Source organism: Dryobates pubescens, chromosome 10, assembly GCF_014839835.1.
Source record: "Dryobates pubescens isolate bDryPub1 chromosome 10, bDryPub1.pri, whole genome shotgun sequence".
In the NCBI taxonomy this organism is placed as follows: domain Eukaryota; kingdom Metazoa; phylum Chordata; class Aves; order Piciformes; family Picidae; genus Dryobates; species Dryobates pubescens.
The window spans coordinates 16,608,571-16,883,990 of NC_071621.1; the positions used below are offsets into that span (position 1 = coordinate 16,608,571).

Sequence of the window (275,420 nt, forward strand, 5' to 3'; positions counted from 1 at the left end):
AGCCTGGAGAAGAGGAGGCTCAGGGGAGACCTTATTGCTGTCTACAACTACCTGAAGGGAGGTTGTAGCCAGGAGGGGGTTGGTCTCTTCTCCCAGGCAACCAGTACCAGAACAAGAGGACACAGTCTCAAGCTGTGCCAGGGGAGGTTTAGACTGGATGTTAGGTAGAAGTTCTTCACAGAGAGAGTGATTGCCCATTGGAATGGGCTGCCCAGGGAGGTGGTGGTGTCACTGTCCCTGGAGATCCTCAAGATAAGACTGGATGAGGCACTTAGTGCCATTGTCTAATTGATTGGATAGGTTGGACTGGATGATCTTGGAGGTCTCTTCCAACCTGTTTGATTCTATGATGCAACTCTGCTGCTATGTGGACACCATGCCTCAAATCCATCTCCTCTTAGAAAATAAGACCATGGGTTGAAGCTGACATTCCTCCATCTCCACATGACCTTGGCTTTGTGAAAGGCCAAAGGGGGCAGAGGTTCTCAGCAAGGATTTGCTTGCAGGAAGGTCAGGACACCACTGAAAAGAGCCTGGCCTCTTCTTCTTGACACCCACCCTTCACATATTTGTGAACATTAAGATCTCCTCCCAGTCTTCTCCAGACTAAACAGCCCCAGGGCCTGGGTTCCAGTTTGTGCCCCTTGCTCCTTGGCCTGTCCCTGGGCAGCACTCAGCAGATGCCAGCCCCAGCCTCTTGCCCCCCACAGCCCCTTCAGCTCTTGCTGAGCACTGCTCAGCTCCCCTCTGGGGCTGCTCTTCTGCAGGCTCTCAGCCCCAGGGCTCTCAGCCTTCCCTCATCAGAGAGGCTCTGTCTCTGCTCATCAAACCTTCCTGCTCCAAAGATTTCATTCTTGGACTAGCAGCACCCAGGTCCAGAATTAGACATCAATTTCAAACCAAAATGCTCTCTGCTTTCTATTCTAGATCCTTTCATTTGTACTCCCTCAACATCATTAAAGCTTCTCCACAGGTTTTGTCTTTCCAGGCCTTGAGCTGCTGGGGAACTGAAGAACAAAATGTTGTCTTTAATGAGCTGATTAAATTTCAATCAGTTTTAATGAAGACAGGAGCAGGAGCTCACCTTCAGCTTGCACCCAGCCTTTGGGAGCCCTTCCACCAAGCTGTGGCCCTGGGTCTGTGGTGGCTTCTGTCCCACACCTCTTGAGGGAAAGGAATCCAGACTGGCACAGATCTGACTTAATTCAACATCACTGCTCAAGGATTCATAGATTGATGGAATGGCTTGTGTTGGAAGGGACCTTAAAGCTCATCCAAGTTCCAACCCCCCTGCCATGGGCAAGGACACTTCCCACTAGCCCAGGTTGCTCAAGGCCTCATTCACCCTGGCCTTGAACACCTCCAGGGTGGGGACATCCACAGCCTCCCTGGGCAACCTGTTCCTGTGTCTCCCCAGCCTCACTGGCAAGAATTTCTTCCCCATCTCCAGTCTCAATCTGCCCTCTTCTAGCTTCAATCCATTGTCCCTCATCCTGTCACTCCAAGCCCTTGGTGGAGTGGTGACCCTGGTAGAGTTAAACAATGGTTGGATGGGATGATCAGGATGATTCTTGATAGTGAGGGGTGGGGAGACACTGCTGGCACAGGTTGCCCAGGGAGGCTGTGGATGCCTCCTCCCTGGAGGTGTTCAAGGCCAGGCTGGATGAGGCCTTGAGCAAGCTGGGCTGGTGGGAGGTGTCCCTGCCCATGGCAGGGGGTTGGAACAGGATGAGCTTTAAGGTCCTTTTGTGACCCAACCCATTCTATGAAGCTAGAAGGTCTTCTCCAACCACAGCAGTTCTGTGACTGTGACAACCTCTGTTGTCCTTGCTGGTATGTTGGGATGGATTCAAGGACCTTTCCTGCTGATCCCAGGGAGAGGTCTTGACTTTCCCTCTCCCTCCTGACTGTTAGGAACCATTATTTTTATCCCCAAAAGCTCTGCTCTTTGCTCAGGCTCAGCATCTCCTTGTGCCAACAAAGGAAAGGTTTCTGCATTGCCTGCCAAAGAGGCTCCAGCCCAAGGGCTGGTAGAGGATGTGGATGAAGCTTTCAAGATAAAGCAGTTGAGGGACCTGCCTCTGCTCACTGCAGCCAGAGAAAATCATAGAGTCATGGAGTGGTTTGGGTTGGAAGAGCCCTTCAAAGGTCATCCAGTCCAACACCCTGCAGTCAGCAGGGACAGCTGCAACTGGAGCAGGTTGCTCTGAGCTCCTGACCACCTGACCTGGAATGGGATGTCCCCCACCTCTCTGGGCAATGTGGGTCAGGGCCTCACCACCCTCTCAGCCAAAAATGTCTCCCTTCTACCTAATTTAAAGCTCCCTCTTGTAGTTTGAAACCATCAGCCCATTGCCATCAGCCCACCCACTCCTGTGGGCCTCAGCCATGGTCCTAGGAGAAGTGCTGCAGAAGGCAGGAGACCCCTGTCAGAAGGGTTCTCCTAAGGTGCATTTAACCACTTTTTGATTCTGTTTTGGCATCAGACAAGTCCCAAGGAGACTTTCAGATGCTGGATCTTGAGTGCCTTAGGACAGGTTTGCAGGTTGAGAGAAGGGGCAGGGAGACGGCAAGAGCCTTCAGCACAGGCTGGGATCTACCTCTGTGCAAAGAGACTTGGAGATGCTGGTGGACAAGCAGCTCAACAGGAGTGACTGCTGTGCTGCAGCAGCCAAATGGCCAAGGAGGTGGTGGCTCACATCACCAAAGGGCATCACCAGCTGAGGTAAAGAGGTGGACAGGCTGAAGAGGGTGCAGAGAAGGGCCACCAAGGTGAGCTAAGGCCTAGGAAGCTGCCCTGTGAGAAGAAGCTGAGAGAGCTGGAGAAAAGAAGGTTCAAGGGGAGACCTTGTCACCATGTTGGGTGCAAAGGAGGTGGAGGCTCCCTCCCTTTTGCCAGGGAGCCTCATGGAGAAGACAAGAGGTGATGAGCTAAGGCCTGGGGAGATTCCCATTGGATACAGGAGGACCATTTTTGACAAGGACAATCAGTCACTGGAACAATCTCTTCAGGGAGGTGGTGGAGTCTCCAGCACTGGACACTTCTAAGTTGGATTTATCTGAGTAGGGTGCTGTGCCATTTTGTCTAGACCAAGCTTTGGCCAGAAATGGCTGGACCAGATGATCCTTGAGCTCTCACCCAACCTGGCATCCTTGGGTTCTCTGACTCTGTGTAGGTCACAAACCACCCAGGCATCAGCTCTGCTGCAACTTGTGCTGTGTGCCCCACGCTGGGTCCTTGACAGGGCACATCCAGCTCTGTGGTGGAGAAGAATCTTCAGCAAACCAGGAGAGGATGGATGAAACAACCTCTCCAGCAAGACCTGGCCCTCTCAGCAGCCAAGGGAGCCTTCAGAACCACAGAAACATGGAATGGGGTGGGTTGGAAGGGACCTCAAAGCTCATCCAGTTCCAAGCCCCCTGCCATGGGCAGGGACACCTCACACCAGCCCAGGCTGATCAAGGCCTCATCCAGCCTGGCCTTGAACACCTCCAGGGAGGAGGCATCCACAGCCTCCCTGGGCAGCCTGCTCCAGTGTCTCCCCACCCTCACTGCCAAGAATTTCTTCCTCATCTCCACTCTCAATCTCTCCTCTTCCAGCTTCAATCCTTTCCCCCTCATCCTGTCACTCCCAGCCCCTGTCAAAAGTCCTTCCCCAGCTCTCTTGGAGCCCCCTTCAGGTACTGGAAAGCTGCTCTAAGGTCTGCCTGGAGCCTTCTCCCCAAAGAAGGAAGAGCTGCCTTTTGTTTTTCAGCCCAGTAAAGGACTGGCTTGAATTTCTGCAGCTGAATGGAAAAATCAGCAGAGCACTTTTGCTTCTCTTGCTAAGTGACCCCAAAAGGCAGGGTGGGACTGGGTTAACCTGGCTGTGAAACCATCCATTAATCAAAGGCAGAGCTTGAAGCACACCCCAGTTGGACAGAAGATCCACATTTTGAAGAGGGGAAGGGTGCTCAGCTGCCAGAAGCTGCTCAGAGCTGCAGTCTCTTTGTATCCAGGCACAATCAAGAGCAGGAGCCTTTCCCTTTCATTGCAAGAGGAGGGATCAGCTTCCATCCAGCTAGGAGGCAGCAGAAATCTGTAGGCTGTAAAGTGCAGGAGCCTGAATGAGATGATTTTATTGTCCCTTCTGCTCTTAAAATATATCTGCCTGTGCTAGATGCTGGAGAAGCTCTGCAGTGAGGAGCCAGGGTGTAGGACAACAATGGGCACTGGGAGGGGGATCCCTGGATTGTGTTCAGTGGTGACTGCTGCACCCCAAACTTGGTCTAGGGCAACACTCCCTCCTCAGCCACATTTTGTGGCTGAATGCTCACAGAATCTCAGAATCCCAGCATTGGGTGGGGTGGGAAGGGAGCTCTGGAGCTCAGCCAGGCCGAGCCCCCTGCTCCAGCAGGGCACCCCCAGCAGCTTGCCCAGGAGCAAGTGGGCAATGGCGTAGCTGCAGGAAGCCTCAGGGCAGGGAGCACAGAATCAGAGACTCATGGGATGGCTCAGGTTGGAAGGGACCACAGAGCTCATCTGCTCCAACCTCCACACCATGCCCAGGGACACCTCTCAGCTAGACCCAGCTGCAGGAGAGCTTTGCAAGGATGAATCAACCTCCAGCAGTGGAGAACATGGAAGGAGATGAACTTTCCATGGCCAATTAATTATGCAGAGAATGCATCCTGCCAAGCCAGGAGCTGGGTGCTTCACTGGCAACAGATAAGGGAGAAGCTCCCAGGACCTTCTGCCAGCAAAAGCCTTCTCCTGGTGACTGCAGCAACCTGGCTGCACTGCAGGCACCAAAGAGTTCAATTCCTCAGACTCAGGACAGAACCCCAGCATGGAGGTTGGAAGGGAGCTCAGCCAGGCCAAGCCCAGCCTGCTCCAGCAGGGCACCCCCAGCAGCTTGCCCAGCAGCACCATGGCCAGGGGGGGTTGGAAGCTCTCCACACAAGGAGACTCCACAACCTCTCTGGGCAGCCTGCTCCAGGCCTCCAGCACCCTCACAACAAACAACTTTCTCCTCCTCTTTAGGTGGAACCTCCTGGCTGCCAGTTTGTGCTTGCTGCCACATGCCATGTCCCTGGGCAGCACTGAGAAGATCCCAGCCCCAGCCCCTTACCCCCCACCCTCTAGATATTGATTAGCATTAAGAAGATGCCCTCCCAGTTTTCTCCAGGCTAGAGAAGTCCCCATGAGGAGCAGAGGGTTTAGTGGGGTGTAGACTTGCTCCATCAGCACACAACAGCTGAGGTCACAGAACAGGTTGTGAGCATGACCTGCTCTTAATTACAGTGGCTGTCATGGCCTCCTCCCACAAATGCAGGGCCAGGCAGTTCCCTTCCAGTCACAGCAGCCCCTCCTCTGCCATGGAATTTCCTCCAGGGCTGCAAAGTTCACAAGAGGAGAAGCCAAACTTTCCTGGGATGGGAGTGCCAGCCTCAACCCAGCTCAGATTCCAACTCAAGTTCCTTGCTCAAAAGTCATCCAACAAGTGTCAGTGCCAGGGTGGCCCTGCCTGGGGCTGTCCAGGTGGGGATCAAAGGGCAGCACAACATCTCTGCCACATGAGCAGTTTTATGGTGTCCAGGGAGTGTCACAAAGCCACAGCTGGGAGTGTGTCCCCTTGCAAAACATGCAGAGAGAGCAAAGGTGGTGCAAATGCCCTCTGCTATCTCCATGTGCTGAGCAGGTAGGGTGGAAAAGGTGGCAGAGAGCCCACAGGAGCTCTTCTGGCAGCCAGACCTTGCCCTCTCCTGTTCATTCTCTACCCTCCATGCACCAGATCACAATGAGGATGAGCATCTGGGCTGTCAGCTGTGTGGTGGGAGCTCCAGGCAGTGAGAAATGCAGGCTAGGGCCTGGCAGGATGGATCACAGAGCAGAAATTGAATGCTCAAGCCTGGCCTGCAGCAGAGGAGAATTGCTACATCAAGGGGCACTGATGAACTGGAGAGAGAAAATCCATCATGAGCCCTAACAGCTCCAGACAAAAGCAATCAGAGCAGCAATCAGTCAGCAACGCTGGAAATCCTGACTTGAAATCACAGCTGCCAGGCTGCTGCTGCCCAGGACAGCCCTGAGACAGGGGGCTCAGGGAAGTGGGCAGGAGCATCTGCCAGGCAAGAAGGGGGAAATTTGGGCCTGATAGGAGGGAGGGGTGTGAGAAAGGGCCTAGGAGACATGAAGGTTTGTATTGGAGATAGCCTGGTGAAGAAGAAGAGGGTGGAAAAGAGAAGAGGGTGGAAGAGACAAGAGGGGGCCATTTGCAACAGGATGCATTCTCCCAAGCCAACTCCAGAGTGACTGGTTCAGGGGGCACACAGGGGCATGCAGCACCCATCTCCTCTCACCCAATCTGCCAGGCAGACCTCTGCTTTGCCCACCTCTTCTCCCACTGGGATACACATGCTGCAAAGCAGGGAGCTCCCCACCAGCCCATCCTTCCTGCAGGCTTCCCACTTGAAAACGCTTTAAGGAAGCGCCGGCAGACAGCAGCTGGGATCAAAGTGCTGGCACCGAGGCAGGATTCACTCCGTCCTCAGAGGCAGCAGCAGCTTGCTGCTGAAAGAAGAGTCGGGCTTTCCTTCCCCCACAAGCCAAAAGTACAAGGGCCACAGAGCTGCTGCCGCACTGCTTCACTTTCAAGGCCGGTGGCAGCCTGCCAACGCAGACACAGCTGACCCCGGCCCCATCACACATCTGCTGCCGGCAGGGCAAGGGCCAGCCCTGCCTCTGCCCCCACTGCAAAAGGCCCTTTTACAGCGCTCGCTCCAGCTGGCAGGGCCGGACCGGGCAGGTCGAGTTTCAGATCCTTTGGCCCTGCCCCAGGCCTGCACACCCAGGCCGGCCTCAGGCACCCCACAGGCCCTGCCTCCCAGCTGGAGCAGGGGCTCCCACTGGGGCCCTGGCCTGGAACCCCACAGCCGGCGGGGACAACGTGAGCCGGCTAAGGGCTGACGAACGCAGCTCCCCTCACCTTGAAGCCTGTTCCCTCCTCACTGCCTCACTGCATCGCCTCTCCCAGCTCAGAGAGCTGCCTCTAACATGGAGGCGGCAAGGCAGGAGCGAGTAGGCCACACTCAAGATGGCCGCCGAGCCGGGCGCCAGCTCAGCCCGGCCACACTCAAGATGGCCGCACGCGGAATCCAATCAGCGTGCGAGGAGCGAGCAGGGGGCTGGGCCACGGCTAGCAGGGTGCGTGGCGCTGGGCGTGGGGATGGCTGTGCCGCCGCCATGGTGATGGCGCTGCCGCGGGTGTCTCTGAGGGGGCGACGAATTATCCTCCTTTACCGTCTCCTCAGGCCCTGCCTACGCTTTCCTTAAGAAGCCTGGGGCCCTGCGAGTCCCGAAATGGTCGCCACTCCCTTCCCTGGGAGGTCTCGGAGGGCGGAACGCAAGGGCGGGAGCTGCGGGCCGCGGGGGGCCCGAGCGGAGCACGCACCGAGGCGCGGTGCCGGGGGGGGACGCTTTGAGCGAGGGACCGAGCTGCGGGCCGAGGCGCCAGGATGAGCGCGGCCCTGCCGAAGGTACCGGCGGGCGGTGATCGGCCGGGGGAGTGCCGGAGCCGGGGAGGAGGGACACAGGGGACAGGCCCGGCACGGCCCGAGGGCTGGGAAGGGGAGGCACAGGCCTGGTTTGGGGACTGGCGACAGGAGGGGTCAGGCCCAGTCGTGCCCCGGGGGGGTCTGGAGGGGACCGTCCGGGCCCGACCTTGGGGCCAGGATGGTGCCCCAAGGTCTCCCGAGGGGGTTTCTTGCGGGGGCACAGGCCTGATGCTGATTCAGTGTCCTGGGTCGTCATCTCTGGTGTGTCTAAGGCTATTAAGAAGAGTGTGGCCAGCCGCAGGCCGAGGGAGCTTCTGCCCCGCTGTTCTGCCCCAGCCAGGCCACAGCTGCAGTCCTGGGTCAGTTCTGGGCTCCCCAGCTGCAGAGAGACTGAGAGCTGCTGGAGAGAGTCCAGGGGAGGCTGGGGAGAGGCTGAGGGGCCTGCAGCAGCTCTGTGAGGAGCAAAGGCTGAGAGCCCTGGGGCTGAGAGCCTGCAGAAGAGCAGCCCCAGAGGGGAGCTGAGCAATGCTCAACAAGAGCTGAAGGGGCTGTGGGGGGCAAGGGGATGGGGCTGGCATCTGCTGAGTGCTGCCCAGGGACAGGCCAAGGGGCACAAACTGGCACCCAGGAGGTGCCAGCAGGAGAAAGTTGTTTGTTGTGAGGGTGGTGGAGGCCTGGAGCAGGCTGCCCAGAGAGGTTGTGGAGTCTCCTTGTGTGGAGAGCTTCCAACCCCCCCGGGCCATTGTGCTCCTGGATAAGTTGCTGGGGGTGCCCTGTTGCACCTTGGACTGGGTGAGCTCCAGAGGTCCATCCCAATCTCTACCATGGTGGGATTCTGTAAAGCAGGAGCAGGGATCCCTTGCCCTCCATAGGCATCTGGGCATCAATGACATAGAGCCCCTTACAGCCCTGTCAGTGTCCTCAGGGACTGACATTCTGAGGGTCTCAGGTGACTGACTGGGGGCTGTGGAGAGACTGGGAGGGTTCCTGGTGCATTCTGAGGGTCTCAGGTGACTGCTTGAGGGCTGTGGAGATCTCAGGAGGGTTCCTGGTACATTCTGAGGGTCTCAGCTGTGGTTTTATGGATGGATTCTGGGAAGTGGCAGTGAGAACTCCCTGAGCATCCTCTGTGGTGGCTCTTTGCAGGTGCTGTGCTTGAGGAAGGAAGTGTTGCTGAAGCAGGTGCTAGCACTCAGCAGGTGAGTAGGCTTGAAACCAAACCCAGTGAAACCCAGTCTGAGGCACTGAAACCACTCATGGAAGGGGGAAAATCTTTTCATTGTGGAGGGAAGGCTTTGGATGGTGCCTGGGAGTTCAAAGGGCTGTGGAGGATGTGGGGAGGGGAAAGCCTTTAGGCTAAAGGAAACTGTCTCTGTGTTTGGGGAGGGTGAGCTTTTGGCTCAGGAGCTTGGCCAGGAGTGTTGTGTTTGCACAAATAGGTGAAATCAGAGCTTTTAATCACTTCTCTTCTTCCCTGCAGGGCAGCAACAGCTGGAGAAAGCACTTTGTGTGCTGCAGGTGAGGCCTCTTGGTAACCCAGTGCAAGTCAAAATGTCATTTACCCCCCTCCAAATCTCCCACATGGGAGTGGTTGTGCCTCCTTTTGACTGTTTCTAGCCTGGTTTGGACTGGTTAAATAACCTGAGCAGCTGCTTCTCCACTTCCAGACCTTTTTATTTCCTTCACCTTTCCTTCCCTTTTCCCTGCTCTTGGCTAAGCAGCTGGTGTCAGCCATGCTCTTAGCTCCACTATTCACTCTGCTGCTGCCCAGGGTCTGCCTGGCATCCCTGTCAGCTCCTGGGGGAGTTCCCTGGCTCCACACAAAGCAGAATTGGCTTTTGAGGTGGAGGCCAAATGGGACTGAATGGCTTCAGATCCTTGATGCTCAGTTTCTCTTTGCTGTTCTGAGCTTTTATTACTGATGGGAAGGTTCCCAATTTACCCTGGGGAAGGAGGTAACAAAGCCTAAAAGCTGATCCCATTTGTGGTTTGGCTTCCTCACACCTGAAGATTTGAACAGGATTGGATTTAAGATGAACTGAGGCTCAGGTCCATTGCTGCTCTCACTGGGAGACATTTCACAGAGTCATAGAATGCTCTGGGTTGGAAGGGACCTCCAAAGCTCATCCAGTCCAACCCCCTCTGCACTCAGCAGGGACATCCTCCAGCAGATCAGGTTACCCAGAGCCCTGCCCAGCCTCACCTTCAATATCTCCAGGGATGGGGCCCAAGCTACCTCCCTGGGCAACCTGTTCCAGTGTTCCACCACCCTCATGGGGCAGAACTTGTTCCTCACATCCAATCTAAATCTGCTCTTCTCTAGTTTGAAGCCATTGCCTCTTGTCCTGTCCCTGCAGGCCTCTGCAAACAGTCTCTCTGCAGCCTTCCTATAGCCCCCTTCAGGTACTGGCAGGCTGCTATTAGGTCTCCCTGGAGCCTTCTCCTCTCCAGGCTGAACACCCCCAGCTCCCTCAGCCTGGCCTCACAGCAGAGCTGCTCCAACCCCCTGAGCATTTTCCTGGCCCTCCTCTGGACCTGCTCCATCAGCTCCAGGTCCTTGCTGTGCTGAGGGCTCCAGACCTGCACACAGCACTCCAGCTGAGGTCTCCCCAGAGCAGAGCAAAGTGGCAGAATCACCTCTCTGGCTCTGCTGCCAGCGCTGCTTTGGCTGCAGCCCAGGCTGCCCTTGGCCTTCTGTGCTGCAAGCTCACACTGCCTGCTCCTGTCCAGCTTCTCCCCCCCCAGCACCCCCAAGTCCTTTTCCTCAGGGCTGCTTTCCATCCCCTCCTCCCCCAGTCTGTATTGATAGTGAGGATTGTTCCAGCCCAGGGGCAGAGCCCTGCACTTGCTCTTGTGGAACCTCCTGAGGTTCACCTGGGCTTCCCCTCTCCAGCCTGTCCAGGCCCCTCTGGCTGCCATCCTGTCCCTCTGGTGGATCCACAGCACCACTCAGCTCGGTGCCACCTGCACACTGCTGATGCTGCCTGGATCCTGCTGTCTCTAGCACTGATACAAATATTAACCAGCACAGGTCCCAGCACAGACCCCTGAGGGACACCACTTGGCACTGCTCTCCATCTGTACTCCATCAGTGTCCTCACCTTCCACTGCTGCTGACAGCTTTGGGGACACTCTGGGTTGTTGTTTTCCCTCCTGTTTGCTTGAGGATTCACCTGGGAACTGAGTCACTTTTAATCCTTTCCACCACAGCTTTGCTGTGTGGGGCAGAGATCAGCCAAACCCTTTCCCTACCTTTTATCTTCCCCCCCCAAATCCCCTGAGGACAAATCCTTCCAAAGACCTGAGCACATACCCTTGCCCCCAGTGTGGATTTTGGCTTCTCAAAGCATTGTTTTTCCTCCTGCCTGTTAAGAGCTGGCTGCCCCTTGGCTAACCCCAGATCTGCTCTGCTTTGCTTTGTAAAGGTGGTGCACTCCTGAGCTGCCACAGGCACTACAGATCCAATCCCACTCATGGCATTGGGAGGTATAAATATCTGCTGCCAAAGGAGGTAAGTGTCCAAACTGTCCTGCTGGCCTTGCTTTCATCTAACCCAACCCTTCCCAGCCTGATTGAAATGTTAGGATTGCCAATTCCATGTCTCATCAATCACTACACTGCTACTTCCTTACCAGAGAGTTCTGTGTCCCATGAAGCATCCACTCACAACACTCCACACATGCTTCAGCTGCTGCATTCTTGTCTCCATGGAATCACAGGCTGGCTCAGGTTGGGAGGGACCTCAGAGCTCATCCCCTCCAAGCTCCACACCATGCCCAGGGACACCTCTCAGCTAGACTCAGCTGCTCAAGGCCTCATCCAGCCTGGCCTTCAACACCCCCAGGCAGGAGGCAGCCACAGCCTCCCTGGGCAGCCTGTGCCAGAACCTCACCACCCTCACACTGAAGAACTTCTTCCTCAGCTCCAGTCTGCCCCTGCTGTGCCTCAGCTTCAAACCATTCCCCCTTGGCCTGGCTCTAGACACCCTTAGCAAAAGTCTCTCTGCAGCCTTCCTGCAGGATGCCTTCAGCTATTCTGAGGTCCCCCTGGAGCCTTCTCTGTGAGCAAGAGCTGGAATCAGAGAATCCCCACCCCCCACCTGGCTCCTCAGGGAGCTGCAGAGTGCCAGAAGGTCTCCCCTCAGCCTCCTTTGCTTCAGGCTGAACAACCCCAGGTCCCTCAGCTGCTCTTCAGAAGCTCTCCAGACCCTTCTCAGGGTTTTTTTTGGGGGGGAAGATAAAAGGTAGGGAAAGGGTTTGGCTGATCTCTGCCCCAGACAGCAAAGCTGTGGTGGGAAGGGATCAAAAGTGACTCAGTTGCCAGGCGACTCCTCGAGCACACAGTTAAAAATCAACAACCCAGAGCATCCCCAAAGCTGGCAGCAGCAGTGGAGGGTGAGGACACTGATGAAGTGCAGATGTGGAGTGGCTTAGGTTGGAAAGGACCTTAAGAGATCACCAAGCCCAACCTTCTCCTTGTTCTCCAGACCCTGCCCCAGCTTTGTTGCCCTTCCCTGGGCTCCCTCCAGCCCCTCAGCGTCCTCCTTGGAGCGAGCCCAGTGCTGGAGTCAGAGCTTTCCCTTCTCACCTCTCTGCAAGGCAGCTGCAGTTTCTGCTTTGTTCCCTTTCAAATCCAGGCTCCAAAGAAGAAGAAAGTCCAGATGAAAGAGATCAGCCCTGGGACAGAGCATGAGTATGGAGATCTCAACATCCAGGTGACCTCCTATGACCTGTGCCTGGCGGAGCACTTTGCTCAGTACATCCACAGGCTCTGCAACCGCCTCTCCCTCAGGGTCACTGAAAGGTAGGAGCAGCACAGCCACCCCCAGCTCTGGCAGCCTGGTGCAGCCACACAGTTGTGGTGCTTGCAGGCCTCTCAGATCATCCCATCCAAGCAGCAGCCCAGCTCTGCCCCAGGGCACCACCACCCCCTGGCCCGCAGCACCGCAGCTTCCCAACCCCTCCAGCCAGGGGGACTCCACCACTGCCCTGGGCAGCCTGCCACAGGCCTGGGCAAGCCTCAAGGGGCACAAAGTGTTCCTCAGGGCCAAGCTGAACACCCCTTGGGGAAACCTTGAGGCTGTTTCCTTTGGTTTAACCTTTTCAGTGAAGGAGTTTCACCTAACTTGCTTAGCCTGGAGAAGAGGAGGCTCAGGGGTGACCTTACTGCTCTCTACAACTCCCTGAAGGGAGGTTGTAGCCAGGTGGGGGTTGGTCTCTTCTCCCAGGCATCCAGCACCAGAACAAGAGGACACAGTCTCAGGCTGTGCCAGGCTGGAGGTTAGGAAGAAGTTCTACACAGAGAGAGTGATTGCCCATTGGAATGGGCTGCCCAGGGAGGTGGTGGAGTCACCATCACTGGAGGTGTTCAGGAAGAGACTGGATGGGGTGCTTGGTGCCATGGTTCAGTTGTTTAGGTGGTGTTGGTTGATGGGTTGGACTCAATGATCTTGAAGGTCTCTTCCAACCTGGTTTATTCTATGTATTCTAATGCCCAACCTGAACCTCCCCTGCTGCAACTTGAGGCCATCTCCTCTTGTCCTATCCTTTGTTCTTTGGGAGAAGAGACCAACCCCCACCTGGCTCCAAGCTGTATTCAGGGAGCTGCAGAGAGCCACAAGGTCTCCCCTCAGCCTCCTCTGCTGCAGCCTCAACCCCCCCAGCTCCCTCAGCTGCTCCTCACAACTTCTCCACAGCCTTCTCCTCCTTCCCCAGACACAGGTCTGGGCTCCCCAGCTGCAGAGAGACTGAGAAGTGCTGGAGAGAGCCCAGGGGAGGCTGGGGAGAGGCTGAGGGGCCTGCAGCAGCTCTGTGAGGAGCAAAGGCTGAGAGCCCTGGGGCTGAGAGCCTGCAGAAGAGCAGCCCCAGAGGGGAGCTGAGCAATGCTCAGCAAGAGCTGAAGGGGCTGTGGGGGGCAAGAGGCTGGGGCTGGCATCTGCTGAGTGCTGCCCAGGGACAGGCCAAGGGGCACAAACTGGCAGCCAGGAGCTGCCAGCTGAAGAGGAGGAGAAAGTTGTTTGTTGTGAGGGTGGTGGAGGCCTGGAGCAGGCTGCCCAGAGAGGCTGTGGAGTCTCCTTGTGTGGAGAGCTTCCAACCCCCCCTGGCCATGGTGCTGCTGGGCAAGCTGCTGGGGGTGCCCTGCTGGAGCAGGAGGGCTTGGCCTGGCTGAGCTCCAGAGCTCCCTTCCAACCTCCATGCTGGGGTTCTGTCCTGAGTCTGAGGAATTGAACTCTTTGGTGCCTGCAGTGCAGCCAGGTTGCTGCAGTCACCAGGAGAAGGCTTTTGCTGGCAGAAGGTCTTGGGAGCTTCTCCCTTATCTGTTGCCAGTGAAGCACCCAGCTCCTGGCTTGGCAGGATGCATTCTCTGCATAATTAATTGGCCATGGAAAGTTCATCTCCTTCCATGTTCTCCACTGCTGGAGGTTGATTCATCCCTGCAAAGCTCTCCTGCAGCTGGGGCAGGCCAAGCCCAGGCACAAATCCAGGCTGGGTGCAGAGTGGGGTGAGAGCAGCCCTGAAGAAAGAGACTTGGGGGTGCTGGGTGCTGAGCAGCTCCCCAGGAGCCAGCAGTGCCCTCAGGCAGCCCAGCAGGCAGCTGTGTGCTGGGCTGCAGCCAGAGGAGTGTGGGCAGCAGGGCAAGAGAGGGGATTCTGACCCTTGGCTCTGCTCAGACCCCACCTCCAATCCTGCCTCCAGTTCTGCTGTCCCCAGCACAAGGAGGACACAGAGCTGCTGGAGGGAGCCCAGAGGAGGCCACAAGGATGATCCAAGGGCTGCAGCAGCTCTGCTCTGAGGCCAGGCTGAGGGAGCTGGGGGTGTTCAGCCTGGAGAAGAGAAGGCTCCAGGGGGACCTCAGAGCTGCCTTGCAAGAGCTGAAGGCATCCTGCAGGAAGGCTGCAGAGGGACTTTTGCTAAGGGTGTCTAGAGCCAGGCCAAGGGGGAATGGTTTGAAGCTGAGGCACAGCAGGGGCAGACTGGAGCTGAGGAAGAAGTTCTTCAGTGTGAGGGTGGTGAGACTCTGGCACAGGCTGCCCAGGGAGGCTGTGGCTGCCTCCTGCCTGGGGGTGTTGAAGGCCAGGCTGGATGAGGCCTTGAGCAGCTGAGTCTAGCTGAGAGGTGTCCCTGGGCATGGTGTGGAGCTTGGAGGAGATGAGCTCTGAGGTCTCTCCCAACCTGAGCCATGCTCTGAGCCTCTGATTCTGTGCTCCCTGCCCTGAGCACTGCCCTGTGGCCTCCTGCAGCTATGCCATGCCCACCAAAACCAACGAGGTGCTGTTCTTGGAAGAGAGAGGCTCCAAAATGCAGCTGGATTCTGTCCTCACTACCCATCAGAGGGTTGTCCAGGTAAGAACTGAGCTGTTTTTTCCCCTTCCTGCCTTCAGGCTCTCCCAGCCCTTGAACACCTTTGCCTTCAGTCCCTTGACCCCAGGCAGTGTTCTGATGGCAGAGCTGCATGGCTGGATGATGGGAGGGCACTGGATGGGGTCTAGCTGACCTTTGGAGGTCCCTTCACACCCAGAGCATTCTACTTGGACTTCAGGATGGCTTTTGATGTTCTGTTCCATGGCATCCTCCCAGCCAAGCCCCTCAAGGGCAGGTTGGATGAGTGTGTGGTGAGGTGGGGTGGGAGCTGGCTGAAGGACAGAGGTCAAAGGGTTGTGGTCAGTGGGGCAGAGTCAAGTTGGAGGCCTGTGGCCAGTGGTGTTCCCCAGGGGTTGGTATTGGGGCCAGCCCTGTTCCATGTATTCATCAATGACCTGGATGAAGGCACAGAGTTTGGAGGATGAGGGCACTCAGCCAGTTTGCTGTTGGGACCAAAGTGGGAGCAGTGGTGACAGCCCTCAGGCTGTGCCACCATCCAGCATGACCTGGACAGGCTGCAGAGCTGGCTGGAGAGAACTCCACTGCAGTTCCCTAAGGGCAAGTGTGGAGCCCTGCCCCTGGGGAAGAACAACCTCCTGGGGCAAGGGACCTGGGGGTCCTGGTGGACAACAGGAGGAGCATGAGCCAGCAAGGTGGCTTTGGGGCCAAGAAGGGCATCCTGGGGTGCAGCAAGAAGAGTGTGGCCAGCAGGAGAGCAAGGGAGGCTCTCCTCCATCTCTGCTCTGCCCTGCTCAGGCCACAGCCAGAGTGCTGGGGCCAGTTCTGGGCTCCCCAGTTCCAGAGGGACAGGGACTGGCTGGAGAGGGGACAGCAAAGATGCTGAGGGGCTTGGAACAGCTCTGGTGAGGAGAGGCTGAGAGGATTGGGGCTGTTCAGCCTGGAGAAGAGCAGCCCCAGGAGGATCTCATCAGGGCTGAGCAATACTTCAAGGGTGGCTGGCAGCAGGATGGGACCAGGCTGTGTTCAGTGGTGCCCAGGGACAGGGCAAGGGGCAGTGGGCACAGACTGGAACAGCAGAAGTTCCTTCTGGACAGGAGGAGGAACTTCTTGAGGTTGAGGGTGGCAGAGCACTGGAGCACTGCCTGGGGCTGTTGAAGGCCAGGCTGGATGAGGCCTTGAGCAGCTGAGTCTGGCTGAGAGGTGTCCCTGGGCATGGTGTGGAGCTTGGAGGAGATGAGCTCTGAGTTGCCTTCCAACCTGAGCCAGTCTGTGATTCTCTGCTTTGGAGGCTTTGGCACATTTGAGGAGAAAGAGGCAGGCAGGGATGGGGAACAGGGATGGGAAGCAGGGTGGGTAGGGAAGAGTCAAAAGAAGAGCTTCAGGTCATACCCTGGGTGCAAGGTGTGCACAAAAAGCAGAAGGCCTCCTCTCTGCTGAGGTGGTTGACTGCCACAGGCTCCTGCTGACCTGGAGTCTCTCTCTCCTTGCCAGTTTGGACCTCCTCCAACCACTCCTGCTTTCTTCTTGCAGGTCACTGGTTTGAGCTCCACCTTTGCTCCCATATTCTTGGAGGTTATTCAGAGCAGCCAGCCTGAGGGGGTTCACCTCTTGGTGAAAGAGGTAAGTTCTGACCTCTGCCTGGGCAGGCAGGCTGCAGATGGGCTGTGTGACACCAGCCTGCTCCCAAAGGGCTCTTCTGGAGTGGCCAAGAAGGCCAAAGGCACCCTGGGGTGCATCAAAAAGTGTGAGCTAAGTATTCAAGGGAGGTTCTCTTCCCCTCTGCTCCACCTTGGTGAGGCCTCATCTGGAGGCCTGGGTCCAGGTTTGGGCTCCCCAGCTGCAGAGAGACTGAGAGCTGCTGGAGAGAGTCCAGGGGAGGCTGGGGAGAGGCTGAGGGGTCTGCAGCAGCTCTGTGAGGAGCAAAGGCTGAGAGCCCTGGGGCTGAGAGCCTGCAGAAGAGCAGCCCCAGAGGGGAGCTGAGCAATGCTCAGCAAGAGCTGAAGGGGCTGTGGGGGGCAAGAGGCTGGGGCTGGCATCTGCTGAGTGCTGCCCAGGGACAGGCCAAGGGGCACAAGCTGGCACCCAGGAGGTTCTGTTTGAGGATGAGGAGAAAGTTGTTTGTTGTGAGGGTGGTGGAGGCCTGGAGCAGGCTGCCCAGAGAGGTTGTGGAGTCTCCTTGTGTGGAGAGCTTCCAACCCCCCCTGGCCATGGTGCTGCTGGGCAAGCTGCTGGGGGTGCCCTGCTGGAGCAGGCTGGGGTGGCCTGGCTGAGCTCCAGAGCTCCCTTCCCACCACCCCAAGCTGAGATTCTGTACAGACCTGATCCTGAGGCTGTTCTGCTCCAGACTTACAGACTCCCAGCATCTCCTAAAACCAGGTCATTGCTTGGTCTATCAAAACCAACTGCCTCTAATTCCTGAGGAGTGTTTCATTTGGCTTCCCATAATGGGTGCCACAGAAGCTGCCTCCCCAGCCACTCCTGCAGGTCTGCAGATGCCAGCTTGCAGCTTGCTTTGCTGTCACAGATTCCCTGCAACTCAAAAGGGAACTCACACAGAATCCTTTTGGCTGGAAGAGACCTTTCAGCTCCTCGAGTCCAAGCATCAACCCAGCACTGCCCCAGGGCACCACCAAACCATGGCCCTCAGCACCACAGCTTGGAAAACCCTCCAGCCATGGGCACTCCACCACTGCCTTGGGCAGCCTGCCACAGGCCTGGACAACCCTCAAGGGGCACAAATTCTTCCTCATGGCCAACCTCAGCCTGCTTGGGAGAAGAGACAGACTCCCACCTGGCTCCAACCTCCTTTCAGGCAGCTGTAGGGAGCCAGATCTCCCCTCAGCCTCCAGGCTCAACACCCCCAGCTCCCTCAGCTGCTCCTCCCCAGCCCTGTTCTCCAGACCCTTCCCCAGCTTGGTTGCCCTTCTCTGGCCCTGCTCCAGCCCTCACTGTCCTTCTGGCAGTGGGTGGCCCAAAACTGAACCCAAGATTCCAGCTGTGGCCTCAGCAGTGCCCAGCCCAGGGGCACAATCCCTGCCCTGCTCCTGCTGCCCACACCATTTCCTTCAGTGATGCTTCACCACCTCAGCTCTGGGAACCAGGAGGAACCTCCAGGAGCAGTCAGTAGCAAAGCTGAGGCTGGAAACCCAAATGCTGAGTCCTCTTTTGGTGGACTTTGCTCTGAGGGAGGCTCTGCTCCATTTCTGCAGACAGAGCCAAGAAGGCTTTGGGTTTTTTTTCTGTTGAGCACTGAGGACCTGAGGCCCAAACTGCACTGAGTGGTGGAGCAAACACAAGGAGCTGTTTCACCCTCTGTCATGTGAGCTGGGGAAAGACCTTTCAGATCATCCAGCCCCAGCAGTGCCAAGGATTTGACATCCAGACAGCCCCAGGAAAGCCTGCCTTTGATGCAGGGCCTGAAGGATTTGGTAGCTTGGAGACAGCAGAGGAAATGCAAGCAGGAGAACACAGAAGGGTTCTTAGATGTGGCCTTTGAAGAGTCTTCAGTTCTCTCCAGCTCTGCAAAACCAGGGGGGAAGGTGGGAGAAGGTCTCCTGAGTCCACCAACCTCTGCTTTGGTCACACTCCTGTTTCCCACCTCCTGGCTGCCAGTTCTTGCTTTGCTGTTGGCTGTGTCTCAGGAGGGTGAAAGGTGACATTGTGCCATCTGCAGAGCCTGAGGCAGGAAGCCCAGGGGACAGACCCAAGCTGTCAGCACAGGAGAGAGAGAGAGAAAGCTTTGGGATGCAGAGTTCTGGAGAAGCTCTCCAGGGGCAGAGTTGGAGATGTTCAGTTGGCTTCTTCAGCACAGTGCCTCTGCTCCCTCTCTTCCCCAAGCACTCAAACAGCTGAGGAGGAGCCTCCAGGGCTCCTTTCAGAGCAGTTGGCACTGCTGCCACCCTTTAGGCTGGAGGTGAGGGGAAAGCTCTTCCCAGCAAGAGAGATTGGCCATTGGGATGTGCTGCCCAGGGAGGTGGTGGAGTCCCCATCCCTAGAGGTGTTCAAGAGGGGACTGGATGTGGCCCTTGGAGCCATGGTTTGGTTGTCAGGAGGGGTTAGGGATTAGGTAATAGGCAGGACTTGATGATCTCTGAGGTCCTTTCCAGCCTGGTTGATTCTGTGATGCATTGCTAGCCACAACTTTGCATCCCAAACCTTTACCCCTGGAAGGGTAGGAGAGGAGGACAAAGCTTTGCCACCAGCTCCCAGGCTGAGCTGAGCACAGGATCATGGCCTGCAGTGACTCTCCTGGGGCTTCCCACTCCCTGGGGGCAGGGCACACTCAGGCTCTTGGTTTCCCACTCTGAATCTGTTCTTTGGGAGAGGGTTTGAGCTCAGGAAGCCCTCAAGAAGTGCTCCTGACCTGCTTGGGTTTGTTGCCACCAGCTCCCAGGCTGAGCCGAGCACAGGATCATGGCCTGCAGTGACTCTCTCCTGGGGCTTCCCACTCCCTGGGGGCAGGGCACACTCAGGCTGTTGGTTTGTTCACCCTGAAGCAACCCTTTAGGAGAAGGTTTGACCTCAGGAAGCCCTCAAGAAGTGCTTCTGACCTGCTTGGGTTTGTTGCCACCAGCTCCCAGGCTGAGCCGAGCACAGGATCATGGCCTGCAGTGACTCTCTCCTGGGGCTTCCCACTCCCTGGGGGCAGGGCACGCTCAGGCTCTTGGTTTCCCACTCTGAATCTGTTCTTTGGGAGAGGGTTTGAGCTCAGGAAGCCCTCAAGAAGTGCTCCTGACCTGCTTGGGTTTGCTTTTCTCCTTCCCCAGCACACAGAGGCTGACTTCAAGAGCCGCCTCAAGTCTAGACCAGAACTTGAAGAGCTGCTTGCCCAGATGAACTGAGATGATGAAGGCTCCATCCCTGGCAGAGGCTTCTCCTCCTCCTCCATGGCTGCTGGAGCCTCCAGGAGGTGACTTTGTGAGCACTCTGGATAGTTTGGGGAGCTGGAAGAAGGTTGCACTCTTGTCTAAATAAAGACAAATCAGTGTTGGGATCTGGCTGCTTTGTGGTGGGCCGAAGGAGGTCTCAAGGCTTTGTTCTTTCCCCACTTCTTTCCCTTCTTGTTTTGCTCTCCACCTCCAGGAGCCTCTGCAAGTGATTAATCACAGGCTCCTGGAAGGGACCTTAGAGATCATCCCCTCCAACCTCCCCACCATGGGCAGGGACACCTCTCAACTGCAACTCCTCCAGGTGCTGCTGATGTGCCAGGGACTGCCCTGCTCCTTTCAGAGTGGGTTTTGGGTTGGAAGGGACCTCCAGAGGTCATCCAGTCCAACCCCCCTGCAGCCAGCAGGGACATCCCCAGCCACAGCAGGTTGCTCCAAGACCCAAACAACCTGACCTGGGATGGTTGTAGCTATGGGGCAGCTCCCACCTCTCTGGGCACCCTGGGACAGGCTCTCACCGCCCCCAGGGGCAAACATTTCTCCCTTCTCTCCAGCCTGAGTCTCCCTCCTGGAGCTCCAAACCACCACCCCCTTGGCCTGTCCCAACAGGCCCTGCTCCAAACTCTGTACACAGCTTTCCAGTCCTGCAAGGCCACCAGGAGGTCTCCCTGGAGCCTTCTCTTTTCCAGGCTGAACTCCCCCAGCCCTCCCTCCCAGCAGAGGGCTTCCAGCCCTCCCAGCATGGCTGTGGCCTCCTCTGGCCCTGCTCCAGCAGCTCCCTTGCTCTGCTGAGGCCTCCAGAGCTGGCCCCAGCTGAAGGTTGCAGCAATGGCTTCTGGTGGAGCTCTTAAATCCCTTCCCAACACAAATGGAGCCTCAGAGCCCCAGGAGGGTTGGGAATGGGAATGCTCATCCCTGAGCAGCTGAGCAACCTCTGCTTGGGAGAAAAGAGACCTGAGAGGCAGGAGGCCTGGAGCTGTGGATGCAAAATGTCTCCTTAATTCCTGATTTGCTTTTCAAGCCATGGAGGAAACTCCCCCTGGCTCCCTGAATCCTGGCTCCAGCTTGAGCTCTCTGAATGTCCTCTTTGGAAAGAGAAATTTCTTCTGCCTTCAAAGGACAAATTCCAGAAAGGACAAAGCAGTTTGGGGACCTTCCCAGGATGGTGCCAAATGCTTTTCCTCAAGGGATGTGGGACTGAAGCTGCCCCAAGCTTGGCTGAGCTGCTCAGCTGCTTATCACTGCCCTGCAGCACGCAGAGCCTGCAGGAGCTGAGACCTGAGGGTCAAATGGGTGACAGCAGCTGGCTCCAGGCCTTGGCATTTCCAAGTCTGGTTTTATTTAGGATCAGAATTGCCAGGGTTGGAAGGGGCCTCAAGGCTCAGCCAGTCCCAAGCCCCCTGCCATGGGCAGGGACACCTCACACCAGCACAGGCTGCTCACAGCCACCTCCAGCCTGGCCTTCAACACCTCCAGGGATGAGGCTTCCACCACCTCCCTGGGCAACCTGTGCCAGGCTCTCACCACCCTCATGGGGAAGAGCTTCTTCCTCACATCCAATCTCAATCTCCCCACTTCTAGTTCTGCTCCATCCCCCCCAGTCCTATCCCTCCCTGACACCCTCAAAAGTCCCTCCCCAGCTTTCCTGTAGCCCCCTGCAGATCCTGGAAGGCCACAAGAAGGTCTCCTCAGAGCCTTCTCCTCTCCAGACTGCACAACCCCAATTCCCTCAGCCTGTCCTCATAGCAGAGCAGCTCCAGCCCTCTGCTCCTCCTCATGGCCCTGCTCTGGACACCTTCCAGCACCTCCAGACCCTTCCTGGAACAGAGGCTCCAGAACTGGACACAGAGCTCCAGCTGTGGTCTCAGCAGAGTGGAGCAGAGGGGCAGAATCCCCTCCCTGGCCCTGCTGGCCACACTTCTCTTGCTGCAGCCCAGGCTGTGCTTGGCTCTCTGGGCTGCAAGTGCTCCCTGCTGGCTCCTGTTGAGCTTCTCCTCCCCCAGCACCCCCAAGGCCTTTTCTCCAGGGCTGCTCCAGGCTGGAGCTGCTCTCACACCTTGTCCTGGAAGGGAGCTAAACCAAATCTGAGTCCTGGTTTGATGGCTGCCAGGAGGAGGTTCTGACCCTGTCCAAAAACTGTTCCTCACCACTCTTGCTCTCTCCAGACCATTCCCCAGCTTGGTTGCCCTTCTCTGACCCTGCTCCAGCACTCTTCCCCCCAAGATATGGCTGCTCAGATGGTGCTGGTCCTGCTCCAGCTCCAAACCCCAGCTCCTCAGCAGCACCTTCCTGGGAAACAGCCTGGAGACTTCCCTCTGGCAAAAGCCACTCGGCCCACAGAAGGTAACAAGGGACAGGAGAAGAGGAGATGGCCTCAGGTTGCATCAGGGGAGGTTTAGGTTGGACATGAGAAGAACTTCCTCCACTGGAAGTGGGGCCAGAGAAGGGAAATGAAGCTGGGAAGGGGTCTGGAGAACAGGGCTGGTGAGGAGCAGCTGAGGGAGCTGGGGGTGTTCAGCCTGGAGAGAAGGAGACTGAGGGGAGACCCTCTGGCTCTCTGCAGCTCCCTGAGAGCAGCTTGCAGCCAGGTGGGGGTTGGTCTCTCAAGGAACAAGAGGAAATGGCCTCAGTTTGCCCCAGGGGAGGCTTAGGTTGGACAGCAGAAGAAACTTCTCCACTGAAAGGGTTCTCAACCCCTGGCCCAGGCTGCCCAGGGGGCTGGTGGAATCCCCATCCCTGGAGGGGTTTCCAAGGGGCAGAGCTGTGGTTGTGGTTGGTGCTGAGGGCCATGGTTCAACACCAGCCTTGGCAAAGCTGCAGAGTGCTTGGAGTGGATGATCTTGAAGGCCCTTCCCAACCATCCTGACTCTCTGATCCTGTTCTCTTTTCTTTTTCATGGCTTATTTTGCTAGTAGGTGGCACTCAGGGGAGACTCCCTTTTTTCCCCCCAGCCCTAATCCTCCTGGGGCTTCCCAGGAGATAAATCCCCCCCCCAACACCTAGATCCTCTCCACAGGGAAAAAAGCTTTGGCCCAGTGCAGGGCAAGAGGTGGAATGGAAATCAGAGGCTGTGAGGGGTTGAAATCCATGGCAGTGCTGCCTCCCCCAGCCTGGAGGCAGCGACTGCTCCCAGGCTGGGATAATGTGGGCTGGAACTCCCCACCCAGCCCCACAGATATCCCCTCCCGGCTCCCCCTGGCAGCACAGATGGCGACAGCCTTGGCCAGGTCAACAACCACCGCCGCATTTAATGTCCCAGGGAGCTAAGGTGTCAAAAAAACAACAGAACAACCCCCAGAACAGAGTCAAAGAGGTGCTGGTGACCCACTGCAGGCAGCATCGGGGGGGATTTCAGGCTGGGGCTGGGAAGGGCTGGGCTCAGCTGGCCGCGGCGGCTCCCCGGGGGGGTGGCGGCAGGGGCAGAGCCCCAGGGGTGATTTGAGTCCGGGGCTGGGGAGGGCTGGGGGCTCGGTGCTGGCAGCGGTGCCCTGGAGGTGATTTCAGTGCGGGGCTGGGGAGGGCTGAGCTCGGTTGGGCTCCTGGGGGCTCGGTGCTGGCAGCGGTGCCCTGGAGGTGATTTCAGTGCGGGGCTGGGCTGGGTTAGGCTCCTGGGGGCTCGGCGCTGGCAGGGGCAGAGCCCCAGAGGTGATATCAGTGCGGGGCTGGGGAGGGCTGGGCTCGGTTGGGCTCCTGGGGGCTCGGCGGCAGCAGAGCCCCGGAGGTGATTTCAGTGCGGGGCTGGGGAGGGCTGGGCTCGGTTGGGCTCCTGGGGGCTCGGCGCTGGCAGGGGCAGAGCCCCAGAGGTGATTTCAGTGCGGGGCTGGGGAGGGCTGGGCTCGGTTGGGCTCCTGGGGGCTCGGCGCTGGCAGGGGCAGAGCCCCGGAGGTGATTTCAGTGCGGGGCTGGGGAGGGCTGAGCTCGGTTGGGCTCCTGGGGGCTCGGCGGCGGCAGAGCCCCGGAGGTGATTTCAGTGCGGGGCTGGGGAGGGCTGGGCTCGGTTGGGCTCCTGGGGGCTCGGCGGCGGCAGAGCCCCGGAGGTGATTTCAGTGCGGGGCTGGGGAGGGCTGGGCTCGGTTGGGCTCCTGGGGGCCCGGCGGCGGCAGAACCCCAGAGGTGATTTCAGTGCGGGGCTGGGGAGGGCTGGGCTCGGTTGGGCTCCTGGGGGCTCGGCGGCAGCAGAGCCCCAGAGGTGATTTCAGTGCGGGGTTGGGGAGGGCTGGGCTCGGTTGGGCTCCTGGGGGCTCGGCGCTGGCAGGGGCAGAGCCCCAGAGGTGATTTCAGTGCGGGGCTGGGGAGGGCTGGGCTCGGTTGGGCTCCTGGGGGCTCGGCGGCAGCAGAGCCCCAGAGGTGATTTCAGTGCGGGGCTGGGGAGGGCTGGGCTCGGTTGGGCTCCTGGGGGCTCGGCGCTGGCAGGGGCAGAGCCCCAGAGGTGATTTCAGTGCGGGGCTGGGGAGGGCTGAGCTCGGTTGGGCTCCTGGGGGCTCGGCGGCGGCAGAGCCCCGGAGGTGATTTCAGTGCGGGGCTGGGGAGGGCTGGGCTCGGTTGGGCTCCTGGGGGCCCGGCGGCGGCAGAGCCCCGGAGGTGATTTCAGTGCGGGGCTGGGGAGGGCTGGGCTCGGTTGGGCTCCTGGGGGCCCGGCGGCGGCAGAGCCCCGGAGGTGATTTCAGTGCGGGGCTGGGGAGGGCTGGGCTCGGTTGGGCTCCTGGGGGCTCGGTGGCGGCAGAGCCCCGGAGGTGATTTCAGTGCGGGGCTGGGGAGGGCTGGGCTCGGTTGGGCTCCTGGGGGCTCGGCGGCGGCAGAGCCCCAGAGGTGATTTCAGTGCGGGGCTGGGGAGGGCTGAGCTCGGTTGGGCTCCTGGGGGCCCGGCGGCTCGGCGGGCCGGCGCTGCCTTCGGGCCATGCATTCGCCGAAGGCTCGCACCTGGGGCTGGCAGTGTCGCCAGTCCTGCCGCTGTGCCATGCAGTCCTGCAGCGCCCGGTGCTGCCCCATGCAGCCCGTCCGGGAGATCAGGGCGTCCAGAGGGTCCTCGCCTTCCTCATCATCCTCCTCCTCCTCCTCCTTCAACGACGACCGGCTCCTGCCGTGGCCAGGTCTCGCCATCGCTGGGCTGGAAGGAGGCGGGAGGTGTCCCCTGGAGAGTCCTGCGTGGGTCGATGACTGGACTGTTTTGGGGGGGCAGTCTCTCCAGGGTACCCAGCACCCCCATTCTGTGGGTTTTCAGGACCCTCTGAAGCCCAGCACCCTACATGTCCCTCATGGGTGCCCAGCACCCCTGTCCCATGCAGCCCCCACCCCTCCATGGGTGCCCAGCAACCTCTCCATCTTCTCCACCTCCCCAAGGGTGCTCAGAGGACCCACAGCACCCCTCATGCATCCTCCCAGCGGGTGCCCAGCACCTCAGCCCCCACCCATGGGTGCCCAGAATCTGCTGGTCCGTACCTGCCCATGCACCTTTCATGGGTGCTCAGCACCAACCCGTCCAGCACCCTCCATGCTTCTCCCACGAGTGCTCGACATTTTCACCATGCATCTGACCCCCACCCATGGGTGTCCATCCTCTCCATGGGTGCTCAGCACTCACCATGCCCCTTACCCTCATCCATGGGTGCTCAGAATCCTCTATGTACCTTAACCACAACCCGGAGTGCTCAGCACCCTGCCCCATGCACCCTAGCCCCACCCCGGGTGCTCAGCACCCTGCCCCATGCACCTTACCCCCACCCCCGGCTGCTCCGCACCCTGCCCCATGCACCTTCCCCCCACCCCGGGTGCTCAGCACCCTGCCCCATGTACCTTCCCTCACCCCCGGGTGCTCAGCACCCTGCTCCATGCACCTTCCCCCCACCCCCGGCTGCTCCGCACCCTGCCCCATGCACCTTCCCCCCACCCCGGGTGCTCAGCACCCTGCCCCATGCACCTTCCCCCCACCCCGGGTGCTCAGAACCCTGCCCCATGCACCTTCCCTCACCCCCGGCTGCTCCGCACCCTGCCCCATGCACCTTCCCCCCACCCCGGGTGCTCAGCACCCTGCCCCATGTACCTTCCCTCACCCCCGGGTGCTCAGCACCCTGCTCCATGCACCTTCCCCCCACCCCCGGCTGCTCCGCACCCTGCCCCATGCACCTTCCCCCCACCCCAGGTGCTCAGCACCCTGCCCCATGTACCTTCCCTCACCCCCGGCTGCTCCGCACCCTGCCCCATGCACCTTCCCCCCACCCCGGGTGCTCAGCACCCTGCCCCATGTACCTTCCCTCACCCCCGGGTGCTCAGCACCCTGCCCCATGCACCTTCCCTCACCCCCGGCTGCTCCGCACCCTGCCCCATGCACCTTCCCCCCACCCCGGCTGCTCAGCACCCTGCCCCATGCACCTTCCCCCCACCCCGGCTGCTCAGCACCCTGCCCCATGCACCTTCCCCCCACCCCGGGTGCTCAGCACCCTGCCCCATGCACCTTCCCCCCACCCCGGCTGCTCCGCACCCTGCCCCATGCACCTTCCCCCCACCCCGGCTGCTCAGCACCCTGCCCCATGCACCTTCCCCCCACCCCGGGTGCTCCGCACCCTGCCCCATGCACCTTCCCCCCACCCCGGCTGCTCCGCACCCTGCCCCATGCACCTTCCCCCCACCCCGGCTGCTCCGCACCCTGCCCCATGCACCTTCCCCCCACCCCGGCTGCTCCGCACCCTGCCCCATGCACCTTCCCCCCACCCCGGCTGCTCCGCACCCTGCCCCATGCACCTTCCCCCCACCCCGGGTGCTCCGCACCCTGCCCCATGTACCTTCCCTCACCCCCGGCTGCTCAGCACCCTGCCCCATGCACCTTCCCCCCACCCCCGGGTGCTCAGCACCCTGCCCCATGCACCTTACCCCCACCCACAGGTGCCTGTCTCCCTCATCGGGTGCCAGCAACTCCCTCCCTCCCCTCCCCTCCCCAGCCCCCTCCACGCTCCCCTCGGCCCCCCCTGCCCCGTACCTGCCCAGCAGCGCAGCGCGGACCCTTTAAGCCTGGCGGAGAAGGTACTCGGCGTGGCGGGGCGTGGCGGCGAGAGCGCTCGCTCATTGGCTGGTGCAGTCCCCGTCCGCTTCCGTCCCGCGGGGTCTGACGGGATGCAAGGAGGTGAAAGAGGATCCTGGCGCCTGGGTAAGATGGCGGCGAGAGCGCGCCTTCTTTGGTGCGTGCCTCCTGCTTCCGCTTCCGCCCCGCAGGGCATGACGGGAAGGAAGGAGGCGGAAGAGGGCCGCGGGAGCCCCGGCAAAGATGACGGCGACGCTGCGGATCCAGAGCGACTGGCACCAGGCGTTGAGGTGGGCGCAGTCCTCCCGCTTCCCCGCTTCTCTTCCCGGTCCCTGCCCCGCGCTCACTGCCCTGCTCTTTATCCCCGCAGGAGGGACGAGGGCGAGGCCTGGGTGAGCTGCCGGAGCCCTGGTGAGTGCTGAGGGGCCTGCGAAGGTCCCCTGGGGGGTGTCCGGGGGGCTCGGAGGTGCCCCGCGGGTTAAAGCGGGGGAGAAGGTGGCGGGAGGGGAGAGGAGGGGGAGCTGGGGGTTAGGAGAGGCTGAGGGCGACTTGGGGGTGCCCTGGGGGTTAGGAAGGGGTGAGGGAGGTTGTAGGGTGTTCTGTGGGCTAGGAGGTGGTGAGGACGCTTGGGGGGGGCCCTGTGGGCTAGGAGGTGGTGAGGGCGCTTGGGGGGGGGGGGGGTTAGGAGGTGGTGAGGACGCTTGGGGGGGGGTGGGTTAGGAGGTGGTGAGGACGCTGGGGGGGGGGTGGGTTAGGAGGTGGTGAGGACGCTGGGGGGGGGCGCTGTGGGTTAGGAGGTGGCGAGGACACGTTTGGGGGGCCCTCTGAGTTAGGAGTAAGGACATGTTGGGGGGGCCCTGTGGGTTAGGAGGGCATGAGGGAGATTTGGAGGGGGTGCCTTGGGGTTTAGGAAGGGAGTTTGGAAGATGCCCTGCGAGTTAGAAAGAGGTGATGAAGGTTGGGGTTATGACCTGTGGTTTAAGAGCAGTGAGGGTAGTCTAGAGGGTGCCCCATGGTTTGGAAAGGGGTGGGAGAGGCAGTAGGGCCTGGTGGTTTAGGAGGGTGGTGCTGGAGGTTGGAGGACATGTGGGAAGTCGCAGGGACCCTGTGGTTTTGGAGGGGTAAGAGCAGTTGGAGGGTGCTCTAGGAGGGGGTGAGAAGGGTTGGAGGGAGGTCAGGAGCAGGTGGGCTGAGGAGAAGGTGGGGTGCCAGGCGTGCCTGAGCTGCTGGCTGCTCTCCCTGCAGGGAAGCCTACCCTGTACGGCAGCCTGACCAGCCATGGGCTCGGCACTGACGGCGTCCCTGACATCGCTGCCTCCGAGGGCTTCGTGGTTGGAGAAGTCACCAAGGTGCCAGGGCTGGGGGGAAGCAGGGCCTGGTAACCATCTTCCGTGCAGGGAGTGGTGGGGGGGTGCTATTAAGGCAGTCAAAACAGCAGCCTGAAGTTGTCTTCCACTCTGGGATGTGGTTTAACGACCGTGGTGGTCTTGGCTTGAAGGTTGGACTTGATCTTAAAGGTCTCTTCCAACCAAGAGTGTTTCATAGTTCTATGGTTCCAGCCCCCTGCATGGTGCCATCCATGGGCTTCCCACCTGTGTAGCGCCCTGGAGCTGGTCTATAACATCCCACAGCTGGGCTGGAGCTGTGCAAGACCTTTCCTTTATCCCCCTGGAGGATCTTGAGGAGGTGGAAGGAGACAAGCCCCATGCTGCACCTTCCCCCAGTCTTCAGGCTGGGAGAGACCTCAGCCCAAGTCCATGCCTTGAGAGGTGCTGTGTTGCAGGAGGACTAACAGCACTTCTCTTTGTTTTCTGCCCCTCTCTTTTCTTCTCTAGAAAAGCATCCTCATTTCTTGTCCTCATGAAAATGTCTCCACAAAATTCCTGGCTCCCTACACAACTTTCTGTAGGATCCATCAGAAAAGTGTAAGTAACCTCCTGGAGTGAGTGGGGACGTAGCTGGGAGTGGCCATCAGCTTTCAGAACCTCAGACCCACCAGGGATCCACTGCAAAGGAAGGGAAATGTGTCAGTTGGTGTCAAAACCCAAGATCAAAAAGGTTCTCTGCACCTCTGGTGGCTCCAAATCCATCCCTGGTTCATCCTGGCTGCTTGCTCCTATCTCAGGAAGTCATCTTTGTTGTTCCCTGGGGGCATTTCTGTTTGTGGGGCTAGGAAGTGAATGTGGAATCAAATCATCTTGACCTGGTGGGAATTCAGAGGCTGGAAAGGTTCAGCTGGTTTGGGGCATTCACTCACCTCTGGAGTGATGGACACTACTGTGTCCAGTTCTGGGCCCCTCAGTTCAGGAAGGACCTCAGGGAACTGCTTGGAAGAGTCCAGCACAGAGCCACAGGCATCACCCAGCAGAGCCTGGCTCCAGCCTCTTGGCACTCACCCTACACATCTTTATCAACAGCAATGAGGTCACCTCTCAGGCTCCTCCTCTCCAAGCTACAGAGCCCTCAGCTCCCTCAGGCTCTCCCCAGAAGGAAGATGTTCCCCTGCCTTCAGCATCTTTGTGGCTGGACTCTTCCAAGCAGTTCCCTTGAGGTCCTTCTTGAACTGAGGGATGGTGGATGTTGAAGCACAGGAAGTTGCATGGAACAGGCTGCCCAGGGGGGTTGTGGAGTCTCCCTCTCTGGAGATATTCAAGACCCACCTGGATGTGTTCCTGTGTGATCTGCCCTGGGTGCTCCTGCTCTGGCAGGGAGGTTGGACTGGATGATCTCTGGAGGTCCCTTCCAACCCCTGACACTCTGTGATTCTTGCTCAGCTGTGAGGATTTTCTCATGACAAAACTGTTTTGGAAGCAGTTTTGGAGGTGCTTTAAATGAACCCAGCAATATTTCTGGTGGAGGTAGGCTCACAGAATCATTTTGGTTGGAAAGAGACCTTTTGAGATCATCAAATCCAACCATTAATGATGTCCTTGAGGAGTCCAACCATTAATGATACTGCTTGAGGGGAAATTCCTTTCTAGGGTCACAAAGTTCATGGTTGCTGGGGGTTTGTTTTATCTCCTGCAGGTCACCTGTCTTGATATTTCCAGTGGTGGAGGCCTTGGTGTGTCTACCAGCACAGATGGGACCATGAAGATCTGGCAGGCTGCAAATGGAGAGATCAGAGTAAGAGCTTTGATGTTGTGTGTGGGGGTCTGTGACACTCCTGATGTCATTCAGCCATGGCTTGGGTCAGGCAGTCCATGGGCTGTGGTCTAGGGTGGCAAAGAATCTGGCTTCTGGTTGAAAACCTGAGTGGGAGTTGATATCTTAGAGGCTTGAAGCCAAACCTGTTGGAAAGCAGGAGATCCCCTAAGGAACATGGAGCTCAGTGATCCAGAGAGGTGTCCCAGGGTGACAGTAGGGAAGCAGGCTAGGAATGACAGCCAGAGTGCAGGAGGCACCTGGCAGCTCCTGACCTGCAGGGTACAAGCACTGAATTTCTCCTGCAGTAGAGAAGAGGTGAGAAGACTCCTGCCCATGATGGCTTAACCACCTCATGGCATCTGCCTGCCCAGCTGAGGTGTTTCCTATGGAGCTTGAACTCTCAGCTGCTTGTTTGACAGAGGATGAAAACATTTAACCCATGACTAGGGACATCTGATACCCCTTGTGATGTGCTGAGGTGGAGGGAGGCCCAAAATGTCCCTGTGGCCTCTTTGCCTGCCTCAGATTCAGATGAGTCCATTCCAGGAGCATGAACCCAGAGGGTCTGAGTTTAATCAGAGAACCACAGCCTGGCTTGGGTTGGAAGGGATCTTATCATCCAGTTCCAACCCCCCTGCTATGGGCAGGGACACCTCCCACCAGCCCAGGTTGCTCAAGGCCTCATCCAGCCTGGCCTTGAACACCTCCAGGGTGTTCACCTCCCTGGGCAACCTGCTCCAGTGTCTCCCCACCCTCACTGGCAAGAATTTCTTCCTCATCTCCAGTCTCAATGTCCCTTCTTCCAGCTTCAATCCATTCTCCCCTCATCCTGTCACTCCCAGCCTTGTCAAAAGTCCCTCCCCAGCTCTCCTGGAGCCCCCTTCAAGTACTGGAAGGTTGCTCTAAGGTCTCCCTGGAGCATTCTCTTCTCCAGGCTAAACAACCCCAACTCTCCCAGCCTGTCCCCACAGAGGAGGTTCTCCAACCCTCTACCCATCTTCATGGCCTCCTCTGGACCCACTCCAGCAGTTCATAGAATGCTCTGGGTTGGAAGGGACCTCCAAGGTCATCTAGTCCAATCCCCAGCTCCATGTGCCTCTTATGTTGGGGCCCTAGAACTGGAGGCAGTGCTGCAGGTGGGGTCTGAGCAGAGCAGAGGGGCAGAATCCCCTCCCTGTGCTGCTGCTCTCCCTGCTCTGGCTGCAGCTCAGCACACAGCTGCCTGCTGGGCTGCCAGAGACCACTGCTGGCTCCTGGGGAGTTTGTCACCAGCTGACACCCCCAAGGCCTCCTCCTCAGGACTGGTGCCATTCCTTCTCCAGCCTGGATTTGTGCTGGATATTCTCCATGAACTCTCTAATCAGAATCACAGAATTGTCAGGGTTGGAAGGGTCCATGAGCAGGGACCCCTCCCACCAGCCCAGGTTGCTCAAGGCCTCATCCATCCTGGCCTTAAAAACTTCCAGGGATGGAATGGTTTGGGTTGGAAGGGACCTTAAGAATTATCCAATTCCAACCCCCCCTGCCATGGGGAGGGACCCCTCCCACTAGCCCAGCTTGCTCCCAGCTTTTATCCAGCCTGCTTTGAAAGCACTTCCAGGTTTGCAGGTGTCCACAGCTTCTCTGGGTTATTTATGTTGGGGGCATTGCCCCAAGCCAGGGGGGGAGAAGGCAAGTTTTGGAGTGTGGCAGTGAAGAACTGGTCAGCATCAGGGTGATGATGATGGCACTAGCACCCAGTTCTTTGTTTTTCCAGAGGCTGTTGGAAGGCCATGTCTATGATGTGAATTGTTGCAGGTTTTTCCCATCAGGCCTGGTGGTTCTGAGTGGGGGAATGGATGCCCAGCTCAAGGTCTGGTCAGCAGAAGATGCCAGCTGTGTGGTCACCTTTAAAGGTCACAAAAGAGGTACAGGGAGCTCGGCCTTTACAATGCTGCAGCTTCTCCACCTGTCATCACCCTGACACTCAAGGGTGGTGGTGCTCAGCCAGCAGCCTGCTGTGCTTTTGTGGGGTTATAGAATGGGAAGGGTTGGAAGGGAGCTCCAGAGATCATGGAGTCCAACCTCCCTGCAGAGCAGGGCCACCCAGGGCAGGTCACACAGGAATGCATCCAGGTTGGTTTAGAATGTCTCCAGAGAAAGAGACTCCACAATCTCTCTGGGCAGCCTATGTCACCCTCACAGGAAAAGAGTTTCTCCTCATGTTGAAGTGGAATTTCCTCTGGTTGAGTTTCCAACCATTGCCCTTCTTCCTCTCCCTGGGTATCATTGAAGAGAGCCTGGCTGCATCCTCCTGACAGCCACCCTTCAGATACTTGTAGACATTGATCAGGTCCTCTCTCAGCCTTCTCCAGCCTAACCAGCCCCAGGGCTCTCAGTCTTTCCTCCTCACACAGATGTTCCAGTCCCTTCATCATCCTCATAGCCTCTGTTGAGCTCTGTCCAGTAGCTCTCACTCCCTCTTGACCTGGGGAGCCCAAAACTGGACACACCATTCCAGATGTCATCTAACCAGGGCTAGGTAGAGGAGAACTTCCCTCCTTTGTGCAGTTGTGTGTCATGTCCTGGTGTAAGAGCTGAGCCCATGGCACTTTATTAAGCTCCCAGAACTTGAATCAAAAGATTGGTGGTTGTTCCATGTTCCAAAAGCCCTCTAAGATCATCCAGTCCAACAATCAACCCAACACCACCATGACCATTAAACCATGTTCCAAAAGCCCTCTAGGATCATCCAGTCCAACCATCAACCCAACACCACCATGGCCATTAAACCATGTTCCAAAAGCCCTCTGGGATCATTGAGGTCCAACCATCAACCCAACACCACCGTGGCCATTAAACCATGTTCCAAAAGCCCTCTAAGACCATCCAGTCCAACCATCAACCCAACACCACCATGGCCATTAAACCATGTTCCAAAAGCCCTGTGGGATCATTGAGGTCCAACCATCAACCCAACACCACCATGGCCATTAAACCATGTTCCAAAAGCCCTCTAGGATCATCCAGTCCAACCATCAACCCAACACCACCATGGCCATTAAACCATGTTCCAAAAGCCCTGTGGGATCATTGAGGTCCAACCATCAGCCCAACACACCATGGCCATTAAACCATGTTCCAAAAGCCCTCTGGGATCATTGAGGTCCAACCATCAGCCCAACACACCATGGCCATTAAACCATGTTCCAAAAGCCCTGTGGGATCATTGAGGTCCAACCATCAACCCAACACCACCATGACCATTAAACCATGTTCCAAAAGCCCTCTAAGACCATCCAGTCCAACCATCAGCCCAACACCACCATGACCATTAAACCATGTTCCAAAAGCCCTCTAGGATCATCCAGTCCAACCATCAACCCAACACCACCATGGCCATTAAACCATGTTCCAAAAGCCCTCTGGGATCATCGAGGTCCAACCATCAGCCCAACACCACCATGGCCATTAAACCATGTTCCAAAAGCCCTCTAAGATCATCCAGTCCAACCATCAACCCAACACCACCATGGCCATTAAAGCATGTTCCAAAAGCCCTCTAGGATCATCCAGTCAAACCATCAACCCAACACCACCATGGCCATTAAACCATGTTCCAAAAGCCCTCTAAGATCATTCAATCCAACCATCAACCCAACACCACCATGGCCATTAAAGCATGTTCCAAAAGCCCTCTAGGATCATCCAGTCAAACCATCAACCCAACACCACCATGGCCATTAAACCATGTTCCAAAAGCCCTCTAGGATCATTCAATCCAACCATCAACCCAACACCACCATGGCCATTAAACCATGTTCCAAAAGCCCTCTGGGATCATTGAGGTCCAACCATCAACCCAACACCACCATGGCCATTAAACCATGTTCCAAAAGCCCTCTAGGATCATCCAGTCCAACCATCAACCCAACACCACCATGGCCACACATATTTTGAGCACCTTCCTGGATGGGGACTCCACCGCCTCCCCGGGGAGCCCGTTCAGGGACCGATGTCTCATCTTTGTGCCAGGTGATGGCTGCTGCTCACTGTGCTTTGGGGCCTGGGGTGGTTGAGCCTGGAGAAAAGGAGGCTGAGGGCAGACCTCCTGGCCCCCTGGGAGCTGCTGCCTTCCTCCCACCCAGCCTCGCAGACGCGGCTGCTCCACGTTGCGCCCTGCGGCGCCCTGGGGGTCAGCGGTCGGCTGGGGGCTCGGGGTTCACCTGGGGGAAGGAGATGGCCTTGCCTGTCTGTCTGAGGGTGACCTTTGCCTTCCATGCAGGGATTTTGGACACTGCCATCGTGGACAGGGGCAGAAACGTCCTCTCCTGCTCCCGGGACGGCACGGCGCGGCTGTGGGACTGTGGCAAGGCCGCCTGCCTGGGGGTGCTGGCCGACTGCGGCGCTCCGGTCAACGGCGTCGCCGTGGGCACCGCGGACGGCTCCCTCAGCCTGGGCACCCCAGAGAAAGCTCCCAGTAAGGCTTTGTCCTCCTCATCCAACTGGGGCAGTTTGCTGCAGCTGGCAAGGAAGAAGGCACTGCAGCAGTAGAGCTTAGGAGATGATCGCTGGAGAATCACAGAGTGTTGGAGGCTGGAAGGGACCTCAAGGCTCAGCCAGTCCCAACCCCCCCCGCCATGGGCAGGGACACCTCACACCAGAGCAGGCTGCTCACAGCCACCTCCAGCCTGGTCTTGAACACCTCCAGGGATGAGGCTTCCACCACCTCCCTGGGCAACCTGTGCCAGGCTCTCATCATCCTCATGGGGAAGAGCTTCTTCCTCACATCCAATCTCAATCTCCCCATTTCTAGTTTTGCTCCATCCCCCCCAGTCCTATCCCTCCCTGACACCCTCAGAAGTCCCTCCCCAGCTTTCCTGTAGCCCCCTGCAGATCCTGGAAGGCCACAAGAAGGTCTCCTCAGAGCCTTCTCCTCTCCAGACTGCACAGCCCCAACTCTCTCAGTCTGCCTCCATAGCAGAGCAGCTCCAGCCCTCTGCTCCTCCTCATAGCCCTGCTCTGGACACCTTCCAGCACCTCCAGATCCTTGAAGTAGAGTGTGGCCAGCAGCAGGTCCAGGGAGGTTCTCCTCCCTGTCTGCTCTGCCCTAGTCAGGCTGTATGTGGAGCAGGGGGGTTGGACTGAGCTCCAGAGGTCCCTTCCAACCTCCTTCACACTTGGATTCTGTGGTCTTGTGCCCCAGGGTATGGCAGAACACTGCTGCAGGTTCAGCAGGGGTAGAATGGACTATTTCAATTGGAAAGGACCTTCAAGGTTGGACCTTGTCCACCTGCCTGACTACCAAAAGGCAAAGCATGCTCTTAAGGACTTGTCCAAATGCCTCTTGAACACAGAGAAGCTTCTTTGACCACCTCTCTAGGAAGCTTGTGCCAGTGTTTGAGCATCCTTTCAGGCAAGGATGCTTCCTGATGTCCCCTGGTGCAGCTTTCAACCATGATCAAGAGTGTCAGGTTGTGGTACCACCAAGTCTTGTGGCCCAGCCACTGCTGGCCTGAGCTAACTCTTGTCCCTTTGGTCAGGTGAACGTGAGGTTGGGACAGAAGGGAAGCTCCTGCTGCTGGCTCGAGAAGATAAGAAGCTCCAGGGAGTGGGACTGCAGAGCAGGCAGCAGGTAAGGAGCAGGAAGAGTCTCAGAGAGGTTCTGAGATGCTGCTGTGAAGTTGGCTTCAGGACATCAGTCCTGGACACCAATCCTTTCATCTCTTCCTTGGCTTGTGGGCTGGCTTGAGGAATCAAGACAGGTTGAAGCTAACCTAGATGGGTGAAGTGGTTGGTGGTAGTCCCAGCTCCATTCCCCAGGGAGGTTCTCCATGTGGCCCAGAAAGGGACAGAAGCAGGCTGGAGGTAAGGGAGAGCTGATCTGATCTGCCTTGCCTTTGGCCAGGTCCTACACTGCAGTGTTCTCCCTCATGGTGTTCCATGGAGGAGAGCAAAATCTGGGACAAGAAAGTGATTTCTTTCCTTCCTGTTGGGTGGACCGTGAAATGGTTTTGGTTGGAAAAGCCCTGGAGGATCATCCAGGCCCCTCCCCAGCTTCCTTGCCCTTCTCTGGCCCTGCCTCAGCCCTCAAGCTCCTCCTGGCAGGGAGGGCCCAACCCTGCCCCCAGGCTTGCAGCTGTGGGCTCCCCAGTGCCCAGCCCAGGGGCACAATCCCTGCCCTGCTCCTGCTGCCCACACCATTGCTGCTGCTGCCCAGGCTGCTGCTGCCCACCTGGGCACCCCCTGGCTCCTCTCCAGCTACTGTCAACCAACCCCCCCAGGGCCTTTCCCACCAGGCACTTCCCAGCCCCTCTGCCCCCAGCCTGGAGCCTTCCTGGGCTTGCTGTGACCCAAGGGCAGGTCCCAGCCCTTGCCCTTGGTGCCCTCATCCCACTGGCCTCCCCCATGGCTCCAGCCAGGCCCAGAGTCCTCTGTAGCTCCCTCCTGCCCCTTCAGCAGCTCAACTCCCACCCAGCTTGGTGCCATCTGCAAGCTGCCTGAGGGAGGAGCCTCAGTGTCCTCATCCAGCTCGTTGATAAGGATGTTAAAGAGAACATCAGTGGGGGTTTGGGACTGATTTAACCCAGGTGTGGTGAAGACTCTTTGAACAGCGGCCTGTAGATGTCACCCTGAGTGCAGGTACTGCAGGCTGCCTCATCCAACCAAGGTGTAAAGTTGCTGTTTATTCTGCTGGTTAAGAAGGATGTGAAGAGGACCTCAGGTGGTCACCAGTCCATCTCCCTCCTCTTCATAGGGTAGTCTGGGTTGCGAGGGACCTCCGACCCCCTCTGCACTCAGCAGGGACATCCTCAGCTAGCTCAGGTTGCCCAGAGCCCTGTCCAGCCTCACCTTCAATATCTCCAGGGATGGGGCCTCAACCACCTCCCTGGGCAACCTGTTCCAGTGTTCCATCACTCTCATGGTGCAGAACCTGTTCCTCTTGGCACAGAGTGATGGAGTTGGTAGGTCTTGGGTTCAGTTTGCCTGTCACAGGGACACATCCTTTCCCCAGAGGAGCTCCAGTGGCTGCACTGTCTCTGGTCTTGGAGCAGAGATGAGGACTCCTTAACCTCCAGGTTGCCAGTTTGGGCCATGGCTCATGGAAGCATGATTTGGCTTCCTTCTCCTGGTTGTGCTGTGTCCTCCTCTTGAGTGTCTGACACTTGCACTTCGTCCTGTATCCCCAGGTCTTCCTCTTCACGGGATCTGATGCCTTCAACTGCTGCACATTCCTCTCAAGTACCTACATCCTGGCAGGGACTCAGGATGGGAACATTTACCAGCTGGATGTGAGGAACACCAAGTGAGTGTGTGCCTGGGACAGGTCAGCTTTTGAGGAGGGCCAAGTGGAGGGTGCTGGCAGGCAGTGTCCCTTCTGAAGGGTGGATGGAGGCCAGGCCATGGCACTGTGAGCCCCTTGAAACCATTTCTTTTCTTGGGGAGCACTGGGAAGGACACTGCTGGGGTTGATGATCTACCAGGGTGTTCTCTAGGAGGTGTCTCCTAGATTCAGAGAATCATTGTGGTTGGAAAAGCCCTGGAGGATCATCCAGTCCAACCATTCTCTACTTCTGCCAAGGCTGGGGCTAAACCTTGGCCCTCAGCACCACCTCTCTGCCTCTTTGCAACACCTCCAGGGATGGGGATTCCACCACCCCCTTGGGCAGCCTGGGCCAGGCTTTGAGAACCCTTCCAGTGAAGAAGTTTCTTCTGATGTCCACCCTGGTGCCACCTGAAGCCATTTCCTCTTGTCCTATCCCTTGTTACTAGGGAGAAGAGCCCAATTCCCACCTGGCTCCAAGTTCCTTTCAGGGTGTTGTGGAGAGCCCCTCAAAGCCCTTCTCCTTCCTCTCTGCAGGTTCCTGCAGTTACTGGAAAGCTTTTCAGTCTTGGGTCTGTGCCTGCACAGCCTCACCTCTCAGATTACCAGAGTCTCCCAGCATGGTGGGACTTGGGAGGGCCCTCTGGAGCTCACCCACTCCAACCCCTCAGCTCCAGCAGGGCACCCCCAGCAGCTTGCCCACGGGCACCATGGCCAGGGGGGGTTGGAAGCTCTCCACACAAGCAGACTCCACAACCTCTCTGGGCAGCCTGCTCCAGGCCTCCAGCAGCAAAATGTTACTAAAGTACCTTCAGGTCCTCTTTCCTCAAGGGTGGCAGATAGCTTCTGCTGTGTGGTTTTGGTGTGGGTTTGGGGCTTTTTTTTGGGGGGGGGTGTGGGGGGGTGGCAGTTTTAGGCTATGCTTTTAAACTTCTGCTGCAGATTTTGAGCAGAAAAGTAGAGAAATACAAATAATTCACTGTTGGATGTAAAAAGGAAAGCAAAAGATTATTCCAAACAAGATGCATTGGACAAAGCCTGGGCTACAGAGGCAGCTGTACCATAACAGTCTCTTCTCATTTCACGTCCATCCCCATTCCCTTTCTTGTCTCTGGGTTGGCTGTTCTGCTTTCTTTGGGAGACAAGAACACTTCTGGCTGGCCTTGAAGATGAGAACTAACATTCCTTCCTCTCAACTCCTCTTTTTTTTTCCCTTTGGTACAAAGGGGAGTGGGGGGAGGATGTTTGGGGGGGTGCAGTGGAGCAGCTTCCCTGGTCTCTGGGGGAACCAGAGGGAGGCCAGAGAGGGGTTTCCTTGCCATATGCTAACTGTAGATACCTGTCTAATGTTGTGCATACTGTGTGTTTTGTACCTATTCATTGCATTCCATTGTAGGCTGAGGGCTTTGCTTGTCAATCCAGCTTCCATTTGCTTCCAGCTGAGTTAAGTCTGGCTGAGTTAATGCTGATGGGAAACCTCAACCCACCACGCAGTGGATATACCTAACACAGTGAAGCTGGGGAAGGCTCTGGAGGACAGGGCTGGTGTGGAGCAGCTGAGAGACTTTGGGGTGTTGAGGCTGGGGAAAAGGAGGCTGAGGGGAGACCTTCTGGCTCTCCACACCTTCCTGAAAGGAGCTTGGAGCCAGGTGGGTGCTGGTTTCTTTTTCCCAAGGAGTAAGGGATAGGACAAGAGGAAGCATTCTCAAGTTGCCCCAGGGGAGGTTGAAGTTGTCCATGAGGAACAGTTTGTGCCCCTTGAGGCTTGTCCAGGCCTGTGCCAGGCTGCCCAGGGCAGTGGTGGAGTCCCCATCCCTGGAGGGGTTTCCAAGCTGTGCAGATGAGGGCCACAGGTTGGTGGTGACCTGACAGTGCTGGGTTGACACTTGGATTTGATCTGAAAGATCTCTTCCAACCCCAACCATTCTGTGACTGGTACAGGTAATCCCTGTCTGATCCACCAAGGAGATGTGCTGCTCTTCACCTGCTCCCTAACCCTTTAGTTTCCATCCTTTGGCAGCAGGACAACCAGTGCTGACCTTTGTAGAGGACAGAGGCTCTTTGCTAACCACTGCTGAGTTCTCCTTGAGCTCACACCCCTCTTGTGGTGCATGCACAAGCAATGGGCTCTTGACTGCTGGCCCTAAGACTCATCCTTTCTTCCTGCTCCTTCTTCCAGTGCTCCAATCCAGGTCATCCACAGATCAGGAGCTCCTGTGCTTTCGCTGCTCCCGTACCGAGATGGATTTGTTGCCAGCCAAGGTAAGCCGAGGGCTGTGGCACGCCAGCAGATGTCATCACTGGAGGAGTTTTCTGCTCTTTGGGTCAAGAAGGTCAAGATTTATCCTGCCTCTGCATTTGTTTTGGGGCAGCCTGAGATCAGCAGAGTCCAAAGCTGCTTTGTGCTTAAGTCACAGAGTCACAGATTGTGTCGGGTTGGAAGGGACCCTCCAAGCTCATCTTGGCTACCCCCCTGCAGCCAGCAGGGACAGCTCCAGCTGGATCAGGCTGCCCAGGGCCACCTCCAGTCTGAGCTTGAATGTCTCCAGGGATGGAGCCTCAGCCACCCCCCTGTGGCCTGTTCCAGTGTCTCACCACCCTCCCTGTGCAGAGCTTCTCCTCATGTCCAACCTCAGCCTGCCCTGCTCCAGTTTCACACCACTGTCCCTGCTCCTCTCACCCCAGGCCCTTCTGAGCAGTCCCTCCCCAGCCTTCCTGCAGGTCCCCTTCAGATACTGAAATGCAGCCCTGAGGTCTCCCTGGAGCCTTCTCTTCCCCAGGCTGAACAGCCCCAGCTCCCCCAGCCTGTGCCCACAGCAGAGGTTCTGCAGCCTCTGATCACCTTGGTGGCCTCCTCTGGACCCTCTCCATCAGGTCTCTGTCTCTCTGGTGTTGGAGGCCCCAGAGCTGGCCACAGCCCTGCAGGTGAGGTCTCCCCAGAGCAGAGCAGAGGGGCAGGATCCTCTCTCTCCAGCTCTGGCCAAGCTGCTTTGGATGCAGCCCAGGCTGCCCTTGGCCTTCTGTGCTGCCAGTGCCCATTGCTGGCTCCTGTCCAGCTTCTCCCCCACCAGCACCCCCGAGGCCTTCTCTGCAGGGCTGCTCTCAACCTCACCATTCCCCAGCCCTTTGATTTTTCACACAATGCAGGCACAAGGGGCTTGATCCTGTTCTAGGTCTCAGACTTGACCCAGAGGAAAGGTGTGGGAGGTTATTTAGTTATTTATCTGAGAGGAGGCAATGGGTGATGGGATGTGGCTCCTGATGAGCTTGGCTTGAATCCAGAGGAGGCCATGAAGATGATCAAGTGTCTGGAAGCCCTCTGCTGTGAGGCCAGGCTGAGAGAGTTGGGGCTGTTCAGCCTGGAGAAGGGAAGGTTCCAGGGAGCCCTGGTGGCCATGCAGGGCTTCAAGGTCTGAGAAGAAACCTGGGGAGGCTGAGCAGGGCCTGCTGGGACAGGACAAAGGAAGATGGTTTGCAACTAAAAGAGGGAGATTCAGAGCAGAGAAAAGGGAGAAGTTCTTCACCATGAGGCTGGTGAGAGCCTGTCCCAAATTGCCCAGAGAGGTGGGAGATGCCCCATGGCTGAAAACATGGCAGGTCAGGTCGTGTGGGGCTCTAAGGAACCTGCTGTAGCTGGGGATGTCCCTGCTGAGAGCTGCAGGAGGTTGGACTGGATGACCATGAAAGGTCCCTTCCAACCTAAACTATTTCTGTGATTCCATGAAAGAGGGGATGCAGCAGGAGCTGTGTCACAGGAGTACCACAGAATCATTGAGGCTGGAAGAGACCTTTGGGTTCATGTTTGGACTTAGTGATCCTAATGCTGCCAGGGCATCACCAACCCATGGCCCTCAGCACCACATCTCCACAGCTATGAAACCCTTCCAGGGATGGGGACTCCACCACTGCCCTGGGCAGCCTGGACCAGGCCTGGACAACCCTTTTGGGGAAGAAGTTGTTCCTAATATCCACTCTAGGATCCTTGGTTGCTTTTTGCCTTGGGATTGGTGTTGTCCTGTCTTCCTTCAAACCAGGGCCTTTTCCCAGACCTCCAGCATCCTGACAGCACTTTTCCCTGTCCCTGGGGGCTCCATGCCCTGCAATCAGGTGTTTCATAGAATCATCATAGAATGGTCTGGGTTGGAAGGGACCTCCAAAGCTCATCTAGTCCAATCCCCTCTGCACTCAGCAGGGACATCCTCCACTAGGTCAGGTTGCCCTGTCCAGCCTCACCTTGAATATCCCCAGGGACGGGTCCTCAGTTACCTCCCTGGGCAACCTGTTCCACCACCCTCATGGTGCAGAAGTTGTTCCTGACATCCCTCTGCTGGTGCTCTCTGAAAGAAGCCCTGCTCTTATTACAGCACTTAGCTGATGTTCCTTCCTTGCTTGGTCTGTGCTCCTGTAGGGGATGGAACCTGCTTCATCATGCAGCAAGACCTCGACCATGTCCTCGATCTCACAGAAGCTGACTGCGACCCGGTGTACAAGGTAAGGAATTGGATCTCAGCCCCAGGATGAAGGCTGCAGGGAAAGGTGATGGCAGGCAGCAGGATTTAGCAGCCTGCACCACAGGATGCTTCCCACAGTTGCCATTCAAGATGTGGTTGGGTTTTTTTACCTCTCTCCATGAGTAATTTGCACAAACAAGTCCTCTGTGGTAGCTGTTGGGGTTATCTCCATTGTGCAGGAGCAGAGCTGGAGGCAGTGAAGCAATCTTCTCTTGTCCCTTGCTGACCTGAGGACAGAAGGGGGGGTCTCAGAGTTGTGTTTTGTTTTCAGATCAGGGAGGGTGAGGCTGGGCTATCAGTCTGGTAGTGAGTGTGGAGTCATAGAATGGTTTAGGTTGAAAGAGACCTCAGAGCTCATCTCCAAGCTCCACACCATGCCCAGGGACACCTCAGCTAGACTCAGCTGCTCAAGGCCTCATTCAGCCTGGCATTCAACTCCCCCAGGCAGAAGCCATCCACAGCCTCCCTGGGCAGCCTGTTCCAGACTCTCACCACCCTCACACTGAAGAACTTCCTCCTCAGCTCCAGTCTGACCCTGCTGTGCCTCAGCTTCAAACCATTCCCCCTTGGCCTGGCTCTAGACACCCTTAGCAAAAGTCCCTTCCTGCAGGATCCCTTCAGCTCTTGCAAGGCAGCTCTGAGGTCTCCCCAGAGCCTTCTCCAGGCTGAACACCCCCAGCTCCCTCAGCCTGGCCTCAGAGCAGAGCTGCTGCAGCCCTTGGATCATCTTTGTGGCCTCCTCTGGCCTCCCTCCAGCAGCTCTGTGTCCTCCTTGTGCTGGGGACAGCAGAACTGGAGGCAGGATTGGAGGTGGGGTCTGAGCAGAGCCAAGGGTCAGAATCCCCTCTCTTGCCCTGCTGCCCACACTCCTCTGGCTGCAGCCCAGCACACAGCTGCCTGCTGGGCTGCCTGAGGGCACTGCTGGCTCCTGGGGAACTGCTCAGCACCCAGCACCCCCAAGTCTCTTTCTTCAGGGCTGCTCTCACCCCGCTCTGCACCCAGCCTGGCTTTGTGCCATTCCACCTCTGTGGTTCACTTCCCCTTCTTTAACCAGCCCACACCTTCAAGATTCACACATCCAGCCTCACACAGAGGTTAAGAATTTGCCCTGCATAACTCACTGGCAGGATCAAATCACAAGGAAAGTGTGAAACAAATATTTTTCCCTTTCAGATCTGAGAGAAGAATCCTTGTGTGAGCATTTAGGTGCTCCCTAACTACCTGGTGAAACCTTGAGCTATCCTTTAAACCCCTCTAATGCTGTTACAGAGGGGAGAGTGTTGCCTGAACAAGTCCAACAGGAAAGCTGATCTCTGAGAGCCTTTCACCTGTCACTCTGCTTAGATCTTCCCATTTTCCATCCTCTTTTTTTCAGGTAGCTTCCTGGGAGAAGGAAATTTACACCTGCTGCAGAGATGGGATCGTGAGGAGATACCAACTTGCTGACCTTTAAGTGTCTGTAGCAGCCACAGAGCGCAGAGAAGCGTGAGGAGAGCCCTTCCAAGCTTGTGTTCAGCTGTGAGATGTTCCTGAGCCTGTTGTGGTGACCAAGCTTTATACAGAGGTGTTTGTTTTTTTTAAACAATTCACCTTTGATTATTTTTAGTTCAGAGAGCAGCTTTGAGGTGTTAAAAGAGGATCCTGTGTGGCCCAACAAAATGTCTTTCCACTGCTGATTCTTTCCACTGCTGATTCTAGTGGCAGAGAACAAAAATAAATTCTGGGGAGGAGGAAAACAAAACAACCAGTTTGAGAGAGGGTGAAGGCAGTAGTGTCACAGTGTGGTCTGAGCTAAAGCAACTGCTTTGGGAACAGCTGTGTGGAAAAGAAATTCTCCAAGACACTGTGGGTGGTGGGCTTGTCTGGATTCAGAAGTCCAAGGAAGAACATGATCCAGAAGAAGGGGTTGGAAGGGACCTCTGGAGCTTCAGTACTTCACTGTCCTTCTGGGAGTGAGAGGCCCAAAATGAATGTAGGATCCACACAGAACTACTGTATCCCAGCGTGGTGGGGAGGGAGCTCTGGAGCTCAGCCAGGCCAAGCCCCCCCTGCTCCAGCAGGGCACCCCCAGCAGCTTGCCCAGCAGCACCATGGCCAGGGGGGGTTGGAAGCTCTCCACACAAGGAGACTCCACAACCTCTCTGGGCAGCCTGCTCCAGGCCTCCACCACCCTCACAACAAACAACTTTCTCCTCCTTCAGCTGGCAGCTCCTGGCTGCCAGCTTGTGCCCCTTGGCCTGTCCCTGGGCAGCACTCAGCAGATGCCAGCCCCAGCCTCTTGCCCCCCACAGCCCCTTCAGCTCTTGCTGAGCATTGCTCAGCTCCCCTCTGGGGCTGCTCTTCTGCAGGCTCTCAGCCCCAGGGCTCTCAGCCTTTGCTCCTCACAGAGCTGCTGCAGGCCCCTCAGCCTCTCCCCAGCCTCCCCTGGACTCCCAACAGCTCTCAGTCTCTCTGCAGCTGGGGAGCCCAGAACTGACCCAGGACTGCAGCTGTGGCCTGGCTAGGGCAGAGCAGAGGGGCAGGAGAAGCTCTCTGGACTCTTCTTCCAGCAGAGCTACGCCTCTCGCTGCGGGCCGCGGCCGGGGGCCGGGGCCGGGGCCGGGGGGCCGGGGTCCCGCGCGCCGCTGCCGGAGCCCGCCCTGGGGCGCCGCGCGCGGGGCCGAGCTCTGCTGCCCGCGGGGCCGGCGCCATCTTGGGCGAGCGGCAGGCGCTGGGCAGCCCCCGGGCAGGGCTCTGCTGCCCTCTGCAGCCGCGGCGCCTGGTGTCTGCCCGGCGCCTCCTGTCTGACAGAAACGCTCCTTGGGGGTTCTCATGGACAGGCGGATGAAGAGGAGCCAGCAGTGTGCCCAGGTGGCCAAGAAAGCCAAAGGCCTCCTGGCTGGCATCAGCAATGCTGTGTCCAGCAGCAGCAGGGAGGGGATTGTCCCCTGGGACTCAGCTCTGGTCAGGCCACACCTCCAGTGCTGTGTCCAGCTTGGGGCACCTCAATACAGGACAGATGTGGAGGTGCAGAGGAGGGCAAGGAAGATGGGAAGGGCCTGGAGAACAAATGTGATGGAGAGCAACTGAAGAAGGCTGAGGGAAGAGCTCATGGTTCCGGGCAGCTACCTGAAAGGAGATTGTGGAGAGGCTGCTGCTGGTCTCCTCTCACAGGTAACGAGTGACAGAACGATTCCTTTAGCCAAGTCATAAACAGCCCTAGCAGAGGAGATGTGAGATTTGGCCTGATCCTTGTAAAGGCAGCAGGGGCAGGGAGGGGACTTGAAGGGGCTCAGAAGAAAAGTGGGGACAGACTTTTGAGCAGGGCCTGTTGGGACAGGACAAGAGGTGACGGTTAAGAACTGAAAGAGGGAGATTGAGGCTGGAAGAGATGTTGGGGAGGCCCTGTCCTAGGCTGCCCAGAGAGGTGGTAGATGCCCCATCCCTGGAGCCATAAAAGAGAGCAGAACCACAAAAGGCTATTCCCAGAGCAATCCTGCATCCCAGGATCTGAGCTCTGGCTCTGGGGATGCAGCAAGCAGCTGCTCCTGCAACTAAAGACTGAGGCAAAGAAGGCCCTGAGTCCCTCAGCCTCTCCCTCCCTCAGCCTTGCCCACACTGCTCCCCCTGAAGGCAACAAGGGACAGAGATTCTCTGTAGATCTGCTTTATTTGCTCAACTCTTTACAGAAGCTGCCTCTTCCTTTGGGGAAGGGCAACATGGAGCCCAGGGGCATCCCACAGGGCATCTCCCTGCTCCTCCAAGGCAAAGCTGCTGCTCCCTAACAGAGAGGTGGGTGAGGACAGGGAGCCCACAGGCTGGCACACAGGGCTTGGAGTCCAACTTCAGTCCCAATTTGGATGTCTCCTGGTTTCATTGACACGTGATCAGTCTCCTAGCATAGGATGAGTCTTAGGCTGGTTGACTTCCGGCTTTGCAGGCACAGCCTTCACTGCAGTTAGCACCCATCTTTACAGCATGGTCGCTGCCTGGCTCGCTGGAGCTTTCGGCCAGGTTCTCAAGAATGCCATTTGGAGGTTTGCAATTTTCCTTTGCCCATTCCAAATGCAAGGCCCCGAGGCACAATTTGTCTTGTGAAGGTATCCTGCCGTGGAATGCCCTGCCCGCTGCCCCCTCCTCTGATGCAGATGTCTCTTTCTTTGCCTTCTGTCATCTCTGGGGCGGTGGTATCTTCAAACACTGCCGGGACGCAGGCACAAAGCGCATGTCCAGGTTCTAGTCGGTGGTGGGTATTGCATTGCACATAGAAAGGCAGTGAAATGGTTGAAGCACAGATCTAACCTCTCCAGTAGAGCAACTCAGACTGGAAATGCAGGGGCTGTGCTCTGGGGGTTTCCCCCAAATGGGATGCCGTGGCAGACTAGCCAGGGACTCACGACTTGCTCCTCTTCCTGGTATCTCCCAGATGCTGTGGCTCTAATTGGAGCAGTCCTTGGCTCAGAGAGGGCCAGGAGGCCTCTCTCTTGTCGTGCCCAGTTCACAAGCTGGAGCTTGCCCTTGGCTCGGAGAGGGCTAGGAGGCCTCCCCCTTGTGTGCTCCGTTGCCGGGCTGTAGCCTCTTCTGGCATTCAGTTCTCTTGGAGCTCTTCCCCTTCCTGCCTTGGTCCAGGGGCAAGGCCTGGGTGTAGTTGTTGCCTGTTAGGTTCTTCAGGTGCCACTCGGGCAGCCTTTGGCTCTTGTTGCTTGCTGGGTGAGAAGCAGGCAAGTTGCCTGCCTTCTTGGCTGGTGTAAGTGCTGTCCCAAGGCAATTAATGGCCTTTGCTGACACAGACACCTGATAGCTGGACCTCTAGGATGGGGTGTATCCAGACATGGGCAGGGGTGCACACGGTTCACAGCTGGGTTGCGGCGTTCATCACACGTGGTACACGTTCCTCTGGAACCCAGGCAGCGTCCAGGCTTCTATTCTATTCTAACTGTCCTCACTACTAGATTATTATTAACAATGGCTCTAATCCTTACTTGTATTCATCTCACTTCAAGCCCTGTCACTGTGGTCTATTCTTACTCTATATAACCATTCTATCATTGCCAGGCTTGGAGGAGCATTTCAGTGAGGCAGCTCAGGGCTAGCAAGGAGTCCACGTGCTGCACAGAGGGCATGGCAGCCAGCATTTCCTGCAGGCTTGTGGGCGAAAGTCCTCAGTAGCCTTCTGGCTCTCCAGACACAGGATGCTGGGGGTGGCAGAGGCAGGCAGTGGGCAGCAGCAGGGACACCACTTTGCCTTTGCTGAAGAACTTCCTGGCATCCCAGCTGGCCATTTCTCCAAATCGACCCAGTTCCCCCCACACTGCACCCCCCCAACCCCCAGACCCCCCTAGTTGGCTGCTAGGGGAGTCTGTTCCTCTTCTGAGCCCGGTGCAGCAAACAGGGGCAGAAGCAGCTGCAGAAGCAGCACTTCAGGCAGAACCAGATCTGAGCCAGGCACTTCCGGAGCTTCTTGCCTAGGCTGCTCCTTGGCTCCTGTGCCTGGGGGGTTGCAGCCCCAGGCTGCTGCTGCTGTCTGCTGGCCTGGCTCTGTTCTTTGCCAGTCTTGCTCCGTTGGCTCATGGCCAAGCTGCTGCTCTTCTCTCTGCCAGGCTCCTCCAATTGGCTCCTGGCCTGGCTCTTCTCCTTGCCAGGCTGTTTCCATCGCTCAGGGGACTGGAGGGGCCTTTTGGAGCTTGGGGAGGATGCAGCCGACAGCTCCTGCACAGCTGTGGGCTCCTGGCTCCTCTCCTTGGCTGGCTTCTGCTCCAAGGCTTCTTGGTCGCTGTCCCAGAGTGAATCGGAGGAGCTCAGCTGTAGCGGGCGGGGCATGTTCTCCAGCATCTCCCGGGCTGTCATCTTCTCCCTTATGGCCTCGTTCCCAGGGGCCCACCACTCCTTCCTTTGCTGCTCCACCAGCTCATGCAAGGTAGTAGAGCTGCCTGCCCAGTCTGGGGACAGGAGTTCCTGGCGGCTGCTTTCCAGTGCCTTATCCAAATGATTCAGCATGTCCCGGGCTGTCATCTTCTTCCTCATGGCCTCGTTCCCAGGGGCCCACCACTCCTTCCTCTGCTGCTTCGCCAGCTCATGCAAGGTAGTAGAGCTGCCTGCCCAGTCTGGGGACCGGACCTCCTGGCGGCTGCTTCCCATTTCCTTAGCCAACTCATGCAGCTTCTCCTGTATGAGCTGGTGGTCCCTGCGTGCTGCCTCCTTCTGTGCCCTGCAGAGACAGAGGAGACTTCGCTGAACCCTGCAGCCCTCTGGGAGGAGCCACGGGCAGCACCTGCTTCCTGAGCTGGAGCTAAGGGGCAAAGCAAGGGGGGAGAGTCTGAGGTAGCATCTGGGGGACTTCCCCGGCACTCACCGTAGCATCCTCCAGGTCATCCTCGGCTCCTTCCCTTGTCCAGGAACCTGGTGAGAAGCTAAAGAGAGAAGAGATGGAGTGAGCAGCTGGTCTGGCTTGCTGTGGGGTGTCAGGCTGCAGGCTGCTGAGGACACTCATCCCTCTGCTCCTCATCCCTCCCCTCTGGCTCCTCATCCCTCGCCTCTGGCTCCTCCCCCTCGCCTCTGGCTCCTCCCCCTCCCCTCTGGCTCCTCCTCCCTCCTGCTGCTCCTCACCTCTCTGCTCCTCCAGGTCAGCTTTTTTGGACTCCTTTTTTGCACGCTTTGCTTTTTTTTCCGCCTTCAGCTTAGCTTTGGCTTCAGCTGTCTTCTGCTTCTTCTCCTTCTTGATCTTCTTCTCCCACCAACCCTGCAAGAACCCCCACAAGCTGTGTGAGCCTGGAGCACCTCCCAGCACCACCCCTACCCGCCATGCCCCACCGTGCAGCAGCGACCTACCAAGATGTTTATTGTGACAGAGAGAACGAGAACCGGCACTAAGAGTGAGATGAGGGCCATGGCTGAGACATTGGAGAGTGCTCCACAGCACAGAGCTCTGCTGTGGCTGAGACACTCCCAGTGCCCCCCAAAAGCACTCAGTGAAGAGATTCCCAGTGGCCTTCTGGCTCTCCAGACACAGGATCGCCCAACACCGCTGGGGGTGGCAGAGGCTGAGGCTGCAGTCTGCTGAGAGAACACCAGACCGTGGCACCAACTGCCTGCTGCCCCTGGGCCCTGCCAGCCCTTTATAGCTGCAGGCAGAGCCCCACCCTTTGTGACATCATAAGGCAGACACACCCTCCATCGTGATGTCATGCCTTGGATACCACCACCCCCACCCCCCCCCCCGATGGCCACACTCAGCAGCCCCCTGGCCCTCTTCTGGCTGGTGCAGGAAGATGTGAAGGGCTCAGGAGGAGTTGAAATATCCCCCTGGACGTTTAGAGGTGGAAGCTGATGCAATCCCATGGAGTGTAGGATGGGAGGCTGGATTTGGAGGTCCCTTCTGGCCTGGGCCAGTCTAAGCTTCTATGACCTCAAGCACCAAAGCATCTGCTGGAACATTATCGTGGTGATTTGTAGGCCACCTAGGAGGCTCCTGGAGATGGGGGAGGGCAAATTCCTTTAGCCAAGTCATAAACAGCCTCCTGCAGAGGAGCTGTGAGACTTGGCCTGATCCTTGTAAAGGCAGCAGGGGCATGGAGGGGACTTGAAGGGGCTGAGAAGAAAAGTGGGGACAGACTTTTGAGCAGGGCCTGTTGGGACAGGACAAGAGGTGACGGTTGAGAACTGAAAGAGGGAGATTGAGGCTAGAAGAGATGTTGGTGAGGCCCTGTCCTAGGCTGCCCAGAGAGGTGGTAGATGCCCCATCCCTGGAGCCATAAAAGGGAGCAGAACCACAAAAGGCTATTCCCAGAGCAATCCTGCATCCCAGGATCTGAGCTCCGGCTCTGGGGATGCAGCAAGCAGCTCTTCCTGCAACTAAAGACTGAGGCAAAGAAGGCCCTGAGTCCCTCAGCCTCTCCCTCCCTCAGCCTTCCCCACAATGCTCCCCCTGAAGGCAACAAGGGACAGAGATTCTCTGTAGATCTGCTTTATTTGCTCAACTCTTTACAGAAGCTGCCTCTTCCTTTGGGGAAGGGCAACATGGAACCCAGGGGCATCCCACAGGGCATCTCCCTGCTCCTCCAAGGCAAAGCTGCTGCTCCCTAACAGAGAGGTGGGTGAGGACAGGCAGCCCACAGGCTGGCACACAGGGCTTGGAGTCCAACTTCAGTCCCAATTTGGATGTCTCCTGGTTTCATTGACACGTGATCAGTCTCCTAGCATAGGATGAGTCTTAGGCTGGTTGACTTCCGGCTTTGCGGGCACAGCCTTCACTGCAGTCAGCCTTCATTTGGCCTTCCTCCTCCCAGGCAGGGGACTTGAGGGGCATGGGGCTTGTGCCAACCACAGGCTGCTTGGCCTGTTCTCCTCTGCTGGATGGCTCTCTTTGCAGCTGAGAAATCCATCCCTCACTCATGGCAAGGTGTCCTGAATGGACAAAAAAAAATCAAAATTGCTCTGAATCAGACAATGAGGTAGAATTTAGTAGATCTGGTTCTTTAGGCTTGCCTGAACATGTTTCAGAGCCAGAATGAGCCAGGTGGGCATGCTTTTGGCCACGTTTGGAAAGAAGGCTTTCTATAGGTGGCAATACCAGGGTTTCACCCCTAGATCTGTGTTGCTACTGGCCATTATTGCCTCGGGAAATCTCTAAGTATCAGCCCAAAGAGCCAGAGGGTCATCTTGCAATTGACCATGCTCTGGAAGGAAACATAAGCTTCTCTTGGAAGCTGAACTGTGTTTCAGTTTACCCAGACAAGACAGCAAAGACCCCTCGCTGCCTCAGCGTTGTAAAGCCCAGAGGACAAACACGCATCTTGCGGGGCCGAGAGGCGAAACCCCAGAGGAGCTGAGTCCCCGGGACAGTTTCGTTTGACTGGAGCAAGGAGCGAGCGCTGCTGCAAAAGGATTACAGCCAAGAAACCTCCTCTCTACAAAGCTTTCAGCTACAAATCTTTTGGGAATAAACCCTGCCTCAGCAATAAGCTGCAGGCACCACCAGCAAGTGAAACGGTGCTCCTGCAGCTTCCACGTGGTCGACACCATTTTGGTTTGTCTAGATCTTAAAGTGTGCCAGGAGGTATCAGGATCAGTGAGTAATGACAATGTCTGATTTTTATAAGCATCTATTGCAGGTCTGTTGCCTTAGGGAATTCTGGAGTCCCCACCCCACCCCGTTGTGGGCAAGCGCCGGCTGCATTGCCGAGGTTCCTTTTCTTTGCAGCTCAAAGTGCTGTTTGTTGTTGCTGGATTTTTGTACATATTGTTTAAATTGTTACTTGTTCCTGCTGGTGAGGTATCTGTTCCACAACCGAACACCTCGAACCTGTAAATGGGTTTTAATTAGTGTTTTTTGCGGGATTTTTGTGATTAATAAAATTATTAATATTGTAATTAATCGCTCTGCTTATTGAACATTAATATATCCTTTTATAGACCACAACAGAGCCATAAAAGGGGGCAGAACCACAAAAGGCTATTCCCAGAGCAATCCTGCATCCCAGGAGCTGAGCTCCGGCTCTGGGGATGCAGCAAGCAGCTGCTCCTGCAACTAAAGACTGAGGCAAAGAAGGCCCTGAGTCCCTCAGCCTCTCCCTCCCTCAGCCTTGCCCACAATGCTCCCCCTGAAGGCAACAAGGGACAGAGATTCTCTGTAGATCTGCTTTATTTGCTCAACTCTTTACAGAAGCTGCCTCTTCCTTTGGGGAAGGGCAACATGGAGCCCAGGGGCATCTCACAGGGCATCTCCCTGCTCCTCCAAGGCAAAGCTGCTGCTCCCTAACAGAGAGGTGGGTGAGGACAGGCAGCCCACTGGCTGGCACACAGGGCTTGGAGTCCAACTTCAGTCCCAATTTGGATGTCTCCTGGTTTCATTGACACGTGATCAGTCTCCTAGCATAGGATGAGTCTTAGGCTGGTTGACTTCCGGCTTTGCAGGCACAGCCTTCACTGCAGTCAGCCTTCATTTGGCCTTCCTCCTCCCAGGCAGGGGACTTGAGGGGCATGGGGCTTGTGCCAACCACAGGCTGCTTGGCCTGTTCTCCTCTGCTGGATGGCTCTCTTTGCAGCTGAGGAATCCATCCCTCACTCATGGCAAGGTCTGCTATGGCTGTGTCTCCCCCACTCGGTGCCTGCTGGGTTGCAGCCGAGAGCGGAGCTAAAGGTTCTTCTTGGTGGCAAACCCAGAGGCCAATGCAGTCTTGCCCTTGGACCCTGGTAGGAGAGGCTTGTTGGGTCCCAGCCCTTTCACCTGCTTGTTAACGCAGAGCCTGCTCTGTCTGATCTGGTGGCAAAGGGCTCTCAGGGAGAGGCAGAGGCCAATCCCTGTGAGCAGAATAATCCCATCCGGGTGTGGCAGCGTTGTGTGAAGGTGCAGGTGGCTGTGGGGGTCCCAGGGGCCCTTCCCCTAGGCGTCCCTTTCTGTCCTTTTCTTTATTACTCTCTACAACTACCTGAAGGGAGGTTGTAGACAGATGGATGTTGGTCTCTTCTCCCAGGCAGCCAGTACCAGAACAAGAGGACACAGTCTCAGGCTGCGCCAGGGGATGTTCAGGCTAGATGTTAGGAAAAAGTTCTATACAGAGAGAGTGATTGCCCTTTGGAATGGGCTGCCCGGGGAGGTGGTGGAGTCGCCATCACTGGAGGTGTTCAGGGGGAGACTTGATGGGGTGCTTGGTGCCGTGGGTTAGTTGTTTAGGTGGTGTTGGATTGGTTGATGGGTTGGACGTGATGATCTTGAAGGTCTCTTCCAACCTGGTTTATTCTATGTGTTCTATGTATTCTATTCTATGCCTTGTCGGCTGCAATGGCTGCAGTCCCAGGCGGAGGAGTGGAGCTCTCCAGCTCACGACAGGGCTAGGTTTTTCTTGCCGCTATCACTGAGGATCTGTAGGGGACAAACCAGCAGCATGCCCAGTGCAATTGCTTGCTGGCAGAACTCTGCACGGGACGAGGAGTCCCTTTGGAACTGGCGGCTCCGGCTGGGACGCCTTGGTGGCTGCCGGCTGCTGTGATCAGAGTCGCGTCCCGTTGTCTTTGCGGTGCAGCTTCCATTCCGCTCGGGGCTGGAACGCGGCTTTGGAGACAGCGCAGTGGCGGCGCGGGACCTCCTTGCTGGGCACCCCTGCTGCTTCCCGGCAGGCCGAGTCGCGGCGGTCCCCGTCGATCCCAAAGGGCGTTCCTCCGTCACGACGCGCTCCGTTCAGGGCTCGGGAGCTCTTCAGCTGCTTGAGAACGGGACGCTCCAGCTTTCCTTCCGCGGCGTCTCGATGGGAGCTGGAGTCTGGCTTGGGAGAGCATTTCTGCGAGGCGGCTTTTTCCCGCCCGACACGCGTTTTGCGCGGCGTGGAGGAGCTCGGGGCTTCGAAGCTCTTCCAGGCTGCAGTTTGCGCCGCCGCCTGTAGAGAGTTTCCCTTTCTTTCTGTAGCTCGTAGCGGGTGATCTTCTTTCCGCCTGCCGGGCGGCATCGGGCTGCGGCTCCCAGGCTTTTGCTTTTGCGGCTGGGGCTGCCGACGCCGTTCGGGGCCTTTTCGCCGGCTTCGGTCGCGGACTTGCTTTCTCGCCACTCGGCTGAGTCCCGCTTGCCGGCTGAGTTTCTCACGGCTCCTCGGGCCGGCCCTGCCGCGTCTTGGCGGCTTCTCTCCCCTCTGGGGTAAGCAGCTCTCAGGCTCCGGCACGGAACTCCTTGAGCAGCTCCCTTGGGCTCGCAGGCTGTGGCCGCTCTCTTTCCTCCAGCGCTCTTGGGGTTTCTCTCCCGCTCTGCAGTGCCTGCAACAGCTGCTTCCAGCCTTGTGACTCGCAAGTTCGCTCTGCGCGGTCGCGGTTCTGGCCGCCCGTCAAGGGGAGAAGTCGGCGGCCAGAACCTAGCCGCGTCACGTTGTGCTTTGAAAGTTTCAGCCGGTGCTTTACTTTGCATGGCAACTACATGGTGAAGCCTCCGGCTCAGTGCCCTTTCATCTTTTCCTTCTTGTTCCAAAGAAAGAAGCTTTTCAGCATAGGACTGAGCCTTTTCCTTATCAGCCTGAATCTTTCCCCCTTCGTTTCCCAATCCATCCAGTGCTGACACTCTCCCAGCACCCATCGCTACAGCATGGTCGCTGCCTGGCTCGCTGGAGCTTTCGGCCAGGTTCTCAAGAATGCCATTTGGAGGTTTGCAATTTTCCTTTGCCCATTCCAAATGCAAGGCCCCGAGGCACAATTTGTCTTGTGAAGGTATCCTGCCGTGGAATGCCCTGCCCGCTGCCCCCTCCTCTGATGCAGATGTCTCTTTCTTTGCCTTCTGTCATCTCTGGGGCGGTGGTATCTTCAAACACCGCCGGGACGCAGGCACAAAGCTCAGGTCCAGGTTCTAGTCGGTTGTGGGTACTGCATTGCACATAGAAAGGCAGTGAAATGGTTGAAGCACAGATCTAACCTCTCCACTAGAGCAACTGAGACTGGAAATGCAGGGGCTGTGCGCTGGGGGTTTCCCCCACATGGGATGCCGTGGCAGACTAGCCAGGGACTCACGACTTGCTCCTCTTCCTGGTATCTCCCAGATGCTGTGGCTCTAATTGGAGCAGTCCTTGGCTCAGAGAGTGCCAGGAGGCCTCCCTCTTGTCGTGCCCAGTTCACAAGCTGGAGCTTGCCCTTGGCTCGGAGAGGGCTAGGAGGCCTCCCCCTTGTGTGCTCCGTTGCCGGGCTGTAGCCTCTTCTGGCATTCAGTTCTCTTGGAGCTCTTCCCCTTCCTGCCTTGGTCCAGGGGCAAGGCCTGGGTGTAGTTGTTGCCTGTTAGGTTCTTCAGATGCCACTCGGGCAGCCTTTGGCTCTTGTTGCTTGCTGGGTGAGAAGCAGGCAAGTTGCCTGCCTTCTTGGCTGGTGTAAGTGCTGTCCCAAGGCAATTAATGGCCTTTGCTGACACAGACACCTGATAGCTGGACCTCTAGGATGGGGTGTATCCAGACATGGGCAGGGGTGCACACGGTTCACAGCTGGGTCGCGGCATTCATCACACGTGGTACACGTTCCTCTGGACCCTAGGCAGCGTCCAGGCTTCAGCATTCACAGGTGCTGACAATGTTCCTCACACGTGGTACATGTTCCTCTGGACCCCAGGCAGCGTCCAGGCTTCAGCATTCACAGGTGCTGACAATGTTCCTCACACGTGCTAGACATTGGCCTTGACCCTCTGGACCCCAGGAAGTGTCCATGCTAGCACATTTGCAGGTGCTGAGCCCATTGTCTAGGCTAGGGCATGTTGGGTGGTTTGACCCTTCAGAGGACACTCTCATAAACATCAAGAAAAGACCCAAACATCCTCGAATATCCCTGGTTCTAAACTCTTGGATCTTATCTATGCTGACACTAGAAATCTAGGAGAAACTTCTGATGTATCTGCCCTGGAGAGTTAGTACCTGATCTAGAATGCTTCTAATGAAATCTCAGTGCCTGTGGCCAAACCCAGTCCTGTCACTTTTGCCTGTAATGTGTTCTAAGAACAACTTTTCTAGGCTTCTAAATCTTGGCAGCATCCTTATCTTAAAGCACTATTCCTAGTAGAAAGAAAAGACCAAAACATCCCATAATATCCCTGTGCTAAACTCTTGAGCCTACCTGTGCTAACACTAGAAATCTATGAGAAGGTACAAGGCTCTGTTAAACCATCACATGCATGTCTGGAAGAGAGGCATAAAGCAAGCTGTTCCATTACAGAGAGAGCTCTTTTGAAATGCCAGCACATAGAAGTAGTCCTAAGTCATCCAAACCAGAAGAGAAACCTTATTAACCTATCAACTTACAAACAGCTTCCTCTATTTAAAACTACTCCAAACTTACTCTAATTCTAACTATTCCTCACTCACAAAACCTAACTACTTATTAGCAACTGACCTTACTACTAGTTTCCTATTAGCAATGGCTCTAATCCTTACTTGTATTCATCTCACTTCAAGCCCTGTCACTATGGTCTATTCTTACTCTAAATAACCATTCTATCATTGCCAGGCTTGGAGGAGCATTTCAGTGAGGGAGCTCAGGGCTGGCAAGGAGTCCATTTGCTGCACAGGGGCCATGGCAGCCAGCATTTCCTGCAGGCTTGTGGCCTCCTGGCTCCTCACCTTGGCTGCCTCCTCCAAGGAGGAACAGCTGCTGCCCCAGGGTGAATGGGAGGAGCTCAGGGGCTGCAGGCAGGGCATCTTCTGCAGCATCTCCTGGGCTGTCACCTGCTGCCTCATGGCCTCGTTCCCAGGGGCGCACCACTCCTGCTGCTGCTGCTCCCCCAGCTGCTGCAAGGAAGAGCTGCTCCCCCAGACCGGGGACAGGAGCTCTGGCGACTCTTTTCCATTGACTTATCCAAGTCGTCCAAGCATCTCCTGTAGGAGCTGCTGGTCCCTGCGTGCTGCCTGCTCTTGTGCCCTGCAGAAGAGACAGAGGAGACCTCGCTGAACCCTGGCCCCTCTGGGAGGAGCCACGGGCAGCACCTGCTTCCTGAGCTGGAGCTAAGGGGCAGAGCAAAGGGGTGAGGGTCAGAGGTAGCATCTGGGGGACTTCCCCGGCACTCACCATAGCATCCCCCAGGTCAGCCTCGCTTCATTCTCTTATCCAGGAACCTGGTGAGAAGCTAAAGGGAGAAGAGATGGAGTGAGCAGCTGCTCTGGCTTGCTGTGTGGTGTCAGCCCTTATTGCAGGCTGCTGGGGACACTCATCCCTCTGCTCCCCACCCTTCTGCTCACTCACCTCTCCCCTCCAGATGAGTTCTTGCTGCATCCTTTGGACACTTTGATTTCTTTCCAGCCTTCAGCTGAGCCTTGGCTGCAGCTTGCTGCTGCTTCCTCTGACGCTTGAACTTCGTTTTGCACCAGTTCTGCAAGCACCCCCAGAAGAAGCTGGGTGAGTTTGGAACACCTCCCAGCCCCACCCCACAGCACCCCACAGCACAGCAGTTACCTACCAAGGTCTGCAGAACGTCAGGGACTATGCCCAAGGGCATGAAGAACATCAGGACGTGGAATATTGTGGTGGAGACGTTGCAGAGTGCTGCACAGCACAGCTCGGCTGTGGTTGAGGCACTGCCAGTCCCCACCAATAGCACTCAGTGAAGGTCCCCAGTTGCCTTCTGGCTCCCCAGACACAGGATGCTGGGGGTGGCAGAGGCAGGCAGTGGGCAGCAGCAGGGACACCACTTTGCCTTTGCTGAAGAACTTCCTGGCATCCCAGCTGGCCATTTCTCCAATCCACCCGGTTCCCCTCCCCCCCCCCTCCCCGCACCCCCCCAACCCCCAGACCCCCCTAGCTGGCCGCTAGGGGAGTCTGTTCCTCTTCTGAGCCCGGTGCAGCAAACAGGGGCAGAAGCAGCTGCAGAAGCAGCACTTCAGGCAGAACCAGATCTGAGCCAGGCACTTCCGGAGCTTCTTGCCTGGGCTGCTCCTTGGCTTCGGGGCCTTTTCTTGCCGTGCCTGGGGGGTTGCAGCCCCAGGCTGCTGCTGCTGTCTGCTGGCCTGGCTCTGCTCTTTGCCAGTCTTGCTCTGTTGGGTCGTGGCTGGGCTGCTGCTCTTCTCTCTGCCGGGCTCCTCCAATTGGCTCCTGGCCTGGCTCTCCTCTTTGCCAGGCTCTTCCCATCGCTCAGGGGACTGGAGGGGCCTTTTGGAGCTTGGGGAGGATGCAGCCGACAGCTCCTGCACAGCTGTGGGCTCCTGGCTCCTTTCCTTGGCTGGCTTCTGCTCCAAGGCTTCTTGGTCGCTGTCCCAGAGTGAATCGGAGGAGCTCAGCTGTAGCGGGCGGGGCATGTTCTCCGGCATCTCCCGGGCTGTCATCTTCTCCCTTATGGCCTCGTTCCCAGGGGCCCAAGACTCCTTCCTTTGCTGCTCCACCAGCTCATGCAAGGTAGTAGAGCTGCCTGCCCGGTCTGGGGACCGGACCTCCTGGCGGCTGCTTTCCATTTCCTTATCCAACTGATCGGGCATCTCCTGTATGAGCTGATCGTCCCTGCATGCTGCCTCCTTCTGTGGCCTGCAGAGGAGACAGAGGAGACCTCACTGAACCCTACACCCCTCTGGGAGTAGCCACGGGCAGCACCTGCTTCCTGAGCTGGATCTAAGGGGCAGAGCAAGGGGGGAGGGTCTGAGGTAGCATCTGGGAGACTTCCCCGGCACTCACCGTAGCATCCCCCAGGTCATCCTCGGCTCCTTCTCTTGTCCAGAAACCTGGTGAGAAGCTAAAGAGAGAAGAGATGGAGTGAGCAGCTGGTCTGGCTTGCTGTGGGGTGTCAGGCTGCAGGCTGCTGAGGACACTCATCCTTCTGCTCCTCATCCCTCCCCTCTGGCTCCTCATCCCTCGCCTCTGGCTCCTCCCCCTCCCCGCTGGCTCCTCCTCCCTCCTGCTGCTCCTCACCTCTCTGCTCCAGGTCAGCTTTTTTGGACTCCTTTTTTGCACGCTTTGCTTTTTTTTCCGCCTTCAGCTTAGCTTTGGCTTCAGCTTTCTTCTGCTTCTTCTCCTTCTTGATCTTCTTCTCCCACCAACCCTGCAAGAACCCCCACAAGCTGTGTGAGCCTGAAGCACCTCCCAGCACCACCCCTACCCGCCATGCCCCACCGTGCAGCAGCGACCTACCAAGATGTTCATTGTGACAGAGAGAACGAGAACCGGCACTAAGAGTGAGATGAGGGCCATGGCTGAGACGATGGAGAGTGCTCCACAGCACAGAGCTCTGCTGTGGCTGAGACACTCCCAGTGCCCCCCAAAAGCACTCAGTGAAGAGATTCCCAGTGGCCTTCTGGCTCTCCAGACACAGGATCGCCCAACACCGCTGGGGGTGGCAGAGGCTGCAGTCTGCTGAGAGAACACCAGACCGTGGCACCAACTGCCTGCTGCCCCTGGGCCCTGCCAGCCCTTTATAGCTGCAGGCAGAGCCCCACCCTTTGTGACATCATAAGGCAGACACACCCTCCATCGTGATGTCATGCCTTGGATACCACCACCCCCACCCCCCCCCCCGATGGCCACACTCAGCAGCCCCCTGGCCCTCTTCTGGCTGGTGCAGGAAGATGTGAGGGGCTCAGGAGGAGTTGAAATATCCCCCTGGACGTTTAGGGGTGGAAGCTGATGCAATCCCATGGAGTGTAGGATGGGAGGCTGGATTTGGAGGTCCCTTCTGGCCTGGGCCAGTCTAAGCTTCTATGACCTCAAGCACCAAAGCATCTGCTGGAACATTATCGTGGTGATTTGTAGGCCACCTAGGAGGCTCCTGGAGATGGGAGAGGGCAAATTCCTTTAGCCAAGTCATAAACAGCCCTAGCAGAGGAGATGTGAGACTTGGCCTGATCCTTGTAAAGGCAGCAGGGGCATGGAGGGGACTTGAAGGGGCTCAGAAGAAAAGTGGGGACAGACTTTTGAGCAGGGCCTGTTGGGACAGGACAAGAGGTGACGGTTGAGAACTGAAAGAGGGAGATTGAGGCTGGAAGAGATGTTGGTGAGGCCCTGTCCTAGGCTGCCCAGAGAGGTGGTAGATGCCCCATCCCTGGAGCCATAAAAGGGAGCAGAACCACAAAAGGCTATTCCCAGAGCAATCCTGCATCCCAGGATCTGAGCTCTGGCTCTGGGGATGCAGCAAGCAGCTGCTCCTGCAACTAAAGACTGAGGCAAAGAAGGCCCTGAGTCCCTCAGCCTCTCCCTCCCTCAGCCTTGCCCACACTGCTCCCCCTGAAGGCAACAAGGGACAGAGATTCTCTGTAGATCTGCTTTATTTGCTCAACTCTTTACAGAAGCTGCCTCTTCCTTTGGGGAAGGGCAACATGGAGCCCAGGGGCATTCCACAGGGCATCTCCCTGCTCCTCCAAGGCAAAGCTGCTGCTCCCTAACAGAGAGGTGGCTTCACTGCAGTCCGAAGACCTTATATCAAGTCCCCAGAGCGCCAAGGTGTACATAAAGGCTCTGCATGATGGTCAATGGGAAGGCCCTCATGACTTACTAAGGTGGGGAAAGGGATACGCTTGTGTTTTAACAGACTCAGGACCCGAGTGGATCCCAGCACAAAGTGTTTGACCAGCCCTTCCCAGCCCTTCCGAGGAAGCAACGCAAGATTCCTGAAGTCAAAGAGTGATGAAGTTTCCAATATTTTCTGTCATAATTACTGTAACATTGAGTTGTCTGCTCATTGAGTACCACCCTTCTAAATTGATACCATGGGACAGTAACAGTATATGGGCAACCTTAGTTAGGGCCTTGAACCAAACCAGTTTTTGTGCCTCCATAGCACAGCCCGAACAACCATTCCATACATTGTCTGGTAGCAACCCCATTAGCTAATCCCTCAGAGATAGTAAAGGGAGTAAATTCACAGTTGCCCAAAATAAACAGTGAAGATCATATGACAGTGCACACTGAAGGACTGGAGATGTGGGATGATCACCTGGATAAGGTGAATGCAGAGCCGCAAGAAACCGAAATCTTGGGCAGCGCGAAAATGCCGCCGCGCGTCTGCTTTAGTTGTACAGGAACAACGGATCCAAAGAACCCTAGGAAAAATACCTGGACACAAGATGATACTCCAGCAGATCCTATTTTCAGAAATAACTCCTTGTGGTGTAAGGCTGCTTTTAGGAAACAAAAAGGTAAAGGACTGCCAGGTGTTGATTGCCCTAGAAGATTCCGCCCCCCCTAGGAATTTTTCTTCTCTGTGGGAATTGAGCTTGGCCTGGCTTGCCTTCTAGGATGGTAGGAGGACTTTGCTCTGTGGGTCATCTTACTCTGTTAACGCCTAATATTAGCATGATACTGAACAATACCCAACTGGCCTCTCTCAGACACAGGAGAAGCCTTGCCATGAATAGTAAATGTAAGGATGGAGTGGATTTGTGGAATAAAGGAGAAATAAAAGCAGCTGGCATCTTTACTCCAGGAGCACCTGCCGCAGAAGCACTTGTGCAGTTAAATACAAGGAGTTGCTGGTTGGCAAAACAAAGCAGTCTCACATCAGCGGTATGAAGTGATTCAGCTACTAGACATCAATCTATTACACATGCTACAATACAGAATAGGGCCACCACAGATTTCTTGTTCCTAGTTCCTTGTCCTTCACGCCATGTGGGTGTGAAGATTTGTATGGAATGTGCTGTGTGAATCTCACTGACACATCTAGCTCCATCCTCCAGCCAGTGAAAATCCCAAGGGATCAGACAGCAAAGATGCAACAGGAGCAGACCTTTTTTGGATCAGAGAAGATCTTCGATGGATGGGGCTTACCCTCCCCCATCTCCAGGTGCCTCCTAGGTGGCCTACAAATCACCACGATAATGTTCCAGCAGATGCTTTGGTGCTTGAGGTCATAGAAGCTTAGACTGGTCCAGGCCAGAAGGGACCTCCAAATCCAGCCTCCCATCCTACACTCCATGGGATTGCATCAGCTTCCACCCCTAAACGTCCAGGGGGATATTTCAACTCCTCCTGAGCCCCTCACATCTTCCTGCACCAGCCAGAAGAGGGCCAGGGGGCTGCTGAGTGTGGCCATCGGGGGGGTGGTATCCAAGGCATGACATCACGATGGAGGGTGTGTCTGCCTTATGATGTCACAAAGGGTGGGGCTCTGCCTGCAGCTATAAAGGGCTGGCAGGGCCCAGGGGCAGCAGGCAGTTGGTGCCACGGTCTGGTGTTCTCTCAGCAGACTGCAGCCTCTGCCACCCCCAGCGGTGTTGGGCGATCCTGTGTCTGGAGAGCCAGAAGGCCACTGGGAATCTCTTCACTGAGTGCTTTTGGGGGGCACTGGGAGTGTCTCAGCCACAGCAGAGCTCTGTGCTGTGGAGCACTCTCCAACGTCTCAGCCATGGCCCTCATCTCACTCTTAGTGCCGGTTCTCGTTCTCTCTGTCACAATGAACATCTTGGTAGGTCGCTGCTGCACGGTGGGGCATGGCGGGTAGGGGTGGTGCTGGGAGGTGCTCCAGGCTCACACAGCTTGTGGGGGTTCTTGCAGGGTTGGTGGGAGAAGAAGATCAAGAAGGAGAAGAAGCAGAAGAAAGCTGAAGCCAAAGCTAAGCTGAAGGCGGAAAAAAAAGCAAAGCGTGCAAAAAAGGAGTCCAAAAAAGCTGACCTGGAGGAGCAGAGAGGTGAGGAGCAGCAGGAGGGAGGAGGAGCCAGAGGGGAGGGATGAGGAGCAGAGGGATGAGTGTCCTCAGCAACCTGCAGCCTGACGCCCCACAGCAAGCCAGACCAGCTGCTCACTCCATCTCTTCTTCTCTCTTTAGCTTCTCACCAGGTTTCTGGACAAGAGAAGGAGCCGAGGATGACCTGGGGGATGCTACGGTGAGTGCTGGGGAAGTCCCCCAGATGCTACCTTCAGACCCTCCCCCCTTGCTCTGCCCCTTAGATCCATCTCCGGAAGCAGGTGCTGCCCGTGGCTACTCCCAGAGGGGTGTAGGGTTCAGCGAGGTCTCCTCTGTCTCCTCTGCAGGGCACAGAAGGAGGCAGCACGCAGGGACCATCAGCTCATACAGGAGATGCCCGATCAGTTGGATAAGGAAATGGAAAGCAGCCGCCAGGAGGTCCGGTCCCCAGACCGGGCAGGCAGCTCTACTACCTTGCATGAGCCGGTGGAGCAGCAAAGGAAGGAGTCTTGGGCCCCTGGGAACGAGGCCATGAGGGAGAAGATGACAGCCCGGGAGATGCCGGAGAACATGCCCCGCCCGCTACAGCTGAGCTCCTCCGATTCACCCTGGCGCAGCGACCAAGAAGCCTTGGAGCAGAAGCCAGCCAAGGAGAGGAGCCAGGAGCCCACAGCTATGCAGGAGCTGTCGGCTGCATCCTCCCCAAGCTCCAAAAGGCCCCTCCAGTCCCCTGAGCGATGGGAAGAGCCTGGCAAAGAGGAGAGCCAGGCCAGGAGCCAATTGGAGGAGCCCGGCAGAGAGAAGAGCAGCAGCCCAGCCACGACCCAACAGAGCAAGACTGGCAAAGAACAGAGCCAGGCCAGCAGACAGCAGCAGCAGCCTGGGGCTGCAACCCCCCAGGCACGGGAAGAAAAGGCCCCGAAGCCAAGGAGCAGCCCAGGGAAGAAGCTCCGGAAGTGCCTGGCTCAGATCTGGTTCTGCCTGAAGTGCTGCTTCTGCAGCTGCTTCTGCCCCTGTTTGCTGCACCGGGCTCAGAAGAGGAACAGACTCCCCTAGCGGCCAGCTAGGGGGGCCTGGGGGTTGGGAGGGAGGGGGTGGGGGGTTGGGGGGGGTGGGGGGGGAACCGGGTGGATTGGAGAAATGGCCAGCTGGGATGCCAGGAAGTTCTTCAGCAAAGGCAAAGTGGTGTCCCTGCTGCTGCCCACTGCCTGCCTCTGCCACCCCCAGCATCCTGTGTCTGGGGAGCCAGAAGGCAACTGGGGACCTTCACTGAGTGCTATTGGTGGGGACTGGCAGTGCCTCAACCACAGCCGAGCTGTGCTGTGCAGCACTCCGCAACGTCTCCACCACAATATTCCACGTCCTGATGTTCTTCATGCCCTTGGGCATAGTCCCTGACGTTCTGCAGACCTTGGTAGGTAACTGCTGTGCTGTGGGGTGCTGTGGGGTGGGGCTGGGAGGTGTTCCAAACTCACCCAGCTTCTTCTGGGGGTGCTTGCAGAACTGGTGCAAAATGAAGTTCAAGCGTCAGAGGAAGCAGCAGCAAGCTGCAGCCAAGGCTCAGCTGAAGGCTGGAAAGAAATCAAAGTGTCCAAAGGATGCAGCAAGAGCTCATCTGGAGGGGAGAGGTGAGGAGCAGAAGGGTGGGGAGCAGAGGGATGAGTGTCCCCAGCAGCCTGCAATAAGGGCTGACACCACACAGCAAGCCAGACCAGCTGCTCACTCCATCTCTTCTCCCTTTAGCTTCTCACCAGGTTCCTGGATAAGAGAATGAAGCGAGGCTGACCTGGGGGATGCTATGGTGAGTGCCGGGGAAGTCCCCCAGATGCTACCTCCGACCCTCACCCCTTTGCTCTGCCCCTTAGCTCCAGCTCAGGAAGCAGGTGCTGCCCGTGGCTTCTCCCAGAGGGGCCAGGGTTCAGCGAGGTCTCCTCTGTCTCTTCTGCAGGGCACAAGAGCAGGCAGCACGCAGGGACCAGCAGCTCCTACAGGAGATGCTTGGACGACTTGGATAAGTCAATGGAAAAGAGTCGCCAGAGCTCCTGTCCCCGGTCTGGGGCAGCAGCTCTTCCTTGCAGCAGCTGGGGGAGCAGCAGCAGCAGGAGTGGTGCGCCCCTGGGAACGAGGCCATGAGGCAGCAGGTGACAGCCCAGGAGATGCTGCAGAAGATGCCCTGCCTGCAGCCCCTGAGCTCCTCCCATTCACCCTGGGGCAGCAGCTGTTCCTCCTTGGAGGAGGCAGCCAAGGTGAGGAGCCAGGAGGCCACAAGCCTGCAGGAAATGCTGGCTGCCATGGCCCCTGTGCAGCAAATGGACTCCTTGCCAGCCCTGAGCTCCCTCACTGAAATGCTCCTCCAAGCCTGGCAATGATAGAATGGTTATTTAGAGTAAGAATAGACCATAGTGACAGGGCTTGAAGTGAGATGAATACAAGTAAGGATTAGAGCCATTGCTAATAGGAAACTAGTAGTAAGGTCAGTTGCTAATAAGTAGTTAGGTTTTGTGAGTGAGGAATAGTTAGAATTAGAGTAAGTTTGGAGTAGTTTTAAATAGAGGAAGCTGTTTGTAAGTTGATAGGTTAATAAGGTTTCTCTTCTGGTTTGGATGACTTAGGACTACTTCTATGTGCTGGCATTTCAAAAGAGCTCTCTCTGTAATGGAACAGCTTGCTTTATGCCTCTCTTCCAGACATGCATGTGATGGTTTAACAGAGCCGTGTACCTTCTCATAGATTTCTAGTGTTAGCACAGGTAGGCTCAAGAGTTTAGCACAGGGATATTATGGGATGTTTTGGTCTTTTCTTTCTACTAGGAATAGTGCTTTAAGATAAGGATGCTGCCAAGATTTAGAAGCCTAGAAAAGTTGTTCTTAGAACACATTACAGGCAAAAGTGACAGGACTGGGTTTGGCCACAGGCACTGAGATTTCATTAGAAGCATTCTAGATCAGGTACTAACTCTCCAGAGCAGATACATCAGAAGTTTCTCCTAGATTTCTAGTGTCAGCATAGGTAAGATCCAAGAGTTTAGAACCAGGGATATTCGAGGATGTTTGGGTCTTTTCTTGATGTTCATGAGAGTGTGCCCTGAAGGGTCACACCACCCAACATGCCCTAGCCTAGACAATGGGCTCAGCACCTGCAAATGTGCTAACCTGGACACTTCCTGGGGTCCAGAGGGTCAAGGCCAATGTCTAGCACGTGTGAGGAACATTGTCAGCACCTGTGAATGCTGAAGCCTGGACGCTGCCTGGGGTCCAGAGGAACATGTACCACGTGTGAGGAACATTGTCAGCACCTGTGAATGCTGAAGCCTGGACGCTGCCTGGGGTCCAGAGGAACGTGTACCACGTGTGATGAACGCCGCGACCCAGCTGTGAACCGTGTGCACCCCTGCCCATGTCTGGATACACCCCATCCTAGAGGTCCAGCTATCAGGTGTCTGTGTCAGCAAAGGCCATTAATTGCCTTGGGACAGCACTTACACCAGCCAAGAAGGCAGGCAACTTGCCTGCTTCTCACCCAGCAAGCAACAAGAGCCAAATGCTGCCCGAGTGGCATCTGAAGAACCTAACAGGCAACAACTACACCCAGGCCTTGCCCCTGGACCAAGGCAGGAAGGGGAAGAGCTCCAAGAGAACTGAAGGCCAGAAGAGGCTACAACCCGGCAACGGAGCACACAAGGGGGAGGCCTCCTAGCCCTCTCCGAGCCAAGGGCAAGCTCCAGCTTGTGAACTGGGCACGACAAGAGAGAGGCCTCCTGGCCCTCTCTGAGCCAAGGACTGCTCCAATTAGAGCCACAGCATCTGGGAGATACCAGGAAGAGGAGCAAGTCGTGAGTCCCTGGCTAGTCTGCCACGGCATCCCATGTGGGGGAAACCCCCAGAGCACAGCCCCTGCATTTCCAGTCTCAGTTGCTCTACTGGAGAGGTTAGATCTGTGCTTCAACCATTTCACTGCCTTTCTATGTGCAATGCAGTACCCACAACCGACTAGAACCTGGACCTGCGCTTTGTGCCTGCATCCCGGCAGTGTTTGAAGATACCACCGCCCCAGAGATGACAGAAGGCAAAGAAAGAGACATCTGCATCACAGGAGGGGGCAGCGGGCAGGGCATTCCACGGCAGGATACCTTCACAAGACAAATTGTGCCTCGGGGCCTTGCATTTGGAATGGGCAAAGGAAAATTGCAAACCTCCAAATGGCATTCTTGAGAACCTGGCCGAAAGCTCCAGCGAGCCAGGCAGCGACCATGCTGTAACGATGGGTGCTGGGAGAGTGTCAGCACTGGATGGATTGGGAAACGAAGGGGGAAAGATTCAGGCTGATAAGGAAAAGGCTCAGTCCTATGCTGAAAAGCTTCTTTCTTTGGAACAAGAAGGAAAAGATGAAAGGGCACTGAGCCGGAGGCTTCACCATGTAGTTGCCATGCAAAGTAAAGCACCGGCTGAAACTTTCAAAGCACAACGTGACGCGGCTAGGTTCTTGCCGCCGACTTCTCCCCTTGACGGGCGGCCAGAACCGCGACCGCGCAGAGCGAACTTGCAAGTCACAAGGCTGGAAGCAGCTGTTGCAGGCACTGCAGAGCGGGAGAGAAACCCCAAGAGCGCTGGAGGAAAGAGAGCGGCCACAGCCTGCGAGCCCAAGGGAGCTGCTGAAGGAGTTCCGTGCCGGAGCCTGAGAGCTGCTTACCCCAGAGGGGAGAGAAGCCGCCAAGACGCGGCAGGGCCGGCCCGAGGAGCCGTGAGAAACTCAGCCGGCAAGCGGGACTCAGCCGAGTGGCGAGAAAGCAAGTCCGCGACCGAAGCCGGCGAAAAGGCCCCGAACGGCGTCGGCAGCCCGAGCCGCAAAAGCAAAAGCCTCGGAGCCGCAGCCCGATGCCGCCCGGCAGGCGGAAAGAAGGTCACCCGCTACGAGCTACAGAAAGAAAGGGAAACTCTCTACAGGCGGCGGCGCAAACTGCAGCCTGGAAGAGCTTCGAAGCCCCGAGCTCCTCCACGCCGCGCAAAAGGCGTGTCGGGCAAGCCGCCTCGCAGAAATGCTCTCCCAAGCCAGACTCCAGCTCCCATCAAGACGCCGCGGAAGGAAAGCTGGAGCGTCCCGTTCTCAAGCAGCTGAAGAGCTCCCGAGCCCTGAACGGAGCGCGTCGTGACGGAGGAACGCCCTTTGGGATCGACGGGGACCGCCGCGACCCGGCCTGCCGGGAAGCAGCAGGGGTGCCCAGCAAGGAGGTCCCGCGCCGCCACTGCGCTGTCTCCAAAGCCGCGTTCCAGCCCCGAGCGGAATGGAAGCTGCACCGCAAAGACAACGGGACGCGACTCTGATCACAGCAGCCGGCAGCCACCAAGGCGTCCCAGCCGGAGCCGCCAGTTCCAAAGGGACTCCTCGTCCCGTGCAGAGTTCTGCCAGCAAGCCATTGCACTGGGCATGCTGCTGGTTTGTCCCCTACAGATCCTCAGTGACAGCGGCAAGAAAAACCTAGCCCTGTCGTGAGCTGGAGAGCTCCACTCCTCCGCCTGGGACTGCAGCCATTGCAGCCGACAAGGCATAGAATAGAATACATAGAATACATAGAATAAACCAGGTTGGAAGAGACCTTCAAGATCATTGCGTCCAACCCATCAACCAATCCAACACCACCTAAACAACTAACCCACGGCACCAAGCACCCCATCAAGTCTCCCCCTGAACACCTCCAGTGATGGCGACTCCACCACCTCCCCAGGCAGCCCATTCCAAAGGGCAATCACTCTTTCTGTATAGAACTTTTTCCTAACATCTAGCCTGAACCTCCCCTGGCGCAGCCTGAGACTGTGTCCTCTTGTCCTGGTACTGGCTGCCTGGGAGAAGAGACCAACATCCATCTGTCTACAGCCTCCCTTCAGGTAGTTGTAGAGAGTAATAAAGAAAAGGACAGAAAGGGACGCCTAGGGGAAGGGCCCCTGGGACCCCCACAGCCACCTGCACCTTCACACAACGCTGCCACACCCGGATGGGATTATTCTGCTCACAGGGATTGGCCTCTGCCTCTCCCTGAGAGCCCTTTGCCACCAGATCAGACAGAGCAGGCTCTCCGTTAACAAGCAGGTGAAAGGGCTGGGACCCAACGAGCCTCTCCTACCAGGGTCCAGGGGCAAGACTGCATTGGCCTCTGGGTTTGCCATCAAGAAGAACCTTTAGCTCCGCTCTCGGCTGCAACCCAGCAGGCGCCGAGTGGGGGAGACACAGCCATAGCAGACCTTGCCAGGAGTGAGGGATGGATTCCTCAGCTGCAAAGAGAGCCATCCAGCAGAGGAGAACAGGCCAAGCAGCCTGTGGTTGGCACAAGCCCCACGCCCCTCAAGTCCCCTGCCTGGGAGGAGGATGGCCAAATGAAGGCTGACTGCAGTGAAGGCTGTGCCTGCAAAGCCGGAAGTCAACCAGCCTAAGACTCATCCTATGCTAGGAGACTGATCACGTGTCAATGAAACCAGGAGACATCGAAATTGGGACTGAAGTTGGACTCCAAGCCCTGTGTGCCAGCCTGTGGGCTGCCTGTCCTCACCCACCTCTCTGTTAGGGAGCAGCAGCTTTGCCTTGGAGGAGCAGGGAGATGCCCTGTGGGATGCCCCTGGGTTCCATGTTGCCCTTCCCCAAAGGAAGAGGCAGCTTCTGTAAAGAGTTGAGCAAATAAAGCAGATCTACAGAGAATCTCTGTCCCTTGTTGCCTTCAGGGGGAGCATTGTGGGCAAGGCTGAGGGAGGGAGAGGCTGAGGGACTCAGGGCCTTCTTTGCCTCAGTCTTTAGTTGCAGGAACAGCTGCTTGCTGCATCCCCAGAGGCGGAGCTCAGATCCTGGGATGCAGGATTGCTCTGGGAATAGCCTTTTGTGGTTCTGCTCCCTGTTATGTCTCCAGGGATGGGGCATCTACCACCACTCTGGGCAGCAGTGTGGCCAGCAGATCCAGGGAGGTTCTCCTCCCCCTCTACTCTGGTGTGGTAGTTTTAGGCTATGCCTTTAAAATTTAGCTGCAGATTTTGAGCAGAGAAGTCGAAAAATATAATGAAACCACTATTGAGTGCAAGAAGGAACCTAAAAGATTATTGTAAACAGATTCATTGGATAAATGTCTGGGGTCAGAGAAGCTGTGTCATAATAATGCTTCACCTTTCACTTCCATTCCCATTCCTTTGCTCTTCTCCTCTGGTCTTGGCTGTTTTGCTTCACTGGGGAGAAGATAACCTTCTGCTTCTGGCTGGCCTTGAGAGAAGACTAACACTGCTTAGCTTCTCTCTCCCTTGGTACAGGGGGGTTTGGGAGGGTTTTTTTTTTTGGGGGGAGGGGGGAAGGGGAGGGCTGTGCAGCAGCTTCCCTGGTCTCTTTTTTTGACCAGGGAGGGTTTGTGTTGTTTGCTGACTGTGAATATCTGTATGATGTGGTGAATGCTGTGTATTTTGTTCATATTCATTGCATTCCATTGCAGACTGTGGGGTTTTGCTTGTAAATACAGCTGCCACTTGCTTTTAGCTGGGTTGGTCTGGCTTTAAAAGTTAATGCTGGGGGAAACTTCAAACCCACCACACATCATAAGGCAGACACAGCCTCCATCGTGATATCATGGCTTGGATTCCCCCCTCACCACCATGGCCACACTCAGCAGCCCCCTTGGCCCTCTTCTGGCTGGTGCAGGAAGATGTGAAGGGCTCAGGAGGAGTTGAAATATCCCCCTGGACGTTTAGGGGTGGAAGCTGATGCAATCCCATGGAGTGTAGGATGGGAGGCTGGATTTGGAGGTCCCTTCTGGCCTGGACCAGTCTAAGCTTCTGTGACCTCAAGCACCAAAGCATCTGCTGGAACATTATTGTGGTGATTTGTAGGCCACCTAGGAGGCTCCTGGAGATGGGGGAGGGCAAATTCCTTTAGCCAAGTCATAAACAGCCCTAGCAGAGGAGATGTGAGACTCAGCCTGATCCTTGTAAAGGCAGCAGGGGCAGGGAGGGGATTCTGCCCCTCTGCTGTGCTCTGCTGAGACCCCACCTGCAGTGCTGTGGCAGCTCTGGAGACCTCAGCACAGCGCAGCTGAGGCTGGCCCTGTTGGAACAGGGCCTGAGGAGACCACAACAATGCTGTGAGGGCTGGAAGGGCCCTGCTGTGAAGTCAGGCCAAGACAGCTGGGGTTGTTCAGCCTGGAAAAGAGAAGGCTCCAGAGAGACCTTCTGGTGGCCTTGCAGGACTTGAAGGGGCTGAGAAGAAAGCTGGGGAGAGACTTTAGAGCAGGGCCTGTGGTGACAGGACAAGGGGGGATGGAACTCAAAGAGGGAGATTCAGACTTAGGTAGAAAAGAGCAGTGTTGGTGAGAGCCTGTCCCAGGTTGCCCACAGAGGTGGGAGCTGCCCCATGGCTGGCACCATCCCAGGGCAGGTTGTTTGGGGGTCTGGGCACCCTGCTGTGGTTGGGGATGTCCCTGCTGACTGCAGGGGGGTTGGGCTGGATGACCTTGGAAGGTCCTTCCCACCCAAACCATTCTGTGATTCTCTGTGGTGCTGAGGGCCATGGTTCAGGGGCTGTTGGCCTGGCAGTGCTGGGTTAAAAGGTTGGACCTGATCTTAAAAGAGTTCTTCTGGCCAAAAGGATTCTGAGATCCTAGGTCAGGTAGAACAGAAGGAGCTGGAAAACTCTGCTGCTGAGTCCAGTCTCACTGCAGGGCTTTGAAGAACCTTCTTTGTAGTGTGGCTTTGCTCTCTAGTCTTTAAGTGCTCAGATGTTGGTGTCACAGCTCCTCCTAGACCTCAAGGGTAGAAGCTGCTGAAAGCCCCTGGTCTGCAGGATGGGGGTACCCAGGGGGTGCTTCAGAGAGGAGGGAGGAGAAGGATAAGGATGTGGAACCCCTCACTTGCTCTATTAGGAAGCTTCACAGAAAGCCTTCAGGGGGGTTGAAGTTCATCACAACGAAGGTGGTGGAACACTGGAACAGGTTGCCAGAGAGGTAATGGAGGCTCCATCCCTGGTGACAGGCAACGTCAAACTTGACCGGGTCCTGAGCAACCAGATCTGGTTAGTGGTGACCTGCAGGGGGTGTGGACAAGATGACCTTTGGAGGTCCCAGCCTGATGCTTTCTTTGATTCTGTGATTTTGGCTTGAGTAAGAGCATCAGCAGATAGTGACACAGTTGTGGCATCGTGGCCTCAGGCTGCCATCCTGCCGAGGGGCCTCAGCCACCCTTGCACGGTGAGCTGTAGGTCCTGGAGACTCCTGGAGAACAGGGAGGAGAAGACAGCTCCGTGAGAGGGGATGCAGCAGAGGGCCCGATGCTTGCCAAGGCAAGTGACCGACATGGGCATCAGGCGGAGGGAAGGGATTCTGCCCCTCCGCTCCCACCCCTCACCCCACAGGCCCTGACAGCCTCCGCAGCCACTCGCCCGGCCCTGTACCCCGAGCAGACCCCGCACCGCGTCCGCCTCTTCCTCCGCTTCGGCTCCAGCCGCCGCCATAGCAACGAGGCGGGGCGGCGGGGGGGATATATCCCAGCGTGCACCGCGGCCGGAGGGAAGGGGCGGTGTTTCCGGCCGCGCGCTCCCGTCGGTCCCCGCGCCCGGCCAATCAGGAGCGAGCAGGTGGCGGGGGGCGGTGAGAAGATGGCGGCCAGAGGCGGCAGGAACGGGCTGCTCGATAAGGTACTGTGCTGCCGACAGCCCTTTCCCCGGCCGCTGCCCCGGCCCGGCGGTGCCCTTCCCGCGCCTCAGCGGTGCCCTCGGAGCCGACAAGGCGCTGGGCCGCGCTGCAGCCCTCTCGCCCCTCGCTCGGGCCTGAGGAGCATCCACCGCTTGGGCTGTGGTGCTGCGGTCCCTGCCTCTCGCTGCTGCCTCCATGCAGGCCCTTGGGGACAGCGGGGAGGGAGGAAGCGTCCCTCAGCAAGGCCCTGCCTCGGCCCCGGGAAAGCGTGTCCGGCCTCCAAAGCGGCAGCTGCCGCCTGCCAGGCCGCTTCTGCTTTTCAGTGCCAGCGTGGCTGGGCTTAGCCCAGTCCTCCTGTGCCGGCTGACGGTACAGCGGAGGTGCTCCCGCTGGCTGTGTTGCCGGGAAAGGAATGCTGGAGACGTGGCAGGGATTCATCCCTGCAGGGATTTGATGGACATGTGGAAGCAGGTGAAAAGCTGGGCGTGGGCCAGCACCGTTCGCGCACAGCCCAGACCCAGCCCTGCCCTAGGCTGCATCCCTGGCAGCAGGGGGAGGGAGGGGATTCTGCCCCTCTGCTGTGCTCTGCTCAGACCTCCTTGCAGTGCTGGGGTGGCTCTGGAGTCCCCAGCACAGGAAGGGAGCTGTTGGAGCAGGGCCAGAGGAGGCCACAACAATGCTGGGAGGCCTGGAAGGGCTCTGCTGTGAGGCCAGGCTGGGAGAGTTGGGGTTGTGCAGCCTGGAGAAGAGAAGGCTCCAGGCAGACCTTCTGGTGGCCTTGCAGGACTTGAAGGGGCTGAGAAGAAAGCTGGGGAGAGATTTTGGAGCAGGGCCTGGTGGGACAGGACAAGGGGGGATGGTTTGGAACTTAGGGAGAGTCACATAGGAGAAATGTTGGTGAGAGCCTGTCCCAGGTTGCTGGCAGAGGTGGGAGGTTCCCCATGGCTGGCACCATCCCAGGCCAGGTTGTTTGGGGGTCTGGGCACCCTGCTGTGGTTGGGGATGTCGCTGCTGACTGCAGGGGGGTTGGGCTGGATGACCTTGGAAGGTCCAAACTGGAAGCTCCTGGTTTCCAGTTTGTGTCTGTTGCCCATTGTCCTGTCCCTGGCCATCACTTAGAAGAGCCTGGAAAGAGTCAGAGGCCTCTGAACACCCACAGCTGCACTTCAGAGCCTTAAGAAAGGCTTCAGGTGGCCTGGGGAGGTTCCTTGTGGGGTTCAAAAGGTGTTGTTCATTTTGTTCTTTATTGTTGGTGAAAAGCAGCAGAGGGAAGGGTTGAAGCAGCTGCAAGGAGTGAGCTTCCTCAGAACCAAACTAAGCTCTGCAGGCTGAGTGGTGACTTCTCTCCTGGGCTTGTTTTCAGCTGGAGAAGTACCATCAAGGAGAGGACATTTCCCCCCAGGCACAGAATCACAAGAAGAGACCTTTCATATCATGGAGTCCAAGCATAAGGCCAGCACTGCTCCAAGGCACCACCACCCCCTGGCCTCAGCACCACACCTTCCAACCCCCTCCAGCCATGGGGACTCCACCACTGCCCTGGGCAGCCTGCCACAGGCCTGGGCACCCCTCAAGGGGCACCAATTGCTCCTCAGGGCCAAGCTCAACCTCCCCTGGGACAACTTGAGGCCATCTCCTCTTGTTCTGTCCCTTGTTCCGTGGGAGGAAAGACCAACTCCCAGCTGGCTGCAAGCTGCTCTCAGCTACAGAGAGCCAGAAGGTCTCCCCTCAGCCTCCTCTTCTCCAGACTGACCACCCCCAGCTCCTTCAGCTGCTCCTCCCCAGCCCTGTTCTCCAGACCCTTGCCCAGCTTTGTTGCCCTTCTCTGGCCCTGCTCCAGCCCTCACTGTCCTTCTGGCAGTGAGAGGCCCAGATGTAGAAGCTTAAATCTGTGATCTTGATGACTGTGTTGGGGACAGCTGGCTCGATCCAGCTGTGTGACAGACCCCAGGTTCCCTCCATCTCTGTCAGGTTTTCCCATCAGGCCTCATTTTGTTGTTGTTGGGGTGGGGTGGGGGGTTCCTCTCCCATTTTTGTGCTAATTATGGGAACAGGAGCACTACTTTGAGGGTGCTGGAGGCCTGGAGCAGGCTGCCCAGAGAGGTTGTGGAGTCTCCTTGTGTGGAGAGCTTCCAACCCCCCCTGGCCATGGTGCTGCTGGGCAAGCTGCTGGGGGTGCCCTGCTGGAGCAGGCTGGGCTTGGCCTGGCTGAGCTCCAGAGCTCCCTTTCCACCACTGCCATGCTGGGTTTGAGTGACTCATTGAAATGTTCTCTCTTGCAGTGGAAGATTGATGACAAGCCAGTAAAAATTGACAAATGGGATGGTTCAGCTGTGAAAAATTCCTTGGATGACTCTGCCAAAAAGGTGAGGCCTGTGGCTGCTGATTTCCCTCCCCTTGGGTTGGTGTGATGTGGAGTGCCCCAGGACCATCAGACACTCATGGAATGGCTCAGGTTGGAAGGGACCTCACAGGTCACCTCCAACCTCCACACCATGCCCAGGGACACCTCTCAGCTAGACTCAGCTGCTCAAGGCCTCATCCAGCCTGGCCTTCAACACCCCCAGGCAGGAGGCAGCCACAGCCTCCCTGGGCAGCCTGTGCCAGACTCTCACCACCCTCCTGCTCAAGAACTTCTTCCTCAGCTCCAGTCTGACCCTGCTGTGCCTCAGCTTCAAACCATTCCCCCTGGGCCTGGCTCTAGACACCCTTAGCAAAAGTCCCTCTGCAGCCTTCCTGCAGGATCCCTTCAGCTATTGGGAGGCAGCTCTGAGGTCCCCCTGGAGCCTTCTCTTCTCCAGGCTGAACACCCCCAGCTCCCTCAGCCTGTCCTGCTCATATTGATGGCTCCAGACCTGTGAGGTCTCACCAGAGCAGAGTTCTTGCTGCAGTCTGGATCCTTAAGTCTGGAGAAGAGAAGGCTCTGAGGAGACCTTCTTGTGGCCTTCCAGTGCCTGCAGGGGACTACAGGAAAGCTGGGGAGGGACTTCTGAGGGTGTCAGGGAGTGATAGGAATGGGGGGGATGAAGTAGAAGTGGGGAGATTCAGATTGGATATGAGGGAGAAGCTCTTCCCCATGAGGGTGGTGAGAGCCTGGCACAGGTTGCCCAGGGAGGTGGTGGAAGCCTCATGCCTGGAGGTGTTGAAGGCCAGGCTGGAGGTGGCTGTGAGCAACCTGCCCTGGTGTGAGGTGTCCCTGCCCATGGCAGGGGGGGTTGGAAGTGTCTGAGCCTTGAGGCCCCTTCCACCCCTGACAATTCAGTGACTCTGGGATGCCAGCCCTGACAGTTGAGTGACTTTGGTGCAGCTGGTGGCAGGGCAGGAGCTGAGCTGAGCTTTGGCTTTCCTGCCCCTCAGGTTCTGCTGGAGAAGTACAAATACGTGGAGAACTTCCGGCTGATCGACGGCCGCCTGCTCATCTGCACCGTCTCCTGCCTCTTCGCCATCGTGGCGCTGGTCTGGGACTACCTGCACCCCTTCCCTGAGTCCAAGCCTGTCCTTGCCTTCTGTGTCGTCTCATATCCTTTACACACCAGAGAATGGTCCAGGGAGCTCCACAGCTCAGCCAGTCCAACCCCCTCTGCGCTCAGCAGGGACATCCTCAGCTAGCTCAGGTTGCCCAGGGCCCTGCCCAGCCTCACCTTCAATATCTCCAGGGATGGGGCCTCAACCACCTCCCTGGGCAACCTGTGCCAGTGTTCCACCACCCTCATGGGGCACAACTTGTTCCTCACATCCATCTGCTCTGCTCTAGGTTGAAGCCACTGCCTCTCGTCCTGTCCCTGCAGGCCTCTGCAAACAGTCTCTCTGCAGCCTTCCTGTAGCCCCCTTCAGGTACTGGCAGGCTGCTGTTAGGTCTCCCTGGAGCCTTCAGCCTCCAGGCTGAACACCCCCAGCTCACAGGATGTTAGGGTTGGAAGGGACCTCCAAAGATCACCAAGCCCAACCCCTCTGCCAGAGCAGGACCACAGAATCTGGAACATAGGAACACATCCAGATGGGTCTTGAAAGTCTCCAGAGACTCCACAACCTCCCTGGGGAGCCTGCTCCAGGGCTCTGTGACCCTCCCAGTGAAGGAAGTTCCTCCTCATGTTGTGCTGGAGTTGATAGTCTCCCTTGTAGCAGAGCTGCTCCAACCCCCTGAGCATTTTCCTGGCCCTCCTCTGGACCTGCTCCATCAGCTCCAGGTCCTTGCTGTGCTGAGGGCTCCAGACCTGCACACAGCACTCCAGCTGAGGTCTCCCCAGAGCAGAGCAAAGTGGCAGAATCACCTCTCTGGCTCTGCTGCCAGCGCTGCTTTGGCTGCAGCCCAGGCTGCCCTTGGCCTTCTGTGCTGCAAGCTCACACTGCCTGCTCCTGTCCAGCTTCTCCCCCCCCAGCACCCCCAAGTCCTTTCCCTCAGGGCTGCTTTCCATCCCCTCCTCCCCCAGTCTGTATTGATAGTGAGGATTGTTCCAGCCCAGGGGCAGAGCCCTGCACTTGCTCTTGTGGAACCTCCTGAGGTTCACCTGGGGAATTCTGCAGCTGAATACCAAAATGCTTGCAGCTGGTGGTGAAGTTCATAGAATCAAGGAACGGTTTAGCTTGAAGGGACCTTTTGTGGTCATCTAGTCCAAGCCAGAGACCTCTCCAACCAGAGCAGGTTGCTCAGAGCCCCAAGCAACCTGACCTGGAAGGGTTCCAGGGGTGAGGCTTCTCAAACCTCTCACAGGCTCTCACCACACTCAGGGAAATTTCCTTCCTTAGATCTCATCTAAATGTCCCCTCTTTTAGTGCTCCACCACCCTCACAGGAAGGCTTCTCCTTCTCTTCAAGTGGCACCTCTTGCCCCCCACAGCCCCTTCAGCTCCCCTCTGGGGCTGCTCTTCTGCAGGCTCTCAGCCCCAGGCCTCTCAGCCTTTGCTCCTCACAGAGCTGCTCCAGGCCCCCCCCAGCCTCCCCTGGACTCTCTCCAGCAGTCCTCAGTCTCTCTGCAGCTGGGGAGCTCAGAACTGCATCCAGCACTGCAGCTGTGGCCTCATTTGGGCAGAGCAGAGGTAAGGGAGAACCTCCCTTGACCTGCTGCTGGCTACACTCTTCTTCATGCCCCCATCAGACCTTTGGCCTCCTTGGTCACCAGGGCACCTTGCTGGCTCCTGGGCACCTCCTTGTCCCCCATGTTCTCCATGGAGCAGCCTTCTACTAGGTCATCCTGCTCTCCCTGTCTCTTCCTGCAAAGATCTCACAAGTTGTCTCAACTGTTCTTTAATCTCTGCCAGTCAGGAGGCATCTCCCAAAGTGTGGGCTTGCTTCTGTCCCTGGGGCTGGTTAAACCTGGGGGTCTGAGCTGCCCTCTGCCTCATTTCTACCTCCAGTTCCAGCTTGGTTTTTTGTTGCCTTGACCCATTCTCTCCCACCTATTTTGTGATGATGGGCATCCTGACCATCTACACCTCCTACAAGGAGAAGAGCATTTTCCTGGTAGCTCACAGAAAAGACCCAGCAGGGATGGACCCTGATGATGTTTGGCAGCTCTCCTCCAGTCTCAAACGGTAACATTCCCCTCCCCCACCTCGAGCAGCTCCCTGAGCTTAGCTTTGCCTCTGCCTGGAGCTGTCACCTTCACTGGGGTGGAGTTAGAATCATCACAGAATTGTCAAGGGTGGAAGGGACCTCAAGGCTCAGCCAGTTCCAGCTCCTCTGCCATGGGCAGGGACACCTCACACCAGAGCAGGCTGCTCACAGCCACCTCCAGCCTGGCCTTCAACACCTCCAGGCATGAGGTTTCCACCACCTCCCTGGGCAACCTGTGCCAGGCTCTCACCACCCTCATGGGGAAGAGCTTCTTCCTCACATCCAATCCGAGTCTCCCCACTTCCAGTTTTGCTCCATCCCCCCCAGTCCTATCCCTCCCTGACACCCTAGGAAGTCCCCTTCCTGAGCAGCCTGCTCTGGTGTGAGGTGTCCCTGCCCATGGCAGGGGGGCTGGCACTGGCTGAGCCCTGAGGTCCCTTCCACCCCTGCCAATCCCACGATTCCGTTCACCCCCTTGGCCTCGCCCCCACGGCTCCATCCTGGCCAAGGGAAGACATTCTTGACCCCCTCCCCCCCCACCCCCAGCTGCAGCTGAAGGAGCTCTGTGCCCCTCCCTGCAGGTTTGATGACAAGTACACCCTGAAGCTGACGTTCATCAGTGGCAAAACCAAGCAGCAGCGGGAGGCAGAGTTCACCAAGTCCATCGCCAAGTTCTTCGACACCAACGGCACCCTGGTGATGGAGGCCTACGAGCCCGAGGTGTCCAAGCTCCATGACAGCCTGGCCCTGGAGAGGAAGGTCAAATGATGCCTCCCCACCAGCCCCCCCTGCCTTCTGGGACCTGCTAAATGACCACCAATAAAGGCAAGAAGCTAAGAAAAAAAACAAACCAAGAGTTGGGGTTTTATTGCCCCTCTGGTTGTGTCCTTCAGTTCCTGGGGTGGGGGGAGAGTTCATCCTGGCTTGCATCACCCAAGCCTTGGGCTGGTTGTGGTCCACCTCTGGGGGAGAACCATGCAAGGAGTTGCCCAGGAAGGGGCCATGCTGCACATTGGCCACAGCAACCCCAGGCAGTGCTACAGGCTGGAGTCAGAGTGGCTGGAGAGCAGCCAGGCAGAGAGGGACCTGGGGGGACTGGTTGAGAGTAGGCTGAACATGAGCCTGCAGGGGGCCAAGAAGGCCAAGGGCATCCTGGCCTGCATCAGGAGCAGTGTGGCCAGCAGGAGCAGGGAGGTCATTGTGCCCTGTCCTCAGCACTGGTTAGGCCACACCTTGAGTGCTGTGTCCAGTTCTGGGCCCCTCAGGTTAAGAAGGACATTGAGATGCTGGAAGGTGTCCAGAGAAGGGCAACAAAGCTGGGGAGGGGTCTGGAGCACAGCCCTGTGAGGAGAGGCTGAGGGAGCTGGGGTTGCTTAGCCTGGAGAAGAGGAGGCTCAGGGGAGACCACCTTGCTCTCTCCAACTCCCTGAAGGGAGGTTGTAGCCAGGCAGATGTTGGTCTCTTCTCCCAGGCAGCCAGCACCAGCATAAGAGGACACAGTCTCAAGCTGTGCCAGGGGAGGTTTAGGCTGGAGGTGAGGAGAAAGTTCTTCCCAGCAAGAGAGATTTGCCATAGGGATGTGCTGCCCAGGGAGGTGGTGGAATTGCCATCACTGGAGGTGTTTAGGAAGAGACTGGATGGGGAGCTTGGTGCCATGGGTTAGTTGATTGGATGATGTTGGATGATAGGTTGGACTTGATGATCTCAGAGGTCTCTTCCAACCTGGTCTGGTCTATTCTATTCTAAAACAAAAGTGTTTTCTGTGCTGTCCTCATCCCTGTTTGATCCTGGTGTCCTCCATGTGCCTCTAAAAGATGGTGTTTTATACAACTCCCCCCCCCCCCCCCCCCCCCCCCCCCCCCCCCCGATTTTTGGGTCAATAAAAGGGAAGATGTGCTCCTGAGCATTAATGTTTGGGGCTTGCATGAAGAAATTTGCTTTTCAGGGCTTGGATGGACCCCAAAGAGTGGTGGGGAATGGACTTAGCTCCAGGTGGTGTCCCCAGGGCTCAGGGTGGGATCACTGCTCTTGGATGTCTTCATCCCTGAGCTGGGGGAGAGCTGGAGGCTCCCTCAGGCAGGGTGCAGATGGCACCAAGCTGGGTGGGAGCTGAGCTGCTGGAGGGGTAGGAGGGAGCTACAGAGGGGTCTAGGCCAGGCTGGAGCCATGGGGGAGGGCAATGGGATGAGGGCACCAAGGGCAAGGGCTGCGACCTGCCCCTGGGGCACAGCAGCCCCAGGAAGGCTCCAGGCTGGGGGCAGAGGGGCTGGGAAGTGCCTGGGGGGAAAGGCCCTGGGGGAGTAGGTGGCAGAAGCTGGAGAGGAGCCAGGGGGTGCCCAGGTGGGCAGGGAGGGCAGCAGCAGCCTGGGCTGGAGCAGCAATGGTGTGGGCAGCAGGAGCAGGGCTGGGATTGTGCCCCTGGGCTGGGCACTGGGGATGTCATACCTTGATTTCTTCACTTCGAGGTTGCCAAAGCCCTGGAGCAGGCTGCCCAGAGAGGTTGTGGAGTTTCCTTGTGTAGAGAGCTTCCAACCCCCTCTGGCCATTGTGCTCCTGGGCAAGCTGCTGGGGGAGCTCCAGGAGGTCCCTTCCCACTACCACCATGTGGGGGTCTCTAGTTCTGCATGAATCCTTTGGGCTTCTCACTCCCACGGGGACATCGAGGGGCTGAAGCAGGTCCAGAATGGGGCAGCGAAGCCGGGGAGGGCTCTTGGGCAGCTCTAGGGTCCCCGTGCCGGGTGGGGGTTTCAGAGCTGCAGTGCTGAGGGTCAGGGTTTGTAGGTGCCCTGGCGGCAGCGCTGGCTCCAGGGTTGGACTCCAGAACCTGGAAGGTCTCCTCCAACCCAGAGGGCTCCGTGACAGGAGGTGTGTGGCGGGTAGGGAGGGACAGATTCTCTCCAAAGCTCTCCGCGGCTCCGCGGCTGCTCCGCTGCTGGCCTCGGCCGGAGGCGCAAAGAGGAGGCTGGGCAGGGGCGGGGCCTGCGCAGGGGCGGGGCCAGGCCGGCGGGCCCCGGCGCTGGGCAGGGGCGGGGCCTGCGCAGGGGCGGGGCCAGGCCGGCGGGCCCCGGCCGGAGGCGCAAGGAAGAGGCTGCGCAGGGGCGGGGCCTGCGCAGGGGCGGGGCCAGGCCGGCGGGCCCCGGCCGGAGGCGCAAGGAAGAGGCTGCGCAGGGGCGGGGCCTGCGCAGGGGCGGGGCCAGGCCGGCGGGCCCCGGCCGGAGGCATCAGGAAGAGGCTGGGCAGGGGCGGGGCCTGCGCAGGGGCGGGGCCAGGCTGGCGGGCCCCGGCCGGAGGAGGAGAGGCTACGCAGGTGGGGGGTCTTGAGGGGGGTCCTGAAGGGGGACAGGGCACGGAGCGGGGCGAAGTTGGCTATCCGGGGTTGCCAAGGGGGGTCTGGGTATAGGGGAGGTGGGTGGGGGAGTGTGGGAAGCCGGGTATGGGGCGGGGGGAGATGGAGGGGTGTGGGGGGAGATTTGGGGGTAAGGGGACGGGGGGGGTGCGGGGGGGGGTATGAGAGGACACGGCGGGGTCTGAAGGGGTCTGGGTAGCGGAGGACATGGAGAGGTGCAAAGGGGTCTGGGTGTGAGGGGACATGGGGGGATGCAGAGGGGTCTGGGTGTGAGGGGACATGGCGGGGTGCAGAGGGGTCTGGGTGTGAGGGGACGTGGGGGGGTGCAGAGGGGTCTGGGTGTGAGGGGACATGGCGGGGTGCAGAGGGGTCTGGGTGTGAGGGGACATGGGGGGTGCAGAGGGGTCTGGGTGTGAGGGGACATGGGGGGGTGCAGAGGGGTCTGGGTGTGAGGGGACATGGGGGGGTGCAGAGGGGTCTGGGTGTGAGGGGACGTGGGGGGGTGCAGAGGGGTCTGGGTGTGAGGGGACGTGGGGGGTGCAGAGGGGTCTGGGTGTGAGGGGACGTGGGGGGATGCAGAGGGGTCTGGGTGTGAGGGTGGAGGTGCTTGGAGTGTATGGAGGACAGCTTCCTGCTGCTGCAGCTGTTAAGTGAGCCTACCCGGGGTGAGGCTCTGCCTGACCTGCTGCTCTCCAATAGGGAAGGGCTGGTGGGAGAGGTGCTGGTGGGGGGCTGCCTAGGCTGCAGCGACCAGGAGACAGTGGAGTTTTCAATATGCAGGGAGATAGGAAGGAGCAATAACAGAACCCTCACTTTGGACTTCCAGAGGGCAGACTTCAGCCTGTTTAAGCAACTAATGTAGAGAGTACCCTGGGCAGCAGCCCTGAAGAACAAAAGGGTCCAGGATGGTTGGACCTACTTCAAGCAGGAGCTCTTGAAGGCACAGGAACTGGCTGTGCCCGTGTGCTGAAAGATGAGCTGGCAGGGAAGGCTCTGGGCATGGATGGGCAAGCAGCTCCTGAAGGGAGTAAGGGAATAGAAGAGGGGGGAGGAGGCAACTCGTGATGTGCTTAAGGATGTTAGATCATGTAGGAAAAAAACAAATCGGAGAGGCAAGAGCCCAGTTAGAACTCAAGCTGAACTGCTGTGAGGGGCAATAAAAAGCATCTTTATAAACACATTAATGCTACAAAGAGAGCAGGAAGAACCTCCACTCCTTATTGGACCTGGAGGAGAGCATTGCAACTAAAGATGGGGGAAAGGCTGAGGTTCTAAATACCTTCTGTGCCTCCATTTTCAGCAGCAAGGCAGGAGGACTCGAGGATAACAGCCTCCTGAGCTGGCAGATGGGGTCAGGGAGCAGCATAATCCCCCTGAGATCCAGGAGGCAGCAGCTAGAGACCTGCTGAGCCACTTGGATCCCCACAAGTCCATGGGACCGGATGGGATCCATCCTAGGGTGCTGAGAGAGCTGGCAGAGGAGCTGGCCGAGCCTCTCTCCATCATTTACCACCAGTCCTGGCTCACTGGAGAGGTCCCAGGTGACTGGAAGCTGCCAAGGTGATGCCCATCCACAAGAAGGGCCAGCAGGAGGAGCCAGGGAATCCCAGGCCTGGCAGCCTGAGCTCAGTGCCAGGCAAGAGCATGGAACAGGGCATCTGGAGTGCAAGCACACAGCACTTGCAGCATGGCCAAGGGCTCAGGCCCAGCCAGCATGGATTCAGGAAGGGCAGCTCCTGCCTGACCAACCTGATCTCCTGCTCTGCTCAGGTGACTGCCTGGGGGCTGTGGGGCAGGCTGTGGCTGCAGTCTGCCTGGACTTCAGCAAGGCCTTTGCCACCGTCCCCCACAGCAAACTCCTGGCCAAGCTGTCAGCCCCTGGCTTGGACAGCAGCACTCTGTGCTGGGGGAGGAACTGGCTGGAGGCTGAGCCCAGAGAGTGGTGGTGAATGGTGCCACAGCCAGCTGGCAGCCAGGCACCAGTGGTGTGCCCCAGGGCTCAGTGGATGAGGCAGTGCTACAGGCTGGGGTCAGAGTGGCTGGAGAGCAGCCAGGCAGAGAGGGACCTGGGGGTGCTGGTTGAGAGCAGGCTGAACATGAGCCTGCAGTGTGCCCAGGGGGCCTAGAAGGCCAATGGCATCCTGGCCTGCATCAGGACCAGTGTGGCCAGCAGGAGCAGGGAGGTCATTGTGCCCCTGTACACTGCACTGGTTAGGCCACACCTTGAGTCCTGTGTCCAGCTCTGGGCCCCTCAGGTGAAGAAGGACATTGAGATGCTGGAAGGTGTCCAGAGAAGGGCAACAAAGCTGGGGAGGGGTCTGGAGCACAGCCCTGTGAGGAGAGGCTGAGGGAGCTGGGGTTGCTTAGCCTGCAGAAGAGGAGACTCAGGGGTGACCTTCTTGCTCTCTCCAACTCCCTGAAGGGAGGCTGTAGCCAGCTGGGGGTTGGTCTCTTCTGCCAGGCACCCAGCACCAGAACAAGAGGTCACAGTCTCAAGCTGTGCCAGGGGAGGTTTAGGCTGGAGGTGAGGAGAAAGTTCTTCCCAGCAAGAGAGATTGGCCATAGGGATGTGCTGCCCAGGGAGGTGGTGGAGTCCCCATCCCTGGAGGTGTTCAGGAGGGGACCGGATGTGGCCCTTGGAGCCATGGTTTAGCTGTCAGGAGGTGCTGGGTGACAGCTTGGACTTGATGATCTCTGAGGTCTCTTCCAGCCTTATTGATTCTGTGACATGGAGGGCTGCAGGTGGGGGTCTGGGTGTGATTGGGGCAGGGGGGATGCATTGAGCCACTGGCGGGGGGGGGGGGGCAGGTTGGGCATAGAGGGTTGCAAGGGGGAGGGTCTGGTCATGGTCCCTCCATTGGCATATGGGGGGGAGATTTGGCACACTGTGGGGGGGATTTGGGGCATTGGGGGGTGTCCAGGGCATGCAGGAAGTTGTGTTATGGGGAGGTACAAGGAAGGGGTGGGTGGGTGGGGGGCTTGGGCATAGTGGGAGTTACAAGAGGGGGCTCCAGGCATCATGGAGGGGATGGGGGAGTGCAGGGGGTCAGGTTATGGGGGGCACACGGTGGGGGTGCAGGGGGATGGACAGGGGTGTGGAAATCTTGGGGGGAGTGTCTGGGGTGTTGCTGCATGTGGGGGTGTAGGGGTGGGGCACAGGACATGAAGGGTGCGGGGGGGAGCTCTGTAGGGGAGTTGGGATGGGGGGAGGATAAATAAGGGATTTGGGCTGGGGGGTTGCAGGGATGGGGGAGTGGGGGGGTCCCAGGAAGATCTGGGCAAGGGTGGGGACGGATTGGGGCATTAGGGGTGCACAAGGAACCTGGGGGAGGGGTTCAGGGCCTGGGGGGGGGGGTGTCCATGGGCTCCGGGTCTCTGGGCTGGGGACACTGAGGGTGCTAAAGGGGATGGGGGCTTGAGGGTCACCCTGGGGGGGTCAGAGGGGTAGGTAATGGGAGAGGGCTGAGGGACATGGGGGGGACAGCAGGGACAGGCAGGACAATGGGGAGCGACCCCACCGGAGGGGCTTCAATCTCCCCCTTCCCCTCTCCACCCTATTCAGCCCCCGGGGGGCTCTCAGGGAGGCCACCATGTCCCAGGGCCTCGAGGTAAGTCCTCACCCTCCTTCTCCCCATCTCAGTGGTGGGGGAGGGGCATGGGGGACCACCCCTCTTTTTGAGCCGCGTTTAACCACCTGCACCCCCTGGCAGCAGCGGCAGCAGCAGGGGGATGGCGGCGAGAGCCCCCCGGCGCCTCCACCCTCATCATCATCATGGCCGGGGGGGTCCTGCTCCCCGCGGGAGACTCTGTTCCGGCAGGGGGCTGGGACCACCTTCCGCATCCCGGCGCTGCTCTACCTTCCCCCGGCCGACGCCTTCCTGGCCTTCGCCGAGCGCCGCAGCTCGCCCCGGGACCAGGACGCCAAGCACTTGGTGCTGCGCCGGGGACAGAGGCAGGGCCCCGGGGTTCAGGTAACAGCCAACACCCTGCCCCTGCCCCCTGCCCCTCTCTGCGCTGCGGGACCCTTTCGGTGCGCAGAGGAGCGGCCCCAGCCCTGCTGGAAGCCCTCTGCTGGGAGGCCAGGCTGGGAGAGTGCAGTCTGCAGAGGAGAAGGCTGCAGGGAGAGCTGCTGCTGGCCTGGCAGGGCTGGAAGGGGCTGGGGAGAAAGCTGGGGACAGAGTGTGGAGCAGGGCCTGTGGGGACAGGCCAAGGGGGGATGGTTTGGGGCTCCAAGAGGGAGACTCAGGCTGGAGAGAAGGAAGACACTGAGGGTGGTGAGAGCCTGTCCCAGGGTGCCCAGGGAGCTGGGAGCTGCCCCATGGCTGGCACCAGCCCGGGGCAGGGCGTTTGGGGCTGTGAGCAGCCTGCTCTGGTTGGGGATGTCCCTGCTGACCATGGAGGGGTTGGACTGGATGGCCTTGGAAGGAGCTTTCAACCCAAACTACTCCATGGATCTGAGATGGGCTGATCACAGTGGGCTCAGGCCTGGGGGCTCTGCTGGGCTATTTTGGGGTGCAGTGGCTGCAGCACCCTCTGTGAGGAGCAAAGGCTGAGAGCAGCTCAAGGGAGGCTGTGCTGCCCCTCTGCTCTGCCCTGGTCAGGCCACAGCTGCAGGGCTGGGTCCAGGGCTGGGCTCCCCAGCTGCAGAGAGACTGAGAAGTGCTGGGGAGAGTGCAGGGGAGGCTGGGGAGAGGCTGAGGGGCCTGCAGCAGCTCTGTGAGGAGCAAAGGCTGAGAGCCCTGGGGCTGAGAGCCTGCAGAAGAGCAGCCCCAGAGGGGAGCTGAGCAATGCTCAGCAAGAGCTGAAGGGGCTGTGGGGGGCAAGAGGCTGGGGCTGGCATCTGCTGAGTGCTGCCCAGGGACAGGCCAAGGGGCACAAACTGGCACCCAGGAGGTTCTATGTGAGGATGAGGAGAAAGTTGTTTGTTGTGAGGGTGGTGGAGGCCTGGAGCAGGCTGCCCAGAGAGGTTGTGGAGTCTCCTTATGTGGAGAGCTTCCAACCCACCCTGGCCATTGTGCTGCTGGGCAAGCTGCTGGGGGTGCCCTGCTGGGGCAGGCTGGGCTTGGCCTGGCTGAGCTCCAGAGCTCCCTTTCTCCCCCTCATCCTTGCTGTGACTTGGTGCCACTTGCCCACCCCATAACCTGAACCCTCTTCTCCTCCTCCTCCCCATTTTCCTCCTTCTCCCTGTTCTCCCTCTCCCTGTTCTCCCTCTCCCTGTCTCCTCCTCCCTGTTCTCCCTCTCCCTGTTCTCCTTCTCCCTGTTATCCTTCTCCTCCTCCTCCCTGTTCTCCTCCCCTCTGTCTCCTCCTGTTCCTCCCTGTTCTCTTCCTCCTGCACCTCCTCCCTGTCTCCTCCTCCTCTGTGTTCTCCCCGCTCCCCCCCTGCCAGTGGGGCCCGGTGCAGGAGCTGTCGGCGCTGGTGCTGCCCGGGCACCGCACCATGAACCCCTGCCCCCTCTACGACGCCAGGACCGGCACGGTCTTCCTCTTCTGCATCTGCGTGGAGGGCGGCAAGACGGAGGGCTGGCAGCTGCGGAGGAGCCGCAGCGCCGCTCGGCTCTGCTGCTCCACCAGCCCCGACCTGGGCGTCAGCTGGGCGCCGCTGCGGGACCTCACCGGGCAGGCGCTGGGCGCAGCCCTGCCCCGCTGGGCCACCTTCGCCGTGGGCCCCGGGCACGGCCTGCAGCTGGCGTCGGGGCGCCTGGTGGTGCCAGCCTATGCCTACTACGTGCGCTGGAGGCTGTGCGGGGCCCTGCCCGTGCCCTGCTCCGCCCGCCAGCACTCCCTGGTCATTTACAGCGACGACGGCGGGCGCAGCTGGCGGCGGGGGGCGCTGCTGAGCGGTGCCAGCCCGACCGGGGAGTGCCAGGTGGCGGAGCTGGGCGCGGGGGACCGGCCCCTGCTGTACTGCAGCGCCCGGGCCTCCCGGGGCTGCCGGGCCGTAGCCCTCAGCGCCGACGGAGGGGAGAAGTTTGGGCACCCCAGGCCGTGCCCAGCGCTGGGCGAACCCCCCCGGGGGTGCCAGGGGAGCGTGGTCAGCTTCCCCGCCCCTGGCAGCTGCGGGCGCGGAGCCGGCAGGTGGTTGCTCTACTCCCATCCCACCGACCGGCGGCGCCGCCGCGACTTGGGCATCTACCTCAACCGCTCCCCCTTGGATGGCGAGGGCTGGGGGCAGCCCTGGGTGCTGCAGGAGGGCCCTGCCGGCTACTCGGACCTTGCCAGCTGCCCGGGAGGGGTCTTTGGGTGCCTGTTTGAGCGTGGCACCAGCAGCTCCTGCGAGGAGATCGCCTTCTGCCTCTTCAGCCTGGGCACCTCCACCCACGGCCGGCAGGACCCCAAAGCCTCCTCACCCTGAGCTGGTTTTGGGTGGGGGGAGGGTACCCACGGCCAGCAGGACCCCAAAGCCTCCTCACCCTGAGCTGGTTTTGGGTGGGGGGAGGGTACCCACGGCCAGCAGGACCCCAAAGCCTCCTCACACTGAGCTGGTTTTGGGTGGGGGGAGGGTACCCACAGACAGCAGGACCCCAAAGCCTCCTCACCCTGAGCTGGTTTTGGGTGGGGGGAGGGTACCCACAGACAGCAGGACCCCAAAGCCTCCTCACCCTGAGCTGGTTTTGGGTGGGGGGAGGGTACCCACGGCCGGCAGGACCCCAAAGCCTCCTCACACTGAGCTGGTTTTGGGTGGGGGGAGGGTACCCACAGACAGCAGGACCCCAAAGCCTCCTCACACTGAGCTGGTTTTGGGTGGGGGGAAGGGTACCCACGGCCGGCAGGACCCCAAAGCCTCCTCACACTGAGCTGGTTTTGGGTGGGGGGAGGGTACCCACAGCAGGACCCCAAAGCCTCCTCACACTGAGCTGGTTTTGGGTGGGGGGAGGGTACCCACGGCCAGCAGGACCCCAAAGCCTCCTCACCCTGAGCTGGTTTTGGGTGGGGGGAGGGTACCCACGGCCAGCAGGACCCCAAAGCCTCCTCACACTGAGCTGGCAGGGGGGGGGAGGGTACCCACGGCCGGCAGGACCCCAAAGCCTCCTCACCCTGAGCTGGTTTTGGGTGGGGGGAGGGTACCCACAGACAGCAGGACCCCAAAGCCTCCTCACACTGAGCTGGCAGGGGGGGGGAGGGTACCCACGGCCAGCAGGACCCCAAAGCCTCCTCACCCTGACCTGGTTTTGGGTGGGGGGAGGGTACCCACAGCAGGACCCCAAAGCCTCCTCACACTGAGCTGGTTTTGGGTGGGGGGAGGGTACCCACAGCAGGACCCCAAAGCCTCCTCACACTGAGCTGGTTTTGGGTGGGGGGAGGGTACCCACAGCAGGACCCCAAAGCCTCCTCACCCTGAGCTGGTTTTGAGGGGGGGAGGGTACCCACGGCCGGCAGGACCCCAAAGCCTCCTCACACTGAGCTGGCAGGGGGGAGGGGGGAGGGGGGAGGGGAGGGCAGCCACAGCCAGCAGCAGGGCTGGCACCGCACCAGGACACTTTGGATGCTCAGCAGCTTCCTTGCTTTTAATGAATGAATGAATGCTCAGCTTTTTAATTAACCCAGCGCTGTTTGTGACCTCGGGGGGGAGGGGACTTGGAGGCGATGCTGGGGGGTTGGAGGAGGTGCTGGGGAGGTTGGAGGAGCTGCTGGGGGTTGGAGGGGCTGAGGGGGGTTGGAGAAGGTGCTGGGGAGGGTTGGGGGAGCTGCTGGGGGCTGGAGGCGCTGCTGGGGGTTGGAGGAGCTGTTGAGGGGGTTGGAAGAGCTGCTGGGGAGGGTTGGAGGAGGTGCTGGGGGTTGGAGGGGCTGAGGGGGGTTGGAGGAGGTGCTGGGGAAGGTTGGAGGAGCTGCTGGGGAGGGTTGGAGGCGCTGCTGGGGATTGGAGGAGCTGTTGGGGGGGTTGAGGGAGGTGCTGGGGGCTGGAGGAGCTGCTGGGGGGGTTGGGGGAAGTGCTGGGGGCTGGAGTGCTGGGGACACAGCTGGGTGATGGACAGTGATGTCCAGACTCTGGAGCAGAGGAGTGCCCACCCCAAGCACTGGCCACATCCTGCCCCGACCCCACCATGGCCTCGTCCCCACCTCGGTGCAGGACAGGGCTGTCCTCCCCTGTGCCCTTGGCACAGCCACAGCCACCCAAGGAGAGCCTCCACACACACACACATTCCCAACTTCTCTTGAGCTTCCCTCTGGGAATTCAGCTGGTTCCAGGGACAGGAGGGATGGGGGCAAGGCAGTTGGGAGACAGGAAACAGCGACAGGAGAGGAGGGGGACAGGGGACAAGAGGGGGACAGGGGACAAGAGGGGGACGGGGAGGGGCAGGGTGGGATGAGGATAAGGACAGACAGGATGAGGCCAGGCCAGGGCCAGGCAAGAGGAGGACAAGCAGGGTGGGGCCAAAGAAGGTAGGGAAATAGGGGGCTGGGGACAGGAGATAAAATGAGGACACACAAGAGTGGGACAGGGGAGATGGGGACCTGGAGGATCAGGGCAGGGCAGGATGGGAACAGGGAGGATGGAATGAAGCTGAGTCAGGACAGGGACAAGCTGAATGAGGCCAAGGCAGGATGGGATGGGGACAAGGACAGGCAGGACAGGGATAAGTGGGATGAAGCCAGGGAAGGATGGGGACAGGCAGGATGGGGACAGGGACAAGGACAGGGACAGGCAGGATGAAGCCAGGGGAGGGTGGGGACAGGCAGGATGGGGACAGGGACAAGCAGGACAGGCAGGAGGGATGGGAAGCAGGACAGGCAGGAGGGATGGGGATCAGGACAGGGACAGGCAGGATGAAGCCAGGGGAGGATGGGGACAGGGACAAGCAGGATGGGGACAGGCAGGAGGGATGGGGACCAGGACAGGCAGGATGGGGACAGGGACAAGCAGGACAGGGACAGGCAGGATGGGATGGGGACAGGGACAAACAGGGCAGGGACAGGCAGTCTGGGATGGGGACCAGAACAAGCAGGACAGGGATGGGCAGGATGAAGCCAGGGAAGGATGGGGACAGGCAGGGTGGGGACAGGGACAAGCAGGACAGGGACAGGCAGGAGGGACGGGGACCAGGACAGGGACAGGCAGGATGAAGCCACGGGAGGCTGGGGCCAGGCAAGCCGGGGACCATCCGCACCACTCCCCCTGCTCCATCCCCAGCCCGAAGCCAACGTGGCGGCTCCGGACCCCCCTTCCCAACCCCCTCCTGCCCGGGGCGTGTCCCCCCCGCCCCCCTGCCCGCCCCGCTCCCAGCTCGCCGGGGTTGGGATGCGAGCGCTGGGGCCGCCGGGCTCGCTGGCTTTGGGGGTGCTGATGTCTCTCCTGTGTCCCCCCCCGGCCCCGGCTGAGACCTACTCGGCCATGGCCAGCGTCCGCGGGGCGCTGGGCACCGAGGGTCGCCTGCTGCGCCGGCTGCGAACCTACCTGGGGCAGGAGAACGCCCGGCTGCAGCGCCTGGCCAGGTACTGACGCCCTGAGCCCCCCAGCCCTAACCCCCAGCTCTGACCCCCCTCACCAAGCCCCCAGCTCTGGCTCCCCAGCTCTGACCCCCTCACTCGGACTCCCTCTGAGCCCCCCCAGCTCTGACCCCCCCCCTCTGACCCCCCCCTCTGAGCCCCCCAGCTCTGATTCCCCAACTTTGACCCCCTCACTCTGACCCCCACCTTGACACCCCCTACTCTGACCCCCTCACCCTGAGCACCCACTGACCCCCCAGCTCTGACCCCCTCACCCTGGCCCCCTCACACTGATTCCTCCCCTCACCCCCTCACCCTCACCCCGACCAGCTCACCCTAAGGCCTATCATGAGCCCCCAACTCTGCTCCCCTCACCCTGCTCCCCTTCATCCTGCCCCCCTCACCTTGCTCCTCTTCACCCTGCCCCTCTCACCCTGCTCCCCCTCACCCTGCTCCCTTCACCCTGCCCCTCTCACCCTGCCCCCCTCTCACCCTGCCCCCCTTCACCCTGCTCCCCCTTCACCCTGCTCCCCCTCACCCTGCTCCCCCTCACCCTGCCCCCCTCACCCTGCTCCCCCTCACCTTACTCCCCCTCACCCTGCTCCCCCTCACCCTGCTCCCCTTCACCCTGCTCCCCCTCACCCTGCTCCCCCTCACCCTGCTCCCCTCACCCTGCTCCCCTTCACCCTGCTCCCCTTCACCCTGCTCCCTTCACCCTGCTCCCCCTCACCCTGCCCCCCTCACCTTGCTCCTCTTCACCCTGCCCCTCTCACCCTGCTCCCCTCACTCTGCCCCCCCTCACCCTGCCCCCCTCACCCTGCTCCCCTCACCCTGCTTCCTTCACCCTGCTCCCCTTCACCCTGCCCCCCTCACCCTGCTCCCCTTCATCCTGCCCCTCTCGCCCTGCCCCCCTCACCCTCAGCCCTGCCCTGAGCCCCCACTTCTGACCCTCTCACCCTGCTCCCCCAACCCTAATCCCCTGCCCCCAACCCCCTCCCCGTGTCCCCTTGCCCCTGCTGCCACAGCACCCCCAGGGCCGTGCCACCCCCAGGTACCCAGCAGGGGTTTGGGCTCTGCCACCCTCCATGTGGTTTCCCCCCACACTGTGGATGTCCAGCTACAAGGGGAGGGGGCTCAGACCCTCAGGGATGTCACCAGCCAGGAGCACCACTCCCAAGGGTCTCTCCCCCTGGGGGGCTTGGTAGGTTTTATGAGAGGATCAAGGCCCTGCACCAGGACCCCCAGGCCTCAGTGGACAACCCCTTGCTGGCCTTCAGCCTCATCAAACGACTTCATGCTGACTGGCCCAACGTGGTCTACAGCGAGGAGGCCTCTGAGAACATCCAGGGTGAGGAGATGGGGGAGGGGCTGGCTGGGCCAGGGGTCCCCTCTGTCACCTGGGGAGGGACGGGAGGGGACACGGTGGAGGAGAAAGGGGAAAGGGAGGCAGGAGCAGAAGGGGTGGAGGGGCAGGAGAAGGCATGGGGGAGCAGGAGATGGGATGGAGGAGCAGGAGAAGGCATGGGGGAGCAGGAGATGGGATGGAGGGGCAGGAGAAGGCATGGGGGAGCAGGAGATGGGATGGAGGGGCAGGAGAAGGCATGGGGGAGCAGGAGATGGGATGGAGGGGCAGGAGAAGGCATGGGGGAGCAGGAGATGGGATGGAGGAGCAGGAGAAGGCATGGGGGAGCAGGAGATGGGATGGAGGGGCAAGAGAAGGCATGGGGGAGCAGGAGATGGGATGGAGGGGCAGGAGAAGGCATGGGGGAGCAGGAGATGGGATGGAGGGGCAGGAGAAGGCATGGGGGAGCAGGAGATGGGATGGAGGGGCAGGAGAAGGCATGGGGGAGCAGGAGATGGGATGGAGGAGCAGGAGAAGGGCTGGAGGAGCAGGAGATGGGATGGAGGAGCAGGAGAAGGCATGGGGGAGCAGGAGACGGGATGGAGGGGCAGGAGAAGGCATGGGGGAGCAGGAGATGGGATGGAGGGGCAGGAGAAGGCATGGGGGAGCAGGAGATGGGATGGAGGGGCAGGAGAAGGCATGGGGGAGCAGGAGATGGGATGGAGGGGCAGGAGACTGCATAGGGGAGCAGGAGATGGGATGGAGGGGCAGGAGAAGGCATGGGGGAGCAGGAGATGGGATGGAGGGGCAAGAGAAGGCATGGGGGAGCAGGAGATGGGATGGAGGGGCAAGAGAAGGCATGGGGGAGCAGGAGATGGGATGGAGGAGCAGGAGAAGGGCTGGAGGAGCAGGAGATGGGATGGAGGAGCAGGAGAAGGCATGGGGGAGCAGGAGACGGGATGGAGGGGCAGGAGAAGGCATGGGGGAGCAGGAGATGGGATGGAGGGGCAGGAGAAGGCATGGGGGAGCAGGAGATGGGATGGAGGGGCAGGAGAAGGCATGGGGGAGCAGGAGATGGGATGGAGGGGCAGGAGAAGGCATGGGGGAGCAGGAGATGGGATGGAGGGGCAGGAGAAGGCATGGGGGAGCAGGAGATGGGATGGAGGAGCAGGAGAAGGCATGGGGGAGCAGGAGATGGGATGGAGGGGCAGGAGAAGGCATGGGGGAGCAGGAGATGGGATGGAGGAGCAGGAGAAGGCATGGGGGAGCAGGAGATGGGATGGAGGGGCAGGAGAAGGCATGGGGGAGCAGGACCCTTCAATGCACCCCAAAACCTCTTTAATCCCCCTCCATGCACCCCAAAAGCTCACCCACCCCTTCCCCTGAACCCCCTCCCCCCCAGCGCTGCAGGAGGCTTTCCAGGAGGTGGAGGAGGAGCTGCCAGGAGCCGAGGACCTGACCGGGGCCGCCCGGGGGCTGATGAGGCTGCAGGACGTCTACGGCTTGAGCGTCAAGGCCATGGCCAGGGGCAGCCTGCAGCCGGCGGCCCCGGGCTGGCCTCCCCTCGCCCGCCCCGGCCCTCCCTTCCCCCTCTCTGCTGCTGACTGCTTCCACGTGGGAAAGGTGAGCAGGAGCTGCGGCCGCTCCCGGCAGGGCCAGCGCCTCCTGGACCGGAGCCCTGCCTGGGGCCGGGGGTGGAAGGGGAGAGGGGAGGAGCTGGGGGCTTGGAGGGACGGGTTTGGGCATGGGGGGGAGATGGCAGGGGGAGGGGGGTGGGATGGAGATGGGGATGGGAATGGAGATGATGGAGATGGAGATGGTGGGATGGAGATGGGGATGGAGATGGGGATGGGAATGGAGATGATGGAGATGGAGATGGTGGGATGGAGATGGGGATGGAGATGGGGATGGGAATGGAGATGATGGAGATGGAGATGGTGGGATGGAGATGGGGATGGAGATGGGGATGGGAATGGAGATGATGGAGATGGAGATGATGGGATGGAGATGGGGATGGAGATGGGGATGGGAATGCAGATGATGGAGATGGAGATGGGGGGATGGAGATGGGGATGGAGATGGGGATGGAGATGGGGATGGAGATGGGGATGGGAATGGAGATGGAGATGATGGGATGGAGATGGGGATGGAGATGGGGATGGAGATGGGGATGATGGAGATGGAGATGATGGAGATGGAGATGATAGGATGGAGATGGGGATGGAGATGGGCATGGAGATGGGGATGGGAATGGGGATGGGATGGAGATGGGGATGGGAATGGAGATGATGGGGTGCAGATGGGGATGGGAATGGAGATGGAGGGATGGAGGTGGGGATGGAGATGGGGATGGAGATGGAGATGGGAATGGAGATGGAGATGATGGGATGGAGATGGGGATGGAGATGGGGATGAAAATGGGCATGGAGACGGGGAAGGGAATGGGGATGGAGACTGGGATGGGGATGATGGGATGGAGATGAAGATGGGAATGGAGATGATGGGGTGCAGATGGGGATGGGAATGGAGATGGAGGGATGGAGATGGGGATGATGGGATGGAGATGATGGGGTGCAGATGGGAATGGAGATGGAGGGATGGAGATGGGGATGATGGGATGGAGATGAAGATGGTGATGGAGATGGGAATGGAGATGGTGGGATGGAGGTGAGGACAGAAATGGAGATGGAAATGGGAATGATAGGATGCAGATGGGGATGACAATGGAGATGATGGAGATGGGGATGAAGCTGGGATGGAGATGATGGGGATGATGGAGATGGGGGTGATGGAGATGGAAATGGAGATGATGGAAATGGAGACAGATAATAGGATGGAGATGGGCCAGGAAAGGACAGACAGGAGGGGGCTTGGGGTGAAGGTGGTGATGGGGGCAGGGTGGGGGTGTGGTGGGGTGGGACTGGACAGGCTGGGAACGGGCTGCAGGCCGTGGTGGCCCTGCTGGTGACACTGTGGCTGGCAGGTGGCCTACGACACAGGGGACTTCTACCACTCCATCCCCTGGCTGGAGGAGGCCGCTGGCCTCTTCCGCCTCTCCCACGGCAGGCGGCGCCCGGAGGACGGCAGCAGCCTGCAGGCTGCCCTGGACCACCTCGCCTTCTCCTACTTCATGGTATGGCCACCGAGCCCCAGCTCCCTGCTGCCCAGCAGGGCTGAGCTTTGGGTGGTGGGGAGGAGAGGGTCAAAGGCTCTTCACTGTCCCCCATCCAGGCTGGAAACATCTCCCAGGCCTTGAGCCTCTCCAAGGAGCTCCTCCTCTATGGTATGTGGGACAACCTCCGCTGTGGCAGGAGGTGGGGAGAGAAGGTGGGCTTTTGGGGGGTGTCCCCACCACCCACCTCCTCCCTCACGCAACCACAGACTTGTTAGGGTTGGAAGGGAGCTCAAGGCTCATCCAGAGGAGCTTTGGGGCTGCATGGAGAGGGAGAGATGAGCTCTTGGATGAGCTCTTGGTGTGCAAACGGTCAACCCCTGTCAGTCCTTCTCTGAACCTGGGAGCCTCAGGGGCTGCTCCTCCATCCATCCTCTGCTCCTCCAGGGCTTCAGCTCCTCCATCCATCCTCTGCTCCTCCAGGGCTCCTGCTCCTCCATCCATCCTCTGCTCCTCCAGGGCTTCAGCTCCTCCATCCATCCTCTGCTCCTCCAGGGCTTCAGCTCCTCCATCCATCCTCTGCTCCTCCAGGGCTCCTGCTCCTCCATCCATCCTCTGCTCCTCCAGGGCTTCAGCTCCTCCATCCATCCTCTGCTCCTCCAAGGCTTCAGCTCCTCCATCCATCTATCTCCTGCTCCTCCATCCATCTCCTGCTTCTCCATCCATCCTCCTGCTCCCCCATCCATCCTCTGCTCCTCCAACCCTTCTCCTGCTCATAGAATCACAGAATTGCCAGGGTTGGAAGGGACCTCAAGGCTCAGCCAGTTCCAACCCCCCTGCCATGGGCAGGGACACCTCACACCAGAGCAGGTTGCTCACAGCCACCTCTAGCCTGGCCTTCAACACCTCCAGGCAGGAGGCTTCCACCATCTCCCTGGGCAACCTGTGCCAGGCTCTCACCACCCTCATGGGGAAGAGCTTCTTCCTCACATCCAATCTGAGTCTCCCCACTTCTAGTTCTGCTCCATCCCCCCCAGTCCTATCCCTCCCTGACACCCTCAAAAGTCCCTCCCCAGCTTTCCTGCAGCCCCCTTCAGATACTGGCAGGCCACAAGGTGGTCTCCTGGAAGCCTTCTCCTCTCCAGACTGCACAACCCCGACTCCCTCGACCCTCTCCCTTCACTTCCAGCCTCTTGCCACCCCCGTGGGGGGCACTGAGGGCGGTGGGCTTGGGGGTGTGTGTGTGTGAGGTTTTTGGGGTGAGAGCAGGACCTGTGTGGCAGAGCCCAGCAACCAAAGGGTGGTGAGGAACGTGGCCAAGTACCAGGAGCTGCTGGAGGTGGGGCTGGAGGCCAAGGCTGGGCCCCTGGCACGGCCCAACGGGACCCAGCTGCGGAGCCGCGATGCCTACGAGCAGCTGTGCCAGCGCCCGGGGGGGCAGGTAGGGGATGCCAGGGTTGGTACCCACCAGCTCCCAACCCCACCACTGCCTCCTCCTTCAGCTCCCTTTCGGTCTTCTCTCCCTCTCCTCAGCCCTACCTGGGCACTCCCTCAGGGCTCAGCTGCTCCTATGAGACCAACGGCAGCCCCTACCTGCTCCTCCAGCCGGCCAAGAAGGAGGTGGTGCAGGTCCAGCCCTACCTTGTCCTCTACCACGACTTCATCACTGACCTGGAGGCTGAGACCATCAAGGGCTTGGCAGGGCCTTGGGTGAGCCTTCTCCTGGGTGCCCCACGAGCTGGTGGTCCTTCCAGCTCCTAGAAAGGGGTCCCCAAGAGCTGGAGGTGCTTCCATCCCCTGGAGAAGGGTCCCCAAGAGCTGGAGGTGCTTCCATCCCCTGGAGAAGGGTCCCCAAGAGCTGGAGGTGCTTCCATCCCCTGGAGAAGGGTCCCCAAGAGCTGCTTGGCCAACCCTGGAGGCTTTTTAAGGCAGGGCTTATCCAAAGCCTTCTACTGGGAGCCCCTGGGGTGAGCTGAGCTCTGCTTGGTTCCACCTGAGACCTCCTGAAGGTTCTGGGGGAGAACCCAGGTCCATGCCTGGCCCCAACCAACTGCCTGCCAGGCCTGGGTTGGTGCCACCCAGCTCTGCTGCACCCAGGTTCTGCCACCCTGGGGGGGACACCTTGGGCTGGGGATCTTTGGCCACCAGCTGCTAGAGACCCTGGGGAGGGACACCTTGGGCTGGGGATCTTTGGCCACCAGCTGCTAGAGACCCAACCCTCTGGTCTGAGGTTGGGCTGGGGGGGCTGGGGGGACACCCAATCTGCTGTCCCCACCCCCACCCTGTGTCCCTCCAGCTGCAGAGGTCTGTGGTGGCTTCTGGGGAGCAGCAGCAGAAAGCTGAGTACAGGATCAGCAAGAGGTAGGCAGTAGACACCTCCAGCCCCTTCTCCACCCCCACTAGGTAGCCCTGTGGCCACCAGCCTGGGTGGCCCTCCAGCCCCTTCTCCTCCAGCCCTGTGGCCACCTCCCTAGTAGCCCTGTAGCCACCAGCCTGGGCGGCCCTCCAGCCCCTTCTCCGCCAGCCCTATGGCCACCAACCTGGGCAGCCCCGTGGCCATCCCAGGGGTAGCCCTGTGGCCATCCCCCTGGGCAGCCCTGCGGGCGGCAGCAGCGCGGGGGGGCGGCCGGGGGGTGCTGAGGGTGCAGGGCAGGGGTGCTGAGGGCAGGGGTGCTGAGGGCATGGCTGGGGGTGCTGAGGGCAGGGGTGCTGAGGGCAGGGGGCAGGGGTGCTGAGGGCACGGCCGGGGGTGCTGAGGGCAGGGGTGCTGAGGGCACGGCCGGGGGTGCTGAGGGCAGGGGCGCTGAGGGCACGGCCGGGGGTGCTGAGGGCACGGCCGGGGGTGCTGAGGGCAGGGGTGCTGAGGGCACGGCCGGGGGTGCTGAGGGCAGGGGTGCTGAGGGCAGGGGCGCTGAGGGCACGGCCAGGGGTGCTGAGGGCAGGGGTGCTGAGGGCAGGGGTGCTGAGGGCAGGGGTGCTGAGGGCACGGCCGGGGGTGCTGAGGGCAGGGGCGCTGAGGGCACGGCCGGGGGTCCCGCAGCGCCTGGCTGAGGGCCGCGGCGGCGCCGGCGCTGGGGGCCCTGGAGCGCAGGATGGCAGCGCTGACCGGCCTGGACCTGAGGCCGCCCTACGCCGAGCACCTCCAGGTGGTCAACTACGGCCTGGGAGGGCACTACGAGCCCCACTTCGACCACGCCACGGTCAGCAGCGCCGCGGGGCACCGCGGGGAGCGCCTGGGGGCGAGGTCCCTGGGGGGATGGTGCTTGGGAGGAGGTCCCTAGGGGGATGGTGCTTGGGAGGAGGTCCCTGGGGGGATGGTGCTTGGGAGGAGGTCCTTGGGAGGAGGTCCCTGGGGGGATGGTGCTTGGGAGGAGGTCCTTGGGAGGAGGTCCCTGGGGGGATGGTGCTTGGGAGGAGGTCCTTGGGAGGAGGTCCCTGGGGGGATGGTGCTTGGGAGGAGGTCCCTGGGGGGATGGTGCTTGGGAGGAGGTCCTTGGGAGGAGGTGCTTGGGTGGAGGTCCTTGGGAGGAGATCCTTGGGTGGAGGTGCTTGGGAGGAGGTCCTTGGGTGGAGGTGCTTGGGAGGAGGTCCTTGGGAGGAGGTGTTTGGGAGGAGGTCCTTGGGTGGAGGTGCTTGGGAGGAGGTCCTTGGGTGGTGGTGCTTGGGTGGAGGTCCTTGGGAGGAGGTGTTTGGGTGGAGGTCCTTGGGAGGAGGTCCTTGGGAGGAGGTGTTTGGGTGGAGGTCCTTGGGTGGAGGTCCTTGGGAGGAGGTCCTTGGGAGGAGGTGTTTGGGAGGAGGTCCTTGGGAGGAGGTCCTTGGGAGGAGGTCCTTGGGAGGAGGTCCCTGGGTGACCAGCTCCAACTCTTGGCTCCCGGGCAGTCCATGAAGAGTCCTCTGTACAGGATGAAGTCAGGCAACAGGATTGCCACCCTCATGATCTACGTGAGTCCCTCTGCAGCCTCCTGGACTCCTCCTGGAGTCCTTCTGGGAGCCTCCTGAGTCCTCCTGGAGCCTCCTGGACTCCTCCTGGAGCCTCCCAAGGCCCTCTGGAGTAACCCTGGAGCCTCCTGGACTCCTTCTAGAGCCTCTTGGAATCCTCCTGGAGTATTCCAGGAGCCTCCTGAGTCCTCCTGGAAGCCTCTTGGAATCCTCCTGGAGTATTCCAGGAGCCTCCTGAGTCCTCCTGGAAGCCTCTTGGAATCCTCCTGGAGGCCTCCTGAGCATTTCTGGAGCCTTCTAAGTCCTTCTGGAGTCCTCCTGGGGTCTTCTGAGTCCTCCTGGCCCCCCCCTGGATTCCTTCTGGAGTCTCCTGAGTCTTTCTGGAGGCCTCCTGGAGCCTCCTCTCCGTGCAGCCTCTGCCCCTTGCAGGGCCATCAGTAGGTTCCAGAGTGACCAGGGCTGGAAGTGGGGGAGGGCAGCCCCCAGATCAGCCCCTGGAGGGGTGATGACATCAGGAGGAGGTTCAGGAGCATGGTGGAGATGGGGGGGGACACACCAAGGGGTGGGACTGGGGCCTCAGGTCCTTCCCCCTCCCCCTTAAAGCAGGTGGGGGAGGGCTGGGACCAAGGTTCCTCTTTCTGCTTCCTCCCCAGCTGAGTGCAGTGCAGGCTGGGGGCTCCACAGCCTTCATCTATGCCAACCTCAGTGTGCCTGTGGTGAAGGTGAGGCTGGGGGGGACACCCCCAGGAGCCCCCCTGGGGAGGGAGGAAGTGGGGAGGGGGAGACCACACCACAGCTCCCTTCTGCCTCCTTCCTCACAGAGGGCTGGGGGCTGACCCCAATCCTTCCCCTCCCAGCCCTGCTTTGGGGCTCCCCAACCCCAATCCCTTCTCTCCCAGCCCTGCTTTGTGCCTTCCCAGCCCCAATCCCTTCCCTCCCAGCCCTGCTTTGGGGCTCCCCAACCCCAATCCCTTCCCTCCCAGCCCCATTCTGGGGCTCCCCAACCCCAATCCCTCCCCTCCCAGCCCTGCTTTGGGGCTCCCCAGCCCCAATCCCTCCCCTCCCAGCCCTGCTTTGGGGCTCCCCAACCCCAATCCTTCCCCTCCCAGCCCTGCTTTGGGGCTCCCCAACCCCAATCCCTTCCCTCCCAGCCCTGCTTTGGGGCTCCCCAACCCCAATCCCTTCCTCCCAGCCCTGCTTTGGGGCTCCCCAACCCCAATCCCTCCCCTCCCAGCCCTGCTTTGGGGCTCCCCAACCCCAATCCCTTCCCTCCCAGCCCTGCTTTGGGGCTCCCCAACCCCAACCCCTTCCTCCCAGCCCTGCTTTGGGGCTCCCCAACCCCAATCCCTCGCCTCCCAGCCCTGCTTTGGGGCTCCCCAGCCCCAATCCCTTCCCTCCCAGCCCTGCTTTGGGGCTCCCCAACCCCAATCCCTTCCCTCCCAGCCCCATTCTGGGGCTCCCCAGCCCCAATCCCTTCCCTCCCAGCCCTGCTTTGGGGCTCCCCAGCCCCAATCCCTCCCCTCCCAGCCCTGCTTTGGGGCTCCCCAGCCCCAGTCCCTCCCCTCCCAGCCCTGCTTTGGGGCTCCCCAACCCCAATCCCTTCCCTCCCAGCCCTGCTTTGGGGCTCCCCAGCCCCAATCCCTTCCCTCCCAGCCCTGCTTTGGGGCTCCCCAGCCCCAATCCCTCCCCTCCCAGCCCTGCTTTGGGGCTCCCCAGCCCCAATCCCTCCCCTCCCAGCCCTGCTTTGGGGCGCCCCAGCCCCAGTCCCTGCCTCCCAGCCCTCTTTGTGCATACCCAACCCCTCTCTCCCCCCCAGAACGCAGCTCTCTTCTGGTGGAACCTGCGCCGCAGCGGGGCGGGGGATGGGGACACTCTGCACGCCGCCTGCCCTGTCCTGGCTGGGGACAAGTGGGGTGAGAGATGCCTCCTGCCCGGCCCCCTGGGGTCCCCCCGGGTGGGGAGGGGGGAGAAAAGGGGGGATGGGAAGCCAGGAAACACCTGGAAAAGAGGGAAAAGTGCTTGGAGCAAGGGGGGGGGGGGAGGGTTGGGGGGCGGAGAGGGGCTCGGGGTGGCGGGGGGGCAGGGCAGATGGAGAGCTTTGTCCTTGTCCCCTCCCCCAGTGGCCAACAAATGGATCCATGAGCACGGGCAGGAGTTCCGGAGGCCCTGCGGCGCTGACCCGCGGGACTGAGCCCACCCACGGGGCACAGAGCCCACCCACGGGGGGACAGAGCCCACCCACGGGGGGACAGAGCCCACTCCTGGGAGATAAAGGCCACCCGTGGGGGAGAGAAGCCACCAGCACCCACCCACGGGTGACAGAGCCCCGCTCTGGGTGACAGAGCCAACCCGTGGGTGACAGAGCCCACCTACGGGTGACAGAGCCCACCTACGGGTGACAGAGCCCACCTACGGGTGACAAGAGCCCACCAGAGGTCCACCTGTGGGTGAGAGTCCACCAGAGCCCACCTATGGGTGACATAGTTGAGCCCTGGGTGACAGCACCCATGGGTGACAGAGGCCGCCTGTGGGTGACAGAGCCCACCCGTGGGTGACGGAGCCCACCCATGGGTGATGGAGGCCACTCTTGGGTGATGGAGGCCACCTGTCGGGGAGAGAACCCACCAGAGCCCACCCACGGGTGACACAGCTCAGCCGTGGGGGACAGAGGCCACACACAGATGACAGAGCCCACCCGTGGGTGACAAACTCCTCCAGAGCCCACTAGTAGGTGACAGAGGCCACCTGTAGCCCACCCAAGAGAGACAGAACCCACCCACGGAAGACAGGGTCCACCAGGGCCCACTTGCAGGTGACGGAGCCACCCCGGGGTGACAGAGCCCAGCCCTGAAGAAGAAGAGCCCACCCACGGGTGACAGAGTCCTCCAAAGCCCAGCAGTGGGTGAGAGAGCCCACCCACGGGTGACAAGAGCCCACCCACGGGTGACAGAGTCCACTCATGGGTGACAGTCCACCAGAGCCCACCAGTGGGTGACAAGAGCCCCCCATGGGTGACAGAGGCCACCAGAGCCCACCAGTGGGTGACAAGAGCCCCCCACGGGTGACAGAGGCCACCAGAGCCCACCCGTGGGTGACAAGAGCCCCCCACGGGTGACAGAGGCCACCAGAGCCCACCAGTGGGTGACAAGAGCCCCCCACGGGTGACAGAGGCCACCAGAGCCCACCAGTGGGTGACAAGAGCCCCCCACGGGTGACAGAGGCCACCAGAGCCCACCCGTGGGTGACAAGAGCCCCCCATGGGTGACAGAGGCCACCAGAGCCCACCAGTGGGTGACAAGAGCCCCCCACGGGTGACAGAGGCCACCAGAGCCCACCCGTGGGTGACAAGAGCCCCCCACGGGTGACAGAGGCCACCAGAGCCCACCCGTGGGTGACAAGAGCCCCCCACGGGTGACAGAAGCCACCCGTGGGTGCCAAAGCCGAGTCGGAGAGGCCTCTGGGGAGTGCTGGCAGCTGCTCAGCCCTGCCGGAAACCAGCGACAATAAAGGGACCTCAGCTGCACCTCGGCGGCCGCCAGCAGGGCTCAGGGGGAGCGGAGCAGGGGGAGCCCCAAAGCAGGGCTGGGAGGGGAGGGTTTGGGGAGCCCCAAAGCAGGGCTGGGAGGGGAGGGATTGGGGTTGGGGAGCCCCAAAGCAGGGCTGGGAGGCGAGGGATTGGGGTTGGGGAGCCCCAAAGCAGGGCTGGGAGGGGAGGGATTGGGGCTGGGGAGCCCCAAAGCAGGGCTGGGAGGGAAGGGATTGGGGTTGGGGAGCCCCAAAGCAGGGCTGGGAGGGGAGGGATTGGGGTTGGGAAGGCACAAAGCAGGGCTGGGAGGGGAGGGATTGGGGCTGGGGAGCCCCAAAGCAGGAATGGGAGGGAAGGGATTGGGGAGCCCCAAAGCAGGGCTGGGAGGGGAGGGATTGGGGAGCCCCAAAGCAGGGCTGGGAGGGAAGGGATTGGGGAGCCCCAAAGCAGGGCTGGGAGGGAAGGGATTGGGGAGCCCCAAAGCAGGGCTGGGAGAGAAGGGATTGGGGAGCCCCAAAGCAGGGCTGGGAGGGAAGGGATTGGGGCTGGGAAGGCACAAAGCAGGGCTGGGAGGGGAGGGATTGGGGAGCCCCAAAGCAGGGCTGGGAGGGAAAGGATTGGGGCTGGGAAGGCACAAAGCAGGGCTGGGAAGGAAGGGATTGGGGTTGGGAAGGGAGGGATTGGGGCTGGGGAGCCCCAAAGCAGGGCTGGGAGGGAAAGGATTGGGGTTGGGAAGTCCCAAAGCAGGGCTGGGAGGGGAGGGATTGGGGCTGGGAGGGAAGGGATTGGGGTTTGGACCCCTCAAAACGGGGCTAGGAGGGATGGGATTGAGGATTGAACACCAGGACACTCAGAGGAGCTATTTTGGGCTGGGCCACACCTGGATGTGTTCCTGGGTGGCACGGGGGGTTGATGATGTCCAGAGGTGCCTTCCACCCCCGCCAAGCTGTGACTCTGTGAGGCTCTCTTCGCCTGCCAAGGGGAGAGGAAGCCACCAGAGGAGCACGATGGACACTTCCCAGCCAAAGGCACAGCCCCAAGGCTGCTGGAGGCTCAACACAGCCCAGAGGAAGCCTCCCCTCCAGCCACCCACCCCTGCTGCTCTCCCTGCAGTCATCCTTCCCTCAGCCTAGCTCCATGGAATGGGTTGGAGTGGAAGGGACCTCAAAGCTCATCCAGCTCCACCCCCCCTGCCATGGGCAGGGACACCTCCCACCAGCCCAGCTTGCTCAAGGCCTCATCCAGCCTGGCCTTGAGCACCTCCAGGGAGGAGGCAGCCACAGCCTCCCTGGGCAGCCTGCTCCAGTGTCTGCCCAGCCTAAGCTTCACAGAGTCATGAAGCTGTAGAGAAGCTCTGAGATCATCACCATCACCACCACATCACCACCACCATCATCACCACCACCACCATCACCTCCACCACCACCACATCACCATCACCTCCATCATCACCTCCACCACCACCATCATCATCACCACCATCATCACCTCCACCACCACCATCATCACCTCCACCACCACCATCATCACCACCTCCACCACCACCATCACCACCACCACCACCACCATCTCCTCCAGCAGGTGTTCCAGGCCAGGCTGCTCCATGGAGCTGTCCCTGCCCCTGGCTGAGCTTGAAGGTCCCTCTCCAACATGGAACAGAACTGCTTGGCTTGGAAGGGACCTCTAAGGCCACGGAACCTGACCACCAACCCAACCCCACCCTGGCCACCAACCCATGGCCCCCAGGTCCCCCACTCCAGGGGGGATGTGGACGCCACCCCCTGGCACTCCTGCAGGAGGCAGGCCCAGGAGGAGGGCAGGGAGCAGAGGCCAGGCTGCAGGAGCTGTTGAGATGTTTTATTGGTTTCCACTCACTTCTCAAAACGATGACAACAAAAGAAGAGCTGGGGGCAGCCCTCAGAGCTTTGCAGAGAGTCCTTCCTCTTCCAGGGGGGCTTCTGGCTGAAGGAGGAGGGGAGCTTCTCCTCCCTCCCAGGGCTGGGTTGGGGGGGGGCTGGGTTGGGTTCCTTGCTGTCCTTGCAGAGTGGGAAGGGGCCAAGAGGTCACCTCAAGGACCCACTCCCAAGTTGCTTCGGGGGTGGAGGAAGGAGATGTGACCAAGATGACTTCAGCAGCAGCAGCAGCAGCAGGAGGACACCAGGCACAGGGCTCCAGCAGGCTGGGAGGTGAGGCTCTGGCCACAGGTCTGTGGGGAGTGCAGCTCTCCCAGGGCTGAAGGCAGGAGGCCAGCTGGGGGAGGGCTGAGAGCCAAGCTTCAAGGGAGGGTTCTGCATCTCAGCTGCCAGAGAGGATCCACAGCAGCAGCTCCCGGGTGGGGGGACACCAAGTGAGGGTCACAGTGGAGAGAGAACAACAGTCAGGACCATGGGGACCTAAAGAGGGAAGCTGGAGGAGCCCCAGCAGCTGCTGTCCTCTGCCTCCTCCTCCTTTGCCTCTGCCTCCTCTGCCTCTGCCTCCTCCTCCTCCTCCTTTGCCTCTGCCTCCTCCTCCTGCCACCACCTGAGCGCTGCTGGCCAGGAGAGCTCTCTGGAACAAGGTCCTTCTGGTCTCCAGCTCAGGCATGTCCCAGCTGGAGGTGTCAGGGAAGTGACCCAGAGTCAGGCCACCACTGCTGGGCCCAGGAGGAGCCCAAGATGCTGAGCTGCCCTCCAGCAAGGTCAGCACCAAGGTGGAGTTGAGCTGAGCTCAGCCAGCTCCAGACCTCATCTCCCTCTGCCCCACCTCAATGTCTCCAGAGCCAAGAATCCATGAAGGCTTCTGGCAGGATGGACATCTCCAGGCCCAGGCCAGCAGCAGTGCCAGGATGGACATCTCCAGGCCCAGGCCAGCAGCAGTCCCAGGATGGACATCTCCAGGCCCAGGCCAGCAGCAGTCCCAGGATGGACATCTCCAGGCCAGCAGCAGTGCCAGGATGGACATCTCCAGGCCCAGGCCAGCAGCAGTGCCAGGATGGACATCTCCAGGCCCAGGCCAGCAGCAGTGCCAGGATGGACATCTCCAGGCCCAGGCCAGCAGCAGTGCCAGGATGGACATCTCCAGGCCCAGGCCAGCAGCAGTGCCAGGATGGACATCTCCAGGCCAGCAGCAGTGCCAGGATGGACATCTCCAGGCCAGCAGCAGTCCCAGGATGGACACCTCCAGGCCAGCAGCAGTCCCAGGATGGACATCTCCAGGCCAGCAGCAGTCCCAGGATGGACATCTCCAGGCCAGCAGCAGTCCCAGGATGGACATCTCCAGGCCCAGGCCAGCAGCAGTCCCAGGATGGACACCTCCAGGCCAGCAGCAGTCCCAGGATGGACACCTCCAGGCCAGCAGCAGTCCCAGGATGGACATCTCCAGGCCAGCAGCAGTCCCAGGATGGACATCTCCAGGCCCAGGCCAGCAGCAGTCCCAGGATGGACACCTCCAGGCCAGCAGCAGTCCCAGGATGGACATCTCCAGGCCAGCAGCAGTCCCAGGATGGACATCTCCAGGCCCAGGCCAGCAGCAGTCCCAGGATGGACACCTCCAGGCCAGCAGCAGTCCCAGGATGGACATCTCCAGGCCCAGGCCAGCAGCAGTGCCAGGATGGACATCTCCAGGCCAGCAGCAGTCCCAGGATGGACACCTCCAGGCCAGCAGCAGTCCCAGGTTGGACATCTCAGCTCCCAAACCAGGCCACCACTAGTCCTAGGGTGAAGAGCTCATCTCCCAGCTCATGCCACCACCATTCTGCTTCACCAAAGGGCCTTCAGAGGCTGCCTCCATCCCCCAGCATCAGGAGGTGATGGCCCCAAGGCCAAAAGAGGAAGACCTCAGCCATCCACCTGCAGAATCCTTGAGGGAGAAGTGCTCCAAGGTGGTTCTGCTGAGGACTGAAAGCCACCTGAGGAGCTGCTGGGGGTAATCTGACCCTGAAGAGAAGCTCTCCATGGAGGTCCCCTCTGGAGGTGGCAATATGGAAGGCAAGCAGAAGAAAGGTCTGGGAAGGGGCAGTGAAACCAAGGTCCTGCCTCCAGCAGTGGGGAGAAGATCCCATTCCAGGGCCAAGGGATGGCCAAGCAGCCTCTTGACCACGTTGTCAGTGCTGCTCTTGGGTCCTCCCCACCAGGGCAGGCCCAGAGTTGTCCTCCTCTGGACGACTCCAGGCTGCTCTACCTCAGTGGGAGCTTGAAAGGAGCATCAAGAAGGCTGCAGGACTCTGGAGATGGAGCTCATGGCTCCCACCCTTGCCTTTGTGACTCAGGGTCTCAGCCAACTCTGAGCAGAGAAGCTGCTGGGCTCTTCTCACAGCTTCATCCAGGAGGTTGGAGCTGGTGAGGTGAGCCCTGAGCTCCCACCGAAGCCAACTCCTCCTCTGCTTGGGGGAAGTGTAGGGAACCAAACCAAAAGCCAAAGTTGAGGTCCACTGAGGTGGTTCCAGGGAGGAATCCTGAAGCCTTTGGCCATCCCCTGCAGTGCCCCTGCTGGGCCTGGGCTGCCAAGGATGGGGCCCAGAAAGCCTGAGAAGTGCTGGAGGTGGAGGGCTTGGGATTTCAGGAGGTCTTCCTTGGTGGCAGCTGAGAGGAGCTCCCTCCCAAGGGACCTGAAGAGCTTTCCCCATGGTCTTCAGCACAAGGAAGTCCCTAAAGCAGTTTGGATGTTCTGGAGGACTAAGATCTAAGTGGGCAAGGGGGGGGTGGGGAAGGGATGAGTCTGACACCAACTTCTCAGTGCTGCTGAGCTGGAGAGATGGAAGGAGATGCTGGGGAGGGACATCACAGTGGCCTCTGGTGCAGTTTATGTACAACAGGACTCGGTGCTGGGGGACACCAAGGTCCTAACAGGCAGGAAAGACACTGAGGGAGGAAAGAGGAGAGTGGCAGAGAGGTCAGGTGGAGACCCTGAGGTGCTGCCACCCCCATTCCCCCCCCCCAGCCCACCCCAAGACAACCTAAATGTGGTTTGATGAGCCAAGGGCAGGCTCAAAGCAGCTCTAAAGCTTCCAACGGCAGGAACTTGGATGTTGAGGAACAGGCAGGAGGACAAAAGGTTCATGGAAGGGGACCTGAGAGCTGCTTAGGTAGGAGGAGACCTTGGAGATCATCAAGGCCAAGCATGAGCCCAGCAGAGCCCCAGGGCACCACCCCCCCATGGCCCTCAGCACCACAGCTTCCCAACCCCTCCAGCCAGGGGGACTCCACCACTGCCCTGGGCAGCCTGCCACAGGCCTGGGCACCCCTCAAGGGGCACCAATTGCTCCTCAGGGCCAAGCTCAACCTCCCCTGCCACAACCTGAGGCCATCTCCTCTTGGCCCAGCCCTCAGGAGCAGCCCTTGAGCCCCAGCTGGCTGCAAGCTGCTCTCAGGGAGCTGCAGAGAGCCACAAGGTCTCCCCTCAGCCTCCTCTGCTGCAGCCTCAACCCCCCCAGCTCCCTCAGCTGCTCCTCACAACTTCTCCACAGCCTTCTCCTCCTTCCCCAGACCCCTCCCCAGCTTCCTTGCCCTGCTCTGGCCCTGCCCCAGCCCTCAAGGTCCTTCTGGCAGGGAGGGCCCAACCCTGCCCCCAGGCTTGCAGCTGTGGGCTCCCCAGTGCCCAGCCCAGGGGCACAATCCCTGCCCTGCTCCTGCTGCCCACACCATTGCTGCTGCTGCCCAGGCTGCTGCTGCCCTCCTTGCCCCCCTGGGCACCCCCTGGCTCCTCTCCAGCCTCTGCCACCAACCCCCCAGGGCCTTTCCCCCCAGGCACTTCCCAGCCCCTCTGCCCCCAGCCTGGAGCCTTCCAGGGCTTGCAGTGCCCCAGGGGCAGGTCCCAGCCCTTGCCCTTGGTGCCCTCATCCCATTGGCCTCCCCCATGGCTGCAGCCTGGCCCAGACCCCTCTGTAGCTGCCTCCTGCCCCTCCAGCAGCTCAGGAGGTTGGAGGAGGCAGAGGCAGCCAGGAGCAGCTGTGAGCACCCCCTGAGGCTTACCACTGGAATCCACCGAGGGGTTCTGTAAACCTGTGACGGATCAGGAAGGTGGCAACAGCTTCAGCAACCTGAGGGGCAGGGACAGGCACAAAAGAAGGCAGAATTCAGAGGGACACAAAGAGGAGGAGAAGCTCAGGCAGGGCTCAAAGCCTGCTAGGGTTGGGGGACTGCTGCTTCTCAGTGCTGCCCAGGGGCAAGGGGCACAAAGTGGCAGCCAGGAGGTGCCACCGGAGGAGGAGGAGGAGAAAGCTGTTTGGGGTGAGGGTAGTGGGGGCCTGGAGCAGGCTGAGAGCTGGGGCAGAGCAACCTCCTGAAGGCCAAGCAGGGCAAGGGCAGGGTCCTGCCCCTGGGCAGGGACAACCTCCTGCAGCAGCACAGCCCAGGGGGGAGCTGCTGGGGAGCAGCTGCCAGGAGAAGGAGCTGGGGGTGCTGGGGGGCAAGGAGGTGCCCAGCAGCCAGCAAGGTGCTCTGGGGGGAGGCCAAAGTTGTCCAGGGGGACATGGAGCAGAGTGTGGGCAGCAGCAGGGGCAGGGAGGCTGTGCTGCCCCTCTGCTCTGCCCTAACCAGGCCACAGCTGCAGAGCTGGGTCCAGGTCAGGGCTCCCCAGCTGCAGAGAGACTGAGAAGTGCTGGAGAGAGTGCAGGGGAGGCTGGGGAGAGGCTGAGGGGCCTGCAGCAGCTCTGTGAGGAGCAAAGGCTGAGAGCCCTGGGGCTGAGAGCCTGCAGAAGAGCAGCCCCAGAGGGGAGCTGAGCAATGCTCAGCAAGAGCTGAAGGGGCTGTGGGGGGCAAGAGGCTGGGGCTGGCATCTGCTGAGTGCTGCCCAGGGACAGGCCAAGGGGCACAAAGTGGCAGCCAGGAGCTGCCAGCTGAAGGAGGAGAAAGTTTATGACTCAGAATCCACCCCAAAAGCTGCAGCTTAGGACGAGGGGGAGTGGAGAGCTGGGTGAGGAGAGGCAGGGAGGACCAATCCCTGCTCTGAAGGGGCTCATCCAAGCCCTGAGTCGTGGCACACCTCAGCCCAGGCTTCCCAGCCCCTTGGAAGAGCCCAGGTGTGTTGTGAGCAGCCCAGAAGTGCCCCTGCAGCATCCCCTGTGTGACTGCCCTGGCCTGAACCCCCCAGCAGGGCTCACCTTGTCTGGAGCATCCTCATGCACTGCATGGCCACACTGTGGCAGGACCTGCATCTGGAACTTGCCTGGGGAACAAGAAGGCATCACTGGGGCTGCCTGGGAGGTGCTCTGTGCCCTCTGAGGGCAGTGGGGGAGGCAAGCAGCTCCTGGGCACACAGGAGCCAGCAGTTAAGGCCTTCCAGAGGACTCTGACTCGATGGCCTCCCCTTCAGAGCATCTCCCAGCCCTCAGGAACAGGCCTCCCTCGGTCTCACTGCACTCAAGGGCTGAAGAGGGACCAGGGAAGGCTCAGGAGTCCAACTGGACACTCTCCTGAGGGTGTTGCACAGAGAAGGCAAGAAGCAGGCCCAAGGAGGCTCACCACAGCAGCTTCCATGAAGGTGAACTTCTGAACAGCTTCCCAGCACATGGCAGGCACCCTTCCTGCCTCCCCCTCCTCCTCCCCTTCCTCAGCCTCCCCTCCTCCCCTCCTGCCTCCCCCTCCTCCCCTCCTGCCTCCCCCTCCTGCCTCAGCCTCCCCCTCCTCCCCCAGCCTCTCTCTCCTCCCCTCCTGCCTCAGCCTCCCTGTCCTCCCCTCCTGCCTCAGCCTCCCCCTCCTCCCCCAGCCTCTCTCTCCTCCCCTCCTGCCTCAGCCTCCCTGTCCTCCCCTCCTGCCTCAGCCTCCCCCTCCTCCCCCAGCCTCTCTCTCCTCCCCTCCTGTCTCAGCCTCTCTCTCCTCCCCTTCTGTCTCAGCCTCCCCCTCCTCCCCTCCTGCCTCAACTCAGCCTCCCCCTCCTCCCCTCCTGCCTCAACTCAGCCTCCCCCTCCTCCCCTCAACTCAGCCTCCCCCTCCTCCCCTCCTGCCTCAACTCAGCCTCCCCCTCCTCCCCTCAACTCAGCCTCCCCCTCCTCCCCTCCTGCCTCAACTCAGCCACCCCCTCCTCCCCCAGCCTCCCCCTCCTCCCCCAGCCTCCCCCTCCTGCCCCAGCCTCCCCCTCCTCAGCCTCCCCCCCTGTCCCACCCCCACAGCCCCCTAGAGAACACTGTGGGCTTGATGCCTCTTTCCTGCAGCTTTGCTTTGGCCCAGGGTGCCCCTGAGGGCAGGCCCAGGCCCAGCCCTCTCCTGCTGCTGCCCCCACAGCTCCCACCCCCAAGGAGCATCCCAGCAGGCACCACCTACCTTGCATCTGTCCAATTGTCAGGTCTTTATCCAGCCTGTCCACACCTACAGTGAAAGAGGTGCACTGGAGGCAAGCCAGAGAGGCCACCACTGCCCCAGGAGGGCTTCACTCAGCCTCTGGCAGCAGCTATCTGGCCTGCAGGGCTCCAAAAGAAGCACCCACAGGGGTTCTGCACTGCTGCAGCTCAGGGAAGCAAAGAGGCAGGGCAGAATCCCAGCCAGGGATGCAGGAATCCAGCCTGGGCCTGCAGCTTCCACGTGGGATTGGTCTTGGCTGCACACCTAGCTGGGGCCTGCAGCTGCCTGGGGGGGCAAGAGGATGGGGGCCAGGCTCTGCCCAGTGGTGCCCAGGGGACAGGCACAAGCTGGAACCTTGGAGAGGCCACCAGGAAGAACTTCCCTGCTGTGAGGGTGGTGGAGCCTTGGAGCAGGCTGGGAGAGGGGAGAGCAAACTCAGCAAGGCTCCTGCTGCTGGGGAAGGAAGAACCTCCTCAGCCAGGCTGCCCAGAGAGGCTGGGGAGGCTCCTGGTGTGGAGAGCTTCCAACCCCCCCTGGCCAGGCTGCTGCTGGGCAAGCTGCTGGGGGTGCCCTGCTGGAGCAGGCTGGGCTTGGCCAGGCTGAGCTCCAGGAGTGCCTTAACCACCTCCCCCATGCTGGGGCTGTGTGAAATGGGCTGGGGTTATGATAGTCCACAGCATCACACAGGGTACGAGGTGGAAGGGACAGGCCTGCTCCCCTCTGAGCAAGACAGGAGCCAGAGGTTGGCTTGCAGGGGACAGGAGTGCAGTGAGGGGACCCTGAGCCCCTAGAGGGGACAGGAGTGCAGTGAGGGGACCCTGAGCCCCTTAGGAGAGGACAGGAGTGCAGTGAGGGGACCCTGAACCCCTAGGAGAGGACAGGAGTGCAGTGAGGGGACCCTGAGCCCCTAGGAGAGGACAGGAGTGCAGTGAGGGGACCCTGAACCCCCAGAGGGGACAGGAGTGCAGTGAGGGGACCCTGAGCCCCTAGAGGGGACAGGAGTGCAGTGAGGGGAGCCTGAACCCCTAGGAGAGGACAGGAGTGCAGTGAGGGGACCCTGAGCCCCTAGAGGGGACAGGAGTGCAGTGAGGGGACCCTGAACCCCTAGGAGAGGACAGGAGTGCAGTGAGGGGACCCTGAACCCCTAGAGGGGACAGGAGTGCAGTGAGGGGACCCTGAGCCCCTAGGAGAGGACAGGAGTGCAGTGAGGGGACCCTGAGCCCCTAGAGGGGACAGGAGTGCAGTGAGGGGACCCTGAACCCCTAGGAGAGGACAGGAGTGCAGTGAGGGGACCCTGAGCCCCTAGGAGAGGACAGGAGTGCAGTGAGGGGACCCTGAAGCCCCTAGGAGGGGACAGGAGTGCAGTGAGGGGACCCTGAAGCCCCTAGGAGGGGACAGGAGTGCAGTGAGGGGACCCTGAACCCCCAGAGGGGACAGGAGTGCAGTGAGGGGACCCTGAACCCCTAGAGGGGACAGGAGTGCAGTGAGGGGACCCTGAACCCCTAGAGGGGACAGGAGTGCAGTGAGGGGACCCTGAACCCCTAGAGGGGACAGGAGTGCAGTGAGGGGACCCTGAAGCCCCAGAGGGGACAGGAGTGCAGTGAGGAGACCCTGAACCCCCAGAGGGAACAGGAGTGCAGTGAGGGGACCCTGAGCCCCTAGAGGGGACAGGAGTGCAGTGAGGGGACCCTGAACCCCTAGGAGAGGACAGGAGTGCAGTGAGGGGACCCTGAACCCCTAGAGGGGACAGGAGTGCAGTGAGGGGACCCTGAACCCCTAGGAGAGGACAGGAGTGCAGTGAGGGTACCCTGAAGCCCCTAGGAGGGGACAGGAGTGCAGTGAGGGGACTCTGAACCCCTAGGAGGGGACAGGAGTGCAGTGAGGGGACCCTGAAGCCCCAGAGGGGACAGGAGGGGAACCATACCTGCTAAAAGCAAAAGCTTTGGAGTGGGGCAGCTGAGGAAGAGGTTGGACAAGCCTCTGAACCACCCATCCCAGTACTTCTCTGTCTTGGCCAGCTCAATCCTCCAGGTGTACAAATGCTCCTTCTTGGTCTGCAGGGAGAGAGGAGGGAGCTCTGTGTCAGGGAGCAGGGAAACAGCTGCAGGAACAAATGAGGTCTGAGGGACAGCTGAGAGTGCACCTGGAAGCCAGCTGGCTTCCCTCTGCTGGCTTTCACACTTCTGGGAGTTGAACCCCCTGAGGGGCAGGATCCATCCAGAGGGACCTGGACAAGCTGGGGTGGGAGCAGGGGAAGCTCAGGAGGTGGAACAAAGCCAAGGGCCAGGTCCTGGAGCTGGGCTGGGGGAAGCCCTGGGGTCCATCCAGGCTGGGGGTGGGGAAGGAAAGCAGCTCTGGGGAGACCCTCTGAGTGCTGGGGCAGCTCTGGAGGCCTCAGCACAGGCAGGGAGCTGCTGGAGCAGGGCCAGAGGAGGCCACAGCCATGCTGGGAGGGCTGGAAGGGCTCTGCTGGGAGAGTTGGGGGAGCTCAGCCTAGAGAAGAGAAGGCTGCAGGGAGAGCTGCTGCTGGGCTGGCAGGGCTGGAAGGGGCTGAGGAGAAAGCTGGGGACAGAGTGTTGAGCAGGGCCTGTGGGGCCAGGCCAAGGGGAGATGGTTTGGAACTCCCAGAGGGAGATTCAGAGGGGATATAGGGACAAAGGTTTTTGTGCTGAGAGCCTGTGCCAGGCTGCCCACAGAGGTGGGAGATGTCCCACCCCTGGAACCATCCCAGGTCAGGCTGTTTGGGGCTCTGAGCAGCCTGCCCTGGCTGCAGATGTCCTGCTGACCACAGAGAGGTTGGCCTGGAGCAGCTCCCAAGGTCCCCTTCCAACCAAAGCCACTCTTTGATCCCATCATCCCAGGGGACACTTCCTCCTTGCTCTCCAATCCCTCCCCACATCAGAGCTGGGGCAGGAAACTACCTCTGTGTCATCTTCTTTCTTCCTTTTGTTGACACAGCCTCCCCCTTCCTCCTCCTCTTCCTCCTCCTCTTCCTCAATAATCCCTTCCACTATGGCTTTAGGGCATTCAGGGCTTGCAGACCCTTCACATCTGTGGGGAAACAAACCAGACCAAAAATGGAGCAGCAGCTTGGAAAGGCTCCAAAGAAGGCTTTGAGTGGCACTGGCAGGATCCCCCTGCTCCCCCAAACCCACCTCAGATCCCTCCTGAAATGCAACAGAGAACAAATCCATGTCTAAAAGGAAGTGACAAAAGGATGTGGGGCCTGCAGGGCAGCAGCTCTGGGGAGAACAAAGTGAGGGACAACAAATTGCCCAGGAGCCAGCAAGGTGCCCTGGGGGCCAAGAAGACCTCCTGGAGGGCATCAAGAAGAGTGTGGGGAGCAGCAGGGCAAGGGAGGTTCTGCTGCCCCTCTGCTCTGCCCCAGCCAGGCCACAGCTGCAGGGCTGGGTCCAGGGCTGGGCTCCCCAGCTGCAGAGAGACTGAGAAGTGCTGGGGAGAGTGCAGGGGAGGCTGGGGAGAGGCTGAGGAGCCTGCAGCAGCTCTGTGAGGAGCAAAGGCTGAGAGCCCTGGGGCTGAGAGCCTGCAGAAGAGCAGCCCCAGAGGGGAGCTGAGCAATGCTCAGCAAGAGCTGAAGGGGCTGTGGGGGGCAAGAGGCTGGGGCTGGCATCTGCTGAGTGCTGCCCAGGGACAGGCCAAGGGGCACAAACTGGCAGCCAGGAGGTTCTATGTGAGGATGAGGAGAAAGTTGTTTGTTGTGAGGGTGGTGGAGGCCTGGAGCAGGCTGCCCAGAGAGGTTGTGGAGTCTCCTTGTGTGGAGAGCTTCCAACCCCCCCTGGCCATGGTGCTGCTGGGCAAGCTGCTGGGGGTGCCCTGCTGGAGCAGGCTGGGCTTGGCCTGGCTGAGCTCCAGAGCTCCCTTCCCATCACCACCATGCTGGGGGGCTGTGAAGCCTCACAGCCCTCAGGCTGAGCTGAGCAGAACCTGAGCCACACCAAGGCAGAGGCAAGCAGCAGGAGCTCAGCTTCTCAAAGCCCAAATGCTCCTGCTGGGAGATTCTTGCCCAGGTCTCCTCCCAGGGCCAGCTCAGGGTCATGCTGCTGTGATCAGATGCTGAGGGATTTGTACTGACCCTTGCAGGTGCAGTTCAGCTCTGGCACAGCCATGGCAAGGCAGAGAAGATGACCTGGAGAGCTTCAGGGTAAGAAAACCAGCCCCCCCAGATCAGCCACTTACTGTTTGACTTGGCCAACCATGGACACTCTGGCAGACTCCAGGTTTCTTATTTGTCCACTTTTGACACTAGGAGAAGGGGAAAAAAACCCAAATCAAACCAAAGCAGAAGGACCAGGAGGAAAAAAAAGGAAGAGCTCTGTAGTGAAGGGCTTCAGAACTTGCAGGGCCAGAAACAGGAGGGGGCAAAAAAGGTCTTTTTGGCTTCCCCAATCCTCTTGGTCTCAGGAGGTGGCTGGGCTGGAGGGGCTCATTTGAAGCCCACCCCCCCCCCCAGCTCTGTGGCACTGTCCCTCTGGATTTGGGGTTGCCCCTGTCCCCATCACACCCTGCACCCCAGAAGGGAACAGAAGGGACTGGAGGGGTGGACAGCTGGCTGGGGGGTGGCACTGAGGGGGCTGTGGGCAAGGGCTCAGGGCCCCTAATGGAGAGCAGGGGCAGTGGTGTCCCTCAGGGCTTGCTACTGGGACCAGAGCTGCTGAACATCTTGGGGCTGTGGGGTTGAGGCTCCCTCAGCAAGACTTGGAGGGGGATAACACCAAGGTGAGTGGTGGGGGGGGGAGCAAAAAGCTGTGGGGGACACCAAGCTGGGTGGTGGGGGTGGGGACACCAAGCTGTGTGGTCTGTGTGACAGGCTGGAGGGAAGGGATCCATCCAGAGAGACTGAGGCAGGCTGCAGAGCTGGGCCCAAGCCAACCTCTTGGAAGTTCAACAAGGCCAAGTGCTAAGGTCCTGCCCCTGGGTCAGGGCAATGCCAAACACAAATCCAGGCTGGGTGAGGAGGGGCTGAGAGAGCAGCCTGGAGGAGAAGGCCTTGGGGGTGTCAGGTGGTGACAAACTCCCCAGGAGCCAGCAGTGGTCTCTGGCAGCCCAGCAGGCAGCTGTGTGCTGAGCTGCATCCAGAGCAGGGAGAGCAGCAGCACAGGGAGGGGATTCTGCCCCTCTGCTCTGCTCAGCCCCCACCTGCAGCACTGCCTCCACTTCTGCTGCCCCCAGCACAAGGACATGGAACTGCTGGTCCAGAGGAGGCCACCAAGATGATGAGAGGGCTGGAGAACCTCCCCTGTGGGGACAGGCTGTCCAGCCCTGGCTGGAGGTGGCTGTGAGCAGCCTGCTCTGGTGTGAGGTGTCCCTGCCCATGGCAGGGGCTTGGAACTGGCTGAGCCTTGAGGCCCCTTCCAACCCTGACAGTTCTGTGATTTGATTCTATGAGAAGAGAAGGCTGCAGGGAGACCTCAGAGCAACCTTCCAATACCTGAAGAGAGCTGCAGGAGAGCTGGGGAGGGACTTTGATAAGAGCTGGGAGTGACAGGAGCAGGGGCAATGGATTGAAGCTGGGAGAGGGGAGATTGAGACTGGAGATGAGGAGGAAATTCTTGCCAGTGAGGGTGGGCAGACACTGGAGCAGGCTGCCCAGGGAGGCTGTGGATGTCTCCTCCCTGGAGGTGCTCAAGGCCAGGCTGGATGAGGCCTTGAGCAAGCTGGGCTGGTGGGAGGTGTCCCTGCCCATGGCAGGGGGTTGGAGCTGGATGAGCTTTGAGGTCCCTTCCACCCCAACCCATTCTATGAGCCATTGAGCTCCAAGCCCCTGCCATGGGCCCCTAACCCACTCCATGAGTCTGTGGCTCTCTGCTCTGCAGGGGAGTGCTCACCAGCTGCTCCAGGTCACACCACAGCAGGATCAACACTGGTGATTGATGAAGACTCTGAGGGGCTGGAGCAGGGCCAGGGAAGGGCAGCACAGCTGGGGAAGGGTCTGGAGGAGAGGGCTGGGGAGGAGCAGCTGAGGGAGCTGGGGGTGTTGAGCCTGGAGAGAAGGAGGCTGAAGGGAAACCTTCTGGCTCTCTGCAGCTGCCTGAGAGCAGCTTGGAGCCAGGAGGGTTTGGTCTCTTCTCCCAAGGCACAAGGGACAGGACAAGAGGAAGTGACCTCAAGCTACCCCAAGGGCAGGTTGAGGTTCTCCCTGAGGAGCAATTTGTGCCCCCTTGAGGCTTGCCCAGGCCTGTGGCTGGCTGCCCAGGGCAGTGGTGGAGTCCCCCTGGCTGGAGGGGTTGGGAAGCTGTGGTGCTGAGGGCCAGGGGGTTGGTGGTGCCCTCAGCTGAAGCTCTCAGAGGATCTCCCCCCAAAGCTTGGTGAAATGAATTCGCTGAGACCTTTTCCCCCCCTTGTCAAATCAGTCAAGGCTCCAGTGGGGACAACAGTTGGGAGAAGTGAGAGAAGAGGCCAAATGACCTCAGCTTTGCTTCCTTTGTGTGTGTGGGGGTGAAGCTAGAAGGGGCAGGGCTTTGGGGAGCCCTCAGCCCCTCCTTACCTCCACTCAATGGCGTTCTCCAGGGACTTGAAGGTCTTGGGACGACTCCTCAGGAAGTTCTGCATGCTGTTGAGGGCATCCATGGCTGTGCCTAAAAACCAAAGGAGAGGAACTTGAGAGCAGCTGCCCAAGCCCTCAGCAGGGCCAAGGGGCTCCCAGGGGACCCCTTGTCAGACAGAGGTGGAGCTCTGTGGGGCTGCAGTGCCACCGAGTTGAAGGCTCCGAGCAGCAGAGTCCAGCTGAGGCCAGGCTGAGGGAGCTGGGGGTGTGCAGCCTGGAGAGCAGAAGGCTCCAGGGGGACCTCAGAGCTGCCTTGCAAGAGCTGAAGGCATCCTGCAGGAAGGCTGCAGAGGGACTTTTGCTAAAGGTGTCTAGAGCCAGGCCCAGGGGGAATGGTTTGAAGCTGAGGCAGAGCAGGGGCAGACTGGAGCTGAGGAAGAAGTTCTTCAGTGTGAGGGTGGTGAGAGTCTGGCACAGGCTGCCCAGGGAGGCTGTGGCTGCCTCCTGCCTGGGGGTGTTGAAGGTTCTGAGCAGCAGAGTCTAGCTGAGAGGTGTCCCTGGGCACCATGGAGATGAGCTCTGAGGTCCCTCCCAACCTAAAGCCACTCTGTGACTCTGATGCTGCAACTCCTCAGCATGAAGCTTCCATGAGTCTGTGGCTCTCTGCTCTGCAGGGGAGTGCTCACCAGCTGCTCCAGGTCACACCACAGCAGGATCAACACTGGTGATTGATGAAGACTCTGAGGGGCTGGAGCAGGGCCAGGGAGGGGCAGCACAGCTGGGGAAGGGTCTGGAGGAGAGGGCTGGGGAGGAGCAGCTGAGGGAGCTGGGGGTGTTGAGCCTGGAGAGAAGGAGGCTGAGGGGAGACCTTCTGGCTCTCTGCAGCTGCTCAGGAATCCAAACCTGAGCTTCCTTACCACAAATGCTGTGAAAGGAAGCTGAGGTTTGGATTCCTGAGCTCCCTACCTGCTCCCCCAAGAGACAACTGGAACAAGTAGGACACCTCCAGGGATGGGGATTCCACCACCTCCTTGGGCTGCCTGGGCCTGGGGCTGAGAACCCTTCCAGAGAAGTTTCTTCTCATGTCCAACCTAAACATTCCCTGGGGCAACCTGAGGCCATTTCCTCTCATCCTATCCCTTGTCCCCTCAGTGAAGAGACCAAGCCCCAGCTGGCTGCAAGCTGCTCTCAGGGAGCTGCAGAGAACCACAAGGTCTCCCCTCAGCCTCCTCTGCTGCAGCCTCAACCCCCCCCAGCTCCCTCAGCTGCTCCTCACAACTTCTCCACAGCCTTCTCCTCCTTCTCCAGACCCCTCCCCAGCTTCCTTGCCCTGCTCTGGCCCTGCCCCAGCCCTCAAGGTCCTTCTGGCAGGGAGAGCCCAACCCTGCCCCCAGGCTTGCAGCTGTGGGCTCCCCAGTGCCCAGCCCTGGGGCACAATCCCTGCCCTGCTCCTGCTGCCCACACCATTGCTGCTCCAGCCCAGGCTGCTGCTGCCCTCCTTGCCCACCTGGGCACCCCCTGGCTCCTCTCCAGCCTCTGCCACCAACCTCCCCAGGGCCTTTCCCCCCAGGCACTTTCTCTGTCCCCAGCCTGGAGCCTTCCTGGGCTTGCAGTGCCCCAGGGGCAGGTCCCAGCCCTTGCCCTTGGTGCCCCTCACACAACTGGCCCAGGGCAGTGGTGGAGTCTCCATCCTTGGGGGGGGTTTGGCAGCTGCAGTGCTGAGGGCCATGGGTTGGTGGTGCCCTGAGGCAGTGCTGGGCTCAGGCTTGGACTGGATGATCTGAAAAGGTCTTTTGGGAGCCCAGTTCTGAGGAACACAGCCAGGAGAGGAACCAGCTGGCAGTGTCCCCAGGAGGGGACATCCTCCAACGGCTTTGGGGCTTTCTTTTGCTAGGGAGGACGCTGAGAACCAGGGGCAAAAAGGGCTTATTTTGGTCCCTGAGTGGGGGGGGGGGGGAAGAGGCCAAACTGTCAGCTTTGGAAGGCAGCAGCAGCTCAGCAGAGGAGCCACCAGACTCACCTTCCACGACGTCAATCATGCAGAGCCCCAGCAGGCTGGGCACCAGGTTGGCCACCGCCGTGTGCACCGCGATGGCTCCCCCCATGCTGTGCCCAATCAGCATGATGGGAGGGGGCAGGTCCCCATACAGAGCTTCCACCACGTTGCCAATGTCTCTGCCAACAGAGGAACCCAGATCATAGAACACATAGAATAAACCAGGTTGGAAGAGACCTTCAAGATCATCGCGTCCAACCCATCAACCAATCCAACACCGCCCAAGCAACTAACCCACGGCACCAAGCACCCCAGCAAGTCTCCTCCTGAACACCTCCAGTGATGGTGACTCCACCACCTCCCCAGGCAGCCCATTCCAAAGGGCAATCACTCTCTCTGTGTAGAACTTCTTCCTAACATCTAGCCTGAACATCCCCTGGTGCAGCCTGAGACTGTGTCCTCTTGTTCTGGTGCTGGCTGCCTGGGAGAAGAGACCAACCCCCAGCTGGCTACAGCCTCCCTTCAGGGAGTTGGAGAGAGCAGTAAGGTCTCCCCTGAGCCTCCTCTTCTCCAGGCTAAGCAACCCCAGCTCCCTCAGCCTCTCCTCACAGGGCTGTGCTCCAAGCCCCTCACCAACTTTGTTGCCCTTCTCTGGACTCGTTCCAGCAAGTCAACCTCCTTCCTAAACTGAGGGGCCCAGAACTGGGCACAGGACTCAAGGTGCGGCCTAACCAGTGCAGTGTACAGGGGCAGAATGACCTCCCTGCTCCTGCTGGCCACACTGTTCCTGATGCAGGCCAGAATGCCACTGGCCCTCTTGGCTGCCTGGGCACACTGCAGGCTCATGTTCAGCCTACTCTCAACCAGCACCCCCAGGTCCCTTTCTGCCTGGCTGCTCTCAGCCACTCTGACCCCAGCCTGTAGCTCTGCATGGGGTTGCTGTGGCCAATGTGCAGAACCCGGCACTTGGATGTGTTCAGTCTCATGCCCTTGGCCTCTGCCCATCTGCCCAGCCTGTCAAGGTCCCTCTGCAGAGCCTCTCTACCCTCCAGCAGATCAACTCCTGCCCCCACCTTGGTGTCATCAGCAAATTTACTGATGATGGACTCGATGCCCTCGTCCAGATCATCAATAAAGATGTTAAAGAGCATGGGGCCCAGTACTGATCCCTGGGGCACACCACTGGTGACTGGCTGCCAGCTGGATGTGGCACCATTCACCACCACTCTCTGGGCTGGGCCCTCCAGCCAGTTCCCAACCCATCCCAGTGTGCTCCCATCCCATCAGGGCTGGGCCTGGCGAGCTGGAGGCGGGCAGGGGGCCCCGGATGGAGCAGGCGGTGGGTGCGGAGCCCCCGACGGGGGGCTCTCGAGGGGGCCAGGGGCAGGCCCTCAGGGAGCAGGGCTGGGCCCAGGCTGGCTTAGCATCCCTGCTGGGGACATGGACAGGGGCATGGAGGCACCCCCAGCAAGGCTGCTGAGGAGACCAAGCTGTGTGGTGCAGCTGACAGGCTGGAGGGAAGGGATCCATCCAGAGGGACCCTGACAGGCTGGAGGGAAGGGATCCATCCAGAGGGACCTGGAGAGGCTGGAGGGAAGGGATCCATCCAGAGGGACCTGGAGAGGCTGGGGGGAAGGGATCCATCCAGAGGGACCTGGAGAGGCTGGGGGGAAGGGATCCATCCAGAGGGACCTGGAGAGGCTGGGGGGAAGGGATCCATCCAGAGGGACTCTGACAGGCTGGAGGGAAGGGATCCATCCAGAGGCACCTGGGCAGGCTGCAGAGCTGAGCTCAGGACAACCTCATGAGGTTCAACCAGACCAAGGGCAAGGTCCTGCAGCTGGGTCAGGGCAATGCCAGGCACTGCTAGGGGCTGGGCAGGGACTGGCTGGAGAGCAGCCCTGGAGAAAAGGCCTTGGGGGTGCTGGGGGAGGAGAAGCTCAGCAGGAGCCAGCAGGGAGCACTTGCAGCCCAGAGAGCCAAGCACAGCCTGGGCTGCAGCAAGAGAAGTGTGGCCAGCAGGGCCAGGGAGGGGATTCTGCCCCTCTGCTCCACTCTGCTGAGACCACAGCTGGAGCTCTGTGTCCAGTTCTGGAGCCTCTGTTCCAGGAAGGATCTGGAGGTGCTGGAGGGAGCCCAGAGGAGGCCACAAGGATGATCCAAGGGCTGCAGCAGCTCTGCTGTGAGGCCAGGCTGAGGGAGCTGGGGGTGTTCAGCCTGGAGAAGAGAAGGCTCCAGGGGGACCTCAGAGCTGCCTTGCAAGAGCTGAAGGGATCCTGCAGGAAGGCTGCAGAGGGACTTTTGCTAAGGGTGTCTAGAGCCAGGCCAAGGGGGAATGGTTTGAAGCTGAGGCACAGCAGGGTCAGACTGGAGCTGAGGAAGTTCTTCAGCAGGAGGGTGGTGAGAGTCTGGCACAGGCTGCCCAGGGAGGCTGTGGCTGCCTCCTGCCTGGGGGTGTTGAAGGCCAGGCTGGATGAGGCCTTGAGCAGCTGAGTCTAGCTGAGAGGTGTCCCTGGGCATGGTGTGGAGCTTGGAGGAGATGAGCTCTGAGGTCCCTCCCAAGCTGAGCCAGTCTGTAACTGTTTCCACCCCACCCCCATGGCAGTGCTGCTGCAGAGCTAAAGCATCTGAAGCCTCTCAGAGGGCATCTTCTGAGGGCAGTGCCACACCAGGAGCTGACAGGGCAGAGGCAGCAGCAGTAAGGTCCACAATGGCAGTCAGAAAGGATTTCACACATGGCCTGCTCCCAACAATCCCAAGGGATTGGCTCCTGCCCAGGTTGCCAAACCCCTCTGTGGCTGAGGGGGAGCCACAGCAGAGAGTCTCTTTGTGCTCCCTGTGGGCCTCACCCTGCTGTGCTTAGCTGTGGGAACTTGCTCCACTGCCAGCTTTGGCAAGAGGAGGCTTGGCATCCCAGAGCAGCTCCTGATGCTCTGCAAAAGCAGCTCCCTCCCTTCTTGGCCTGGGAGCCACACCTGGGGATGCTGCCAGTGTCAGGCATCAGCTCCTGAATCTTTGTGGCCCACAAGCTGCCCACAAGGAGAGGCAGCAATGTGTCCCCATGGCCAGGAGGGCAAATGGTTCCCTGCAGGGCATCAGGGAAAGTGTGGTCTGCAAGTCTGGGGAGGAGAGAAGAGCATCAGGGCATGGGTGGAGGAGGAAGAAGTCCCCTGCCAGCTGAGCTGGGCTCTCTGCAGGAATGGGGAAGAGTCAGAGACTCCCAGCTGGGGTGGGAGCCCAGCATGGCCTCCTCACCACTGCCTGCCCTGACCCCAGCCCTGGCCAACATCTTCAGCAGCAGCCTGGAGGAAGGCACAGAGTGCAGCCTCAGCCAGGGAGCCCTGGGCAGGCTGAGAGCTGGGGCAGAGCAACCTCCTGAAGGCCAAGCAGGGCAAGGGCAGGGTCCTGCCCCTGGGCAGGGACAACCTCCTGCAGCAGCACAGCCCAGGGGGGAGCTGCTGGGGAGCAGCTGCCAGGAGAAGGAGCTGGGGGTGCTGGGGGGCAAGGAGGTGCCCAGCAGCCAGCAAGGTGCCCTGGGGGGCAAGGAGGTGTCCTGGGGGGCATGGAGAGGAGTGTGGGCAGAAGCAGGGGCAGGGAGGTTGTGCTGCCCCTCTGCTCTGCCCTGGGGAGGCCACAGCTGCAGGGCTGGGTCCAGGGCTGGGCTCCCCAGTTGCAGAGAGACTGAGAAGTGCTGGAGAGAGTCCAGGGGAGGCTGGGGAGAGGCTGAGGGGCCTGCAGCAGCTCTGTGAGGAGCAAAGGCTGAGAGCCCTGGGGCTGAGAGCCTGCAGAAGAGCAGCCCCAGAGGGAAGCTGAGCAATGCTCAGCAAGAGCTGAAGGGGCTGTGGGGGGCAAGAGGCTGGGGCTGGCATCTGCTGAGTGCTGCCCAGGGACAGGCCAAGGGGCACAAACTGGCAGCCAGGAGCTGCCAGCTGAAGAGGAGGAGAAAGTTGTTTGTTGTGAGGGTGGTGGAGGCCTGGAGCAGGCTGCCCAGAGAGGTTGTGGAGTCTCCTTGTGTGGAGAGCTTCCAACCCCCCCTGGCCATGGTGCTGCTGGGCAAGCTGCTGGGGGTGCCCTGCTGGAGCAGGCTGGGCTTGGCCTGGCTGAGCTCCAGAGCTCCCTTCCCTCCCCACACCACACTGGGATTCTCTGAACACTTGGATGAGGAGCCAAGGAAGAGCCCAAGTGGTGAGCTGAAGCTAAACTGCTGCATCTGGCTTAACAAAACCCTTTCCCATCTATCAGGAAGTCTCCACATGTGTGGCAGGTTTGAAGAGGTCACTGCCAGGAGGCCACTGAAGCCTTCACAGGAGCTGAACACCTGAGAGCACCTGTGGGACAACTCCAGTTTGGACTCCAGCTCAGCCAGAAGAGCTTCATCCCCAGGATCAAAGCCTGGTTTGGGTTGGGAGTGACCTCAAAGATCATCCAGTTCCAACCTCCTCCTACTAGAGCAGGTTGCTCAAGGCCTCATCCAACCTGGCTTTGGACATTTCCAAGCTTGAAGGCTCCAGAACCTCTCTGGGCAACACCTTCCAGTGTCTCAACCACTTCCAAGGGGGGTGGTGGGGGGAAGAATTTCTTCTTCATGTCTCATTGCCCACCCAAGGAAGAGCAAAGAAAGGGTTGGGAGAGGTGAAATGCTGGAGGGGCAGCAGAAATGTCCTTACCTGGCCATGGTCTCTGCAGAGAGATCTTCAGGGTTCCTCACTTTTGTTTCTCCTGGAAGAGCAGAAGCAGAGTCAACTTTGCCTCCAGCTGGAAACCTTCACTTCCCTCAGGGCTTGCTTGGAGCAGGGACCCCACAAAGCTTCCTGGCACAGTTATTAAGAGCAGGAATCAAGCAGCCCAGCATTAAGAGGGGCTGGTGGTGCTTCTGCTCCTTGGTGGTCACAAACCATCTCCAAGCTCCAGAAGGAGCCTCCCTAATGGCAAGGAGCAGCTCCAGGCAATGAAAACCTGATGGAACTTCGTGCTGGTGAGAGGAGGTGGGGAGGAGCAGGTCCCCTGCTGCCTGCCACACCAGGCAAAGGCAGTGCCAGCTGCTGGCACCTGAGGGCAGGTGGTTGAGGAGCTCCAGAAGCCCCTTTTGCATCCCTGCTGTGGGATGGGCTTCAGGATGCTTTGCTGGTCCCCTGGGGAGGGAGTCACCCCAGCAGCTTGACCCAGCAGGGCTCTGCCACAACACTGCCACGGCCGTGAAGGTCCTCAGGGTACTCACCGTGGCCTCGCAGGTCCAGGGCCACAATCCTGCACTGGATCCTGTTGATGATGGCAGACTGCAGGGAGGGACAAAGCCAAAGTCACCCTCAGAGCACCCACAGCTCACCCACAGCAGGATGGGTGCCAGCCAGCAAGCCCAGAGGCACCTGCAGAGCTCAGATGGGGAGACAGAGCCTCCCCAGCGCGGTCAGCAGAGCTGAGCTGGAGCTCAGCAGGGGCCACCTGCCACACAAACTGTGCCTCCTGAAGCGAGCTCCAGCCCTTCCCCCACTGCTGACACCACCTCTGGGGACACTCAGCTCCCTCTCTGCAGGGCAGTGTGTCTGCTGTCACCTGCCCTCAGCCAGGCTGCTGCTGGGACCCAACTGGGAGCAGTGGCTGACAGCCCTGGGCAGGCTGAGAGCTGGGGGAGAGCAACCTCCTGAAGGCCAAGCAGGGCAAGGGCAGGGTCCTGCCCCTGGGCAGGGACAACCTCCTGCAGCAGCACAGCCCAGGGGGGAGCTGCTGGGGAGCAGCTGCCAGGAGAAGGAGCTGGGGGTGCTGGGGGGCAAGGAGGTGCCCAGCAGCCACCAAGGTGCCCTGGGGGACAAGGAGGTCACCAAGGTGTCCTGCAGGGCATCAAGAAGAGTGTGGGCAGCAGCAGGGCAAGGGAGGTTCTGCTGCCCCTCAGCTCTGCCCCAGCCAGGCCACAGCTGCAGGGCTGAGGCCAGGGCTGGGCTCCCCAGCTGTAGAGAGACTGAGAAGTGCTGGGGAGAGTCCAGGGGAGGCTGGGGAGAGGCTGAGGGGCCTGCAGCAGCTCTGTGAGGAGCAAAGGCTGAGAGCCCTGGGGCTGAGAGCCTGCAGAAGAGCAGCCCCAGAGGGGAGCTGAGCAATGCTCAGCAAGAGCTGAAGGGGCTGTGGGGGGCAAGAGGCTGGGGCTGGCATCTGCTGAGTGCTGCCCAGGGACAGGCCAAGGGGCACAAACTGGCACCCAGGAGGTGCCAGCAGGAGATGAGAAGAGAGTTGTTTGTTGTGAGGGTGGTGGAGGCCTGGAGCAGGCTGCCCAGAGAGGTTGTGGAGTCTCCTTGTGTGGAGAGCTTCCAACCCCCCCTGGGCATGGTGCTGCTGGGCAAGCTGCTGGGGGTGCCCTGCTGGAGCAGAGTCAGAAGAGGCCACAGCCATGCTGGGAGGGCTGGAAGGGCTCTGCTTTGAGGCCAGACTGGGAGACATGGGACTGTTCAGATTGGAGAGGAGAAGGCTCCAGGGAGACCTTCTGCTGGCCTTGAGGGCTTCAAGGGGCCATGAAGAAGGCTGGGCACAGAGTTTTGAGCAGGGCCTGTTGGGACAGGCCAAGGGGAGATGGTTTGGAACTCAAAGAAGGCTCAGACTGGAGAGATGGAAGAAATGTTTGCCCCTGAGGGTGCTGAGAGCCTGTCCCAGGGTGCCCAGAGAGCTGCCCCCTGGCTGGCAGCAGCCCAGGGCAGGCTGTCTGGGGCTGTGAGCAGCCTGCTGGGGCTGGGGCTGTCCCTGCTGGCTGCAGGGGGCTGCCCTGGGTGAGCTGGGATGGTGCCTTCACCACTGCACCCCCGGGGGCCTCTGCATCCCCACAGCTGCCTGTTCCTTGGAGCAGAAGCTTACTCACAGTGAAGACAGCCCAGGAGAGAGCAGAGTGGCCTCCTCCATGCAAGAGCAGCAGCACAGGTCCCTCCAGCCCACTCCTGTAAATTCTAAAAGTGTATGACCAGTTAAGGACCTTGCAGGCACTTCTTTTGACCTCTGGCAGCCCCCTGGCACCCCCAGGGCTTGGCTCCTACCCTTGAGTGGCTTCATTCCTCCTCCTCCTCCTCCTCCTCAAGAGGGCTTCCAAGCAGGCAAAACCTGGGCAGAGCTCACCCCCTCCCTTGATTTCAGCAGCACCAGGTTAGGCTTTTCTGGCTGCCCAGGCCTTCTCCTCCCCACACTGCACACACACCACCTGCCCACAGCCTTTTCTCTCTGTGCACAGCTAACCAAACCAGGCTCAGCAAACTCATCTGAGCCTGGATCTGTGGAGTTTTCCCCTCTCCTTGCCAAGGGGGGGAAAAAACAAATGCCCAGGGAGGCAGCACAGAAGAGTTCCAAGGCACTGAAATGGCTCCTGGGAGCTTGCACAGCAGAGGAAGCTTAGGGGTGGTGGAGAAAAATCTCCTGACAGACACTGAGAAATCAAATCGGCTGCCACAGAAGCTCTGGCACCTCAGGAAGGGTTGAAGGTTGGCCAAGATGACCTTGAAGGTCTCTTCCAACCAAAGTCATGGTGAGATTGGCCATGATGAGAAAGGCACAGAGGTGAAATGGGACCACAGGAACCCTGTGAGGGTCAACAGAGCCAAGGGTAAGGTCCTGCAGCTGGGCTGGGACAGCCCCTGGGGTCCATCCAGCCTGGGAGAGAAGGCTTAGGAGAGCAGCCCTGGGGAGACTTCTGAGTGCTGGGGCAGCTCTGGAGGCCTCAGCACAGGCAGGGAGCTGCTGGAGCAGGGCCAGAGGAGGCCACAGCCATGCTGGGAGGGCTGGAAGGGCTCTGCTGGGAGGCCAGGCTGGGAGAGTTGGGGTTGTTCAGCCTGGAGAAGAGAAGGCTGCAGGGAGAGCTGCTGCTGGCCTGGCAGGGCTGGAAGGGGCTGAGAAAAAAGCTGGGGACAGAGGGGGATGGTTTGGAGCTCCAAGAGGGAGATTCAGGGCAGAAAGAAGGGAGAAACGTTTGACACTGAAGGTGGTGAGAGCCTCTCCCAGGGTGCCCAGAGAGCTGGGAGCTGCCCCATGGCTGGCAGCAGCCAGGGCAGGCTGTTTGGGGCTGTGAGCAACCTGCTCTGGCTGGGGCTGTCCCTGCTGGCTGCCCTGGATGACCAGCCAGCATGGATTCAGGAAGGGCAGCTCCTGCCTGACCAACCTGATCTCCTGCTCTGCTCAGGTGACTGCCTGGGGGCTGTGGGGCAGGCTGTGGCTGTAGTCTGCCTGGACTTCAGCAAGGCCTTTGCCACCGTCCCCCACAGCAAACTCCTGGCCAAGCTGTCAGCCCCTGGCTTGGACAGCAGCACTCTGTGCTGGGGGAGGAACTGGCTGGAGGCTGAGCCCAGAGAGTGGTGGTGAATGGTGCCACAGCCAGCTGGCAGCCAGGCACTAGTGGTGTGCCCCAGGGCTCAGTGCTGGGCCCCAGCCTGTTCAATATCTTTATTGATGATCTGGCTGAGGGCACTGAGTCCATCAGCAGTCAGGTTGCAGATGACACCAAGCTGGGGGCAGGAGTTGAGCTGGTAGAGGGTAGGAGGGCTCTGCAGAGGGACCTTGCCAGGCTGGGCAGATGGGCAGAGTCCAAGGGCATCACATTGAACACATCCAAGTGCCAGGTGCTGCACATTGGCCACAGCAACCCCATGCAGGGCTACAGGCTGGGCTCAGAGTGGCTGAGAGCAGCCAGGCAGAGAGGGACCTGGGGGTGCTGGTTGAGAGTAGGCTGAACATGAGCCTCCCCTTGGGGTAGCTTGAGGTCACTTCCTCTTGTCCTGTCCCTTGTGCCTTGGGAGAAGAGACCAAACCCTCCTGGCTCCAAGCTGCTCTCAGGCAGCTGCAGAGAGCCAGAAGGTTTCCCTTCAGCCTCCTTCTCTCCAGGCTCAACACCCCCAGCTCCCTCAGCTGCTCCTCCCCAGCCCTCTCCTCCAGACCCTTCCCCAGCTGTGCTGCCCTTCCCTGGCCCTGCTCCAGCCCCTCAGAGTCTTCATCAATCACCAGTGTTGATCCTGCTGTGGTGTGACCTGGAGCAGCTGGTGAGCACTCCCCTGCAGAGCAGAGAGCCACAGACTCATGGGGTGGGTTAGGGGCCCATGGCAGGGGCTTGGAGCTCAATAGCTCATAGAATGGGTTGGGGTGGCAGGGACCTCAAAGCTCATCCAGCTCCAACCCCCTGCCATGGGCAGGGACACCTCCCACCAGCCCAGCTTGCTCAAGGCCTCATCCAGCCTGGCCTTGAGCACCTCCAGGGAGGAGGCAGCCACAGCCTCCCTGGGCAGCCTGCTCCAGTGTCTGCCCAGCCTCACTGGCAAGAATCTCCTCCTCATTTCCAGTCTCAGACTGCCCTCTCCCAGCTTCAATCCATTGCCCCTGGTCCTGTCACTCCCAGCTCTTATCAGAAGTCCCTCCCCAGCTCTCCTGTAGCTTCCCTCAGGCCCTGGAGGCACAATGGTGGTGAACTGTTGGAACCTTTAAGTCAGCCAACACCTAGTGTCAATGATCATTTACTGTCACTTTTAATCCACAGTCACTTCATGATTACTTTCAGTCACCAATTCCTTAAGCAGCAGTGCCAGGAACTCCTCAGCCACCTGAACTCCCAGCTCCCAGGGGTGACTCTGGTGGCTGAGGCTGATCCTCACAAGAGAAAAATCAAGCAGAAGATGGGAGGGGGAGGGAGGGAAGGCATGAAGAAGCTGAAGAGAGTCCCACCAGAAGCCCCCAAACCCCCCCCAGGGAGAGCTTCAAGCTAGGCCAAAGGATATATCCTTGCCAGTTTCATTCTCCACCACCACGTCCTCCATGGATTCAAAGTACTGGCTCCAAGGCACTGGGGAGAAGTCTCTCTTCCTTCCAGGGCTGCAAGAGAAAGTGTGGTCAGGAAGAGGCCTTTGAATAGGGCTGAGAGAAATGGAATCAGCACAGAATGGCTCAGGTTGGGAGGGATCTCAGAGCTCATCTCCTCCAGGCTCCACACCATGCCCAGGGACACCTCTCAGCTAGGCTCAGCTGCTCAAGGCCTCATCCAACCTGGCCTTCAACACCCCCAGGCAGGAGGCAGCCACAGCCTCCCTGGGCAGCCTGTTCCAGACTCTCACCACCCTCACACTGAAGAACTTCTTTCTCAGCTCCAGTCTGAGCCTGCTGTGCCTCAGCTTCAAACCATTCCCCCTTGGCCTGGCTCTAGACACCCTTAGCAAAAGTCCCTCTGCAGCCTTCCTGCAGGATGCCTTCAGCTGTTGCAGCACAACAGACACTGCAGAGCTCACAGACCCTGGAGCAGCCCACCCAGGGGCACCATGGCCAGGGGGGGTTGGAAGCTCTCCACACAAGGAGACTCCACAACCTCTCTGGGCAGCCTGCTCCAGGCCTCCACCACCCTCACAACAAACAACTTTCTCCTCCTTCAGCTGGCAGCTCCTGGGTGCCAGTTTGTGCCCCTTGGCCTGTCCCTGGGCAGCACTCAGCAGATGCCAGCCCCAGCCTCTTGCCCCCCACAGCCCCTTCAGCTCTTGCTGAGCATTGCTCAGCTCCCCTCTGGGGCTGCTCTTCTGCAGGCTCTCAGCCCCAGGGCTCTCAGCCTTTGCTCCTCACAGAGCTGCTGCAGGCTCCTCAGCCTCTCCCCAGCCTCCCCTGGGCTCTCTCCAGCACTTCTCAGTCTCTCTGCAGCTGGGGAGCCCAGCCCTGGACCCAGCTCTGCAGCTGTGGCCTGGCTGGGGCAGAGCAGAGAGGCAGCACAGCCTCCCTTGCCCTGCTGCTGCCCACACTCTTCTTGATGCCCTGCAGGAGACCTTGGTGACCTCCTTGTCCCCCAGGGCACCTTGCTGGCTGCTGGGCACCTCCTTGCCCCCCAGCACCCCCAGCTCCTTCTGCTGGCAGCTGCTCCCCAGCAGCTCCCCCCTGGGCTGTGCTGCTGCAGGAGGTTGTCCCTGCCCAGGGCAGGACCCTGCCCTTGCCCTGCTTGGCCTTCAGGAGGTTGCTCTCCCCCAGCTCTCAGCCTGCCCAGGGCTCCCTGGCTGCCAGCACAGCCTGAGGGCTGTCAGCACCCCACCAAATGCCCTCAGCAGTTGGCTCCTCCTGCAGCAGCAGCAGCAGGCTGCACCCAGCCCCTTAGGGAACACAACTCCCCTCAGTCTTTTGGGGTGGACCCAGCCCTGTGGGCATGACCCAAGGCCAAGGGCTCTCCCAAAGCTGCCCAGATGCCAGCCCCCATCTCCTTTCTGGCTCCCAGCAGGAGGTGCAGCTGTGTGTCCTCTGCCCACCACTGCCCTGCTGACTCAGCTGCTGCCAAATCTGCTCTGGGGGCTGAGAGTCCCTGGGAGAGGCTTTAATTTTGGCACTGACAGAATGAGGCTTGATTGGAGCCCAGGATGCAGGATGAGTAAGAGAGGACCATTTTATCTGGCTCTTCACACTTCACAGCTCTTCTGGAGGAGGCAAGCAGCACAGAATGTTAACAGCAGGCACTGGAGGCAGGATCCTCACAGAAGGGAAACTCACCCCCTGGGGGAAGGAAGCTGCCTCTGAATGCTGGGCTGGCTGAGGAGATAAGGGTCCCTCAGCCCAAGGAGGGCCAGGGCCTGGAGGAGGAGGAGAAGGAGGGGAAGGGTCTGGAGGAGGAGGAGGAGAAGGAGGGGAAGGGCCTGGAGGAGGAGAAGGAGAAGGAGGAGGAGGGGAAGGGCCTGGAGGAAGAAGAGAAGGAGGAGGAGAGGAAGGGCCTGGAGGAGGAAGAGAAGGAGGAGGAGGAGGGGAAGGGCCTGGAGGAGGAAGAGAAGGAGGAGGAGGAGGGGAAGGGCCTGGAGGAGGAAGAGAAGGAGGAGGAGGAGGGGAAGGGCCTGGAGGAGGAGGAGGGCAAGAGGAACAGGAAGGGCCTGGAGGAGGAGGAATAGGAGGGGCTGAGGGCCCTGGGGGAGTTGGGAAAAGGAGAGGGAGGCCTCCTGGCTCTCTACAACTCCCTGAAAGGAGCTTGGAGGCAGGTGGGGTCAAGGTCTTCTCCCAAGGAACAAAGGACAGGATAAGAAATGACCTCAGGTTGTGGCAGGGGAGGTTGAGCTTGGCCCTGAGGAGCAATTGGTGCCCCTTGAGGGGTGCCCAGGCCTGTGGCAGGCTGCCCAGGGCAGTGGGGGAGTGCCCATGGCTGGAGGGGTTGGGAAGCTGTGGTGCTGAGGGCCATGGGGTGGTGGTGCTGGGGCAGGGCTGGGTTAAGAGGAGCACTGCAGGGAGGGTCTCAGCAGAGGGGCAGAATCCCCTCCCTGCCCCTGCTGCAGGGGATCAGCCCAGCACAGGGCTGGCTCTGGGCTGGCAGTGCTTGCTGCAGGCTCCTCTCCAGCTTCTCACCCCCCAGCACCCCCAAGTCCTTCTCCACAGGGCTGCTCTCCACCCACCCCCAGCCTGCCTTCATCTTCCAGGGCCACAACCACCACCATGGTGAGAGACAGCAGAGGTCCACCTTGCCCTGCCAGGCGTGCCAGAGCAGCAAGGGCTCTGCAAAGGGTGAAGCAGGGGCCAGGCTGTCTCCTGCCTCCAAAGTTCCACTGCCAGCAGGCTGGAGATCTCCAGAAGCTTCATCCTCTGGGCAGGAGTGGTCAGGGATGGGAAGAGGCTGCCCAGGGAGGTGGTGGTGGAGTCCCCAGCCCTGGGGGTTGGACTCTTCTCCCAAGTAGCTAAGACAGGAGAAGAGGCAATGGCCTCAGGCTGCACCAGCAGAGGTTTAGGTTGTGCTGCCTCAGCAGTGCTGAAGTCAAAGACTCAGGGCATGGCTCAGCTTGGGAGGGACCTCAGAGCTCATCTCCTCCAAGCTCCACACCAGGCCCAGGGACACCTCTCAGCTAGGCTCAGCTGCTCAAGGCCTCATCCAGCCTGGCCTTCAACACCCCCAGGCAGGAGGCCGCCACAGCCTCCCTGGGCAGCCTGTGCCAGACTCTCACCACCCTCACACTGAAGAACTTCTTCCTCAGCTCCAGTCTGCCCCTGCTGTGCCTCAGCTTCAAACCATTCCCCCTGGGCCTGGCTCTAGACACCCTTAGGAGATGTCCCTCTGCAGCCTTCCTGCAGGGTCCCTCCTCACTGGAGGGGTTTCAAAGCTGTGGATCTGAGGAACAAAGCTGGGGAAGGCTCTGGAAAACAGGGCTGGGGAGGAGCAGCTGAGGGTGCTGAGGATGGAGAAAAGGAGGCTGAGAGGAGACCTCTACAGCTCCCTGTCGGCAGGAGGCTGCAGGGAGCTGGGGCTGGGCTCTTCTCCCTGGCATCAGCTGATAGAAGGAGGGGAAATGGCCTGAAGTGGTGCCAGGGGAGGGTTAGGTTGGAGAGGAGGAAGAATTTCATGGCTGCCAGAGTGGTCAGGGATTGGCAGAGGCTGCCCAGGGAGGTGGTGGAGTCCCCATGGCTGGAGGTGTTCCAGAAACCTGTGGCCATGGCCCCTGGGGCCATGATGTGAGGGCCATGGTGGTGCTGGGCTGAAGGTTGGACTGCAGGACCCCAGAGGCCTCTTCCAACCCAGCCCAGTCTCTGATTCTGTGGTTGAGTGGTGAGCTGGCAGTGGTGCTGGACCCAGCTGAGACCTTGAGCTACTTGGGCTGGGGGGAGGTGTCCCTGCCCATGGCAGGGGGGGGTTGGAACTGGATGATCCTGAAGGTCCCTTCCAACCCCAACCCATTCTGTGAGCTGATGACTGAGTGGCACAAGAGAAGGCTTCAGGTCCAGCTTCTCAGGAGGGAACACCTCCCTGCAGAGGCAGCAGCTGAGTGCCAGGCATGGAAAGATCTGGCAACAGGAGACCCAAGAACTCCTCTGTTTGGTGGGGGGCAGCTGGAGCAGGAAGTGAAGCAGAGCTGGGAATGAAGAACCTTGGACACCTCCAATGCAGATGAGGACAAACTGTCAATGTAAAGGCCAATTCCTGACTCCAGCCAAGGCTGGAGCAATGCAGGGACCTCTGCTTGCACCCTGAGGCCACCAAAGGGCAGCATAAAGTCAGAAGAAGAGAATCCACAGAGCCCAGCATGGTGGTGGTGGGAAGGGAGCTCTGGAGCTCACCCAGCCCAACCCCCCTGCTCCAGCAGGGCACCCCCAGCAGCTTGCCCAGCAGCACCATGGCCAGGGGGGGTTGGAAGCTCTCCACACAAGGAGACTCCACAACCTCTCTGGGCAGCCTGCTCCAGGCCTCCAGCACCCTCACAACAAACAACTTTCTCCTCCTCTTCAGGTGGCACCTCCTGGGTGCCAGTTTGTGCCCCTTGGCCTGTCCCTGGGCAGCACTCAGCAGATGCCAGCCCCAGCCTCTTGCCCCCCACAGCCCCTTCAGCTCTTGCTGAGCATTGCTCAGCTCCCCTCTGGGGCTGCTCTTCTGCAGGCTCTCAGCCCCAGGCCTCTCAGCCTTTGCTCCTCACAGAGCTGCTGCAGGCCCCTCAGCCTCTCCCCAGCCTCCCCTGGACTCTCTCCAGCAGCTCTCAGTCTCTCTGCAGCTGGGGAGCCCAGACCTGGGCCCAGCCAGTACCTTTGAGGAGTTAATTCTCCCCCCAGCTCCTTTTTTAGCACAGCCAAAAGCAGCAGCAAGCCCAAGAGCAGCAGCTGTGGCTGTGGCACCTTCCCCTGCTGAAGCTGCATTCTGCTGACCAAAGATTTCAACTGGGGGAAGCTAATCCCTGCCTTTGAAAGGGACCTGCAGGCCACAACAGGGATGGGGCCAACCTCAGAGCTTCTCTAGAGTGATTCCTCAGCTCCAAGCCAGCCACTGAAGAGCTTAAATGGGAATCCAAACCCTGGGCACCCTCCATGGTTACTCTGATCCTAATGTGGCCTCCTCTGAAGGGCACAGCTCAGAGGGTTGGGAGCAGCTGGGCAGGGTCTAGATGGAGGCCTGGAGCTGGTGGTGTCCCCCAGGGGTCAGGACTGACCCCACTCCAGGCCAACATCTTCATCAGCACCCTGGAGGAAGGCACAGAGTGGAGCCTCAGCCAGGCTGCTGCTGCTGGGACCCAACTGGGAGCAGTGCTGACAGCCCTGAGGCTGTGCTGGCAGCCAGGGAGCCCTGGGCAGGCTGAGAGCTGGGGGAGAGCAACCTCCTGAAGGCCAAGCAGGGCAAGGGCAGGGTCCTGCCCCTGGGCAGGGACAACCTCCTGCAGCAGCACAGCCCAGGGGGGAGCTGCTGGGGAGCAGCTGCCAGGAGAAGGAGCTGGGGGTGCTGGGGGGCAAGGAGGTGCCCAGCAGCCAGCAAGGTGCCCTGGGTGACAAGGAGGTCAAAGGTGTCCTTGGGGGGCATGGAGCAGAGTGTGGGCAGCAGCAGGGGCAGGGAGGCTGTGCTGCCCCTCTGCTCTGCCCTAGCCAGGCCACAGCTGCAGGGCTGGGTCCAGGTCTGGGCTCCCCAGCTGCAGAGAGACTGAGAAGTGCTGGGGAGAGTGCAGGGGAGGCTGCGGAGAGGCTGAGGGGCCTGCAGCAGCTCTGTGAGGAGCAAAGGCTGAGAGGCCTGGGGCTGAGAGCCTGCAGAAGAGCAGCCCCAGAGGGGAGCTGAGCAATGCTCAGCAAGAGCTGAAGGGGCTGTGGGGGGCAAGAGGCTGGGGCTGGCATCTGCTGAGTGCTGCCCAGGGACAGGCCAAGAGGCACAAACTGGCAGCCAGGAGCTGCCAGCAGGAGAGGAGGAGAAAGTTGTTTGTTGTGAGGGTGGTGGAGGCCTGGAGCAGGCTGCCCAGAGAGGTTGTGGAGTCTCCTTGTGTGGAGAGCTTCCAACCCCCCCTGGCCATGGTGCTGCTGGGCAAGCTGCTGGGGGTGCCCTGCTGGAGCAGGCGGGGCTTGGCCTGGCTGAGCTCCAGAGCTCCCTTCCCACCTCCCCATGCTGCAGGATGCTTCTACCTAGAATCACAGCATGGTTTGGCTTGGAAGGGACCTCCAGAGCTCATTTAGTCCACACCAGAGCTGCAAATCCACCTTCCTGCTGCTTGCTGTTGGAAATCCAGACAGGAGTTCAGGCAAGCAAGTCACCAGCTGGGTGAGGTGGTGACACAAGCCCTGTGACCTTGCTTGCTTCCCTTCCTCAGGGCAGGCAAACCCAACCCCCACCCCCATAATGAAGCATTTCCAGGGCTTTGCAGAGGCATTTTGAGCTCCATGCCCCTGGGGTATTTTGGCAGCTCATGAACATCTCTGCTCTGCTGGGAGCAAGCCTCTCATGTGCAGGATGCTTCCTGCCCTGCCCATCATCTGAGGCTCAGCATCATCACCATGCTGGAGCTAGGTGGTGCTGCTCAGCCCTGGAGCAAATCCTTCCCCATGGGCAATGTCCTCTGGAGGTCAGAGCTGGGAAGGGTTTGGTCTGGAGAGGCTTTGGGAGCAAAAAGGCAACAAGAAGTGGAAGGCAGCCACACTGAGGTGAAGCTGTGCTGCTGTAGACACTTCTGGTGAGGGCAATGAGAGGAGGATACCAAGGCCAAGGGTTGGGTCCTGTCCTTGGGGCACAGCAAGCCCAGGAGGGCTCCAGACTGGGGGCACAGGGGCTGGGAAGTGCCTGGTGGGAAAGGCCCTGGGGGAGTTGGTTGACAGCAGCTGGAGAGGAGCCAGGGGGTGCCCAGGTGGGCAAGGAGGGCTGCAGCAGCCTCTCAGCCACGAAGTTCCCTCTCTCCCAGGCCCCCACCCCAGCCATCAGCGCTCCCACCATCAAATACTTAGCAGCAACCCCCCCAGGCCTCCATTCCCCCCTCCAGCAACAAGTAACCCACCCCCCAGAGTGCACCCCCAGCTCCACTCAGGGCACAACACCCCCTCTGACAGGGTACCCCCTGATCCCTCTTCCCTCTGCTGCCACCTGCAAACAGTGAGGATCTCCTTGCCCCTAAACCTCTCCCCCCCCCCCCCCAAGTTATAGGCACCCCTAATCCTTGCAGTTAGGGGCAGCCCTCTCTCCAGACCCCCCCAGTAATAAGCATCCTTCTCTGGACTCCCCATTTAGAGGCACCCCACCCTCCAGACCCCCCCATTTAGGAGCATCTGTTCCTCCTGACCCATCCCTTTAGGGGCCTCTCTCTCTCCAGACCCCCCTCCTTTAGGGACACCCCTCTCTCCAGACCCCCCCATTTAGGAGCATCTGTTCCTCCTGACCCATCCCTTTAGGGGCCTCTCTCTCTCCAGACCCCCCTCCTTTAGGGACACCCCTCTCTCCAGAGCCCCCCAATAACGATCTTTCCCGACCCCCCAGTAACACAGCTTTCTCCAGACCCCTCAACAGCAAGCCCCCCTCTCTCCAAGCCCCTCTTCCTCCCCAGAAGTGACATATTTTTCTCCACCACCCCCACCCCCCCAATAACACGGGGGCATATCTTCCTCCATACCCCTCAAGAAGAACCTCCCCCTCCCTCCTGGCTGCCCTGCTAAGGGGCAGCTCTTCCATATCCCTCAACAAGGAGCACCCCTCCCTCCTGACCGCTCACACCCGAGCATCCTTCCCTCCAGACCCCCCAATAATGAGGGCCCCTTACTCCCTCCCCCCCCAGTCACGAGTACCCCTCCCTCCCACCCCTACAGCAACGAACGCCTCCCCCCTCCCCAAACCTGCCAGCGAGACCACAACCACCACCCCCACGATCATCCCTGACCCCCTCCACCACCCAGCACCCTACCCCCCCGGCCCTCCTCCCCGCCTTTTCCCTCCCCTCCTCCCTCCTCTCAGCCTCCCCCTGCCCTTCCCCCCCCCCCCCACCTACCCCATGCGCATCTTGGAGCCGGACTGGCCGCCGCCGCCGGGCAACGGAGGCCGCGGCGGGAGGCGGCCGAGGTGCAGCTGCTTCTCCAGGGCCGACATGGCGGTGACAAAGAGCTCCGACGCACCAGCGACTCCCTCCTTCTCCTCCTGCGAGCCGCCTGGGCCGCCGGCAGCCCCCGCTCGGCGCTCCTCCGCCCCACCGGAAGTGAGCTCTCCCCTCCGGCGGCGCCGCGCTGCACGATGGGAACGCGGGCGGCGCGGGGCATGCCGGGAACTGCAGTCCGCCCCTCCGTAGGGGGCGACGGGGGGCGCGCGGGGCACGCCGGGAGGCGCAGTCGCCGGAAGTGCGGCCTGGCGCCGCCCCCGCCCCGCGCGCCGCCTCCCGCCCGAGCGGCGGTTGCTGGGGCGGCGGCGCCTTGAGGGCGGGCGGCATGAAGCAGAAGCGGCCCGGAGCGCTCGGCCCGGCGGCGTCCCGGCGCAGGGGAGGTGGGCAGCTCCTCGGCCGCCCCTCAGGTTGGGGTGGGGAAGGGTCGTGGAGCGGAGCGGAGCGGGAGGAGCGGCGGGGGGGACGGTTTGGAGCCCTCTCGGGCGGCGGGGCGCTGACGCCGCTCGGTTGGTCTTCCGCAGGTAGCGGCGAGGTCCCCGCCTCCACCAGCCTGCCGCCGCTCGTCGAGGGGCCGCTGCGCTGCTTTCTGCGCTGCACCGTCTCCGGGCTTCTGTGGACGGTCGCCAGGCCGCCCGCCGCGGCCCTGGTTCGGCTGAGGTGGTGGGGGGAGACCTCCGACGGCACCGTGTTCCAGCCTGCCGCCCGGCCGGGGCAAGCGGCGGGCAGAACCAGCGCCCGCTACGCTGTCCGCTGCGGGAGCAGGCAGTTCGCTGCCTACCTGACAGGTAGAGCCGCTCCAGCGCGGGCGGGGAGGGCACGGCGTGGGGGACACCCTCAAAGCCCCAAGGAGTGCTGTCCTCGCCGACTAACTCATCCCTGGAGGTGCTGAAGGCCAGGCTCTGAGCAGCCTGCTCTGGGGTGAGGTGTCCCTGCCCATGGCAGGGGGGTTGGGACTGGCTGAGCCTTGAGGTCCCTTCCAACCCTCACAGTTCTATGATTTAAACTTCAGTGAGCTCTGTGCCCCAGTACAGAGGGCTCTGGCCAGGCTGGATGGATGGGCCAAGGGCAGTGGGATGAGGGTCACCAAGGCCAAGGGCTGGGTCCTGCCCTTGGGTCACAACAAGCCCAGGAAGGCTCCAGGCTGGGGGCAGAGGGGCTGGGAAGTGCCTGGTGGGGAAAGGCCCTGGGGGGGTTGGTGGCAGAGGCTGGAGAGGAGCCAGGGGGTGCCCAGGGGGGCAAGGAGGGCAGCAGCAGCCTGGGCAGCAGCAGCAATGGTGTGGGCAGCAGGAGCAGGGCAGGGATTGTGCCCCTGGGCTGGGCACTGGGGAGCCCACAGCTGCAAGCCTGGGGGCAGGGTTGGGGTCTCCCTGCCAGGAGGACCTTGAGGGCTGGGGCAGGGCCAGAGCAGGGCAAGGAAGCTGGGGAGGGGTCTGGGGAAGGAGGAGAAGGCTGTGGAGAAGTTGTGAGGAGCAGCTGAGGGAGCTGGGGGGGTTGAGGCTGCAGCAGAGGAGGCTGAGGGGAGACCTTGTGGCTCTCTGCAGCTCCCTGAGAGCAGCTTGCAGCCAGCTGGGGCTCAAGGTGGTCTTCTAAGTGATAGGACAAGAGGAACTGGCCTGAAGCTGCCCAAGGGGAGGTTTAGGTTGTTCCTGAGGAACAATTTCTTCACCAAAAGGGCTTCCCAGGGCAGTGGTGGAGTTGCCTTTCCTGGAGGGGTTTCAGAGCTGCAGAGCTGTGGTGCTGAGGGCCATGGGTTGGTGGTACCCTGGGGCAGTGCTGCATTGCACTTCAGGCTCTCCTCAGCCCTGTTCTCCAGACCCCACCCCAGCTTCCTTGCCCTTCTCTGGCCCTGCCCCAGCCCTCAGGGTCCTTCTGGCTGGGAGGGCCCAACCCTGCCCCCAGGCTTGCAGCTGTGGGCTCCCCAGTGCCCGGCCCAGGGACCCTGCTTTTAGTCTTCCTAATTAGCTCTTCCTAATTCCCACAGACATGGCTGTGCTTGTCCTGGAGGTGCTGACCAGACCTGACCATCTTCCAGTTGGCAAAGTGCACATCACTGGCTTGTCCCAGCTCTCTCCCAGCACCCCCATCAGTGGCTGCTTCTCCATAGTGTCACCAACAGCTGAGAAGCTGGGGGAGCTGCAGGTACTGCTGTCCTCTTGGCTCTGCAGCATCAATTCCATTCCTGGGGCACCTGTCAGGGCTGAGCTGCTGGGGAGCAGCTCTGTGGTGAAGGACCTTGGAGTGCTGGGGGACAGCAAGGTGCCCAGGAGCCAGCAAGGTGCTCTGGGGGACAAGGAGACCAAAATGGCATGAAGAGGAGTGTGGGCAGCAGCAGGTCAAGAGGTTGTGCTGCCCCTCTGCTCTGCCCTGGGGAGGCCACAGCTGCAGGGCTGGGTCCAGGTCTGGGCTCCCCAGCTGCAGAGAGACTGAGAAGTGCTGGAGAGAGTCCAGGGGAGGCTGGGGAGAGGCTGAGGGGCCTGCAGCAGCTCTGTGAGGAGCAAAGGCTGAGAGCCCTGGGGCTGAGAGCCTGCAGAAGAGCAGCCCCAGAGGGGAGCTGAGCAATGCTCAGCAAGAGCTGAAGGGGCTGTGGGGGGCAAGAGGCTGGGGCTGGCATCTGCTGAGTGCTGCCCAGGGACAGGCCAAGGGGCACAAACTGGCAGCCAGGAGCTGGCAGCAGGGGAGGAGGAGAAAGTTGTTTGTTGTGAGGGTGCTGGAGGCCTGGAGCAGGCTGCCCAGAGAGGTTGTGGAGTCTCCTTGTGTGGAGAGCTTCCAACCCCCCCTGGCCATGGTGCTGCTGGGCAAGCTGCTGGGGGTGCCCTGCTGGAGCAGGCTGGGCTTGGCCTGGCTGAGCTCCCTTCCCACCTCCCCATCCTGGAATCTTGTGAAGATGCAGTGGCAGGCTCCAGCTGGTGTGGGTACACTGTGCTGGAGTCCTGATCTCTGCCTCAGGAGCTCCTGTCCTAAGGCAGCAAATTTCAAGGGAGTGCTGTTGGTGCTAGCTCTGTTTGCAGCCTTCTGTGGCCTGGGTGGCTCAGCTTGGTTCTCTCTGCATTGGGAGGGAGTTTTTATTGCATTGAGAAATGGGTTGGCACTTCTGACACTTCTCCAGAGCCTCACTTGGGCTCCTGCTCTGCTCAGACCCCACCTGCAGCACTATGCTCAATTCTGATGCCCCCAGCACAAGAGGGACCTGGAATTGTTGGAGCAGGTCCAGAGGAGGCCACCAAGATGATCAGAGGGCTGGAGAACCTCCCCTGTGGGGACAGGCTGAGAGAGTTGGGGTTGTTCAGCCTGGAGAAGAGAGGGCTCCAGGGGTACCTCAGAGCAGCCTGAAGGAAGCTACAGGAGAGCTGAAGAGGGACTTTGGACAGGGGCTGGGAGTGACAGGATGAGGGACAATGGATTGAAGCTGGAAGAGGGGAGATTGAGACTGGAGATGAGGAAGAAATTCTTGGCAGTGAGGGTGGGGAGACACTGGCACAGGTTGCCCAGGGAGGCTGTGGCTGCTTCCTCCCTGGAGGTGCTCAAGGCCAGGCTGGATGAGGCCTTGAGCAGCCTGGGCTGGTGGGAGGTGTCCCTGCCCATGGCAGGGGGTTGGAACTGGATGAGCTTTAAGTTCCTTTCCAGGCCAAGCCAGGCTGTGACTGCAGTGGCAGGAGAAGAGGAGATGCTCTGCTTTGTGTTGCCCTTCCTGCAGCTCCCAGTCCTCCCTTTGTGTCTTTCAGGTCTCCCTTGCTCTGGAACCTCTGCCAGAGCTGTATGACACCAGCAGCTCCATCCCAACCACAGATGCAAGCTTGGATCCTCCTCCTGCCCAGGGAAGGAGGAAGCTCCAGTTTCTGGCTCCACCCCAGCAGCCCAGGCCCCCACCAGTGACTGTTGGTGACCCAGAGTTTGGTGACAGCAGCAAAGCCACCAGTCCCAGGTAGCTCTTGAACCCTGTGCCAAGGCTGTGGTTGCTTTGGCAGCTCACACAGAGAGTGTTCAGCTGTGGGCTGGGTGGCCCTTGATCTTCTGGAGTCTCCACCTTGGATGAAACCAACAACATGCAGCACTCCAGAGCTTACAGACAGCACAATGGCCAGGGGGGGTTGGAAGCCAGCAGGGACAGCCCCAAACAGCCTGCCCTGGGCTGGTGCCAGCCATGGAGCAGCTCCCAGCTCTCTGGGCACCCTGAGCCAGGCTCTCACCACCCTCAGGGGCAAGCATTTCTTCCTTCTCTCCACTCTGAATCTTCTTTGAGTTCCAAACCATCTCTCCTTGGCCTGTCCCAATAGGCCCTGCTCAAAACTCTGTCCCCAGTCCTCTTCATGGCCCCTTGAAGCCCTGCAAGGCCGCCAGAAGGTCTCCTTGGAGCCTTCTCCTTTCCAACCTGAATAAGCCCAACTCTGCCAGCCTGGCCTCCCAGCAGAGCCCTTCCAGCCCTCCCAGCATGGCTGTGGCCTCCTCTGGTCCTGCTCCAGGCCACAGCAGCTTGCCCAGGAGCACCATGGCCAGGGGGGGTTGGAAGCTCTGCACACAAGGAGACTCCACAACCTCTCTGGGCAGCCTGCTCCAGGCCTCCAGCACCCTCACAACAAACAACTTTCTCCTCCTCTCCTGCTGGCACCTCCTGGGTTCCTGTTTGTGCATCCTACAGTGACTTAGTTCAAGCTGTGCTTGGCACAAGTGGTGCCACAGAGCTTTGACTCAGAGCTTCACTTGGTCTCTCTGGTGGTGTGAGTAGAGGAGTCACAGAATCAGGGGATCACAGAATCAGTTTGGCTGGAAGAGACCTTTAAGATGATAGAGTCAAAGCATGAGCCCAGCACTACCCCAGGGCACCACCACCCCATGGCCCTCAGCACCACAGCTTCCCAACCCCCCCAGCCATGGGGACTCCACCACTGCCCTGGCCACAGGCCTGGGCACCCCTCAAGGGGCACAAATTGTTCCTCAGGGCCAAGCTCAACCTCCCCTGCCACAACCTGAGGCCATCTCCTCTTGTTCTGTTGCTCATACTATGGGAGAAGAGACCATGCCCCAGCTGGCTGCAAGCTGCTCTCAGGGAGCTGCAGAGAGCCACAAGGTCTCCCCTCAGCCTCCTCTGCTGCAGCCTCAACCCCCCCAGCTCCCTCAGCTGCTCCTCACAACTTCTCCACAGCCTTCTCCTCCTTCCCCAGACCCCTCCCCAGCTTCCTTGCCCTTCTCTGGCCCTGCCCCAGCCCTCAAGCTCCTCCTGGCAGGGAGGGCCCAACCCTGCCCCCAGGCTTGCAGCTGTGGGCTCCCCAGTGCCCAGCCCAGGGGCACAATCCCTGCCCTGCTCCTGCTGCCCACATCATTGCTGCTGCAGCCCAGGCTGCTGCTGCCCTCCTTGCCCCCCTGGGCACCCCCTGGCTCCTCTCCAGCTGGCTGTCAGCCAGAGCCAGGAGTCACATCTCTCTGTATAGCTTTTACTGAAGAGGGGCAGGAGCAGTGCCAAGGAGAATCTGAGGAGCTCTTTATCCCTTTCCTCACCCACCTTAGTTTGTCCTCAGTTGATGCTTTGCTTCCAGGAGAAGAAAAGACCAGCAGCTCTTGGAGGAGACCTCTCCAAACCTCAAAGACCCTTTGGCTGCTCCTCCTCACCACCTGATTTTGCCAGAGGAACCTCTGGAGCTGAATCCCTCGGAGCACCACGTCTCATTTTCCACCAGCACTGACCTGGAAGGATCTCCCAGAACCAACCTGGGGTTGCTCTCCTTGCATAACCCAGCTACAAAAGATCTGCTCTCAGGTGTGTGCACAGCTGCCAGCAGCTTTTAGGTAGCAGCAGAAAAAGTTGCAGCTGACATTGCAGGTGCTCAGCTAGACATGAGGCCCCAAGGGAAAAGGGGAAGAGGAATGCTTCACCCACTGACTGTGGCCTTCAAACATGGCTAGGTGGAAGATGCTGCCTTGGTATTGCTGGAAGGTGGTTTGAGCATCCAGATCATAGACACAGGACCCCAGCATGGGGTAGTGGGAAGGGAGCTCTGGAGCTCAGCCAGGCCAAGCCCAGCCTGCTCCAGCAGGGCACCCCCAGCAGCTTGCCCAGCAGCACCATGGCCAGGGGGTGTTGGAAGCTCTCCACACAAGGAGACTCCACAACCTCTCTGGGCAGCCTGCTCCAGGCCTCCAGCACCCTCACAACAAACAACTTTCTCCTCTCCTGCTGGCAGCTCCTGGCTGCCAGTTTGTGCCCCTTGGCCTGTCCCTGGGCAGCACTCAGCAGATGCCAGCCCCAGCCTCTTGCCCCCCACAGCCCCTTCAGCTCTTGCTGAGCATTGCTCAGCTCCCCTCTGGGGCTGCTCTTCTGCAGGCTCTCAGCCCCAGGGCTCTCAGCCTTTGCTCCTCACAGAGCTGCTGCAGGCCCCTCAGCCTCTCCCCAGCCTCCCCTGGACTCTCTCCAGCACTTCTCAGTCTCTCTGCAGCTGGGGAGCCCAGACCTGGACCCAGCCCTGCAGCTGTGGCCTGGCAAAGGTAGAGTAGAGGTAGAGGAGAACCTCCCTCAGCCAGGTGCTGGTCACACTCTTTGTGATGCCCCCAGGACACCTTTGTCCTTCTTGGCCCCCAGGGCACCTTGCTGGCTGCTGGACACCTCCTTGCCCCCCAGCACCCCCAGCTCCTTCTCCAGGCAACCTGATCTGCCTTAGCAGTGCTGCTCAGCTCACACCTGGAGGGTGAAAGGAAGCTCAGCTTCACATTTAAGTCATTGCTGAGGCTTTGGAGATGGCCATCAAAGGTGCTGCTGATGTTCAGAGAGCTCTGGGATGTCCCTCTTCTGCCTGCCTCAGTGTGTGCAGAGGACTTCTTTGGGTGGCTTGGGGGTGGGAGAGGGACAGAGGAGACCTCTGCCCCCCTGCCAGCTCAGCTGCTTTGTGGTGCAGAGCAGCACAGACTTCACCTCCACTACCTCCAGATCTTCCTGGCAGCACCAACCCAGAAGTTTCCTGCCTGCTGCTGGCTGTGCTTCCTGTGCTTCCCTCACTGCTTTGCCTTGGAGGGCTGCAGAGGTTTCACCCTTCTGCTTCTTCCTCAGCAATCCTGGAGCAGGGCAGGAAGCTCCGGGACGCCATGGCTGTGTCTGCCATGAGATCCACCCCAGACATGCAGCTGGAACTCCATGAGGTGTCTCCTTGCACTGAGGGAGAAGGTGTCAAAGCACCAGCAAGGTGAGTGTGGTAGAGGGGGAAGTGAGCTTGGAGAAGCTGGGAAGTGAGGGCCAAGCTCTGAACCCTGAGTTTGGAGACCTTACCAGGAGAAGTTGAAATGCTGAGCTCCCAAAAATCCCCCAAATCCCAGCATGGAGAGGTGGGAAAGGACCTCTGGAGCTCAGCCAGGCCAAGCCATTAGGGCATGACCCTGAGCTGGGAGACCTGGGCAAGAATTTCCCAGCAGGAGCATTTGGGCTTTGAGAAGCTGAGCTCCTGCTGCTTGCCTCTGCCTTGGTGTGGCTCAGGTTCTGCTCACCTCAGCCTGAGGGCTGTGAGGCTTCACAGCCCCCCAGCATGGTGCTGGTGGGAAGGGAGCTCTGGAACTCAGCCAGGCCAAGCCCAGCCTGCTCCAGCAGGGCACCCCCAGCAGCTTGCCCAGCAGCACCATGGCCAGGGGGGGTTGGAAGCTCTCCACACAAGGAGACTCCACAACCTCTCTGGGCAGCCTGCTCCAGGCCTCCACCACCCTCACAACAAACAACTTTCTCCTCCTTCAGCTGGCACCTCCTGGCTGCCAGCTTGTGCCCCTTGGCCTGTCCCTGGGCAGCACTCAGCAGATGCCAGCTCCAGCCTCTTGCCCCCCACAGCCCCTTCAGCTCTTGCTGAGCATTGCTCAGCTCCCCTCTGGGGCTGCTCTTCTGCAGGCTCTCAGCCCCAGGGCTCTCAGCCTCCCCTGGACTCTCTCCAGCAGCTCTCAGACTCTCTGCAGCTGGGGAGCTCAGACCTGGACCCAGCCCTGCAGCTGTGGCCTGGCAAAGGTAGAGCAGAGGTAGAGGAGAACCTCCTTCAGCCAGCTGCTGGCCACACTCTTTGTGATGCCCCCAGGAGACCTTTGTCCTTCTTGTCCCCCAGGGCACCTTGCTGGCTGCTGGGCACCTCCCTGCCCCCCAGCACTCCCAGCTCCTTCTCTGTGCTTAAACTGCAAGCCTGGGCCCACCTTTCTGGTGTGTCTTAGTGATTTAGGGTGGAAAAGCCCAACTAAAGTTGGACTTGATGATCTGAAAGGTCTTCTCCACCCTCAGTGCTTCTGTGGTTCTGGGGCAAGGTGGAAGATGTTGGCTGTGACTTGCAGCAGGCTGCAGAACACTTTTTGTCTGGAGCCTCTTCTGGAGGTGAAAGCAGAGGAGGCTGGAGACAGCCTTTGGCTTTCAGCCTTGATGGATTCATCTTCTCCATGCCTTAATCTCTCTGCTTTGCCCTTTTCCTGCTCTCTGTTCTCCAACTGCTGCTCTCCAGGGGCCCCAAAAGCTTCCCCTCCAGCTTTGTGCCTGGTGCTGAGGATCCCAAGCTCCTCACATCCCAGGTGGCAGGTCACCCATTGGACCTGAGCTCTGAGGAGAGAGCAGTAGAGTTACTCTTGGGCAGGTGAGTGTGGAGCTGCTTCTGTTTCTCCTTCTTGGAGTGTTTTATACCCCCCAAATGCCTCTTTGCCTTCCCCATTCCACTGAATCATGGCATGGCTTGGATTGAAGGCACCTTCCAAGGTCATCCAGTCCAACCCCCCTGCAGCCAGCAGGGACAGAGCAGGTTGCTCAGGGCTCCAAGCAACCTGAGCTGGGCTGGTTCCCAGGTCTTTGGGCAACCTGGGACAAGGTCTCATCATCCTCAGCATAACAAATTCCTTCCTCCTATCCAGCCTGAATCTTCCTCTTTTAGGATTGGTTCTGTTGGGAGAGACCTTTAAGGTCATAGAGTCTGAGCAGGAGCCCAGCACTGCCAGATCACCACTGCCAGATCATGGCCCTCAGCACCACAGCTCCACAGCTTTGAAGACCCTCCAGGGATGGGGACTCCACCACTGTCCTGGGCAGCCTGGGTCCTATTCCTTATTCCTTGGGAGAAGAGACCAACTCCCAGCTGGCTTCAAGCTCCTTTCAGGGAGTTGTAGAGAGCCACAAGATCTCCCCTCAGCCTCCTTTTCTCCAGGCTCAACACTCCCAGCTGCCCAAGGGGAGGGTGAGGTTGTCCCTGAGGAGCAATTGGTGCCCCTTGAGGGGTGCCCAGGCCTGTGGCAGGCTGCCCAGGGCAGTGGTGGAGTCCCCATGGCTGGGGGGGTTTCCAAGCCCTGGAGCTGTGGTGCTGAGGGCCATGGGTTGGTGGTACCCTGGGGCACTGCTGGGTTGATGCTTGGGCTTCAGGATCTTAGAATCATTTTGAATGGAAGAAGTCCCCCAGCTGCTGTTCCCCAGACCCCTCCCCAGCTTCCTTCCTTCTCTGGCCCTGCCCCAGCCCTCAAGGTCCTCCTGGCAGGGAGGGCCCAACCCTGCCCCCAGGCTTGCAGCTGTGGGCTCCCCAGTGCCCAGCCCAGGGGCACAATCCCTGCCCTGCTCCTGCTGCCCACACCATTGCTGCTCCAGCCCAGGCTGCTGCTGCCCTCCCTGCCCACCTGGGCACCCCCTGGCTCCTCTCCAGCCTCTGCCACCAACCCCCCAGGGCCTTTCCCCCCAGGCACTTCCCAGCCCCTCTGTCCCCAGCCTGAAGCCTTCCTGGACTTGCTGTGCCCCAGGGGCAGGTCCCAGCCCTTGCCCTTGGTGCCCTCATCCCATTGGCCTCCCCCATGGCTCCAGAGCCCTCTGTAGCTGCCTCCTGCCCCTCCAGCAGCTCAGCTCCCACCCAGCTTGGTGCCATCTGCACCCTGCCTGAGGGAGCCTCCAGCCCTCCCCCAGCTCAGGGATGAAGACATCCAAGAGCAGTGATCCCACCCTGAGCCCTGGGGACACCTCTGGTGCCCAGCCAGCAGCTGGAGCTGTCTCCATTCCCCACCACCCTTTGGCCCCAGCCTCCAGCCAGAGGGCAGTCACCTAAGAACCCTCAGGTTGGGTCCCAGCTTGACCACAGTGCTGTGTGAGCTCAGTTAGGTTGTGTCTAGAGCCAGCAGAGCACAAACCCAGCCCTGAGCAGACATCAGACAGCCAGGAGTGAGCATCCCAGACTCCATCAGGATTCTTTCTCCTCTCTCCACAGCTCTGATTTGTCTCCTGTGCACCTCTGGGACCGGACAAGTTCCCTGCTGGAGTCTCTGTCTCTGGGCAGTGAGGTGTATGAGAGTGAGCTCAATGATCCCCACTATGACCAGAGCCTGCTGGAGAGTCTTTTTTACTCAGCTCCTGTAAGTGGAGAGCACAAGGAAGGTGCTCAACATGGCCTGGACACCCCCTCCCCACTAGGTGAAGGAAAGCAGACCCCCTCTGCACCCCAGAGTGGCCACCAGACAAGTGCCAGAGGGTCTCTGAGATGCTCTCTGCACCCCAGAGTGGCCACCAGGCTGCTGCTAGAGGCTCAGAAGCCTTCTGCACCCCAGAGTGGCCACCAGGCTGCTGCTAGAGGCTCAGAAGCCTTCTGCACCCCAGGGTGGCCACCAGACTAGTGCCACAAAGCTGGGGAAGGGTCTGGTGAGCAGGGCTGGTGAGGAGCAGCTGAGAGAGCTGGGGGTGTAGAGGGGGGATAAAAGGAGGCTGAGGGGAGGCCTGGCTCTTCACTTCTCCCTCAGAGGAGGCTGGAGCCAGCTGGGAGTGAGACTCTTCTCCCAGGGACAAGAGGAAATGGCCTCAAGTGGCTGAGGTTGGACATCAGAAGAAAGTTCTCCACTGGAAGGGTTCTCAGCCCCAGGCTGCCCAGGGGGGTGGTGGAGTCCCCATCCCTGGAGGTGTTTCAGAGGAGCAGAGCTGTGGTGCTGAGGGCCATGGTTTGGCTCCAGCCTTGGCAGAGCTGGGGAATGGTTTGGGCTTGGATGATCTCCAAGGTGTTTCCCAACCCCAGGTGGTTCTGGGCCTCTCTGGCTTTCCACCTCTCTGACTCTGCTGCTTCCCTTCTCCCTTGGTCCCTCCTGCTTCAGAAGTCTGACTCCAGCCTCAGTGATTTGCTCAGTGATGATGATGTGAACCCCTCCAGAAAGGTGCCCAAGAGAGAAGCTCTCCAGAAGGCTGCTCCAGGGATTCCCCAGAAGGGCTCTGACCAGCATCAGAAGGGGACAGGAATTCAATCCAGGTAACCCCTCCCAGTAGTGACTTGAAAGGGGAGACACTGGGACAGGTTGCCCAGGGGAGGCTCCAAGCCTGGAAGTCTCCAAAGCCAGCTTGGATGAGGCCTTTGAGCACTGTGGTGTGGCAGGAGGTGTCCCTGCCCATGGCAGGAGGCTTGGAACTCAGTGGTTCATGGAATGGGTTGGGGTGGAAGGAGCCTCAAAGCTCATCCAGTTCCAAGCCCCCTGCCACGGGCAGGGACACCTCCCACCAGCCCAGGCTGCTCAAGGCCTCATCCAGCCTGGCCTTGAGCACCTCCAGGGTGCTCACATCCACAGCCTCCCTGGGCAGCCTGCTCCAGTGTCTCCCCAGCCTCACTGCAAAGAATTTCTTCCTCATCTCCAGTCTCAGACTGCCCTCTCCCAGCTTCAATCCCTTCCCCCTCATCCTGTCACTCCCAGCTCTTGTCCAAAGTCCCTCCCCAGCTCTCCTGGAGCTTCCCTCAGGTCCTGGAGGTACAATGGTGGTGAACTGTTGGAACCTCTCTTGAAATCAATGATGTAAATCATGGCTGCTCTAAATGGATGATAACTTGGTGGTGGCTTCAAATCAATCCACTGCCCCTCCTCCTGGCACTCCCAGCCCTTGGCAGAAGTCCCTCCCCAGCTCTCCTGGAGCTGCCTTCAGGCTGCTCCAAGGTCTCCCAGGAGCCTTCTCTTCTCCAGGCTGAGCAGTCCCAACTCTCCCAGCCCTGTCCCCAGCCCTCTGCTCATCTTGGTAGCCACCTCTGGACACTCTGCACCAGCTCCATGTCCCTCTTGTGCTGGGGGGCACCAGCCCTGACTGCAGTGCTGCAGGTGGGGTCTGAGCAGAGCAGAGGATCCTTAAGGTCCCTTCCAGCCCTCTCTGTGCTGAGGTTCTGAGGGATTCCATCAGCAGCTGAGGGACTTGGGGTTACTGAGCCTGGAGAAAAGGAGGCTGAGGAGGAGACCTTCATGTGGGGGGTGCTTAAGAATGTCCCTGTCACCCTGACTCTCAGTTTCATCTCCTGCTAGACCATTTGCTCCTCCACAAGACCATGCAGAAGAAGCTGCAGTGAGATCCTTGGGTGCAGACAGGTTGGCAGTGCTGCAGCAGATCCACCTGGCCAGAGTCATCATTGAGAGCTTGAAAATCCCTCCTGAGGGCATCCAGAGAAGCCCAAGGAAGAAAGGCTTGATGGGGAAACCTCCAAGGCCTGCAACCTGCACCAAGTGGTAAGGGGAGGGGGAAGGGGATGGCTTGTCACCAGCTGAGTGATTTTTCCCTTCAAGGTAGAGCATGGGGAGGTGGGAAGGGAGCTCTGGAGCTCAGCCAGGCCAAGCCCAGCCTGCTCCAGCAGGGCACCCCCAGCAGCTTGCCCAGCAGCACCATGGCCAGGGGGGGTTGGAAGCTCTCCACACAAGGAGACTCCACAACCTCTCTGGGCAGCCTGCTCCAGGCCTCCAGCACCCTCACAACAAACAACTTTCTCCTCATCCTCAAATAGAACCTCCTGGGTGCCAGTTTGTGCCTCTTGGCCTGTCCCTGGGCAGCACTCAGCAGATGCCAGCCCCAGCCTCTTGCCCCCCACAGCCCCTTCAGCTCTTGCTGAGCATTGCTCAGCTCCCCTCTGGGGCTGCTCTTCTGCAGGTTCTCAGCCCCAGGGCTCTCAGCCTTTGCTCCTCACAGAGCTGCTGCAGGCCCCTCAGCCTCTCCCCAGCCTCCCCTGGACTCTCTCCAGCACTTCTCAGTCTCTCTGCAACTGGGGAGCCCAGACCTGGGCCCAGCCCTGCAGCTGTGGCCTGGCTAGGGCAGAGCAGAGGGGCAGCAGAACCTCCCTCAGCCTGCTGCTCCCCACACTCTTCTTGATGTCTCCCAGGACACCTTTGGCCTCCTTGTCCCCCAGGGCACCTTGCTGGTGCTGGGCACCTCCTTGCCTCCCAGCACCCCCAGCTCCTTCTCCTGGCAGCTGCTCCCCAGCAGCTCCCCCCTGGGCTGTGCTGCTGCAGGAGGTTGTCCCTGCCCAGGGACAGGACCCTGCCCTTGCCCTGCTTGGCCTTCAGGAGGTTGCTCTCCTGCAGCTCTCAGCCTGCCCAGGGCTCCCTGGCTGCCAGCACAGCCTGAGGGCTGTCAGCACTGCTCCCAGTTGGGTCCCAGCAGCAGCCTGGCTGAGGCTCCACTCTGTGCCTTCCTCCAGGCTGCTGATGTTGAGCAAAACAGGACCCAATCCTGACCCCTGGGGAACAGCTCTAGGCCTTCATCTAGACTCTGCCCCACTGCTCCCAGCCCTCTGAGCTGTGTCCTTCAGCCAGTTCTCCACTCACTCCCTGTCCACTCCTCTAGCCCAGGCTTCCTCAGCTTCCCAGCAGGATGTTGTGGGGGACAGAGTCCAAAGCTTGGCTGCAGTGTAGGTGGCCTCCAGCCACTGCTGTCCTCTCCTCTGCCCAACTGCCTCTAACCTGAGCTGGTCAGCCTGAAACTTGCCTCCTGTGTTCCCTGGCATTCTCTGCCCTCCTTTTTGGCTGAATTCTGATCATCCACTCCTTACTTTTTCTTACTGCAGCACCTTCTTTGTGGAGTTTCACTTCCCTGTGGGAGCCTCCAAGGATGGCAGGGGCCAGGTGTCCCTCTCCACAGAACTCATTCAAGTGGCCTCCAGGAAAGTCATGAATGATGGTAAGAGCTTTAGGTTTGGTTCCCCCCCCACTTCTTGTATTTAGTTCTGTTGACTCCTTCACAGGAGGGTAGGGCTTGGAAGGGAGCTCCAGAGGTCATCCAGGCTCCAACCCCCCCTGCCAGAGCAGGGTCAGCCAGGGCAGGTCACACAGGAACACATCCAGGGGGGGTTGGAAGCTCTCCACACAAGGAGACTCCACAACCTCTCTGGGCAGCCTGCTCCAGGCCTCCAGCACCCTCACACCAAACAGCTCTCTCCCCATCTTCAGCTACAACCTCCTGGGTTCCAGCTTGTACCCCTTGGTCCCAGTCCTCTCCCTGGGCACCCCCAAGCAGAGCCTGGCACCTTCAGCCTGACCCCCACCCCTCAGATATTGATAGGCATTGATCAGGTCCCCTCTCAGCCTTCTCTCCACATCAACAGCCCCAGGGCTCTCAGTCTCTCTCCTCAGCAGAGCTCTTGCAGTCCCTTCAGCATCCTCACAGCCTCCCCTGGACTCTGCCCAGCTGCTCCCTGCCTCTCTTCAACTGGGGAGCCCCAAACTGGACACAGGATTGCAGGGGTGGTCTCAGCAGGGCAGAGCAGAGGGGCAGCAGAACCTCCCTAGCCCTGCTGGCCACACTTTCCTTCATGCCCCCCAGGGCACATTTGACCTCCTTGTCCCCCAGGGCACCTTGCTGGCTGCTGGGCACCTCCTTGCCCCCCAGCACCCCCAGCTCCTTCTGCTGGCAGCTGCTCCCCAGCAGCTCCCCCCTGAGCTGTGCTGCTGCAGGAGGTTGTCCCTGCCCAGGGGCAGGACCCTGTCCTTGCCCTGCTTGGCCTTCAGGAGGTTGCTCTGCCTCAGCTCTCAGCCTGCCCAGGGCTCCCTGGCACTGCCAGCACAGCCTCAGGGCTGTCACCACTGCTCCAAGTTGGGTCCCAGCAGCAACCTGGCTGATCTTAGAGCCTCTTAGACTTTCCTCTGTGTGGTTTGTGGCAGCTCTGCTAACACAGCTGCTGTGCTGCAGGGTCTGGAGTGTTCCTCTCAGGCAGGACAAAGCCAAGAGATTTATGGGCTTGGGGGTTTTTATTGGCTTCCAAGAAATACTCCTTGTGGGATCTGAGCTGCATTGTGGCCACCTGGCCCAGAAGGCCAAAGGTCTCCTGGGCTTCATGGAGTCACAGAAATGGTTTGGGTTGGAAAGGACCTCAAAGCTCATCCAGTTCCAAGCCCCCTGCCATGGGCAGGGACACCTCCCACCAGCCCAGGCTGCTCAAGGCCTCATCCAGCCTGGCCTTGAGCACCTCCAGGGTGCTCACATCCACAGCCTCCCTGGGCAACCTGCTCCAGTGTCTCCCCAGCCTCACTGCAAAGAATTTCTTCCTCATCTCCAGTCTCAATCTCCCTTCTTCCAGCTTCAATCCCTTCCCCCTCATCCTGTCACTCCCAGCCCTTGTCCAAAGTCCCTCCCCAGCTCTCCTGGAGCTTCCCTCAGGTCCTGGAGGTACAATGGTGGTGAACTGTTGGAACCTCTCTTGAAATCAATGATGTAAATCATGGCTGCTTTCAATGGATGATAACTTGGTGGTGGCTTCAAATCAATCCACTGCCCCTCCTCCTGGCCCTCCCAGCCCTTGGCAGAAGTCCCTCCCCAGCTCTCCTGGAGCTGCCTTCAGGCTGCTCCAAGGTCTCCCAGGAGCCTTCTCTTCTCCAGGCTGAGCAGTCCCAACTCTCCCAGCCTGTCCCCAGGGGCATGAAGTAGAGAGTGGCCTTGAGTGATGTCTGCTCCTGGAAGATCTGTGAATCACAGAGTGTATCTGATTGGAAGGGACCCTCCAAGGTCATCTTGTCCAAGCCTCTTGCAGTCAGCAGGGACATCCCCCATCAGCCCAGAGAGCCAAGCAGAGCCTGGGCTGCAGCAAGAGAAGTGTGGCCAGCAGGGCCAGGGAGGGGATTCTGCCCCTCTGCTCCACTCTGCTGAGACCACACCTGGAGCTCTGTGTCCAGTTCTGGAGCCTCTGTGCCAGGAAGGATCTGGAGGTGCTGGAAGGTGTCCAGAGCAGGGCCATGAGGAGGAGCAGAGGGCTGGAGCTGCTCTGCTGTGGAGGCAAACTGAGAGAGTTGGGGTTGTGCAGTCTGGAGAAGAGAAGGCTCTGAGGAGACCTTCTTGTGGCCTTCCAGGATCTGCAGGGGGCTACAGGAAAGCTGGGGAGGGACTTCTGAGGGTGTCAGGGAGGGAGAGGACTGGGGGAAAATGGAACAAAAATAGAACTGGGTAGATTCAGATTGGATGTTGGGAAGAAGCTCTTCCCCATGAGGGTGGTGAGAGCCTGGCACAGGTTGCCCAGGGAGGTGGTGGCAGCCTCACCCCTGGAGGTGTTGAAGGCCAGGCTGGAGGTGGCTGTGAGCAACCTGCTCTGGTGTGAGGTGTCCCTGCCCATGGCAGGGTGCTTGGAATCCTTGAGGTCCCTTCCAAGGCCGACAATTGTGTGAGCAGGCTGCCTGGGACCCCAGCAAGTTTGGCCTTGAATGTCTCCAGGGATGGAGCCTCAGCCATACTTCTGCACAAAGCTGTTCCAGGTCCTCCCCTCTCTCACCCTAAAGCCTCTTTGTGCTTGTCCATCCTTCTCACAACTGCCACCACTGTCCCCTCTTACCTCCCCTGTCTCCTCCACCATGTTCTCTGTGGAGATTTCTCTACTCCTGCTCCAGCTCCAGAGGCAGAGGGAGCTCAGGAGCCCCCTCAGGAGCTCCTCACAAGTTCTTCTGTTTCCTTGCAGTGGTGAAGTTCCAGCAGCACTTTGTCCTCCCTGTGGCCTTTGGTGGCCCCCTGATAGATCACTGGTGGAGCTCTGAGCTTGCTTTTAAACTCTACATGAGGAAGAGCACCCAGAAGAAGGTACCCAGGGGAAGTTCTTTGTCCTCAGTGTGTTGAGAAGCAAAGAGCTGCTCTGCATTTCTCTCCCTCCTCCACTGCTGTCTGCTCAGAGTCTCCTGCAACACTTTGGTGCAGCTGCTGAACCTCAGGCATCAGTGGCAAAACAAAGTGAGGTGGCTTGAACATGGGTGCCTGGAGGACACAGCTCAGAGGGTTGGGAGCAGTGGGGCAGAGTCTGGAGGGAGGCCTGGAGCTGGTGGTGTTCCCCAGGGGTCAGGATTGGGTCCTGTTTCGCTCAACATCTTCAGCAGCAGCCTAGGTGAAGGCACAGAGTGGAGCCTCAGCCAGGCTGGGAGCAGTGCTGACAGCCCTGAGGCTGTGCTGGCAGCCAGGGAGCCCTGGGCAGGCTGAGAGCTGGGGGAGAGCAACCTCCTGAAGGCCAAGCAGGGCAAGGGCAGGGTCCTGCCCCTGGGCAGGGACAACCTCCTGCAGCAGCACAGCCCAGGGGGGAGCTGCTGGGGAGCAGCTGCCAGGAGAAGGAGCTGGGGGTGCTGGGGGGCAAGGAGGTGCCCAGCAGCCGCCAAGGAGGTCAAAGGTGCCCTGGGGGGCATCAAGAAGGGTGTGGGCAGCAGGATAATTGCTAGTTAAAAAGGGCAGGGGGCAAGAGGATGAGGTCAGACTCTTCTGAATGTTGCCCAGGGACACACCAAGGGGCACAAACTGGCAGCCAGGAGGTGCCAGCAGGAGAAAGTTGTTTGTTGTGAGGGTGGTGGAGGCCTGGAGCAGGCTGCCCAGAGAGGTTGTGGAGTCTCCTTGTGTGGAGAGCTTCCAACCCCCCCTGGCCATGGTGCTGCTGGGCAAGCTGCTGGGGGTGCCCTGCTGGAGCAGGCTGGGCTTGGCCTGGCTGAGCTCCAGAGCTCCCTTCCAGCCTCAGGCTCTGCATGGGATGGACACAGTGAGAGCTGCTCCTTCAGGTGGTGGGTTTTGGGCTCAGCACTCAGGATGCCTGCTCTAAAAGGAACATTTAGAGCTGTGCAAACTGTTCTGCAACACCTGGATTGGAGATTTTCACTTCAGATTCATAGAGTCATGGAATGGGTTGGGTTGGAAGGGACCTCAAAGCTCATCCAGTTCCAAACCCCCTTTCACCAGCCCAGGCTGATCAAGGCCTCATCCAGCCTGGCCTTGGACACCTCCAGGGAGGAGACATCCACAGCCTCCCTGGGCAGCCTGCTCCAGTGTGTCCCCACCCTCACTGCCAAGAATTTCTTCCTCATCTCCAGTCTCAATCTCCCTTCTTCCAGGTTCAATCCCTTCCCCCTCATCCTGTCACTCCCAGCCCTTGTCCAAAGTCCCTTCCCAGCTCTCCTGGAGCTCCCTTCAGGCTGCTCTGAGGTCTCCCTGGAGCCTTCTCTTCTCCAGGCTGCACAGCCCCAACTCCCCCAGCCTGTCCCCAGCCCTCTGCTCATCTTTGTGGCCTCCTCTGGATCCTCTCCCCCAGCTCTATGTCCCTCTTGTGCTGTGGGGGGCACCAGCCCTGGCTGCAGTGCTGCAGGAGGAGTCTGAGCAGAGCAGAGGATCCTTAAGGTCCCTTCCAGCCCTCCCTGTGCTGAGGTTCTGAGGGTTCTCTCAGCACCTCAGTGACCTGAGATTGGCACTGAGGGAACCCTGCCTTCAAATCACTGTGGGCACAACTAACACTATGGGGGGTGGGGTGGGTGGGATGGTTCCCCCAGCTTCCCAGAAGGACCCTGGGGTTGGTGCTTTGTGTCTGTAGTTGTTCAGAGCTGCCAGAAGCTGTTGTGAAGTGACCCTTTCTTGGCTCTTCTGCCCTCAGCCCGTGGCCATTGGCTCAGCTGCACTCCAGTTACAGCAGGTTCTCAAGGCTGAGCTGCTCAGAGTCACCTCTGAGGTAGCTGTGCAGAAAGAGGCAGGTCAGCCCCAGGTTGGACCACTGAAGGTAGGTGTGGGACCACTGGAGGGGGAGGTGTTGGACCACCTGGGTTCTGAGCTGGAGGAGCTCTGGTTGCCAATTTTGCCTGAATCTGCTGTTGGGATTTCTTTCCCTTCTGTCAGCCTGGAGGAAGCTGAATGTGGGGCAGGGCAACCCCTGGGGTCCATCCAGGCTGGGGGGGGGAGGAAACCAGCCCTGGGGAGACCTTCCTGAGTGCTGGGGCAGCTCTGGAGGCCTCAGCACAGGCAGGGAGCTGCTGGAGCAGGGCCAGAGGAGGCCACAGCCATGCTGGGTCCCCAGGCTGGCAGAGTTGGGGTTGTTCAGCCTGGAGAGGAGAAGGCTGCAGGGAGAGCTGCTGCTGGCCTGGCAGGGCTGGAAGGGGCTGAGAAGAAAGCTGGGGACAGAGTGTTGAGCAGGGCCTGTGGGGACAGGGCAAGGGGAGATGGTTTGGAGCTCCAAGAGGGAGACTCAGGCTGGAGAGAAGGGAGAAATGTTTGCCCCTGAGGGTGGTGAGAGCCTGTGCCAGGGTGCCTAGAGAGCTGGGAGCTGCCCCATGGCTGGCAGCAGCCCAGGGCAGGCTGCCTGGGGCTGGGGCTGTCCCTGCTGGCTGCAGGGGGGGTTGGACTGCATGACCTTGGGAGTCCTCCTCCCACCCAAACCAGTTTGTGATGCTATGGTTTCTTTTCCCTCCCAGTTTCAGTTCCCCAGGTCTGAGCTCTGAAGGTTTGTAAGGCCAGGAGAAGACAACAAGAACCTTTCCCTTCCCCCTAGGCTTCTGGAGAACTAGGTTGTGATGTTCCACTGGCTGCAGGGTGGAACAAGGCTCATTAGGGAAGGGCTCCTAAATTACTCCCAGTGAGCAAGAGCCATGGATGAGAGGGAGATGGCCTCAGGTTGTGGCAGGGGAGGTTGAGCTTGGCCCTGAGGAGCAATTGGTGCCCCTTGAGGGGTGCCCAGGCCTGTGGCAGGCTGCCCAGGGCAGTGGTGGAGTCCCCATGGCTGGAGGGGTTGGGAAGCAGTGGTGCTGAGGGCCATGGGGTGGTGGTGCTGGGGCAGTGCTGGGTTGAGGGTTGGACTCCATGACCTTAAAGGTCTCTTCCAACCAAAACAACTGCAGGATTCTACCAGATTTTCTCCTGGTACTTCTCCCCTTGAGGTGAGGTTGGTGCTCAGTCTTCAGTCAGCTTTGGGCTTGGGGCCACCAGGTTGGGTTTGTGGTGGAGTTCCTGCTGGGTTTGCTGCCTCAGGCTGTGGTTTGGAGTGCAGGGAGGGTTGGAGCTTGTAACCACCCTGCCAACAGGACCTGCTGGGTGATGATCCAACCCTCTTCTGTAACACAAGGGAATCCACTGCAGGGCTCCAAAGCTGCTGGGGGGCCTGGAGCAGCTCTGTGAGGAGCAAAGGCTGAGAGCCCTGGGGCTGAGAGCCTGCAGCAGAGCAGCCCCAGAGGGGAGCTGAGCAATGCTCAGCAAGAGCTGAAGGGGCTGTGGGGGGCAAGAGGCTGGGGCTGGCATCTGCTGAGTGCTGCCCAGGGACAGGCCAAGGAGCACAAACTGGCAGCCAGGAGGTGCCAGCAGGAGAGGAGGAGAAAGTTGTTTGTTGTGAGGGTGGTGGAGGCCTGGAGCAGGCTGCCCAGAGAGGTTGTGGAGTCTCCTTGTGTGGAGAGCTTCCAACCCCCCCTGGCCATGGTGCTGCTGGGCAAGCTGCTGGGGGTGCCCTGCTGGAGCAGGCTGGGCTTGGCCTGGCTGATCCCCAGAGCTGCCTTCCCACCACCCCAGGCTGGGATCTGGGGCTCCTCCATCATGTGTGATGCATTCTCCTGAGCTGATGCTGCAGTCCCTGCTCTTTGGGGCACATCTTCTGACCATCTCCACCTTCCCTTTGTCCAACTCAGGTGTCCTTAGAGCTTGTAGCTGACAACAAAGGCCTCATCCCCACCACTGCCAGGTCCCCTGCTCCTGCCCAGCCATTCCCAGCTCATGCCATAAGAAGTCCTCAGCTGGAAATCCAGGAGCCCACCAGGAAGAGTGACACTGGAGGGAGCCCCCCTGGCCTCAACCTTCCCACCTGGGAGGACTCCCAGAGGACAGCAGCAAGCAGCACAAAGCCTCCATGGCCTGCCCCAAGCTCTGCAGCCCAGAAGGTGGTGGCACAGCTCAGCAGCTCTGAAGAGGAGGAAGGTTTGCTCCTGCACATGCTGCTGATGGTGCCTGAGGGCAAGGACTTTGTGGTGGAAGGTTCTGGGCTGCCTGGGTCCTGTAATGTGTATCTGAACTGCAGGCTGCTCAGCTCTGAGGAGGCCACCAGCTCTGCTGTGGTTTGGGGCACCACACAGCCTGCCTTTGACTTCTCTCAGGCAAGTCACAGCTCTCCTGCTTGGCTTGGGTTGAAAGGGTCCCCTGAGGCTTGCTCAGCCTTCCCAAGGTGCTCCTCACCCCTCACAAGGTGTCCCTCAGCCTTCCCAAGTTGCCTTTCACACCTGCAAGGTGAAGAAGCTGAGGGGCCTGGAGCAGCTCTGTGAGGAGCAAAGGCTGAGAGGCCTGGGGCTGAGAGCCTGCAGAAGAGCAGCCCCAGAGGGGAGCTGAGCAATGCTCAGCAAGAGCTGAAGGGGCTGTGGGGGGCAAGAGGCTGGGGCTGGCATCTGCTGAGTGCTGCCCAGGGACAGGCCAAGGGGCACAAAGTGGAACCCAGGAGGTTCTATTTGAGGATGAGGAGAAAGTTGTTTGTTGTGAGGGTGGTGGAGGCCTGGAGCAGGCTGCCCAGAGAGGTTGTGGAGTCTCCTTGTGTGGAGAGCTTCCAACCCCCCCTGGCCATGGTGCTGCTGGGCAAGCTGCTGGGGGTGCCCTGCTGGAGCAGGGTGGCCTTGGCCTGGCTGAGCTCCAGAGCTGCATTCTGAATGGACAGAGCAGTATGGAAGGCTGGATTACTGTCCTGACCTGGGCCAGAGCCTTCCTCTCCAACCAGCAGTATCTCAGCCATGCAGTGATGCCTCTGGAAGCTGGAGGCTGCTCCAATGCTTTTTGGTGTCCTGCTGCTCTGTTGAGACCTTTGCTCTGTAGCTGGAAGGGTGAAATGGAAAAGCTTTTAGGTCAGGGTTGGGCTCTCCCTGCCAGGAGGACCTTGAGGGCTGGAGCAGGGCAAGGAAGCTGGGGAGGGGTCTGGGGAAGGAGGAGAAGCCTGTGGAGAAGTTGTGAGGAGCAGCTGAGGGAGCTGGGGGGGTTGAGGCTGCAGCAGAGGAGGCTGAGGGGAGACCTTGTGGCTCTCTGCAGCTCCCTGAGAGCAGCTTGCAGCCAGCTGGGGCTCAAGGGCTGCTCCTGAGGGCTGGGCCAAGAGGAGATGGCCTCAGGTTGTGGCAGGGGAGGTTGAGCTTGGCCCTGAGGAGCAATTGGTGCCCCTTGAGGGGTGCCCAGGCCTGTGGCAGGCTGCCCAGGGCAGTGGTGGAGTTCCCCATGGCTGGAGGGGTTGGGAAGCTGTGGAGCTGTGGTGCTGAGGGCCATGGGGTGGTGGTGCTGGGGCAGTGCTGAGGCCATGCTTGGCCTCCATCACCTTGAGGATCTTCTCCAGCCAAACCAATTCTCTGTAGGGCTCCCAGGATGTTCTGTCCTTAGCTTCCAGGTTTTTTTCCTGTGAGCTGATTTCTTCCTGCTCCTCTTCCAGGTGATGCCTTTTCCCTTGACCTCCAAGCTCTTGGAGAGGTTGAAGAACAACATCCTGGTCCTGGAAGCCTGGAACAAGGTGGGAAGCTGTGACAGGCTGCTGGGACTGGTGAAGCTTCCTCTGCACCAGTTTTACATCTCCTTCAAGTAAGCATCTTGGTGGCTTGGGAGGATCTCCTGAGTGATGGTCAGAGAAGGGAGGGATTGCTTGGTGGTCTTGGGGTTTGTGTGGAAGACTTCAGCAGGAGGCTACAGCAAAGGTTCACCAAAGCCAAGGGCCAGCTCCTGCCCCTGGGCTGGGTCAATCCAGGCTGGGAGGGGGAAAGGCTGGAGGGCACCCCTGGGGAGACCTCCTGAGTGCTGGGGCAGCTCTGGAAGCCTCAGCACAGGCAGGGAGCTGCTGGAGCAGGGCCAGAGGAGGCCACAGCCATGCTGGGAGGGCTGGAAGGGCTCTGCTGGGAGAGTTGGGGGAGCTCAGCCTGGAGAGGAGAAGGCTGCAGGGAGAGCTGCTGCTGGCCTGGCAGGGCTGGAAGGGGCTGAGAAGAAAGCTGGGGACAGGCCAAGGGGAGATGGTTTGGAGCTTCAAGAGGGAGACTCAGAGTGGAGAGAAGGGAGAAATGTTTGCCCCTGGGGGTGGTGAGAGCCTGTCCCAGGGTGCCCAAATGAGGAACAGTTTGTGCCCCCTGAGGGTTGTCCAAGCCTGTGCCAGGCTGCCCTGGAAGTGTTTCCAAGCCCTGGAGCTGTGGTGCTGAGGGCCAGGCATTGGTGGTGCCTTGGGGCAGTGCTGGGCTCATGGTTGGACTTAATAGAATAGAATCAGCCAGGTTGGAAGAGGCCTTCAAGATCATCGAGTCCAACCTATCCCCCAACACCATCTGATCAACTAACCCATGGCACCAAGGGCCACATCCAGTCTCCTCCTGAACACCTCCAGGGATGGGGACTCCACCACCTCCCTGGGCAGCACATCCCTATGGCCAATCTCTCTTGCTGGGAAGAACTTTCTCCTCACCTCCAGCCTAAACCTCCCCTGGCACAGCTTGAGACTCTGTCCTCTTGTGCTGGTGCTGGCTGCCTGGCAGAAGAGACCAACCCCCAGCTGGCTACAGCCTCCCTTCAGGGAGTTGGAGAGAGCAAGAAGGTCTCCCCTGAGCCTCCTCTTCTCCAGGCTAAGCAACCCCAGCTCCCTCAGCCTCTCCTCACAGGGCTGTGCTCCAGACCCCTCCCCAGCTTTGTTGCCCTTCTCTGGACACCTTCCAGCATCTCAATGTCCTTCTTCACCTGAGGGGCTCAGAACTGGACACAGCACTCAAGGTGTGGCCTAACCAGTGCTGAGCACAGGGCACAATGACCTCCCTGCTCCTGCTGGCCACACTGCTCCTGATGCAGGCCAGGATGCCATTGGCCTTCTTGGCCCCCTGGGCACACTGCAGGCTCATGTTCAGCCTACTCTCAACCAGCACCCCCAGGTCCCTCTCTGCCTGGCTGCTCTCCAGCCACTCTGACCCCAGCCTGTAGCACTGCCTGGGGTTGCTGTGGCCAATGTGCAGCACCTGGCACTTGGATGTGTTCAATGTGATGCCCTTGGACTCTGCCCATCTGCCCAGCCTGGCAAGGTCCCTCTGCAGAGCTCTCCTACCCTCTACCAGCTCAACTCCTGCCCCCAGCTTGGTGTCATCTGCAACCTGACTGCTGATGGACTCAGTGCCCTCATCCAGATCAGAAAGGTCTTCTCCAACCCAAATGGTTCTGGGATTCATGCAGCTGAGCTGGATTTGAGGGGAAAGGAGGTGGTTTGGTCCCACCCCACAGGAGCTTTGTGTGCTCCCACCCCTCCAGGAGCTCTTTTCCCATGCTGAGGCTTTTGGGTTGATTTCCCTTTTTTTTTCCCCCTGCTTTCATCTCTTCCAGAGATCCAAAGATTTCCCAGCTGCTCCTCCAGGCTCAGTACCCAGTGGTGGCTGTGGACAGCTACATGCCTGTGGTGGATGTCTTCACTGGCAGCAGAAGTGGCAGCCTGAAGGTCATCCTGGCCATGGGCTCAGCTGAGCAAGTTGTGGCCCTGCAGAGGCTCAAAGCTGAAGAAGGAAAGGTCCCTGCTGTGCCCCAGCACCCAGCCCACTGCCTGGACCCTGTTCCTCTGCAGCTCACCATGGTATTGGTCCTGAATGTTGATCCTGAGGGTGGGGAGAGCCTGGCCCAGGGTGCCCAGAGGGGTGGGGGATGCCCCATGGCTGGCACCAGCCCAGGTCAGGCTGTCTGGGGCTCTGAGCAACCTGGTTCTGGTTGGGGATGTGCCTGCTGGCTGCAGGGGGGTTGGACAGGATGGGCTTGGAAGGTGCCTCCCCAGGATTCTGTCTGGAACAAGTCTGTTAGAAATGGTGGAGCTGGAAGGGAGCTCTGGAGCTCAGCCAGGCCAACCCCTCCCTGCTCCAGCAGGGCACCCACAGCAGCAAGTACCAGCAGCTGGCAGCCAGCCTGGCACCACTGCACAGCTCAGCAGGCAGCCAGCAGGGGATTCTGGCAGCTGAGGAGGTGTTGGGGATGGCCCCTGGGCAAGAGAAGCTGGAGGTGCTGGGGACAAGGGCCACTGACACTTGGGGTCATTTAGGCCTGAAATCAGAGCCTGGAGTGAAGAGCAGCTCAGGTCTGGAGCATTCCCTCAGCTCTGAGAGCCACAGAATCCCTGAGTCCCAGCATGGTGGTGGTGGGAAGGGAGCTCTGGAGCTCAGCCAGGCCAAGCCCAGCCTGCTCCAGCAGGGCACCCCCAGCAGCTTGCCCAGCAGCACCATGGCCAGGGGGGGTTGGAAGCTCTCCACACCAGGAGACTCCACAACCTCTCTGGGCAGCCTGCTCCAGGCCTCCAGCACCCTCACAACAAACAACTTTCTCCTCATCCTCAAATAGAACCTCCTGGGTTCCAGTCTGTGCCCCTTGGCCTGTCCCTGGGCAGCACTCAGCAGATGCCAGCCCCAGCCTCTTGCCCCCCACAGCCCCTTCAGCTCTTGCTGAGCATTGTTCTGCTCCCCTCTGGGGCTGCTCTTCTGCAGGCTCTCAGCCCCAGGCCTCTCAGCCTTTGCTCCTCACAGAGCTGCTGCAGGCCCCTCAGCCTCTCCCCAGCCTCCCCTGCACTCTCTCCAGTAGTTCCCAGTGATTAGGTTCCAGTTTGTGCCCCTTGGCCCAGGGCTCTCAGCCTTTGCTCCTCAGAGCTGCTCCAGGCCCCTCAGCAGCTTTGGAACCACCTTCCTTTGTGTGACCATCAGAGAGCAAACAGCTGCTGCTGCTTCTGAGCCTCCCATCTCAGCCTGCTTTAGCACCTCACCTTCCCACTCCTCCTTCCCTGCTCTTTCCTGAGGATTTGCCCTCTTCCATGAGGATTTCCTGTGCTTGCTTTGCAGTCTGAGCCAGAAGGGGAAGGTGTGATGGTGGAGCACGTGTTTGAGATCCACGTGGAGAGCATGAAAGGCCTCAGTCCCCTGCAGTCCACAGTCTGGGGAGAGGCTGACTGCTATGTCCAGTACCATTTCCCAGTGCAAGCACCTGCTGCTGGCCCCCTGCAAGGAGCTGACTGGCCTGAGGATGGTGAGAGGGCTTGGGGGTCTCTGGGTGATCTCCAGCAGCCTGGGCAGCAGGGGGAGGGGAGGGGATTCTGCTCCTCTGCTCTGCTGAGACCCCTCCTGCAGTGCTGGGGCAGCTCTGGGGTCCACAGCACAAGCAGGGAGCTGCTGGAGCAGGGCCAGAGGAGGCCACAGCAGTGATCCTAGAATCATGGAATGGGTTGGGTTGGAAGGGACCTTAAAGCTCATCCCCTTCCAACCCTCTGGCCATGGGCAGGGACACCTCCCACTGGACCAGGTTGTTCAAGGCCTCATCCAGCCTGGCCTTAAGCTCCTCCAGGGTTGGAGCCTCCACAACTCCTGGGCAACCTCTTCCAGTGCCTCAGCACCCTCATGGCAAAGAATTTCATCCTGATGCCTCATCTAAACCCAGCTTCTTCCACTCTGAAGCCTTCACCTCTAGTCCTGTCACTCCAGGCCTTTGTAGAATGCCCTGGAGCTCCTCTTCAATGCTGGAAGAGGAAGGTCTCCCCAAAGCTGCCTCTTCTCCAGGCTGGACAACCCCAGCTCTCCCAGCCTGGCCTCATAGGAGAGGAGCTCCAGCCCTCTGATCATCTTCATGGTCTCCTCTGGCACTCTAGCAGCTCCATGTCCTTTTGCTGGGGACTCCAGAGCTGCACACAGTATTCCAAGTAGGGCCTCAGGAGAGTGGAGTAGAGGAGAAGAATCACCTTGCTCAGGGATCTAAGGGCTGGAAGGGCTGGAGGCCAGGCTGGGAGAGTTGGAGTTGTTCAGCCTGGAGAAGAGAAGGCTGCAGGGAGAGCTGCTGATGGCCTGGCAGGGGGTGAGGAGAAAGGTTTGGACAGAGTGTTGAGCAGGGCCTGTGGGGAAAGGCCAAGGGGAGATGGTTTGGAGCTCCAAGAGGGAGACTCAGAGCGGAGAGAAGGGAGAAATGTTTGCCCCTGAGGGTGGTGAGAGCCTGTGCTAGGGTGCCCAGAGAGCTGGGAGCTGCCCCATGGCTGACACCAGTCCAGATCCAGGTTGGTTTGTGGCTCTGAGCAACCTGCTCTGATTGGGGCTGTCCCTGCTTGACAGGATGAGCTGGAAAGGTCCTTTCCAACCCAACCCATTCCATATCTCAGTGCTTATGCAGGAACATTCAAGTAATTCCAGGTGTGGACAGTGATTTTGTGTTGACTTAGCCTGGAACACATCCCCCAGAGACATGTGCTCTGCCAAGTGCCAGTCAGTACCAATGCTCACAGGATGTCCCCATGACAGTGTCACCTTCCAAGCCACCTGGAGCAGTAGTTCTCAACCTGTGGCTCACAGACTTGTGAGACTCTCTGCAAGGTCCTGCAGCTGGGTCAGGGCAATGCCAGGCACTGCTAGGGGCTGGGCAGGGACTGGCTGGAGAGCAGCCCTGGAGAAAAGGCCTTGGGGGTGCTGGGGGAGGAGAAGCTCAACAGGAGCCAGCAGGGAGCACTTGCAGCCCAGGCTGTGCTTGGCTGTCTGGGCTGCAGCAAGAGAAGTGTGGCCAGCAGGGCCAGGGAGGGGATTCTGCCCCTCTGCTCCACTCTGCTGAGACCACACCTGGAGCACTGTGTCCAGCTCTGGAGCCTCTGTTCCAGGAAGGATCTGGAGGTGCTGGAAGGTGTCCAGAGCAGGGCCATGAGGAGGAGCAGAGGGCTGGAGCTGCTCTGCTATGGAGGCAGACTGAGAGAGTTGGGGTTGTGCAGTCTGGAGAGGAGAAGGCTCTGAGGAGACCTTCTTGTGGCCTTCCAGGATCTGCAGGGGGCTACAGGAAAGCTGGGGAGGGACTTCTGAGGGTGTCAGGGAGGGATAGGACTGGAGGGGATGGAGCAGAACCAGAAGTGGGGAGACTCAGATTGGATGTGAGGAAGAAGCTCTTCCCCATGAGGGTGGTGAGAGCCTGGCACAGGTTGCCCAGGGAGGTGGTGGAAGCCTCATCCCTGGAGGTGTTGAAGGCCAGGCTGGAGGTGGCTGTGAGCAGCCTGCTCTGGTGTGAGGTGTCCCTGCCCATGGCAGGGGGGGTGGGACTGGCTGAGCCTTGAGGCCCCTTCCAACCCTGACAATTGTGTGATTCTAGGATTCCTTGGCAAGTTCACCTTCTCCTGATGTCCTCCCTGCTGAAGGGCTGCAGGGAGGAAGGCCTTGCAGGTGCCAGCCCCAGCCCCCTCTGCTTGCCTTGCAGGCATCCGGCTGAAGCCCTTCCGCACGGCCGCCACCCTCTGTGTCCCTGACCCCATCTTTCATGATCAGCATCATCATTCTTTCCTGGTTCCTGCTGCTCTCCCAGTCCAGAAGCTGCTGCTCAGGGCATTTATGGCACCAGGAGGGACTGGAGGAGGAGTCCAGTTCGAAGTGTGGTGCAGGTACAGCGCAACCTCCTCTTCCTTCTCCAGCTTCCAGGGGGAGACAGATCTGGGAGCGAGAAACCCTGGGCTGAGAGGTGGAGATGGGGAAGTGACCCACTTGAGGTCATCCCCATTTGGTGGTGGGAGCCTGCACAGTGCTGGTTTCATTTCAGGTGTCTGAGGTGGTCTTCTTTCTTGCCCTCAAGAGAGCTGATTGCTCATTTCTTCTTACAGCCTCCAGGGAAAGTCTCTGCTCTTGGTTTGCTTCCCTCTACTTTATCACCATAATGACCTCTGGGCATCAGCTCAGTGCTCAGCAAGAGCTCAAGGGGCACACTGCCCCAGCCCCTCAGGCAGCTGCTTCTGGCATTGCTCTGAAGAGCAACCAGAGCAAGGTGGCTCTGGTAGGTGGTGGGGATGTCACCTCGTGGCCAGGGAGGAGGGACATGGAGCAGACTGTGGCCAGCAGCAGGTCAAGGGAAGTTCTCCACCTCTGCTCTGCCCTAACCAAGACACAGCTGCAGGGCTGGGTCCTGGTCTGGGCTCCCCAGCTGCAGAGAGACTGAGAAGTGCTGGAGAGAGCCCAGGGGAGGCTGGGGAGAGGCTGAGGGGCCTGCAGCAGCTCTGTGAGGAGCAAAGGCTGAGAGCCCTGGGGCTGAGAGCCTGCAGAAGAGCAGCCCCAGAGGGGAGCTGAGCAATGCTCAGCAAGAGCTGAAGGGGCTGTGGGGGGCAAGAGGCTGGGGCTGGCATCTGCTGAGTGCTGCCCAGGGACAGGCCAAGGGGCACAAACTGGCAGCCAGGAGCTGCCACCTGAAGGAGGAGAAAGTTGTTTGTTGTGAGGGTGCTGGAGACCTGGAGCAGGCTGCCCCAGAGAGGTTGTGGAGTCTCCTTGTGTGGAGAGCTTCCAACCCCCCCTGGCCATGGTGCTGCTGGGCAAGCTGCTGGGGGTGCCCTGCTGGAGCAGGGGGGGTGGCCTGGCTGAGCTCCAGCACTTGCAGCCCAGAGAGCCAAGCAGAGCCTGGGCTGCAGCAAGAGAAGTGTGGCCAGCAGGGCCAGGGAGGGGATTCTGCCCCTCTGCTCCACTCTGCTGAGACCACAGCTGGAGCTCTGTGTCCAGTTCTGGAGCCTCTGTTCCAGGAAGGATCTGGAGGGGCTGGAAGGTGTCCAGAGCAGGGCCATGAGGAGGAGCAGAGGGCTGGAGCTGCTCTGCTATGGAGACAGACTGAGAGAGTTGGGGTTGTGCAGTCTGGAGAAGAGAAGGCTCTGAGGAGACCTTCTTGTGGCCTTGCAGGATCTGCAGGGGGCTGCAGGAAAGCTGGGGAGGCACTTTTGGGGGTGTCAGGGAGGGATAGGACTGGGGGGGATGGAGCAGAACTAGAAGTGGGGAGACTCAGATTGGATGTGAGGAAGAAGTTGTTGCCCATGAGGGTGGTGAGAGCCTGGCACAGGTTGCCCAGGGAGGTGGTGGAAGCCTCCTGCCTGGAGGTGTTCAAGGGCAGGCTGGAGGTGGCTGTGAGCAGCCTGCTCTGGTGTGAGGTGTCCCTGCCCATGGCAGAGGAGCTGGAACTGGCTGAGCCTTGAGGTCCCTTCCAACCCTGTGATTCTGGGATTCAAAGAGTTCTCCCTGGGATGCTGTCAGCATCTTCAATCACACCTAGAGCTTTGTGGGCAAAAAGAAGAATCCAATAGGCTGCTAAGGGTGTTTAGCGCCAGGCCAAGTGGGAATGGTTTGAAGCTGAGGCAGAGCAGGGTTAGATTGGATGTGAGGAAGAAGTTCTTCAGTGTGAGGGTGGTGAGAGTCTGGAACAGGCTGCCCAGGGAGGCTGTGGCTGCCTCCTGCCTGGGGGTGTTGAGGGCCAGGCTGGAAGAGGCCTTGAGCAGCTGAGTCTAGCTGAGAGGTGTCCCTGGGCATGGTGTGGAGGTTGGAACTGGATGATCTTTGAGGTCCCTTCCAGCCCAACTCATTCCATGAACTCCCAAGGAGATCAATGCTTGAAGACAGCCAAATGGAAGCTGACTCCTGTGCCAGCTCTAAGAGAACTGATGGTCCTCAGCAACCCAGCATGATGGATGCTGCTTCTCTGTGTCCTCCCAGGTATTACTACCCCAATGTCAGGGACCAGATGGTTGCCAAAGGGACCTTGCCCTTGTCCAGGCTCTGTGCCATGGTCACCAAGCAGCACCGAGAAGAGGTTGGGATGCAGACTTTTAATCTTCCACTGGTCCCCAGGACTGAGCCCTCAGAGGGATTTCATCTCAGGCCTTCAGGTAAGGAAAGCTGGCCCAGAGCCCTCTGTAGCTCCCTCCTGCCCCTCCAGCAGCTCAGCTCCCACCCAGCTTGGTGCCATCTGCCTGGGGGAGCCTCCAGCCCTCCCCCAGATCAGTGTTGAAGGCATTCAAGAGGAGTGGTCCCAGTGCTGTGGTTGCTGTGACCCAAGGGCAGGTCCCAGCTCCTTGGTGCCCTCATCCCATTGGCCTCCCCCATGGCTCCAGCCTGGCCCAGAGCCCTCTGCAGCTCCCTCCTGCCTCTCCAGCAGCTCAGCTCCCACCCAGCTTGGTACCATCTACCAGCTGCCTGGGGCAGCCTCCAGCCCTCCCCCAGCTCAGTGATGAAGGCATCCAGGAGAAGTAGCCTCACACTGAGCCCTGGGGACACCACTGGCCACCAGCTGGGGCTGTCTCCATTCCCTACCACTCTTTGGGCCAGTTTGTAACCCAGTGAGATGTCCACCCCTTCCAAACCACAGAGTTTCTCCAGGAGGAGGCTGCAGGGCATGGTCTCAAAGGCTTTCCTGAAGCCCAGGTAGCTACATCCACAGCCTTGAGTCACCACAGCACAGAAGGACATCAGGTTGGGCACCTAGATCCTGCCATCCATAAACCTCTGCTGGACAGCCACCTGGTTGTCCTCTGTGTGCTGTGTGACCTTAGCAAGGCTTTTGACTCTGCCTCCCATCACCTCCTGGTGAGCAAGCTCAGGGAGCATGGCATACAAGAGCAGACTCTGAGAGGGATGAGGAACTGCTTACAGTGCTGCCAAGTCCAGCTGGAGAGCTGTGACCAGTGGAGTCTCCCAGGGATCAGGGCTGGGGCCAGTCCTGTTCAACACCTTTAGCAGTGACATGGACCAGGGGACACACAGACAGAGGCTGCTCAGCAAGTTTGCTGACAGTACCAAACTGGGAGGCTTGGCTGAGGCCCCTGAAGGCTGTGTGGCCATGCAGGGAGACTTGGAGAGAGTGGAGAGCTGGGCAGAGAGGAACCTCATGAGGGTCAGCAAGAAGTGCAGAGTCCTGCAGCTGGGAAGGAAGAATAAACTGCAGCAGGACAGGCTGGGAGGTGATCTGCTGGAGAGCAGCCCTGGGGAGAAGGACCTGGGAGTGCTGGTGGGCAACAAGTTCTGCATGGGCCAGCAATGTGCCCTGGTGGCCAAGAAGGCCAATGGGATCCTGGGATCCTGCATTCAGCAGAGTGTGGCCAGCAGATCCAGGGAGGTTCTCCTCCACCTCTACTCTGCCCTGCTGAGACCTCACCTGGAATATTGCATCCAGCTCTGGGCTCCCCAGTTCAGGAGGGACAGGGATCTGCTGGAGAGAGTCCAAGGGAGGGCTGCAAGGGTGCTGAAGGGACCTGGAGCACTGCCTGGTGAGGAGAGGCTGAGAGACCTGGGGGTGGTTAGTCTGGAGAGGAGAAGACTGAGAGGGGATCTGATCAATGTTTATCAATATCTGAGGGTTGGGGGTCAGGAGGGAGGGGACAGGCTCTGCTCAGCTGCACCCTGGGATAGGACAAGGGGCAATGGATATAAACTCCAGCACAGGAGGTTCCACCTCCACATGAGGAGGAACTTCTTCCCTGGGAGGGTCCCAGAGCCCTGGAACAGGCTGCCCAGAGAGGTTGTGGAGTCTCCTTCTCTGGAGACTTTCAATCCCCATCTGGATGTGTTCCTGTGTGACCTGTGCTGGATTCTATGGTCCTGCTCTGGCAGAGGGGTTGGACTCAAAGATCTCCTGAGGTCCCTTCCAACCCTTAACATCCTGTGAGCCTCTGATCTTCTCCATGCCCTTCATCTGGAATGATTTGGTTTCTGTTAGGAGTTGTAAGCAAGCATTGGTTCTGTGGGATGGAACCATGACAAGGTGACCTTTCCCTTTGCCTTTCCTTTCCTCCAGGCTTGCTTGATGTGAGTGTGAGGTACCAGAGATGCATGAGGCCAGGAGCAGGAACATCTCAAGGTCAAGCTGTTGTCCTTTCTGTACAGATCCACAGAGCAGCTGGGTTGCAAGCAGCAGCCAGGTAGGAAGATTGCTTTCAAAACAGCTTTGTCTGGAGGCAGCAGGAGGAGCAATGGCCCCAGCCTCTTGCCCCCCACAGCCCCTTCAGCTCTTGCTGAGCATTGCTCAGCTCCCCTCTGGGGCTGCTCTTCTGCAGGCTCTCAGCCCCAGGCCTTTCAGTCTTTGCTCCTCACAGAGCTGCTGCAGGCCCCTCAGTCTCTCCCCAGCCTCCCCTGGACTCTCCCCAGCACTTCTCAGTCTCTCTGCAGCTGGGGAGCCCAGCCCTGGACCCAGCCCTGCAGCTGTGGCCTGGTTAGGGCATAGTAGAGGTGGAGGAGAGCCTCCCTCCATCTGGTGCTGCTCACACTCTTCTTGATGCTCCCCAAGAGACCTTTGCCCCCCAGCTCCTTCTGAGCTCTTGCTGAGCATTGCTCAGATCCCCTCTGGAGCTGCTCTTCTCCAGGCTCAGCAGCCCCAGGGCTCTCAGCCTCTCCCAGATGTTGCTGGGGGAAGATAAGGAAGTGAGGTGACCTCTGTGTGCTCTTCCTGAGCAACATCTGAGGCTGTTGGCTTTGTAGATGATTCCTGATGCTGATGTCACCTCTTGCATGGAAAAACAATGTGCTGTGGCCTCTTGCTTCCTTGTGGAGCATGTTCATGGAAGCAGAGCTTGGCTCAGATTGGGAGGGACCTCAGAGCTCATCTCCTCCAACCTCCACACCATGCCCAGGGACACCTCTCAGCTAGACTCAGCTGCTCAAGGCCTCATCCAGCCTGGCCTTCAACACCCCCAGGCAGGAGGCAGCCACAGCCTCCCTGGGCAGCCTGTTCCACACTCTCACCACCCTCACACTGAAGAACTTCTTCCTCATCTCCAGTCTGACCCTGCTCTGCCTCAGCTTCAAACCATTCCCCCTTGGCCTGGCTCTAGACACCCTTAGCAAAAGTCCCTCTGCAGCCTTCCTGCAGGATCCCTTCAGCTATTGGGAGGCAGCTCTGAGGTCCCCCTGGAGCCTTCTCTTCTCCAGGCTGAACACCCCCAGCTCCCTCAGCCTGGCATCACAGCAGAGCTGCTGCAGCCCTTGGATCATCTTTGTGGCCTCCTCTGGACTCCCTCCAGCAGCTCTGTGTCCTCCTTGTGCTGGGGACAGCAGAACTGGAGGCAGGATTGGAGGTGGGGTCTGAGCAGAGCCAAGGGTCAGAATCCCCTCTCTTGCCCTGCTGCCCACACTCCTCTGGCTGCAGCAGGGCACCCCCAGCAGCTTGCCCAGGAGCACAGTGGCCAGGGGGGTTGGAAGCTCTCCACACCCTCTCTGGGCTGGTTCCTTGACAGTTCTGCCCAGGCCTCATCCTGTTGTGGTTCCAAACTTCTTCCTTCCCTCCCCCAGGAGACAGAACCCTCTGTGACGCCTCTGTAGCAGGTCTCCAACCTTGGCAACATTAAGAGCAGAGGCACCACTGATGGGATTTGTTGTTGTCCTCCTTTTCCATGCTCCCTGCAGGGCTGTGAGCCAGAGGAACCCTGCCTTGCAGTGCCCTGCAGAGCTGGGGGTCAGCTCCTACGTCTGCGTCCAGCTCCCCTTCCTGCCGCAGGCCGGCAGGCGCCGCACGGCCGCTGTGCCTTCCACCTTCTGCCCTGAGTTCCAGCAGCAGCTGCACTTCCCTTGCAGCCTCATCAGCCACAGGAGTGGGGGAGAAGCTGCTTCCCTAGGGGAGATCTTGCACTCTGCCAGGATTGTCTTCTCCATTTACCAGCAGAGCACCAAGGCAGGTAAGGCCCATTCAGGGAGGCTTGGAAGGAGCTGGGCAGGGAGGAGCCTCATGAGGGTCAACAAGGAGAAGTGCAGAGCCCTGCAGCTGGGGAGGAAGAAGAAACTGCAGCAGGACAGGCTGGGAGGTGATCTGCTGGAGAGCAGCCCTGGGGAGAAGGACCTGGGCTGTCCTGGTGGGCAACAAGTTCTGCATGGGCCAGCAATGTGCCCTGGTGGCCAAGAAGGCCAATGGGATCCTGGGATCCTGCATTCAGCAGAGTGTGGCCAGCAGATCCAGGGAGGTTCTCCTCCCCCTCTACTCTGCCCTGCTGAGACCTCACCTGGAATATTGCATCCAGCTCTGGGCTCCCCAGTTCAGGAGGGACAGGGATCTGCTGGAGAGAGTCCAAGGGAGGGCTGCAAGGATGCTGAAGAGACCTGGAGCACTGCCTGGTGAGGAGAAGCTGAGAGCCCTGGGGGTGGTTAGTCAAGAGAAGGCTGAGAGGGGATCTGATCAATGTTTATCAATATCTGAGGGCTGGGGGTCAGGAGGGAGGGGACAGGATCTGCTCAGCTGTGCCCTGGGATAGGACAAGGGGCAGTGGATATAAACTCCAGCACAGGAGGTTCCACCTCCACATGAGGAGGAACTTCTTCACTGGGAGGGTCCCAGAGCCCTGGAGCAGGCTGCCCAGAGAGGTTGTGGAGTCTCCTTCTCTGGAGACTTTCAATCCCCATCTGGATGTGCTCCTGTGTGAGCTGTGCTGGATTCTATGGCCCTGCTCTGCCAGAGGGTTGGACTCAAAGATCTCCTGAGGTCCCTTCCAACCCCTGACATCCTGTGAGCCTGCCAAGGCCATAAGGAGATGAAGACCCCAGAAGTCCACCAGAGAAATTAACCTCAAGCAGCATAAAATCATAGAATGGTCTGGGTGGGAAGGGACCTCCAAAGCTCATCCAGTCCAACCCCCCTGCAGCCAGCAGGGACATCCCCAACCAGAGCAGTTTGCTCAGAGCCCCCAAACAACCTGACCTGGGAGCCTTCCAGGACCTGTTCTGTGCAGTTGCTCATAGATGGAATCACCTCAAGTGTCTTCAGAGAAGCCTCTGGGAGGTTATTCTCCTTTTGGGGCAAAGAAGGAAGAGGTTTAAGGTTCCAAATGATTGAGATCAGCTCCTAAATGAAACCATCATGCAGCTGACAGTGGTAGTGCTTGACCTGGGGGAGAAGAGCCAGGATGTGTGTGGAGGTTGGAAGGGTGCTCTGGAGCTCAGCCAGGCCAAGGCCACCTTCCTCCAGCAGGGCACCCCCAGCAGCTTGCCCAGCAGCACCATGGCCAGGGGGGGTTGGAAGCTCTCCACACAAGGAGACTCCACAACCTCTCTGGGCAGCCTGCTCCAGGCCTCCACCACCCTCACAACAAACAACTTTCTCCTCCTCTCCTGCTGGCACCTCCTGGCTGCCAGTTTGTGCCCCTTGGCCTGTCCCTGGGCAGCACTCAGCAGATGCCAGCCCCAGCCTCTTGCCCCCCACAGCCCCTTCAGCTCTTGCTGAGCATTGCTCAGCTCCCCTCTGGGGCTGCTCTTCTGCAGGCTCTCAGCCCCAGGGCTCTCAGCCTTTGCTCCTCACAGAGCTGCTGCAGGCCCCTCAGCCTCTCCCCAGCCTCCCCTGGACTCTCTCCAGCAGCTCTCAGTCTCTCTGCAGCTGGGGAGCCCAGTCCTGGCCCCAGCCCTGCAGCTGTGGCCTCCCCAGGGCAGGGAGAGGAGATCTTGGCTCAAAGGTGTCGGAGGAGGGCCTCTCCTCATCCCTTTCTGCTCTTGGTTTCCAGTTTGATGTCCTTCTTTTCTAGCCCCTGGGACCCTGGCAACTCAGGCATCAAGAGATTATCTTCTGGGGACAGTGACAATTCCAACCAGGGACCTGCTGAGGAGAACTTCAGGTAAGAGAACAGCCTGGGGCTGGGTGGTACTGAGAGGGAAAGTGAAATGCCTGGGGGTGGGGCAGAACATCTGGAGAGGTTTGCTGAGAGTCACAGAATGGTTCTGGGTGGTGAAGCCCTTCAAGGGCATCCACTCCAACCATTCTCTTAACTCTGCCAACACTGGTGCCAAACCATGGCCCTCAGCACCACAACTCCAGGGTGGATGGGGACTCCACCACCACCCTGGGCAGCCTGGGCCAGGCTTTCAGAACCCTTCCAGAGGAGAAGTTTCTGCTGATGTCCAACCTCAACCTCCTCTGGGGCAGCTTGAGGCCTTTTCCTCTTGTGCTGCCCCTTGGGAGAAGACTCCAAGCCCCAGCTGGCTCCAGCCTCCTTTCAGGGGATCTGCAGAGAGCCAGAGGGTTTCCCCTCAGCCTCCTCTGCTGCAGCCTCAAGCCCCCCAGCTCCCTCAGCTGCTCCTCACAAGGGATGTAGCTGTGCAGCTTACTTCATGAAGAGACAAGCAGGCTTCTGGGCTGGGATAAACCATTCCCACTCTGCCATTCCATCCCTGGACCCTTTGGACCTCTTGGAGGTCTTCTGCTCTCTGGTTCTTAAAGACCTACAGCCTCCACCTGGGACAAAGGCCAAGGGCCAGGTCCTGCAGCTGAGCTGGGACAGCCCCTGGGGTCCACCCAGGCTGGGGAGCAGCCCTGGGGAGACCTCCTGAGTGCTGGGGCAGCTCTGGAGGCCTCAGCACAGGCAGGGAGCTGCTGGAGCAGGGCCAGAGGAGGCCACAGCCATGCTGGGAGGGCTGGAAGGGCTCTGCTGGGAGGCCAGGCTGGGAGAGTTGGGGTTGTTCAGCCTGGAGAAGAGAAGGCTGCAGGGAGAGCTGCTGCTGGCCTGGCAGGGCTGGAAGGGGCTGGGGAGAAAGCTGGGGACAGAGTGTTGAGCAGGGCCTGTGGGGCCAGGCCAAGGGGGGATGGTTTGGAGCTCCAAGAGGGAGACTCAGGCTGGAGAGAAGGGAGAAATGTTTGCCCCTGAGGGTGGTGAGAGCCTGTGCCAGGGTGCCCAGGGAGCTGGGAGCTGCCCCATGGCTGGCAGCAGCCCAGGGCAGGCTGTTTGGGGCTGTGAGCAGGGAGCTTGGAGCAGATGCCCCTGCAAGTTGCTTTCCACCTTAAAGCCTTCTGTGGCAAGTCTCCAGGTGCTTCTTTTCCTCCTGCAGGCATTTCAGGCTGGTTCCCAGTGACCCTCTCTGAAGATGTGATGCCTTCAAGCTGCATGCAGGCCATTGTGGGAGGCCTGGAGCTCTCTGTCACCTTTGCTCATCCCGAGGACCGAGGACGTGTCCTGGAGGCCGCCAGGCTCTTAGGGTGGAGTGAGGAAAGCCATGAGGACACCATGGGTGATAGTGATGAGTGGGAGGACAATGCCCAGCCAGTGATGGTCACCATCTCCACCCCAAAGCTGTGGCTGCCACTCCACTGTGTGCTGCTTGCAGGCCAGAAGAGCCTGGACCCAGACTCTTGTTGCTACCTCAGGTATAAGCTGTACGACCAGGAAGCCACTTGCACGTCTCTGCAGAGGCCCAAAAGGAGTCAGGACCCCAAGAAGGTGACAGTCAGCTTCAAGAAACCCAAGAAGGTGACTCTCAGAAGGAGCCCAGGACTGCTCTGGTTCTTCAGAGAGGAGAAATTGGAGGTCCAGGTGTGGTGGAGCTGTGGGAGAGGAGGCGATGGGGACAGACCTCTGGGTACGGATCGGCTGCTCGGCTCGGCCTACGTCGACCTCTCAGCCCTGGCAGAGAGGTCCTGGACAGCACAAAGTGTCAGTGGTAAGCTCCTAAAGGGCATGGGAATGGTCCTCATCAGCCTGCATGGCTTGGTGAAGAGAGGTTCTCAAGGGCTTAGGGCTTGGGCATGGTGGTAGAGCCAGGAGCACCGAGGGTGGTGTCTGTCCAGCAGGCTGCAGCTGGCTGGGGACAATCTTCTGAGCAGGGCCTGCTGGGCCAGGCCAAGGGGAGATGGTTTGGAGCTCCAAGAGGGAGCCTCAGGCTGGAGAGAAGGGAGAAATGTTTGCCCCTGGGGGTGGTGAGAGCCTGTGCCAGGGTGCCCAGAGAGCTGCCCCATGGCTGACTCCAGCCCAGGGCAGGTTGTTTGGGGCTGTGAGCCCCAAAACATTCTGGTTGGGAATGTCCCTGCTGGCTGCCAGGGGCTGGACTGGGTGACCTTGGAAGGTCCCTTCCAAGTCAAGCCATAGCATGATTGCATGGCCAAGCAGTCAGAACACTCCATTGGGTTCCTTGACCTTCTGCCACCTCCATGGTGGCTTCTGTGGCCAAGCCATTGGTGCTGCTCTTGAGTACCCCTCCAGGAGGAAGAGAAGGAAGAAGGCCTAAGCCCAAGTTTAACGTCACGTCTGTGGTGACCCCACCACAAGCCCTGACCTTCTCCACCCTTGGGAGGAGCAAACTGTTCCAACCTCAAGGTGGACAAAGGTCTCCTGGTGGACCTTGGAGCTCTTTCTTCTGCTCCTGTGGCATCTGGGGGGGGTCACATCTCTGTAACCTTTCCCTCCTCTGGGTGTCACCCCAGCTGGAAACGCCCCTGAGCTGCTGGGAGGGCTGAGCTGGAGGTGTTTGCCCCCATCCCGGGGGTGCCCTGGGCTTCTCCAGCTGCTCCTCGGTGCCTTCCCTTGCAGGCCTTTATCCCTTGTTCAGAAGCGGCGCCGCGGACCTGGCCGGGGCCGCGCTGCGCGTCCACATCATCCTGGGCTCCCCCCGCGCCGCGCCGCCCCGCGGGCCTCCCTCCGCCGAGGAGGACGGCGGCGGCACCGGCGAGGAAGGCACGGGGAGCAGCGCCGAGGGCGTCCCCGCCGCCGCGCCGCAGCACCAGACCCCCGGCGGCGGCGGCCGGCAGCTGGGCGGGGGCGGCACGGCCCCGGGGGGCGATTGGGTGTTCCTGGAGAGCACCTTCGCCGCCAGCGTCCTGGTGGAGAGAGCCATGCACCTCAGCCTGAAAGGTAACTGCCGCCCCCTCCCCCTCCCCTATCTCCTCCTCCTCCTCCTCCCCTGCCGCCCCCTCCTCCATCTCCTCCTCCTCCTCCCCTGCCGCCCCCTCCTCCATCTCCTCCTCCTCCTCCCCTGCCACCCCCTCCTCTATCTCCTCCTCTCTCCTTCTCCTCCTCCCCTGCCACCCCCTCTTCCATCTCCTCCTTCTCCTCCCCTGCCACCCCCTCCTCTATCTCCTCCTCCTCCTCCCCCTCCCCTGCCACCCCCTCCTCTATCTCCTCCTCCTCCTCCTCCTCCCCTGCCGCCCCCTCCTCTATCTCCTCCTCCTCCCCTGCCACCCCCTCCTCCATCTCCTCCTCCTCCTCCTCCCCTGCCGCCCCCTCCTCCATCTCCTCCTCCTCTTCCTCCTCCTCCCCTGCTGCCCCCTCCTCCATCTCCTCCTCCTCCTCCTCCCCTGCTGCCCCCTCCTCCATCTCCTCCTCCTCCTCCCCTGCTGCCCCCTCCTCCATCTCCTCCTCCTCCTCCCCTGCTGCCCCCTCCTCCATCTCCTCCTCCTCCCTCCTCCCCTGCCACCCCCCTGTGCAGCAGGGAGCAGCTGCAGGTGATGTAGCTGAAGTTGTGTCTTCTCAGTGCAGTGAGGCTGGCCTGGAAGGCCATGGAAGGTCCCTTCCCAGCCCAAGCAGTCTGTGAATTGCACAGAACTCCTCCAGCTTACTCCAGGGGATGAGCTGTGAGCTGGGCTGTGACCCTGAGGGCCTGCTTAAGGAGTGTCAGATACCAAAGGAGCTCCAAGCTCCAACCATGGACCCAGCGCTGCCAGGTCACCACCAAACCACAGACCCCAAAATCACAGAATGGCTTTGACTGGATGCTCTTAAAGCTCTTTCCCAAGTCCAGCCATTCTCTAAGCTCTGCCAAGGCTGGTGCCAAGCCATGGCCCTCAGCACCACAGCTCTGCAGCTTTGAACCCCCTCCAGGCAGGGAGGCTCCACCACCTCCCTGGGCAGCCCGGGCCAGGCTTTGAGAACCCTTCCAGTGGAGAAGCTTCTTCTGATCACCAACCTCAACCTCCCCTGGAGCAACTTGAGGCCATTTCCTCTGGTCCTGTTCCTTGGGAGAAGAGACCAAGCCCCCAGCTGGCTCCAAGCTCCTTTCAGGGAGTTGTAGAGAGCCAGAAGGTCTCCCCCATAGCCTCCTGGGGCTCCCTCAGCTGCTTCCTTCCCCCCCAGCCCTGTTCTCCCCAGCCTTGTTGCCCTTCTCTGACCCTGCTCCAGCCCTTCCCTCCTGTAGTGAGGGCCCCCAAACTCACTGATGTCACAGTGCCTGACCTCTTCTTAGTTCCTGAGTGCCCCCTTTGGGTTCATGAAGCACAGCTCTGTGACTTCTGCAGGGAGCCCTTTGACAGACCGTGAGGTGAGAGCCCCCAGCAGCTGTGTGTCCTTCCCTGTGGCTGGTGCAGATGTTCCCCTCAGCACCTCAGTGGTAGAGAACACAGACTCCCCGCTCTGGGACTTCCAGCAGCAAGCCAGGTAAGCCAGGGGGGAGCTCCCAAAGCCCCCTTGGGTGTGACAAGGGCACAGTGAGCTGGCCTTGGATGCTTTCCTCCATCCCCCCCACACTTTGCTTTGTGTCCACTAAGGGAGAAGTTGGTTGTGGAAGCTTTGCCCTGAAGCTGACCTGAGGAAGGGTGGTTAGAGGTGCTCAGAACCTTGGGTGCTTGGGAGTTGGGGCTTCAGAGCTTAGAAGCATGGAGTCATTTAGGGTGGAAGAAGCCTTGAAGGTGATGGAGTCCAAGCATGGAGCCAGCAGTGCCCCAGGGCACCACCACCCCATGGCCCTCAGCACCACAGCTTCCCAACCCCTCCAGCCATGGGGATTCCACCACTGCCCTGGAGAGCCTAGGCCAGGCCTGGACAACCCTCAAGGGGCACAGGTGGTTCCTCATGGCCAACTTCAACCTCCTCTGGGACAACTTGAGACCATCTCCTCATGTCCTGCCCCTTGTTCCCTGGGAGAAGAGACCAGCTCCCACCTGCCCCAAGCTGCTTTCAGAGCCAGGGGGTCTCCCCCAAGCCAAGCTGCAGTCTCCCATCTGTAGGACAGAGCTGCTCACTCCTGAAGGACTCTTGGCAAGGTTAGGAAAGACTTGATCCAGTTTATGGGGTGCACCTCACAGAGCTGCTGCAGGCCCCTCAGCCTCTCCCCAGCCTCCCCTGGGCTCTCTCCAGCACTTCTCAGTCTCTCTGCAGCTGGGGAGCACAGCCCTGGACCCAGCCCTGCAGCTGTGGCCTGGTTAGGGCAGAGCAGAGAGGCAGCACAACCTCCCTGCCCCTGCTGCTGGCTACACTCCTCTTGGATCAGGACACCTTTGACCTCCTTGTCCCCCAGGGCACTTTGCTGGCTGCTGGGCACCTCCTTGTGCCCACCCAGCACCCCCAGCTCCTTCTCCTGGCAGCTGCTCCCCAGCAGCTCCCCCCTGGGCTGTGCTGCTGCAGGAGGTTGTCCCTGCCCAGGGGCAGGACCCTGCCCTTGCCCTGCTTGGCCTTCAGGAGGTTGCTCTCCCCCAGCTCTCAGCCTGCCCAGGGCTCCCTGGCACTGCCAGCACAGCCTGAGGGCTGTCAGCACTGCTCCCAGTTGGGTCCCAGCAGTGCTCAGAGTTGCATCTATACTGCCTCAAAGCACCTTCAGAGCTCTTTCCTGATGGACTCCTCACTTGGGTGGTTTCTTCCAGCAGTTACCTTCAGAGCTTTGGAGGTTTCCCCTCTCCCCCTGAACTTCCTCTTTTGGGCTTTTCCCCTCCTGCCCCCCTACATTCCATACCAAACCCTGGTTTGGTTTTGGCTTTTTCTCCCTTCCTGACAGGTTGTCCAAAGAGCTGCTGCTGGATCCACAGCAGACCTTGGTCTTCAAAGTGTGGCATAAAGCAGGTAAGCTTTGGTTGGGGGTGAGGGGGCTGGGAGGGGTAGGGGGTTGCACTTACATGACCTTGGGAGGTCCCTTCCAACCATTCCAACCCATTCTGTGCTTGGGAGGAGTTGTCCTCTGCAGCCCCTTGCCTTGGGTGACTTGGCTTTAATTAGGTCTTTGATTTGTCTGCAGCTCCTTGAGGGGAGCTTGGAGCCAGCTGGGGGTTTGGTCTCCTCTCCCAAGGAACAAGGCACAGGACAAGAGGAGGTGGCCTCAAGTTGCCCCAGGAGAGGTTTAGGCTGGACATGAGGAATAATTTTTGCCCCTTGAGGGTTGTCCAGGCCTGTGAGGAGCAGCTGAGGGAGCTGGGGGGGGAGTTGAGGCTGCAGCAGAGGAGGCTGAGGGGAGACCTTGTGGCTCTCTGCAGCTCCCTGAGAGCAGCTTGCAGCCAGCTGGGGCTCAAGGGCTGCTCCTGAGGGCTGGGCCAAGAGGAGATGGCCTCAGGCTGTGGCAGGGGAGGTTGAGCTTGGCCCTGAGGAGCAATTGGTGCCCCTTGAGGGGTGCCCAGGCCTGTGGCAGGCTGCCCAGGGCAGTGGGGGAGTGCCCATGGCTGGAGGGGTTGGGAAGCTGTGGTGCTGAGGGCAGGGGGTTGGTGGTGCCCTGGGGGGGTGCTGGGCTCATGGTTGGGCTTGATGATCTGCAGGTTCTCTTCCAGCCAAAGCAGCTCCCTGCCCCTGGGGCTGTGTTTGGGGTTCAGTTTCAATTGATCTGTGGTTTCCCTTCCTCCTCCTTGCCCAGAGTCCGAGCGGGTGATTGGCTTTGCATCCGTGGACCTTTCTCCTCTGCTTTCTGGCTTCCAGCTGGTCTGTGGCTGGTACAACATCCTGGACTTCAGTGGACAGTGCAGAGGGCAGCTCAAAGTTGCTGTTTCCCCTCTCCAGAACATCAGCCACCTGAAGGAGGAGAGGCAGGCAAGGATCAGAGCCCAGGCAGCAGCATCTTCGGTAGGTGCTGCAGATCCCTGCCCCCTGCAGAGCGGCCCAGAGGCATGGAGCTGAGGCTGCTTGGGAGGAGGCCTTTCAGATCCAAGCATGGAGCCCAGCACTGCCCCAGGGCACCACCACCCCATGGCCCTCAGCACCACAGCTTCCCAACCCCTCCAGCCATGGGCACTCCCCCACTGCCCTGGGCAGCCTGCCACAGGCCTGGGCACCCCTCAAGGGGCACCAATTGCTCCTCAGGGCCAAGCTCAACCTCCCCTGCCACAGCCTGAGGCCATCTCCTCTTGGCCCAGCCCTCAGGAGCAGCCCTTGAGCCCCAGCTGGCTGCAAGCTGCTCTCAGGGAGCTGCAGAGAGCCACAAGGTCTCCCCTCAGCCTCCTCTGCTGCAGCCTCAACCCCCCCAGCTCCCTCAGCTGCTCCTCACAACTTCTCCACAGCCTTCTCCTCCTTCCCCAGACCCCTCCCCAGCTTCCTTGCCCTGCTCTGGCCCTGCCCCAGCCCTCAAGGTCCTCCTGGCAGGGAGAGAGCAACCCTGCCCCCAGGCTTGCAGCTGTGGGCTCCCCAGTGCCCAGCCCAGGGGCACAATCCCTGCCCTGCTCCTGCTGCCCACACCATTGCTGCTCCAGCCCAGGCTGCTGCTGCCCTCCTTGCCCACCCTGGGCACCCCCTGGCTCCTCTCCAGCCACTTTCAACTGACATCTCCATGTCCTTTACCATGGTCCTGATCATCTCCAGTGGCTTCCCTCTGTTGGTGCTTTGTTGATGTTTGTGGCTGTTTATTGTTAGGGGAACATTGCCTGGCTCTGGGTGTCTGGGAGCCTGGCATTGGCACATTGGCTGCTTTGGGTGGCACCTGATGTCCCAAACCACCCTGGAAATTCAGCAAGGTCCTGCAGCTAGGTCTGGGCAACCCTCAGCATCAATCCAGGCTGGGGGAGGAGGAGGTTGAGAGCAGCCCTGCAGAGAAGGCCTCGGGGGTGCTGGTGGGGGAGATGCTGGACAGGAGCCAGCAATGGGCACTGGCAGCACAGAAGGCCAAGGGCAGCCTGGGCTGCATCCAAAGCAGCTTGGCCAGAGCTGGAGAGAGAGGATCCTGCCCCTCTGCTCTGCTCTGGGGAGACCTCACCTGCAGGGCTGTGGCCAGCTCTGGGGCCTCCAACACCAGAGAGACAGAGACCTGATGGAGAGGGTCCAGAGGAGGCCACCAAGGTGATCAGAGGCTGCAGAACCTCTGCTGTGGGCACAGGCTGGGGGAGCTGGGGCTGTTCAGCCTGGGGAAGAGAAGGCTCCAGGGAGACCTCAGGGCTGCATTTCAGTATCTGAAGGAGATCTGCAGGAAGGCTGGGGAGGGACTGCTCAGAAGGGCCTGGGGTGAGAGGAGCAGGGACAGTGGTGTGAAACTGGAGCAGGGCAGGTTGAGGTTGGACATGAGGAGAAGCTCTGCACAGGGAGGGTGGTGAGACACTGGAACAGGCCACAGGGGGGTGGCTGAGGTTCCATCCCTGGAGACATTCAAGCTCAGACTGGAGGTGGCCCTGGGCAGCCTGATCCAGCTGGAGCTGTCCCTGCTGGCTGCAGATGACCTTGGAGGGTCCCTTCCAAGCTGATGCAGTCTGTGACTCTGCCTCCCTTGAGACATGAAAGCTCTTCAGTTCAGTTTGTCTGTGCTGTCTCATCAAGGTAATGCCTTGGAGCTCTCTGGTGTCCTGCATGTCAGACTCATGGCTGCTGTCCCTCTTTACCCCAGGTGAAGGGCAGCTTTCCACCACTTCCCACTCATGCTCCCAGCATTCCCAAGCAGGTGGAGAACATCTCCAAGGAAGTCTCTGTTCCCCCTCCAGAGTGGTAAGTCCAGTGGCCAACCCAGAGGGTGGGAAGGGAGCTCTGGAGCTCAGCCAGGCCAAGCCCAGCCTGCTCCAGCAGGGCACCCCCAGCAGCTTGCCCAGCAGCACCATGGCCAGGGGGGGTTGGAAGCTCTCCACACAAGGAGACTCCACAACCTCTCTGGGCAGCCTGCTCCAGGCCTCCACCACCCTCACAACAAACAACTTTCTTCTCATCTCCAGGTGGCACCTCCTGGCTGCCAGTTTGTGCCCCTTGGCCTGTCCCTGGGCAGCACTCAGCAGATGCCAGCCCCAGCCTCTTGCCCCCCACAGCCCCTTCAGCTCTTGCTGAGCATTGCTCAGCTCCCCTCTGGGGCTGCTCTTCTGCAGGCTCTCAGCCCCAGGGCTCTCAGCCTTTGCTCCTCACAGAGCTGCTGCAGGCCCCTCAGCCTCTCCCCAGCCTCCCCTGGACTCTCTCCAGTGGTTCCCAGTGATGAGGTTGCAGTTTGTGCCCCTGCTCCCTCCTCCTGCCCCCGCCCTGCTCCCTCCTCTCCAATCTGAATCTTCCTCTTGGAGCTCCAACCCTTCCCCCCTTGCCCTGTCCCCGCAGGCCCTGCTCAAAGCTCTGTCCCCAGCTTTCTCCTCAGCCCCTTCCACAGCTTGCCCAGGGAGGTGCTGGTGGCCCCATGCCTGGATCCATCCCAGGCCAGGCAGGTTTGGTGCTCTGAGCCCCCTGCTGTAGTTGGGGCTGTCCCTGCTGGCTGCAGGGGGCTTGGCCTGGATCACCTCGAGAGCTCCCTTCCAGCCCAGCGCCTTCTGTGGTGTCTACGAAGGTAGACCACAGCTCCCCACTCCCAACCTCTCCTTCCTGAGAGCTTCCAGCCCTCCCCTGCTGGCTGTGAGCTCTGGATGCCCTGCCAGGAGGTCCATGGCTGAGCCCTGGCGGTGTTGTTGCAGGCAGAAGGGTCCTGCTGGCCCCCGGCGGCCTCGGCACCAGGAGCACCTCCGCGGCGTCCGCAGCTTCCACCTCTCCCTGCAGCAGGCAGCAGGCAGCACCCCCAGGGCAGCCAGGGGGGGCTCCTTGCCACCATCACCATCCAGAGCTGCTCTGCTGACAGCCCTCAGGTAAAGGCCTCACAGCCCAGAAGGTCAGAGGCTGGCCAGGCAGAGCTGGGGAGGGCTGCAGAGCGGGAGGCAGATGAGAGAGGTCTGGGGAGCCCACAGCTGCAAGCCTGGGGGCAGGGTTGGTGCCCTCACTGCCAGAGGGACCTTGAGGGGCTGGGGCAGGGCCAGAGCAGGGCAAGGAAGCTGGGGAGGGGTCTGGGGAAGGAGGAGAAGGCTGTGGAGAAGTTGTGTGAGGAGCAGCTGAGGGAGCTGGGGGGGTTGAGGCTGCAGCAGAGGAGGCTGAGGGGAGACCTTGTGGCTCTCTGCAGCTCCCTGAGAGCAGCTTGCAGCCAGCTGGGGCTCAAGGGCTGCTCCTGAGGGCTGGGCCAAGAGGAGATGGCCTCAGGTTGTGGCAGGGGAGGTTGAGCTTGGCTCTGAGGAGCAATTGGTGCCCCTTGAGGGGTGCCCAGGCCTGTGGCAGGCTGCCCAGGGCAGTGGGGGAGTCTTCTTACTGAGAATAAGGGATAGGACAAGAGGAAATGGCCTCAAGTTGCAGCAGGGGAGGTTTAAGTTGGACATCAGAGGAAGCTTCTCCCCTGGAAGGGTTCTCAAAGCCTGGCCCAGGCTGTCCAGAGGGGTGGTGGAGTCCCCATCCCTGGAGGTGTTTCAGAGAGGCAGAGCTGTGGTGCTGAGGGCCACGGTTTGGCTCCAGCCTTGGTAGTTAGAAAGTGGTTGGAGTGGATGATCTGAAAGGGCTCAAATGCCCAAATGGTTCTGTGGTTGGAAAAGGAGAGACTAGGAGAGAAAGTCAGTGGCAGGCTGAGAGCCTGGAGAGGAGCAGCCCCCCAGGAGGCATCTGAGCAATGCCCAGCAAGAGCTCAAGGGCCTGGGGGCAGGGGGAGGGGGGCAGGAGGATGGGGCTCCCTGGTGGCCCTCCCTGAGCTGAGCTGGGGCTCCCTGGTGCCCTCCCTGAGCTGAGCTGAGCTGGGGCTCCCTGGTGCCCTCCCTGAGCTGAGCTGAGCTGGGGCTCCCTGGTGCCCTCCCTGAGCTGAGCTGAGCTGGGGCTCCCTGCTCCCCTTCCCCTCCCTGTGCTGGGGCTCCCTGGTGCCCTCCCTGAGCTGAGCTGAGCTGGGGCTCCCTGCTCCCCTTCCCCTCCCTGAGCTGAGCTGGGGCTCCCTGCTCCCCTTCCCCTCCCTGAGCTGAGCTGGGGCTCCCTGCTCCCCTTCCCCTCCCTGAGCTGAGCTGGGGCTCCCTGGTGCCCTCCCTGAGCTGAGCTGGGGCTCCCTGCTCCCCTTCCCCTCCCTGAGCTCAGCTGGGGCTCCCTGCTCCCCTTCCCCTCCCTGAGCTGAGCTGGGGCTCCCTGCTCCCCTTCCCCTCCCTGAGCTGAGCTGGGGCTCCCTGCTCCCCTTCCCCTCCCTGAGCTGAGCTGGGGCTCCCTGCTCCCCTTCCCCTCCCTGAACTCAGCTGGGGCTCCCTGCTCCCCTTCCCCTCCCTGAGCTGAGCTGGGGCTCCCTGCTCCCCTTCCCCTCCCTGAGCTCAGCTGGGGCTCCCTGCTCCCCTTCCCCTCCCTGAGCTCAGCTGGGGCTCCCTGCTCCCCTTCCCCTCCAGCTTCCTTTGCTGAGGTTCCCCCTAGCTCCTTTGTACCCCCCAGCCTGAGTTTCAGAGCTGCCTCCCCACTTCTCCTTGCTCAGCTGGAGCACCCTCAACACTTCCCTGCTGCTTTGCTCTCCAGGACCTTGCTCTTCTCTGCCCAGCCCTCCAGGGCTGTTGCCTGGGATGCTGCAACCCAAACTGCTCTGCCCCCCACCCCCAGGCTTCATTGGAGTCCTCTGAGCAAAGTTCTTCCCTCCTCCTCCTCCTTCCAGACAAAACCTGAGTGAGCTGGATGAGGTCCAAAGCTACTTCAGGCAGAAGCTGAGCAGATCCTTCCCTCACTTCACACCCCCAGCAAGTGGTGAGGAGCAGGAGAGTGATCCCCAGGGCTTGGGGAGCCAAGGAACAGATCCCAGAGGATCCCACCTGCTGGAAAGGTCCAGCCAGCTGGTGTCCCAGGTCAGCAGCCTCCTCAATGGTGAGTGGCCACTGGGGGTGGGGATCTCTCTGCCCAGAAGCTGCCTTCCAGTGCCTGCAGGTTCCTGTAGGCAGCTGGGAGTAGTCCCTGGGCTTGGTTCTCAGCATGGATGGGTGCATGGGGAGAGTGCTTCAGAGACTCTGGGACTCCTCTCAGCAGCACAGTCCTGAGCCCCTGCAGGGTGTGGGGAGGGAAGGGAGCTCTGGAGCTCAGCCAGGCCAAGCCCAGCCTGCTCCAGCAGGGCACCCCCAGCAGCTTGCCCAGCAGCACCATGGCCAGGGGGGGTTGGAAGCTCTCCACACAAGGAGACTCCACAACCTCTCTGGGCAGCCTGCTCCAGGCCTCCACCACCCTCACAACAAACAACTTTCTCCTCTCCTGCTGGCAGCTCCTGGCTGCCAGTTTGTGCCCCTTGGCCTGTCCCTGGGCAGCACTCAGCAGATGCCAGCCCCAGCCTCTTGCCCCCCACAGCCCCTTCAGCTCTTGCTGAGCATTGCTCAGCTCCCCTCTGGGGCTGCTCTTCTGCAGGCTCTCAGCCCCAGGGCTCTCAGCCTTTGCTCCTCACAGAGCTGCTGCAGGCCCCTCAGCCTCTCCCCAGCCTCCCCTGGACTCTCCCCAGCACTTCTCAGTCTCTCTGCAGCTGGGGAGCCCAGACCTGGACCCAGAAGTCCAGATATGGCCTCTCCAGGGCAGAGCAGAGGGGCAGCAGAATTTCCCTGCCCCTGCTGCTGCCCACACTCTGCTCCATGCCCCCCAAGGACACCTTTGACCTCCTTGTCCCCCAGGGCACCTTGCTGGCTGCTGGGCACCTCCTTGCCCCCCAGCACCCCCAGCTCCTTCTCCTGGCAGCTGCTCCCCAGCAGCTCCCCCCTGGGCTGTGCTGCTGCAGGAGGTTGTCCCTGCCCAGGGGCAGGACCCTGCCCTTGCCCTGCTTGGCCTTCAGGAGGTTGCTCTCCCCCAGCTCTCAGCCTGCCCAGGGCTCCCTGGCTGAGGCTGCTGCTGAAGATGTTGGCCAGGGCTGGGGTCAGGGCAGGCAGTGGTGAGGAGGCCATGCTGGGCTCCCACCCCAGCTGGGAGTCTCTGACTCTTCCCCATTCCTGCAGAGAGCCCAGCTCAGCTGGCAGGGGACTTCATCCTCCTCCACCCATGCCCTGATGCTCTTCTCTCCTCCCCAGACTTGCAGACCATCAGCAAAAGCAGCAGAGAGTCCTGTGCTGAGCCTCAGGAGGGCAGCAGGGGGCTGGGTGCTCCCCACCTGCCCCAGCAGGAGGCTGAAGAAGCTGGGGGTGAGCTCTCTGCAGCTCAGCTGGGGGTGGACTCTCCCCAGCCACCCTGCTTGGCAAGGTCTGTCTTTGAGAGGCACATGCTCCATGAGCTCCTGGCCCAGGCTGTCCCTGAGGGTGAGGATGGCTCTGCCCAGGGGGATGAAGGCCCTTTGGCTGCCCAGCCAGCCAGTGATGAAGAGTATGAAGAAGACATCATAGAGCCACGAGCCCTCAATGAGGTCACCCTGCTGACAGACAGGAGCAGCCCCTGGTCCAGTCTGCTCTCTGAAGGGGAGCCAGGTGGTGACCACCACCTCAGGCCTGCAGGGCAGCCCTCAGGAGCTGCTTGCCACAGAGGAACTAGCAGCAGCACCATCTCCAGCCTGCTCCCAGGTGACCCCCAAGCCGTGCTCCCCACCCTCAGCCACCACCCAGCCCAGGGCAGACCTTGGGTGGGAGCAGAAGGCTTCAAGAGCGAAGCTGGAAGGACAGAGGAGGAGCTGCAGCAGCCTGCTCCTTTCTCAGAGGTGCAGCAGGGAGCTGCAGGCCCTCCAGAAGGTGGGAGCTGGGGTGGGGGTGAAGCACTTCACACTCAGCCTCTGGAGCGAGGCCAGCCTTGGGGAGAGCTGCCAGCAGCTGCTGCTGTGACCAATGCAAGCCCCATGGCAAGAGGGGAGGAGGGGCACCACGAGGCTCTACATGAAGGCTGTGAAGATGAGGAAGATGCTGAGCTCTCTGTGAGGAGTGTGTCAGCACAGGCTGGCTCAGAAGGAAATGGGGAAAGCTTTTCTGAGGAGAGCCAGGGAGAGGCCCTGGAAGAGTCAGAGAAGTCCAGCAAGCCCCCAGGGGCTTTGTATCCTTTGCTCTTAACCACAGCCTGCAGCCAGAGGCTCAGGGCATGGCTCAGCTTGGCAGGGACCTCAGAGCTCATCTCCTCCAAGCTCCACACCATGCCCAGGGACACCTCTCAGCTAGGCTCAGCTGCTCAAGGCCTCATCCAGCCTGGCCTTCAACACCCCCAGGCAGGAGGCAGCCACAGCCTCCCTGAGCAGCCTGTGCCAGAGTCTCACCACCCTCACACTGAAGAACTTCTTCCTCAGCTCCAGTCTGACCCTGCTGTGCCTCAGCTTCAAACCATTCCCCCTGGGCCTGGCTCTAGACACCCTTAGCAAAAGTCCCTCTGCAGCCTTCCTGCAGGATCCCTTCAGCTCTTGCAAGGCAGCTCTGAGGTCCCCCTGGAGCCTTCTCCAGGCTGAACACCCCCAGCTCCCTCAGCCTGGCCTCAGAGCAGAGCTGCTGCAGCCCTTGGATCATCCTTGTGGCCTCCTCTGGGCTCCCTCCAGCAGCTCTGTGTCCTCCTTGTGCTGGGGACAGCAGACCTGGAGGCAGGATTGGAGGTGGGGTCTGAGCAGAGCCAAGGGTCAGAATCCCCTCTCTTGCCCTGCTGCCCATACTCCTCTGGCTGCAGCAGGGCACCCCCAGCAGCTTGCCCAGCAGCACCATGGCCAGGGGGGGTTGGAAGCTCTCCACACAAGGAGACTCCACAACCTCTCTGGGCAGCCTGCTCCAGGCCTCCACCACCCTCACAACAAACAACTTTCTCCTCCTCTTCAGCTGGCAGCTCCTGGCTGCCAGTTTGTGCCCCTTGGCCTGTCCCTGGGCAGCACTCAGCAGATGCCAGCCCCATCCCCTTGCCCCCCACAGCCCCTTCAGCTCTTGTTGAGCATTGCTCAGCTCCCCTCTGGGGCTGCTCTTCTGCAGGCTCTCAGCCCCAGGGCTCTCAGCCTTTGCTCCTCACAGAGCTGCTGCAGGCCCCTCAGCCTCCCCCCAGCCTCCCCTGGGCTCTCCCCAGCACTTCTCAGTCTCTCTGCAGCTGGGGAGCCCAGCCCTGGACCCAGCCCTGCAGCTGTGGCCTGGTTAGGGCAAAGCAGAGGTGGAGGAGAACCTCCCTTGCCCTGCTGCTGCCCACACTCTTGCCCTGCTGCCCACACTCCTCTGGCTGCAGCAGGGCACCCCCAGCAGCTTGCCCAGCAGCACCATGGCCAGGGGGGGTTGGAAGCTCTCCAGAGAAGAAGACTCCAGCACCTCCCTGGGTTGGTTCCTTGACAGTTGTGCTCAGATCTCATCCTGTTGTGGTTCCAAACTTCTTCCTTCCCCCCCAGGAGATGGAAGCCTCCATGAGGCTGCTCAGCATTTCTGCTCCACCTTCCACAGCTCTGACTGTAAGTAGAGGACCCTCCCAGGCAGCCTCTCCTTCCTTGGCAGAGCTGGGTTGGAGCTGGTGGCTCCCAAACCCAGCCAAGGAGAACCTTCCTGCTGTCTCTTCTCTCTCTGGGAGTCGTTTTCAGCATCCCCAGAACGAGTTGGGTTGGAAGGGAACCATCAGTGGTCATCTGCTGCAGCCAGCAGGGACAGCCCCAGCCCCAGCCCCAGCAGGCTGCTCACAGCCTGGCCTGGGGTGGTGCCAGGGATGGGACATCTCCCTGGGCACCCTGGCACAGGCTCTCAGCACCCTCAGGGGCAAACATTTCTCCCTTCTCTCCAGCCTGAGTCTCCCTCTTGGAGCTCCAAACCATCTCCCCTTGCCCTGTGCCCACAGGCCCTGCTCAACACTCTGTCCCCAGCTTTCTCCCCAGCCCCTTCCAGCCCTGCCAGGCCAGCAGCAGCTCTCCCTGCAGCCTTCTCTTCTCCAAGCTGAACTCTGCCAGCCTGGGGACCCAGCAGAGCCCTTCCAGCCCTCCCTGCATGGCTGTGGCCTCCTCTGGCCCTGCTCCAGCAGCTCCCTGCCTGTGCTGAGGCCTCCAGAGCTGCCCCCAGCACTCAGGAGGCCTCCCCAGGGCTGCTCCCCAGCCTGGATGGACCCCAGGGGCTGTCCCAGCCCAGCTGCAGGACCTGGCCCTTGGCCTTGTTGACCCTCCTGAGGTTCCTGGCTGCATGGCTGGTGGCACCCAGGCACTGCTGGCAGCAGTTGGTCTCCATGGAGCAGTGAAGGCTGCTTCTCTCCTCTGGGGTCAGTGGCAGTGCTTGGTTGCCTCTCCACACCTCCATGGCTTCCATGGGTGCTCAGGAGCCACAGCTTCAGCTTGCAGTTGTCCCCCAGATGTAGGTCTTTGTGACCAGGATGAAATGAGGAGTCTGCAGCAAGAGCCTTGGAGAGGCATCAGGGCACATGGCACAGAGGGGGAGCTGGGATGGGTGGAGGGGTTGCTGCTCCTCCAGGGGAAGGTGGTGATGGCCTGTCACAGGATCCCAGCATGGGGTGGGGAGGGAAGGGAGCTCTGGAGCTCAGCCAGGCCAAGCCCAGCCTGCTCCAGCAGGGCACCCCCAGCAGCTTGCCCCAGCAGCACCATGGCCAGGGGGGGTTGGAAGCTCTCCACACAAGGAGACTCCACAACCTCTCTGGGCAGCCTGCTCCAGGCCTCCAGCACCCTCACAACAAACAACTTTCTCCTCCTCTTCAGCTGCCAGCTCCTGGGTGCCAGTTTGTGCCCCTTGGCCTGTCCCTGGGCAGCACTCAGCAGATGCCAGCCCCAGCCTCTTGCCCCCCACAGCCCCTTCAGCTCTTGCTGAGCATTGCTCAGCTCCCCTCTGGGGCTGCTCTTCTGCAGGCTCTCAGCCCCAGGGCTCTCAGCCTTTGCTCCTCACAGAGCTGCTGCAGGCCCCTCAGCCTCTCCCCAGCCTCCCCTGGGCTCTCTCCAGCAGCTCTCAGTCTCTCTGCAGCTGGGGAGCCCAGCCCTGGACCCAGCCCTGCAGCTGTGGCCTCCCCAGGGCAGAGCAGAGGGGCAGCACAACCTCCCTTGCCCTGCTGCTGCCCACACTCCTCTCCATGCCCCTCAGGACACCTCCTTGTCCCCCAGGGCACCTTGCTGGCTGCTGGGCACCTCCTTGTCCCCCAGCACCCCCAGCTCCTCCTCTTCCTTGGAGCTTCAGGGAGTGCTGAATAATTCAGGAGGCCCTCAGCTGGGCACTGTTTGGCCCCAGCTGCCCTTCAAGCAGCTCAGTGCCAGGCTCAGCTGCAGCTCAGCCGTGGCCCAGCCTCCAGGGCCCTGTCTGAAGGCCATGAAGCTCCTGGGGAGGTCCTGCTGGCACCAAGGAGCTCTGCTGTCTCATAGTCTGCTGCTTCAATCAGCCCTGGAGCAGCTCAGCTGCTAAATCTGGGCTTTGTTTGCTTTCTGCCCAGCTCAGCAGGCAGCTGGGGCTGCAACCTGAGCTGCTCCCCCCTGGGCATCACCCAGCACCTCTCCCTCACGTGGCAGCTGGCAAACCTCCCTCCTGGCCTCCCAAAAGCTTCCTTCCAGCTCTCCCTGTCCCCCCAAGGTCTCCTTCCCCCTCTCCCTGCCTCCCAAAGGTCTCCTTCCAGCAGGGCTTTGGCTGCCATCTCCTTTAACACCCTCCTGAGCAGTGCCTTAGCAGGTTGGGACCCTGAGGTGGGTTGGAGACTGCCCCAGGACAGAGCTCAGAGGGTTGTGATCCGTGGGGCAGCCTGTGCAGGTCCCTCTGGATGGATCCCAACCCCTCAGGTGTGTCACCTGCCCTACCCAGCTGGGTGCCAGCACCACCCTGGCCACCACACTGTGTCCCCTAGGGCCCTGGCCACAGGTACACCTCCAGGCATGGGGACTCCACCACCTCCCTGGGCAGCCTCTGCCAATCCCTGATCAAAACCTCTATTTCAACACCTGGGAGAGGTCAAAACCTCCATTCCAGCACCTTCAAGACCTCAAAACTGCTCTTCCAAGGCCTTGAGGACCTCACAACCTCCATTCCAGCACCTTGAGGACCTCACAACCTCCGTTCCAGCACCTTGGGGACCTCACAACCTCCATTCCAGCACCTTGGGGACCTCACAACCTCCATTCCAGCACCTTGGGGACCTCACAACCTCCAAGAGTGAAAGCAGTTGGATTTGCCCCAAGCCCTGGCAGGCAGCAGGCAGCCCCCACTGGGCTGGCTTTGAGGTGTCCTTCCCCCACCACTGCCCTTCCTCCCAGGGGAAGGGGTGAAGGCTGCTCTCCTGCCCTGCCTCCTCTTCCTCCTCCTTCCTCTTGCAGCCCTCAGGTGAAATGTGAGTGCTCCCTGGGCTGAGCTCCAGGGCTGTGCTGGCTTGGGGCCAGGGAGGGATGGAAGGCAGGCAGGGCAGGAGCTGTTTGTGCTCAGCTCTGACCTGGCAGAGGCTGCTTTGGAGGTCAGGGGTGGTGTAAACAGCACAGGGCAGGTGTCTGCTGCTGCAGGCCTGGGAGAAGCAACAAGGTTGGGAAAGGCTCTTTTAAGGGGATGGAGTCCTGGCCATGGCCCTCAGCACCTCAGCTCCAGGGCTTCCCAACCCCTCCAGCCATGGGCACTCCACCACTGCCCTGGGCAGCCTGCCACAGGCCTGGGCAAGACCCTCAAGGGGCACCAATTGCTCCTCAGGGCCAAGCTCAACCTCTCCTGGGGCAGCTTGGGGCCAGCTCCTCTTATCCTGTGCCTTGGGAGAAGAGCCCAAGCCCAGCCTGGCTCCAGGCTCCTCTCAGGGAGCTGCAGAGAGCCAGGAGGTCTCCCCCCAGCCCCCTTTGCTCCTTGTTCCTCAGGAGAGGAGTCTCAGCATGGAGCCAGAGTGCTTCAAGGGCCATCTCCAGGCCAGTGTTCATCTTCCAGCTGCTTCACAGACACCAGGAACAGCAGAAGGTGTTGGGAAGAGGAAGCAAGAGTGGGGAGGGAGTGGGACAGGCTGCCCAGGGAGGTGGTGGAGTCCCCATGCCTGGAGGTGTTCCAGAAACCTGTGGAGCTGGCACCTGGGGACAAGGTTTGATGGCCAGGGGGGTGTTGGCACCAAGCTGAGTGGGGCAGGTGAGACCCCTGAGGGGCAGGATCCATCCAGAGGGACCTGGACAGGCTGCAGGAGTGGGGCCAGGGGAACCTCCTGAGGTGCAACAAGGCCAAGGGCCAGGATGGGACAGCCCCTGGGGTCCACCCAGGCTGGAGAGCAGCCCTGGGGAGACCTCCTGAGGCAGGGAGCTGCTGGAGCAGGACCAGAGGAGGCCACAGCCATGCTGGGAGGGCTGGAAGGGCTCTGCTGGGTCCCCAGGCTGGGAGAGTGCAGTCTGCAGAGGAGAAGGCTGCAGGGAGAGCTGCTGCTGGCCTGGCAGGGCTGGAAGGGGCTGGGGACAGAGTGTGGAGCAGGGGCTGTGGGGCCAGGCCAAGGGGAGATGGTTTGGAGCTCCAAGAGGGAGACTCAGGCTGGAGAGAAGGGAGAAATGTTTGCCCCTGAGGGTGGTGAGAGCCTGTGCCAGGATGCCCAGAGAGCTGCCCCCTGGCTGGCAGCAGCCCAGGGCAGGCTGTGAGGGGCTGTGAGCAGCCTGCTGGGGCTGGGGCTGTCCTGCTGGCTGCAGGGGGTTGCCCTGGGTGACCTCTGGAGGTCCCTTCCCACCCAAACAATCCTTTCTGTGATCCACTGACTGAACCCTCCAGGCTTTGCCCAGCAGCTCCTCCCAGAGCTCCTGAGCCTGCCCAGCACCACCACCCTAACCCCAGTGACCTCCACACCTCCTCCTTCCTCACCAGACCTCCTCCCTGCCCCAGCTGGGAGCACCTCAGAGCAAGGAGCCTGCAGGAGCAGGGCCCTGACCTACTTCTGCCTGGGAGCTGATCACCTCAGGAGCCCTTTCCACTGCCTCTGTGCCCAGCCCAGGGCTGGAGAAGCAGCCCAGAGATGTGGGTGGAAGGTCAGGGTTGGAGGATCAAGTGTCCAGCCCTATCCTCTCTCCAGGAGCCCTTCCTGGCATGTCTTGGAGCAGCTCCACTTGCTTCCCCCTCTGAAGGCAGCTGAAGCTGGGCCTGGAGCTCTCTGTGCCTCAGCCTGGCCCTGAAGCAACCTGGGGAGAACTGGGAGGCTCTGGGGGCCCTGAGAGGATCCAACCCTGGGGCTGCTGCAAGCTCTGCCAGGAAGCTGAAACAAGGCTGGGCATGGAGTCAGGGGATGGTTTGGGGGGGAGGAGAGCTTGAAGGTGATGGAGGCCAAGCATGAGCCCAGCACTGCCCCAGCACCACCACCCCTTGGCCCTCAGCACCACAGCTTCCCAACCCCTCCAGCCATGGGCACTCCACCACTGCCCTGGGCAGCCTGCCACAGGCCTGGGCACCCCTCCAGGGGCACCAATTGCTCCTCAGGGCCAAGCTCAACCTCCCCTGCCACAACCTGAGGCCATCTCCTCTTGGCCCAGCCCTCAGGAGCAGCCCTTGAGCCCCAGCTGGCTGCAAGCTGCTCTCAGGGAGCTGCAGAGAGCCAAAAGGTCTCCCCTCAGCCTCCTCTGCTGCAGCCTCAACCCCCCCAGCTCCCTCAGCTGCTCCTCACAGCTTCTCCACAGCCTTCTCCTCCTTCCCCAGACCCCTCCCCAGCTTCCTTGCCCTGCTCTGGCCCTGCCCCAGCCCTCAAGGTCCTCCTGGCAGGGAGAGCCCAACCCTGCCCCCAGGCTTGCAGCTGTGGGCTCCCCAGTGCCCAGCCCAGGGGCACAATCCCTGCCCTGCTCCTGCTGCCCACACCATTGCTGCTGCTGCCCAGGCTGCTGCTGCCCTCCTTGCCCCCCTGGGCACCCCCTGGCTCCTCTCCAGCCTCTGCCACCAACCCCCCCTTCTCCAGTGGGAGTTTTTGATTCACTCTCCCCCAAGAGGCTGGGGCTGGGATCCTCTGAGTAGTGCCCTGCTGGAAGGGCTCTGCTGGGTCCCCAGGCTGGGGGAGTTGGGGTTGTTCAGCCTGGAGAAGAGAAGGCTGCAGGGAGAGCTGCTGCTGGCCTGGCAGGGCTGGAAGGGGCTGGGGAGAAAGCTGGGGACAGAGTGTTGAGCAGGGCCTGTGGGGCCAGGCCAAGGGGAGATGGTTTGGAGCTCCAAGAGGGAGACTCAGGCTGGAGAGAAGGGCCCAGGATGGCAGGAGAAGGGGCAAGGGGCACAAACTGGAACCCAGGCTGGGCAGATGTGCTGAGGGGCCTGGAGGGCCCCAGAGGGGAGCTGAGCAATGCTCAGCAAGAGCTGAAGGGGCTGTGGGGGGCAAGAGGCTGGGGCTGGCATCTGCTGAGTGCTGCCCAGGGACAGGCCAAGGGGCACAAACTGGCAGCCAGGAGCTGCCAGCAGGAGAAAGTTGTTTGTTGTGAGGGTGGTGGAGGCCTGGAGCAGGCTGCCCAGAGAGGTTGTGGAGTCTCCTTGTGTGGAGAGCTTCCAACCCACCCTGGCCATGGTGCTGCTGGGCAAGCTGCTGGGGGTGCCCTGCTGGAGCAGGCTGGGCTTGGCCTGGCTGAGCTCTAGAGCTCCCTTTCTCCCCCTCACCATGCTGTGAAACCTCCTCTGAGGATGAACCAGAGAGCAGCAGAAGCCATCTGCTGAGAGGTCTCTCCTGTGTGTCCCTCTCCAGCTGCTTTGCTGTGGTGAGGTGCTGGCTGCAGGGCTTTGACTTCTCCTTCCTTCCTTCTCTCCCCAGAGCAGCAGTGCCCAGGCTGTGCCCAGGGGCATCCCTTACAGGAGGCCCAACCATCCCAGGCCTGCAGCTGACCTCTCAGAGGAGGAGGCCAGAAGGATTGCCAGGATCTTCTCTGCTCAGCTCTCCAAGGAGGACTAACCCTTGGCCACCAGCTGCTTCCCAGCCCATGCCTGTCCTCCAGGCTCCCCCAGGGAGCAGCAGGTGGAAACTGCACCTCTCAGGCTCTGCTGATTCTGGGTGTCCCATTAGAGGCACTTAAGGCTTGGTGGCCAACCAAGAGGAGCTGGGGGACCAGGGCAGGTCCAGCATGAGGCTCCCCACGGCCCTGGGTCACCAGCAAGCCATTGCCTGGGCTCCAGATGCTCCAGTTGGAGGCTTTCATTCCTGGGATCTCTTTCTGAGCAGAGGCAAAGGAGCTCAAGCTGGGACAGCTCCCTGGTCCTCAGCCAGAGCATGGAGAGCATCACAGCTTGGGCAGCTGGAGGACTCAGGGCTTGGGCACTTGAGGAACAGCAGAACCTGGTGAGCTGAAGGACATCAGGGCTTGGGCAGCTGAAGGACTCAGGGCTTGGTTGGTTTGATGGACTTCAGAGCTTGCTTGGGCAGGTGGAGGACTTCAGAGCTTGTTTGGGCAGGTGGAGGACTTCAGAGCTTGCTTGGGCAGGTGGAGTGCATCAGCTGGAGACCATCAGCCCCATGGCAGCTGAAGAGCATCAGGATTTGGTCAGCTGAAGGACATCAGGGCTTGGTCACTTGGTGGACATCAGAACCTGGTGAGCTGAAGAACCTCAGGACTTGGGCAGCTGAAGGATATCAGGGCTTGGTCAGGTGAAGACCCTCAGCCCCTGGGCAGCTGAAGAGCCTCAGCTGGAGCCCCTCAGCCCCTGGGCAGCTGAAGAGCCTCAGCTGGAGCCCCTCAGCCCCTGGGCAGCTGAAGAGCCTCAGCTGGAGCCCCTCAGCCCCTGGGCAGCTGAAGAGCCTCAGCTGGAGCCCCTCAGCCCCTGGGCAGCTGAAGAGCCTCAGCTGGAGCCCCTCAGCCCCTGGGCAGCTGAAGAGCCTCAGCTGGAGCCCCTCAGCCCCTGGCCATCCCCTCAGCCAGCAGAGAGCTGTGACCTCCTTGCCTGCAGGGCCTGTGGATGAGGATGGCAGGGTGAGGCCTCTCCTCCTTGGCCTTGGCAACAGAAAGTGATGGAAAGCAACAACCTGGCTGATCCCAGAGGAGCTGCTCCATGCCTGGGGTGCTGCTGCCACCCCCCAGGGTGATGCCAGGCAGCAAAGGCTTTGCCTGGAACTGCAGAAATGTTACCTTCTCTAAGTTATTTGGGGTTGGGGTTGGTTGTTTTTAGGGGGGGGGGGGGGGGTGTCCCTGTTCCAAGTTGGCTGCCTTGGGGCTGCTCAACTTTTGCTGCAGCCTCAGCTCAGCCTCCCCAGGCTTGGAGCTTCAATAAAGTCCTTCTGATTGCTTCTCCCTTGGCTGCTGGGAGGTGTCCTGGGGGCCAGGTCACGAGCTGCTCCTCGACAGGTGGACAGCACCCAGGACTTCTTCCCTCAGCAGCCTCTTGGAGCAGCCTGGGAATGTGTCCTGGAAAGTGGAAAAGGTCAAATGGTAATGAGCTGGGCTTGGGGTTCTGACCTGCTGGGAAGCAGCTCCACAGGGAAGGGGCTGGGAGGGCTGGGGGACAACAAAGGGAGCAGGAGCCAGCAGGGTGGCCAAGGAGGACAAAGGTGGCCTGGGGGGCATCAAGAAGAGTGTGGGCAGCAGCAGGGCAAGGGAGGTTGTGCTGCCCCTCTGCTCTGCCCTGGGGAGGCCACAGCTGCAGGGCTGGGTCCAGGGCTGGGCTCCCCAGCTGCAGAGAGACTGAGAAGTGCTGGGGAGAGTGCAGGGGAGGCTGGGGAGAGGCTGAGGGGCCTGCAGCAGCTCTGTGAGGAGCAAAGGCTGAGAGCCCTGGGGCTGAGAGCCTGCAGAAGAGCAGCCCCAGAGGGGAGCTGAGCAATGCTCAGCAAGAGCTGAAGGGGCTGTGGGGGGCAAGAGGCTGGGGCTGGCATCTGCTGAGTGCTGCCCAGGGACAGGCCAAGGGGCACAGACTGGCAGCCAGGAGCTGCCAGCTGAAGGAGGAGAAAGTTGTTTGTTGTGAGGGTGGTGGAGGCCTGGAGCAGGCTGCCCAGAGAGGTTGTGGAGTCTCCTTGTGTGGAGAGCTTCCAACCCCCCCTGGCCATGGTGCTGCTGGGCAAGCTGCTGGGGGTGCCCTGCTGGAGCAGGCTGGGCTTGGCCTGGCTGAGCTCCAGAGCTCCCTTCCCACCACCCCATGCTGGGGCTCAGGGATTCTGTGGCTCTCAGAGCTGAGGGATTGCTCCAGACCTGAGCTGCTCTTCCCTCCAGGCTCTGATTTCAGGCCTGAGGGACCCCAAGGTTGGACTGGATGATCCTTGGGGTCTCTTCCAACCTTAGTGATACTGTGAAGTGTCAGTGGCCCTTGTCCCCAGCACCCCTCCAGCTTCTCCTGCCCAGGGGCCATCCCCAACACCTCCTCAGCAGCCAGAATCCCCTGCTGGCTGCCTGCTGAGCTGTGCAGTGGTGCCAGGCTGGCTGCCAGCCGCTGATCTTTGCAGCCTGTGCCCTGCCAACCCCTCCCCTCTTCCCTTTCCCTTTCCTGTGCCACTTGTCCCCGTTCCCAGTGTCCCCCTTTGAGGACAGCAGTGACGTCTGGGCTTGTTGCTGGCCCACATCAGATGCCAGCTGGGGCAGGGTGACAGCAGAGGTGACATTGCTGACTGCTCAGACATCAACAGCTCCTGCCTCTGGAGCGTGGCTCAGCCCTGGGGCCGGGCAGGAGGAGAGCAGCAGAGCAGAGAGAGGGACAGCTCCAGGTGAGCTCCAGCCACCTTGGAGCCTTCAGCAGGGGGGCAGAGATGGCTGTGTGGTGTGGAAGCAGCTCAGAGCCCCTCACACACGGCTCCCAAGGCTTCCCCCCACCCTGTGATGCTGCCCCAGAGAGGTGGTGGAGTCCCCAGCCCCGTGGGGGTTCCATGTGCAGGTGGCAGCTGGGGCCGTGGCTTGATGGCCAAGGTGGTGCTGGGCTGCTGCTTGGGCTCCAGTGCCTTGGAGGTCACTTCCAGGCCACACCATCCCCTGGTGCCACCACTCAGAGGACACCTCCCCAGCTTCCTGGCATGGAGTCTGCCTCCATGGTCCATGCCAAGGGGTACAGGGAGGTCCAGCCCTGCTCTGCTTGGTGCTGCTCTACCTCCAAACCACTCAAGGTGAGAGCCTGCATCTTGCCCTTCCCAAGGCCTTTTGGCTTAAGCCCCCAAATTACTGCCCCCCATCCCCCAGCTCCCAGGGGCCACCATGGAATGGGCAGGGCTGGAAGGGAACTCAAGGCTCAGCCAGTCCCAACCCCCCTGCCATGGCCAGGGACACCTCACACCAGAGCAGGTTGCTCACAGCCACCTCCAGCCTGGCCTGGAGCACCTCCAGGGATGAGGCTTCCACCACCTCCCTGGGCAACCTGTGCCAGGCTCTCACCACCCTCATGGGGAAGAGCTTCTTCCTCACATCCAATCTCAATCTCCCCACTTCTAGTTCTGCTCCATCCCCCCCAGTCCTATCCCTCCCTGACACCCTCAAAAGTCCCTCCCCAGCTTTCCTGTAGCCCCCTGCAGATCCTGGAAGGCCACAAGAAGGTCACCTCAGAGCCTTCTCCTCTCCAGACTGCACAACCCCAACTCCCTCAGTCTGTCTCCAGAGCAGAGCAGCTCCAGCCCTCTGCTCCTCCTCATGGCCCTGCTCTGGACACCTTCCAGCACCTCCAGATCCTTCCTGGAACAAAGGCTCCAGAACTGGACACAGAGCTCCAGCTGTGGTCTCAGCAGAGTGGAGCAGAGGGGCAGAATCCCCTCCCTGGCCCTGCTGGCCACACTTCTCTTGCTGCAGCCCAGGCTGGGCTTGGCTCTCTGGCTGCAAGTGCTCCCTGCTGGCTCCTGTTGAGCTTCTCCTCCCCCAGCACCCCCAAGGCCTTTTCTCCAGGGCTGCTCTCCAGCCAGTCCCTGCCCAGCCCCTAGCAGTGCCTGGCATTGCCCTGACCCAGCTGCAGGACCTTGCCCTTGGTCTGGTTGAACCTCATGAGGTTGTCCTGGGCCCCACCAGCTGGGTCAGGACCATCCTGTTGGCTGCAGCTCGGCTCTGGTGGTCGGGGCAGGACCCCTCCCCACCCCCCGATGAGCCTTGTGGCCACAGGTGCCAGGTGGCTCAAATGCCAGCAGGGGAGCTGGGGCCTGGCTGTCACCCGATGCCTGCGGCCGCTGGAATGTCCTCCCCGGGGGCTATATAGGGAGGGCTGCAAGGAGCTGGAGCGCAGGGGGATGGCTGCGGGGAGGAGGAGCTGAAGGCGGTGCTGGAGGTCCCCGAGGTGAGCTGCCGGGGAAGCCCTGGGCAGAAGCTGTCGCTGGGCAAAACCCCTCCCGGTTTGGGGCTGGCTGGGGGGGAGGGGGCTTGGGGGTGGGTGGTCCTGGGGCATCTCAGCCCAGATCCAGGCTGAGGCAGCATTTGGCTTTGGGGGTGGTCCACAGCCAGCAAGCCCCCTCCCAGCACACATGGGCACCTTCACCGCCCCCCCCCCCCCCATGGCACATGGGCACCTCCATGCCCCCCGTGATACATGGGCACCTCCATGCCCCCCGTGATACATGGGCACCTCCATGCCCCCCATGGCACATGGGCACCTCCATGCCCCCCGTGACACATGGGCACCTCCAACCCCCCCCATGACACATGGGCACCTCCATGCCCCCCGTGACACATGGGCACCTCCAACCCCCCCATGGCACACGGGCACCTCCATGCCCCCCGTGATACATGGGCACCTCCATGCCCCCCATGGCACATGGGCACCTCCATGCCCCCCGTGACACATGGGCACCTCCAACCCCCCCCATGACACATGGGCACCTCCATGCCCCCCGTGACACATGGGCACCTCCAACCCCCCCATGGCACACGGGCACCTCCATGCCCCCCGTGATACATGGGCACCTCCATGCCCCCCATGGCACATGGGCACCTCCATGCCCCCCGTGACACATGGGCACCTCCAACCCCCCCCATGACACATGGGCACCTCCATGCCCCCCGTGATACATGGGCACCTCCAACCCCCCCCATGGCACATGGGCACCTCCATGCCCCCCGTGACACATGGGCACCTCCAACCCCCCCCATGGCACATGGGCATCTTCATGGCACATGGGCACTTCCCACCCCCCCCCCATGGCACATGGGCACCTCCATGGCACACGGGCACCTCCATGCCCCCCCCCCCCCCCATGGCACACGGGCACCTCCACCCCAACCCCAGACCCCCCCACACCTGACGCGGCACCCCCCCTTACAACCTCCCCTCCCTGCTTCCCTTCCAGCCCTTCCCCCACCATGGTGGGTCTGAAGCCCCCCGAGGTGCCGCCCCCCCCAGCCGTGAAGTTCCTGAGCGCCGGCACCGCCGCCTGCATCGCAGACCTCTGCACCTTCCCCCTGGACACTGCCAAAGTGCGGCTGCAGGTAAGGACCCCAGCCCCCTGCAGCCCCCCCACCCACCCCAGCCTCTGCCGGCCCCTGCTGTACCCCTCCAGCCCCTTCCATTCCCCTTCCAGCCTCTTCCAACCTCCTCCAGCCTCTTCCATTTCCTCTCCAGCCCCTTCCAGCCCCTTCCAGTCCCCTCCAGCCTCTTACATTCCCCGTCCAGTGCCCCTTCCAGTCCCCTCCAGCCTCTTACATTTCCCCTCCAGCCTCTTACATTCCCCGTCCAGTTCCCCCTCCAGCCCCTTCCAGTCCCCTCCAGCCTCTTCCATTCCCTGTCCAGTTCCCCCTCCAGTCGCTTCCAGTCCTCTCTAGCCCCTTCTAGCCCCCTCCAGCCTCTTCCATTCCCTGTCCAGTTCCCCCTCCAGTCGCTTCCAGTCCTCTCTAGCCCCTTCTAGCCCCCTCCAGCCTCTTCCATTCCCCGTCCAGTTCCCCCTCCAGCCCCTTCCAGTCCCCTCCAGCCTCTTCCATTCCCTGTCCAGTTCCCCCTCCAGTCGCTTCCAGTCCTCTCTAGCCCCTTCTAGCCCCCTCCAGCCTCTTCCATTCCCTGTCCAGTTCCCTCTCCAGTCGCTTCCAGCCCCTTCCAGTCCTCTCCAGCCCTGTCCAGCCCCCTTCCAGTCTCCTCCATCCTCTTCTTTCCCCCTCCAGCCCTTTCCAGCCCCCTCCAGCCTCTTACATTCCCCGTCCAGTTCCCCCTCCAGCCCCTTCCAGCCCCCTCCAGCCTCTTACATTCCCCGTCCAGTTTCCCCTCCAGCCCCTTCCAGTCCCCTCCAGCCCCTTCCAGTCCCCTCCAGCCTCTTCCATTCCCCGTCCAGTTCCCTCTCCAGTCGCTTCCAGCCCCTTCCAGTCCTCTCCAGCCCTGTCCAGCCCCCTTCCAGTCTCCTCCATCCTCTTCTTTCCCCCTCCAGCCCCTTCCAGTCCTCCTGCAGCCTCTTCCATTGCCCTCCAGCCCTCTCCTCCTCCCTCCCCCAAGCCCCGCGGGTCGCGGGGGGCAGGCAGGCAAAGGCTGAGGCGGTTGCTGTCCCCTCCAGATCCAAGGGGAGGTGCGGATCCCCCGGGCCCCCAGCGCCGTGGAGTACCGAGGGGTGTGGGGGACGCTCAGCACCATAGTGCGGACCGAGGGTCCCCGCGGCCTCTACAGGGGGCTGGCGGCAGGGCTGCAGCGCCAGATGAGCTTCGCCTCCATCCGCATCGGCCTCTACGACTCCGTGAAGCAGCTCTACACCCCCAAGGGGGCTGAGAGTAAGTGGCCAGCCCGGGGAGGCCCGGGGGGAGGGACCCTCGGACCTTGCTGTGCCCAACCTCTGCCGCCTGCTCCTGGAGAAGGAGGAACAGCCCAGCCCCCCGGGGCGGCGGCGGGGATGCGAAACGACTCAGTCCTGGGGTGAAGAAGTCAACCCTGGGGGCTAAGAACTCAGCCCAGGGTGAAGAACTCAACCCCCAGGGTTGAAGAATCTACCTAGGGGTGAAGAACTCAACCCCAGGGCTGAGGGTTCACTGCAAGGCTGAGGGTCCCTGCAGGGCTGGGGGTCCCCACAAGGTCAGAAGGTCCCCGCAGATCTTGGGGGTGCTGTAGGGTTCCCTTAGGGCTGGGGGTCCCCACGAGGCCAAGGGTCTTTGCAGGGCTTGGGGTCCCAACAGGGGTGAGGATCCCCAGACATCTGGGGGTCCTCACACAGCCAGGAGTCTCCATGAGGCTAGGCCAGGAGGAGACCTTGTAGGGCTTGGGGGTCTCCATAGAGCCGAGGATCCCCCCCAAGGGCAGAGGTCCCTGCAGAGCTTGGGGGTCCCCCTGCAGGGTTGAGGGTCCCCACAGGGCTTGGGGTCCTTGTAAAGCCAGGGGTCCCCAAAAGGTCAGAGACCTCCACAAGCCCAGGGATGCCCACAAGAGATGCCCTCAAGCCCAGGAGTCCCTGCAAGAGATGCCCACAAGAGATGCCCTCAAGCCCAGGGGTCCCTGCAAGAGATGCCCACAAGAGATGCCCTCAAGCCCAGGGGTCCCTGCAAGAGATGCCCACAAGAGATGCCCTTAAGCCCAGGGGCCCCTGCAAGAGATACCCACAAGCCCAGGGATGCCCACAAGAGATGCCCTCAAGCCCAGGGGTCCCTGCAAGAGATACCCACAAGAGATGCCCTCAAGCCCAGGGGCCCCTGCAAGAGATACCCACAAGAGATGCCCTCAAGCCCAGGGGGCCCTGCAAGAGATACCCACAAGAGATGCCCTTAAGCCCAGGGGGCCCTGCAAGAGATACCCACAAGAGATGCCCTCAAGCCCAGGGGTCCCTGCAAGAGATGCCCACAAGAGATGCCCTTAAGCCCAGGGGTCCCTGCAAGAGATGCCCACAAGAGATGCCCTCAAGCCCAGGGGCCCCTGCAAGAGATGCCCACAAGAGATGCCCTTAAGCCCAGGGGTCCCTGCAAGAGATACCCACAAGAGATGCCCTCAAGCCCAGGGGCCCCTGCAAGAGATGCTCACAAGAGATGCCCTCAAGCCCAGGGGCCCCTGCAAGAGATGCCCACAAGAGATGCCCTCAAGCCCAGGGGCCCCTGCAAGAGATGCCCACAAGAGATGCTCTCAAGCCCAGGGGCCCCTGCAAGAGATACCCACAAGCCCAGGGATGCCCACAGGAGATCCTTCAAGACCAGGGGGCCCTGCAAGAGTTGCCCACAAGCCCAGGGATGCCCACAAGAGATGCCCTCAAGCCCAGGGGCCCCTGCAAGAGATGCCCACAAGAGATGCCCTCAAGCCCAGGGGCCCCTGCAAGAGATACCCACAAGCCCAGGGATGCCCACAGGAGATCCTTCAAGACCAGGGGGCCCTGCAAGAGTTGCCCACAAGCCCAGGGATGCCCACAAGAGATGCCCTCAAGCCCAGGGGCCCCTGCAAGAGATCCCCACAAAAGATGCCCTCAAGCCCAGGGGTTCCCACAAGAGCTCCCCCCAAGCCCGGGGGTGCCCGCGGGCGGCCCCCTCGGTGCGGTGCGGGGGTGCCCATGTGCAGCCCCCTCGGTGCGGTGCGGGGGTGCCCATGTGCGGCCCCCTCGGTGCGGTGCGGGGGTGCCCGCGGGCGGCCCCCTCGGTGCGGTGCGGGGGTGCCCACGGGCGGCCCCCTCGGTGCGGTGCGGGGGTGCCCATTGCCGGCCCCCTCAGTGCGGTGCGGGGGTGCCCGCGGGCGGCCCCCTCGGTGCGGTGCGGGGGTGCCCATTGCCGGCCCCCTCGGTGCGGTGCGGGGGTGCCCGCGGGCGGCCCCCTCGGTGCGGTGCGGGGGTGCCCATGTGCGGCCCCCTCGGTGCGGTGCGGGGGTGCCCGCGGGCGTCCCCCTCGGTGCGGTGCGGGGGTGCCCGCGGGCGGCCCCCTCGGTGCGGTGCGGGGGTGCCCATTGCCGGCCCCCTCAGTGCGGTGCGGGGGTGCCCGCGGGCGGCCCCCTCGGTGCGGTGCGGGGGTGCCCGCGGGCGGCCCCCTCGGTGCGGTGCGGGGGTGCCCATTGCCGGCCCCCTCAGTGCGGTGCGGGGGTGCCCGCGGGCGGCCCCCTCGGTGCGGTGCGGGGGTGCCCATTGCCGGCCCCCTCGGTGCGGTGCGGGGGTGCCCGCGGGCGGCCCCCTCGGTGCGGTGCGGGGGTGCCCATGTGTGGCCCCCTCGGTGCGGTGCGGGGGTGCCCATGTGCGGCCCCCTCGGTGCGGTGCGGGGGTGCCAGCGTGCGTGTGCCGCCCGCAGGCTCGGGGCTGGGGACTCGGCTGCTGGCAGGCTGCACCACGGGCGCCGTGGCGGTGGCCTGCGCCCAGCCGACCGACGTGGTGAAGGTTCGGTTCCAGGCCAGCGCCGCCCTGCCCCGCGTCGCCGGCCGCTACAGCGGCACCTGGGACGCCTACAGGACCATCGCCAGGGAGGAAGGGGTCCGCGGGCTCTGGAGAGGTGAGGACCCGCCCGGCAGGGGCGTGGGGAGTGGGGACGGGGACGAGGAAGGGCGTTTGGGAACGAGCACGGGGATGGAACGAGCGTGGGGATGGGAAGGGGATGAGAATGGGGACTGGAATTGAGAGAGGGGATGGGAACAGGGAGGAGCATGGGGATGGGGTTGGGAACAGGGTTGTGATGGGATGGGAATGGGATTGGGGATGGGCTGAACATGGGGATGGGAATGGGATGAGAATGGGGACTGGAATTGAGAGAGGGGATGGGAACAGGGAGGAGCATGGGGATGGGATTGGGAACAGGGTTGTGATGGGATGGGAATGGGATTGGGGATGGGCTGAACATGGGGATGGGAATGGGATGAGAATGGGGACTGGGATGGGCTGAACATGGGGATGGGGACAGGAAGGAGTGTGGGGATGGGAATGGAGTTGGGAAAGGGGTTGGGAACAGGGAGGAGCATGGGGATGGGGACTGGGAGGAGCGTGGGGATGGGAAGGGGGACAGGAATGGGACTGGGAATGGAGACAGGGACAGGGATGAGTGTGGTGATAGGGACAGTGGTGGGATGAGCATGGGGAGGGGAATGGGATTTGGGACAGGGAGGAGCAGTGATGCAGATAGGGATAGAGATGAGGAGAGGGATGAAAGGAGGCTGGGGTCAGGGACAGGGACAGCAAGGAGGGGGCACACATGTAGGATGCTGCAAGGAGGGGCTGACACCACCCTCCCTGATGCCACCCCCTTGCTGCCATCCCCCTTGCCACCCAGGGTCCCTGCCCAACATCGCTCGCAACGCCATCGTCAACTGCGGGGAGTTGGTCACCTACGACCTGCTTAAGGATGCCCTGCTGCAGGGCCACCTGATGGAAGGTGAGGACCCTGCCCGGGGCCAGGAGGGCACCCCCAGCCCTGGCACACTCAGCCAGCCTTAGAACCACAGAATTGTCAGGGTTGGAAGGGACCTCAAGGCTCAGCCAGTCCCACCCCCCCTGCCATGGGCAGGGACACCTCACCCCAGAGCAGGCTGCTCACAGCCACCTCCAGCCTGGCCTTCAACACCTCCAGGGGTGAGGCTTCCACCACCTCCCTGGGCAACCTGTGCCAGGCTCTCACCACCCTCATGGGGAAGAGCTTCTTCCTAAGGTCTAATCTCAAGCTGCTCTCCTCTAGCTTGGATCCATTTCCTTCCCCCTTGGATCTATCCCCCCCCAGTCCTATCCCTCCCTGACACCCTCAGAAGTCCCTCTCCAGCTTTCCTGTAGCCCCCTGCAGATCCTGGAAGGCCACAAGAAGGTCTCCTCAGAGCCTTCTCCAGACTGCACAGCCCCAACTCTCTCAGTCTGTCTCCATAGCAGAGCAGCTCCAGCCCTCTGCTCCTCCTCATGGCCCTGCTCTGGACACCTTCCAGCCCCTCCAGATCCTTCCTGGCACAGAGGCTCCAGAGCTGGACACAGAGCTCCAGCTGTGGTCTCAGCAGAGTGGAGCAGAGGGGCAGAATCCCCTCCCTGGCCCTGCTGGCCACACTTCTCTTGCTGCAGCCCAGGCTGTGCTTGGCTCTCTGGGCTGCAAGTGCTCCCTGCTGGCTCCTGTTGAGCTTCTCCTCCCCCAGCACCCCCAAGGCCTTTTCTCCAGGGCTGCTCTCCAGCCAGTCCCTGCCCAGCCCCTAGCAGTGCCTGGCATTGCCCTGACCCAGCTGCAGGACCTTGCCCTCGGTCTGGTTGACCCTCATGAGGTCGGCTTGGGCACAGCCCTGTCGAGGTCCCTCTGGGTGGCATCACTTCCCTCCCTGTCTCTCTCTGCCCTGCAGACAACGTCCCCTGCCACTTCGTGGCCGCCTTCGGGGCCGGGTTCTGCGCCACGGTGGTGGCGTCGCCGGTGGACGTGGTCAAGACTCGGTTCATGAACGCCGGCCCCGGGCAGTACCGCAACGTCCTGAGCTGCCTGCTGGCGCTCCTCATGCAGGATGGGCTCTCGGGGCTCTACAAGGGGTGAGTCCGGGGCCACCCTGCGGAGCGCCGACTCCCCCGGCAGGGGGCGCAGGGAGCCCTGCGGCAGCGAGGGGGGAGGGCACACCGAGATGAGGGAGGGGGGCACCAGGATGAGTGGGGAAGGGGCACCAGGATGAGGGAGGGAGGCACCAGGATGAGTGGGGAAGGGGCACCAGGATGAGTGGGGAAGGGGCACCAGGATGAGGGAGGGAGGCACCAGGATGAGTGGGGAAGGGGCACCAGGATGAGTGGGGAAGGGGCACCAGGATGAGGGAGGGAGGCACCAGGATGAGTGGGGAAGGGGCACCAGGATGAGGGAGAGAGGGACACCAGGATGAGTGGGGAAGGGGCACCAGGATGAGGGAGGGAGGCACCAGGATGAGTGGGGAAGGGGCACCAGGATGAGGGAGGGAGGCACCAGGATGAGTGGGGAAGGGGCACCAGGATGAGGGAGGGAGGGACACCAGGATGAGTGGGGAAGGGGCACCAGGATGAGGGAGGGAGGCACCAGGATGAGTGGGGAAGGGGCACCAGGATGAGGGAGGGAGGCACCAGGATGAGTGGGGAAGGGGCACCAGGATGAGGGAGGGAGGGAGGGACACCAGGATGAGTGGGGAAGGGGCACCAGGATGAGGGAGGGAGGCACCAGGATGAGTGGGGAAGGGGCACCAGGATGAGGGAGGGAGGCACCAGGATGAGTGGGGAAGGGGCACCAGGATGAGGGAGGGAGGGAGGGAGGGACACAGAGATGAGTGGGGAGGGGACACCAAGTTGATGGCGGAGGGGGCACTGAGATGAGGGAGGGAGGGGGCACCAGGATGAGTGGGGAAGGGGCACTGAGATTAGGGAGGGAGGGAACACCAGGATGAGAAAGGTGGCACCAAGTGGGGAAGGTGGCACTGAGCTGGGTGGGGCAGGTGAGACACCTGAGGGGCAGGATCCATCCAGAGGGACCCAGACAGGACGGAGGAGTGGGACCAGGGGAACCTCCCGAGGTGCAACAGGGCCAAGGGCCAGGTCCTGCAGCTGGGCTGGGACAACCCCTGGGGGTTGGGACTGAGGGGGAAGGAGAGCAGCCCTGGGGAGACCCTCTGAGTGCTGGGGCAGCTCTGGAGGCCTCAGCACAGGCAGGGAGCTGCTGGAGCAGGGCCAGAGGAGGCCACAGCCATGCTGGGAGGCCTGGAAGGGCTCTGCTGGGTCCCCAGGCTGGGGGAGTTGGGGTTGTTCAGCCTGGAGAGGAGAAGGCTGCAGGGAGAGCTGCTGCTGGCCTGGCAGGGCTGGAAGGGGCTGGGGAGAAAGCTGGGGACAGAGTGTTGAGCAGGGCCTGTGGGGCCAGGCCAAGGGGAGATGGTTTGGAGCTCCAAGAGGGAGACTCAGGCTGGAGAGAAGGGAGAAATGTTTGCCCCTGAGGGTGGTGAGAGCCTGTGCCAGGGTGCCCAGGGAGCTGCCCCCTGGCTGGCAGCAGCCCAGGGCAGGCTGTGAGGGGCTGTGAGCAGCCTGCTGGGGCTGGGGCTGTCCCTGCTGGCTGCAGGGGGTTGCCCTGGATGAGTCCTCTGCAGGTCTCTGATCCCCAGTGTCCCAAAATCTGAGTACCACCAGCGCCGAGGCCCCAGGCAGGGACTTTGGGGGGTGGGGAGGGGGGGGCAGAGGGAGGAACCACCCCAGGGCCATCCCTGCCCAGGTTGGCCTCCAACTCTGCTCCCCTCGGCACAGCTTCCTGCCCTCCTTCCTGCGGCTGAGCTGCTGGAACGTGGTGATGTTCATCTGCTACGAGCAGCTCCAGCGCGCCCTGCTGCTGGCCAGCCCGGCCCCGGCCTGAGCCAGCCCTGCTCCTGCTCGTCAGCCTTGACGAGACACACCTCTTAATTACATTAATTAACCACGCCCTGGGGAGAGCCAGCCAAGGCCGAGGAGGTCCCGGCCCGCTGGGGGCCGCCTCCTCCTCCCACCGAGCACCAGCAGAGAGGAGGAGGAAGGAAGAAGGCTGCGGAGTAAAGGCGGCAGAAGGAAGGGCTCCAGGGAGCGGAGTCTGTGGTGGGAGGCTCTGCAGGGCAAGGCCAAGGTGGGATGGAGGTGAGGGATGTGGTGATTCCTGGTATTCCAGAGGGATGCTTCCCAATAAACCACCCCTGTGGGGTCTGATTGCAGCAGCACTTGCAGCTCTCTCACCTTGTCTTGTGGGGGGGTGGGGGTGTTTATGGGGTGTCCTCTGCAGATGCCCCTGGGAAAGCCAAACCAAGGCTTCTCCAGGAGCTTCTCAGAGGCTCAGGGGACACCAGGGATGGACTCCACCAGGGATGGTGGAGATGGGTGCTGTGGTTTTCTGGCTGGGAGGGGTGGACACTTCACTGGGTGAAAAACCAGCTGGTGGTGGGGATGGAGGGTGGTGGGGATGGAGACAGCCCCCAGCTGGTGGTGGGGATGGAGAGAGCCCCCAGCTGGTGGTGGGGATGGAGGGTGGTGGGGGATGGAGACAGCCCCCAGCTGGTGGTGGGGATGGAGGGTGGTGGGGGATGGAGACAGCCCCCAGCTGGTGGTGGGGATGGAGGGTGGTGGGGGATGGAGAGAGCCCCCAGCTGGTGGTGGGGATGGAGGGTGGTGGGGGATGGAGACAGCCCCCAGCTGGTGGTGGGGATGGAGGGTGGTGGGGATGGAGACAGCCCCCAGCTGGTGGTGGGGATGGAGGGTGGTGGGGATGGAGACAGCCCCCAGCTGGTGGTGGGGATGGAGGGTGGTGGGGATGGAGACAGCCCCCAGCTGGTGGCTGGGTACCAGTAGTGTCCTCAGGGTGGGATCACTTCTCTTGGATGTCTTCATCACTGAGCTGGGGGAGAGCTGGAGGCTCCCTCAGGCAGGGTGCAGATGACACCCGGCTGGGTGGGAGCTGAGCTGCTGGAGGGGCAGGAGGGAGCTACAGAGGGCTCTGGAGCCATGGGGGAGGGCAATGGGATGAGGGCACCAAGGGCAAGGGCTGGGACCTGCCCCTGGGGCACAACAAGCCCAGGAAGGCTCCAGGCTGGGGACAGAGGGGCTGGGAAGTGCCTGGGGGGAAAGGCCCTGGGGGGGTTGGTGGCAGAAGAGCCAGGAAGTACCCAGATGGGCAAGGAGCAGCCTGGGCTGGAGCAGCAATGGTGTGGGCAGCAGGAGCAGGGCAGGGATTGTGCCCCTGGGCTGGGCACTGGGGAGCCCACAGCTGCAAGCCTGGGGGCAGGGTTGGACCATCCCTGCCAGGAGGACCTTGAGGGCTGGGGCAGGGCCAGAGCAGGGCAAGGAAGCTGGGGAGGAGTCTGGGGAAGGAGGAGAAGGCTGTGGAGAAGTTGTGAGGAGCAGCTGAGGGAGCTGGGGGGGTTGAGGCTGCAGCAGAGGAGGCTGAGCGGAGACCTTGTGGCTCTCTGCAGCTCCCTGAGAGCAGCTTGCAGCCAGCTGGGGCTTGGTCTTTTCTCCCAGGGAACAAATGACAGGGCAAGAGGAGATGGCCTCAAGCTGCCCCATGGGGAGGTTGAGGTTGGCCCTGAGGAGCAATTTGTTGTCCTTGAGAGCTGTCCAGGCCCGTGGCAGGCTGCCCAGGGCAGTGGTGGAGTCCCCATCCCTGAAGGTGTTTCAAGGCTATGCAGACCTCCCCCCACTCTCCCTGGCTGCCCCAGGGAGCCTCTTGCTCCCTCCCAGCAGCTCTGGGGTCCCCCATCCCCAGGACCATCCCTTCTCCAGCCTCTTCCTGGCTTCTCCTGCTCCACCAGCTCTGAGAGGACAGAGAGGAGGTGTTCCCTGGTGGGGTAACAAGAGGACCTGTGGAGATGAAACCTTGCATGGAGCTCCTGATCCTCTTGAGCAGCACCCGGGACAGGGCCCCACCTCTCCTGCCCCCTCCTCACCAGGGCTGTGCTTGATTTCCATCCTGAGCATCCCTCCAGGGCAAGGAGCTCCTGGGTTGCAGCCCTGCAATCATCCAGGCTCAGGAGTTCCACCACAGCTCCTGCTCCAGCAGCTTTGGGTCCTTGCTCCTTCAGCTCAGCTCCTGGCACCTTGTGAGGGTTGGCCTTAACCCTGAAGGGCTTCTTGAACCTCAGTGATTCTGGGATGTGGAAATGGGACCTGATGGCCTTGGCCATTGCCACCACCTTCATGGTGGCACTGCTGTCCCCTCTGCCACACCTTGGTGGAGGAGAAAGCTGCTGCAGTGAGGCTTGGAGCAAACCCTGGGGGTTTCTCTTGCGTGGTTCTGGGCCTTCCCTCTCCACCCTGCACACAGTCACCCCCAAACCATCAGCTCCCACACATGAGCTGAGCTCAACCCCCCCCTGAGAACCACCACCCCCTTCCTGTGCCACTGTGAGGGGGCTGCTCTGGAGAAGGATCTGGGAGGCCTGATAGATCCAAATCCCAGGAGGAACAACCTCAAGGGGGTCGTGGTTTAGGGTCCCCCAGCACTTGGAAGGAGCTCTGCCTGGTCACAAAGCTACCCCCAGAGCTTTACTGGGGGGAGGAGAGCAGGGAGGTGGTGGTGGTCCCCCTAGGGCAGGAGAGCACTCTTCAAGAGCATTTTCTTCTGAGGGCTGAGGCTCTTGGGAAAGCAGATGTTGAAGTAGATGAGGAGGTCACCCTTGTGCTGGGGGTCCTGGGGCAGTGGCATCCCCTCCCCTGGCACCACTTTGCAGTACTTGGGGCTGCAAAAAAGCAGAGGAAGGGGCTGAGAAGGACCCTGGGGGTGATCCATCAGGGGCTTCATGGGGCTGAGAAGGACCCTGGGGGTGATCCATCAGGGGCTTCATGGGGCTGAGAAGGACCCTGGGGGTGATCCATCAGGGGCTTCATGGGGCTGAGAAGGACCCTGGGGGTGATCCATCAGGGGCTTCATGGGGCTGAGAAGGACCCTGGGGGTGATCCATCAGGGGCTTCATGGGGCTGAGAAGGACCCTGGGGGTGATCCATCAGGGGCTTCATGGGGCTGAGAAGGACCCTGGGGGTGATCCATCAGGGGCTTCATGGGGCTGAGAAGGACCCTGGGGGTGATCCATCAGGGGCTTCATGGGGCTGAGCCACAGCTCTCCACCTTGCCAAGCCCCCAGGGTGCTTCCAAGCAGCTTCAGCTGGAGGCCTCTCCCCGTCCAGCCCCAGCTCCTCCCTGACCCCCTGCAGCCCCAGCTCCTCCCCAGGGGCCTCATCTCACTCCTGTCCTCCACCCACCTGCCCAAGCTTCCTCCCTGCCTCTCCCACCAGCACCATGACCCCAAACCAGAACAACTCCCTGCTGGGCAACCCTTTCCTCTTCCAGGCTGGAGCCCTGAAGCTGCTGGCAAAGCAGGAGAGGGCTGTGGCTGTGAAGTGCCAACCCCTTGCCAAGGAGGAAGAGCTGGGTGTGGAGGTTCCTGCCAAGCACTCAAGGACCTCCTTGGGCCACCAGGCTCTGCAGAAAGGCCCCAGTCCAGCCCCCCCTGAGCCCCCCCAGGGACTTACTCCACGATGTCATTGATGGGGATGTTCAACAGCCTCCCATCCAGCGTCCTCACAGCCACTGTGCAGCCAACCAGGGCCTGCAAGGCAGGGAGCAGGGCCAGGACCTGCACCTCCAGCCCCAGAAGGCCAAGACAAGCTGGGGCTGGCTCCATCTCCTCCCTCTGCTCCTCACCTTTCCCAAGGGGATGCTGGCAACATAGAGGAGGTTGTCCTTGACTCTCCTGAACCTTGGGTGGAGCTTCTCTTGCACAATGAAGGTGATGTCAGCTGGGATGAGGTTTGGGCCCTGAAAGCAAAGTGGGGGGGGGAGGAATGATAGAGCCACCTGGAAATGGTTTCACAGCCCCCCAGCAGGGTGTGGGGAGGGAAGGGAGCTCTGGAGCTCAGCCAGGCCAAGCCCAGCCTGCTCCAGCAGGGCACCCCCAGCAGCTTGCCCAGCAGCACCATGGCCAGGGGGGGTTGGAAGCTCTCCACATAAGGAGACTCCACAACCTCTCTGGGCAGCCTGCTCCAGGCCTCCACCACCCTCACAACAAACAACTTTCTCCTGCTGGCAGCTCCTGGGTGCCAGTCTGTGCCCCTTGGCCTGTCCCTGGGCAGCACTCAGCAGATGCCAGCCCCAGCCTCTTGCCCCCCACAGCCCCTTCAGCTCTTGCTGAGCATTGCTCAGCTCCCCTCTGGGGCTGCTCTTCTGCAGGCTCTCAGCCCCAGGGCTCTCAGCCTTTGCTCCTCACAGAGCTGCTGCAGGCCCCTCAGCCTCTCCCCAGCCTCCCCTGGACTCTCCCCAGCACTTCTCAGTCTCTCTGCAGCTGGGGAGCCCAGCCCTGGACCCAGCCCTGCAGCTGTGGCCTCCCCAGGGCAGAGCAGAGGGGCAGCACAGCCTCCCTGCCCCTGCTGCTGCCCACACTCTGCTCCATGTCCCTCAGGACACCTTTGACCTCCTTGTCCCCCAGGGCACCTTGCTGGCTGCTGGGCACCTCCTTGCCCCCCAGCACCCCCAGCTCCTTCTCCTGGCAGCTGCTCCCCAGCAGCTCCCCCCTGGGCTGTGCTGCTGCAGGAGGTTGTCCCTGCCCAGGGGCAGGACCCTGCCCTTGCCCTGCTTGGCCTTCAGGAGGTTGCTCTCCCCCAGCTCTCAGCCTGCCCAGGGCTCCCTGGCTGCCAGCACAGCCTCAGGGCTGTCAGCACTGCTCCCAGTTGGGTCCCAGCAGCAACCTGGCTGAGGCTGCACTCTGTGCCTTCCTCCAGGCTGCTGCTGAAGATGAGGACCTAGGCTGGACCCAATCCTGACCCCACTGGGGAGCACCACAAGCTCCAGGCCTCCATCCAGACTCAACCAGGCTGGCCCAGAGCTTCATGCCACAGTGGTTACCTGGTCCCCTTCCTTCTCAAAGGTGATCTTGGTGCCCTGCCTCCAGCCTGGCTGCACATCAATGGTGAGGATCTTATCTCTGATGGAGCTGGTCTGACCATCCTCATTCATCACCTGAGGGGTGAGAAGAGCTGAGTCATGGAACCATGGAATGGTTTGGTGGGCAGGCACCTTCCAAAGTCACCCAGTCCAACCCCACCCCTGCAGCCAGCAGGGACAGCCCCAGCAGGCTGCTCACAGCCCCAGACAGCCTGCCCTGGGCTGCTGCCACCCATGGGGCAGCTCCCAGCTCCTTGGGCACCCTGGCACAGGCTCTCAGCACCCTCAGGGGCAAACATTTCTCCCTTCTCTCCAGCCTGAGTCTCCCTCTTAGAGATGGTTCCAAACCATCTCCCCTTGGCCTGGCCCCACAGGCCCTGCTCCACACTCTGTCCCCAGCTTTCTCCCCAGCCCCTTCCAGCCCTGCCAGGCCAGCAGCAGCTCTCCCTGCAGCCTTCTCTTCTCCAGGCTGAACTCTCCCAGCCTGGGGACCCAGCAGAGCCCTTCCAGCCCTCCCTGCATGGCTGTGGCCTCCTCTGGCCCTGCTCCAGCAGCTCCTTGCCTGTGCTGAGCCCTCCAGAGCTGCCCCCAGCAGTGCAGATGGGGTCTCAGCAGAGTGCAGCAGAGGGGCAGAATCCCTTCTCTGCCCCTGCTGCTGGGGATCAGCCCAGGTCAGAATCACTAAGGATGGAAAAGACCTCCAAGATCCTTGAGTCCAACCATGAAGTCAGCACTGCCCTCAGGACCACATCTCCATGGCTCTGAAACCCCCTCAAGGATGGGGACTCCACCAGTGCCCTGGGCCAGGACTAGACAGAAATTGTTCCTCATGGCCAACCTCCACCTGCCCTGGGGCAACTTGAGGCCATCTCCTCTTGTCCTGTCCCTTGCTCCTTGGGAGAAGAGATGAAGATCCATCTGGCTGCAAACTGCTCTCAGAGAGCCACAAGGTCTTCCCTCAGCCTCCTCTGCTGCAGCCTCAACCCCCCCAGCTCCCTCAGCTGCTCCTCACAACTTCTCCACAGCCTTCTCCTCCTTCCCCAGACCCCTCCCCAGCTTCCTTGCCCTGCTCTGGCCCTGCCCCAGCCCTCAAGGTCCTCCTGGCAGGGAGGGCCCAACCCTGCCCCCCAGGCTTGCAGCTGTGGGCTCCCCAGTGCCCAGCCCAGGGGCACAATCCCTGCCCTGCTCCTGCTGCCCACACCATTGCTGCTCCAGCCCAGGCTGCTGCTGCCCTCCTTGCCCCCCTGGGCACCCCCTGGCTCCTCTCCAGCTGCTGCCACCAACCCTTCCATGACCTTTCCCCCCAGGCCCTCTGCCCCCAGCCTGGAGCCTTCCTGGGCTTGTTGTGACCCAGGGGCAGGACCCAGCCCAGCTGCTGCCAGCTTTGGTTCAGATCCAGGGACACAGGGCTGTGACCACCTGATCCCCAGGAGCAGGACCAGGACACAGGGCTGTGACCACCTGATCCCCAGGAGCAGGAGCAGGACACAGGGCTGTGACCACCTGATCCCCAGGAGCAGGACACAGGGCTGTGACCACCTGATCCCCAGGAGCAGGAGCAGGACACAGGGCTGTGACCACCTGATCCCCAGGAGCAGGAGCAGGACACAGGGCTGTGACCACCTGATCCCCAGGAGCAGGAGCAGGACACAGGGCTGTGACCACCTGATCCCCAGGAGCAGGAGCAGGACACAGGGCTGTGACCACCTGATCCCCAGGAGCAGGAGCAGGCTGTGATCCCAACCATCCCACGCCAAGAGGAGGAGAGCCCAGCCCCAGGCTCCTCTGCTGAGCTCCCCTCCAGCTCCCCTACCCTCCTGGAGATCTTAATCTTCTTGGTGCAGCCAAAGAAGAGGTCCTCAAGGCCCAGGTAGAGATCCCTCACGATGGGAGGGTCTTGCTTCACAGCTCCTCGTCCCCGCAGCCCCCCGAAGGGCAGGACCAGCTCTGAGCCATCCTCAGCAAAGAACTCTGTGGGAGGAAGCACAGAGAGGGGCCTGGGGCTGTGCCTGGCAGCTCCTCTGGGGTGAGGAAGCACAGAGAGGGGCCTGGGGCTGTGCCTGGCAGCTCCTCTGGGGTGAGGAAGCACAGAGAGGGGCCTGGGGCTGAGCCTGGCAGCTCCTCTGGGGTGAGGAAGCACAGAGAGGGGCCTGGGGCTGAGCCTGGCAGCTCCTCTGGGGTGAGGAAGCACAGAGAGGGGCCTGGGGCTGAGCCTGGCAGCTCCTCTGGGGTGAGGAAGCACAGAGAGGGGCCATAGCAGAGCAGCTCCAGCCCTCTGCTCATCCTCATGGCCCTGCTCTGGACACCTTCCAGCCCCTCCAGATCCCTCCTGGAACAGAGGCTCCAGAGCTGGACACAGAGCTCCAGCTGTGCTCTCAGCAGAGTGGAGCAGAGGGGCAGAATCCCCTCCCTGGCCCCCTGCCCCCACAAGTCATCATTTAACCTCCAGCCACCACAGACCCAGAAGCAACAGAAGGACCTCAGTGCAGCTGAGTGGGAAACCCCCTCCTCAAGCTCAGAGCTGGTGGCCTGGGCCACCCTCCAGAGCTCCTCTACCTACCTGCAAAGGGATTGTCTCCCCCAAAGAACTCCTTGAAGACCTTGTCAGGGTTGTTGTGAAACACATAGCCCACAGACCAGGGGTTGTCAGGAGCCAGCTCCAAGGGGATGCCACCTTTCAGCCCTTCTTCTCCAAACTTGTCATAGATGCCTTTCTTCATGGCTTAGGGAAGGAAAAAGGAGGAGCTGGGAATGCTGAGCCCCAGCCTGAGAACCAGGTTCTGCTGGGCTGGAGGTTGGAGAGCCAGGTTCTCCATCCCCTTCTGGACATCAAGAGGTGGGGTGGGAGCTCTCAGCCAGGTTGTGTTGGGCTTCCATGGCAAGGTTTAGGTAGCTGGGGGGGACACAGGGGTGGCTGCTGTGAGAAGCTGCCAGAAGCTTCCCAACATTGCTGATGGATCCAATGCCACTGGCTCCAAGGAGGATCCAATGCCACTGGCTCCCAGGAGGATCCAATGCCACTGGCTCCAAGGAGGATCCAATGCCACTGGCTCCCAGGAGGATCCAATGCCACTGGCTCCAAGGAGGATCCAATGCCACTGGCTCCCAGGAGGATCCTATGCCACTGGCTCCAAGGAGGATCCAGTCAGTGATGGTGGTGGCACCCCTGGGAGAATGTATTTAGGAAGAGCAGAAAAACTGTGGGGAAGAACAGCAGCAGAGGAGTGAGATGTGAGACAAACAGACCAAGGACAATGGAGAAGGAGGAGAAGGAGGAGAAGAAGGAGGAGAAGGAGGAGAAGAAGGAGGAGAAGGAGGAGAAGGAGGAGAAGGAGGAGAAGGAGGAGAAGGAGGAGAAGGAGGAGAAGGAGGAGAAGGAGGAGAAGGAGGAGGAGGAGGAGGAGGAGGAGGAGGAGGAAGAGGAGGTGTTCCAGGTGCCAGAGCAAAAATTCCCCTGAAGTGAGTGGTGAAGAAGTCCATGATGGAGCAGATCTCCACCTGCAGCCCCTGGAGGTCCATAATGGAGCAGATAGCCACCAGGAGATCCATAATGGAGCAGATATCCACCTGCAGCCCCTGGAGGTCCATAATGGAGCAGATAGCCACCAGGAGATCCATAATGGAGCAGATATCCACCTGCAGCCCCTGGAGGTCCATAATGGAGCAGATCTCTACCTGCAGCCCCTGGAGGTCCATAATGGAGCAGATCTCTACCTGCAGCCCCTGGAGGTCCATGGTGGAACAGATAGCCCCCAGGAGATCCATAATGGAGCAGATCTCCACCTGCAGCCCCTGGAGGACCAGCAGCCCATGAAGGATCAGAGAGTGGAGCTGAACATCACCTCTGGCCACACCACCAATGCTCTCCCCCTTGCCCAGCCCCTCAGCAGCTCCAGGGCCCAGAGGAGGACCCTGCCCCACTTACGGTCGCTGAGGACATCGTAGGCCTCTGCCAGCTGCCTGAACCTCTTTGGAGCCCAGGGCTCTGTGCATTTCAAGGGATGGTTCTCCAGGGCTAGCTTCCTATAGCTACAAAGAAGAGAGAAGTCCTGCTTGGAGCTGGACCAGAGCTAGTCCTGTCCCATGATTTGACCCTCTCAGCTTGGTCTCCAAGAGACTTTCTGAAGCTGAGGGTCACAGAGTGCCTGCTTTTGGCCATGAAGGGTAGAGTCACTGCCAAGGGTTGGGGTGGGGGAAGGCTCTGCCTTAGACTTGCTCCTGTGCAGACCAAGGGCACTGCTAATTCTTGATGGCATCTGCAGGGAGGTTCTCCTCCCCCTCTGCTCTGCCCTGGGGAGGCCACAGCTGCAGGGCTGGGGCCAGGGCTGGGCTCCCCAGCTGCAGAGAGACTGAGAAGTGCTGGAGAGAGCCCAGGGGAGGCTGGGGAGAGGCTGAGGGGCCTGCAGCAGCTCTGTGAGGAGCAAAGGCTGAGAGCCCTGGGGCTGAGAGCCTGCAGAAGAGCAGCCCCAGAGGGGAGCTAAGCAATGCTCAGCAAGAGCTGAAGGGGCTGTGGGGGGCAAGAGGATGGGGCTGGCATCTGCTGAGTGCTGCCCAGGGACAGGCCAAGGGGCACAAGCAGGCAGCCAGGAGCTGCCAGCTGAAGAGGAGGAGAAAGTTGTTTGTTGTGAGGGTGGTGGAGGCCTGGAGCAGGCTGCCCAGAGAGGTTGTGGAGTCTCCTTGTGTGGAGAGCTTCCAACCCCCCCTGGCCATGGTGCTGCTGGGCAAGCTGCTGGGGGTGCCCTGCTGGAGCAGGCTGGGCATGGCCTGGCTGAGCTCCAGAGCTGCCTTCCCACCACCACCACGCTGAGATTGAGGGATTGTGGAAAGGGAAGGCTGCCAACCCTCACCGCTCACCACTTCCTCGCCAGCCTCACCACTCCATCACCCCACAGCACTCCGGCACCTCCCCACCAGAGCGTGTCCTGCCCCGCCCGCTGCTCCCTCACAGCCTCTCCCCAGACCCTTCCCGGTTGTAGGGAACAGGGGGAAGGCCAAGGGCAGCCTCCCCCAGCCACAGCATCGCGTCCCGGGCCCCCAACAAGGCCGAGGCCCCTCACGCCGCTTTGATGTCGGCCAGCGAGGCATCGCGGCCCAGCTCCAGCACCGCGTAGTAATCCTGGCCCATGGCGGCCGCGTTGCTATGGACGCCGCGACGCGGCATGCGTCACTTCCGGCGCCGCGCAGGGCACCATGGGAGTTGTGGTTCAGAGAGGCCTGGGGGGCGCCGGGCCGGAAGGAGCCTCCCGGGGCCGTCCAGGCCGAGCCCGCGGCGGGCGGCAGGGACGGGCTGGGTGCGAAGGGACCTCCCAAGGCCCTCCAGTCTAAGCCCCCTGCACTCACCAGGGACAGACTGGGTGTGAAGGGACCTCCCAAAGCCTCCAATCCCAGTGCCTGTGGTCACCAGGGACAGACTGGGTGTGAAGGGACCTCCCAAAGCCTCCAGTCCCAGTGCCTGTGGTCACCAGGGACAGACTGGGTGTGAAGGGACCTCCCAAAGCCTCCAATCCCAGTGCCTGTGGTCACCAGGGACAGACTGGGTGTGAAGGGACCTCCCAAAGCCTCCAATCCCAGTGCCTGTGGTCACCAGGGATGGACTGGGTGTGAAGGGACCTCCCAAAGCCTCCAATCCCAGTGCCTGTGGTCACCAGGGATGGACTGGGTGTGAAGGGACCTCCCAAAGCCTCCAATCCCAGTGCCTGTGGTCACCAGGGACAGACTGGGTGTGAAGGGACCTCCCAAGGCCCTCCAGTCTAACCCCCCTGCACTCACCAGGGACAGACTGGGTGTGAAGGGACCTCCCAAGGCCCTCCAGTCTAACCCCACTGCAGTCACCAGAGCAGGCTGCTCAGAGCCTCAACCTGAGCTGGAATGGTTCATGGATGGAGCATCTCCCACCACTCTGGGCAACCAGCTGCCCCTGTTTGCAGTGCTGGGCTCAGAAGAGGAAGAAAGTGGCCTAGAAGGTGGGGGGAGGCGAGGCCAGCTTGGAGCTGCACCAGCAGCGGGGAGGAGGAACCCAAGAGTAGGACCTCAAGCCCCAACTTCGGGCTTGAGAGGTCTCAGCTGCCCCAATGACCACTCCCAGGCTGTGGCTCCAAGTTCTTCCCTTCCCTGTGTCCAAGAAACTGGAGCTAAACCCTGGAGCTGTGTCCTCCTCCTCCTGCTTGGAGCTGGAGTGCTCCCAGGAGCTCCTGGTCCCAGGAGAGCTGTGGCAGCATCCCTGGAACCAGCTGCGGTGGGGCTGCTCCTGCCTGGAGCCTTGGGGCTGCTCCTGCCTGGATCCCTGGGGCTGCTCCTGCCTGGAGCCTTGGGGCTGCTCCTGCCTGGAGCCTTGGGGCTGCTCCTACCTGGAGCCTTGGGGCTGCTCCTACCTGGATCCCTGGGGCTGCTCCTGCCTGGAGCCTTGGGGCTGCTCCTGCCTGGATCCCTGGGGCTGCCCCTGCCTGGAGCCTTGGGGCTGCTCCTGCCTGGAGCCTTGGGGCTGCTCCTACCTGGATCCCTGGGGCTGCTCCTACCTGGAGCCTTGGGGCTGCTCCTGCCTGGATCCCTGGGGCTGCTCCCGCCTGGAGCCTTGGGGCTGCTCCCGACTGGAACCTTGGGGCTGCTCCTGCCTGGAGCCTTGGGGCTGCTCCTGCCTGGATCCCTGGGGCTGCTCCTGCCTGGATCCCTGGGGCTGCCCCTGCCTGGAGCCTTGGGGCTGCTCCTGCCTGGATCCCTGGGGCTGCCCCTGCCTGGAGCCTTGGGGCTGCTCCTGCCTGGATCCCTGGGGCTGCTCCTGCCTGGATCCCTGGGGCTGCCCCTGCCTGGAGCCTTGGGGCTGCTCCTGCCTGGATCCCTGGGGCTGCTCCCTCCTGGAGCCTTGGGGCTGCTCCTGCCTAGAGCCCTGGGGCTGCTCCCGCCTGGACCTCCCTGATCCCCCCCAGCCCCCAAACCAGGCTCCTGCCTCCCCCCATCCCCCAGAGCAGCTCCCCCTGACCCTTGTTGTCCCTTGGGGGGGGGACAGGCCCCCAGAAAGTAATTTTGAAGGTGGAATTTGGAAATCAATGTTTATTTTTGCTTCTCACTTTGGGGTCCTTTGAGTTCCTTTTGTGACCCCCACATTTGGCAAACCCCTCCCCATTGTCACCTCCCTCCTCTCCCCCATTCCCCCCCCCCCAAACTTCTCCCTCCCTGTCCCCATCCCCCCCCAACCCAAGGCCCTGCCCCTTAAAATGTCCTGAAGTGATTTTGGGACCTTCTGGAGCAGGACCTCCCCTCCCCAGCCCCCCCCAAAAGCATAATGGCCACAAGGGGTCCCCAGGGGTCCCTGTCCCAAGCCTGGGCGAATCCAATCCCAAAGCTGCCCTGAGCCTGCCCAAAGGCTTCCAAATCCTGCCCAGGATTTCCCACAGCTTGGGCAGAAGCTGACCAAACCCTGACCAAATCCCCCCAAAACCTCCTGACTCCTGAGCAGGATTTGGCCACAGCCTGGCCCAACCCTTCCCCAACCCACCCAAATGCTTCCCAAAGTCCCAGGGAGGAACTTGGCCAAGTCCTGACCAAATGCCCCCAAAACTTCCTCAAGCCGTCCCCAGACCCCAACAGCCTGACCCAAACCTCCCAAGTCCTGAACAAACCTCCCAAATCCTGCACCAACCCCCCACAGCCTGACCCAAACCTCCCAAGTCCTGAACAAAACCTCCCAAATTCTTCCCCAAACCTCCCAAAGTCTCAGGGAGGAACTTGGCCAAATCCTGACCAATTCCCCCCCAAGCTTCCTCAATCCTATCCCAACCCCCCAACAACCTGAACCAAACCTCTCAAGATCTAACCAAGACCTCCCAAAGCTGGGCACAACCTGACCAACCCCTGACAAATTCCCCCCAAAACCTCCCAAGTCCTGCACCAACCCCCACAGCCTGACCCAAACCTCCCAAGTCCTGAACAAACCTCCCAAATCCTGCACCAACCCCCCACAGCCTGACCCAAACCTCCCAAGTCCTGAACAAAACCTCCCAAATCCTTCCTCTAACCTCCCAAAGTCCTGGGGACCAACTGGGCCAAGTCCTGGCCCAAGCCAGAACAACTCCTGACCAAATTCTGCCTCAAACCTCCCAAAGTCCCAGGCAGGAACTTGGCCAAAGCCTTACCAAATCCCCCCCAAACCTTCCAAATCCTGCAGCAACGCCCCACAACCTGACCCAAACCTCCCAAATCCTTACCCAATCCTCCCAAAGACCAGGTTGGAACTGGGTCAAATCCTCACCAAATTCCCCCCAAAACCTCCCAAATCCTGCACCAAACCTCCCATAGTCCTAGGGAAGAACTTGGCCAAGTGCTGGCCCAAGCCAGAACAAATCCTGACCAAATCCTTCCCCAAACCTCCCAAAGTCCCAGGGAGGAACCTGGCCAAATTCTGAACAAATCCCCCCAAAACCTCCCAAGCTCTAACCAAGACCTCCCAAACCAGGCCACAACCTGACCCACTCCTGACCAATTCCCCCCAAAACCTCCCAAATCCTGCACCAACCCCCCACAGCCTGACCCAAACCTCCCAAATCCTGCCAAAAAACCTCCCAAATCCTGGGCAGGATTTGACCAAAGCCTGCATCAATCCAGCAACAAATCCTGCACCAAATCCTCACAAAACCTCCCAAATCCTGCCCAAAACCTCCCAAGTCCAGGACACAACTTGGCCAAATCCTGGTGCAAACCAGACCAAAACCTCCCAAATCCTTCCCAAAACCTCCCAAAGTGCTACAGAAGAACTTGGCCAAAGCCTGACAAATTCCCCCCAATACTTCCTCAATCCTGCACCAACCCCCCCCAGCCTGACTCAAACCTCCCAAATCCTTACCCAATCCTCCCAAAGACCAGGTTGGAACTGGGTCAAATACTCACCAAATTCCCCCCAAAACCTCCCAAATCCTGCACCAAACCTCCCATAGTCCTAGGGAAGAACTTGGCCAAGTCCTGGCCCAAGCCAGAACAACTCCTTACCAAATCCCCCCAAAACTGCCCAAATCCTGCACCAACCTCCCACAACCTGACCAAAACCTCCCAAATCCTGATCAAAACCTCCCAACCCTTGAGCAAAACTTGAACAAAGCCTGGCCCAACCCACAGCAAATCCTGACCAAGCCCAGACCTAAACCTCCCAATGTCCCAGGGACGAAGGTGGCCAAATCCTCAACAAATCCTCACAAAACCTCCCAAATCCTGCACCAACCCCCCACAGCCTGACCCAAACCTCCCAAATCCTGAACAAAACCTCCCAAATCCTTCCTCTAACATCCCAAAGTCCTGGGGACCAACTGGGCCAAGTCCTGGCCCAAGCCAGAACAACTCCTCACCAAATTCTGCCTCAAACCTCCCAAAGTCCCAGGCAGGAACTTGGCCAAAGCCTTACCAAATCCCCCCCAAACCTCCCAAATCCTGCACCAACCCCCCACAACCTGACCCAAACCTCCCAAATCCTTACCCAATCCTCCCAAAGACCAGGTTGGAACTGGGTCAAATCCTCACCAAATTCCCCCCCAAACCTCCCAAATCCTGCACCAACCCTCCCATAGTCCTAGGGAAGAACTTGGCCAAGTCCTGGCCCAAGCCACAACAAATCCTGCCCAAATCCTTCCCCAAAACCTCCCAAAGTCCCAGGGAGGAACCTGGCCAAATCCTGAACAAATCCCCCCAAAACCTCCCAAGCTCTAACCAAGACCTCCCAAACCTGGGCAAAACCTGACCAACTCCTGACCAATTCCCCCCAAAACCTCCCAAATCCTGCACCAGCCCCGCACAGCCTGACCCAAACCTCCCAAATTCTGGCCAGGATTTGACCAGAGCCTGCTTCAATCCAGACACCAAATCCTCACCAAATCTCCCCAAAACCTCCCAAATCCTGAACAAAACTTCTTCAATCCTGTACCAACCCCCCAAATCCTGACCCAAACCTCCCAAGCTCTAACCAAGACCTCCCAAACCTGGCCACATCCTGGCCAACTCCTGCCCAGTTCCCCCCAACACTTCCTCAAGCCTTTCCCAGCCCCCCAGAGCCTGAGCAGAGCCTCCCAGCTCCTGGGCACGGAGCCCTCCAAATCATTCTCCCTAGAGCTGAGTCCTGCTCAGGATGAATAAAGCTCAGAGCCCTGCTGGGGAGAAGGAATGGTGCTGAGGATCCTGCTGGGAGCCAGCAACACCATGGCTGGGGGGGGGGATGGGGGTGGTTATTATTATTATTATTATTATTATTATTATTATTATTATTATTATTATTATTATTATTATTATTATTATTATTATTATTATTCAGAGCTAAATGTCCTCCTAATAACAACTCATAGAGCTATCAGTCCCGCTGGTGATTAATACTGGAGCTATCACCAGGCTAATAATGATAAATAATATGGCCAATAATATTAATAATGCTAATAATTAATAATAGATTATAATAATTAATAATTAATATTTCATTAATAAGCAATAATTAATAATTAATGCTAATAATTAATAATAATTCTGGGAAGGATGTGACCAAACCCAGCTCCAATCCAGAGATTAAATTCTTACCAAATCCCCACAAAACCTCCCAAATCCTGCCCAAAACCTCCCAAAGTCCCAATGAGGAACTTGACCAAATCCTGACAAATTTCCCCAAAAATTTCCTCAATCCTGCACCAACCTCCCAAATCCTGACCAAAACCTCCCAAATCCTGACCAAAACCTCCCAAATCCTGAACAAAACCTCCCAAATCCTGGGCAGGATTTGACCAAAGCCTGCTTCAATCCAGCAACAAATCCTGCACCAAATCCTCACAAAACCTCCCAAATCCTGCACCAACCCCCCACAACCTGACCTAAACCTCCCAACCTCTAACCAAGACCTTCCAAACCTGGGCAAAACCTGACCAACTCCTGCCCAATTCCCCCCAAAACCTCCCAAATCCTGCACCAACCCCCCACAGCCTGACCCAAACCTCCCAAATCCTGAACAAAACCTCCCAAATCCTTCCTCTAACCTCCCAAAGTCCTGGGGACCAACTGGGCCAAGTCCTGGCCCAAGCCAGAACAACTCCTGACCAAATTCTGCCTCAAAACTCCCAAAGTCCCAGGCAGGAACTTGGCCAAAGCCTTACCAAATCCCCCCCAAACCTCCCAAATCCTGCAGCAACGCCCCACAACCTGACCCAAACCTCCCAAATCCTTACCCAATCCTCCCAAAGACCAGGTTGGAACTGGGTCAAATCCTCACCAAATTCCCCCCAAAACCTCCCAAATCCTGCACCAAACTTCCCATAGTCCTAGGGAAGAACTTGGCCAAGTGCTGGCACAAGCCACAACAAATCCTGCCCAAATCCTTCCCCAAACCTCCCAAAGTCCCAGGGAGCAACCTGGCCAAATCCTGAACAAATCCCCCCAAAACCTCCCAAAACTTCCCAAGCTCTAACCAAGACCTCCCAAACCAGGCCACAACCTGACCAACTCCTGACCAATTCCCCCCAAAACCTCCCAAGTCCTGCACCAACCCCCCACAGCCTGACCCAAACCTCCCAAATCCTGCCAAAAAACCTCCCAAATCCTGGGCAGGATTTGACCAAAGCCTGCATCAATCCAGCACCATATCCTGCACCAAATCCTCACAAAACCTCCCAAATCCTTCCCCAAAACCTCCCAGGTCCAGGACACAACTCGGCCAAATCCTGGTCCAAACCAGACCAAAACCTCCCAAATCCTTCCCAAAACCTCCCAAAGTGCTACAGAAGAACTTGGCCAAAGCCTGACAAATTCCCCCCAATACTTCCTCAATCCTGCACCAACCCCCCCCAGCCTGACTCAAACCTTCCAAATCCTGCACCAACCCCCCACAACCTGACCCAAACCTCCCAAATCCTTACCCAATCCTCCCAAAGACCAGGTTGGAACTGGGTCAAATCCTCACCAAATTCCCCCCAAAACCTCCCAAATCCTGCACCAAACCTCCCATACTCCTAGGGAAGAACTTGGCCAAGTCCTGGCCCACGCCAGAACAACTCCTTACCAAATCCCCCCAAAACTGCCCAAATCCTGCACCAACCCCCCACAGCCTGACCAAAACCTACCAAATCCTGCACCAACCTCCCACAACCTGACCAAAACCTCCCAAATCCTGATCAAAACCTCCCAACCCTTGAGCAAATCTTGAACAAAGCCTGCACCAACCCACAGCAAATCCTGACCAAGCCCAGACCTAAACCTCCCAATGTCCCAGGGACGAAGGTGGCCAAATCCTCAACAAATCCACCCAAAACCTCCTGAAACCTATCCCAACCCCCCACAACCTGACCTAAACCTCCCAACCTCTAACCAAGACCTTCCAAACCTGGGCAAAACCTGACCAACTCCTGCCCAATTCCCCCCAAAACCTCCCAAATCCTGCACCAACCCCCCACAGCCTGACCCAAACCTCCCAAATCCTGAACAAAACCTCCCAAATCCTTCCTCTAACCTCCCAAAGTCCTGGGGACCAACTGGGCCAAGTCCTGGCCCAAGCCAGAACAACTCCTGACCAAATTCTGCCTCAAACCTCCCAAAGTCCCAGGCAGGAACTTGGCCAAAGCCTTACCAAATCCCCCCCAAACCTCCCAAATCCTGCACCAACCCCCCACAACCTGACCCAAACCTCCCAAATCCTGCACCAACCCTCCCATAGTCCTAGGGAAGAACTTGGCCAAGTCCTGGCCCAAGCCAGAACAACTCCTGCCCAAATCCTTCCCCAAACCTCCCAAAGTCCATGGCAGGAACTTGGCCAACTTACCAAATCCCCCCAAAACTGCCCAAATCCTGCACCAACCCCCCACAACCTGACCCAAACCTCCCAAATCCTGCACCAACCCCCACAGCCTGACCCAAACCTCCCAAATTCTGGCCAGGATTTGACCAGAGCCTGCTTCAATCCAGACACCAAATCCTCACCAAATCTCCCCAAACCCTCCCAAATCCTGAACAAAACTTCTTCAATCCTGTACCAACCCCCCAAATCCTGACCCAAACCTCCCAAGCTCTAACCAAGACCTCCCAAACCTGGCCACAATCTGACCAACTCCTGCCCAATTCCCCCAACACTTCCTCAAGCCTTTCCCAGCCCCCCAGAGCCTGAGCAGAGCCTCCCAGCTCCTGGGCACGGAGCCCTCCAAATCATTCTCCCTAGAGCTGAGTCCTGCTCAGGATGAATAAAGCTCAGAGCCCTGCTGGGGAGAAGGAATGGTGCTGAGGATCCTGCTGGGAGCCAGCACCACCATGGCTGGGGGGGGATGGGGGTGGGGTGGTTATAGTTGTTATTATTATTATTATTATTATTATTATTATTACTACTACTACTACTACTACTACTACTACTACTACTACTACTACTACTATTACTATTATTACTATTACTATTATTACTATTATTATTATTCATAGCTAAAAGGCCTCCTAATAAGAACTCATAGAGCTAAGAGTCCTGCTGCTGATTAATACTGAAGCCATCACCAGGCTAATAATGATAAATAATATGGCTGGTAATATTAATAATGGGAATAATTAATAATAGACCTAATAATACCAGCAATAGCAGTGTTTAAAAGAGCTAAGAATCCTGCTGATATTGATGAATAACATGGCTAATAGCCCTAATAATGGAAATAATTGCTAATGGAGCTAAGAATGCTGCTGATGTTAAGTAATGTTGCTAACAACCCTGCCTATAGTTAATGAGAGAGCTAACAGTCCTGCTACTAATAATTAATGGCTGTAATAATCCTAATGGTAAATAATATGGCTAATAGGCTTAATAATTGTAACAGTAATCACTAACAGAGCTAAAAGACCCCTAATAATACCTAACAGAGCTAATAGCACAGGTAATGATCACTACTGGAGCTACAATCAGGCTATTGATGATAACTAAGATGGCTAAGAGGCTTACTGCTACTGCTACTAAAAGTCAGCGCTGAGCATAAGGAACAGAGCTGAGATTCCTGCCAATAACAACCAAGGGAGCTAATAATGCTGCCTGTATTGATCAACAAGATGGCTAATAGCCTTAATGATGGTAAGAATAATGGTGCTAATAGTCCTGCTAATAACAACAACTAATAGAGCTAATAATCCTGCTAATACCTATAAAGAATATGGCTAATAATATTAACTATGGCAATAATTAATACTAGAGCTAATAATCCTGCTAATACCTATTAATAACATGGCTAATAATCTTAACTATGGCAGTAAGTAATACTAGAGCTATTAATCCTGCTAATACCTATTAATAACATGGCTAATACTCTTAACTATGGCACTAACTAATACTAGAGCTAATAATCCTCGTAATACGTATTTAATAATCTTAACTATGGCAACAATTAATACTAGAGCTAATAATCCTACTAATACCTATAAAGAATATGGCTAATAATCTTAACTATGGCAGTAATTAATACTAGAGCTAATAATCCTGCTAATACCTATAGAGAATATGGCTAATAATCTTAACTATGGCAACAATTAATACTAGAGCTAATAATCCTGCTAATACCTATAAGGAATATGGCAAATAATCTTAACTATGGCACTAATTAATACTAGAGCTAATAATCCTGCTAATACCTATAAAGAATATGGCTAATAATCTTAACTATGGCAGTAATTAATACTAGAGCTAATAATCCTACTAATACCTATTTAATAATCTTAACTATGGCAGTAATTAATACTAGAGCTAATAATCCTGCTAATACCTATTAATAACATGGCTAATAATCTTAACTATGCCAATAATTAATACTAGAGCTAATACTCCTGCTAATACCTATAAAGAATACGTCTAACAATATTAACGATGGCAGTAATTAATACTAGAGCTAATAATCCTTCTAATACCTTTTATTAATCTTAACTATGCCAACAATTAATAGTAGAGCTAATAATCCTACTAATACCTATAAAGAATATGGCTAATAATCTTAACTATGGCTATAATTTATACTAGAGCTAATAATCCTACTAATACCTATTTAATAATCTTAACTATGGCAACAATTAATACTAGAGCTAATAATCCTACTAATACCTATAAAGAATATGGCTAATAATCTTAAATATGGCAGTAATTAATACTAGAGGTAATAATAGTACTAATACCTATTTAACAATCTTAACTATGGCAACAATTAATACTAAAGCTAATAATCCTGCTAATAATCTTAACAATGGCAGTAAGTTATACTAGAGCTAATAATCCTACTAATACCTATTTAATAATCTTATCTATGGCAACAATTAATACTACAGCTAATAATCCTGCTAATACCTATAAAGAATATGGCTAATAATCTTAACTATGGCAATGAGTAATAATAGAGCTAATAATCCTGCTACTACCTATAAAGAATATGTCTAATAATCTTAACTATGGCAGTAATTAATACTAGAGCTAATAATCCTGGTAATACGGATAAGGAATATGGCTAATAATCTTAACTATGGCACTAATTAATACTATAGCTAATTATCCTACTAATACCTATTTAATAATCTTAACTATGGCAACAATTAATACCAGAGCTAAAAATCCTGCTAATACCTATCAATAACATGGCTAATAATCTTAACTATGGCAACAATTAATACTAGAGCTAATAATCCTACTAATACCTATAAAGAATATGGCTAATAATCTTAACTATGTCAGTAATTAATACTAGAGCTAATAATCCTGCTAATACCTATAGAGAATATGGCTAATAATCTTAACTATTGCAGTAATTAATACAAGGGCTAATAATCCTACTAATACCTATTTAATAATCTTAACTATGGCAACAATTAATACTAGAGCTAATAATCCTACTAATGCCTATAAATAATATGGCTAATAATCTTAACTATGGCAACAATTAATACTAGAGCTAATAATAGAGCTAATACCTATAAAGAATATGGCTAATAATCTTAACTATGGCATTAATTAATACTAGAGCTAATAATCCTGCTAATACCTATTAATAACATGGCTAATAATCTTAACTATGGCAACAATTAATACTAGAGCTAATAATCCTACTAATACCTATTAAATAATCTTAACTATGGCAACAAATAGTACTAGAGCAAATAATCCTGCTAATACCTACTAATAACATGGCTAATAATCTTAACTATGGCAATAATTCATACTAGAGCTAATAATCCTGCTAATACCTATAAAGAATATGGCTAATAATCTTAACTATGGCAATAATTAATACTAGAGCTAATAATCCTGCTAATACCTATAAAGAATATGGCTAATAATCTTAACTATGGCAATAATTAATACTAGAGCTAATAATCCTGCTAATACCTATAACGAATATGGCTAATAATCTTAACTATGGCAGTAATTAATACTAGAGCTAATAATAGAGCTAATACCTATAAAGAATATGGCTAATACTCTTAACAATGGCAGTAATTAATACTAGAGCTAATAATCCTACTAATACCTATTTAATAATCTTACCTATGGCAACAATTAATACTAGAGCTAATAATCCTGCTAATACCTATCAATAACATGGCTAATAATCTTAACTATGGCAGTAATTAATACTAGAGCTAATAATCCTACTAATACCTATAAAGAATATGGCTAATAATCTTAACTATGGCAACAATTAATACTAGAGCTAATAATACTGCTAATAATAACTAATAGAACTAAAAATCCTGTTAATACCTATAAATAATGTAGCTAACTTTCTTAACTATGGCAATAATTAATAATAGAGCTAATTATCCTGGTAACAATTATTACTGGAGCTAAGAATCCTGCTAACATTGCTAAATAATAGGTCTAATACTCTTACTTATGGTAATAATTAATAATACATCTTAACATTCCTACTACTGCAAATACCTAATAGTGCTAATAAGAGTAAGTATAATTAATGGAACTAATAATGGAGTTAATAATAATAATGGATAAATAATATGGCTAAGAGTCTTTATACTACTGTAATAATACTACTAATAACTAACAGAGCTAAAAGTCCTCCTAAGAATAACTACCAGAGCTAACATTCCTGCTGGGGATTAATGCCAGAGCTGTAATCAGGCTAAGGATGATAAACAATATGGCTAAGAGCCTGAGAAACAATAAGAAGTGCAACGAATTAGAGCTAATATTCCTGCTAATAATAAGTAATGGAGCTAATATTCCTGCTAATACTGATAAATACTATGGCTAATCATCTGACTTATGGTAATGTTTAATAACAGACCTAATAACACCACTAATGCTAATGCTTCAAAGAGCTAAGAACCCTGCTAATATTGATGAATAATATGGCTAAGCATCTTAATAATGGAAATAATTAATGACAGAGCTAAGAATCCCACAAATATTGAGTAATGGTGCTAATAATCCTGTTAATAATTACTAACAGTGCTAATCCTCCTCTTAATAACTAATAATAGAGCTAATAGTAATACTTAAAAGAGCTAACAATAATTAATGCAACTAATAGTCCTGCTCATACTGATAAAGAATGTGCCTAATAGTCTTAATAAGAAAAATAATAGAGCTAAAAGACTGCCTAATAATAACTAATACAGCCAATAACTAATAGAGCTAACAGTCCTGCTAGGGATTAATTATAGAGCTATAGTCCTGATAATGGTAATAACTAATAGTAGAGCTGGTAGTCCTGCTGAAAGTAATTGATAGAGATAATAACCCTGCTAATAATCATAAATAATGTGGCTAATAGTCTCAGCAGCAGTAGTAGTAGTAATAATAATAATAGTAATCTAATAGTGATGTTAATAACAATAGGGCTAATAATCCTGCTAATAATTACTATCAGGGGATGACCCCAGAGGACCTCACAGCCTCCCAGAGCTGTCTCCAGACCAAGCCCTGACCAAAGCCTTCCACATCTGGAGCAGAACCTGACCCAAGTCAGACCAAAACCTCCCAAACCCTGAGCTCAACCTCCCCAAACCCTGACCCAGCCCACACCAAAACCTCCCAAACCCTCCTGAAGCCTTTCCCAACCTCCCAGCCCCTCACCAAAAGCATCAAACACTTCCCAAAGCCTCAGCACAACTTCCCCAAGTCCTGGCCCAATCCTCACCACAGCCTGCTCCAAACCTCCCAAATCCTGAGCTCAGCCTGACCAAATCCTGACCCAACCCAGACCAAAACCTCCCCAAGTCCTAGGGAGGAACTTGGCCAAGTCCTGGCCCAAGCCAGAACAACTCCTGACCAAATCCTGCCCAAAACCTCCCAAAGTCCTAGGGAAGAACTTCCCAAGTCTGGCACAAGCTGGAACAGCTCCTGACCAAATCCTGCCCAACAACTCCCAAAGTCCTAGGGAAGAACTTAGCCAAAGCTTAATAAATACCCTGTAATACCTCCCAAATCCTGCACCAGTCCCCCAAAACCTGACCAAAACCTCCCAAATCCTACCCAAACCCTCCTCAATCCTGCACCAACCCCCCAAAACCTGACCAAAACCTCCCAAATCCTACCCAAACCCTCCTCAATCCTGCACCAACCCCCCAAAACCTGACTCAAACCTTCCAAATCCTGCACCAACCCCCCACATCCTGACCAGAACCTCCCAAATCCTTCCCTAAACCTCCCAAAGTCCTGGGGAGGAACTTGGCCAAGTCCTGCCCAAGCCAGAACAAATCCTTCCCAAATCCCCTCAACACCTCCCAAATCCTGCCCAAAACATCCCAAAGTCCCAGGGAAGAACTTGCCAAATCCTGACCACATTCCCCCCAAAACCTCCTCAATCCTGCCCCAACCCCCCACAACCTGACCCAAACCTCCCAAATCGTTCTCTAAACCTTCCACATTCTGGGCAGGATTTGACCAAAGCCTGGTTCAACCCAGAGACCAAATTCTCACCAAATCTTCCCAAAACTTCCCAAATCCTTCCCAAAACCTCCCAAAATCCTAGGGAAGAACTTGGCCAAGTCCTGGCCCAAGCCAGAACAAATCCTGCCCAAATCCTTCCCCAAACCTCCCAAAGTCCCAGGCAGGAACTGGCCCATGTCCTGGCCCAATCCTCACCACAACCTGCTCCAAACCTCCCAAATCCTGAGCTCAGCCTGACCAAATCCTGACCCAACCCAGACCAAAACCTCCCAAAACCTTCACAAAGCCCTGCCCAAAACCTCCCAAAGTCCCAGGCAGGAACTTGGCCAAAGCCTTACCAAATCCCCCCCAAACCTCCCAAATCCTGCACCAACCCCCCACAACCTGACCAAATACTACCAAATCCTGTACAAAACTTCTGAACCCTTGGGCAAGACTTGCACAAATCCTGGCCCAACCCACAACTTCTCCTGACCAAATCCTGACCAAAACCTTACAAAGTCCTACAGAAGAACTTGGCCAAAGCCTGACAAATTCCCCAAAAAACTTCATTCCAAATCCTGCACCAACCCCCCACAACCTGACCCAAACCTCCCAAGTCCTGCACCAACCCCCCACAACCTGACCGAAACCTCCCAAGTCCTGCACCAACCCCCCACAACCTGACCCAAACCTCCCAAATCCTGCACCAAACCTCCCATAGTCCTAGGGAAGAACTTGGCCAAGTCCTGGCCCAAGCCACAACAACTCCTTACCAAATCGCCCCAAAACTGCCCAAATCCTGCACCAACCTCCCACAACCTGACCAAAACCTCCCAAATCCTGATCAAAACCTCCCAACCCTTGAGCAAAACTTGAACAAAGCCTGGCCCAACCCACAGCAAATCCTGACCAAGCCCAGACCTAAACCTCCCAATGTCCCAGGGACGAAGGTGGCCAAATCCTCAACAAATCCACCCAAAACCTCCTGAAACCTATCCCAACCCCCCACAACCTGACCTAAACCTCCCAACCTCTAACCAAGACCTTCCAAACCTGGGCAAAACCTGAACAACTCCTGCCCAATTCCCCCCAAAACCTCCCAAATCCTGCACCAACCCTCCCATAGTCCTAGGGAAGAACTTGGCCAAGTCCTGGCCCAAGCCACAACAAATCCTGCCCAAATCCTTCCCCAAACCTCTCAAAGTCCCAGGGAGGAACCTGGCCAAATCCTGAACAAATCCCCCCAAAACTTCCCAAGCTCTAACCAAGACCTCCCAAACCAGGCCACAACCTGACCAACTCCTGACCAATTTGCAACCAAAACCTCCCAAGTCCTGCACAAACCCCCCACAGCCTGACCCAAACCTCCCAAATCCTGCCAAAAAACCTCCCAAATCCTGGGCAGGATTTGAGCAAAGCCTGCATCAATCCAGCACCATATCCTGCACCAAATCCTCACAAAACCTCCCAAATCCTGCCCAAAACCTCCCAGGTCCAGGACACAACTTGGCCAAATCCTGGTGCAAACCAGACCAAAACCTCCCAAATCCTTCCCAAAACCTCCCAAAGTGCTACAGAAGAACTTAGCCAAAGCCTGACAAATTCCCCCCAATACTTCCTCAATCCTGCACCAACCCCCCCCCAGCCTGACCCAAACCTCCCAAATCCTGCACCAACCCCCCACAACCTGACCCAAACCTCCCAAATCCTTACCCAATCCTCCCAAAGACCAGGTTGGAACTGGGTCAAATCCTCACCAAATTCCCCCCAAAACCTCCCAAATCCTGCACCAAACCTCCCATAGTCCTAGGGAAGAACTTGGCCAAGTCCTGGCCCAAGCCAGAACAACTCCTGACCAAATCCCCCCAAAACTGCCCAAATCCTGCACCAACCCCCCACAGCCTGACCAAAACCTCCCAAATCCTGCACCAACCCCCCACAACCAGACCAAAACCTCCCAAATCCTGATCAAAACCTCCCCATCCTTGAGCAAAACTTGAACAAAGCCTGGCCCAACCCACAGCAAATCCTGACCAAGCCCAGACCTAAACCTCCCAATGTCCCAGGGACGAAGGTGGCCAAATCCTCAACAAATCCACCCAAAACCTCCTGAAACCTATCCCAACCCCCCACAACCTGACCTAAACCTCCCAAGCTCTAACCAAGACCTTCCAAACCTGGGCAAAACCTGACCAACTCCTGACCAATTCCCCCCAAAACCTCCCAAATCCTGCACCAACCCCCCACAGCCTGACCCAAACCTCCCAAATCCTGAAGAAAACCTCCCAAATCCTTCCTCTAACCTCCCAAAGTCCTGGGGACCAACTGGGCCAAGTCCTGGCCCAAGCCAGAACAACTCCTGACCAAATTCTGCCTCAAAGCTCCCAAAGTCCCAGGCAGGAACTTGGCCAAAGCCTTACCAAATCCCCCCCAAACCTCCCAAATCCTGCACCAACCCCCCACAACCTGACCCAAACCTCCCAAATCCTGCCAAAAACCCTCCCAAATCCTGGGCAGGATTTGAGCAAAGCCTGCTTCAATCCAGCAACAATCCTGCACCAAATCCCCACCAAACCTCCCAAATCCTGCCCAAAACCTTCCAGGTGCAGGACACAACTTGGCCAAATTCTGGTCCAAACCAGACCAAAACCTCCCAAATCCTTCCCAAAACCTCAAAAGTGCTACAGAAGAACTTGGCCAAAGCCTGACAAATTGCCCCCAATACTTCCTCAATCCTGCACCAACCCCCCCCAGCCTGACTCAAACCTTCCAAATCCTGCACCAACCCCCCACAACCTGACCTAAACCTCCCAACCTCTAACCAAGACCTTCCAAACCTGGGCAAAAGCTGACCAATTCCTGCCCAATTCACCCCAAAACCTCCCAAGTCCTGCACCAACCCCCCACAGCCTGACCCAAACCTCCCAAGTCCTGCACCAACCCCCCCAACCTGACCCAAACCTCCCAAATCCTGCCAAAAAACCTCCCAAATCCTGGGCAGGATTTGACCCAAGCCTGCATCAATCCAGCACCATATCCTGCACCAAATCCTCACAAAACCTCCCAAATCCTGCCCAAAACCTCCCAGGTGCAGGACACAACTTGGCCAAATCCTGGTCCAAACCAGACCAAAACCTCCCAAATCCATCCCAAAACCTCCCAAAGTGCTACAGAAGAACTTGGCCAAAGCCTGACAAATTCCCCCCAATACTTCCTCAATCCTGCACCAACCCCCCCCAGCCTGACTCAAACCTTCCAAATCCTGCACCAACCCCCCACAACCTGACCCAAACCTCCCAAATCCTTACCCAATCCTCCCAAAGACCAGGTTGGAACTGGGTCAAATCCTCACCAAATTCCCCCCAAAACCTCCCAAATCCTGCACCAAACCTCCCATAGTCCTAGGGAAGAACTTGGCCAAGTCCTGGCCCAAGCCAGAACAAATCCTGCCCAAATCCCCCCAAAACTGCCCAAATCCTGCACCAACCTCCCACAACCTGACCAAAACCTCCCAAATCCTGATCAAAACCTCCCAACCCTTGAGCAAAACTTGGACAAAGCCTGCACCAACCCACAGCAAATCCTGACCAAGCCCAGACCTAAACCTCCCAATGTCCCAGGGACTAAGGTGGCCAAATCCTCAACAAATCCACCCAAAACCTCCTGAAACCTATCCCAACCCCCCACAACCTGACCTAAACCTCCCAACCTCTAACCAAGACCTTCCAAACCTGGGCAAAACCTGAACAACTCCTGACCAATTCCCCCCAAAACCGCCCAAATCCTGCACCAAACCTCCCATAGTCCTAGGGAAGAACTTGGCCAAGTGCTGGCCCAAGCCAGAACAAATCCTGTCCAAATCCTGCCCTAAACCTCCTAAAGTCCCAGGGAGGAACCTGGCCAAATCCTGAACAAATCCCCCCAAAACCTCCCAAGCTCTAACCAAGACCTCCCAAACCAGGCCACAACCTGACCAACTCCTGACCAATTCCCCCCAAAACCTCCCAAGTCCTGCACCAACCCCCCACAGCCTGACCCAAACCTCCCAAATCCTGCACCAACCCCCCACAGCCTGACCCAAACCTCCCAAATTCTGGCCAGGATTTGACCATAGCCTGCTTCAATCCAGACACCAAATCGTCACCAAATCTCCCCAAAACCTCCCAAATCCTGAACAAAACTTCTTCAATCCTGTACCAACCCCCCAAATCCTGACCCAAACCTCCCAAGCTCTAACCAAGACCTCCCAAACCTGGCCACATCCTGACCAACTCCTGCCCAATTCCCTCCAAAGACTGACCAAATCCTGCCCCAAACCTCCCAAAGTCCCAGGGAGGAACCTGGCCAACTCCTGCCCAATTCCCCCCAACACTTCCTCAAGCCTTTCCCAGCCCCCCAGAGCCTGAGCAGAGCCTCCCAGCTCCTGGGCACGGAGCCCTCCAAATCATTCTCCCTAGAGCTGAGTCCTGCTCAGGATGAATAAAGCTCAGAGCCCTGCTGGGGAGAAGGAATGGTGCTGAGGATCCTGCTGGGAGCCAGCAACAACATGGCTGGGGGAGGTGCTGGGGGTGGTGGTTGTTGTTGTTGTTGTTATTACTATTATTACTATTATTATTATAGCTAAAAGGCCTCCTAATAAGAACTCATAGAGCTAAGAGTCCTGCTGCTGATTAATACTGAAGCCATCACCAGGCTAATAATGATAAATAATATGGCCAATAATATTAATAATGCTAATAATTAAAAAAGATGCTAATAATTAATAATTAATATTTCATTAATAATCAATAATTACTAATTAATGCTAATAATTAATAATAATTCTGGGAAGCATGTGACCAAACCCAGCTCCAATCCAGAGATTAAATCCTTACCAAATCCCCACAAAACCACCCAAATCCTGCCCAAAACCTCCCAAAGTCCCAATGAGGAACTTGACCAAATCCTGACAAATTTCCCCAAAAATTTCCTCAATCCTGCACCAACCTCCCAAAACCTGACCAAAACCTCCCAAAACCTGACCAAAACCTCCCAAATCCTGACCAAAACCTCCCAAATCTTGGACAGGGAGTGACCAAAGCCTGCTTCAATCCAGCAACAAATCCTGCACCAAATCCTCACAAAACCTCCCAAATCCTGCACCAACCCCCCACAGCCTGACCTAAACCTCCCAACCTCTAACCCAGACCTTCCAAACCTGGGCAAAACCTGACCAACACCTGCCCAATTCCCCCCAAAACCTCCCAAATCCTGCACCAACCCCCCACAGCCTGACCCAAACCTCCCAAATCCTGAACAAAACCTCCCAAATCCTTCCTCTAACCTCCCAAAGTCCTGGGGACCAACTGGGCCAAGTCCTGGCCCAAGCCAGAACAACTCCTGACCAAATTCTGCCTCAAACCTCCCAAAGTCCCAGGCAGGAACTTGGCCAAAGCCTTACCAAATCCCCCCCAAGCCTCCCAAATCCTGCACCAACCCCCCACAACCTGACCCAAACCTCCCAAATCCTGCCAAAAAACCTCCCAAATCCTGGGCAGGATTTGACCAAAGCCTGCATCAATCCAGCAACAAATCCTGCACCAAATCCTCACAAAACCTCCCAAAGTGCTACAGAAGAACTTGGCCAAAGCCTGACAAATTGCCCCCAATACTTCCTCAATCCTGCACCAACCCCCCCCAGTCTGACTCAAACCTCCCAAATCCTTACCCAATCCTCCCAAAGACCAGGTTGGAACTGGGTCAAATCCTCACCAAATTCCCCCCAAAACCTCCCAAATCCTGCACCAAACCTCCCATAGTCCTAGGGAAGAACTTGGCCAAGTGTTGGCCCAAGCCAGAACAACTCCTTACCAAATCCCCCCAAAACTGCCCAAATCCTGCACCAACCTCCCACAACCTGACCAAAACCTCCCAAATCCTGATCAAAACCTCCCAACCCTTGAGCAAAACTTGAACAAAGCCTGCACCAACCCACAGCAAATCCTGACCAAGCCCAGACCTAAACCTCCCAATGTCCCAGGGACAAAGGTGGCCAAATCCTCAACAAATCCACCCAAAACCTCCTGAAACCTATCCCAACCCCCCACAACCTGACCTAAACCTCCCAACCTCTAACCAAGACCTTCCAAACCTGGGCAAAACCTGACCAACTCCTGACCAATTCCCCCCAAAACCTCCCAAATCCTGCACCAACCCCCCACAGCCTGACCCAAACCTCCCAAATCCTGAACAAAACCTCCCAAATCCTTCCTCTAACCTCCCAAAGTCCTGGGGACCAACTGGGCCAAGTCCTGGCCCAAGCCAGAACAACTCCTGACCAAATTCTGCCTCAAACCTCCCAAAGTCCCAGGCAGGAACTTGGCCAAAGCCTTACCAAATCCCCCCCAAACCTCCCAAATCCTGCACCAACCCCCCACAACCTGACCCAAACCACCCAAATCCTTACCCAATCCTCCCAAAGACCAGGTTGGAACTGGGTCAAATCCTCACCAAATTCCCCCCAAAACCTCCCAAATCCTGCACCAACCCTCCCATAGTCCTAGGGAAGAACTTGGCCAAGTCCTGGCCCAAGCCAGAACAACTCCTGACCAAATCCTTCCCCAAACGTCCCAAAGTCCCTGGCAGGAACTTGGCCAACTCCTTACCAAATCCTCCCAAAACTGCCCAAATCCTGCACCAACCCCCCACAGCCTGACCCAAACCTCCCAAATCCTAATCAAAACCTCCAGATCCAGGACACAACTTGGCCAAATCCTGGTCCAAACCAGACCAAAACCTCCCAAATCCTGAACAAAACCTCCCAAATCCTGCACCAACCGCCCACAACCTGACCCAAACCTCCCAAATTCTGGCCAGGATTTGACCAGAGCCTGCTTCAATCCAGACACCAAATCCTCACCAAATCTCCCCAAACCCTCCCAAATCCTGAACAAAACTTCTTCAATCCTGTACCAACCCCCCAAATCCTGACCCAAACCTCCCAAGCTCTAACCAAGACCTCCCAAACCTGGCCACATCCTGACCAACTCCTGCCCAATTCCCCCCAACACTTCCTCAAGCCTTTCCCAGCCCCCCAGAGCCTGAGCAGAGCCTCCCAGCTCCTGGGCACGGAGCCCTCCAAATCATTCTCCCTAGAGCTGAGTCCTGCTCAGGATGAATAAAGCTCAGAGCCCTGCTGGGGAGAAGGAATGGTGCTGAGGATCCTGCTGGGAGCCAGCACCACCATGGCTGGGGGGGGATGGTGGTGGGGTGGTTGTGGTTGCTGTTGTTATTATTATTATTATTATTATTATTATTATTATTATTATTATTATTATTATTATTACTATTATTACTATTACTATTACTATTATTACTATTATTACTATTATTACTATTACTATTATTACTATTAATAGCTAAAAGGCCTCCTAATAAGAACTCACAGATCCAAGAGTCCTGCTGCTGATTAATACTGAAGCCATCACCAGGCTAATAATGATAAATAATATGGCTGGTAATATTAATAATGGGAATAATTACTAATAGACCTAATAATACCAGTAATAGCAGTGTTTAAAAGAGCTAAGAATCCTGCTGATATTGATGAATAACATGGCTAATAGTCCTAATAATGGAAATAATTGCTAATGGAGCTAAGAATGCTGCTGATGTTAAGTAAGCTAATAATCCTGCTAATACCTATTGATAACATGGCTGATAAACTTAACTATGGCACTAATTAATACTAGAGCTAATAATCCTACTAATACGCATTTAATAATCTTAACTATGGCAACAATTAATACTAGAGCTAATAATCCTACTAATACCTATTAAATAATCTAAACTATGGCAACAATTAATAATAAAGATAATAATCCTACTAATACCTATTAATAACATGGCTAATAATCTTAACTACGGCAGTAATTAATACTAGAGCTAATAATCCTGGTAATACCTATAAGGAATATGGCTAATAATCTTAACTATGGCTACAATTAATACTAGAGCTAATAATCCTACTAATACCTATAAAGAATATGGCTAATAATCTTAACTATGGCAACAATTAATACTAGAGCTAATAATAGAGCTAAAACCTATAAAGAATATGGCTAATAATCTTAACTATGGCAACAATTAATACTAGAGCTAATAATACAGCTAATACCTATTAAGAATATGGCTAATCATCTTAACTATGGCAACAATTAATACTAGAGCTAATAATCCTGGTAATACCTATAAAGAATATGGCTAATCATCTTAACTATGGCAACTATTAATACTGGAGCTAACAATCCTGCTAATACCTATTAATAACATGGCTAATAATCTTAACTATGGCAACAATTAATACTAGAGCTAATAATCCTGCTAATACCTGTAAAGAATATGGCTAATAATCTTAACTACGGCAGTAATTAATACTAGAGCTAAAAATCCTGCTAATACCTATTAATAACATGGCTAATAATCTTAACTATGGCAACAATTAATACTAGAGCTAATAATCTGGCAAATACCTATTAATAACATGGCTAATAATCTTAATTATGGCAACAATTAATACTAGAGCTAATAATCCTACTAATACCTATTAAATAATCTTAACTATGGCAACAATTAATACTAAAGCTAATAATCCAGCTAATACCTGTCAATAACATGTCAAATAATCTTAACTATGGCAGTATACTAGAGCTAATAATCCTGCTAATACCTATAAGGAATATGGCAAATAATCTTAACTATAGCACTAATTAATACTAGAGCTAATAATCCTACTAACACCTACTTAATAATCTTAACTATGGCAGTAATTAATACTAGAGCTAATATTCCTGCTAATACCTACTAAAAACATGGCTAATAATCTTAACTATGCAAATAATTAATACTAGAGCTAATAATCCTGCTAATACCTATTAAGAATATGGCTAATAATCTTAACTATTGCAGTAATTTATACTAGAGCTAATAATCCTACTAATACCTATTTAATAATCTTAACTATGGCTACAATTAATACTAGAGCTAATAATCCTACTAATACCTATAAAGAATATGGCTAATAATCTTAACTATGGCAGTAATTCATACTAGATGTAATAACAATGCTAATACCTATTTAACAATCTTAACTATGGCAACAATTAATACTACAGCTAATAATCCTGCTAATAATCTTAACCATGGCAGTAAGTTATACTAGAGCTAATAATCCTACTAATACCTATTTAATAATCTTATCTATGGCAACAATTAATACTAGAGCTAATAATCCTGCTAATACCTATTAATAACATGGCTAATAATCTTAACTATGGCAGTAATTAATACTAGAGCTAATAATCCTACTGATACCTATTTAACAATCTTAACTATGGCAACAATTAATACTAGAGCTAATAATCCTGCTAATACCTATTTAATATTCTTAACTATGGCAACAATTAATACTAGAGCTAATAATCCTGCTAATACCTATAAAGAATATCACTAATAATCTTAACTATGGCAATGAGTAATAATAGAGCTAATAATCCTGCTAATACCTATAAAGAATATGGCTAATAATCTTAAATATGGCAGTAATTAATACTAGAGCTAAAAATCCTGGTAATACGTATAAGGAATATGGGTAATAATCGTAACTATTGCAGTAATGAATACTAGAGCTAATAATCCTACTAATACCTATTTAATAATCTTAACTATGGCAACAATTAATACTAGAGCTAATAATCCTACTAAGACCTATTTAATATTCTAGACTATGGCAACAATTAATACTAGAGCTAATAATCCTGCTAATACCTATTAATATCATGGCTAATAATCTTAACTATGGCACAAATTAATACTACAGCTAATAATCCTACTAATACATATTTAATAATCTTAACTATGGCAACAATTAATACTAGAGCTAATAATCCTACTAATACCTATTTAATATTCTTAACTATGGCAACAATTAATACTAGAGCTAATAATCCTGCTAATACCTATTAATAACATGGCTAATAATCTTAACTATGGCAGTAATTAATACTAGAGCTAATAATCCTACTGATACCAATTTAACAATCTTAACTATGGCAGTAATTAATACTAGAGCTAATAATCCTACTGATACCTATTTAACAATCTTAACTATGGCAACAATTAATACTAGAGCTAATAATCCTGCTAATAATCTTAAAAATGGCAGTAAGTAATACTAGAGCTAATAATCCTACTAATACCTATTTTATAATCTTATCTATGACAACAATTAATAATAGAGCTAATAATCCTGCTAATACCTATCAATAACATGGCTAATAATCTTAACTATGGCAACAATTAATACTAGAGCCCATAATCCTACTAATACCTATAAAGAATATGGCTAATAATCTTAACTATGGCAGTAATTAATACTAGAGCTAATAATCCGACCAATATCTATTTAATAATCTTACCTATGGCAACAATTAATACTAGAGCTAATTAATAACATGGCTAATAATCTTAACTATGGTAACAATTAATACTAGAGCTAATAATCCTACTAATACCTATTTAATAATCTTAACTATGGCAGAAAGTAATACTAGAGCTAATAATCCTGCTAATACCTATTAATAACATGGCTAATAATCTTAACAATGGCAGTAATTAATACTAGAGCTAATAATCCTGCTAATACCTATAAAGAATATGGCTAATCATCTTAACTATGCCAGTAATTAATACTAGAGCTAATAATCCTGCTAATACCTGTAAAGAATATGGGTAATCATCTTAACTACGGCAGTAATTAATACTAGAGCTAAAAATCCTGCTAATACCTATTAATAACATGGCTAATAATCTTAACTATGGCAACAATTGATACTAGAGCTAATAATCCCGCAAATACCTATTATTAACTTGGCTAATAATCTTAATTATGGCAACAATTAATACTAGAGCTAATAATCCTACTAATACCTGTTAAATAATCTTAACTATGGCTACAATTAATACTAAAGCTAATAATCCAGCTAATACCTATCAATAACATGGCTAATAATCTTAACTATGGCAGTATACTAGAGCTAATAATCCTGCTAATACCTATAAGGAATATGGCTTATAATCTTAACTATTGCAGTAATGAATACTAGAGCTAATAATCCTTCTAATACCTATTTAATAATCTTAACTATGGCAACAATTAATACTAGAGCTAATAATCCTACTAATACCTATAAAGAATATGGCTAATAATCTTAAATATGGCAGTAATTAATACTAGATGTAATAACAATGCTAATACCTATTTAACAATCTTAACTATGGCAACGATTAATACTACAGCTAATAATCCTGCTAATAATCTTAACAATGGCAGTAAGTTATACTAGAGCTAATAATCCTACTAATACCTATTTAATAATATTATCTATGACATCAATTAATATTACAGCTAATAATCCTGCTAATACCTATAAAGAATATCGCTAATAATCTTAACTATGGCAATGAGTAATAATAGAGCTAATAATCCTGCTAATACCTATAAAGAATATCACTAATAATCTTAACTATGGCAATGAGTAATAATAGAGCTAATAATCCTGCTACTACCTATAAAGAATATGGCTAATGATCTTAACTATGGCAGTAATTAATACTAGAGCTAAAAATCCTGGTAATACCTATAAGGAATATGGCTAATAATCTTAACTATGGCACTAATTAATACTACAGCTAATAATCCTACTACTACCTATTTAATAATCTTAACTATGGCAACAATTAATACTAGAGCTAATAATCCTACTAATACCTATTTAATATTCTTAACTATGGCAACAATTAATACTAGAGCTAATAATCCTGCTAATACCTATTAATAACATGGCTAATAATCCTAACTATGGCAGTAATTAATACTCGAGCTAATAATCCTACTGATACCTATTTAACAATCTTAACTATGGCAACAATTAATACTAGAGCTAATAATCCTGCTAATAATCTTAACAATGGCAGTAAGTAATACTAGAGCTAATAATCCTACTAATACCTATTTTATAATCTTATCTATGGCAACAATTAATACTAGAGCTAATAATCCTGCTAATACCTATCAATAACATGGCTAATAATCTTAACTATGGCAACAATTAATACTAGAGCCAATAATCCTACTAATACCTATAAAGAATATGGCTAATAATCTTAACTATGGCAGTAATTAATACTAGAGCTAATAATCCTACCAATATCTATTTAATAATCTTACCTATGGCAACAATTAATACTAGAGCTAATTAATAACATGGCTAATAATCTTAACTATGGCAGTAAGTAATGCTAGAGCTAATAATCCTACTAATACCTATAAAGAATATGGCTAATAATCTTAACTATGGCAACAATTAATACTAGAGCTAATAATCCTGCTAATACCTATAAATAATATGGCTAATAATATTAACTATGGCAGTAATTAATACTAGAGCTAATAATCCTACTAATATCTATTTAATAATCTTAACTATGACAACAATTAATACTAGAGCTAATAATCCTGCTAATACCTATTAATAACATGGCTAATAATCTTAACTATGGCAGTAAGTTATACTAAAGCTAATAATCCCGCTAATACCTATTAATAACATGGCTAATAATCTTAACTATGGCTGTAATTAATACTAAAGCTAATAGTCCTGCTAATACCTATAAAGAATATGGCTAATAATCTTAACTATGGCAGTAATTAATACTAGAGCTAATAATCCTAGTAATACCTATTTAATAATCTTAACTATGGCAACAATTAATACTAGAGCTAATAATACTGCTAATAATAACTAATAGAACTAAAAATCCTGTTAATACCTATAAATAATGTAGCTAACTTTCTTAACTATGGCAATAATTAATACTAGAGCTAATTATCCTGGTAACAATTATTACTGGAGCTAATAATCCTGCTAACATTGCTAAATAATATGTCTAATACTCTTACTTATGGTAATAATTAATAATACGTCCTACATTCCTACTACTGCAAATACCTAATAGTGCTAATAAGAGTAAGTATAATTAATGGAACTAATAATGGAGTTAATAATAATAATGGATAAATAATATGGCTAAGAGTCTTTATACTACTGTAATAATACTACTAATAACTAACAGAGCTAAAAGTCCTCCTAAGAATAACTAACAGAGCTAACATTCCTGCTGGGGATTAATACCAGAGCTGTAATCAGGCCAAGGATGATAAACAATATGGCTAAGAGCCTGATGAACAATAAGAAGTGCAAGGAATTAGAGCTAATATTCCTGCAAATAACAAGTAATGGAGCTAATATTCCTGCTAATACTGATAAATACTATGGCTAATCATCTGACTTATGGTAATGTTTAATAACAGACCTAATAACACCACTAATGCTAATGCTTCAAAGAGCTAAGAACCCTGCTAATATTGATGAATAATATGGCTAAGCATCTTAATAATGGATAATAACCCTGCTAATAATCATAAATAATGTGGCTAATAGTCTCAGCAGTAGTAGTAGTAGTAATAATAATAATAATAATCTAATAGTGATGTTAATAACAATAGGGCTAATAATCCTGCTAATAATTACTATCAGGGGATCCCCCCAGAGGACCTCACAGCCTCCCAGAGCCGTCTCCAGACCAAGCCCTGACCAAAGCCTTCCACATCTGGAGCAGAACCTGACCCAAGCCAGACCAAAACCTCCCAAACCCTGAGCTCAACCTCCCCAAACCCTGACCCAGTCCACACCAAAACCTCCCAAAGCCTCCTGAAGCCTTTCCCAACCTCCCAGCCCCTCACCAAAAGCATCAAACACTTCCCAAAGCCTCAGCACAACTTCCCCAAGTCCTGGCCCAATCCTCACCACAGCCTGCTCCAAACCTCCCAAATCCTGAGCTCAGCCTGACCAAATCCTGACCCAACCCAGACCAAAACCACCCAAGTCCTAGGGAGGAACTTGGCCAAGTCCTGGCCCAAGCCAGAACAACTCCTGACCAAATCCTGCCCAAAACCTCCCAAAGCCCTAGGGAAGAACTTGCTAAATCCTGACAAATTCCCCCCAAAACTTCCTCAATCCTGCACCAACCCCCCACAACCTGACCAAAACCTCCCAAATCCTTACCCAATCCTCCTAAAGACCCAGGGAGGAACTTGGTCAAATCCAGGCCAAATTCCACCCCAAAACCTCCCAAATCCTGCACCAACCCCCCACAACCTGACCAAAACCTCCCAAATCCTTACCCAATCCTCCTAAAGACCCAGGGAGGAACTTGGTCAAATCCAGGCCAAATTCCACCCCAAAACCTCCCAAATCCTGCACCAACCCCCCACAACCTGACCCAAACCTCCCAAACCCTGAACAAAACCTCCCAATGTCCCAGGGAGGAACTTGGCCACATCCTGACAAATTCCCCCCAAAACTTCCCAAATCCTTCCCAAAACCTCCCAAAGACCTAGGGAAAAACTTGGCCAAATCCGGACAAATTCCCACCAAAACCTCCCCAATCCTGCACCAACCCCCCACCACCTCACCAAAACCTCCCAAATTGTGGCCAGGATTTGACCATAGCCTGCTTTAATCCAGAGACTAAATTCTCACCAAATCCCCACAAACACCTCCCAAAGTCCTAGGGAAGAACTTCCCAAGTCTGGCACAAGCTGGAACAGCTCCTGACCAAATCCTGCCCAACAACTCCCAAAGTCCTAGGGAAGAACTTAGCCAAAGCTTAATAAATACCCTGTAATACCTCCCAAATCCTGCACCAATCCCCCAAAACCTGACCAAAACCTCCCAAATCCTACCCAAACCCTCCTCAATCCTGCACCAACCCCCCAAAACCTGACCAAAACCTCCCAAATCCTACCCAAACCCCCCTCAATCCTGCACCAACCCCCCAAAACCTGACCAAAACCTCCCAAATCCTACCCAAACCCTCCTCAATCCTGCACCAACCCCCCAAAACCTGACTCAAACCTTCCAAATCCTACCCAAACCCTCCTCAATCCTGCACCAATCCCCCACAACCTGACTCAAACCTTCCAAATCCTGCACCAACCCCCCACATCCTGACCAGAACCTCCCAAATCCTTCCCTAAACCTCCCAAAGTCCTGGAGAGGAACTTGGCCAAGTCCTGCCCAAGCCAGAACAAATCCTTCCCAAATCCCCTCAACACCTCCCAAATCCTGCCCAAAACATCCCAAAGTCCCAGGGAAGAACTTGCCAAATCCTGACCACATTCCCCCCAAAACCTCCTCAATCCTGCACCAACCCCCCACAACCTGACCCAAACCTCCCAAATCGTTCTCTAAGCCTTCCACATTCTGGGCAGGATTTGACCAAAGCCTGGTTCAACCCAGAGACCAAATTCTCACCAAATCTTCCCAAAACTTCCCAAATCCTTCCCAAAACCTCCCAAAATCCTAGGGAAGAACTTGGCCAAGTCCTGGCCCAAGCCAGAACAAATCCTGCCCAAATCCTTCCCCAACCCTCCCAAAGTCCCAGGCAGGAACTGGCCCATGTCCTGGCCCAATCCTCACCACAGCCTGCTCCAAACCTCCAAAATCCTGAGCTCAGCCTGACCAAATCCTGACCCAACCCAGACCAAAACCTCCCAAAACCTTCACAAAGCCCTGCCCAAAACCTCCCAAAGTCCCAGGCAGGAACTTGGCCAAAGCCTTACCAAATCCCCCCCAAACCTCCCAAATCCTGCACCAACCCCCCACAACCTGACCAAATCCAACCAAATCCTGAACAAAACCTCCCAACCCTTGGGCAAGACTTGCACAAATCCTGGCCCAACCCACAACTTCTCCTGACCAAATCCTGACCAAAACCTTACAAAGTCCTACAGAAGAACTTGGCCAAAGCCTGACAAATTCCCCAAAAAACTTCATTCCAAGTCCTGCACCAACCCCCCACAACCTGACCCAAACCTCCCAAATCCTGCACCAACCCCCCCACAGCCTGACCCAAACCTTCCAAATCCTGCACCAACCCCCCACAACCTGACCCAAACCTCCCAAATCCTGCCAAAAAACCTCCCAAATCTTGGACAGGATTTGACCAAAGTCTGCATCAATCCAGCACCATATCCTGCACCAAATCCTCACAAAACCTCCCAAATCCTGCCCAAAACCCCCACAACCTGACCTAAACCTCCCAACCTCTAACCAAGACCTTCCAAACCTGGGCAAAACCTGACCAACTCCTGACCAATTCCCCCCAAAACCTCCCAAATCCTGATCAAAACCTCCCAACCCTTGAGCAAAACCTGAACAAAGCCTGCACCAACCCACAGGAAATCCTGACCAAGCCCAGACCTAAACCTCCCAATGTCCCAGGGACGAAGGTGGCCAAATCCTCAACAAATCCACCCAAAACCTCCTGAAACCTATCCCAACCCCCCACAACCTGACCTAAACCTCCTAACCTCTAACCAAAACCTTCCAAACCTGGGCAAAACCTGAACAACTCCTGACCAATTCCCCCCAAAACCTCCCAAATCCTGCACCAACCCTCCCATAGTCCTAGGGAAGAACTTGGCCAAGTCCTGGCCCAAGCCACAACAAATCCTGCCCAAATCCTTCCCCAAACCTCTCAAAGTCCCAGGGAGGAACCTGGCCAAATCCTGAACAAATCCCCCCAAAACCTCCCAAGCTCTAACCAAGACCTCCCAAACCAGGCCACAACCTGACCAACTCCTGACCAATTTGCCCCCAAAACCTCCCAAGTCCTGCACCAACCCCCCACAACCTGACCCAAACCTCCCAAATCCTGCCAAAAAACCTCCCAAATCCTGGGCAGGATTTGACCAAAGCCTGCTTCAATCCAGCAACAAATCCTGCACCAAATCCTCACAAAACCTCCCAAATCCTGCCCAAAACCTCCCAAAGTGTTACAGAAGAACTTGGCCAAAGCCTGACAAATTGCCCCCAATACTTCCTCAATCCTGCACCAACCCCCCCCCAGCCTGAACCAAACCTCCCAAATCCTTACCCAATCCTCCCAAAGACCAGGTTGGAACTGGGTCAAATCCTCACCAAATTCCCCCCAAAACCTTCCAAATCCTGCACCAAACCTCCCATAGTCCTAGGGAAGAACTTGGCCAAGTCCTGGCCCAAGCCAGAACAACTCCTTACCAAATCCCCCCAAAACTGCCCAAATCCTGCACCAACCCCCCACAACCTGACCAAAACCTCCCAAATCCTGATCAAAACCTCCCAACCCTTGAGCAAAACTTGAACAAAGCCTGGCCCAACCCACAGCAAATCCTGACCAAGCCCAGACCTAAACCTCCCAATGTCCCAGGGACGAAGGTGGCCAAATCCTCAACAAATCCACCCAAAACCTCCTGAAACCTATCCCAACCCCCCACAACCTGACCTAAACCTCCCAACCTCTAACCAAGACCTTCCAAACCTGGGCAAAACCTGACCAACTCCTGCCCACTTCCCCCCAAAACCTCCCAAATCCTGCACCAACCCCCCACAGCCTGACCCAAACCTCCCAAATCCTGAACAAAACCTCCCAAAGCCCTGGGGACCAACTGGGCCAAGTCCTGGCCCAAGCCAGAACAACTCCTCACCAAATTCTGCTTCAAAGCTCCCAAAGTCCCAGGCAGGAACTTGGCCAAAGCCTTACCAAATCCCCCTAAACCTCCCAAATCCTGCACCAACCCCCCACAACCTGACCCAAACCTCCCAAATCCTTACCCAATCCTCCCAAAGACCAGGTTGGAACTGGGTCAAATCCTCACCAAATTCCCCCCAAAACCTCCCAAATCCTGCACCAAACCTCCCATAGTCCTAGGGAAGAACTTGGCCAAGTCCTGGCCCAAGCCAGAACAACTCCTTACCAAATCCCCCCAAAACTGCCCAAATCCTGCACCAACCTCCCACAACCTGACCAAAACCTCCCAAATCCTGCACCAACCCCCCACAACCTGACCAAAACCTCCCAAATCCTGATCAAAACCTCCCAACCCTTGAGCAAAACTTGAACAAAGCCTGGCCCAACCCACAGCAAATCCTGACCAAGCCCAGACCTAAACCTCCCAATGTCCCAGGGACAAAGGTGGCCAAATCCTCAACAAATCCACCCAAAACCTCCTGAAACCTATCCCAACCCCCCACAACCTGACCTAAACCTCCCAAGCTCTAACCAAGACCTTCCAAACCTGGGCAAAACCTGACCAACTCCTGACCAATTCCCCCCAAAACCTCCCAAATCCTGCACCAACCCCCCACAGCCTGACCCAAACCTCCCAAATCCTGAACAAAACCTCCCAAATCCTTCCTCTAACCTCCCAAAGTCCTGGGGACCAACTGGGCCAAGTCCTGGCCCAAGCCAGAACAACTCCAGACCAAATTCTGCCTCAAACCTCCCAAAGTCCCAGGCAGGAACTTGGCCAAAGCCTTACCAAATCCCCCCCAAACCTCCCAAATCCTGCACCAACCCCCCACAACCTGACCCAAACCTCCCAAATCCTGCCAAAAAACCTCCCAAATCCTGGGCAGGATTTGAGCAAAGCCTGCTTCAATCCAGCAACAAATCCTGCACCAAATCCCCACCAAACCTCCCAAATCCTGCCCAAAACCTTCCAGGTGCAGGACACAACTTGGCCAAATTCTGGTCCAAACCAGACCAAAACCTCCCAAATCCTTCCCAAAACATCAAAAGTGCTACAGAAGAACTTGGCCAAAGCCTGACAAATTGCCCCCAATATTTCCTCAATCCTGCACCAACCCCCCCCAGCCTGACTCAAACCTCCCAAATCCTTACCCAATCCTCCCAAAGACCAGGTTGGAACTGGGTCAAATCCTCACCAAATTCCCCCCAAAACCTCCCAAATCCTGCACCAAACCTCCCATAGTCCTAGGGAAGAACTTGGCCAAGTCCTGGCCCAAGCCAGAACAACTCCTTACCAAATCCCCCCAAAACTGCCCAAATCCTGCACCAACCTCCCACAACCTGACCAAAACCTCCCAAATCCTGATCAAAACCTCCCAACCCTTGAGCAAAACTTGAACAAAGCCTGCACCAACCCACAGCAAATCCTGACCAAGCCCAGACCTAAACCTCCCAATGTCCCAGGGACGAAGGTGGCCAAATCCTCAACAAATCCACCCAAAACCTCCTGAAACCTATCCCAACCCCCCACAACCTGACCTAAACCTCCCAACCTCTAACCAAGACCTTCCAAACCTGGGCAAAACCTGACCAACTCCTGACCAATTCCCCCCAAAACCTCCCAAATCCTGCACCAACCCCCCACAGCCTGACCCAAACCTCCCAAATCCTGAACAAAACCTCCCAAATCCTTCCTCTAACCTCCCAAAGTCCTGGGGACCAACTGGGCCAAGCCCTGGCCCAAGCCAGAACAACTCCTGACCAAATTCTGCCTCAAACCTCCCGAAGTCCCAGGCAGGAACTTGGCCAAAGCCTTACCAAATCCCCCCCAAACCTCCCAAATCCTGCACCAACCCCCCACAGCCTGACCCAAACCTCCCAAATCCTGAACAAAACTTCCTCAAGCCTTTCCCAACCCCCCAAATCCTGACCCAAACCTCCCAAGCTCTAACCAAGACCTCCCAAACCTGGCCAGAACCTGGCCAACTCCTGCCCAATTCCCCCCAACACTTCCTCAAGCCTTTCCCAGCCCCCCAGAGCCTGAGCAGAGCCTCCCAGCTCCTGGGCACGGAGCCCTCCAAATCATTCTCCCTAGAGCTGAGTCCTGCTCAGGATGAATAAAGCTCAGAGCCCTGCTGGGGAGAAGGAATGGTGCTGAGGATCCTGCTGGGAGCCAGCACCACCATGGCTGGGGGGGGGATGGTGGTGGGGTGGTTATAGTTGTTGTTGTTTTTGCTGTTGTTGTTGTTATTATTATTATTATTATTATTATTATTATTATTATTATTATTATTATTATTATTATTATTATTATTATTATTATTACTATTATTACTATTAATAGCTAAAAGGCCTCCTAATAAGAACTCATAGATCCAAGAGTCCTGCTGCTGATTAATACTGAAGCCATCACCAGGCTAATAATGATAAATAATATGGCTGGTAATATTAATAATGGGAAAAATTACTAATAGACCTAATAATACCAGTAATAGCAGTGTTTAAAAGAGCTAAGAATCCTGCTGATATTGATGAATAACATGGCTAATAGTCCTAATAATGGAAATAATTGCTAATGGAGCTAAGAATGCTGCTGATGTTAAGTAAGCTAATAATCCTGCTAATACCTATTAATAACATGGCTGATAAACTTAACTATGGCACTAATTAATACTAGAGCTAATAATCCTACTAATACGCATTTAATAATCTTAACTATGGCAACAATTAATACTAGACCTAATAATCCTGCTAATAGCTATCAATAACATGGCTAATAATCTTAACTATGGCAACAATTAATACTAGAGCTAATAATCCTACTAATACCTATTAAATAATCTAAACTATGGCAACAATTAATAATAAAGATAATAATCCTACTAATACCTATTAATAACATGGCTAATAATCTTAACTACGGCAGTAATTAATACTAGAGCTAATAATCCTGGTAATACCTATAAGGAATATGGCTAATAATCTTAACTATGGCTACAATTAATACTAGAGCTAATAATCCTACTAATACCTATAAAGAATATGGCTAATAATCTTAACTATGGCAACAATTAATATTAGAGCTAATAATAGAGCTAAAACCTATAAAGAATATGGCTAATAATCTTAACTATGGCAACAATTAATACTAGAGCTAATAATACAGCTAATACCTATTAAGAATATGGCTAATCATCTTAACTATGGCAACAATTAATACTAGAGCTAATAATCTGGCAAATACCTATTAATAACATGGCTAATAATCTTAATTATGGCAACAATTAATACTAGAGCTAATAATCCTACTAATACCTATTAAATAATATTAACTATGGCAACAATTAATACTAAAGCTAATAATCCAGCTAATACCTATCAATAACATGTCAAATAGTCCTAACTGTGGCAGTATACTAGAGCTAATAATCCTGCTAATACCTATAAGGAATATGGCAAATAATCTTAACTATAGCACTAATTAATACTAGAGCTAATAATCCTACTAACACCTATTTAATAATCTTAACTATGGCAGTAATTAATACTAGAGCTAATAATCCTGCTAATACCTACTAAAAACATGGCTAATAATCTTAACTATTGCAGTAATTTATACTAGAGCTAATAATCCTACTAATACCTATTTAATAATCTTAACTATGGCTACAATTAATACTAGAGCTAATAATACTACTAATACCTATAAAGAATATGGCTAATAATCTTAACTATGGCAGTAATTCATACTAGATGTAATAACAATGCTAATACCTATTTAACAATCTTAACTATGGCAACAATTAATACTACAGCTAATAATCCTGCTAATAATCTTAACCATGGCAGTAAGTTATACTAGAGCTAATAATCCTACTAATACCTATTTAATAATCTTATCTATGGCAACAATTAATACTAGAGCTAATAATCCTACTAATACCTATTTAATAATCTTATCTATGGCAACAATTAATACTAGAGCTAATAATCCTGCTAATACCTATTAATAACATGGCTAATAATCTTAACTATGGCAGTAATTAATACTAGAGCTAATAATCCTACTGATACCTATTTAACAATCTTAACTATGGCAACAATTAATACTAGAGCTAATAATCCTGCTAATAATCTTAACAATGGCAGTAAGTAATACTAGAGCTAATAATCCTACTAATACCTATTTTATAATCTTATCTATGGCAACAATTAATACTAGAGCTAATAATCCTACTAATACCTATTAATAACATGGCTAATAATCTTAACTATGGCAATGAGTAATAATAGAGCTAATAATCCTGCTAATACCTATAAAGAATATGGCTAATAATCTTAACTATGGCAGTAATTAATACTAGAGCTAAAAATCCTGGTAATACGTATAAGGAATATGGCTAATAATCTTAACTATGGCACTAATTAATACCACAGCTAATAATCCTACTAATACCTATTTAATAATCTTAACTATGGCAACAATTAATACTACAGCTAATAATCCTACTAATACCTATTTAATATTCTTAACTATGGCAACAATTAATACTAGAGCTAATAATCCTGCTAATACCTATTAATAACATGGCTAATAATCTTAACTATGGCACTAATTATTACTAGAGCTAATAATCCTACTAATACCTATTTAATAATCTTAACTATGGCAACAATTAATACTAGAGCTAATAATCCTACTAATACCTATTTAATATTCTTAACTATGGCAACAATTAATACTAGAGCTAATAATCCTGCTAATACCTATTAATAACATGGCTAATAATCTTAACTATGGCAGTAATTAATACTAGAGCTAATAATCCTATGGATACCTATTTAACAATCTTAAATATGGCAACAATTAATACTAGAGCTAATAATCCTGCTAATAATTTTAACAATGGCAGTAAGTTATACTAGAGCTAATAATCCTACTAATACCTATTTTATAATCTTATCTATGGCAACAATTAATACTACAGCTAATAATCCTGCTAATACCTATAAAGAATATGGCTAATAATCTTAACTATGGCAATGAGTAATAATAGAGCTAATAATCCTGCTAATACCTATAAAGAATATGGCTAATAATCTTAACTATGGCAGTAATTAATACTAGAGCTAAAAATCCTCGTAATACCTATAAGGAATATGGCTAATAATCTTAACTATGGCACTAATTAATACTACAGCTAATAATCCTACTAATTCCTATTTAATAATCTTAACTATGGCAACAATTAATACTAGAGCTAATAATCCTACTAATACCTATTTAATATTCTTAACTATAGCAACAATTAATACTAGAGCTGATAATCCTGCTAATACCTATCAATAACATGGCTAATAATCTTAACTATGGCAACAATTAATACTAGAGCCAATAATCCTACTAATACCTATAAAGAATATGGCTAATAATCTTAACTATGGCAGTAATTAATACTAGAGCTAATAATCCTACCAATATCTATTTAATAATCTTACCTATGGCAACAATTAATACTAGAGCTAATTAATAACATGGCTAATAATCTTAACTATGGCAGTAAGTAATACTAGAGCTAATAATCCTACTAATACCGATTAATAACATGGCTAATAATCTTAACTATGGCAGTAAGTAATACTAGAGCTAATAATCCTACTAATACCTATAAAGAATATGGCTAATAATCTTAACTATGGCAACAATTAATACTAGAGCTAATAATCCTGCTAATACCTATAAATAATATGGCTAATAATATTAACTATGGCAGTAATTAATACTAGAGCTAATAATCCTACTAATACCTATTTAATAATCTTAACTATGGCAACAATTAATACTAGAGCTAATAATCCTGCTAATACCTATTAATAACATGGCTAATAATCTTAACTATGGCAGTAAGTTATACTAGAGCTAATAATCCCGCTAATACCTATTAATAACATGGCTAATAATCTTAACTATGGCTGTAATTAATACTAAAGCTAATAGTCCTGCTAATACCTATAAAGAATATGGCTAATAATCTTAACTATGGCAGTAATTAATACTAGAGCTAATAATCCTGCTAATACCTATAAAGAATATGGCTAATAATCTTAACTATGGCACTAATTAATACTACAGCTAATAATCCTACTAATACCTATTTAATAATCTTAACTATGGCAACAATTAATACTAGAGCTAATAATACTGCTAATAATAACTAATAGAACTAAAACTCCTGTTAATACCTATAAATAATGTAGCTAACTTTCTTAACTATGGCAATAATTAATAATAGAGCTAATTATCCTGGTAACAATTATTACTGGAGCTAATAATCCTGCTAACATTGCTAAATAATATGTCTAATACTCTTACTTATGGTAACAATTAATAATACGTCCTACATTCCTTCTACTGCAAATACCTAATAGTGCTAATAAGAGTAAGTATAATTAATGGAACTAATAATGGAGTTAATAATAATAATGGATAAATAATATGGCTAAGAGTCTTTATACTACTGCTACTAATACTACTAATAACTAACAGAGCTAAAAGTCCTCCTAAGAATAACTAACAGAGCTAACATTCCTGCTGGGGATTAATACCAGAGCTGTAATCAGGACAAGGATGATAAACAATATGGCTAAGAGCCTGAGAAATAATAAGAAATGCAACGAATTAGAGCTAATATTCCTGCTAATAATAAGTAATGGAGCTAATATTCCTGCTAATACTGATAAATACTATGGCTAATCATCTGACTTATGGTAATGTTTAATAACAAACCTAATAACACCACTAATGCTAATGCTTCAAAGAGCTAAGAACCCTGCTAATATTGATGAATAATATGGCTAAGCATCTTAATAATGGAAATAATTAATAACAGAGCTAAGAATCCCACAAATATTGAGTAATGGTGCTAATAATCCTGTTAATAATTACTAACAGTGCTATTCCTCCTCTTAATAACTAATAATAGAGCTAATAGTAATACTTAAAAGAGCTAATAATAATTAATGCAACTAATAGTCCTGCTCATACTGATAAAGAATGTGCCTAATAGTCTTAATAAGAAAAATAATAGAGCTAAAAGACTGCCTAATAATAACTAATACAGCCAATAACTAATAGAGCTAACAGTCCTGCTAGGGATCAATTATAGAGCTATAGTCCTGATAATGGTAATAACTAATTGTAGAGCTGGTAGTCCTGCTGAAAGTAATTGATAGAGATAATAACCCTGCTAATAATCATAAATAATGTGGCTAATAGTCTCAGCAGCAGTAGTAGTAGTAGTAGTAGTAGTAGTAGTAGTAATAATAATAGTAATCTAATAGTGATGTTAATAACAATAGGGCTAATAATCCTGCTAATAATTACTATCAGGGGATGCCTCCAGAGGACCTCACAGCCTCCCAGAGCCGTCTCCAGACCAAGCCCTGACCAAAGCCTTCCACATCTGGAGCAGAACCTGACCCAAGCCAGACCAAAACCTCCCAAACCCTGAGCTCAACCTCCCCAAACCCTGACCCAGTCCACACCAAAACCTCCCAAAGCCTCCTGAAGCCTTTCCCAACCTCCCAGCCCCTCACCAAAAGCATCAAACACTTCCCAAAGCCTCAGCACAACTTCCCCAAGTCCTGGCCCAATCCTCACCACAGCCTGCTCCAAACCTCCCAAATCCTGAGCTCAGCCTGACCAAATCCTGACCCAACCCAGACCAAAACCTCCCCAAGTCCTAGGGAGGAACTTGGCCAAGTCCTGGCCCAAGCCAAAACAACTCCTGACCAAATCCTGCCCCAAACCTCCCAAAGTCCTAGGGAAGAACTTGCTAAATCCTGACAAATTCCCCCCAAAACTTCCTCAATCCTGCACCAACCCCCCACAACCTGACCAAAACCTCCCAAATCCTTACCCAATCCTCCTAAAGACCCAGGGAGGAACTTGGTCAAATCCAGGCCAAATTCCACCCCAAAACCTCCCAAATCCTGCACCAACCCCCCACAACCTGACCCAAACCTCCCAAACCCTGAACAAAGCCTCCCAATGTCCCAGGGAGGAACTTGGCCACATCCTGACAAATTCCCCCCAAAACTTCCCAAATCCTTCCCAAAACCTCCCAAAGACCTAGGGAAAAACTTGGCCAAATCCTGACAAATTCCCACCAAAACCTCCCCAATCCTGCACCAACCCCCCACAACCTCACCAAAACCTCCCAAATTGTGGCCAGGATTTGACCATAGCCTGCTTTAATCCAGAGACTAAATTCTCACCAAATCCCCACAAACACCTCCCAAAGTCCTAGGGAAGAACTTCCCAAGTCTGGCACAAGCTGGAACAGCTCCTGACCAAATCCTGCCCAACAACTCCCAAAGTCCTAGGGAAGAACTTAGCCAAAGCTTAATAAATACCCTGTAATACCTCCCAAATCCTGCACCAATCCCCCAAAACCTGACCAAAACCTCCCAAATCCTACCCAAACCCCCCTCAATCCTGCACCAACCCCCCAAAACCTGACTCAAACCTTCCAAATCCTGAACCAACCCCCCACATCCTGACCAGAACCTCCCAAATCCTTCCCTAAACCTCCCAAAGTCCTGGGGAGGAACTTGGCCAAGTCCTGCCCAAGCCAGAACAAATCCTTCCCAAATGCCCTCAACACCTCCCAAATCCTGCCCAAAACATCCCAAAGTCCCAGGGAAGAACTTGCCAAATCCTGACCACATTCCCCCCAAAACCTCCTCAATCCTGCACCAACCCCCCACAACCTGACCCAAACCTCCCAAATCGTTCTCTAAACCTTCCACATTCTGGGCAGGATTTGACCAAAGCCTGGTTCAACCCAGAGACCAAATTCTCACCAAATCTTCCCAAAACTTCCCAAATCCTTCCCAAAACCTCCCAAAATCCTAGGGAAGAACTTGGCCAAGTCCTGGCCCAAGCCAGAACAAATCCTGCCCAAATCCTTCCCCAACCCTCCCAAAGTCCCAGGGAGGAACTGGCCCATGTCAAGGCCCAATCCTCACCACAGCCTGCTCCAAACCTCCAAAATCCTGAGCTCAGCCTGACCAAATCCTGACCCAACCCAGACCAAAACCTCCCAAAACCTTCACAAAGCCCTGCCCAAAACCTCCCAAAGTCCCAGGCAGGAACTTGGCCAAAGCCTTACCAAATCCCCCCCAAACCTCCCAAATCCTGCACCAACCCCCCACAACCTGACCCAAACCTCCCAAATCCTGCCAAAAAACCTCCCAAATCCTGGGTGGGATTTGACCAAAGCCTGCATCAATCCAGCACCATATCCTGCACCAAATCCTCACAAAACCTCCCAAATCCTGCCCAAAACCTCCCAAAGTGCTGCAGAAGAACTTGGCCAAAGCCTGACAAATTCCCCCCAATACTTCCTCAATCCTGCACCAACCCCCCCCAGCCTGACTCAAACCTCCCAAATCCTTACCCAATCCTCCCAAAGACCAGGTTGGAACTGGGTCAAATCCTCACCAAATTCCCCCCAAAACCTCCCAAATCCTGCACCAAACCTCCCATAGTCCTAGGGAAGAATTGGCCAAGTCCTGGCCCAAGCCAGAACAACTCCTTAACAAATCCCCCCAAAACTGCCCAAATCCTGCACCAACCTCCCACAACCTGACCAAAACCTCCCAAATCCTGATCAAAACCTCCCAACCCTTGAGCAAAACTTGAACAAAGCCTGCACCAACCCACAGCAAATCCTGACCAAGCCCAGACCTAAACCTCCCAATGTCCCAGGGACGAAGGTGGCCAAATCCTCAACAAATCCACCCAAAACCTCCTGAAACCTATCCCAACCCCCCACAACCTGACCTAAACCTCCCAACCTCTAACCAAGACCTTCCAAACCTGGGCAAAACCTGACCAACTCCTGCCCAATTCCCCCCAAAACCTCCCAAATCCTGCACCAACCCTCCCATAGTCCTAGGGAAGAACTTGGCCAAGTCCTGGCCCAAGCCACAACAAATCCTGCCCAAATCCTTCCCCAAACCTCTCAAAGTCCCAGGGAGGAACCTGGCCAAATCCTGAACAAATCCCCCCAAAACTTCCCAAGCTCTAACCAAGACCTCCCAAACCAGGCCACAACCTGACCAACTCCTGACCAGTTTGCCCCCCAAACCTCCCAAGTCCTGCACCAACCCCCCACAGCCTGACCCAAACATCCCAAATCCTGCCAAAAAACCTCCCAAATCCTGGGCAGGATTTGACCAAAGCCTGCATCAATCCAGCACCATATCCTGCACCAAATCCTCACAAAACCTCCCAAATCCTGCCCAAAACCTCCCAGGTCCAGGACACGACTTGGCCAAATCCTGGTGCAAACCAGACCAAAACCTCCCAAATCCTTCCCAAAACCTCCCAAAGTGCTACAGAAGAACTTGGCCAAAGCCTGACAAATTGCCCCCAATACTTCCTCAATCCTGCACCAACCCCCCCCAGCCTGACTCAAACCTTCCAAATCCTGCACCAACCCCCCCCAGCCTGACCCAAACCTCCCAAATCCTTACCCAATCCTCCCAAAGACCAGGTTGGAACTGGGTCAAATCCTCACCAAATTCCCCCCAAAACCTCCCAAATCCTGCACCAAACCTCCCATAGTCCTAGGGAAGAACTTGGCCAAGTCCTGGCCCAAGCCAGAACAACTCCTTACCAAATCCCCCCCAAACTGCCCAAATCCTGCACCAACCCCCCACAGCCTGACCAAAACCTCCCAAATCCTGCACCAACCTCCCACAACCTGACCAAAAACTCCCAAATCCTGATCAAAACCTCCCCATCCTTGAGCAAAACTTGAACAAAGCCTGCACCAACCCACAGCAAATCCTGACCAAGCCCAGACCTAAACCTCCCAATGTCCCAGGGACGAAGTTGGCCAAATCCTCAACAAATCCACCCAAAACCTCCTGAAACCTATCCCAACCCCCCACAACCTGACCTAAACTTCCCAACCTCTAACCAAGACCTTCCAAACCTGGGCAAAACCTGACCAACTCCTGCCCAATTCCCCCCAAAACCTCCCAAATCCTGCACCAACCCCCCACAGCCTGACCCAAACCTCCCAAATCCTGAACAAAACCTCCCAAATCCTTCCTCTAACCTCCCAAAGTCCTGGGGACCAACTGGGCCAAGTCCTGGCCCAAGCCAGAACAACTCCTCACCAAATTCTGCCTCAAAGCTCCCAAAGTCCCAGGCAGGAACTTGGCCAAAGCCTTACCAAATCCCCCCTAAACCTCCCAAATCCTGCACCAACCCCCCACAGCCTGACCCAAACCTCCCAAATCCTTACCCAATCCTCCCAAAGACCAGGTTGGAACTGGGTCAAATCCTCACCAAATTCCCCCCAGAACCTCCCAAATCCTGCACCAACCCTCCCATAGTCCTAGGGAAGAACTTGGCCAAGTCCTGGCCCAAGCCAGAACAAATCCTGCCCAAATCCTTCCCCAAACCTCCCAAAGTCCCAGGGAGGAACCTGGCCAAATCCTGAACAAATCCCCCCAAAACCTCCCAAAACTTCCCAAGCTCTAACCAAGACCTCCCAAACCAGGCCACAACCTGACCAACTCCTGCCCAATTCCCCCCAAAACCTCCCAAATCCTGCACCAACCCCCCACAGCCTGACCCAAACCTCCCAAATCCTGAACAAAACCTCCCAAATCCTTCCTCTAACCTCCCAAAGTCCTGGGGACCAACTGGGCCAAGTCCTGGCCCAAGCCAGAACAACTCCTGACCAAATTCTGCCCCAAACCTCCCAAAGTCCTGGGGACCAACTGGCCCATGTCCTGGCCCAATCCTCACCACAGCCTGCTCCAAACCTCCAAAATCCTGAGCTCAGCCTGACCAAATCCTGACCCAACCCAGACCAAAACCTCCCCAAGTCCTAGGGAAGAACTTGGCCAAGTCCTGGCCCAAGCCAGAACAACTCCTGACCAAATCCTGCCCAAAACCTCCCAAAGCCCTAGGGAAGAACTTGCTAAATCCTGACAAATTCCCCCCAAAACTTCCTCAATCCTGCACCAACCCCCCACAACCTGACCAAAACCTTCCAAATCCTTACCCAATCCTCCTAAAGACCCAGGGAGGAACTTGGTCAAATCCAGGCCAAATTCCACCCCAAAACCTCCCAAATCCTGCACCAACCCCCCACAACCTGACCCAAACCTCCCAAACCCTGAACAAAACCTCCCAATGTCCCAGGGAGGAACTTGGCCACATCCTGACAAATTCCCCCCAAAACTTCCCAAATCCTTCCCAAAACCTCCCAAAGACCTAGGGAAAAACTTGGCCAAATCCTGACAAATTCCCACCAAAACCTCCCCAATCCTGCACCAACCCCCCACCACCTCACCAAAACCTCCCAAATTGTGGCCAGGATTTGACCATAGCCTGCTTTAATCCAGAGACTAAATTTTCACCAAATCCCCACAAACACCTCCCAAAGTCCTAGGGAAGAACTTCCCAAGTCTGGCACAAGCTGGAACAGCTCCTGACCAAATCCTGCCCAACAACTCCCAAAGTCCTAGGGAAGAACTTAGCCAAAGCTTAATAAATACCCTGTAATACCTCCCAAATCCTGCACCAATCCCCCAAAACCTGACCAAAACCTCCCAAATCCTACCCAAACCCCCCTCAATCCTGCACCAACCCCCCACAACCTGACTCAAACCTTCCAAATCCTGCACCAACCCCCCAAAACCTGACCCAAACCTCCCAAATCCTGCCAAAAAACCTCCCAAATCCAGGGCAGGATTTGACCAAAGCCTGCATCAATCCAGCACCATATCCTGCACCAAATCCTCACCAAACCTCCCAAATCCTGCCCAAAACCTCCCAAAGTGCTACAGAAGAACTTGGCCAAAGCCTGACAAATTCCCCCCAATACTTCCTCAATCCTGCACCAACCCCCCCCAGCCTGACTCAAACCTCCCAAATCCTTACCCAATCCTCCCAAAGACCAGGTTGGAACTGGGTCAAATCCTCACCAAATTCCCCCCAAAACCTCCCAAATCCTGCACCAACCCTCCCATAGTCCTAGGGAAGAACTTGGCCAAGTCCTGGCCCAAGCCAGAACAACTCCTTACCAAATCCCCCCAAACTGCCCAAATCCTGCACCAACCCCCTACAACCTGACCAAAACCTCCCAAATCCTGCACCAACCCCCCACAGCCTGACCAAAACCTCCCAAATCCTGATCAAAACCTCCCAAATCCTTCCTCTAACCTCCCAAAGTCCTGGGGACCAACTGGGCCAAGTCCTGGCCCAAGCCAGAACAACTCCTTACCAAATTCTGCCTCAAACCTCCCAAAGTCCCAGGCAGGAACTTGGCCAAAGCCTTACCAAATCCCCCCCAAACCTCCCAAGTCCTGCACCAACCCCCCACAACCTGACCCAAACCTCCCAAATCCTGCCAAAAAACCTCCCAAATCCTGGGCAGGATTTGACCAAAGCCTGCATCAATCCAGCACCATATCCTGCACCAAATCCTCACCAAACCTCCCAAATCCTGCCCAAAACCTCCCAAGTCCAGGACACAACTTGGCCAAATCGTGGTGCAAACCAGACCAAAACCTCCCAAATCCTTCCCAAAACCTCCCAAAGTGCTACAGAAGAACTTGGCCAAAGCCTGACAAATTCCCCCCAATACTTCCTCAATCCTGCACCAACCCCCCCCAGCCTGACTCAAACCTTCCAAATCCTGCACCAACCCCCCCCAGCCTGACTCAAACCTCCCAAATCCTTACCCAATCCTCCCAAAGACCAGGTTGGACCTGGGTCAAATCCTCACCAAATTCCCCCCAAAACCTCCCAAATCCTGCACCAAACCTCCCATAGTCCTAGGGAAGAACTTGGCCAAGTGCTGGCCCAAGCCAGAACAAATCCTGCCCAAATCCTTCCCCAAACCTCCCAAAGTCCCAGGGAGGAACCTGGCCAAATCCTGAACAAATCCCCCCAAAACATCCCAAAACTTCCCAAGCTCTAACCAAGACCTCCCAAACCAGGCCACAACCTGACCAACTCCTGACCAATTCCCCCCAAAACCTCCCAAGTCCTGCACCAACCCCCCACAGCCTGACCCAAACCTCCCAAATCCTGCCAAAAAACCTCCCAAATCCTGGGCAGGATTTGACCAAAGCCTGCATCAATCCAGCACCATATCCTGCACCAAATCCTCACAAAACCTCCCAAATCCTTCCCCAAAACCTCCCAGGTCCAGGACACAACTTGGCCAAATCCTGGTCCAAACCAGACCAAAACCTCCCAAATCCTTCCCAAAACCTCCCAAAGTGCTACAGAAGAACTTGGCCAAAGCCTGACAAATTCCCCCCAATACTTCCTCAATCCTGCACCAACCCCCCCCAGCCTGACTCAAACCTCCCAAATCCTTACCCAATCCTCCCAAAGACCAGGTTGGAACTGGGTCAAATCCTCACCAAATTCCCCCCAAAACCTCCCAAATCCTGCACCAAACCTCCCATAGTCCTAGGGAAGAACTTGGCCAAGTCCTGGCCCAAGCCAGAACAACTCCTTAACAAATCCCCCCAAAACTGCCCAAATCCTGCACCAACCTCCCACAACCTGACCAAAACCTCCCAAATCCTGATCAAAAGCTCCCAACACTTGAGCAAAACTTGAACAAAGCCTGCACCAACCCACAGCAAATCCTGACCAAGCCCAGACCTAAACCTCCCAATGTCCCAGGGACGAAGGTGGCCAAATCCTCAACAAATCCACCCAAAACCTCCTGAAACCTATCCCAACCCCCCACAACCTGACCAAAACCTCCCAAATCCTGAATAAAACCTCCCAAATCCTTCCTCTAACCTCCCAAAGTCCTGGGGACCAACTGGGCCAAGTCCTGGCCCAAGCCAGAACAACTCCTGACCAAATTCTGCCTCAAAGCTCCCAAAGTCCCAGGCAGGAACTTGGCCAAAGCCTTACCAAATCCCTCCCAAACCTCCCAAATCCTGCACCAACCCCCCACAACCTGACCCAAACCTCCCAAATCCTTACACAATCCTCCCAAAGACCAGGTTGGAACTGGGTCATATCCTCACCAAATCCCCCCCAAACCTCCCAAATCCTGCACCAACTCCCCACAACCTGACCCAAACCACCCAAATCCTTACCCAATCCTCCCAAAGACCAGGTTGGAACTGGGTCAAATCCTCACCAAATTCCCCCCAAAACCTCCCAAATCCTGCACCAAGCCTCCCATAGTCCTAGGGAAGAACTTGGCCAAGTCCTGGCCCAAGCCAGAACAAATCCTGACCAAATCCTTCCCCAAACCTCCCAAAGTCCCAGGGAGGAACCTGGCCAAATCCTGAACAAATCCCCCCAAAACCTCCCAAGCTCGAACCAAGACCTCCCAAACCAGGCCACAACCTGACCAACTCCTGACCAATTCCCCCCCAAAACCTCCCAAATCCTGCACCAACCCCCCACAGCCTGACCCAAACCTCCCAAATTCTGGCCAGGATTTGACCAGAGCCTGCTTCAATCCAGACACCAAATCCTCACCAAATCTCCCCAAAACCTCCCAAATCCTGAACAAAACTTCCTCAATCCTGTACCAACCCCCCAAATCCTGACCCAAACCTCCCAAGCTCTAACCAAGACCTCCCAAAGCTGGCCACAACCTGACCAATTCCTGCCCAATTCCCCCAACACTTCCTCAAGCCTTTCCCAGCCCCCCAGAGCCTGAGCAGAGCCTCCCAGCTCCTGGGCATGGAGCCCTCCAAATCATTCTCCCTAGAGCTGAGTCCTGCTCAGGATGAACAAAGCTCAGAGCCCTGCTGGGGAGAAGGAATGGTGCTGAGGATCCTGCTGGGAGCCAGCACCACCATGGCTGGGGGGGGGATGGTGGTGGGGTGGTTATAGTTGTTGTTGTTTTTGCTGTTGTTATTATTATTATTATTATTATTATTATTATTATTATTATTATTATTATTACTATTACTATTACTATTACTATTATTACTATTATTACTATTATTACTATTATTATTATTCATAGCTAAAAGTCCTCCTAATAAGAACTCATAGATCCAAGAGTCCTGCTGCTGATTAATACTGAAGCCATCACCAGGCTAATAATGATAAATAATATGGCTGGTAATATTAATAATGGGAATAATTAATAATAGACCTAATAATACCAGTTATAGCAGTGTTTAAAAGAGCTAAGAATCCTGCTGATATTGATGAATAACATGGCTAATAGCCCTAATAATGGAAATAATTGCTAATGGAGCTAAGAATGCTGCTGATGTTAAGTAATGTTGCTAACAACCCTGCCTATAGTTAATGAGAGAGCTAACAGTCCTGCTACTAATAATTAATGGCTGTAATAATCCTAATGGTAAATAATATGGCTAATAGGCTTAATAATTGTAACAGTAATCACTAACAGAGCTAAAAGACCCCTAATAATACCTAACAGAGCTAATAGCACAGGTAATGATCACTGCTGGAGCTACAATCAGGCTATTGATGATAACTAAGATGGCTAAGAGGCTTACTGCTACTGCTACTAAAAGTCAGCGCTGAGCATAAGGAACAGAGCTGAGATTCCTGCCAATAACAACCAAGGGAGCTAATAATGCTGCCTGTATTGATCAACAAGATGGCTAATAGCCTGAATGATGGTAAGAATAATGGTGCTAATAGTCCTGCTAATAACAACAACTAATAGAGCTAATAATCCTGCTAATACATATTAATAACATGGCTGATAAACTTAACTATGGCACTAATTAATACTAGAGCAAATAATCCTACTAATACGCATTTAATAATCTTAACTATGGCAACAATTAATACTAGACCTAATAATCCTGCTAATAGCTATCAAAAACATGGCTAATAATCTTCACTATGGCAACAATTAATACTAGAGCTAATAATCCTACTAATACGCATTTAATAATCTTAACTATGGCAACAATTAATACTAGACCTAATAATCCTGCTAATAGCTATCAAAAACATGGCTAATAATCTTAACTATGGCAACAATTAATACTAGAGCTAATAATCCTACTAATACCTATTAAATAATCTAAACTATGGCAACAATTAATAATAAAGATAATAATCCTACTAATACCTATTAATAACATGGCTAATAATCTTAACTACGGCAGTAATTAATACTAGAGCTAATAATCCTGGTAATACCTATAAGGAATATGGCTAATAATCTTTACTATGGCTACAATTAATACTAGAGCTAATAATCCTACTAATACCGATAAAGAATATGGCTAATAATCTTAACTATGGCAACAATTAATACTAGAGCTAATAATAGAGCTAAAACCTATAAAGAATATGGCTAATAATCTTAACTATGGCAACAATTAATACTAGAGCTAATAATACAGCTAATACCTATTAAGAATATGGGTAATCATCTTAACTATGGCAACAATTAATACTAGAGCTAATAATCCTGGTAATACCTATAAAGAATATGGCTAATCATCTTAACTATGGCAACAATTAATAGTAGAGCTAATAATCCTGCTAATACCTGTAAGGAATATGGCTAATAATCTTAACTACGGCAGTAATTAATACTAGAGCTAAAAATCCTGCTAATACCTATTAATAACATGGCTAATAACCTTAACTATGGCAACAACTAATACTAGAGCTAATAATCCGGCAAATACCTATTAATAACATGGCTAATAATCTTAATTATGGCAACAATTAATACTAGAGCTTATAATCCTACTAATACCTATTAAATAATCTTAACTATGGAAACAATTAATACTAAAGCTAATAATCCAGCTAATACCTATCAATAACATGGCAAATAATCTTAACTATGGCAGTATACTAGAGCTAATAATCCTGCCAATACCTATAAGGAATATGGCAAATAATCTTAACTATAGCACTAATTAATACTAGAGCTAATAATCCTACTAACACCTACTTAATAATCTTAACTATGGCAGTAATTAATACTAGAGCTAATAATCCTGCTAATACCTATAAGGAATATGGCAAATAATCTTAACTATAGCACTAATTAATACTAGAGCTAATAATCCTACTAACACCTACTTAATAATCTTAACTATGGCAGTAATTAATACTAGAGCTAATAATCCTGCTAATACCTACTAAAAACATGGCTAATAATCTTAACTATGCAAATAATTAATACTAGAGCTAATAATCCTGCTAATACCTATTAAGAATATGGCTAATAATCTTAACTATTGCAGTAATTTATACTAGAGCTAATAATCCTACTAATACCTATTTAATAATATTAACTATGGTTACAATTAATACTAGAGCTAATAATCCTACTAATACCTATAAAGAATATGGCTAATAATCTTCAATATGGCAGTAATTCATACTAGATGTAATAACAATGCTAATACCTATTTAACAATCTTAACTATGGCAACAATTAATACTACAGCTAATAATCCTGCTAATAATCTTAACCATGGCAGTAAGTTATACTAGAGCTAATAATCCTACTAATACCTATTTAATAATCTTATCTATGGCAACCATTAATACTAGAGCTAATAATCCTCCTAATACCTATTTAATAATCTTATCTATGGCAACAATTAATACTAGAGCTAATAATCCTGCTAATACCTATTAATAACATGGCTAATAATCCTAACTATGGCAGTAATTAATACTAGAGCTAATAATCCTACTGATACCTATTTAACAATCTTAACTATGGCAACAATTAATACTAGAGCTAATAATCCTGCTAATACCTATTTAATATTCTTAACTATGGCAACAATTAATACTAGAGCTAATAATCCTGCTAATACCTATAAAGAATATCACTAATAATCTTAACTATGGCAATGAGTAATAATAGAGCTAATAATCCTGCTAATACCAATAAAGAATATGGCTAATAATCTTAACTATGGCAGTAATTAATACTAGAGCTAAAAATCCTGGTAATACGTATAAGGAATATGGCTAATAATCTTAACTATGGCACTAATTAATACTACAGCTAATAATCCTACTAATACCTATTTAATAATCTTAACTATGGCAACAATTAATACTAGAGCTAATAATCCTACTAATACCTATTTAATATTCTTAACTATGGCAACAATTAATACTAGAGCTAATAATCCTGCTAATACCTATTAATAACATGGCTAATAATCTTAACTATGGCACTAATTAATACTACAGCTAATAATCCTACTAATACCTATTTAATAATCTTAACTATGGCAACAATTAATACTAGAGCTAATAATCCTACTAATACCTATTTAATATTCTTAACTATGGCAACAATTAATACTAGAGCTAATAATCCTGCTAATACCAATTAATATCATGGCTAATAATATTAACTATGGCACAAATTAATACTACAGCTAATAATCCTACTAATACCTATTTAATAATCTTAACTATGGCAACAATTAATACTAGAGCTAATAATCCTGCTAATACCTATAAAGAATATCACTAATAATCTTAACTATGGCAATGAGTAATAATAGAGCTAATAATCCTGCTAATACCTATAAAGAATATGGCTAATAATCTTAACTATGGCAGTAATTAATACTAGAGCTAAAAATCCTGGTAATATGTATAAGGAATATGGCTAATAATCTTAACTATGGCACTAATTAATACTACAGCTAATAATCCTACTAATACCTATTTAATAATCTTAACTATGGCAACAATTAATACTAGAGCTAATAATCCTACTAATACCTATTTAATATTCTTAACTATGGCAACAATTAATACTAGAGCTAATAATCCTGCTAATACCTATTAATAACATGGCTAATAATCTTAACTATGGCAGTAATTAATACTAGAGCTAATAATCCTACTGATACCTATTTAACAATCTTAACTATGGCAGTAATTAATACTAGAGCTAATAATCCTGCTAATACCTATTAATAACATGGCTAATAATCTTAACTATGGCAGTAATTAATACTAGAGCTAATAATCCTACTGATACCTATTTAACAATCTTAACTATGGCAACAATTAATACTAGAGCTAATAATCCTGCTAATAATCTTAACAATGGCAGTAAGTAATACTAGAGCTAATAATCCTACTAATACCTATTTTATAGTCTTATCTATGACAACAATTAATACTAGAGCTAATAATCCTGCTAATACCTATCAATAACATGGCTAATAATCTTAACTATGGCAACAATTAATACTAGAGCTAATAATCCTACTAATACCTATTTAATAATCTTAACTATGGCAGAAAGTAATACTAGAGCTAATAATCCTGCTAATACCCATTAATAACATGGCTAATAATCTTAACTATGGCAACAAATGATACTAGAGCTAATAATCACTCTAATACCTATTTAATAATCTTAACTATGGCAAAAATTAATAGTAGATCTAATAATCCTGCTAATACCTGTAAAGAATATGGCTAATAATCTTAACTACGACAGTAATTAATACAAGAGCTAATAATCCTGCTAATACCTATTAATAACATGGCTAATAATCTTAACTATGGCAGTAAGTAATACTAGAGCTAATAATCCTACTAATACCGATTCATAACATGGCTAATAATCTTAACTATGGCAGTAAGTAATACTAGAGCTAATAATCCTACTAATACCTATAAAGAATATGGCTAATAATCTTAAATATGGCAGTAATTAATACTAGATGTAACAACAATGCTAATACCTATTTAACAATCTTAACTATGGCAACGATTAATACTACAGCTAATAATCCTGCTAATAATCTTAACAATGGCAGTAAGTTATACTAGAGCTAATAATCCTACTAATACCTATTTAATAATATTATCTATGGCAACAATTAATATTACAGCTAATAATCCTGCTAATACCTATAAAGAATATCGCTAATAATCTTAACTATGGCAATGAGTAATAATAGAGCTAATAATCCTGCTACTACCTATAAAGAATATGGCTAATGATCTTAACTATGGCAGTAATTAATACTAGAGCTAAAAATCCTGGTAATACCTATAAGGAATATGGCTAATAATCTTAACTATGGCACTAATTAATACTACAGCTAATAATCCTACTACTACCTATTTAATAATCTTAACTATGGCAACAATTAATAGTAGAGCTAATAATCCTACTAATACCTATTTAATATTATTAACTATGGCAACAATTAATACTAGAGCTAATAATCCTGCTAATACCTATTAATAACATGGCTAATAATCTTAACTATTGCAGTAATTAATACTAGAGCTAATAATCCTACTGATACCTATTTAACAATCTTAACTATGGCAACAATTAATACTAGAGCTAATAATCCTGCTAATAATCTTAACAATGGCAGTAAGTAATACTAGAGCTAATAATCCTACTAATACCTATTTTATAATCTTATCTATGGCAACAATTAATACTAGAGCTAATAATCCTGCTAATACCTATCAATAACATGGCTAATAATCTTAACTATGGCAACAATTAATACTAGAGCCAATAATCCTACTAATACCTATAAAGAATATGGCTAATAATCTTAACTATGGCAGTAATTAATACTAGAGCTAATAATCCTACCAATATCTATTTAATAATCTTACCTATGGCAACAATTAATACTAGAGCTAATTAATAACATGGCTAATAATCTTAACTATGGCAGTAAGTAATACTAGATCTTATAATCCTACTAATACCTATAAAGAATATGGCTAATAATCTTAACTATGGCAACAATTAATACTAGAGCTAATAATCCTGCTAATACCTATAAATAATATGGCTAATAATCTTAACTATGGCAGTAATTAATACTAGAGCTAATAATCCTACTAATACCTATTTAATAATCTTAACTATGGCAACAATTAATACTAGAGCTAATAATCCTGCTAATACCTATTAATAACATGGCTAATAATCTTAACTATGGCAGTAAGTTATACTAGAGCTAATAATCCCGCTAATACCTATTAATAACATGGCTAATAATCTTAACTATGGCTGTAATTAATACTAAAGCTAATAGTCCTGCTAATACCTATAAAGAATATGGCTAATAATCTTAACTATGGCAGTAATTAATACTAGAGCTAATAATCCTGCTAATACCTATAAAGAATATGGCTAATAATCTTAACTATGGCAGTAATTAATACTAGAGCTAATAATCCTAGTAATACCTATTTAATAATCTTAACTATGGCAACAATTAATACTAGAGCTAATAATACTGCTAATAATAACTAATACCTATAAATAATGTAGCTAACTTTCTTAACTATGGCAATAATTAATACTAGAGCTAATTATCCTGGTAACAATTATTACTGGAGCTAAGAATCCTGCTAACATTGCTAAATAATATGTCTAATACTCTTACTTATGGTAACAATTAATAATACGTCCTACATTCCTTCTACTGCAAATACCTAATAGTGCTAATAAGAGTAAGTATAATTAATGGAACTAATAATGGAGTTAATAATAATAATGGATAAATAATATGGCTAAGAGTCTTTATACTACTGTAATAATACTACTAATAACTAACAGAGCTAAAAGTCCTCCTAAGAATAACTAACAGAGCTAACATTCCTGCTGGGGATTAATACCAGAGCTGTAATCAGGCTAAGGATGATAAACAATATGGCTAAGAGCCTGAGAAACAATAAGAAGTGCAACGAATTAGAGCTAATATTCCTGCTAATAATAAGTAATGGAGCTAATATTCCTGCTAATACTGATAAATACTATGGCTAATCATCTGACTTATGGTAATGTTTAATAACAGACCTAATAACACCACTAATGCTAATGCTTCAAAGAGCTAAGAACCCTGCTAATATTGATGAATAATATGGCTAAGCATCTTAATAATGGAAATAATTAATGACAGAGCTAAGAATCCCACAAATATTGAGTAATGGTGCTAATAATCCTGTTAATAATTACTAACAGAGCTAATCCTCCTCTTAATAACTAATAATAGAGCTAATAGTAATACTTAAAAGAGCTAATAATAATTAATGCAACTAATAGTCCTGCTCATACTGATAAAGAATGTGCCTAATAGTCTTAATAAGAAAAATAATAGAGCTAAAAGACTTCCTAATAATAACTAATACAGCCAATAACTAATAGAGCTAACAGTCCTGCTAGGGATTAATTATAGAGCTATAGTCCTGATAATGGTAATAACTAATAGTAGAGCTGGTAGTCCTGCTGAAAGTAATTGATAGGGATAATAATCCTCCTAATAATCATAAACAATGTGGTTAATAATCCTGCTAATGATGATAAACAATGTGGCCAATAGTCTCAGCAGTGATGATGATGATGATGACGACAATAATAATAATAATAATAATAACAATAATAACAATAATAACAACAATAATAATAATAATAATAATAATAATAATAATAATAATAATAATAATAATAATAATAATAATAATAATAATAATAATAAAGCAGCTAATTGTGCTGCTAATAACAATAGGGCTAATAATCCTGCTAATAATTACTATCAGGGGATGCCCCCAGAGGACCTCACAGCCTCCCAGAGCCGTCTCCAGACCAAGCCCTGACCAAAGCCTTCCACATCTGGAGCAGAACCTGACCCAAGCCAGACCAAAACCTCCCAAACCCTGAGCTCAACCTCCCCAAACCCTGACCCAGTCCACACCAAAACCTCCCAAACCCTCCTGAAGCCTTTCCCAACCTCCCAGCCCCTCACCAAAAGCATCAAACACTTCCCAAAGCCTCAGCACAACTTCCCCAAGTCCTGGCCCAATCCTCACCACAGCCTGCTCCAAACCTCCCAAATCCTGAGCTCAGCCTGACCAAATCCTGACCCAACCCAGACCAAAACCTCCCCAAACCTTCTCAAACCCTTCCCAAAACCTCCCAAAGTCCTAGGGAGGAACCTGGCCAAATCCTGAACAAATCCACCCCAAACCTTCTCATACCTGACCCAACCCCCCAAAACCTCCCAGCCTCTAACCAAGACCTCCCAAACCTGGCTACAACCTGATCACCTCCTGACAAATTCCACCCAAAACCTCCCAAGTCCTGCACCACCCCCCACAGCCTGACCCAAACCTCCCAAACCCTGCACCAACCCCCCACAGCCTGACCCAAACCTCCCAAACCCTGCACCAACCCCCCACAGCCTGACCCAAACCTTCCAAATCCTGCACCAACCCCCCACAGCCTGACCCAAACCTCCCAAACCCTGCACCAACCCCCCACAGCCTGACCCAAACCTCCCAAACCCTGCACCAACCCCCCACAGCCTGACCCAAACCTCCCAAACCCTGCACCAACCCCCCACAGCCTGACCCAAACCTCCCAAACCCTGAACAAAACCTCCCAAATTTTGGACAGGATTTGGCCAAAGATTCGTTCAGTGCAGAGACCAAATCCTCACCAAATCCCCACAAACACCTCCCAAAGCCCTAGGGAAGAACTTGGCCATGTCCTGACCCAAGCCAGAACAAATCCTGACCAAAACCACCCAATGTCCTAGGGAGGAAGAGGGCCAAAGCCTGGCCAAATCCCCCCAAAACCCCCAAAATCCTGCACCAACCCCCCACAACCTGCCCAAAACCTCCCAAATCCTGCCCAACACCTCCCATTGTCCTAGGAAAGAACTTGGCCAAGTCCTGGCCCAAGCCAGAACAAGTCCTGACTAAAACCTGGGCACAGTCTGGCAGAATCCTGCACAAATCCCACCAAAACTTCCCAATTCTGCCCAAATCTCACCCTAATCGCATCCAAATACAGCCCCAGTGCTGCTCCAATCCCAGCTCCAATCCTGCTCCAATCCCACCCCCAATGCTGCTCCAATCCCACCCAATCCCACCCCCAGTGCTGCTCCAGTCCCACCCAATCCCAGCCCAGTGCTGCTGCAATCCCAGCCCCAGTGCTGCTCCTCTCCCACCCAATTCCAGCCCCAGTGCTGCTCCTCTCCCACCCAGTTCCAGCCCCAGTGCTGCTCCAATTCCAGCCCCAGTGCTGCTCCAATTCCAGCCCCAGTGCTGCTCCAATCCCAGCCCCAGTGCTGCTCCAATCCCACCCAATTCCAGCCCCAGTGCTGCTCCTCTCCCACCCAATCCCAGCCCCAGTGCTGCTCCAATCCCAGCCCCAGTGCTGCTCCTCTCCCACCCAATCCCAGCCCCAGTGCTGCTCCAATCCCAGCCCCAGTGCTGCTCCTCTCCCACCCAATTCCAGCCCCACTGCTGCTCCTCTCCCACCCAATTCCAGCCCCAGTGCTGCTCCAATCCCACCCAATTCCAGCCCCAGTGCTGCTCCTCTCCCACCCAATCCCAGCCCCAGTGCTGCTCCTCTCCCACCCAATCCCAGCCCCAGTGCTGCTCCAATCCCAGCCCCAGTGCTGCTCCTCTCCCACCCAATCCCAGCCCCAGTGCTGCTCCAATCCCAGCCCCAGTGCTGCTCCTCTCCCACCCAATCCCAGCCCCAGTGCTGCTCCAATCCCAGCCCCAGTGCTTCTCCTCTCCCACCCAATTCCAGCCCCAGTGCTTCTCCTCTCCCACCCAATTCCAGCCCCACTGCTGCTCCTCTCCCACCCAATTCCAGCCCCAGTGCTGCTCCTCTCCCACCCCAATCCTGTCCCAATCCCACCCCAATCCAGCTGCATTCCCAGCCCATCCCCAGCCCTTCCCAGCAGCTGCCCTCCCCCCTGCCCATGCCCTGCCTGCCCCCAGCCCAGCTCTCTGTCCTTGCCCCCTGCTCTGGGGGGCCTCAGGGGGTGTCCGCTGGCAGCCGGCAGGGCCCTGCAGCTCTGCCCCCCCCGAAGGGCAGCTGGCACAGGGCACAGGGCACCAAGGCTGGCCCAAGGGCTTCTTCCCCACGGCTGGAAGCGTGGCTGGGCAGCAGCTCCGGGCTGAAGGTGCCTGTGGGAAGGAGAGGTGCCAGGCTGCTGGCCTCCGTCAAGCTCCCCATGGCAGGCTGGCACCTCAGGAGGGCACCTCCCGGGCTCCAGCCCCAGCCATGGGGCCAGCTGGAGGCCACCTTGCAGCTGTGGTGGCTTCATGTCCTGCTGCCACCCCATGCTGTCCCTCCCTGGCTCCAGCCCCAGCCAGGACTCCAGCTTGGGGCCACCTTGCAGCTGTGGTGGCTTCATGTCCTGCTGCCACCCCATGCTGTCCCTCCCTGGCTCCAGCCCCAGCCATGGGGCCAGCTGGAGGCCACCTTGCAGCTGTGGTGGCTTCATGTCCTGCTGCCACCCCATGCTGTCCCTCCCTGGCTCCAGCCCCAGCCAGGACTCCAGCTTGGGGCCACCTTGCAGCTGTGGTGGCCTGGCTTGATGCTTGGCTGGACAGACAGAGCTCCAGAGCTGAGCTCCAGGAGCTTGGCTGGTGCTTGGGTGCCAGCCAGAAGGACCTACCTGAGCAGCTGGGACACAGCCTCATGTCCCTGCTGGCCCCTCTGCTGTCCCCTCTCCTGGCCTCTTTGCTTTGGGGGATGAAGC

At 56.9% G+C, this 275,420-nt stretch overlaps 10 protein-coding genes across 11 annotated transcripts; 7 read left to right on the forward strand and 3 right to left on the reverse strand.

The window, feature by feature from the left end:
• The first annotated feature begins 7,361 nt into the window (after positions 1–7,361).
• On the forward strand, positions 7,362–19,739 carry MRPL48 (mitochondrial ribosomal protein L48). Its single transcript, XM_054164833.1, has 8 exons — positions 7,362–7,518; positions 8,683–8,735; positions 9,017–9,054; positions 10,962–11,047; positions 12,173–12,339; positions 14,777–14,879; positions 16,389–16,478; positions 19,625–19,739. The coding sequence occupies exons 1-8, from the start codon at positions 7,498–7,500 to the stop codon at positions 19,697–19,699; spliced, it is 633 nt and encodes a 210-aa protein (XP_054020808.1). The 5' UTR covers positions 7,362–7,497; the 3' UTR covers positions 19,700–19,739.
• Positions 19,740–24,559: 4,820 nt separating this feature from the next.
• On the reverse strand, positions 24,560–26,742 carry LOC104302421 (cytochrome c oxidase assembly factor 4 homolog, mitochondrial). Its single transcript, XM_054164847.1, has 2 exons — positions 26,718–26,742; positions 24,560–24,851 (listed from the first exon to the last, which is right to left on the reverse strand). The coding sequence occupies exon 2, from the start codon at positions 24,842–24,844 to the stop codon at positions 24,560–24,562; it is 285 nt and encodes a 94-aa protein (XP_054020822.1). The 5' UTR covers positions 24,845–24,851; positions 26,718–26,742.
• A 194-nt stretch (positions 26,743–26,936) lies between these two features.
• Positions 26,937–43,282, forward strand: PAAF1 (proteasomal ATPase associated factor 1). The gene is made up of 12 exons (XM_009902919.2): positions 26,937–27,049; positions 27,130–27,170; positions 28,005–28,108; positions 28,595–28,684; positions 29,787–29,885; positions 31,663–31,813; positions 34,171–34,365; positions 35,429–35,520; positions 37,076–37,191; positions 39,389–39,471; positions 41,618–41,700; positions 43,096–43,282. The coding sequence occupies exons 1-12, from the start codon at positions 27,003–27,005 to the stop codon at positions 43,171–43,173; spliced, it is 1,179 nt and encodes a 392-aa protein (XP_009901221.1). The 5' UTR covers positions 26,937–27,002; the 3' UTR covers positions 43,174–43,282.
• Positions 43,283–71,304: 28,022 nt separating this feature from the next.
• On the forward strand, positions 71,305–77,788 carry SPCS2 (signal peptidase complex subunit 2). Its single transcript, XM_054164671.1, has 5 exons — positions 71,305–71,397; positions 73,678–73,761; positions 74,753–74,912; positions 76,791–76,926; positions 77,530–77,788. Exons 1-5 carry the CDS (start codon positions 71,359–71,361, stop codon positions 77,714–77,716), a joined length of 606 nt encoding a protein of 201 aa, XP_054020646.1. The 5' UTR covers positions 71,305–71,358; the 3' UTR covers positions 77,717–77,788.
• A 6,096-nt stretch (positions 77,789–83,884) lies between these two features.
• NEU3 (neuraminidase 3) lies at positions 83,885–86,789 on the forward strand. Its single transcript, XM_054164848.1, has 3 exons — positions 83,885–83,902; positions 84,005–84,265; positions 85,683–86,789. The coding sequence occupies exons 1-3, from the start codon at positions 83,885–83,887 to the stop codon at positions 86,646–86,648; spliced, it is 1,245 nt and encodes a 414-aa protein (XP_054020823.1). The 3' UTR covers positions 86,649–86,789.
• Positions 86,790–89,395: 2,606 nt separating this feature from the next.
• On the forward strand, positions 89,396–100,327 carry P4HA3 (prolyl 4-hydroxylase subunit alpha 3). Its single transcript, XM_054164667.1, has 13 exons — positions 89,396–89,728; positions 90,928–91,070; positions 92,467–92,687; positions 94,048–94,197; positions 94,296–94,347; positions 95,460–95,617; positions 95,710–95,886; positions 96,473–96,537; positions 97,217–97,376; positions 98,056–98,118; positions 98,769–98,837; positions 99,932–100,028; positions 100,236–100,327. The coding sequence occupies exons 1-13, from the start codon at positions 89,535–89,537 to the stop codon at positions 100,304–100,306; spliced, it is 1,620 nt and encodes a 539-aa protein (XP_054020642.1). The 5' UTR covers positions 89,396–89,534; the 3' UTR covers positions 100,307–100,327.
• A 5,448-nt stretch (positions 100,328–105,775) lies between these two features.
• On the reverse strand, positions 105,776–136,179 carry PPME1 (protein phosphatase methylesterase 1). The gene is made up of 14 exons (XM_054164905.1): positions 136,052–136,179; positions 128,125–128,219; positions 125,239–125,330; positions 123,616–123,673; positions 123,065–123,116; positions 118,422–118,576; positions 116,402–116,492; positions 114,094–114,159; positions 112,818–112,947; positions 111,821–111,950; positions 109,879–109,923; positions 108,720–108,784; positions 107,590–107,657; positions 105,776–106,479 (listed from the first exon to the last, which is right to left on the reverse strand). The coding sequence occupies exons 1-14, from the start codon at positions 136,147–136,149 to the stop codon at positions 106,461–106,463; spliced, it is 1,164 nt and encodes a 387-aa protein (XP_054020880.1). The 5' UTR covers positions 136,150–136,179; the 3' UTR covers positions 105,776–106,460.
• Positions 136,180–136,481: 302 nt separating this feature from the next.
• C2CD3 (C2 domain containing 3 centriole elongation regulator) lies at positions 136,482–194,583 on the forward strand. The gene is made up of 33 exons (XM_054164849.1): positions 136,482–136,941; positions 138,138–138,295; positions 139,879–140,078; positions 141,691–141,908; positions 143,193–143,325; positions 144,604–144,732; positions 146,332–146,476; positions 147,203–147,354; positions 148,385–148,585; positions 149,914–150,026; positions 152,788–152,906; positions 154,723–154,845; positions 156,734–157,195; positions 158,497–158,642; positions 160,407–160,678; positions 161,907–162,077; positions 164,268–164,448; positions 166,526–166,698; positions 168,603–168,726; positions 170,207–170,475; positions 172,306–172,395; positions 173,603–174,211; positions 175,078–175,398; positions 176,778–176,916; positions 178,250–178,314; positions 179,093–179,298; positions 181,043–181,140; positions 182,076–182,243; positions 184,088–184,293; positions 185,469–186,037; positions 186,155–186,411; positions 187,678–187,780; positions 194,085–194,583. Exons 1-33 carry the CDS (start codon positions 136,482–136,484, stop codon positions 194,316–194,318), a joined length of 7,014 nt encoding a protein of 2,337 aa, XP_054020824.1. The 3' UTR covers positions 194,319–194,583.
• A 4,843-nt stretch (positions 194,584–199,426) lies between these two features.
• Positions 199,427–207,328, forward strand: LOC104300981 (mitochondrial uncoupling protein 3). Its single transcript, XM_054164646.1, has 6 exons — positions 199,427–199,561; positions 200,611–200,821; positions 203,294–203,491; positions 204,263–204,364; positions 205,302–205,482; positions 207,196–207,328. Exons 1-6 carry the CDS (start codon positions 199,436–199,438, stop codon positions 207,299–207,301), a joined length of 924 nt encoding a protein of 307 aa, XP_054020621.1. The 5' UTR covers positions 199,427–199,435; the 3' UTR covers positions 207,302–207,328.
• A 2,501-nt stretch (positions 207,329–209,829) lies between these two features.
• DNAJB13 (DnaJ heat shock protein family (Hsp40) member B13) lies at positions 209,830–217,488 on the reverse strand. Of its 2 annotated transcripts, XM_054164612.1 has the most exons (8): positions 217,402–217,488; positions 216,270–216,373; positions 214,905–215,066; positions 214,158–214,315; positions 212,306–212,419; positions 211,109–211,222; positions 210,937–211,013; positions 209,830–210,146 (listed from the first exon to the last, which is right to left on the reverse strand). In XM_054164612.1, exons 1-8 carry the CDS (start codon positions 217,467–217,469, stop codon positions 209,993–209,995), a joined length of 951 nt encoding a protein of 316 aa, XP_054020587.1. In that variant the 5' UTR covers positions 217,470–217,488; the 3' UTR covers positions 209,830–209,992. The 2 variants fall into 2 exon arrangements, with proteins under 2 accessions (XP_054020587.1, XP_054020589.1); XM_054164614.1 differs by lacking the exon at positions 216,270–216,373 and having other exon boundaries at positions 217,402–217,473.
• Between the last annotated feature and the right edge of the window lie 57,932 nt (positions 217,489–275,420).

Excerpts from the sequence above, each read along its gene's own strand:
- MRPL48 (XM_054164833.1), top strand. The coding sequence starts at position 7,498 with ATGAGCGCGGCCCTGCCGAAG. Across the intron at positions 12,340-14,776 it reads TCCCTCAGGGTCACTGAAAG|CTATGCCATGCCCACCAAAA; the intron begins GTAGGAGCAGCA and ends GGCCTCCTGCAG. Across the intron at positions 16,479-19,624 it reads TTCACCTCTTGGTGAAAGAG|CACACAGAGGCTGACTTCAA; the intron begins GTAAGTTCTGAC and ends CTCCTTCCCCAG.
- LOC104302421 (XM_054164847.1), bottom strand. The coding sequence starts at position 24,844 with ATGGCGAGACCTGGCCACGGCAGGAGCCGGTCGTCGTTGAAGGAGGAG.
- PAAF1 (XM_009902919.2), top strand. The coding sequence starts at position 27,003 with ATGACGGCGACGCTGCGGATCCAGAGCGACTGGCACCAGGCGTTGAG. Across the intron at positions 29,886-31,662 it reads CTGCAAATGGAGAGATCAGA|AGGCTGTTGGAAGGCCATGT; the intron begins GTAAGAGCTTTG and ends TTGTTTTTCCAG. Across the intron at positions 37,192-39,388 it reads CTGGATGTGAGGAACACCAA|TGCTCCAATCCAGGTCATCC; the intron begins GTGAGTGTGTGC and ends TCCTTCTTCCAG.
- SPCS2 (XM_054164671.1), top strand. The coding sequence starts at position 71,359 with ATGGCGGCCAGAGGCGGCAGGAACGGGCTGCTCGATAAG. Across the intron at positions 74,913-76,790 it reads CCTTGCCTTCTGTGTCGTCT|CCTATTTTGTGATGATGGGC; the intron begins CATATCCTTTAC and ends CATTCTCTCCCA. Across the intron at positions 76,927-77,529 it reads CTCTCCTCCAGTCTCAAACG|GTTTGATGACAAGTACACCC; the intron begins GTAACATTCCCC and ends CCCTCCCTGCAG.
- NEU3 (XM_054164848.1), top strand. Across the intron at positions 84,266-85,682 it reads GGCAGGGCCCCGGGGTTCAG|TGGGGCCCGGTGCAGGAGCT; the intron begins GTAACAGCCAAC and ends CCCCCCTGCCAG.
- P4HA3 (XM_054164667.1), top strand. The coding sequence starts at position 89,535 with ATGCGAGCGCTGGGGCCGCCGGGCTCGCTGGCTTTGGGGGTGCTGATG. Across the intron at positions 95,887-96,472 it reads AGGGCTTGGCAGGGCCTTGG|CTGCAGAGGTCTGTGGTGGC; the intron begins GTGAGCCTTCTC and ends GTGTCCCTCCAG. Across the intron at positions 97,377-98,055 it reads CCCACTTCGACCACGCCACG|TCCATGAAGAGTCCTCTGTA; the intron begins GTCAGCAGCGCC and ends GCTCCCGGGCAG.
- PPME1 (XM_054164905.1), bottom strand. The coding sequence starts at position 136,149 with ATGTCGGCCCTGGAGAAGCAGCTGCACCTCGGCCGCCTCCCGCCGCGG. Across the intron at positions 128,220-136,051 it reads GGCTCCAAGATGCGCATGGG|CCCTGGAAGGAAGAGAGACT; the intron begins GTAGGTGGGGGG and ends TTTCTCTTGCAG. Across the intron at positions 123,117-123,615 it reads CCTGGACCTGCGAGGCCACG|GAGAAACAAAAGTGAGGAAC; the intron begins GTGAGTACCCTG and ends CTGCTCTTCCAG.
- C2CD3 (XM_054164849.1), top strand. The coding sequence starts at position 136,482 with ATGAAGCAGAAGCGGCCCGGAGCGCTCGGCCCGGCGGCGTCCCGGCGC. Across the intron at positions 179,299-181,042 it reads CCCAGGCAGCAGCATCTTCG|GTGAAGGGCAGCTTTCCACC; the intron begins GTAGGTGCTGCA and ends TCTTTACCCCAG. Across the intron at positions 182,244-184,087 it reads GCTCTGCTGACAGCCCTCAG|ACAAAACCTGAGTGAGCTGG; the intron begins GTAAAGGCCTCA and ends TCCTCCTTCCAG.
- LOC104300981 (XM_054164646.1), top strand. The coding sequence starts at position 199,436 with ATGGTGGGTCTGAAGCCCCCCGAGGTGCCGCCCCCCCCAGCCGTGAAG. Across the intron at positions 200,822-203,293 it reads CACCCCCAAGGGGGCTGAGA|GCTCGGGGCTGGGGACTCGG; the intron begins GTAAGTGGCCAG and ends TGCCGCCCGCAG. Across the intron at positions 205,483-207,195 it reads CTCTCGGGGCTCTACAAGGG|CTTCCTGCCCTCCTTCCTGC; the intron begins GTGAGTCCGGGG and ends CCCTCGGCACAG.
- DNAJB13 (XM_054164612.1), bottom strand. The coding sequence starts at position 217,469 with ATGGGCCAGGATTACTACGCGGTGCTGGAGCTGGGCCGCGATGCCTCG. Across the intron at positions 216,374-217,401 it reads CTGGCCGACATCAAAGCGGC|CTATAGGAAGCTAGCCCTGG; the intron begins GTGAGGGGCCTC and ends TCTTCTTTGTAG. Across the intron at positions 211,014-211,108 it reads CCAGCATCCCCTTGGGAAAG|GCCCTGGTTGGCTGCACAGT; the intron begins GTGAGGAGCAGA and ends CCTGCCTTGCAG.